Consider the following 229,353-nt stretch of genomic DNA (forward strand, 5'->3'; position numbering starts at 1 on the left):
ATTTAAGCTCGAGAGAGCAAATAAAAAGCTGTTGGAATAATCATGAATATTAATGTTATAGAATACATGGCGGAGCAGGGGGACGAAGAGAGCGAAGCTGGTCGGAGGTGGTCGGAGATGGTTGGAGGTGTTTGGAAATGGTAGGAGGTGGCAGGGGTGGTAGGAGGTGTTCGGAGCTGGTAGGAGGTGTTAGGGGGCGGTCGGAGGTGTTTGGCAATGGTAGGTGCTGGTAGGAGGTGGTTGGAGGTGATAGGAGGTTGTGCGGTGGTTGGCGGTGGACGCGGTGGTCGTTGGAGGCGGTTGGCGATGGACGCGGTTATGCGTCTCCTCACGGGGATGATCGAGCTGATCAACATTTCTAAGTCACAGTCGACAAGTAGTCTCACGTACTCACACTGTACCGACTCAATCTCAAGCTTGCATACGGACACTACTTTGGTTGCCACGTAAGTCGGTGCGAGCCATTAGGTAGAGTCGATAGAGCAGAACCCTTCTACGCTTTTAGGCCCACCTGGGCCCACTTGCCCGCTGAAAACTGGTCACAAAAATTTACCCAGGGGTATCCGTCCTTATATTCTTCAGTCAACGGTATCATAGACATTGATCTACGTAGTGGACGGAAAGTAACGTTCTGGAGAACCCGGTTACGCAGTGACGCTTTGTCGATTACATCTTTATCGCCGTTAACTGAAGGTTATACCTATAATATCTTCAGTCAATATTACCGCATGTCGAAATATCCAAATAAACACTTGCATTTACGCCTGACGCTGCGGATCACGGCAATTCGATAAGCATCGAAACGTGTCATATCCTCCAATAGAATATAATATATCTATAAGACGTTGATTGTCATTTCTGCCATATACTACGTTTAATTCTGCGCATATTGATTTTAAAGACGAAATGTGGTTGAGTCTTATATGATCGTAGCGACAGACTAAACCTCAGAACTATTTATCTACGCGCATACTTATAACGTGCAGGAGCCGTTTTCGACTCAATGTACTCCCAAAAAATCGAATAAAAAATAAAAATAAACCATTATACGATCAACAGCTGCAAAAATACGTCCAAATTATGCCGTTTTTCTGAAAGTTCGTCAAAAATGAACTGAAACGATACAAAGTGGTTAAATTTTCTTTCTTTGCGAGGCTAAAAACCTTTAGATTAAAAAACGATTTCAATGATTTCCCTTTCCAGACTAATTGATGCCGAATGAATTACGAAAATCCAGTTTATACATCGCAGCATCAGCAGCTAAAAAGTTGTAAATTATAAGGCCGAAACTTTTGAAGGTATTCTCATGTGAGACTTGATTTGTATCCTACCTTAACACATTGTAAGTCAGGTATTATAAAAAATGAACCAGAACATCATAGAATCAAGAGTTGACCCAAAATCCGTAAATGTATCATATTATTTGTCTTATAACAAATAATGAAACATAACAACGTTAAAGTGACAATGGTTTTAATACAATAATATTACATTCGATGATAGATATGGGTTAGTCGTCATATCGCAATAATATCATCATCGTGTGTAGTAATTATATTATCCATACGTGTAATTTTAATTTGTGTATACATTTATTGTAACGTTAGATGAAATACTGCGTATAAATACATTGAACTAAGGTTTTTCCTAAATAACTAGTGGGGTCCTAAGATTACGAACGTCGAACATATCCTTGTTCTCAGAATGAAATAACGACGTGATTCCAGTATACTCTCAACATGCTGGTAGTACGATGAGAATATGTTATAAGAATCTTATAATTTTCAACAGATATAATCTGACACCATTTTTTGAGTCTATAAAGTCGTTAAATGTCTGATTGATAAAGCAGAAAAGTATTGAACCTTTAGTGAATTTGAAATTTTTTCAAAAAATTTCGTCGCGAATGTAATATTATTCGTAATTATATTGTGGTGATAAAAATAAATACTTAGAAACTGATCAGTCACCAATTGCTGCATTCATTTTTTATTCTTTTCGCTGTATTTGCCATAAGTGTTATCTGCATTATCGTGATTAGCATTGTATTTTTCACAAATATATCTCCTGTCATTACTATTGAGATGTATATATATATATATAAATATATGGCATGTTTATAGGGTAGCTATGGCGGAAAGCGAAATGAACGTTCCCGGCGATTTTTACAATAACTATGTCAATAAAAAGTTGAAGTGACACAAAAAACAATGTTCATTTTGCCTGTTTTGTACAAAATCTTAAGTAACAAATAACATTATTATCAAGTTTAATTTTCTTTTCATAAATAATAGTTTCCGTGTTATTATATTATACAAAGTGAAGTTATTTACCGCGATTGTAAAATTATGGGTATTACTTTTTCGCTTTACTCTTTTCCATGGTTTTTTCTATCCTTTTTTTTTTTTTTTTGTTCTTTACTTTGTCTTTTAAGTACGTCGAGGGTGTTGGCATGTGTGCGCGCCGGATCTTTATGAAAATACTGTGACTACTTTACTAAATAGCCTACAAACTGCAGATGCTTTAAGGTGATATTAACAATACGTATCCTAATATTATACGTGTATTATTATACTTATCTGACTTACAATTAAATATTTATTCTGTATACTATAGTATATCATCATTATTGTATCATTGTTAGGTATATTGCTAAAGAGGCTGGGCATAACCGACTGCATTCAGAAAGCGTACAAAGTATCTGTATAGTGATATTAGCATATTCGTAGAAAATGTCAAACCCGTCACACGAAACACCAGACAGTTGTATTAAATGAATTTTAAACAGTAGGTACAGGTCTGTTTACCTACATGTAATTGTTCAGATTTAAATAAACAATGTACATACATAAGAGATTGACGCTAGCATCGAAAATTATGGCGTTGGTACCAAGATTCTTCTTTGTTATTGTCTCACTTTTTCTTCCAATTTCAGCTTCCTTCCTTTCCTCTACATAAGTATAAGCGAAATAATTGCGCGGAGTGTGCATAGTTTACTGCAGTTTAAACAATACCACAATTATAGAAATGTACAACAGAAAGTGTGTCAATTCGGGGGAATGCTGAAATCGAAATACAAATGAAAGAATAAGAAGAAAAGAAAACCTGTTACTACAGGGTAATCCGCGCGACGGGTAACGACAACAATCTTATGCTTTTATCAAGATGAAAAATATTAATATTGCATGGGTATGGTGGGTATAACATATGCTTATTACCAGTTAGCCTTTTTTTCACGAGAAAGTCGGCAGCGAAAGATCAAACTATTTCTACAATATTTAGAGAATTTTTGATATACATACGCAGTTTGTAAGTAAATTGCAACAGAAAATTAAAGATGAAGAATAAAAGAAAAAAATTTGGTATTAAAAAACAAAAAACTTGATGGAACTAACGCGTCGCACGTTTTCACAATGAATTTGAGCGCCGGTAAAATTAATGATTAAATCTTCTAACCTAACTTGTATTATTATGTATAATGTATAACCCCACGTAACGATATATATTCACATTATACGCGTATATAACCGCACGACACTTGGCTGCATGCACGTATTATTTGGGCCGTAGGTAGCATACTGTATGTTATGACAAGTGTATAATATAAAGATTTTAGAAACGAAATTTTGACAATTTATTCTAAATAATATGATGATGTTGTTGTTGTTGTTGTTGTTGTTGTTGGTTTTTTCGTCATTTCTCGTATTTTCCTTCCAATTTTTCAATATTATTTTTATCAATTTTCTCCGCCTTTCTTCGTTTTACACATATACAGTTTCACCCTGCGATATGTAAACGGCGCGTATCGTGACGTAATAATTAATTTTTTTATTTACTCTCTGTTATTCTGTTCCATTAATTTATTACCGAAAACTCTCCGTACGAACTGACGGATTATACACAATAAAACTGTGTAATTTTTGCGCAACGGTGCACGTAGGTATGTCTTACGCGAAGTACATACGTTTCATACTGCTTGCCATACATATGTACGTACGTTTTAGTCAGGATTCGTATTTTACGGCGACTCGATGTCGGTCGCGCTAACGTTGCTCCTACATCTGTAGACGTAGGCACTGATCGACAAGTCGTCGTCCGTTCTTATGCACTTGTGCGAGGTTTGGCACAAGCATCTGAAAATGAAAAAGCAAGGAATTACGTTACTGAAAAGTTCGCCAAAACTCCCCCCCCCCCCCCCCCCCCAGTTTTCACATCACGATCCGGTGAAAATTTAAATTTTTTTTTTTTTTGTCTCTATAATCGGGGAGGAAACTTCGATGCTCGATGGCACTTACGTGTTCTTCAGGAAGTACTCCACCCTCCTTGTGAATGGCTCGTAAACCGCCCATCCACACGGTGCCCAGTGGTGGCAAGTTCCTTCGACATTGGATCTGCGCTCTCGAATACTTTCCGGAAACGCGTGTCCATTTTCGACATTGATGATCCCTGCAGCCTCTGATCGAGTCTCGTCTGCGCTGCTTGTGCCATCCTGCAGTTTTCCCTCAAATAACTGGAATAGAGATGATGGGATAGATTAGTTTGTAACGTTGGAATTATATCAATTAATCCGTAAAATGACACCATCATTACAATATTTGACGAGTACTCGTAGTTTGTGGAGAATTTACGAGAGATTACTTGACAAATGATTTTACCTTGACTAGGTAATTTCTCATGATTTCTTAGATTTCAAACGATTTTTTGAAAGTACAAAGAGATTTCTGTAAATTCTAAATTATTTCTCATAACTACCAATGATTACTGAGGCAGAATTTTATTTTAACGTTACTAATTTCAGTCTGACTTCCGAGGATATGAAATCATTTCGAATTATGTTGCCATCATGATTACCCGAGTGAAAGATCCCTTGAGAATTATCGATCGGGTGAGCAAAAATTCTTTTTGTCGTTTTCTCTTTCTTCCGGATTCAAACTTCTTCACTCGACAGAAGATAATATTCAATCGCAAAGGAATCATCACTCCTCTTCGTAGAACGAAACCTATTCTCGTTTGTTCATTTATTGTTTTCGATTAAAAGCTGACTTCACATACATGGCCCTGAATTCCGAACCATGAATTCAACATTCAAACTCCAAGACATTTAGTTTCCGATCTTTTTAATCACACTGCAGAAATTGAAAGAAGTAACAACAATCTTAAGTTTTTAGATCGGCATCTGTCCGGTAATGGTATAAAAATTTTTCCAGCGATTCTAGCGGGCGTATCTCTGCATTTCAAGTGGCGCTATTTCTTACAAAACGTGTACACAATGCGAAATTGAAAAGGTAATTTTTTCTCGCCTTGCCACGAATTAGCCGGCAATTCGATCGAGAAGGAACGTGCGTTTGCCCACGTACACGTGCAATTACAGGATCCGCAGTCTATGCTACCAATGTGCATATCGCAGCTTGCGTCGGAGTTGCGCGAGTGCAGCAAATGCGTCGCATATACCTACTAGACGTGCATCATCATGAATGCGTGGACTCTCAATTTATGAATGAAATGTTCCATACGGAGTCGCGTGACTCGCCGGTGGATTATTATTAAATCTAGACTCAACTGGTTCGGTGTAATTAGCGCAGCGAGGTCCACAGAGCGAAACCCCGACGACGAGCCTCGACTCTAAACGCGCGTAATCATTTCGGCGCGCGTGATTAGGAAACATCAGTTGAATCTCGCTCGCCTTTCTCTGTAATTGTTGGGCACAGATTAATTCGGGGTCGCGAAGCTGTCGCCCCGTTGATCTCGCAATAATTCGTCAGGTCGGATTCTGATAACTCACGCGTCACATACGTCACGATTGTTTATATAATAATAGCCGAATTAATTAGCGGACGCTACTTTGTTGCGGGATGGATAAGTAACGAGCTCGGGCCGCGATTCTACGCGCTCTGACAAGAGCATCGCGCTCCGAATGTAAAAACGTAGTTTCACCCGTGATTCCGCCACGCTACACCCAGAGTTGCACCGTGTTCCAAAGTTCGGACCTCGGGTACTCGGGCTTCGGTCCGTTTTACAGCGATTACTTTGGATGCCAGTTGACATTGACCCTGCTGGGCCTTTATACGCGTATAAAATGTTGCATTAGCTAGTCACTCTACGGCGCGAGGCGATAGGAAAGGGAGGACGATAGTGCGAATAACAATCTATCGTCGTTTTTTCGGGCCAACAGGTACAGAGGTACTCTACTCACCAATTTGTGAACGGCCGCAGCGTTGATCAGCGAGCAGAAGCACAACGCGGAGATGAGAAAGCACAGGGTCAGTCGAAACGCAGCCATGTCTGACGTATCTCGGGTTCGTCGGATGTTCGGAGTAGGAGGTGTCTTCGTCTCTTACTAATTTCAAATCTCAGCTTTTCGCCGACTGCACGCTCTGAGGTCCCGGTGCCACGGGTTTCGTCTTTCGCCTAGGTAAGGAACGCGTCGTCTCTCCGACGATCCGCCCTGCGCACACGGCTGGTAAGTCGTACAGCTGCAGTATTATTGCACTCGAGTATTATTATACTCGAGAAGACTTTTCTCTTATTATACGTCGAAGCCTTAGCCGGTGGTATTTGAAAATCCGCCTCGTGTTATACCGCCGACGCCCACAGAACTGCCGGTTGTCTTGCGAAAATGTCGTTTCCTCTCTTACGTCTGAGAGCTTAACGCCGAAATTTTCCTGTATCTCTGGCCGAAACTTGACGAACCACGCGAGACTGACTACTGAAAACTGACTCTCGCCTTAAACGCGATGGGGGGGAAAAAAGTCGAGGACCTGTCACTCTCTCAAGTGTGGAGCCTCGCGCTGCGGAGGGTTTATATAGAGGCTCGGCTCAGCTAGCTCTCAGACCCCACGGTGGTGGGGAGAGACTACGCTAGAAGTTATAATATTAGTTGTAAGTTCAACTTAAGTAGCGACTTGTGGGAGGCAATAATAACAACAACAACGATAACGAATCAAGGGAAGGGAAGGGAAGGGAGCTCCGCCACTCAGAGACGGACTTTTGCTAATAATCCTCCCCTTCTTTCCCTGCCTCGCCGAACGCAACCTCGAGGAGCCGCAGTTTCAAATTTCGAACGTTCGAACGCGTCTGCGTACTACTTTGGCGGGAATCCCCGCGTGTCCGGCAACTCCTCCCTCCCGTTCTCCCCGTCTCTAATCCCCCTTACGCGTATTTGAAAAATCGATATTGATCCTCCATCGCCTGATACCGCGTTTGTACAACGCCGTGTAATTATTCTCGATATTAAATTTTCACCCGAATACTTTTCGTTCGTTACCGTTCACACATCTGCTTTGCGCGAGTACGTAAACGTGTACGTATGTATACATACACATTATACATACGTACGCACAAGTATACAACGCGACTACTTGGCGAGTTTATCGGCAGTTATTTTAAACTTCAAAGAAAACCATTGAAATCTTTCGCGAATATTAGTTACACGAACGCTATCCGCGGCTTAAATCTCACGTGTGTAACCTCGGAGCGTCCATATAACGACGAGCCTCTTTTCGGTGTCTTTTATTCTTCCGTTCGCATGAAACTCGCGAGATTTCACTCAAAAAATTACCAAGTTTTCTTGTCAAGTTTTTCAGACAACAGAAGAGACGGAAGTCGCGGCAGCGAGCTGTTGCAAAAATATGCAGCAACGAATTTCCACCTTCGTTCCGCAACGAAACGTGTTTTTCGAACGATGATCACGATGATGATGTAACGTTGCGAAAGAAGAAAATTATACAGGGGAGAATGTAACCTCGTTATATCTATTGAATAAAAATAATTGTCTGCGCACGAGAAATTAAGAACAAGCCTCGTCGGTTTTAACTAACTAAATTCTCATGGTTTCCGAATTGGTAACGATTCCTCACCTTTCTTGACTCTCCGCGCCCGCAACTGAAACCATTTGCCATACAAATTTGTTTTAAACAAAATTTCGTTTCACGACGAGTGATTTAAAACTTGGTGAACAATCTTATGGGGAATTTCATCATCTCTCTCCAATTTCACGGAAGATCTCCGGGCGGTAGGTTGGAGGATGGTTTAGGGGCAGGGAGCTGGAAAATTCATGCGATATCTATGGGGCCGACCGTGAAGGAGAGAGGGATTTTGATTAATGGCAGTGATGCGTGACTCGACGGAGGCTCGCCTCACGCCATCCAATCCAAGCTCCTCCTCCTTCACGTGACGTCACGTCGCCTCATACTCGACCCGATTCTAGTGCAGCGGCAACAACCCAGCGTCTAACTTGTTGAAAACTTCTCGGTCATCGTTGCACGTTACAAACCATGCCGAAGACTTAACGACGCAGCGCGTCTATGTCACGTTTTTACGCTGCAGCATGTATTTCCAAATAAAGACAGCGTACAGCCTTGATTACTCAAAATCATCGTTGTTCCAATTGATTTTTTCACCACGTGCCGAAGGGACGATCGAACTTTGTTGAAATTCGAAAAATTTCGAACAGCGAACGATGTAACGATCAATTGTCGGGATATGTAAGAAGTATATGTGCGTCTGGGAGTGAAAATCGCCTTGGCCATCCGTCGACGAAATACCCTGGACCACGTGGTGTGTAGTTCAATGATCGCAGCTAGGCGCGAGGCTCTTTCGTAATAGAAACGCAAATTCGTTAGGTATAATAAGATACGCGCGACTATTGACCCATCAAGATCACTTGTACAGGACCGATCTAAGTTTCATGTCTCCACCGAGCGAGTCTCCTACGATTAGTTAGAAATTAGATGAAACTATTGAGACGACGTATACAACACGGCCGAAGCCCCCACGGCCATGCGACAAGTTATGAAAAGCCAAAGGCGATATGAAAATAGAAATTTTCCTTAACCGAATATCTCTTGACAGCAGCATTTCTTTTCAGACTTTTATCGCTGCGACGAAATGATTTAACAAACCACCAAGCCCGCATGTTTGACAGTTCCGATGTCAAAAATGTTGGCTAATTAACTTCAACCGCCGATTTGACAACCCCGAATTTGTCGAAACGGGTTTTCCTTCTCATATTTTAATTCGTCGAACGAGCGGGCTTTGTGCGCAGCTTCGGTAATTATTAATTACCGCGATCCAGCCAGCAAAGGGCGGCGCGCACGTGACATGAGAATGGTTCGGGCTCAGAGGTAGTCGGAGTGAACTAGATGAGCTGCTAAACATTCTTGCGAGAAGAGCTTAAACTGGTTTACACCAACGCGTCTGCCTCGCCAGCGTATACCTTATACGCTATGCCGCGTTATTGCCTTGTGCGCGACTTGAGGATTAGGAGACTTTTCTTGTTCCCCGGAGGGTTAGCAATTTTCGTTCTGTACATATATCCGTACAGCGCCGAGTTCGCAACTTCGATAGCCTCGAACATTCGTTCGCGTACAGAAAACGATTAGACGAATTTTTTCGAGGTCTTGTGACTTGGGTATCGTACGGTAGGGATGACCGTCCAGAATTTGAAAGAAAAATATTTTTTATTTCATGTATAGATAGGTACCTGCAGTAGCTGGTAAAACATGTTTACAGTATTCTTCGAAAGTCAAGCAATGACGATTATACCTACTTCATATATATATATATATATATATATATATATATATATATATATATACACTTGAACGAATGACGATGTTTTTCTTTCGCTTGAAAAAAATATGGAGGTGCGTGTTTATTCTTTAATAAAAACTCCCTCAATTCTATCGAATTCCGTTTAATCATTGCCAATCGCTCAACGTTGTTTTTCCCCGTCTCAAATCTGTGGTAGGTACATTGAGTAAAATATGCGTTCTTCGTAAGTTGCGCCGTAAACCGATAACGCGTCTGAATATATTGCTGTCTCAAGTAAAAAATATTTCTTTTCTTTTTATTATTCTCCAATGAAACGCAATATTCGCGTGAAACGTACAAACAAATGATCATCGATGAAATTTCACGTGACGTCAACCGAGTTTCGCATTACATCGAGTTGCACAGATTTTACTCAAAGTTACGTCAACCGACACACGTCAAATAACATATTTTCAACGAAGATCAAGGGTCGCAGATTTCCGTAAAAATATATTTACGACTCAATTCGACAATATTTCTATTCTGACGGTGCCCATCATTCGTCGATACTAACGCGATAGCGTATTCGTAACGCCTGCAACTGATACTTCTACCAACTCGGCTGGAGACGACTGACCATGAAAGGTCGGTATCGGGGTTACGAAAAGTGTCGAGAGTTAGGTATCGGTGGAATGTGGAAAAAAAAAAGAAAAAAGTAAAATGTAGGGAATTCTGGAATTCGGCAAAATGGTCGGGGGTCTCGGATGTCCCAGCGGGGTGACCGAACATATAATGAATAGGAGGCGTGAGCTTCGTACGTGCGGAGTGAATGACATCGCACTCCAGGGATACTTCCAGGAAGGATCCCTGGAATGCGAAGCTGCTGGCTCCTTGGCTAATCGTCAGGCAAGGTCCACGTTGGACCCTCCGGAGATTCGGAGGTGCTTTAGGTACCGCCCCTCCTCCTATCCCCACGATCTAAAGACCTTTTTATCCCTCCGTTCTCCGGCTCCCCGTATTAAAATAATCACTCAATTTTCCTACCTCCCTATGAACGGACGCGTCTTTCACCTCTGCAGCGGCTCTTATCTTCTTTCTTTTCGCTTCTGTTCGCTCTCCTTCTCGGAGTCCAGGGTAAGAGGGAACCCATGACGTCAATTGGTTCCCGGAAGGGTGCTCGGGAATGTTTCACTTCTCCCTGTCGTTTGGGCCTTCGGCCGATGCTCGGCACGCCCTCCGGGTCCCACGATGCTGGCCATTTGTGATTACCGAGATTCAGTCTTCGCTTCGCTATGCCACGATACATGCGGGAAAAGAGATACTCGTTATCTACGTACGTATATTTATAGCGAATACCTATGAAACGGAACTTCGTTGTCATTCCACCGCCGATTCCTGGATGACGCTATCTTTCGTCGACTCCTGTTTCACCGTTGTACACAGTTACGGAAATTGAAAAATTTCATCGAGTAACTTACAAATTCTGTCAAGTAAACGTCCCATGCGGTATGCCTTGATTTTAGCTTCACGCTTTTTCCGCTATCCTCTTTACACATTCCACGATATCTAAACGAGTCATTTGTATCTTTACGAAGCATTCTAACGACCGAATTTTCCACGAATCAGCGCGAGCCTTGCGATATTGCAGATCATGGGAAAATGTGGCACGCTGCACGGTGGGAAAAAGAAATCAGTAAGAAGCGAGATATTTAGTTGCTCGCATCTATTTCGCTGCAGGGTGAACTTTGAAAAAGTTTCATCAGCCGCAGCGTAACGATTCCGTAAACAGTCAGAGGGTGTGACAAAGGCCAAAGGTTCTGTATACACCGGATACAACGAGGACGCACGGATCTGAAATCGACGAACGATTAACCGGTATCGAACGTCGAATGAAGCAAAAAATTCACCGCATGATCATCGACGCGTACGTCTCTATCTGCGATGACGTCAATACGACGTTCCGTGATTAATCGAGCGTTAATTCATCCACACAAACACACAAGGTCCGACCGGCACGCATGATCTTCTCTTGAATGAGGCGATAAATCAAAAGTGGATTACTTCTTACGGCGTTGTAGCGCACGTGATGTGTGCGGAATTTTCTCAACAACATCTGCCACCACCCCAGATACGATCGTTGTTGAAACGGCGATTGGACGAGAGACCGGCTGATATCATCCGCTGTGCAAAGTCACGATGGTTTCGTATCTGGATAAAATGATATATGGTACAGGAGAATAACGGGGGCGCGTTGAGTTATCTTCAACGCATGGGGAAGAATGCCGATTTTAATGAATTGGCTTCTTTTCCGAAGGTAATCGGATACCCTGACTAATTGGAATCGGTTTTTAAACCTTGCGAAAATCTCTCGTTATCTTTACGCCCACTTGTCACGCGGACCTCGCGGTCTCGGACCGTTTTGCGACGTCTATAAAGGACAGCCGAAGGACAAGATTGATGAGCTAGCCCAGGGTGCGTGAGCTAAAAGGTAAGGGAAAATATGAATAGCTTTTAAGCTTGTCTACGTGCGGCAAGTCCGTCGGTATGTCTGTCCGAGTACCTTCGCCTCGGCGAGGCTGGCGGTCGCAGACCATTTTCCGAGAAGAGAGGAAGCAATTTGCCTTGGTCAGAATTTTCTTGGCAGACTCTGTCCAGCCGGGTCGATTACATAAGTCGATTCTTAAAACTTGACGCCGACGACGACGAAGACGAAGAAGATCGGAGAACCTAAACAGTTGACACGGTCTTATCACGTGCAGAGCACGTGGTAACCCAGCCTCGTCATCGTCGTCCTAGTACTTTTGTCAAAGCCCAGCCGACGCTTGTGATTTACCCTCGATTTACCGTGGAAAAAAAATGGACACGGTTCAGCTGCGATTTCCATTTTTCAAGCGCTGCACTTTCGGACGAACGACGAGCGCGATATCCACTCACTGATGAAAATACGTATGACCATCCGATATATCTGCATCTTATGCACTTTTAAACGTTTCGTCAGCGGTAACGTGCAAACCATGACTATTGGACAAAAATTTCCAGCAAGTTTCTTCCACATTATTGGATAATCTAGATGCGTGTTTGCAAAAAAAAAAAAAAAAATCTGGCTCAATTTAAGGGGTTTCATTGCAAGTTTAGTACTTTGTACACCTTGAACTGTAATTCTAAGAGAATTGTCACGACGAGCATTTTTGTCTTGTGTAATTTTTTTTTTTTTTTCTCGTGACAAATTCTACACCTAGAAGCGGTGATTTTTTTCATCATCAGAAAGTCGGATCGAGCCTGTAATATTTGAATTTTTATTTCCTAATTCCAAAATCGTAAAATTTGAATTTGAGTTCGAAAAAGATGAGAAAAGGAAGAATAATGTTCCTATGAAACAAGTAAAAAAAAACGGAATTAAAAAACCTTTGGTTACTATAAAAAAAAAAAAAAAAAAAAAAAATGCGTATTCGGAGAATTGGAAGAGAAACAAAAATTCTCATCGAAACATTTCTCCTAAAGTTATAGTTTAAGGCGTACTGCGATCCGGAGTATTAAAATTATAACAAAACGCCTACGATTGAGCGGCAAGTTTTTTCTTTTTTTCTCGTTTCCGAATAACGCGCATCTACAGAATCCGAATAAGGTGGAAAAAATACCTTGGAGATTTTTTAAATGACCAAACGTTTACAAGTGCAGAATATGCAGAAATCTTCAGGGTCATAAATAAGATTTCCCATATCAACAGGGGTTAATATCCAAGATCGCTAATCGTTCAGCTCCCTCGCTGTCCGTCTGGCTTTTACCGCTGAGCGTTCGCAGCCAGGTTTGATCATCTCCACGCTTGAAGGGGTATAAAATGAGAGAAAAGGAAAAAGGTCGAGAGCGCCGCCACGGTGTCTTGTGTCTGGCATTCTTTGCACGCAACCCCCGGGATTGTTTGAGAAGTTGCTTGATTAATCGCTCGTGCATTCGAGATGCCGCTGCATCAGCCCCTGGCTTTTTGCCACCCGCGGCAGCGAACGCAGCCACTCGGTGATATTTTATCCATCCGTCGTAATCAACGGCCGCTATGATTACCCCCTGCAACACGCTCACTATTATATCCCCATCAGTCGACCCGCGGGGCTGGATGCAATTTCTTCCTTGGATTCGAGTTACCGACTCGTTCGTTGCCCGTTGAAAACCGACTCAAATAACAGCGAGGTTTGAAAATATCCCTCGGGTGTAGTTTCGCTTTTTTCACCCTCGAAAGGTTACCTGGAACGCTCAGAGCCGGAAAATTCCATGGTCACTTCGGCTCGCTTGATTTCGCATTCCAATTTCGTTCCGATCCAGGGTTGGAAAATCGCTTCTCCACGCGGTTTGTAACTCGCACGAATCCGAGAGGAAGTCGTGACGAAACTTGTCCGAAAGTTGAATATAGAATCTGTCACAATGGACCTTGCAATCATCGTCGGTCTCTCGGAACGGGACGAGGATCGTGAGCAGCCCTCGATCCTCGGCGATTTCGTGACCCGAAGACGTTTTCCTCGAGGCTTAAGCGTTTCGAACGGCACGTACGCGATATTAGAAACAGATTTGGAAAGGTTTTCAGGATTCTTCGAGGCCCTTTTACCCTGCGGTCGCAGGGCTTAAAAGGGCGAGGTAAATAAAACGTGGACGTGGGCACGTACAATCGTAGTAACAATGCCTTCGTGCCAAACGGCGCGGAATACAGACGATCAGCTGATCCGGTCTAGCTTTCGGCCCCGGGTGAATCACGTTTGAAAAATATTATTAGCGTCGCCGCGGGGGTGGGGGAGGGGGTTGTGTTGGCAGAAGAGTCGATTGGCAGTCGGTCGTCCGTGCGCCCTCGTTTGAACGGAGATGACGGTTGTGCCCGGAGTTTCTGGTTCCCGAACCGAAGCGACCCGGTCGATTCCAGGAGCGCGACCGTCCGAAACACACCCCGAGTAAACGGCTAACGATCGGATTTCACGCGGTCTATTTGGAATTTGGATATTTTTCATCGCCCTTACTTCCCCGATCGAGAGAGATAGCCGCCCGAGAGGATTCGCAACGAAATTAACTCACGCCTGCACGTGATATTCCGCGGTGAAACGAGGCGAAACAAAGATCGTTCAAATTGCATCACGTCTCGCTATTTCAGTCTTAACCGCGACGACGACGACGACGACGACGATCCCGAGATCTTGGCCTCGTCGCTCTGCGTCCCCCTGCAGGTATATAAATCTCTGATAATTTCTCGTCTCTCCGCGCTTGCCGTCTCCGTTCACGCTTATTTTCACTTTACCAAATCTATTATTCAGAATTTTCCGCCTAATCTTACCTGCGTGAGTTAAGATACGCGTCGTTTGTCGCAAACAAAAAATCACAAAATCCACTTCTGCACGACTGTACGATACATCACAGATTTTCAATGAATTCGAACCCGCTGAACGGATCGGAAAAAAATCCGTTCGGATCAGGGCCTTAAATTCTTATCAATTCGATGCGTATCTGTCTTAAAAATCGAAGAAGACAGGGTTCCGGTGTAAATCGTTTCGGTTGCAATCGAAAAGACAGCAACAAAAAAAAAAAAAAAGACAACGTTAAAAACGGAATCGCAAACAAATAGAATAAAAATCCCCCTCGGCGATGTTTTCAATTTCGAATCGTCCTTAAAACGTTTCTTCCAAAACTGAGATCGCGGATCTCTTTACGCGGCAACGTCGAAACGGGAAACCGTTGCGTTCGCCCTCCGTGCGTGATTGACGCGATAACGAATGGCGATAAAAGAGAAGGACCATCGTCGGGCAGTGATCACTCGTCAACGGCGAGGGAATAACGGAGGTAAGGGGCGTTAGCCGTCGGATCGTTGATTCCCAGACAGCGCGACGCCGATTATTTCCGTCGCGACGGAACGGTGCACGCAGGTGCTAGACGACGTTCCCCGGGTTCCGAGCGCGGATTTTCTCGTCACCGATCAGACCGCGGAGTCCGGCTATCCGTCACGGAGGCCCGGTCGGCTTGCCAGATTGTGCAACGGTCGTTGGAACCTCCGTGCACCAGGTGGTTCGGTTTGCGTATCGAGTCTTGGCTGGAAACCAAAGCGACCGAGACGCTGGCTGGATCGGCAACTCTTTTATTACGTCTCAATTTTCATTTCTCTTCCTTGCGGAATATCCACGACTACGTCAAGTTTGTCGACGGCCGTTGTAGCGCAGGAAAGAATAGGAAAGGAAACTAAAAGCTTGAAAAGTACCAAGTTGAGAGTTAGGATTGATTCGAATCGTTATCCAGCTATAAAAATATTCTTCAAAGAAGAGTTCTTAATGCTTGTATAACAAAAAAAAAAAAAAAAAATTTACACGACTAGTATTTTGGCAAAGATATTTCGATTTTAAATATCGACGTTTGGGGGAAAAAAAAAACCGAAAAAAAAATTTCTCCCCTCTTCTATAAAGTCAGAAACAATTATTTTCGTTTCTCGAGGCGTCGCGCAATAAGCCGTCTAATTAAAAATCCTCATTATACGTATTGGATTTTTGTTATTTCATTAAAAATGACCCATAAATTTATCAAGCGAAAAATTACAGAAGCGGTGAATTTCGAGATTGAAATCGGCGCGACGTGATTGCAAATTCGGGGTCTGGAGCGAGACGGCGCCGTGATTATTGAAATAAAAATATTAGGGGAAAAGCGAAAGAAGATCAAATGTCGGGGGTTCGGTCTCCGGAGGATCTAGGTACTCGACTCAAATAAAATACAACGGCGGATCGTTTGATGCGGCCGGATCCACTAAGTATCGCGAGGCGAATTTACGCGTATTTACACAGACGGATACCGAGCGCCGGCGCCCCAACGACGTTATACCTTTCACCCGCGTCTCTCGTCTCGACTAAAACCGTCCTCAAGTTATGGGAACCGACACGTTGGATGTCGGCATCTGCGAAATGAGCCGCGTAACGAGGAAGATGCGAGATAGAGACACCTTTTCACCCATTTCAGCGATTGCGATTAACCCCCCCCCCCTCTCGTCGGCGAGACGAAGAGGAAACACCGAAGAAAAACTTACAGGACGATTGATCTAGATCGCAAGACCGCTTCGTGTTTCTCGTTGAAAAACATTCCTAATCACGAACGCACATTTGCAATGAAAAATAGTCGTCCATTTGCGAAATCAGATTGCAAATTTACAAACTCCGCGGAGGGAAGTAAATCGTGTCGTGCATTTGTCTTAATTTGCAATGAAAATTTCTGTCTTTGCTAAAATTTACATCGGGAAAACGCAAAGGAGTAACTGGAATAAAACTTCCAGTACAACGTGATAACTGGGTAACGTTTTTTTTTTTCTTTTTTTTTTTTAAGATGAATTAATTTGACGGTTGGTCAATTTTGAAAAAAACGCTAGCTTTTCGATTGGCGGAAAGGAGTTTTGGTACGCTACATTTATCGCGTCGAAAAACGAATTTCCTTCCCATACGTCGGTGCAACTTGTCGTTAAAATAAGGGGGTGGCACTCGATCAAGGGTTTTATTCCTTCGCCATAAATACTCGTTCACCGGTTATACAGCCACGTCGTTCATACGTGTCTCCAGCCACATTACAACGTAGAGCTAGGGATCTTATTATCAGATTAATCAAGTTGAAAGGTAATCTAAGCGTGTAATTGGTGCCGATTTGTTACCCCATCTCGTATCGTGCTATTAACACGGGTTAAGGACGGAGACGACGCGACGGAACGGCGGCATTTCGCGTCCGATGGTCGACCGGATTGAAAATGATAAATTAAGTAGACAAAACCAGCGTCTTGCTTCACCCTTTAACTTCGATTTGCAGCTAGGTGTACGCGTAAGGCAGAGAATGAACCGGAGAGGTTCATCGATTACCCCCCAGCAATAATTGCTGGCATCGAGGAGGAACCGAAGAAGACTCGATTGGCATATCGTATTACAGCGCTCGTCCATCACGTTCGTATTTCGAACGATAATCGATCGGTGGAACTATCTCAGTGATTATAATTGGTTGGTAATTTTTGTAATTTTCATATTGGAAGCTTCGCGTCTATCTCAGGATTAATAGATCGATAAACGATTCTTCGGTATTTTCAAATAATCGAACGTAGAACAAGTTTGTGCTCTTCGGTTTCCCTTCCTCGGTGATACAGCCGAGGGACGGTTTAATTTAAGTTCAATTATTACTGATTAACACTCGTTGAAACCGGACGAGAAAGAAGGCCAGACATTGACGCCGTTTCTCGTTTGACTTCCGATGTTCTTCGGGGCGGTAAAAAGGGGCGGACAAGGTCTGACCGTAGGATCGAACGACTCTTTAGTCGGAACGACGTTTCGTCCGCCGTCGGTGAATTGGTTTGAAAAAAGAAAAAAACAAAAAAAAAAAAAAATTACCGTCTTTTCCGGAGGAGCGTAAGCAGCGCGACGGAGTTTTCCCGTCGCCTTGAACGTCTCGAAGACAAAGTATTTTTTAAGTATATATCCGAAGCGTATAGGCTAAATCGGTTGCCGCTGGTGAATCAACATTTTGGAAAGCGCCGGAGAGAGAGAGACGCGTCTAGACGCACAAATCGTTCGAGATTTCAGAGCCTTCTTCCTCTCCGCCCGGCCTCGTCTCGATCCCTTCTTACAGCCACACCGGCACATGTCGTCGTATCGTTACTTTATATCACGCTCCTTCGTTTTGCGGGCTTAAACCTACCGCTCTAGTAAACCACGATGCATCGGGTCTATAGATAGGAACCGCTTCGAGCTGATCCGCGGACCAAGGTACGTACGTGCAACCTACGCTCTTCATCCTCACACCCCGCGATTATAATTCTAGACAGGTTATTAAATTACGAAGATTATTTCGAACCGGGAAAAACCACGGTTACTTTATTTATTCTTATTTCATCAATTTATCGTCCTGCCTCGCGTTACGTCATTTACATTACGGTGTGTATATGTATACAATATATACACGTTAGGGTGGCTCAATTTTCAACTCTTTTTTGTTTAAGGTGCTGCTAGAAAATTTGGCGACAAATATCGAACAAAAAAAAACAAAAATAAATAAATTGATGCTAAACCTGGACGAGGTAGGAAAACATTTAGAGATCGTCACCAATTGTTGAGATATTTTTTATTTATTTTTACGTGTACACTTTTAAATACATGTATTAGTTTATGCTTTTCGTATCGTGGTCCAATTAATCATTGTTCATAAAACTTGTTATTCAAATTTCTCCGAGACGATTAACCTTTCGGATAAAAGACGGATTCGGATAAAAACTGCGGAATTGTTAGGCGCGGTTTGATGTTGATCAATGAACGATCAATTGGACCACGGTACAAAAAAAAAAAACAACAAGCTATTATATGTACGAATCCGTGAGGTGTACGCATAAAAAAAATAAAAAATATCTCAACAATTGGTAGCGACCTCTCGATATTTGCTACCTCCTCCAGATTCTACGAGGGTATTTTTTTTTCTCGATATTTGTCAGAAATTTTTCAGGTAGCATCTCGAAAAAAAGAAAAGTTAAATAACGAGCCACCTTGATGTACGTATTGTACATACGTACGTATAAAGTATATACGATACTAAAACTAAGTGTGTGGGAACGGCTGCAGCTGTTGGAAACTTGTCAATTCTTCCTAGATAACGCTAGCTTCGGTAGACATCCACGTGTAGGTATACAAGATGTACGATATTCCACGAAACTACATATATAACTTAAGTTATATGTATATTGCGAAGTGCGTGGTAATATCGTCACAACGCGTGTTGGCCTCAATTTTCAATGACTCCGCCGCGCCATTATATTCTTATATCGATAAATAAACACACTGTGACCATAGATTTTTCCTAAAGTCGGTAACACGGACGATAACGACTTTTCTCAATCGGACATTTATATGTAACAACATTTAATACAGTTTGAATTATTCAACGTATAAATATATCAGACAACATGCCGCGTGCAATGATAATTTGCAACGTAAACGTAGATACATAACAGTTCAAACATATTACAATCACCGTATCTTCGCGTAATAATTTGCTGAGCCTGCCAAACATGGCGGAAGAAAAATGTTTTGTCAATTCAAATAAATCGGGTTGTGTTCGATGATTTGACGAGTTTTTGTTGCATCGAATGACGGTTCATCGATTAAGGAATAAGAAACCACTTTTTTTTTTTAAAGACAACCGCAAGAATTCCTTCTCTATGCAGTGTTTGTAGATACCGCTGCGCACAAACGGTGCCATTGAACCGATTTGGATGAATGATTGTTCGTTCAAGACGTCGCTCATTGTCAGCATGTCAGAGTAGTAGACAAGCCATCGTAATATATAGTATATACCCGATGGTTGTCTATGAACCGAACCCACCCCGAATCACGAGAACTACGATTTCGTGAAAAGTCGCGAATTTTCAAAGTTCAACGTTCCAAATGCCGACATTATTTTTCCTTGAAATATCACCGATCATTTCATTTTCCTCGATTGAAGATATCAGCCAAGATTCTCAGATTTTGGTATCGTCGTCTTTGTCACCATATAGAAACAGTTCAAACGTGAAGTTAACATGTATTTGAAAACAGTTCGTAAATTTTAAAAGGGAAGGAAAAAGGAGAAGGAAAAAACAGATGTATACAGACGAAAGAAAAACAACGCAAAGGAAAGATCTGGTCCCTGTGGTTTATAACCAATATACCAACCTTGACAACTGAAATTGTCTCGAAATGATTCTTTTACAACCGTAGACCAAATAATATTCTATAAATCTTGAGGTTGGACGACATGACGAAGCTGCAGCTGCTCGAAAATCTCATTTCTCGCTCCACGATGTTCGTTCGTTCGTATTTCATATATCTTTTCTTCTTTTTCCTCCCACGTTGGTTATCTTTTTTTCAGTCCGGTGATTTTTTTCCTTCCAACCTCCCTCTCCTTCTCTCCCTTCATTACACACTTCTTTTTGGTTGACCCTGGACAAGTCAAGCCGCGTTTATACCCAATGGACAATGTGCTAGTCGTTCTTGGCTGCGCCTCAAACCTCCGCAGACCCAGCTGCCTCTGTCTCCGATCATACAACCATGTCTATGTCGAATTGAAATAGGCACGCGGCTGATGTAACCGCGTCTGAAATGTCGTTTCTCTAAACCTATGAGCGGCAATTGCGGATACATCAAACCCTCGGCTCGCAGCCTTAAGTATAAATATACACCGTTGCGTCCGCGTCGATTTCACTCGATTCGCGTCCGAAACTCAAAAAGGACGAATACGTGCCAGGCTTTGAGAAACCGTTCGTCAAGATTCGTCCCGATCGCGAAACGTGCCGCAGGAACGTTGAAAGTCCGTTCGTACCCACCGCAAGACGATTTTCAAATTTCCAATCCAACGGCAACGATTTGCTGTCGATAATTTTGCTTCGTCGCGTCGGCGTGCGATTTGCATTGAATGAAACAAAAAGGAGACAAAATTTTTACTCTTGTAAATCCCCGTTTCTCGCCGGAAAAAATTTTACCGTTCGTTACAACCGTCACGTAATAAACCGATGACGAGACGTTCGATACGTGGGAAGTCCGTGGGTAATTTTGCCGGGATTTGCCCCAATAAGAGATGATTTTAAGAGGTTACTACGTCGCATGAGCAATAATAATATAACATACGTGTAGAACATACACGTTGCCGCGTAACTGCCGCGTCGTAACAATTTGTGCGAGCCTCTCTGCATCGGTCCAATCAAACGTCAATAATAATCTAAACCAGCGTGGAATCTGTTTACAACTTTTTTAAACGGTGATACGTAGATAGTTTGCACGTATGTACAAGTTACGCACGTACGTTGTATGTATAACGCATGTACAGCGCATCCTTCGTCGTGGCTTCTGCCGCTGATGATACGCTGCTACTGCGCATATAATGTTGCGCGTAAAACACAAGCATGTAAATGTCGACCATACAATACTTGCTTAGTTATACATGTACGTTAACGAATAACGATTATCGTGGTATAAACGACAAGTTTATTTTTCACTGTTATTCGAGGGATGCTAGCGTCTTAATTACGTCGGGTTGCGCTCGCGTATGATCGTACAATTAACTCTGAGGAACTTGAGAATGAAATACTTCGTCACGGTACCGTGAATTAATTTCGGTAAAAAGTTGAACGGGCTGCTCTTGTTGTATTTTTTAATATTTTAAGGACAACGTTATCAGCGACATAATATTCTGTCATCAATTTACTTTCGTCATAAACGTCGGCGATGCATTTATTATTCGAAATAAGCAACTCCAACCACTTTTGTACAAATCTCTGACGACGTTGAAACTTTCAAAAATTCCGCTACACTCGCGTCATAATTTCAGAGAATTTCATTATACGAAAATAAAAACAGATATATGCATAGATTGATGATAGTGAGCTAGAAATTATTGCTGATGAGTTTCGCGCAATAAAAAAAGTCACATCAATCATCCAACGAATACGCAAGTAAGGAAATATTTTACGCAAGTATATCGAGAAACTTTTGCACGGATTTTTTTTATCAACGCACGCTGATATACATGAAAGGGGATCGGCGCCGCGATGTTGTGCAATGTTACGTCACACGAATGTAACATACAAAGAATATCAATCGCATGGGAAATTGAAATGAGGATAAAACTACGCGCTTCGATTCAAGTTGCATCGCAACTGCGTACTTGCACAAAGCAGCTGCTGCCTACTCTCAATCAGCGTACAATCGCAAGCGGATTGTAGGAGTTGCAAAATTCCGCGATACAATCGAGCTGATCGTGAAAATTGACACCCGTGGCTGCAGCAACTGCAACAGAGAACAACCCGCTGTGGTTCGGTTGTGAACACCTGTGCAGGCTGCAGTTGTTGCAGGATTTGCGGTCGAGGAACTGAACCCAAGAAGTCTGCGGATATACGAGTCAGAAGCGGCGTAGTTAATTTGTTGCACGGTAATTTCACACGCGCAACGTGCATTATTGTTACGTACCGATCGGTTGGCTGAAGAATTAAAGTCGCGTTGAAGCGAAATTAATCGCTCGTGAAATTACTTGCCAGGCATGTCAAGGCTCACTGGTCCGAAAGACGGTCGAAGGGATGGCCAAGAATTTCAACTTGCCGTTACGTGTTGTTATTACAATTTGAAACAATATTATGTTTGTCTCTTTCGCAGATTTAATCTTCAACGTTTGCACGGATGAAAAACGGATAAAACTGCGATTCTTGAATTCAATATACATTAGATTATAGGCTTCGGCACATTTTTAAACTCGACGATCAGGGCTCAGCTATTAATAGGGTTCAATCAACATTCATTCGGTTGACGAGTTGTGAACGCGGAATGACTGGATTGAATTAGTTCTGAGTGGTGGAGAGAATTCATATTGAAAAACATCCAGGCATTACGCATTAATAACAATGTTTCGCAAGTTCCGATATTCATTTTGATCACACTTTTTCGCCCAATACTGCATTGAATTCGCGTCGGAAATCATTTTAATTAACAGTGTGAGTATGATAAATAATCTGTATACAGAAGTGATCGGTAAGAATGAAAGAAGAGAAAAGGATAATTGTTTTACGTATAATACTATAGCAATATAATGTTATAATTACCAGTCGAAATATTGTTTCGATGCATGTAACGCGGAATATTTTCTCGAACGAAGAAACGCAGCTCCGTTAGGCAGCGGCAGCCGAGTATGTAAAAGAAGGATTATTTTTCTCGGGGTTGACGGGAAGTGAAGCAATCAGCTAGTAATTATGCCGCAGCCGGATGTTTCCCTTTCTAATTATTTCGATATTGTAATATACTTAAGCGAATTATTCCGCGAATCCCGTGCGATTTGCCCGACTCTCTTGAACGTTTCCTTTTCTCGGAAATAGATTGGGAGACGTTCAGCTGCGGGTTGAATATGATTTTCAGGGAATTGTCACAACTCGCAGGCGTTGCACAAGATTTAGGAAACTATAAATAATTTTTATTATTTTTCTTCGGATCCAGTCGAGACTTTATCTTCGATAAATAATTGGCGCCAAAAAATATTGAGACCTCTGCGAAAAATACGAAGAGTGATTAATTTTCTGTTTACCAAATTTCTGTGCTTGTGATTTTTTAGAAACGTGTAACGTTTTTTTCCGGCTACGTTTATACGACGTTATAGACTTTTCGAACAACAAAGATGTTGGAATCGAGTACGACGGTAATCGTCGACTTGCTTTGATTTCCTAGCGTTTGGGACTCGGTCAAATTGCAGCAGGCAAATTTATCAAAATTTTGCGAAACGCAATTACTTTAATGAATTAAAAATTCAATTCTCTTATTCAAACGCTGCGAATTTTCCTAATTTTTTGCGGACAACCAGATTATCGGCACAAAAGTGTTTCAAGAAATAGAAATCAGATTCAGAAAAACATTCGGTAAATTGCGTATATTCAATTATTGTACAGAGCTGCTCGGGGCATCACCGCATATATCCATAACGTTGTGGTCCTCTACGCACTTGGCACTTTGGCTTAAGCGTATTTTTACATCGTGCCTACGTGATATACAACGAATAGTAAGTCGGCTACAGCTGTTGTGGCTATATTCATTTCGACGTGTTGTGATCGGCGTTTAATTTACAGTTTCCGATCAGATCGGAATAATTTGGTCTCTGCCTCAAAACTCACGTGCGTTCAAAGAACGCTGATCGTTTTCGAGTGTATTTCGCGAAGGTGATACTTTTTTTTAAAGATATAAGGTAAAATATTCGTCGAACGCTTCTGACAATGTACCAATTAATAAGAGTGTACAAGACATTCGTCAGCTGTGCGTGTGTCAAATTGTACAATCGAAACATGATGCGCGTCCGCGTGTAGAACTCGTGAAAAAACGTGGATCTCACTACGGTGGGGGTTGGAAAAAAATTCCATCGCACCGCACCGTAGAGTAAAATTTATCCTATACGACGGGAATTAGCTCGGTTCGCGCAATCAATTACCGATTGCATTACTCAGTCACAATCACAGAGCGTTTATAACAATTGATTCGTCATCGTGAGCCGCGGTAACTACGCTTCAAAATATAATATCGGTCGCACGGTTCGTCATCGCTCGTGTTATAGATATAAAAAAAATTTTCGTCATCAAAACTTTTCGAAAAGTTGATCACTTTGACCTTATGATTCAAAGTCGCGATATCCTTGGTATACAGCGGTTTCCTTATCATCCTATGAAATACGACTGTGACCATGATTCGCCATACAATGTAGTAAATATGACACAAAGGCTGACGAGGCACCCTTTCCGCACGACGATTCTACATTGTATGATAATTGTCCGAAGGAGATTCGACAACGAGAAGCGTCAGTCGAGCAATGCTGGCTGTGCTCACGCGCACGTTACGTATGACGGATATTTGAGTAAAGCGTGCAACGTCTTGTCGTTACAGGCAATATACGGACGAGATTCATTCACAATCGACCGCGACCATTAGTCGTACATATACGCGTTGTACCATGCGTACAATAAACGCACATACATATACATGCGCATAAATGTAAGCCCTTCACCACATTTCTCGTACAGCGTATAAACGCGTTGCGCAGCACTCGTGCATATATTGCGTTACCGCGTGGGTCATGGAGATGTAATGTATAGACACGCGTGAATTTGTATGATAAATTCCTGTAGAACCGGCGTTTGGACGTCAACGTTACGCGTGTATGGGAAATTCCTTCCCACCTTCCTCCCCCCGCTTCGTATTTTCGTACGGGTCGCGTGATACAACCTTTATTATCGGTATCACCAAACCGATAATTCAATCAGCATTACGCACGTTGGAAGCCGCGCCGGGGTCGATACGGAGGGTACGTGATATATATCCCATGGATATATCAACCATCAGCGTGTGCGGTCTTTCTTTCTCCCGATCCTCCCTCCATCGCTGCCACCCATGGATACAATACACAAATCTCTGACAAGACGCGCAGCGGACAACTCGAAGCTCGCGTTACATAACCGGGCACTTGAACGCTTCTTTTCATTTTTTTTTTTTTTTTTATCCCATTCCCTTTTCTCTCGTGTTGCATGGTCTATGCTCCGTACCGAGTTTTACAGGGAGCTGGAATACCGACCGGTAGCGGAAACTGCGAAGCTGATTCAGACTTGAAGAGTTGTATTTAATTTTAAGATTCGGGGTTCGGACTGTTTTTTTATTCCGTATTCACTCGTGGGGACGAAATGAAATGTCAGCGGACTGCGGGAGACTTTACTGCACTTTGTTGTTTGCGAAATTCACTCGTCACGATCAGCTGATCATTCGTTACGACGCCATATTGCCAATTTTAAACCGTTCTTCACATCGAGAATCAATATTCATTTATTTTTTATCAATATTACCAATTGCCGTTGAAATTGCACCGATCAATTTTTTTACATTTTTCTTCTCGTCGTTTGCTGCTAGCAGGAATTTTTCATAAAAATTGTTACAATACGCGGGTAATTAAGATTACACCACGTACCAAACGCATCTGCGTAGTCATAGAATATTATCAAATTGTTTTGAATCGGTCGTATTATTTCGGCCTTGTCCGCAATGGTACGTAGTATAAGATACTTAGTCCCTACAGCCAGAGTTGCGTTCTTCCGCTCTGATTACAGATAGGAACGCCTATAATAGGCGTAGCTGTAGACTGCTTGCCGCCGCTCCAAGTTCTTGGCTATACAACACGGTTCGCGTCGGGCGCGGTACCGTAACGTTAAATCATAATTGTGAAAACCATCCGATCATGGGATAAACAACGAACGAGCGTATCCGCTATAATTCGTTGCGTTCGTTACACCTTACCGTACGATAATGACTTTAGCCGTAAGCGCGATGCGGAATTAAGTACGTTGGAATTATACTTTTACGAAATAAATATTGGCTGTCTATTAATTAAGCGATATATTTTGTTTGCGTGCGTAAATGTAAACGACTGTATTGCCGTAAAATAAATTGTTATACGCATTGACAATGATATAAATGTTGAAAAACACGATATAACAGGGTATGATATTATAATCATGTGTACGCGAGTTCGTACGTTACATGTGCATATAACATGTTACACTGGGGAAGAATTATCGCGCCCGCTGTGTTTAGCCATGCAATATCGATACATCATAATAACGCTGCTGTTATTAAAATGATATCTGCACATACCGTGCGCAAGCACATTGTTGCACAGAAATCTTCATTATGGCCGGGAGAATAATAAATTTGTACAATGCGACCAATCGAAAGTGGCGATTCGTTATCAAAGACAATGTTATTCTGCCAATTAAACGGCAACGCGTAGCTAGAAGCCCGCGATTCATAAAAAAGCTGAACCAATGAAGCGAGGATAACTGACACTTAGTGACAGGTCCGTAATGGCCGCTGAATGCGATCACATCCACGATTCAAGATCCTACGGGTTGTAGTTACGTACAAAGTGGTGCGATAATTTCATAAACTGCCTTGTTAGCGCTTTTTGTAAATGACGTGACGTTAGGATCGGAATTTCCGGTTTTACGTACGTTCTATCCGTTCCGATCCATTTTTCTGTAGGCACAGAATGAAAAAAAATTACCAGATAAGATTATAACGATCTCTGATCAACATGCGTATTCTCACACGTCACGATTGTACTCACATTCCGTAAAGTTACAGAATTCGAGATTTCATTGCACAAATTAAATCATAAAATTACCGACCTTAAGTTCGTTCGGAATTATGCTGGACTAGAAAAATTTCTCTCACAATGGTAGAGAAATGGGATGAAAGGGGGGGAGGATTTGAATCTGTGAGTTATTTTCGCGATGATGTGGCTCGAGTATCGGTGGTATGTGCAATAACACGTTTTATTATTATACGATAATTATAATTTCGATCATTCAATCTGTGTGATCTCGTTCCAAGCTCAATAAGCAATCAATGAGCAATCGGGAATGACGTCAATCTTTTACAATGCTCTAGATACGCCTGGGAATCGATATGTATAATATGCTGATAATACCGACTTCTCGATAGTTTATAGTCTTGTCATAACTTAGCTATAGAAAAGAAAGAGAAAGAGAAAGTGTCAGGCAAGGGCTGAATCAATAACCCCGAATGATATCTCGGGCAAAGAAGCAAGAACAATTTTCAAGAGAACAGCATAAGCTTGGCAAAATTTCGTTAGCATTTTTCGTCCTAGTCTTATTTTTTTTGCAGCGTGATTGGCAATTTTGATTCCCTCTGATTATCCGCTTTTTTAAAATTCGAATTAACGATAAACGAATTTCCAAATTTTTTTAATTCCAGACCATGTCGCCATATACAGTTGCAATTATTCTCAGCACTGCAGAAGTATTTGGCTTATCGTTCGCGCGAGAAGTGAATAGTGTTAATAAGTGAATAAATAAAAAGGCGTCCGGCACATGTGATTTGTGATTAAAAGTATAAAGCGTAGATGCACGTGCACACATGCATTGATTCTTTGACGCATGAATGACACGGCTGATAGGATATTGACCCATTCATCTTCCGCGGCAAGTCTTGGGCCCACGTTATTCGAGCCATAGACGCAATCCGCAAGACCGGATGCAATCGATAAATAGGAATATTATAAATTGCGTGCAACGAATTATGCGACGTACGCATAAATGTTGTATTGCGTTAATTAACGCGTGCGAAGTGCGTGCACAACTATGCACTTTGGACACTCTATATAGATTTATCTCATAAATAATAAAATCCGTACGAGAGATCAAAGCTTTGGCGACATATTTCAATTATTTCTTTCGATATATCAGTTTAATAATAATTATACACGATCGAAACTGGAGCAATTACACTGCCTCGATTCGCATGATGCCGGATGTATATTTGCACGATATGGATATATGGTTTATGGGCGGCAAAGATCCATCGTTGTTTTAATTCATATTGTAAAATTAACGTATACACGTTTATTTTTTGTTTTAATCAATCTTATATGGCGTAAATATCGTGCACTATAGAACATTGTTTATATACATTTTAAATAAACAATTTCTTTCCCGTTTGCATGGATTTATGTATGTATGAATGCTGATACACAGATATATTCTGTGCATGCACAGGTGATTTCCGAAATGTAAAATTTGACGTGCTATAAATTATAGTGTATATAATATAACAACATCGATTTGCCTCATAACAAGTTGAAGCACCAGTATATAATATATATATATATATATATAGGTATGTATGTGCACATATATATCTAATACGGAATGTGTATAATTTTTTTTCTGTTATATTTCCTTGAAAAAACTTTTCTCAAATATCTATAGATATATACGGTTACGTACTAATTATTTAACTGATCGTCACGTGCAGAGGCCAAATGGTAAAATGTTTAATCGATAGAATTAACCAGAGTATGATTACGGAGGAAGACGCAATGAAAGAAGAAAAAAACCATAATCATAAGCAAATGTAAAATCGATATCAAAATAATATTTATAGATTTGTAAAAAATATCCGTTGCAGATTAGGATGTTCGAAAAGTGTGATGTTGCAGTTGGCAAACTGTTATAGTAAAGTAAAAGGGAAATAACATCGTTCAAATTTTACAACCTCGAATTTGTGAATAATATTATTTCAAAAAATATTGACACGAAGCTGTGGAGCGGTGTCGAAGAACGACGAGAAAAGAAAAAGACAAAGCTCTAAAACACTGGACAGCTAGTTTTATAACAAATATTTGACTGATCACAATGAATATTTGTGTAACAAGAAAAAAATTTGCCTAGCGTATAAAAATATATGCAGAGTGCGAAAATTTCATAGATATGTATACACCCTATGGTTATAACATCGAAACTTAATTAATATTTCTTCCTACGTTTTTTTTGCTACGGCTGGATATAAGCCTAACTTTTGGAAGTGTTTCCTTTTTCTCTCTTCTAAGTAAATCTACGAATATAGGTACACCCTGATGCCACCGCTATGACAAATAAAGCCATCGATATATAATAATAATAATAATAATAATAACAACAACTTGACTGACAAAGTAAGTTTTATAAAACTTTGATAACAGGTTTAGCAAGTCTTTTCTTTTACTTTTTTTTTTGACGTAATTTTCTGTACATCAACAGTAGCATGTCGTCTTAGAATACTGTACACGATCGTTTCACGGCTCGATAGGCAAAAGTTAATAATCCTTAAATTCTAATTTTAATCACAAAACAATTCAATACCCATTAACAACAAAGTATACGGTCATGAGTCGATCATATTCGCGGAGAATAACGCTGGTTCCTGTCGCGCCAATTTATGACATACATACGTCACTATGATGATTGCGTGGATTTCGATGTTCGATAGTAGGTCGTTTGCGTATATTTATCTGTGTTCTATGGAATCTATTATGGTACACGGATAATTCTCTCACGAATACGACCCGGCATATTATGTACACTGTAATGAACTAGCAAAATTTTCAGATCTGTATTTTGTTTACAAATATATATGTATATAGACAAATATATACATATACAGGTATATTATATTGTTTATAAATATTACGTATATATCTATAGTAAAAATTTGGCAACAAGATTTTTCTGCAAGCAGATTTGATTATACATATTAAACGAACGTAAATCTCGTAAAAATTTGTAGAAAAATTTATATTTACGCTTCGAATTTTTACCTAATTTCGTCTTTATTTTTTAATTTCAAATTTCATACGTCTTTCCACGTTTCTTTATGTATCATGATTCAAATAATACTCCGACAATCCATCTTTAGTTTGATTCACGTAATTTAATTTCCTTTTATTAATATGTTATTTTGTTTCTTGGTCTATATAGATTTCGCACTGCCGGTTTCGAGATCCCCAATTCTCTCCGTTATTTATTACAGCTTTAATAAAGTACCTAGAAATAGCGTATTTTTACAATACGCAGCTGGCACCAAGAGTGTGACTTGTTACAAAAGATATCCTAATGAACTAAAAATTATACCAATACCTGTACACGAAGAGTGATTCGGATGATCTGTGAAATTACCTCTTCAACGATTATGTATTCTCGTACGTGTATGCATGCGTTTCACTACAGCTTTAAAGGTAATAACGTCTAATATTACAAAGTGATCAAATTAATTAAGTTGCTAATGTCATGCTCGCTGGTGTAAGAGTTAACATGTCCCTACTGTACAACCGCTCTGCAGATTAGATGCAAACCTTGGTTTCTAGATGTATGGCAGATGTACACAGCGCAAGCAGGCAGGGCGACGAAAGTAATGCACTTTTCTTTCGTGGAAGATTTCTCCTTCAAATACGGAGAAATCCGTGCCTTCGCCACCTGCATCGTTGCGTAAAGCTGATCTTTATACCTTCGCGCTTCCCGCGGCACAATGGCAATTATATGCCGAATCCGTAAGGTCGGGAATATGGTGATCGAAGCAGAGGATATATTGTCAACCTGCTCTCAGAAATTAAGGTAAACACATACGGGGCTATTTTTGTACTCGTCTGACGGTCAATCCAAAGCGCTTGACCAGTTGCTATTATCGTTACGGCGTTGAAGTCGTTCTGGATGAGAGCAAGCGAGCTGGCTGAAATCTCGTACAACGTCGTTGAACGTTTCGTCGCCCGTCACTCCCGTGTCCGAATCCTTCATTTCCTCGTTTAACCGCCCCAGCCGTAATCTGCAGAAATACATGCATTCAATTTGAACACTATTTACAAGTACTTTTTGTTTTTCGAAGAACAAGAAGCTCTTCGAAATCTGACAAGGTCTCCGTGAGTTGTCATTGGGCTTTGGTAAATGCAGCTGAAATATCTCCCGCACTTACAACGTGACAATGTCGGCATTAGCTTCTTTTACAGCAATCGAGAGTGGCTCCACGCCACTTCCGTCTTGGATGTGTTGATTCGCCCGATGTTTTAATAGCAGGCAAACTTGCGCCGTGTGACCTGAGGATAGTAAAAAGAATAATTATCGCAGTATAAAAATATGGCCAAAGAAGATTGAAATCTTATTATTTCAATGTTACTTACCTAGCTCAGTAGCTAAATGTAACGGCGTCTTTCCCTCTGAATCTTGACAGTTGATTCTAACGCCGTTAAGTAATAAATATTCACAAGACATGACAGAGCCCTGTAATAAAATTGGCTTTAATATTCAGGAAGTAACCATTCAAGTTTGCAATTTGTGTTCACTAATAGCTAGTAATTTTGAGAAATATTGACTTTACATGTTTTATCACTGAAGCTGTTTTTGCCTTGGCAAATAGACTTACACTAATAATTGCTTGATGTAGGGCGCTACGTCCCTTGTCATTAACGTTAGTCCACAATTTATCCGCACCAGATGCCAAAGCAGCGCTCATTACAGGAAGATTATGAGCAGTAGCCGCTTTGTACAGCAGCATTTCTGGATGAAGATTCTCAATGTCTTCTTCGTCCGCAAATTCTTCGTCCTCGCCTGCGGTCGAGTCCTGGTCAGAGCTTAGCTCTAAGCAACCCTCGATTGTGGGTTTGGGTAAATCACATCCAAACATTAAAACGTCACTAGCTTCTTCTTTGCCTTCGCGAATCTCATTCACCATATCCGAAGTTGACGAATTTGAACTTTTGTCAGATAAGGTACTCTTCAGATTACAGTCAGCGCCAGAAATGCTAAGACTATTCGACTCTGTCTCTTCTCCTCCACTTATTTTAAAATCATTTTCATCGCTCCGCTCCTCAACTTCTTTAGGCTCCAAATCGATTTTGGATTTCGGTAATATTTTTCCATACAACGTCGACTGATTTCTACAGTCTAAATTGGGACTGTCTTCCGAACTTAAAGAATTCCGATCAGCTACTTTACGGCATCTTCCCACATAGTTTACGCTCTCTATCGAAGTTACCTCGCCATCCTCTGAGCTCATCGAATGGTGCTTTTCTTCCACTGACAAGAGCGTCGTCTCTTTGGCATGTCGTTGGCCATCAGTTTTATCACGGCTTCGTGGCCTACGCCGCAATTTTCTGACACTCCACTTCCGGAACGGCATCATTTCACGGCTAGTACGATACTCTTGTGACTTTAAGTAGGCCAATGGCTTGACGAATCTCCGTTCTATGTACTTTGCCTTGATCCAGGCCTCTCGAACAGCCCTGCAATATGTTAATGAGATATTAAAAAATCACGTGAATGTTTAATATTAAAATCATTTATTATACAATTTGCGTTTTTTGCTTGACTTACCCGCTACATTTTGGCTCTGCCTTTACGATGTCAGCTGGTATTGGTAGAGCCTCGTAAATATTGTTTACAACTGTATTACCCAACTCTGCCATAACTTTCAATATTTCCGGTTCCCAATCATCTAATGTCAATGACCTAACTTTGCTATGATGCACCCCGAGGCTTCTGTGCACGCCCGAGCATTCTAAAAATTCATAAGCAATCGTAAGTTTGACTTTAGGATAGAAAGTTTATTACCTAGATCTTGATAAGTTTGATAATTCTGACTTACCGATGCAGAGCGTTATCCCTAGGTTGATGCTCGCCCACCTCGGATTTATTCCACCGCAATCGCAGCAACTGTCGTTACCTGGAATTTTCAGTAGCTGCTCCCACACTCTGAAATGCAAATATACATACTTCGTTACATGTTAGTTCAAGAATAAAAATTCGGCACTGAAACCAATGGAATTGTTTTCTACAACCGTCTTAAGCACAGCTGTTTACCTTGATTTGGGTTTCGGTGGTGGCCTTGTCGGACCTTTGGAGGTTCGAGTATGAGGTGTGAGAGTATTTTGGTTCGGACCATTGACTGTGCCACGTTGTATCGCAGCACCTATACCTTGCTGCATGGCAGCCACCCAAGCCAGGTACATTTCTTCGCTGTCTGCTTGCAATATGTGGCTTCTGAGACACAGAGCATGACGTCATTGTTTGTTCGTGTTGGACAATTGGGATATGAAAAACGCAAACCTTCTTGCTTCACGTATAATAAAAATGGCTACTTACTTTGTTGGGCTCAGAACTTCGAAGCAATTCCTCCTATCGCTATCGACAACTGGTTTTACAGAACAAAGTCTCAAGTCTTCTTCCATTATTGTGTAGTCATCTTCGCCAGTACGCTTTCTGTAAACCAGCTGATGATCTTTGAGGCAAAACCATCGTCTATTCCAAGTTTTAAAGGCGTTGCTGGTCCTTTTGAACAAGTATCCTTCCATTTTTGGGCTACCGGGTGTTGGCGATGGGACCAAATCACGATTTGTAACGTATGTATGTCGGTTTTCCATCTCTTTTTCAAGCTTCGCCGTGTCGCCTCTCATTTTCAGTATGCCATCGCCCAATCCCTTGAGGAAAGGATCTAGATCTTGGGCCAAGTCACTTCCTTGGTGATAATATGTGAAACATGCGTGCATGTAGCTCAAAAGAGTACCCAGTATCTCGTGCCTTTTGCGGGCCTGAAGCATAGTCAGAACGTGGACGTAATCCAAAGCAGTATGTCGGAAACATGATCGTGTCGCAGAGAGTAAATTGGAAGTCTCTTCGCATTCAACAGGACGGTTTTTCGGTACTTGCGAATTCTTGTTCAAAGCAATGTCGAGGTCTGACGAGATTTTTTCAAAGTGGTGACGAGAGTCTTTCACTTCTTTTATATCACTGCGAAAATTGACAAAAAAAAGATTTATTTGTTCTCTTAATTTGAATTTTTTTTTCATGCCAGGTTCAATTAAAATTGATTTATTCAAATAATTTTACTGATATTAGTTTAGATTTAGGCGTGTCAAGAACATCCGACTAATTTATCTGATACTCTGAACTTAGTAACGCATTGTAAATATATTAAATCCACTCTAAACAAACAAAAATCGAGCCTTTAGCCATAGCACTTGTAACAATTCACTTATCCTTATCAATTATCAGCCTATGATTAGAGCTTTTAATTCCGATACCGTAGATAACTAGATGTTTATTTATAAAGCATACACCAAATTCAAAGTACTTATTTCTTTTAGGTGCTGATGTCATTACCAATTTAATAGCACACGTATGTGAGCAAGGATAGATAAACATAGTCAAGAAAAGAAGAAAATCATGTACTTATAACGCAACAGTTGACATGTTGCATGCATTGATCGATTGTCGTGCGTAACGTGTTCCTTGTTCAATGTGTAAACATGTGGTGTAAAATTGAATTATACAGTCACGTAAATAGATAACCATGTAAGATGAATTTGCTAGCAAGAAATTTTTATTTTTATTGACTGCATGATAAATTTTATTAGTAAAGAGGAAAATAAATATCTCATTACATGCCGATCGTGCGTGAATCTGACAAAAATTTCAAGTAGGATACCTTTTTATAAAAGAATTCAGATCTTTGACGACAGTTCTCGACGCTTGGTCAAGTAAGATGGTATGAAATTTATTCATTTCTTGTAGGGCATGGATAAGTTTGTTCAAGAACGCCATGACTTCTGGATCATTGCCGAAGTACGTTGACAACTCCCACAAACTATTTGCAAACAAGCTGAAAGAGGAAAGTTCATTAATGTAATAATACCATTGTTGAATGGACTGAAGAATTCACAGGAAAAAAGTTCAAGTTGGGTATCAATTAATTTTTTCTTTCCTCCGTTTGAAGATCTAATGAAAAGGGAATTAGTTTATCATATTCTGGAAAAATCACAAAGCCCCGGAGGTTTTAGAGTATAAAATGATTGGTTCAAACTTCTTTGAACTTTGTTATATTATTGAACCAAGTAATGTAACCATAATTATTTCACTGTAAGTCTTGATAAGTAAGAAAACAGTATGAGTGAAACCATAAACATTCTTTTAAATTAAAGTTTTGAATTAACAGATTTTTCAGGTATCATTATGGGTAAACAATCACTCTCTAAAATTTAACTGAATTTTAATGTTTCAGAAGCACTGCGCGTCGACTGAAGAATTTATTCCAAGGCTGTACTTTGACTCATCAACTTTTCTAACCACCCGCAGTTCAAGTGAGAATCAGGTGATAATCAAATAGAAGAAATCTGTACACTATTGTTGAAGGTCAATTATATACTGTACAAACTTTCGTGGTATGACTCATGAAATGGTAACAGAAGCATGTAAATTATCCTCTGGTCTTCCTGATGTGATTTAGTCTAAGAAATGACTAATCTTACGGTACAAAGATAGATGAAGGTATTTTTTTTTTTTTATTTGTTTAAATAGAATATTTCAAATAGCATTAAAATATAATTTTGAATCCGTGAAAATTTGAACAAACCTCTGTTGCCCGACATAATTCTTTCCCGCGTCGATCATCATGCTGCAATTTTTTAACACCTGCAATATCATAACCATCCGTAATTAGCATAATCGTGCATTTGTCAAAAAATTTAAGACAAATTGTTTTTAGTACATGTTCAACCACCACATTTGATTACACAACGTATGCAAACCGCAAAGTTAATTTCAATGCACCATGTACTACGGTTCACTGGTTTTACTGGGCAAAGATAAGATAATATAATTAAATAATTTTCAGCAAAAGCTTATAACTTTATGAAAGTGTATTGTTGAATGATTCAAACGCTGTATATTTTCAATTGAACGTTAACAGAACTGGACAAGTAATGTAATGCAGAAACAACTTTTAAAGATAACAACAGGATATCCTGTATAAATATTCACAGGTCACAAAATGGGTTGAATAGTACCTCAGAGCTTTTTTTACAATACATCAGTTAGGTTTGATTTAAAACAGAGAGAACGTGTTTTATTACAAGGTTGAAGTTAGTAACGTTATTGTAACGAAATATTGGGGAAGAAATCAGTATTTTTTTAATTTTACAATGATTTTTCAGGAACTAAAAATTCGAAATACGAGCGTGTTTTGTTTTATTACCGTTAACTGAATTTCAGACAATTCCAAAACCATGAAATAATGGTTTTTCGTCAGCATGAATCGTTATGATAACATTACCAACTTCAATACGATGTTTTATTCTCAAATGCTTAATAAAGGATAAAAGGAAGTTTTAATTCGACAAAATGGACAATCGAATCGGCACTTGCGTACCTTTTCTAATTTTTGTTCTAGCTGCTCTACATTGCTTTCTTCTTCCTCGATGCGTGATCTGGAACAAATAACATAGCAACAACCTGACAATTTTTTCAAACATTTGTTTGGAGGGAGAGGAGGATAAAATTGTATCGACAACAGATTAGCTGTTTTCTACATAGGTGTAAAAGGTAGTGGGTTTGTTTGTTTTATTCATTCTCATTAACAATGGATGAGCGATTCTTCCACATTGAGTGTCGAAATAAATTTCAGAAGCGATAACACAGCGTAAATACGTCGTAGAGACAAAGGATATTTTGTCTAAGGTAACGCGTAGACAGAAACGAACGAATGTACAAATATAAATTCAGTTTTCGACAAAGAGAGGTTAAGCCGAACATTTTTACGTGCGTGAACACGTAATGCTTTACCTACGGCATACGTATAGATATACGTACGTATGTGTGAGAAGGATATTAAATATGTGACGTGCATAAATCCGTGGGTGAATTTCTAAACTGTTTACTATGATGATTATAATACGTTTCTTTCTCTTTCGTTTTCGTTTTGCGAATGAATTACAGGCGACGCATATGGAATCTCTGTACACGAAAGTAAAATCTGTCAAGGTTGGGTGTCCACGATTCGCTGTAAAAATTGATTGTTCTCACCGAAATTTTGGCGTATCCCGTAGGCATTCCTCAAACTCAATTAATTTCGGCATTTTGAAACAGACGAAGAGACACCTCCTGTCACATTCGGATTTATATCCGTGATGTTGATACGTTAATAATATTTCACGAATATGCTGTCACTCTCGCACAACATTTTCATTCAGCTATTTATTTATTTTTCACACAAGCTCGTGGGTAATTACTCGTGAAGAATAGAAAATGAGTGAAAAATAAAATCATGCAGCGTGATACTTGTCAGAGGGAAACCACAGTGCGGACAATCGGTCCCCAATCCCCACTTTTTCGTCAAATAAATAATGGAGTAGACTTGTGAGTCGGCTGCACTCGCTCGGGTCGAGGTACGGAGCACACGTGAAATCTGAATAACGTGAATCAGTCGCCAGAACGACGCGCGGAGAAAACCCGAACAGAGTATGTCGGGAACGGCAGAGGTATTTACACTATTTACGGTCAGGATTAAGAAATTTCCTGTCTTACCGATCGTTGGTAAGAACTCAATAGAAAAATCGCGATCGGTAATAATAACGGACTTGTGGATATTGGAAAAGTAAATAGTCATCGGAGTTTGCGAATTTTTTCATATAAACAAACGCTTAGGATCTCCGTTATTTCCGTTTTTGTTCGTAATTTACGCACATAGAAGCACTTACCATTTCTGTCGGTATGTTAGCTAGCCATGCCGGAATTACAGAATACATGCTGACACGAGTTGTTTTCGCCCAGTGTTTTCGCCTTTATTGCCAGTTAACGGCTGTGGGCTTAGTGGTTGTGTTTCAAATGACAAATGAAAATCCGTCAAAGGGGTAAAGCAATACGTGCGCATAAAATCGTTTTTGTAGGCGAGAAACGAGTTGATAAGCGGTGATATTCCTGGGAATTGGCTAGCATAGAATTGCACAAGTGATATTGATTATTTCGTACGTTAATTTGTGTTCGTCGTTAGGCTTGGCGTTCTTCGGGCAGCCGAATTCGAGGTTAGCGTAGTTAGTCTGGTGAGATTGTGACCTCACTGACTCCTTACTTGAATCGAAATGATTTTTCACGATGCCGCTATCGACTTTCGCATTTACCCAATACCATTAATTATCAGAAATCAATCGAAGATTCCTTTTTTTCAGATTAGCGATGACGGGTGCGAGTGTAACTGAAAAAACATCCACCAACAACCCCTTGGAGCAGTTTGTCCTTCTGGCTAAAACTGCTAAAGGCGCGGCAGCGGTGGAGCTGATAAAGCAGGCCGTTGAAGCACCTGGAGTAAATGTTTTCGGGGAGCTGCTGGATATGCCGAACATAAAAGAATTGGAGAACGGACCGTACTCCGAGTATTGGAACACATTGAACCTCTTCGCCTATGGCACGTACAAGCAGTACTTGGCGAACAAAGATAAACTGTTCCACCTCACACCCGTTCAGAAAAAGAAGCTCCAGCATTTGACGATAGTCACACTAGCCACGAAATCAAAGTGCATACCTTACTCCGTTCTGCTAGAAGAGCTTGACTTGAAGAATGTCAGAGACCTGGAGGATCTGATAATCGAGGCTGTTTACGCCGATATTATCCATGGTAAATTGGATCAGAAGAATTCACAGCTAGAAGTTGACTATGCTGGACTAGGTCGGGATGTCAGACCCGGTGATACCGGCGCCGTTGCAGAAATCTTGACTGCCTGGGGTGAGGCCTGCGACACGGTACTGAACTGCATTGAGCAGCAGGTGCTTAGGGCCAACAGTGAAAAACAAAAGGCAACTCAACACCAAGAAAAACTTAAGCAGGAGGTAAGTCAATTGGCACAATCCCTTAAGCCAAACCTGCTCGTGTATTTGGAATTCCAGCGCTAGCACGTTTATTCACTCATTTCACAAGTCCCGCCTTTCTCAGCTTTTAAGTCTGATCAAAAATCTTCCTCTTGCAGATCCAAGCCGTAAGAAAATCAATCACAGCTCATACAGTACGCGGGGTTGTCCAGGAGGCAGATGTCGCTGGTGGCGGGATCGAATCTGGATCGGGAGGAAGCGAAACGAGCCGAGAAGCCGTGCCTGTTCCACCAGATACGAAAAAGAAACAACAAAAACCAAAAGGTATTCGAGGCAGTGGTAAGTTCTGGAAGACTTAAAGTAAGTAACAAACGGATAAGTGCAGATCTCTTGAGGCCTACTTCTTATCCACGGATCGGTGATACTCTCGATATTTCTACGAAGAAAAAAATGTCATACGTGTAAGTTTCTATTGACTGAAATTAACGAATATTCGTATGCACAGGATGAAGTGATTTCAGGGTGGCCACTTCTCTGGGAGAATCGAGAACTTTTATCAGGAAACTGTTTTCAAGTCTTGGGATTATGTCATGTTCACATATCGAAAATAAAAAAATACAAATAAGTTGGCTGTGATTTGTAACTATTGTCGCGTACTTTGTTTTGCTGTGGTCAGCAAACATAATTTAATTTGTCGTTTCTTGTTTTCATTGAAATCGTGACTTAACACCTCTGTTTTTTTTTTTTTTTTTGGAAAATTGATGCGTTGTGATCTCCTTGACAGTCAATAAGTGAGACTTTTAAAACGATGCCTACACTTTGCGCAACACTGCGGAAAAGAGACAAAGTAATTTTTGAGAAAAAAACAATCAAGCGGCCACCCTGAGTGTCGTAAAATAATTGAATAAGTTCTGAAGTAGAATGACCGAGGGATCTGTGTTATTACGTTGTCTAAAGTGTGATGAAAATAATGAAATCAGGGATCTTTAAGAGTATAATAGAACGTAATTGTATTTTACAATGCCAATTATTACGTTGGCTCGGATTTTGCACGTCGATATTTAAGAGACGTAAGTTGTATATATTATTAAATATGTAAAATGAACTGCTGGTTCAGGATTTTCATTATTAAACCGTAGTCACTACTTCACAAGTTACAGAAAAAGCACGACTAATATAATATATATAAATATGGTATCACTATGAGCCATGTTATTATGTTTATACTAAAAAAAGCCGTTGTTAAACGAAGAAATGAAAGAGAAAGTTGAAAATACGGAAAAAGTTTTAACTTTAGTAAGGTTGTTTGCAGTCGTGAATTGGATTCAAATTTTTAAAGGATTGATTTTATCTTCAATTTTTGGTATCGCCAGTTACCTAGATTTATAAAGTACATTTATTACTCTCACTTGTTTTACCCCGCGACGTTTTATAAAATTATAGAATATAAAAGTACAAGATTATTCTTCAACATCTTGTGGTTCAGTGATGTTATTAACGTTTCGTCGAACCATTTTTGTTTTTTTGTTTTTTAACTATCTTAATATATTCGAATGGTGCTAATTAACGGATACATAAATATTTAATTCAAGATATTCAACGAGATAATTTTAATCAACTACGCGATGTATGTAAAACCTGGTGAAAAGTAAAAGTAGAAGTGAATATAAGCAAAACTGAGGGGAAGATGTTGCCAAAATTTGATATAAAATATACTAATCAGTTTTACTTATTTCGGTTTCTATCCCGCGATGTTTTTCGAGATCGAATCATCAGCCATACATTAAGTATTGCAGAAGGAGATAAACAAAGTATTTAGTAAATAGGAAAACTTGAAAATACGTAATCATAGTAAAATAATATAATATGTATTATAAAAGTCACAGTGTTATGTCAGACAGATATTAAAATCCACTGATTTGTTTCGATTTTAGTTTTATAGACAAGAGCCAGTTACAAGAGGATGCTAATTCGGAAGGATATGTATTACAAAAAAAAAAAAAAAAAAAATGAAAGAAACAGAAACAGTTCGATATCGATCACAGAATTTCTATCTCGAGATGTAATCCTTCGCGATACATTTATCATTTGTATCATTAATACCAAATGCTGCATAAACATAATTATTAAATTACAACATTAGTTACTATTTCCATATACTGATATATATCATTTTGTTACTTACCGAATGAATGGATAATATTATATGATTTTCCATCTTATAAAAAAAAGAAAAACCATAAAATATGTACCTTTTAGTATACAACAAAACATATGTTCATATAAAAATAACACAGTGCATGCTGAAATCTTTGCAAAATGAATGATGTAAATCCAGTTGTGTTGTTTTGTCTTGCAATTGGTTCAAATTCAATTGTTCTTGTTTTCGCGGCGAGGGATTCATCCCTACAAAAATAGACAAAAATAACGATAATAAAGAAATAATTGTAGTAATTCTATACCGCAATAATTCAGGGTATATATTATACCTATGTATATGTATGTATGCTCATACAATTTCTTTATATATTTCTATCACTACGTAGGCACTTCTTTCACTTTGCTTTTCGTGAACGTACGTTACTCGCTTGTCTTTCTATTGTCGCCTAGATTGAAATAGAAAAACAAAAAAATAAAAAGAAATGTATACTTATGTGAATGTAGGAATAATGAGAAGAATTTAAACAATTCGCCAATGTTGAACAGTGCGAATATGTGCTATTTGTTTTGCAATGCTTGTACGTACCATTTTTGTGTTTGGTTTCCAGACAGATTGACTGAACCAAAAATTCGAACAATTCAAATGATTTCTTCTATTCAATATAATTGATTGGTTTTTTTTTTTTTTTATTATTTTTTTATTTTTGAAATATATGAATGTGTTTTTTTTTCAATCGACTGATTTTGATTTTCGACGATGACGTCGGCAATCACGATAGAAAATTTACAAGCTTTAGCTAGATTGTTTTCTTTATGGCTTGTGCTCTTCGTGCAAATATTTACTGTATAATTTATTTCTTAATCTTAGCGTTAATCAATCATTATTTCTACGAACTAAGGCTTGCTTCTTTTGCTTGCGAATGATATTAAACTACTGTTAGAAATCATGTCCGTTTCACCCGATCAACAGGAATCTTTTTTCTTCGATTTCACTCATTCACTCACAGTATCTATGCCTTCTACCTCCGATGTACAACTTGCTGCAACTATTTTCAACCTTCAGTTAAATTTTTATAAAAGATGTCGTAAAAATGAAGTTAGAGCCTTTAAGTAAACGTCTGTACAAACGTGTTTTGCTTCCGCGAAATTAGGGGATTTTTTTTTTTCGAACCCACGCGTAATGAACAGCCGACGTCACTGCCGATTTTTAAAATTCCAAACGAATATGAGAATATTCGTAATGTTCAGATTCTTTCTCAGTGGTAAGATATTACTTGATCACGTCTTCGTAGGAAAAAAGAAGAGAAAAAAAAGAAAAGATTGGAAAGAAATAAAACGAATAAACACACATAATAAGTGATAAAATTGTTAGCTAGTCTGAATACCGTTGTAATGTTGTCTGGAATAAAACTGATTTACATGAAACAAAGTTTATCTTCTTTTTCTATATAGTCTATGTAGGAAATCGCTTGATGTTAATTAAATTATTGCCGCATAAATTTTAGACAATTGTGTTAGAGATATATCATGTATATATTTCGATTTTCTCGTGTTTTTTTTTTCTTTTTTTGTCTTATATTATCATTTTTTATTTTATAATTTTCATTGTTTAATCTGCATAATCGAATGACGTACGTATATATATATATATATATATTTATGTATAATATTGTAATATTATTTAGCCTCGTGCGTATTTAAAATAATATCCACAACCCGCAAGAAAGCCTTCGCTCACAGGGTTTTTGACATTGTTTCTGCGTTGCATCTTACGATCTTTTCATCTCCACCTTTATCGTCTTCTATTTCCGGCTTAACACCTATATTACACTCACATTTTCTATATATCATTTCAATTACAATACGATGTCTGAATATCGTTAAATCTACGTACGCAGATATCATTCCTACGTATTTTATATATGTATTATAATACGCGAACGCATGATTGCCGATTATATTATTTACAGGTCATTCAATTATTCGTAATTATATTGTTATTACTTTTATTAATCCCCAAAAATTATCCTATATCTTTTATTATTATAATCACACGATTAAATTACGCTACACGCCCGATTGTAAAACGATCGACTGTACAACTTGCGTAATATACGCAATACGGCGATTTGCCTGAATAAAAATAACAGGATTATATGCATATCTATATGTCGTATTGTATCGAGTACATGTACATGGTGACCGAGGATCATCGTCCTATCGGCCATCGATATATCCCTCGTGAATTTCAGATTTCCCTGACTTTGATGGTCTATGGGACGATAATCGTCGGTCACCTCGTACACACGCGTATACATATATTATGGTACGTGCATCTTAAACCACATGATATTGGCTAATTTAGTCAATCATTGAAATACTGGACGCCTATTCTTATCATACTATATATATATATATATATATGTATATATATATATATATGTAATGCAGTGTATACGTGGTATTTTTCTCTTTTAATTTCCAGGTCACTAATTAAAGAGTGTGTGCCAGTGACAAGATTGAAGAATCTAAAATCTGAGAGGTGTCTTCGTATTTAATTAAGTAATGTTTGATTAACACGACTAGTGACATCAGGCTGGGGGCATCGGGCTCATCTATGCTCAGAGCCTGCCGAAGAGACCTCTGATCTCTAAATTCGTTTCTAATCTCCGTATATTTCTCGTCGTTTTTTCGAATTCTTCGAACATCATCCGAATACTGCGATTAATCGTAGGCATTGTTTCTCCAACATCTGACGGTATACGAATAATAACGAAAATAATACGCAATAATAATTAGATCTAGCTGCGATATTTGAAGTGCGATAAGAACGGATTTTTTTTCATCCTCGGGCATCGGAGCTCGGTTTTGTGACTTGCTGGTGCAATCGCATATTATACGTGTAATGTAACATAAATTATACTGTGTATGTGTCGTGTGTAAAATAATGTATCTTGAATATAACAATACATAATTATTACAACAGCTGTATATCGTATATACATTACTGATACTGTGTTATATATATATATATATATATATATATATGCACACATTGTTTAATATATTATTATTATTATTATAATTATTATGAATATTGTTTTTACTGTTGCTATTGTGTTATAAAACTATTTCTACCCTCTACATTCATACGTATATATTATATCATTATTAATCTTCAATCTCTATGCTTTATTACAAATATATTTGTATAGAAATTATATCGAGAGCTGAATATGAATTTATAAGAACGGCGTAGAATTCAGGTGTAATTAATTCAATAACATTCGTGGTTATACCGGAATTAAAGCTGGGGCCAATATGTCAACTAGTTGAATAGTTAAAAGTGACTTGGATTGCACGTGTTGCGTTATTCGTTAATAAACCGGTTTTAGTTAGAATGATACGAAGAAGAATATTCGTTTTTCTTAAACGTAAAATAGAGAAACTGTATAAATTTTATTCAACTGCACAATTCTTACGATCGTTCACTTTTCCGAGCTCTCGAACAATATATTAACGATACCTCGCGTATAGTTAAATACGTCTACCGATTGCAATTCCTATAGTCTGCAGAAATATTATCACATAAATGAGTGAAAATAAAAACAGAATTGTCGTAAGATTAACCGGATTAAATTTATTCCTATATAATTTCTATTTCTTAATACTATCTGTAACAGTACAGTATTTAAGTAGTGCGTATTTATTACCAACGAGTTTTCCCGCTTTTCGTTATAATCAACCCAGTGAGTGTATATTTTTATTTATCGGTGCTTCAAATTTGCTTTAAATTTTGACATTTTTTTGCGAGACGGAAAGAAAAGGATAATATCAAAAACTGTGAATTCAATTTTCCCAGTTTTCATGAATTGTTTCAATTATGTTACAAAGCACGAATAAACACGTCGAAGGATTAAATTTTTCAAGACAATAATTCAAATACTTAACTTGCGAGTTGCACAAATATCAATGACACGCGTTCAGAGGTGAAAAAGGATACGGAAATTTTTGTATTACAACTATTACGTATATATGTATTTACATAAAAATTACACTACCGTAACGCAATATATCAACTTTCACGTAAAAAAACCGACCGCGGTGCGTGCAATCATCTCATAATTTATATTTTAATTCCTTGTTGTCTTTCTTCTCCAATGGGAACCTTACGCATAACAATATATCGTATATGTACATACACTATACCGTTACATATTTAATAACATACAAAAATGAACAGTTGATGTCATATCTAATAATAATATCATATAATATCAGATTATACGTATATATGCTTATGTACTTTGGCCGTCTTTGCTACGTATTTTTTGTTTACGCGTATATGTATATTAATTGTATTATAAATATTAAATGTACGCGTCTTATGTACAATAAATTACACAAAACATTGATATAACATATCTTGAGCGTAACACTTATATAATTTGTGCACGTTTTCATATACCTATTATTATATACAATTGAAATATATAAATTTTGAATTTTCATATACCAATATGTAGCTGGTATTATATAATATACTATATATATATTTATATAGTATACGGAATTACCGCAGATATAGAACAAACGATTAGACTATATTCAACGGTTCATATAATTTTATACTTTACTTTCTTTTATCATGTATTCGATAATGTTTCCTTGATTTTTATAATTATAGATTATCGTGACAACATTTTTATTTATGCATATGTTATACGTATGTGTGTAATATTAGTTTATTAAGCCTAAACTCCGCGTCGTTCTCACCGTTACATATTTTTATATTGTATGCCTATGTATATACATTACGTTTCATTCACGTTCCAGAATCGAAGAAACGGCATTTACGCAACATTGTATTATTTATTTAAAATCCATTCACTCGCACTCGAACACCGATTCCTTCCTTTCATTTCGACCGATTTTTCACTGTAAACATTATAGCAATCACAGATCATACACTTCCTTCAACTAGATCCGATCCTGTAATCATTAACATAGAAAAAGGATGAATTGCTTTCCCTGTTTCCCGCTCCGAATTGCAAATATTCGTCTCTTTGAACTATACCTCTGACGGTTTGAGAGAACTTCTCCTACACCCCGTAAGGAAATATAATTGTATTATCATCACGTGATCCTGGATTCTCCGAATACATTATTATCTATAATAACAGACGACTATCGATAACTTCCCGCTCATCAAACTTTACGACCCTCGCTTGGGCTGCGCTGCAGGAAGTTACGCAGGGATATAACATTAAGCAACACGTGGGGAAATATTATCTTACATATTACAATATCATAAACGTTGATCGATTTATTGTGTAATTGTATAATTAATTTAATCAAGTTATTGAGCTATACGACCACCGGCGTCTTCGATATGGGCTTCATGTCGACCTGGAGAACCGCGGCGGTCGCCGACCTCGTAATAATCGTCGTTTCCTGCTATAAGGGGTCGTCCTTTTGGCTGACCGGTCCGTTTCCTATCCTGACGTTGTTCTGGATCTGTTTAACCGTCGGCGTCCGCGACTGATCTTTACCTATAATTTCCTTCGGAGTTATGGCGCAGATTAATTCCCTAGCCGCGGCCGCGGCGCTGCTTGTTGTGCTTGCCGATTCCTGATCCCCCGATGGCGATGATTGGGTCTGCGTGGAGCGGGAGACGAAGCTCGGTTGAACTTTGCCATTTATGCGATCCTCTTTCATCACCTCCATCTCGTGACCTGTATCGGGGAAGAAGAGGCTTAGAGCTCTCAATCGCGGTAAGGTAAGGATATACGCTGCATGCGGCGCGAAAAAGTTTTTCAAAAATTAAGCTCAAGAGTTTCCGACGTCCAAACGTGTCTTGTACTCGGTGGTAGAGATTCGTCGCTGAAGAGCCTTGCGTGTCGAGAGACGAGTGGTGAAAGGAAACGACGAGAAGAGGAGTGGAGAAAGAGGATATTGACGGTGGAAAAATAAAAAAAAAAAAAAAAAAACAAATCAAGTGAAGGCAATGTTAAGTACCTTCCGCGCTTACTGTGCTGCAGGGTCGCAAAAGCTCAAGAGTTAAGTACGAAGCTGCGAATATATAGCATGTTCAGCGCGGGGCGGAGATAAGGGTGAAAAAAAAGTTAAGAGGCGTAGATTCTAATTAAACATTTTCATCCCGCACATCTCGCGGAAACCAAAGCTCCGAGAAGATCCATGATCCATTTGCATATCGCGCCTCGTGCGTTTGGCGCGATGAGTTAAAGTGATATGTAAATCCCGCTGAGATCTGAGATACGAACGTGTGCGCGTGTGTGTGTGCGGAGGTACGCACCACAGATATCGATCACTTGTACAATTACAGCGCCCGATTTTGAAACAAGCTGACTCCCGTGTTCGTGTAAAGGCTGATACTTTTAACCGAGGATCAGAGTCTGCCTGGGTTTCAATCAATTACAGGTTTAAAATGGTGAAAAGTTTCTCTGTAAAATATGCAGGATGTTTTTCAGGCTGCAAGTAATTACAATCACCCAGAATCGGGGTAATCGCTAACTTTTACACACATACGAAAATTCTCCTTCATCGATATAACGTACAATAGGTGATATTTAATTATAAAACTCATCCCTCGTCGTATATTTCTCCCCGGACGATAAAACAAGGTCATATCAGGTTGCGCGAACTTCTCCGCGCCTTGGTGTTGGCGTGAAACACGTATTTGACGATCAGCTGATCCCCTCTTCCGACGCCATATTGTCATCCCTAGCGCGGACTCGGCGTAAGCGTTACAATTATAACAATAATAATGACGATACGTTACATTCGCTTTGCGTCGAGCAATCGATGGTCGTCGTCACGTGCCTCTTGACGGCCTTATTCTGGTCGCAAGTGGCAGCTGTCAGCGTGACGGCAGCCATAACGCTGGATGCGTTGGTCCCCGTTACGGCGGAGTTTTTGGCTGTGCTGTACCTGGTTGGCATCATGCTTTGCCGCACGTTCCTGTCCGGCCGAATGAGGATGATGTAGAGCTGGATGGACGGGAATTGGGCGTTTTAAAGACGAGAGCTCGCGACACGAGTACCTAAATTTAAAAATACTCATCGGGTCCGATCGTAAGACTATCGTCTAACCTTGGGGCTGAAGAGGCAAGCTATCGTCACCGAGGCCGAGAGACTTATGGTCACCGACATCGAGGTGATCCGGAGAGCCACGTGGTTTCCGGTACCAAAGTAGAGAGGAACAAAGGCCAGCCAAATCACGCAGGTTGTGTACATCGTGAAGCCTGCGGGGAGAGAGAGGAAAAAAATGAGCAATCGGCAGGTACGTAAGATTGAGCGGCTCTCACCGATGTGTTTGCTCTCGTTGAAGTACGCCGGTATTTTTCGTGTTAGAACGGCGTAAACCGTACAGACAACGATCAGGATTATGGGATAGGTGAAGGCGATCATGTAGCTCGCGTCTATGTAGCTGTTGCAAACTAGGAGGTTGTCGTCCCTGGTTGGATAGTGGTGCATGGCTCTCGCGGGGTCGATTATCATCCAGACCCCGTTCACGAGGACCTGGACGCTCATAAGACCGGAGCAAATGATGAGCTGCGACTTCGGCGAGATGAAGGAGGGCCGTTTCGCGGTCTTCTTGCCGGAGTCGAATATCCTCGATATGCGATTCGTCTTCGTCAGCAGAGCCGCGTAGACTACCGTGAAACAAAAACCGGCCCCGAACCTGCGAGATCCACGGAATTTAGGCATTGATTGATCGCAGGGTCGATAAGTCGATAATTAATATCGCGGATAAAAGACTGGAATACTTACGGAATGTATGAATATGTATTTGGAAATTTAGCCCGAGAAATATTGCCAATGTTTTAACCTTAATTGGTCACACCTCGGTAGAATCGCATAACTCTCACATTGGGTGAAAAATTGATTGTTCAAGTATTGTAAAACATCGAAAAAGTTAAGATGAAATGGAAAAAAATAATTTTTTTTTATACTATTGATTGCGAGAAAAAAGACTATGAAAGTGTATTCCTGAACTCTGTGAGGTGTTTGAAAAATGTTTGGGGTGAAGTTCATCCGGAACGACCAATTAGGGTTAAAAATGTATCAGTACCTGTCATGTATACTATGACAGTTGGAAACTCGTAAAACTTTCTCTCTCTCTCTCTCTTCCTCTCTGCCTCTCGAGACAGGTGAATTAAAGAGAAGTCGGCAATTTTTCCGGGAATTAAATTTTTAAATAACGTTGAAACGAAAGCACCCAAGCCTTTCTTTCAACTTTCATTCAACGCAATTATTTCCTTGCAACCCCAAGCTGTAGCTATAAGGCTTAATTTTATTCAGAACACAAAGGCTGCTCGGGACTGTTGAAAAAATGTGTAATAAATTAGGATCCCAACATTAAATCATATTTCGCTTTCAAATAAAGCCCGACGTCAGTTACGTTCCAATATTGTTACAATTTTTTCTCACTATTCGATCAGAAATCGAAGGGCACAACGCGCGTCACATCAGATTGAGGGAAAAATACGAGGGTGCGGTGCTTCTATAAATGAATTTACAAAAAAAAAAAAAAGAAAGAGAAAGAAAAAAACGACTCTTTTACCGCTAAATGTATCCTTCTACAGCTGCGACAATTTTTATCAACGCACGGGTCACACGTATGTACGTACATTAAATTACACCTATACGTAGAGTGGATTTTACGTCAGAGCGGGGTAATCAAAGGGACGGAGTAATTTTGCTAGGGGTGGTTGGCGAGTCGACGGTCGGGCGTAATGGCTCTGTAGGTTTGTACCGGAATTTTATTATTTTATGAACGGTGCGGGGGTGGCAACAAATACTGCAAGTTTTATACCCGGCGATAAAGGCGCGCTTCTCTCTCCCTCTCCGGGTGCTCAGCATTTCGTTGCTGCAGGCCGAATACGCTTTATCGGCGTGCAGGATTCGTAAAACATCAGCCTCCCTAATTAGACGTAACGCCGACTCGATACGGTGCCGTAAACGTGCATTTATGCCTATAGTTTCGCCCTCCCGTTGCCGTTCGACTCCGTATTTATCGCCCTTTATTGCTGACAATCACCTACAGCCTTCCCGCACCCCGTTATTACAGCTCTCATACACACCCGCCGTTTCCAGACGCCGATCGAACCGCGTGGATACGTTTTCTCCCCCCTTTGCCCTTTTCGATGTCCCGCCCGTTTCATTCCGGTTTTCATTTTCCCACCGAGCTCAATGACGATAAACCTGGTAATTCGGAAAAATACCTCTGGATCCCGCAAACGATGTCGTTCGGCCTCAAAACGAGGGCGAAGGTCACCAGGTAGCAGAGCAGGATTCCCGTCAGCAACACGTAGGACAGCTCTCGCCCCGACGCCTTGACGACGGGGGTGTCGTTGTGCCTGAGAAACACACCGCCGACGAACAGGGTCACCTGAAAAACAGAGAGACTTAAAGGCGAGCTTTTTTCCCTCCTACGAGTCGTACTCTTACCCTTCAAGGGGTTGTACACTTGGTCAGGATTTTTCGTAGATCGATTTCGTTCTAATTTCATTTTCGGAATATACACACATTCGAGTATATGCACAGAAAATTTCACGTCGATCTGACAAATATTCTCGAAGTTACGAACCAGAACTATGTGTAAAGTAACTTATTGTTAGAAACTTTGAACGCGTTTTTTTCAAAACTGTGTTTTCAATGTCGTTAAGCAAGATTTCTCGGAAACGGTTGAACCAATCAGTCTCAAATTTTTACACAAGCCTTACGAATATATTTTTCATTCCTCGCTCGAAGGTTTTTTCTCGCTGATAAATATTTTCCACCTTACAAACAAATTGCGGCGAAAATCTTTATGGAAAAACAAAATTTTTTTTTCGAGACACCGTCGTTTTGATGAAAAATAATATTCTGCTTATTCCTTCGATTAAAGACCAGATAACATTAACTAAATCTTTTATGTTTTTTCATTTCGGATGATCCAGCCCAGAGATATCATGCCCACCGGCTACAGCAGTTTTAAAAATCATTAGTTTTACAAACAAAAAATATCAGAACGAAGTTCAACGCTACCCCAACATGTATATAAATTTTGATACCAATAAATAGAAATGCCTCTCCACGAAAAATCCTTGAAAAATCTCTTTCTTTCGACCTCTAAACCACGACCCTTACAACCCCTTATTAATCTGGATCGAATTCATCGCCGGCACTCACCAAAATACCAGTAGCCGAGAAGGACATGGCACCGATTGCCCATCCGCTTTCAGGGCGTAAGAATTCCTCGGGGATGTCGCGACAGGTCGAGTGCGTTTCGTCCGGGACGGTTCCCTTCCGGCAGGGTATGCACTGGGTTTCGTCGAGGGGATGTCTGATCTGTTTAGAGGTAATTTACCCTCTCATTATGCACGGATACGCAAAAAAAGCTAGGAAAACTCGTTAAACTCGGAAGGAAGGAAGGAGAGAGCGACTAACCTGGTATTGCGTGCAGTTGAAGCAATGCCAGCAGCAGCTTTCACCCTCGACGTATTTCTTGGCCTGACCGTCCTCGCATGGCAGAGAGCAGACGCTTTCGGGTGGCAGGGGATGACCCAGTCGAAATTGTATTTCTGGGTGCACATCGATTAAACACGTAAATGCAGGCGGTGTTAATTAGCGAGCTCGTGTATTTCGCTCTGGCGTTTTTTTTTTTTTTTTTTTTTTGTTTAAATTTATTTATTTATTTTTTTTTTTTGCTACAACTTTTTTCCACCAAGCTTACCGGACATATTCAGGCGGAGTTCGCCCTCCATGTATTCGCCGACTCTGACCCACTTGTATTTTCCCGGGGAGGCTTGTTTGAAGTGAATTATGTTGTATCTGGCCGGTCCGTCCCCATTTTTGTCGAACCGGAATTCATCCCCGCTTAAACCTGCGGTCAGGTTAGTCGGTAAGAATTTTCGGAAGGTTCCTTTGATTTATGTTATGAAAAACAAACTGGGAAAATTGAATATTCCGAACGAACGAGTTCTAGAAATAGAAATACTCGAGAGTTTTGGTCGGAGAAAGTTTTATTGTCACAAAAAAACTCGAAGATAGATTTCCCAATTATTTTATACTCAAAATCTGACCGCACAGGGTCTGCATTAAGTGACACAAAACTAAGGAACCAGGTTTCATTTAATTCAGTTAAACCGTTTTTTGACTTGTTGTCGGACAAGGAATTGTACATTCTTTGTATCGATTTAGGAATAGCTCCGTCCATATCGCTCGAAATTTAATCGTAGTCAAAGTGGGCCGCATCGAATCAGACCAAATTTGCATAAAATCCGTTGATTAATTCGCAAAATATTATCGATCCAAAAATTGATCACCGGTTTAAACGTCCATCCGAAGTTGTCGACTTTCTAACACAGAGCAGTAGGTCGTAAAAAATAAATGAATGAAACCGCCTTCAATTCCCACTGCAATGATCAGGCCCGAACTTGCGATAATCGACGACTGATTGAGACGTCGCTCAGGTTCATACAGAGATCTAACAATGTTCCAGCTGAATGGATCGAGATGAATCGTTGCAGACCATTGCATAGCTGACTGTGAGTGAAATCATTGGCAGCGTTAATAGATATGTGTTAAACATCACTGTCCGTATGTGGTAAACGGGTGCAGCTGCACTCGACCGGCAATTAAATCGGTATTAAAACGTCGGAGGTTATAATTACGCCGCGGTAACGCGTCACGAGCCGGAGTTGAATTTGAACAGTGTTCATTCTGGCGCAAAGAGCGTGAAACACGGACGCCCATGCTCGTGAAATGAAGTAATGCAAATTGCGCTCTGCTCCACACTCGGATTCGCATCCTTTCCGCAACCGAGTTATCGCAATTCAACTGCAGCCGCGATCACGAACTCGACGGCGTAACGAAAATTCAAAGTCCGGAAGAAGCTGCGGATATCGAATCGTCGCGTAACTCACCTGTGAAGTTAACTTTCCTCAAGTATCTGAGCAGCTCCGTTCCTTTGGTGGGTTTCATCGCGTCGCACAGTCCAAACTTCCCTTGGCAGAGATCCTCGTGCATGTCGCTGCAAAGGGGATAAAATGTCAGACAAGCGAAGTTCTCCCTGTGAAACCGATTGTCAAACTTTGAATCGGACTCGTTGCACGAATACGCCGTGCATTTCGGGTCAATAACGTCATTTGGTACTCCTACCCTTACCGACCGAGCAAACTCACCCTTTCTCTTCCCACATTAAAGAAACACACTAACGGAAAGGCTTCAAAACATTGTTTCCATGCAACACTGTAGTCGCCAGACGAGAACTAAGAATCACAATAATTTCATTAACAAAATATGCACTCACGGTCAGCTGGCCACTTTAGGCCCCTGAAATGTGGTAAATGTGGTAATGGTAAAACGTGTCAAAAAACCACTTATGTTTCCTTAACGGTTAATTTTCGGCATCTCCGAAATTTGAAGCCTTTCCGTTCGTTTGTATATTTAACGTACGAAGAAAGAGGGTGAGTTTGCTCGGTCGGTAAGGGTAGGATTACCACATGGCCCTAATTGCGCGGAGGAAAAACAATTCCTCGCACTTGTCGGCTCGATCAAGCTTGCACCAACTGTATGCAATGATCTCTACTTCCGGGATGCACAGGTTGTTTACAGGCTCACCGGAAGGCCCAGGCAAAGGCCATCACCGCGTCGGAAACGAACTGCAATTGATCCTCGAAGGCTGTGTTCTGCTTCGTGAGACGTTCCTCGGTGGTACAGGCGTTTGTGTATTTCACGTTGTGGGGCGTCCACGAGGCGTTTGGATACCGGCACTTGAAGTGATCCTCCCAGAATTCTGCGGGCAGATTGAAAGTTCGGATCGGATCGAATCGAATCGAATTGGGCAATGAATTCTCCCCGAAATGGACCGTTTAATTCCCTCCAACTTCGAATTCGGGCGATATCGCGGCGGTTCCAAATCTTTGCGGGCTTCGTCTTCTTCCCTCGGATCCTCCGCTAAATTCGCCGATGTAAATTACCACCGCGAATCGTGCTTTCGCCCCCCAAACTACCCCAGTTTGCAACCAATTCGCGGAGGAAAGTGGCATCCGTTCACTCGGCTAAATAAAAGGTAGAATTCACGGCTTGACGGAGGAATTGACTAATGTCGGATGATTCTCAAATATATTTCAACCCCTTACTCGTAACGATTCGTTTTTATCGCGTCGGATCAGTTCTCGCCGTTGTAAAACGATCGCTTCATCCCCTGGGTGTACACACACGTATACCCTGTATCGAAATGAGCAGAGCTCACGAAAGGCGGATAAATCCGCACGGCGTGATCTTTTTGCCTCGTTCTTATCATCCTCCCGCCACCCTGCACACTCATCCGTGTAATTGTGTATTGCGTAACTACTGTTTTGCCGAATTTTTGTCAGATATAATTCAAAACCCTGTATGCTGTGTCGGAGCGAAGATTCATGCTTGGATACGCCGAGATGGAAACGCGTTACTTCGTTAATTATACGTCAGAACTGATTGTGAAACAAAATGCGAATTAAAAATACGAACACGGATACTCATTTTTTATTAACATAAAACAGGGCTGGTTAAAAAATGTTTCTCGGTTCGTACACCTCGCGTATATATCATGAATAAAGCAATAATAGGGGGAAAAAAGGGAATAATTAAACCCTTCTAACTTTTTCAATGAAAAATCTCCGCACAATGGCACGCGAATTATAAAGCGGCTTAAAAATTTACGGGATACGCACTTGTACGTACGGTGATACATGTTTTGTATTCCGCAAGTAATAACTAAACCGATACACAGCTTTCGCATAAACAAGGTGTATACCTGTAGGTAGCCTCATTCTATTGATTAATAATTCATAAATTTTTTCTTCTCTCTTTGCATTCGTCCATGTAGTTTCCTGTCCTTTTTTACATCCATTGTTTGCTCAATTTTTCCTTTGTGCGGGATACACCGCTAATTTCAAAGCAAAGTCACATTATCACCCCCATGTGTACGATTTTTTATTTATAACCCTCCTTCGACGAGGTGCTTCGAATCCGAATCTGGTAGGGATAGGCATCCGGGCATGGGTGTGCGGGTGTGTCTGTGCGTTACACCTATGCCGAGTATTTAATATCCGCACTCAATGCCCGCTATCACGCCTCACCAATCAAAGAGAAACAGAACCCGGAATCGATAACACCCTAGGGACTCGGTAAGCTTACGTATCGCGTCGACCGTGTAGCTTTGCTGCCCCGAAAATCAAAAATTCCGAGATCATTTCTTCGTGTAGGTACCCATCTACCGGTGATGTAACGAATATTGGCAAACTTCTCGTCATTCCGAATGTTACTGTCGCAAATACTTCATATTTTCCTTATGAAAATTGTGAAATCGCGATATCACATAAAACAAAAACATTAGTCTTTATAAAAGTTTGTCTTCACGTTTGAATCGCGATCTAGCCTCAAGGCTAATTTGTTTCCGTAATCAATTTGTCGTCATTCCGGAATAAAATGCAAACGACGCTAATGCGTCGGTGCGACTCGCACGGTGTGCACACCTGTCAGTCAATCAATTGTCAACTTTTAGCCACAGAGAAATGGCGCTAGATTTAAAAATTTATATTCTCATTCTCGAATACTTGAAAAATTAACCTTCGTTACGTCGCTACCACCGTCAAGGTGCGAAAAGAATGGAAAGCGTTTTTCCAATCGCAATCGAGTCGACTGGCGGCCGATGACAGTACCGAAGATAGAAAAATGGCCAGGATCGACGAACTCACCGACGAACCACGGATTTCTCCGGTTATTCTCCACCGTCAGATTGAGGAAGTATTCCTCGAACCCCTTGACCGGGTTCGCCTGTGGCTGGACGGAAAGTGTGCCCTCGACTTCCGCCTCGTTTCCGTTGCTGACGAGGTCGCGGGCGCTCCATCCGTCGCTTCCGATCCAGGAGAAAGCGCCTGTCGCGTTGCATCGCCTCACAGCCCGCATTACTCCAGCCACTTCTTGATCGGAGCCGAAAATGATGCACCCTGAAACGCGCAACAAGTTAATCCTCCTCCCCTGTCACCCGGATGCCGTCGTTTCGCCTATATTTCGAAAGGAAATTGCTAGAACACGTTCAGTTTGCACGAATCTCGTTAAGATTAAAAAATGGAACCTCGTCCGTTAATTCAAATTCAAATATTTGGTTTTCCCGCTCTATAGTCATTTGGAATACGCCTCGCGACTCGATCAGTGCGATTAATTTTACGCTGATGAAATTTCCCGCGACGGCCGGAAGCCCGATCGTGTTTGATGTTGCTGAATTTTTTTCTGAAATTGAAAAATGTGCCATATCAATACGTCGACAGCGTAAATCCACCACTTTTTGGTTTAATTAATAACGTGAAACTGGCGTCGTCGTGGTTTTGGAACCAATTTAACGAACCTCGCCGGATGTACGTAAAAACTCTGCGTTCTTTTTATATTTGCATATCTGTAAATTGCTTCATCAATTTCTTATCCTTTTCTCGCAAATTCAATTAATTTCAAGCTTTCTTCCGGCAGTTCGATATTGTGTCTTCGCGAATAAAACGAAGACGCGTCGGTTGTGTGTAGGTGTGTAAAAAAAAAAGAATATCATTGCGAGGATGCGGGAAAATTCACTGTGAAGAAATTTTAAATTGCTTTTCCACGTGAAATAATACTCGGCGGCTGTTACAGACGTAGGTGTGTACATGGATGCGAGAGCGAAATGCATACACGTGGCTAGGAGGGAGCTGCAGTTCGTATACGAGAGAAAATTACGATCCGTGCACCTGGAGTATCATACCCACGTACACGTAGGTATATGAACCGCAGTCTAACGTCAGCGCTTCTGTTCCTCATATCGCTGTGTGACCCTATAAATTTTCTTACATCAACGCTTTCACAGCTCCGGACGCAGTTCGCAAGTTCGAACGGTCGACACCTGCGATTAAACGATTTTTTCTAAGGAATGGAGCAAAACTAAATACATGTAGGAGGATCCGTTACGAATAACGAAAGCGCAAAAATTAAAGAAGGACGTCGATACGCGTAATAAATCTTCGAGCTTCGGAGCATCGATCTTGTACCCTGCGTAAAAAATGCAATATACGCAAAGGGTATACCAGACGAAGTATTGTACACCCCTTACACTCCATGAATGATTGATAACTGTAATCTGTAGACGAGGATTACTCGGATAAGAATTCATCGTCGATTTGATATTCCAAGGATGTCCAGGTCCAAGGGAATGATATGAGTAAAAAGTAAATGAAAGAAGTTAAAGGAAAAGAAGAAACCGGGGGAAAAATGAAAAAAGGATACCGATCGGAATGAAAATCCTGTCTTCATTTCACCCCCGGGATATCGTGGGCAATGCTCCGTCGATTCGCATCACAGAAGAAGAAGAATAAAAAGAAGAAGAGACGAAAAGTTTTCATCTTATGGTTGCAAGGCCCTCGCTGTACCCGAAGCTGCCGCGTTCCTCTTCCACCGTCGACTTGATATGCATGAACCGCAGCTCAGGGGCCGAGGATGGTACGTGCCCACGTATACATAATGCGGGCTGGATCTAACTTTTTCAGTTTTCAGTTTTCACTCCATACAGGTCTACCTTCCAAGGCCATTTACGTCTTGGCTGCCTGAGAGCCGAGGGACGTGGATGTAATGTACCTAACCCGAGAACCACTCTCCTCGGACCGACCTTTGCAACATCGTCTTCGGTTGGAGCCATCATCGCGCCAGGATTGCACGATTGCACGATTCTGCGTTTTGCGGTACAGAGCTGTCAAGCATCCGTTTGCAACTCTCAAAGGCAGGGTATAGCGATCTCTTCCGTTCCTTGGAACTTGTAGCTTCTAAGAAACAGAAGCTGACAATGATCACTAATGGAACTGGTGCATGGTTGTTCCGACAGGAACCATTCGATCTCCCACCCCGTGAAGCACATTTCATGGATACAGACGTGGACCGGTAAATAATTTGAGAAATTTCAACATTGACCGGCAGTTGACTCGAAGCTACGCCGGCGTAACTTGTCCGAGAGAAACTCGGATCTTTTGGTTAGGACGACTGCACGCGGTACATCTGCGAATCCAATCGTGCGTACCGGAACACTAACCACCTTCTGCACCCCGAAGTTTGGGGTGGATCGGAATGGTCGTGGGCACAGAGCTCAGATTAGCGAAGCAAACTTAATCCATCCCCGAACGGTTACGAGGACGCATTCCGGGAATCATGGAATCTCTAATCACCGAGTAACCGATTAGAATCTATCCTTGTTTACAAGCCGCAAACTTAAGCTCAGGACATTACGGATATCTGGATAATTCGACCGCATAAACCAGAGGGTGGCTGAATTAGGTTCGTCGAGAGTTACGACATATCTCTGAAACGTCTTCGGTGGGTTATAAATATCATATTATCCGAACCGGTATGGTGTTCGGGGACATTGTGCGAGCAGCTTATTTCTGTCTAATGCATTCGGAAGTTCAATACATGAGCTTCCGTTTAAAAAGACCTTTCATACCGCTGATCGCGAAGAGTTGTGATATACGTATTGCCGATCAAGTTTCCGCCATCTCATACTTTTGTTCCGATCAACATAGCCATTCGGATAGAGCCATGGGGCGTCGCGTCGATGGCTAATGGAATAGAATTTCAGATGAGAGTAGGGTGTACGTAATGTGTGTGGGACAAAAAAGGTTAAAGTGGATTGAAACGAGCTCGATGGGTGCAGCTGGACGCGGAGTTTCACTTTCCGTTTCACCGTTCCACAGTTTTTCCTAATAATGGACGAGGAGCCATCGACCCGTTTTGGTGAAGTGCGTCGCGTCGATTCGAGTACCCTGGACTCCGACCTCTTGGATTCGAAGCGGTCTGAGATCGAGATCGAGATTGCCCAGTTTCGGCATCGATTTAGCCAAGGATAAGGCTGACCAGCTGCATTGTGGCCGGCGAGCATCCAACCGCGAAATGAAAATGAAAATAAAGAGGAGATTCCGATCTCGGTCGCAGGATCGAATCGAATAAGCAAGTGGCACGGCTGTTACGGGCTTTGTATTCTCAATCCCTGTATTCTCCGTCCTTCACCCCCTACCCCATATTTTGCGCCCTTGAATCCGTGGAATCTAAAAAGCACCACGTATGATCCGAGCAGACGCGAATGGCTTGTCAAATGCGGAGGAAGAAAAATGGTCACCGCCTGATATTATTTGTTGGAAAATCGTGACCGCACGATCAGTTTTCACACCGTTAAAAGCCATCCGGGCTTTTCACCGGCTGAGATTTGGGCACTAACTTTTTCTTCACTGATCCGCATCTACTTATCCCGGATCCCCAAACTTTTAAACAAGTTTTCTGAAAATTTCCGCCTTTCATACCCAGCGGCTGGTTTGTCGTCTCCAAAGAAATGTATGTGTATTTTATTACTTTGTGTTGAAATGGAAGAGTATTTACTCTTTGGAGATATGAAATTAGGGTTATTCGTTAACAGATATTATATTTTTTCTAATCTTTCGTCAATTCCGAAATTGTAATTCTTTGTACACCTCTACCTCAAATTTTGCAGTTTTGTTCCATCCATCGAAAAAAAGTGATGACGCATCATTTGAATTGAACGAAACAGCGGGATGTTGAGAAGAGAAATTAATTTCACAATTTATTCAATTCCGTTTTATTTACCGAAAAATCTACCATTCAATTCGATCGGTTTTCCGCATATGCAACATAAAACAGGTAGGCGAATTTTTCCAAGTCAATTAATTACCACGCACGACTCGTCGTTTATTGCTCGGAATAATTCACCGTTCGACTTCCTGTACCAGTGGAAAAACTATATTTTTTTATTCCTCTATTTTTCCACCCTTCTGCACACGAGAAACGTATTTTACGACATCGCGTATAATTCAGCTGCCGCAGTTTTCCGATGTTGTGCACGGGGTGAGCCGTACAAAAAAAAAAAAAAAAAAAAAAAAAAACTCCCCATCAAAACATATAAACCCAACAAAAATAACGTTCAAAGTCTACGAACAGCGACGCTCTACGATTCTTCTCGCCGGGGTTAAAATGTCCGCAGGAAGGCGCAGCAGGACGCGATAGTTTTTGTCCCAGAAGGATTCCAGTCACGTGCTTGTCGCGGCGACCGCAGGATCGTGAAAAAATTTCTAACCGCCCCCCAGGCCTAAAAATTGTCTCTTGTATCTCGTACGGATCAAATTTGAAAAGCTGCCTCTAGCCGTTCCGCGCGCACTCAATTCCGGAAAGACGAAGTTTGTAAAAAATATCTCAAGTATTATGACGAATAAGCAAGTTTTCGTAAGTACGTGATACTTGCTTGAGATGCTCTTTTCCGCAAAGAACAGTTCGTATTTCTCTAGCTGATTATCACACCGAGTTTTTCCCAATTCTTGGTGCACTTGGTAACACAGACACCCACGTTGAAAGTCGTTCCATCGGAAACTTTGACCTACCTCGTGCTCTCGGCTTGGTCAGGAGCTTTTGTACGATGTTGTCGTAAGCCGTTTCCTCGGCAACTCCCGAGTCTTTCACGAGCTTCTCTTTGATCGCGATACAGATATCGTATTTGGAGAGCAGGTCCTCGAGCTCCTCAAAGGCCTGCAACAAAAAGGGACCCCTATGTAGTCTCAGGTGTACCGGTTCTTCTTGCTCGATACCAGCCGCAGAATTCTATCAGCGATCGTTATAGAACGAGAACTAATTCACGGGAATGTCAAGCGTCCTTGTCTAGAGATGATCGTGAATTTGACAAAAACAAGAAAGTTCACTCTATTGACCATGAGCGGAAATGATCGACAGTTTCACTTCATCGTCGTGACCGTCTCTTTTCAATATGCCAAAAGAATTTCCCCAGCAACGGATAATTCGAATTCGGGACCACCGACGGTGCGCGAAATTCTACTCTGGATTCTGCTCGTGCCGCACAGTCGTGACCTCAACTAAAATCGAAACTTTAAACCGACAATGAGTTTTCACGTCATTCTTCTTCTTCCCATGCAGCATTCCGCTACTGTGTCTATTTTTCAATTTCAAAGTCTGCTGTGGGGAAACTGCTCCTCCTATTCTTGACGCGAGCGCAGTCAGAGGGGGAGGATGTTTGAGGATCCATTACACGGTGTTAATTAAGAACCAGTCGAGGTATGGGAGCATCATCGCAGAAGCACCTGCGGGATGCCTGCTGTTCTGGGGGATGATCAACGCGACGAACGTCGAGGCCCCGAGCCTGATGAATAGCTAAAATCCGTAGCGTTGATCTGCCCTACGCAAGGTCATGACAAGCGAGAGAGAGAGAGAGAGAGAGAGAGAGAGAGAGAGAGAGAGAGAGAGAGAAGGTACCTCAATTTATCACGCGATGTTCGGCTGGTCGGATAAGATTTTACCCTGGTCACGAGGCCTACGGCAACTGGTTCGCGATTAAACCCGCACTGGAGGAGTAAAAAGGTTTATCGGCGTGTCAGCGGAGGATTAGCCGGAAATAAAGTCGCCCGAGTTCATCGCAGCGGCGAGTGTCAGCGACTAATAATGAACCCCCGTATAAGGGGGGAAATGATCTGTCGCGGCATATGCTTCGACGCCCCTTTCGGAGGGCGTAAAAAAAACGGTGATTGGAAAATGCGAATACGACTAATCCGGTTTTATGATTCTACGCCGGCTCCCCTGGGATCCCCGTGATTCCGGGCCACCGGCCCCTATCTCCGGCGGACCTGCTTGCGGTTATCACTTCTCGCCCGAAATCCGGGTGATAAATCATTTCCGGCACGGGGTGTTGGACCGCCGTTTAAAAATAAGGGCGCCACGGATATTTCCCGCCTGTTGACGACGGACGTTGTAGCTCGGTTCTATTCCGAATTATCGAGCCTTGAATGTACGTACAAATTACGCGAAAAAGTTGGATACCGAATCTGCGGTTGGTAGTCGTGAAAGCTGTTGAAACATAAGCCCTGCGTTTTTATGCCAAAATGCCCTGTCGCGTTATCCGATCGGCGCGAATATTTGGCGAACTTACATCCTGAGAGTAACAAAGTTTTCCCAGTTGAAGCGTAGGCTGTCTTTAAACTGACACGAGAGTCATCTCGTTCAATGGATGAACGTTTCGGGCGGAAAATGAAAAACAAGTAATCGTAAAAGGAAGGGCGACACTTGTAACGGGATCGAGTGGGGTTAGAAAAAGGGTAATTTCTTTCTCCGTTCCCCTGAGTTTTCCTTCTCTAAAACTGAGGGCATTTCCATCCATCAGTTTGTGAATTTTTAATCAAACACACACCGAATAGGTACCACCTTCAACCTAGGCTCGTTTATCCTCCGCTGTCTTCTTTATTCTTGTATTTATCTGAAAACACCCTCAACCCTCGAACTTTTTATATCGTTACGCATGGCTCATCCCTAATTGGTTAAAGTTTCGCCAAGAATTTTACCCCGATCACCGTTAATCTCCAAAGCAGCAGATTTACCGCACTCGAAATCGAGCTCTCGAAGTAACGAGCCGTTCGTCGCACACTTGGCTATTATCCGATTTTGATAAATAATTTTCTTACGATCATCCGACCGTAAAGTAACGTTTAAGGATGACGTCACGCTTACCTTGATGCCGTAGTTGCTCTCCTCATAAATTATGGACACGTAGCTCCAGTTCATTTTCCGCACGATGTCGACCATGGCTTTGACCTGATAGTGATCGCTGGGAATGGTGCGCGAGAAATACTCGAATCTCTGCTTATTCGATAGCTCCGGACTGGTGGAGAAGAACGACACCTGAAACACAAAACGCGAGAACGTGATAAGTTGGACATAATTTCAGCGATGGAAGATCCGAGATGTCCCGAAGAATTTTACGGCCCGTCTTTCCCGCCGCGCGTGATTCAATTTTTCGCAACAAAAATCTCTGGATACTCGGATATACGGAGTGAGACGTCTTGCTTCGATGTCACGTTGAATCGGAATTCTTTCTCGTACGAATTCTCTACTCGGGTAAATTGGAACTGTCCGGTGAGCGTGGTATTTGTAGAGCGAGCATCACGGCGTGTCCGAGAGATTCCGCTGCATCGATTAAAGCCACACGCCCAGCCGATAGACAAAGGGGGCCGATATGTTGCCCGATAGCGAGATGTGTTACAATTACGAAGCAATCTGCCCACTAGTAACTCAATTCGGTCTATTCCGAGGTAACGAGTAACTTGGTTACCCGAACCTCCGCGGTCCGGAATCCTCCTTACCCTCACCGTTGAAAACCTGTTAACGCCACTCCCTTTATTCTCCGCAGACTTTACTGCTCCGAATAATAGGAAAGCCTTTTATCGTCTCCGAGTCGGAGTGCCGAGGCAACGACAAAGGGGAAACAAAAGGAGGAAAAGGCGAAACTAAGTAAAAAGATAGTCGGTACACGGAGCGAAGACAACCTGCGTCTGCAATAGCGACAGATTTTTACCGTCAAATTTCTGTCTTAATCGTAGATCGGTCGACGGTTGAACAGTTTTTCCAAACGCAACCTCACCCTTCGCAACTCGTTTGCTAAAGTATTAATCGAGCGAATTTGCGAACGCACCGACAACGCGGCCAACCGGAGTTCGCGATATATCAGCATTAGGCCCTTTTCTTTACCCCGTTTCTAGATCTCAGCCGGTGATACAGAAATGATATATTATTTACAACTCCTCCTTGCCTCTCAGGCCTGAATCCAGACTGGCAGAGCTTTGCGGACGATCTGACACGTTATTAATTAACCGTTCAACGTGAGGCGCGTCGGCAGCAAATTACTGTTTTTCAAGCCACCCGCGCGCTTCTTGAAACCTCAACAATGGGACAGCTGAGAAATATGAATACGATATCTCATCGGCAGTGTTCTGCAGCTACGGTTAACGCAATTCTCAAGTTATTGCTCTCGCGATGTATCGAGGTGGGATACGACAACGAAGAATTTCACAATTCATAGCCACTAAAGGATGACAAATCAGTTTAAGTTCATCCGCAGCTGCTGCAGAAAATCCGAGCATCGATACGCTTTCGATACACGCGCGTGCGAAATCTACGCTCCCCTGCAAAATGGCCAACGTTTTGGCCGAGAGATGTTTTACGACGTCGCATCAACTGCAGGTTTTACGATCTTTCAATCATTTTTTATACTCAGAGGAGGGTGACGAGGTTACGAGCTTCGCCTCGTCCTCGATTATTCATGAAATTTATCATCGTCAGGGATCACAGAGGTTTCGTCTTCAGCTGCAAGTCACATTTCAAGGTTTGGCCGTGCATGCTTTCGATGAAACCGGAAGACAGAAAGCTGGAACAAGTCGGCCTACTCGAATTCATTTGTTCGAAAATTCTTCGATTACAAATCAGTCGATCAGACGTAGTTTTTAGTTTCCACGAAGGTTCGTATAACCCGGGTGAAAAAGAGGAACGACAATCATACCCCCGGTGACTAATTCACGCCAATGATGATCGATACGTCCTTGCGGAGCTTACCGGAAGTGGGTCGCGAGCCTGGCTTCGTGTAATTTCTTAGCCGAGCTGGGCTGAGCCGTTGAGCCGAGGTTTAAGGACGGTCGTCATTTCCCGGGTAAAACTCAGCGCTGCTGCTGTTGCTTTCGTTTACGGAGTTTATGTAGCGAGAAATGAGCTGCGGTGTTATCGAGTGTTACAGTGCCACTGGATCGCCTTCATCCGCCGGCTCTCGACAGCTGCGTTACCTTTTATCTCCTCCGGTGCTCGCCGACTTTTACCACGTTCACGGTATCATTCGACCCTGTACGTGGGGTGGTCAACGTATTTATCACGGGTTGTCGGCTTACCGATCTCGCTCTTTCCCAACTTTTTACTTCGTCCTTACGGTCCCGTTCTTACTTCAGCGATCGCCAACCGGTACCACGTATTTTCATGGTTCTGCATAACCCAACCGTCGCGTTGTCTCGTCGAGTTATTCGAATTTGCGAATTTGGTTGAATTCTCCTCGCCTGACCAGGAAGAATAATAATTTTCGAGGTCGGCGAGCATGGTTTTCCGAAAATCACGCACGTCCTTGTTAATCATTCTACACGGGATTTCACGCAAACGGTATTTTCAGTTTGTTCGAGGTGATTCCAGGACTCGGAGCAAATGTGTGCTTAATTTCGTCGATCATGGATAGTTGGTTCCGGTATTATTACGACAAAAAGTTGCGATTGATTTTGAAAAACATCACCGATCGCCGAACGCATTGCTGCGAATTCGTTTCAGAAGTGGGGAAAATATTTGCACCGAGTATTGAACGAGCTGCGTACACGTTTACATTTACATCGAGGTATTTATTCATCGCGCGTACAGTTATTGGAAATCGTCGATCCTCGAAGCGGGTTTGAATAATGGAGGAGGTGAAATTATAGCGCGTGCTACACAGGGGTGAAGTTTCGTTGCATCGAAAGTTTAAAACAGGAACGAACAAAGGCCCGCGCCGATCTGATCCGTGTTATTTGCAAATGACGGATCGCCGCGGGGTGTCGAAAGCTCGATGTCACGTCGTTAATTGAATCCGCCAAAAACCAGGCCGAGCTGCAGGGCGCGACGGCGGCCTAGGAGATGGAAAATCGAATCCACCGACCGAAACAGGGAAAACGCGACGCGCGCTAGGCTCGGCGACGAGTTGCAGCCCGTTTCTCTGCCACACCCAGGCTCTACGGAATTTGCGTGTCGAACGGAGTGTGTGTAATTGCGAATCGCGGAGTAGGTGTCGGGCGAAAACGTCGATACTTCCGGCCGTTTCGGACAACGCGGAACCCCGCGGGCATCCCGACGATCCGACCCTGGAACTTGAGGGTCATACGAAGACAGCCGGGACCTTGTTCGGGCAAGTCGGCACTCCCTCGGCGAGTCTCTTGTCGCAAGGGCGGAGGAACTCGATGCTCGTTGGGGTTAAACCTAGCGTGAAAGTCACCCCGGAGAATTACACTTATACCCGGTGTCAGGGGGTCCCGTTTCCAGGATCTTCGAAGTTCAAGATTAACCGGCTCCCTAAGATTCCACGCAACAATCCCATCGTGTTTTCCTAATGAGGTTTCCCCACCCGCCTTACCCAACCTCAACCGTCCCGAAAAATTCGCCAGTCTCGGCCGGAGTTTGTTAGCGCACTCGAGACGTCGCCGAGGAGCCGGAAAGCCAATTTAAAACCTCGGTGAATTCAGCGAACCGCCTTACGGACGGTTCTTTGGGGTATCCTTCTCCAACAACCTCCGATAAATTAATGCCGATATCGGTTAACGCGTTGCATATTTCACGGAGATAAATAAGCGGGAAGGCCGTCCACTTACCGCGGTTTGCTGAGAAATCGCCCGTCCAGGCGGCTGGAATTAATTTTCTATGGGCACGAGTGCGGGAGCGAAGGTGTCGAAAAAGGCGCGCGCCCTACGCGTGCCTGGAATGCCAAAGTTGAGCTCCACGAGGTGTCAAATTAACGTGGGTACGGCATGCAGGGTGTACGTGTATAGAGAGAGAGAGAGAGAGAGAGAGAGAGTCGTATGTACACCTCGGTGAAAATTGCCTGCCAACCGAAGTGTGTAATCATAGTTTGAAGCGTTGAGAAGACGCGCCGACGTGGCGTCACGCGATCTACGACGTTCAACGCACCCGAAAGAGCCCCAGTCATTTCATTTCCCTCGGTTCTCAGACCCTCCCAGCTCCCGGCCGGCGTATCTTAGTCCTAAACACATACCCGAGAGGGTGTAATAGAAGCGAACAACCGGCTTATCGGGCACTGTCAATATATCACTTCAATTACCTCGAATTCCCAAAAGAAGACTTGGAGTCGTTGTTTGACGTGCCGGGGCGGGGTTGAAATTCCTAATTTGAAAAGTTCCGAAAGCGCGCAAATCCAAATTCTTTACTTGCGAAGCTTGAAGTAAAGAAATCAAATTTTGACGAAACGGTCAAGTTTCGAATCGCCCGAAACCCGACGCTCAAAGTTCCGAAAGTACAAAATTCCGAACGGGCGTAACTCCGACAAGTCAAAGTTCCGAAGGTGCGAAAGTGAGAAAATTAAAAGATCTGAAATATCGAACTTTCGAATGAACGAGGATTTCCAGTTCTGTGAATTTCTGGCTCGGAGGAATTTCATTACTTTGAGCTTTCTTTGTTTTGGATTTTTGATATCTTTACTTTCGGAATCCTGGTCATTATGATTTTTTACGCCGACTCGTTGAGCGAACTACGCCGTGCGAGTATATTTTAATTGGCAGAATTTTACTCTATCGGAACTTTACTTTTCGGAACTTTGAGCCGTCGGGTTTCCGACCATTCCAAACTTTGTCATTTCGCCGTACGTAGTTTGATTTCTTTACTTCAAGTTTCGTCATCAAATAATTCGGAATTAGGCGCTTTCGGAACTTTTCAAATTTGGAATTTCAACCCCGCCGCTTCCGGATTTTCAGCCCTTGAGAAATATTTTAATTTCACTCGAAATCGGATCAACGATCAGTCCGCAGGAGACGAATTATCATTCGTTATTTTCCCTGTTCCAGGAAACGCAAATTAGGCTTGGAAAGCTTAAAACGAACTGCGAAGCAAGCTTGATTCACCGTCTCAAAGGGGATGAAAACCGAGTTTCCTCAAGTTCACGTCAACGGCTTGTCGAAGTTTACGACTCCTTACTCAATGAATTTCCCATGAACGTACTTTGTTTGGGGAAGCAATTTTCCAGCGAAAATCTCGACATCTTACAGGATATTTTCATCGCTGAGTTACCCGAGGAAAATAAGTTAAATCGGATCGTCTCACGAGGGGTTTGAAAGGGGAAAATGATACAAGTGGGTCGATCAAAGGCATCCTTAGTTAGACGCTATTTACAGATTTCGAACGTCAAGATGTTCAACCGCAGACTGTGCATATACCTTCGGAATATCGAGGTAAGCGTACAAGAGGGAGGAAAAATATGGAAATCGTATATCGTTTTTACGAAATTGTTTGATTTTCCGCGTAAAAAGTACGGATAAAAAAATTCAAGCGTCATTCCGCCGCAGGCTATCTTTTTCCCTTCAAAGCATTTTCCGAAAGTCGAAGTCTCGTTAAGGCCGTTTCAAACGAACTCGTGATACACGAGCTCATTCGGATAATATTAATGAAACAAGTTTCCAAATATTGGAGGGTGATCCTTGGAGCTTAGCGGAGCTTCGGAAAAAGTTACCTCCGATATTTTACATCTGGCTCGATATAAATATACGTCACGTATTTGAGAAGTTATACGCTCGAAGACTTTCCTCCGTCGCTTAAAACGCGAGGATCCTCGTCCTTTCCGTTATACATGCGGAATCGGGGAGAAATTTTTTAAACAAACTTGAAGAATTTTTTACTCTCCAATTAAAGCGCATCGCGTAATTAGGGATGAAGTTTTTTAAAAATAAAATTATCCAATCAAACGTTAAGAAAACGCGACATTTATTGATCCGACTTTTTCTCTACTCTCCGTTTTACCTGACAATTAAAACTGACAAAATATAACAAAACAAATAAATCAACAAACAGCCGTTTGTCGCTGTTAAATTTTCGAAATTAAGGGGGCTGAGGGACGAAAAAATAGGAAAACAGATTGCTTGCTTCTCTTCTTATCGTGCCTCGCACTCGTACCTGAAGCCCATCCTGCGGGGGTCCTTTCAAAGCGCGAACTTTGGCACGGAGCCGAGGATAGCTTGTTTCCAGAATGTCGGGGAGGCGCCCAATCTCGGAACTTCAAGTACGCGAAGGCCAGGCTTCAGGGTGTTGCAAATAAAGCAGCCGGGATATTTCCAGAGGGAGTTATTATATTACATCTGCGGTAGAAGGAGAGTTTCTCTAAGCTGCTGATGAAACAAGGGCCAGAAGGCCGATACAAGACCCCTTGTAACACCCTTGAACTTTACCCAATTTAATTCGGATTGTACACATCGGCGCAATAAACTTTCGGTTACAACTACTTGCGCATTGTACGACATTCGTTGTACAGCACGAGTTGCAAAGCTCAATTGTTTAACGCTGCTTACTTAAAAAACTCTCTCTCGTCGAATAAACGCGTAGTCACGTCACAATGCTGACTCGATTCATGTTTACTCGGCGTATCATCGAGTTTCGGAATACGAGAAGTTGACAGATTCGCGTCAAGTTGGAAAAAATCTCGGAAAAAACAGAGATCGATGTCGACCATTTTTTTTACCCGAAGTCTCGGATATTTAACTTCTTCAACGTATCTTTACTCTTTCCTCGGTTCTTTCTGGGCGCCGAAAATATTCGGGGCAGATTCTCGGGGGAAAAAATCAGAGTGGATCGAAGAAAACTGACCTCTCGACGAGTCGTAAAAGAAATACATGAATAAATTACAGTCGCGTTTACGGCAATCCATGATCCATTCGAAGCGGCTGAAACACCCTTTTTCCTAAACTCCTTGCCGGATTTTACTGCAATCGTAAAAAATAAATTTCATCACTCGTATTCGAGTCTCGTACTCTGCCGAGAGGAATTGTTTCGCCGGTTAGAAAACAATATAGTTTTTCTCAATTTCAAGCCTTGCCAAATGATTGAAGTGAATTTTTCAGAAGGTTACACCGTGTCAACTAGGTCTCTATATTTCGAACGAATCTTTTTTCCTCCGTCAGCAAGAATTTCCCACGTTAATTACTCGTGTAGACAGCTGTTGCATATTTCTTCGATATAATCAGACGTCGAATTTTCGAGATTTAATTAATCTTAGGAGCGCTCAAATCGGACTTGGAAAAATGACGCTTGAGCGAGTATCGAGTTTCCGAGATTACGGAATTAATTAGCAGCAATTCCGACGATGAAACAGACGCGTTAAATTAAAAATCCCCCACTTCACGCAGAAAATAAATTTTTCGAATCGGAATATATCGCGAGATAATTGTCTATTTAATATGATGAAAAAGAGTTCACAAAAATACGAAAGCGGAGCAACTCTAATAGAAATATATCAGGTTATCAAATAATGATGACAAGTGGATCTCTTAAAATTGGAATAGGATTCTAGAGAGAGCGGCACAAGGATTCAACCGAGCTATTTCAGAAGCAGCTGAAATTCATTTCAGGTCAACTGCCAGCTCACTAACAAAGTAATTCACGGGTGAAACAAAGTTTCGCATCCCGCGGCGACACAACGCGTCATAGTTTCATGCACTGCCTGTGCTTTGCCTCGCTCAGAGAGAGAGAGAGAGAGAGAGGGAGAGAAGCTGATGACCGGGTTGATGATGAAGAGTAACAACCATACGGCGCTCCGCGTACTACGGCTGTGCAAATTCGCGCTCATCCATCTTCTCATGATTGATGAGAATTGAGCTAGTAAAGCGGCGAGGAGAAGGCGAGAAGCGTTTCGTCTATGAGGATAACTTCCGAATACCGGAATAAGAAGGAAATCCGTTAATTTTGACGCTTTTCCGTCACCGACTATTCGCGACGCGATTAGTCACTTCGGGTTCGTTCCGTCGATCACCGTTTCCGGAATCCGCCTCGTCAAATTTTCACATTCGTCCAGAGCAGTCTTTTCTCTCCTTTCTCTTCTCTCGGTGATTCGGAACTTCGTTTCAGGGATTTTATCGGACCCTGTGCCGAACTCAAGTTTCGCCGTCTCGCAGGCTTCTTACAAACAACTTTTTGCTGCTCCGCAGTACCAAGAGGATTACATAAAAACACCGACTGATCATCCGTTCTCAAATTGTTTGAAAACACGTCTTAAAGCCGTCGAAAGGCATCATTTTTGTCCTTGAAATTGGGCCAAGCAATTTTTTTGCCTCAAGGGTTATAACGTATCGCCGATAAGAGTGAAGTGTGTCTGGAATAAAAGACACGTAATTTACCCAACACACGTGTAATCGTAACGTAACGTGTCATCTAATTTACCAAAAGTAGTTAGACAACGAGCTGCATGTGCTCCGTGCAGCCAAGAGTGATCTCGCTTTTATTTCCGCTCTCGAATCCCGGAGTGAGTAAGTTCTCCGAAGTCCCAACGGGGTGGTTGCGAACTCTCTCGACCGGGGGTCGAAAAAGTCCCTCTTATCGTTAGCCAGTATTAATGGCGACTCTGACGCAGCTTGTGTGTATAATTCTTCTGGGATGGAATTCAGCCGGTCCTCGGTGGTGAAGCGCGAGATAGAGCGGAAGTCGAGTGGAACAAGAAGAAGAAGAAGAAGAAGAAGAAGAATAAGTAAGGCGATTTCACGCCGAAATGGCTTTCCGGCGTTACCGCGTCCCTCTTTTCACACATTACGTATACCGGTACGTTATAAAACCTGAACATCGGCAGAGAGTGACGCGGACAATGACGTCACTTCCAGGATGAATAAATTATCGTCGTCTTCGACCGAGGAACGGCAAACGCGACTTCGGAAGTGCATTTCGTCGCAAAGTGCCCCGACTTCCGTCATTTATTTCCAGCGAACTCTTGCCGGGCTTCTCCATTTCCATACTCTTGTAGGAATAAATTTGTGCAACACGTTGACGGGAGTCGAAGTTCCATCGGCAACTCGGATGCGTCCGTGAAAAAGCTCAGCTTTTACTCGCGTTTGCGAAATACTCCGCGTGCGATTCAGACGGGAACGGTAACAGGTGGTGCCGAAGGCCTTGTTCGTGGGTCGCGAATCGGAGGGAAAAATACGGATCGCGAAACGAAATTAATCCTCGTTGCAAGAGGCGAAAAAATTTACTCGTCCTTATCGCCTCGCCTCCGAACGGCGAACGTTCTCATTAGGCTGCCCATCGAGGATGGACCGGACGAGCATCTGATAGTCGGTTTGACCCCTCGGAAAAAGACCTCTGATCGTGGCTCGCAATTTCGGAGCGGGCATTTAGGGATCGTCGAGGGAAAAACGTGGGCCGATTTGCGTCGAGGAGAATTTACTGCGCATTTTACTTAGTCGGGATTTTTCAATAATCGATTTGTTTTCTTTCAATTCCACTTTAGTAATGTATATGCATTTAAGCATGCGAACAGAAAATTTCATGTCGATCCGACAAATATTCTCGAAATTACGTCTCGAACTATGTGTAAAGCGCTTTTGAAACTTTGAACGCGTTTTTTCAAAAACTATGTTTTCAAAGTCAGTGAGCAAGATTTCTTGGAAACGGCTTAATCGATGGGTCTCAAATTTTGACACAAGCTTCATGAATATATTTTTCATTCCCTGATCGAAGGTTTATTCTCGCCGATAAATATTTTCCTTTTTAGAAACAACTTGAGGCGAAAATTTGTATGGAAAATCGAGATTTTTTTCTGACAAGCCGCGTTTTTTTTTTTTTTTAATTATTGCTTTCCTCATTCCTTCGATAAAGGACAAGATAATACCTGATATCAACTAAATATTTTTTGTTTTTCATTTTCAGATGATCCAGTCCAGACATAACTTGCTCACCGCAAGACGTCTTTTTTTAAAAGTACCCCCGAAGATCGGCTACAGCAGCTTTAAAAACCATTATCTTTACACACAAAAAGTATGAAAAAAAAAGTTCAACGTTACCCCAACGTGTGTATAAATTTTCATAATAACAAATTGAAATGTCTGTCCATCAAAAAATCCTCGAAACCCTTGGTAACCCCTTAAGATCTCCGGGGTTGCACTGACCTGGGGTATCCTGAAGAGGCGAAGCAGATTGGCGACTTGGATCGAAGTTACCGAACTCGCGGCTCCCACGACGCCGCTTATAACCTTTCGGACTGCCGTCTTGTTGCAATGATACTCAGCGCCGTCGATGTTGCTTATCGAGCCTGGAACGAAAGGAACTCGATCATTAAACGAGCAACAAGTAAGCGCCTGGAAATAGGGTGGAAATGGAAGGCGTAGAAGGGACGCTGCGTCCGCTTAGCGAAATTCGATGAAAGAGTTTCGCGGTACAACTTTCAGCCCCCCCCCCCCCCCCCGCCCCTGATTTCGGGAGAAATATAAGGGCTCGGCGCAAATTACACTTTAAAAGTTATCTCCGCGGATTTCGAGGAGGGGCCTGTAATGAGTTTAGGAATATATGGCCAGCAGCAGAAACCTTTAAAATGAGACTTTCCTCGCTCACTCCCTGCTGCCGGTTGGGTGAAGAAACGTCGGGGATCTTAGCCGCAAAGATTAGCGGTGGCCGCATCTCGGCCGAGGCTTTTCTCCCTTCTCTCTCCCTCTATCTCTCTCTCTCTCTGCGAAACCGTGCAGCTTTGGTTACAGAATCGAAATAATAGTCTCGCGAGACGTTAATTGGAGTTATAATTCATTCCGGAGATTGCCAGCGAGGTGACGGATGATGGCGATATTTTGACACGCCCACCTAGTCCCTGCAATTTTAATTAACATGCTAATTCACGGGGCCAATTCAATTTCACAAATTGTTTGCCGGTTGTATGCGTTCGCTTCTCTCCGACCGTGATGTCGACAAATTTATACGTTTATTTGATCAATAAATCAATCATCCGCGGCGAATGGATCAAGTCCTTGGCGTGGCACCTGCCAGCGAGAAACCATTTGCGTCTCGATACTTTACACATCGCTCGCGCGATTTTCAGAAATTATTGCAATATCTTCGCGTGCTTCGATCGTTGGAATTATTCCACGTTCCAAAAGTCCCGAAACGAAACTCGGCGAGTCTGTTCGCAGTGCGGTAATTCACTTGTTCGAGTACAACTGCACGCATAAAATACAATGTGCGATAAAATATTTTATCAGTCAATTAATTTACATAGCTTTGAAGCCTGTATACCAGAAATTCCTTTTTCGATAACCGGAATTCGATACGCGCGGTGAAATTGAATCGATTATCTAGGACTCGGTTTGCACTATTTACTGCATTCGGAAAAGTTAAATCTTATCGAGTAATTTTATGGAACACATGAGCTCGGTTATAACCGTATTGTTGAATCGAAATTTTCCTGTTTATGAATCCATTTTTTTTTTGACAATATTTACGCTTCATATTTAGAGCGAAAGAAAATGCGAGAATCAATTTATCCCGAGAGAAGCGAAATGGGGGAAAAAAAACGCAAACCTGTAGGATTATCGAGCGACGGAAAGCAAGCATTTTCCTGAAAGTGAACATGTCGTACACTCTTCAGCGGCAGTTAATTAATTATTCATTTAAAATACGTGACACTAACGCGAAGGGTATCGTAGAAATAAAAAACAAGGGTAAAGCTTGTAAATCCGACACGAAAATCCGGGGCGCACAAATAATTCTTATCGTGACACGAAGCGTCAGCAACAGGAAGCCATCGCGGCTGTAAGTTCGTTGAATTTTTACAACTTGAGTCGTGCTTTATTTTACACAATTCGCTTTAAATCCCTGGGCGTTGTTTTACTTTCACCCTCCCCTATTTCTCTCTGTTAATTATCCGCCCAATCGAGCTTTACGAAAGGCTCGTTTATCGCGACTGCAGCGCTTTCGAACCAACGGCGATTCTTTACTCAGTCTGTACACCGATTACTCAAGGTTAATCAGACGACTGGCGAAGTATTTTTTAAACCTAGCCACGCGTGAAATGCGTTTAAAATGCGAATAATAATTATTCGCGTGTTTATTGGCCATGCACCGGCAAAAAAAGAAAACGCAACCCTTGTGCTTTAGAAAAAGTTTAAGCGCTTAGAAATGAAAAAAACGTGCACTTTATGAAGAAACAAAAAAAAAAAAAAAAACGCTGCGAACAGGTAGATAAGATTTTTATCGTTCTCACGGTACTTTCGGTATCTGATTGGGTTTGATTCCCTTCACCCCCCCCCCCCCCCCCCCCCAGCCGCAAAAAAATAAATAAATAAAATCAACGACAAATGCAAAGGTGTACTTGCGCCTTCGCAACACGCATCAACATCAAGAACAATAATTAACGTAAGTTATACAGCGATGACGTTCAGATCACTCGGATTACCGGATAATAAGCATAAGCGTTTCGGTTAAAACATAACGATTAAAATTTAAAAATCTTTATTCACGCCAAATAATTGCTCAGCTTGGATAATTTACACGAAAACCGCGTTATTATCCTATAGCAACGAACTGTATCGTCTCTCATCGCGACGACTTTCGCGTGAGAGAGAATAACACCGAGGTTTACTAAACATATGTTTTTGCGCGGATTATTGAGATTCTCTCGACCTCAGATGCTGTTTTGAATTTTCACATACCGGTACACTCACTTGTACTACATTCACGCACACATGCTTGAACAAAAGGACAATCTATAAAGCGGGATTTCAATTTCGCTGTGAAATATGCATGACGTCAAAATGACGATGAAACAGTTTTTTCCAACCCGTTTTACATCCCATCGGCGCGAGAGAAGTTGGGTCGCAAAAGGCCCAAACCCTCTTAAAAAAATGGGTATCTTTCAGTTTTCCGCTCAGATAAAACTGTACATATATATATATATATATATATATATATATATATATGTATTATGCAGTAAAATATGTAGGCAGCGACCGTAAAAAATACTTGTCGAAGACGTAGCCAGATATACGGCAACTTCGTAGCATTCGGTGTGTAAATATAGGTTTGAATCTTCAAAATAAATTGAAAAAGGATTTTATGTTATAGAATGTGTGAATTGTAAATATTCCTTCTATTTTTTTGCACAAATTTATATCAATAACCGAAAAACATATTAAATATTCATTGATTCGTCCGTTCAATCATCCGCTCATAAAGTGCATAAATTACCGATCAACAGGTGAAACAGATTAAAATTGTAAATATAAATCGTCTTTCTTTCTTTAAAATTGTTTATCTTTTCTTTTCTTGTTCCCTTTCTCATTATTCTCTCTTTCTTCATTCGTTTTCGAATAGTCTCTAACTTTTTATTTATACTTGTTTCGTTGTAGCTTTGTCGTTTCAATGTCTTGAATTGTTTTGCTTAGAATTATTCACTTATATTTTACTACCTGCAGAGCAGATCCATCGGTGTTATCCGTGACGGCGACAGGTTGGTTGAAGCGTATATCCATGTAATTATATTGTCGAAGACACCGCAGATAATTAATGTTTTACACATCTCAGATCTGATTACGTGAAACAGAATCTTTAGATCAGTAAATTATTTTATTCGTTACTGACGTTGCATTCTTCGTAAACAAAAAGAAAATAAAACACATACATCAGAGAAAGCTATTTGACACGTGATGTTCTGACGATGGTTTTGCAGCAAGAGATGCTCGTTTCCGAGAAGAAAGGAAAGAGGATTTACAAAAGCGGATATCACGTGACCTACAAGTAGGGTCAATTTCAACTGAGTAATTGTTTTGCTTTCAGGCGGGAATATTTAAACCGTTACAGATGCGACGATTCAAATGTTTAATCAGTTTGATCCGCATTCGGTATCTCTTCGTAATAAACAAAAAAAAAGAAAAAAGAAAGCGGTGTAAGAAAAGAGCGAAAGAGATTGAAAAAAATTCGGTAGGCAACTAACCGGCGTCGAGTTTAAAATTAGCCCCAATTTACGCCGTCTCATCAATTTGCCTTGTTATTTTCAAATTAAATTCTACGCGGAGTACTTTTGTCACGCCTTTCGAGAAGGCCCTATTAAATTTCGTTATTAGATCACACCGCGATCTAATTTAAATCCGCGTATCAATTGTCGCCAGTCTTTTATTCCCGCGGAGAACTTTATCAACGATACAAAATACGAAGCGTAACAAGTTGCGTCACCGCAACGGCTTCGTTCGTGAAAAAAGGTAGCGGAAAATACCGAGGGACGCATTTATATTCGACGAGTCTCCTCCGTTTCTTCACCAGCTTGGCTGTCGTCTGACAAAATCAGCAAAACCAGACGGCAAGCTGGCGAAATTCAGCTGACCACGCTCCAGACTCTTTGCCCTCGGGTTTTGGCACGCCTTAACAAATTGCGAGCGAGAAAATCTTCCGAAGGTTTGTCGAATATATCCGTGCGAACAGTTTGCCAGTCGCGTTACTTTTAATTAATTAATACACGCGTGTTAGAAACGCGCGCGTTAAAAAACCGCGAGCTTTTGTTCCTTCCGCTTTTCGAACACCTTGTTGTCTTAGGATAAACGAGCGACATAATTTCTGCGACATTGGCTGGGAGCGAATGACGCTCGCTAATGGCTGTCACTCTGCAAGGTTTATTAGTGTAAGTAAGCGGTGAGTTTCGCACACGATCCCTTAGTTTCACGGTCGCGTTTCTGTCTATCCGGCCTGCAAATGAGGGACGATTCTTCATGGAAATAAATTTAGAAACACCTTCCAGAACTTATTAGATTCGATGTATAATACTTGACGGTAAGTGACGGAGTAAAAAAATTGTTTTTAAACCGTATCGACGGTTTACCTGATTCCAGGTTTACAGGAAAATGCGGAAGATCGCCGGATGACATAAAAATACGCGACTACGTGGACTTTGAATAATTTGATGCAAGTGATATAATATACCCGGGGGTGAAGGTAAAACGCGCGATTGCTCGTAAAATATTTAAGACCGTCAACTTGATTTTTCTTAAGTAAAAAAGAAAACGGTGAAACAGGAATAAGAAATAAAAAAAATGGTATAAGAAGTAAAGATAAACATAAATATCACATAACTTATCGTACTCTTGACTCGAGGGCTCGCTTTACGCAATAACGGGTAAATAAATTTGGTAATTACCCCCGCGATTAGCCAGACTCTTATACCGACTTGTGTTTATTTTTCAGAAAGCTTTCTCGCTTTCGGCATTCCGCACGCAACGCAGTCGCCTCGCGATCAGCTAATCTTGCCTTACACGATCCGACGATTATCTTTCCTTTTTTGCCAACCTTTTTCCTTGTGCTGATTATTATTTTTTTATTTCACGAAATTTTGAAACGCCTTCTTCGAAGACCGCTGAGAGAAAACAATGCGGTACACGGTGCTCGAGATAAGTAATTAACGTTGCTTTTTTAATCTTTACCTCGCACGACGAAGCGGCAACGTCAATTCGTAGAAATGTTCAGAAATCGACTAGCCAATAATAGGATACACAGATTTCAACAGCCATTTTTTAACACGTTTTCAGACACGAATAAACGACTCCAAGTACTTGACTACGAAATTTTCGTTACACAGAGGCATCGTTCAAACTGTAAATGAAAAGTTATGATAAAAAATCGTCAATAATTGCGCGTAAAATTTTTCATCGAAATCGGTTTGTCCCATCGGCGATTTCTCCTTGCCCCGTGTCGTGACCCGCGTGTAAAAACAAAAGAAAAGCACGTTTTTGACTCTTTTTTCTTTATGGAAGTAAAGGTAATAAGATAATAATATTTAAGGAAGATATTAGACATATATATTTAAGCGTAATACACAAAATTACTGTGAACAAAGACTCAAAAAATATTGCGGCGAAAAATATTGATTTTTGTGTAATCGGCGAGTGTTTGAAAGAAAATATTAAATTTTCGACAAAAAAAAAAAAAATGTTCAAATTAACATGCCAAAAATCCCCTACGCATTTACAGCTATATTAATATGTAGATCAAGTGCTTCTTTTTTTTTTCTTAATTTTCACAATCAAATTTGCACTATTTTGAGCGAGTCTCGCAAGTCTCGCGAGAATGTCTCCATTTTTTAATATCTTATGTCAATAAATATTTGTATTATACTTGAATGTTTGCCCAATAACTCTCTTACATATCATTGTCTTGTTAGCTTTTCTTTTGTAAGAAATTTTTTTTTTTTAAATGGTAAATTTTTCAGGTTCTTACCCCTTAAACGTACGATCATCGTACAAGCAGCCTTCACACGGCGTTCGTCGCGCTATCATCGAGAGTTTAGAGAAGCACCTATTGTGCGCCGGTTATCTACACTCTCCACTCACGGCATGGAGGAAAGTTGGAGGGTGCGGGGTTAACAATTCCCTAATGCTGAATTATTGGGAATATATTCCCTAATGCGCAATTTTTGCAGCCGAGAGTGCGGATCATCAGATTACATATAGTTATGGGTTCTGATTGCCATTCAATGGGCTCGACTTTGATGCAGAGCTCGATCAGTCTTGGCACGAATAATAAAAACAACAACAAAAACCGTAATAATAATGAATAAAATCGTACAACAATAATGATGATACCAAGGGTCGAATCACCCGTTTTGCACCCTTTTCTAACGATCCAGCTATTTGTATATGGTAATGAAACGAATAAGGTTGTTTCGGTAACCAACATTATTGTAAAAACAGTTCTGTTTCAGACTTGAAACCGACGTAACACGTACCGCTAATAAACGCATCGTTGCCATCTTTTAATTTTGCCTGTCTTGGTCCACGTCTTTATCGCTCAACGAAACCGTGTTCAATTTCCGCAGGACCCAATATTTTAACAATAAACAACAATAATAATAAATAATAAATCAACGTATCGTCGAACTGCAGGGTTGAAGATTTAAAAGAATTTTATCTCGCGGGGTGCGAAGGAACGTCTCTTTATATTATATAGGATTAAATTCCGATGATCCAATTTGGCCCGCCGACGTCTAATTGGCAAACAAGACTTTATATTCATGCCGCGTTTCGAAGCGGGTTGGCGCCTCGGTCTCGAGGGCCAGAGACATAAAATATCGGGCATGTCCAATCAGTTCAGAGTCGGCGCGTTTCGCGTGGGAAAAAAGGGAAAAACAATACCCGAGTAGATGGCGAAAATTCATCCGTTGTATACGATCTTGGCGATAAAATATCGCGGGGAAGAAAATGAGGAAAAACGATAACGGCGTGAGAAAATTTCCGAGGGAAATTTCAGTTACCTCGACCGAGCTCCGGACCATCGGTACCATCATTAACCCTCGGCGTAGGTATACCAGGGGTAGAGACAGAAAGGGGTTGGTTGACTGGAAATTGTGTCAGAACCTGTAAAGTTCCGATAAGACGACGGCCTTCACAGCTCGGCGATCAGCAGCCGTCGCAGCTTTATATATCGTTTTAAAAAAAAAGTTAAGAGTCTACCGTGTCGCGTTTGGTGAACCGTGTCTCAGGGGTGGGGAAAATTTGTGATGAAAAAAATTGAAAAGTTAATATCGTTTAAGACGTCCGAGTTCTTCTCTCATTCGAATTTCAACCCCCGCATCATTTCGCCCCCGAGGCGTATTATACGAACCGACGACTTTGCGTAATTAACGAAACAATAAACTTGACAATTACTCATTCGCAAGTTAATCAACCGTTATAATAGAAGGGATCGTGACGAGGCTTGCGAGAGGTTAATGAAATTTAACCTTGAATAACAATTGAACAAATATATGCATTATATTTTGCGTATTTATACATTGCGAAGTATAATTCTCCCCGGGCGCAACGATCCGCTCATCGCGTAGGAATACAACGTGTGTGCAACATCGAGGGCTGGTTTCGGTATTGTAAGACGTTCCTCTCCGCGCTAGAATTATACGAGCGAAAATTCAATTTTCACTTTCTTTTACTCATTTTTTTTTTTTTTTTTTTTTTTTTTTTTTTTCTCTCCAACATCCCGTTTTCGTTTTCACGCTGCCTGGGCTTTTGTACCTACTCCTTGAAAAATTCAATTTCGCGATTATGATTTGAATTTGCAGGCGCTATTCACACCGTTCGTTTGTGTTCTCGCAAACTTCGTAAGACACGTGAAACTGTATGGAAACTTGGGTTTAAAATATCTTCAGCCGGACGTTTAAGTGCGCGATTGAAAATTGTCTCCCTCGGTCAGCGACACGAGAATTAGGTATCTTCGAAAATCACAACAGCAAGTATTTTGCGAATCGGTAATTAATTTTGTTCAAGCGCACGTTGAGACCGATTACTGAAATCAAATCAATGTTGCTTTGATCTTCGTACATATTATACTTATCGTTAGTACTAGACACTCGTTCTCGCGTCATATTTAATCCAAGTCCCTTCTCGGCTAACTTCATCCCTAAATAAGTTCGGGGTGAAAGAGCATCGGTAGAGGGTTTGATCGATGGCGATTTCAGAGCGGATAAACGAAGATCCCGATTCACCGAACGTTGTTATCTCGATTTTGACGCTCCGATTTTTCCAAATATCGAGAAAGGATTCGATTCCGTTCCTATTTGCGGGGGTTTGTTCCTCTTTGAATCCTCGCCCCTCGGTCGTGAGGCGTTCGTTCATTATTCAACGTCATCCGTCAATCCGTCAAAGCGCCTCTTCCTCCTCGGCTCTTTTTTCTCCCCCGCCTCTCTCCGCGCGTCATATAATTCAATGATAAATCGGACGAAAAGGGTGAGATAAATAAAATTTTACCCCTCAATTTTCCGACACTTTTTACCCCCTCGCCGAATCGCGCTGAGGGATATTTTCACACGTTTTTATGCATTTTTATCAGGACACAATTAGCCGTGATTCAGGCCGCGGATCCATGCTGAGGGTCGTAGATTCCGATCCGGGAATAATTCGAGCTTATTACGGGCGGAAACTGCATCTCGACTTGCGCTCGGCGTTTTGCCAACCCTGGGAAAGTCCGATTTTCCGACGCTTCTCGACTTTCCGTCCTTCGATCGGGCCATTCAATTCCTCAGCCGATCAAAGGCGAACATTCGCGTCAACCGGATCGAGGTAAGCCGAGCCGGAAATTTCGATTCGAGAAACAGACTGTTGGTGGAATAGCATATATATATATATATATATATATAAATATATAAATGGTAAGAGGATTTGCCGATGGATATGTATTACCTATATGCAGGTTATATATCACAGGGAAAAGTCTCTCGGGATTTACCGCCCGAGTAACTCGATCTGACGTATTGACATTTTTGCACTTTTCTTGCAGACCGCAAAACCCAATTCTCAGCTTATTTCACGGACAGAAATTATTCGGCAAACTTTCGCGTGTTTTTCGTTTCTACCGAGTCTTATTTCCAAAGCTCGAAGAAGTTGATGAAGAAAAAAATGTATAACCGAAGGCGTGGGATAATAATAATCGCATCATTATTAACGTCGAATAATGCAAATTGTTGAAAATTGAATTTAAAGCAACGGTTTCGCCATCTTCGCCCACCGTCTTTTCCCCGTCGCCCCGTGTTCGCGGAACAGGAAATATCAATGCTATACATAATTCAGTAAATTTGTAAGGACGACGAGGATCAGGATAAGGAGGATCGGATCACGCCTAAGGAGGTATTGGATTATCGCTGAGTGTATGCATGTACATTTGTAAATGTCCCCGATCGCTGCGTATATACAGCTGTCGGATTATACACGCCGATGAATTATTCAGGAATGGGCGATAAATATTTATTAGCTGGCCTGTAATACATTTTTTTCCTCCTCCCTGCCAAAAGTTTATGCAAATGTCCTTAACACGTGTCGTGTAACTTCCGGATCGTTTCCCGCCAAATCTCTCTCAATTTCGCCATCATTGTTATTACCGTCATTTTCGCTTTGTTTCGGCGATAAACATTACGGGGAGTCTGAAAACAGGTGTGACGCTGAAACCCAGCGAGGGAGACACTGTTTTATGTGGAAACTTGTTCAATTAACAAAACGCGCGAGGTTGTCGCACCTACGGCTCGGTGATGTTGAAATCAGTTCCCCTCACCCTCTGCGAATGCTTTTAACCCCTTTCGAAGATGGGGGAAATTTTGGTTTTTAAGCATTTTTTTTTTTTATTCTATATCGATTTTATAATCGTTTTCGAGCAACAAAATTCCGACATTTTTCTTCAACTCCGTAACAAATAATTAATATTCAGATTAAGGCAAAGGGTGAAATTGATCGTTTAGATCGAACTCGGGGAAGGTTAGAGGCAATTAGATAATTGAACTTGGAAATTGTGAAAGACGAGAGGCAATCTCGCGCTGCCGTGAAGAACGTAGAGTGAATTAGTAACGCATCCCGAAAACTCGGACGGCCGATATTTTCATCCGAGTCAGAAGTGGGAATAACGGCTAAGCGAGTATTTCATCTCCTCTGTTTTCGAGAGCTTATTAAACCTTGCTAGCGCCTCCTGCAGCGCCTCGCCTAGTTAAGTAGTTAGTCTGGAAACTCGAGATTGCTAGCGAGGGAGAAAGCGAGGAAGAAAGATAAAAAAAAAGGAACATTTTTTTTTTTACACAAAAACGAAATTGAGCGTAAAAAAAAGAGAATTCCCAGACGAAAGTTACGCGCGCGGGTCGTCGTTAAATTTATATCTCGACGTGCGTGCGGAGCGTTGTGAAAAATGCTAATTTGGTACCTTTTTACCCGTCTTTTTCCCCCATCGCAATAATTATCGCACTTACAACGTTTGCGGTTTCTCGTCTCGTCCCGTCTCTTTCGCTTGGAACGAAAATTGGTGGAATTATTTTCATCAGAAGCGTGGAGTGATGTTTCGATCTCGTTTTTTATTAGGTGGACACGCACTTGCAGAATCTCATCGTTTCCTCCAACATCGATGAAAATCTCGTTATTCCCTCGTACCGTACAACATCAATGAATTCTTTCAAACGATTCGCAATTACGGTGAAACTTTTCAACTGCGGAAATTCCAGTAGCTGTAAAATAGTGGCAATAACGCCGTGCGCGGTGTGAAATTTTTCTCAACGTCTTGAGAAGTTAATAGAAATTTTTGCCCCGATAATACTCAACCTTTGAATCGAGCTTGAGGAGAGAAGCTCTCCGAAGCTGCGCTTCGAGTCGTCGGATGAAAGAAGGGGTTCGGAACTGACGGGGAAATGTTTTCTTTGCTGGTTCGCCTGCAAAAAGCTCTCGCTATAGTCGGAACGACGTTGTCGTCCCGTCCTTGTTTTTCCTCCGCGTACGATCATTATCCGTTTCTCTTACAATCGTACACGTCCTTGAAGATTACCGTAAGGAGCTTTTCGGGCGGCGCTTTACTCCTTTGAATACGATCGCTCATTGTTCATCGACCTGCGACTCGAGAGATTACCTTATAATTGTGTTTCGTCTGGGGAGTCTTAAGGGCCTCGAGGAGTTCTAGAATTAACCATCTTCGGAATGAGTTTTGTTAGGTCCGCCCGAAAACTCGAGTTTGAGCCGAGAAAACGGCTGCTAGGCAACGTTTCAAAACTTTCTTCCCATCATTTTTTAATTTATCCACTTTTGGTACGCTTCGAAGGTTAGTCCGAGAATAAATTCCTCGACCGTGACTCGTCGATATTATACGCGAAATAATTCAGTTTCACTTGGCTCGAGGAAATCGGTCGCTGCTTCTACAAGGCACGAGTAAATAATTTCTTACAGTTCAGCGTGAAATAATTTCATAAAATCTATGAAACGTTTTTCTCATTCATGAAGATACGTACACTGTGCAACAATTAGAATATTTTTTTATTCCACTGGGCTTACGGTATGTAATTATGGGTCTTCGCTTTAAAGCCAATTGAGGCTTATAACTAATACTGTCACATCACGTCAGATAAGTGACATGGAATTTTATTTTTCGATAAAAAACTTATATTTTTTTGAACAATTTGTCTTGATTTTCAATAAAAATTTTGAAATAAGCTTCGTAACACTTTTCAAGTAACGGGGACAGGCTTCGTTTTCATTTTTAGGAGTAAATTTACCACAAATATAAAATAAATAAGAAGAATTAACACAAACACGTAGCATTCTGTCGATTTATGAGTAATCTGAATGTTTGGATCATTTTTGTACACATCGTGCAGAGATATATTTTTATGTCTGCCCTCAAACAAGTGTTGCCGGAAGTAAAGAGAGTAAAAGTTTACTCTTCTATGTTTTGAGCACGTTTTGAGAGCTGATACGTAAATTTGGATTTGTTTTTTTGTTTTTTTTTGCTCTTGTTTACTAGGTATACCTAATGCGAACAACTATTCGAGATATTGTTTAATTTTTATAACGTCGCACAGTGTTATTTACTACAAATCTGTCGACTGAATAACAATTTTCAAATCAATGAAAACTAATTACAAATTGTTCGGAAGCATAATCGAATAATAAAGTTCACCCGCGGTTTAAGAAATATTTATCGACGCAGAGTGTCGGCGAGAAGAGGGAAACGTCCCGTTATTCCACTGTAACGTTTCCCCCGGGAATAGCATTTTGTCAATGTAAAACCGCTATCTCAATTTAGATAATCCACTTCGCCCGCTCCCGCAGAGGGTGAGGAAAAAATGGTGGAAAGAGAAGTGAGAAAAAAAAATGGATATCCGTAAGTAACGCTCGACCTCGTCGTCCTATCTGCTTTCTTTCGCCCCTTTTCATCCCTTCTCGAGCCACGTCATACGTCGAGAGAAATATGGAAATCCGGTGTCTGAAAGACGTTGCGAAGTGTGCTCAGCTGCGACGATATCGAGAGATCATTCCGCTTGATAACGCCTCGTTTCGAACGAAAGTCATTCCGCCGCGCGGAGAGATTTCGAAGCAGGTAGGCAGGCACAAGGAATCGAGAAAGCGAGTGATGATCGATTGAGCGCCGAAGGAGAAGAATTCCGCGTCGAATTTCCGCGCCCGGATTTATCGAAAATTGCTTAGAATAACACGAGCAAAAAAGAAAGAAAGAAAGAAAGAGCGGAATCGTTTGACGGCAACTTTTGTAAATCAGAGTCCAGCACGCGTGAAATTTTCAGCGTATATTCTCGATCCGTTGTCGCACGCGGAGCGTACGGAGAAATGTGATCCCGATAGAAACGCGTTTCAAAGTTTCGCGGATATAAATTTCCATGGCGTTCGGAAGGTATTTCGCATTTTGGCCTGCCGCTTCGTCAATTTTACGAATCGGTGACTCCGATGTAGTTTGAAACGTTGTCGCCGCGAGGGCGAGGCTTTCAGGGTTTTCGAGGCGGGGACCCGGAGTCGGAAATTTGAAAATTTCAAGGCTCTCTGGTCCCTTTGAAAGGCTGTTTTTCGGCCGGCTAAAACCGCGCCGCAATTGCGGCCCGAGAGACGGAAGCACGCGGCTTCGAGAGGCGAGAAATCGCGGATCCGACGCGTCCTCGAAGTTTGCGGGGAGCGAGGATATCGGACGCGCGATAACAATTCCCTCCAATTTCTGTTTATTGTTACGAGGCGAACCTGCGGCATTCGGAATTCCGTATCCAGAGCCAGGCAGGCGGAAGTAATATTACGAAAGCTTTGCTCGCTCGTGCGGCGGTCCGATTCCTGCACGTACGAGCTGCGACACACACATTTGGCCACGGCTTCGCAAACTCTGTTACACTGCAAACCGAACACCGTCCTACGTTACCAATTACGCTCTAATTAGATTAGTTTTCCAGGTTTAAACGGTGCAGCGGCAGGTATCTTATACCACCGATGGAGGTTGAGCTAAAAGTAATCGACCGCGAATCGATTGAATCGGTAGAGATTAACCTCGTGATCGATTATTACGCGTTTTGGTTTTTTAAACGGCGCGTTCCAAACAAAAATTACGTAAATTTCAGGTAAAAATATTCGTTCATCTTTAGTAACTAGTGAGTAAGACAATGATGATAACCGATACTCTGATCGCACAAATTGATATCGTATTGCGTCGTTCTTGGGAGTAAAAGACAGAAGCCGATTGTGAGGAAAAATAATCGATTCGATCGCGAATCCATTACATTTTATTCTCGGTCATTCTTCGCGGCATTCACGGCACGGGATAAAGATTCCCTGCCATGAATTCGAAGAAGCGAGAACGAGATTCAAACACGGAAGAAAATACCAAAAGCTTGCGTTTCCTTTCAGGCTTCTTTCCCTCTTATCGGAAATTGAAAAGTATTATTCCTCGGGGTTGAAAAACGATCGGCCACACCGCACGAGCGATGTAAGAATCCGAATAAAAACTATGTGCTAATCTCGCTTATTCTCGCATGAAGAATTATGTTATGCTCGCGCTTTTGCCGAGCAGTCTCATTTCGCCTTTTTGAGGAGAAAAATGCGCCGGATTGTTATGAGGAGAAAATAAGTTTCTATCGTCCGGCGATCGGTTCGTGAGCTCCGTAAAACTTGTCTTTCGCTTTTTGTTTTTCACTACCTATTCGACGAAAGTATTTTACTTTTTTAGATCAAACAGGACACGCTGGAGCTTCTGCAATCGATGATTTTCTTTTCAACGATAAAAATTCAAATTGAAAGCCACACTGACAGAATTGTCACAAGTTGTAAACTCCTGGATAAAAGTTGATTTTTTTTTTCTCCACGCCGTTGGAAGCTCTGGTTCAAAAGAGCCAAAGACACGCTCGAAGGGAATCCGAAAAAAGGCGGGAAAAACTGACTTGTGTGCGGTTGGCGGGTGAGCGTTGTCTGCTTGTAACCCTGAAGCTTTCAGACAGTCCGGAGGGTTGATTTTATTCCGCAGCCACCATTCCGTGGAATAAGCGTCGCAGCCTGGCTGGGTCGGTGAATCAAGATAAAGTCTGTAAGGTGGGGACGAGATGCGATATACGCGTATAATACCGAGAGTTGCGTGTGTGTGCGTGACGCATTCGTATTGCGCTAAAATGTCGTAAAATCGCTGCTAGAGGTCGGGAAAGTTTTCGCGTAATTTTAGCTGGCCGAGAGTCTTGGGTGTATCGTGACCAGAGAGTGGAAATAGAAAGAGTCTAATCTCCTGAATTTTCACTAGTCGTTTCTTAAATTACCGGGAGAAGAGCAGAAGGTGTATATATATATATATGCATATATATATAAGGTACAGAGCCGCAGGCACTTTTCCACGAATGAATAATTCAATCTCATTAACAGATATGAAACACTCTTACGAGTTTAATCCGTCCGTCTCGAGCCGCAACGTTTCGCCCGCACTCCGCGACTCGGCAAATTCCTTGAGCCTCGTTGGCCGCGTTTCGCTGGGTATAATAAAGTCGCGATTTATTCGAATTTATTCTCACGATTCCGCTTTCATTCCTCTCTTTCTCCCTCTCTCTCTCGCTATCTCTCTATCTTAAAAGGGAGGAAGACAGGAGAGCCGGTAATTAGGGATGGTGTGATGAAGAAATAAGCTTAAGTCGAAAGGAAAAGAAGAAAAAAAAGACAAGCAGCTTTAGACTGGCCATGAGCCAGACCTCGAACTTTCCATTCTCGCACCGCAGGTTCCAAGTTCATAGAGAAAAAAAAAGAAGAATAATATTCAATTCGAATTTCGAACTTCAAGTCCAGTTTCGTGGTAAACGATTTTAAAGCCCTCGGATATCATATTACAAAAAAATATGACGATTTTTTGTATTGCGAACCGTTACAAGTTTTTCAAGTCTAGCCTTGGATTCGTTATCGGTGACCCAAGAAACCTCCGCCTACTAAATCTACTAGATTTTTTTTCCGCCATACCGGATCGCCATTTTGGATTTCGCAATCTGACTTCAGATTCGTGATCAGTCACCCAACAAACCGACGAGTACCAATTTTCATCCAAATGTTTTTACTTTGTCCAGATGATTGAATACGCGAAATTTAAATTTCACAAATCTGATCTTATATCTGATAATCAGTTCTAAGTTTGAAAAAGCCTGGTCGATTTACACCAAAATCATTGAAATCTTGTAACTCATTCTCGAGATATCGTCGGACAAAAAAATTAATCACGTTCGTACGTATACGTAGAGACACACATACGTTCGTCTAAGAATGATCGGAAGTGATTCTCTGAACTTCAAAACGCGGAAATCTCGTGAAAGCTTTCTTTTTTCTCTGAAAACAGAGCAACGGGAAGTTAAAAGTAAAAATCCAGAGAAACGGAAAAATAAGCGTATCGAGAGAAATTCCCACCCCCATGACCCGAGTCATAGAAATGTGCGGAAGACGATTCAGGCCGATCGATGCAATTCTGTAACGTAACGGATTGTGCATTCTAGAAAAAAAGCCGGCCAACGAAGACGGAATAAAATTCTCCCCCGCAAGCCGCCGCTGCGGAGCTTGAGAGACACTTTCTTCGGTGAATTTTATAAGATCCCGTTTTAGGACTAGGACTGAAACGTTATTGAAGCGTACCGGCGGGATGAGAAACAGACGTCGCATCGCTGCGTCGGACTAAGAGGGTTGTAAATTTGAATTCATCGAAGGGGATCAGGTCGTACGGAGTATTGGAGAAAAGGAAAGGCGACGGAGGAAATAAGAGATAGGAAGAGAAAAAGGAGAGGATATAACAGAAGAGAAAAGTAACGGCCCGTTGCTTCGCGTCCGAAGAAATTTAACTGTTGTTCAATTGTCTCGTCGGGGAAAACGAGAAAAGCTCACGTGAACGCGGAACGAGATACGCTTCGGCCTTGATTAAGAGAAAAGAAAGCGAGGCATAAAATCCCGCAAGCGCAAAGCACAATCTAGCTTGATGAAAATATGATTTCTCCGTCACCGAGCCGCCGGGTTCTCGGCCGATCCAAATTGGCTCGAATCAGAGCGCAGAAGGCGAACAGACGTTGCTGGAATCTTTGACCAGCCTAGCTGCAAGCTTTTCAAAATCGGATATCAATTAGGAACGGGAATTCAATTATCTGCGCCGAACCAGCCCAGTAGGGAACAAATTATTGCTTCTGGATTAATTTATTCCGAGAACTTGCGTTGTTATTATATAATACGCTGTGTAATACGTGCGCAAGTATTATTATTAGACATATACAGCCTTGCGATTTCCACCGAGTAGGTATAACGCGCTCTATGAATTTAATCACTAAAACCCGAAACCATTCGCGCCCCCTGAATTCATCGTATAACGGTGAAGGTATTAGTTACATTATGAATAATTCCGCATTAGTGTTACGATCGTGGTAGGAATAAATTATAACCGAAACCTCTGACATCCGGCGAATTCAAATTCCGGATATTTTATTTATGACAATTTTGACAATCCAGTTATCGTCCTCGCAAAGAACACCATCCGCTCATCCACTCGCAAGCCGTACCTCAAAAAGTGTGTCAAAGGCATCCGTTCGCTTTTTGAAAATAGCGGTGAAACTATCGCGGTGTAAAAAATTTTTTTATACCTTCTGTAGAGGTAAATTTGAAAAAATATATTCCTTGTTTAAAGAAATATTATGTACATACTTTAGTAGACGATAAGGAGTTTCGAAAAACAATAATTTACGATTTTCCACCCTGGCAGCCCCTAAAAAGTTTGTTTACGCATTCATTTATTTTCGCATTTTGTTTTTTTTCTTATGAATTTGTAAAGAAATACATTACAGCACTTCAATTATCATTTCTTTCGAAGAGGTTTTTACCGATTCAATTAACTCATTTCACGCAACGTGGTGCCAAAGAAATTAAATCACACGTTATTAAATGACATTGTACGAAAGAATTTTTCATGAAATCACTGAAATTCTACTAAATTGAAGAAAAATCATTTGATCTTGCGTAAAAGTGTAAATGAAGCAATTTCTGGACACCGGATAAACTTCTTTCTCGAGTCAAGTAAAACCGTATTATTTCACCGAATCCAAAAAAAACACGTGGCAAAGGATTTTTTTTCATCATCATTTTATCGTATAACAATATCATTCACGTCATCTGTGGTTTCAATTAAATCCAATTCAATCAACCTCGGCATGATTATCATTTTACGAACAGTTACCTTCAATCGTCTGCTTAATTTCTACAAAATTACGGGGCAAACCGATGAATAACAATAATAATAACGAATGCAGCACAGTCCGACAAGTCGGGTTTGTCTACGCACCATAAAATTCTAGGGCAAGGCCCTTCTCAATTAAGGAAAGAGGTTGGCCTGCGGACATTGAGGAAAACGGAGGTCGGGAATGTCCAGAGACAGATTAGCCAGAGTCAACGATAACGTAGTTAGGCTACTGTTACAAAGGCGGAGGTCGAGATGAGGTCAGGGATGAAAGCGGACACATGTGCGAAACGAACCGCGCTAATTCCCTTGACGAAGGTTGGCCAGGTAGGCCGATTTCGCTCGCCTCGTCGCAGCTACGCGGACACTCTTTCTCTTCGGTGGAAATTGGTTCGAGCAGGTTGGACCGAAGGAAGAATCTCGGTTCCCTCTGACAACGGAAAGTAAGAAGTGAAAAAAGAAGAAAAAAAAAAAAAAACAACCGAAGAAGAAGAAGAACAGAAAGCAATCCCAGTGCTTTCGTGACTCGATTAGAAGAGCAAAGCCGATTACATTAAACATTCATTTTTCCGCAAGGGAAGCCAATACTCAATTTTATTGACAGAACAACGTCTTGCCCTTTCTACCAGGGAAAAGAAATTGATGAATCGTAAAGAACATATTACGGAGAGTTAATGTCTGTCGATTCACGGCACGAAGAGTGGCCGTCAGAAATGACAGATGAATTGTATCGAGATGGAAAAGTCATAAGGAGCTTTTACTCGGGGAAAATTGGTGGATAAACTTTTTTTCCGATGTCTTAGGATTCCGATTGCGAGACGTAGAAAGGCCGGGAGTTTCTTGTATTCCCTTCGGACTCGTCGTGTTTGCTTTACGATGAAAGTACACGATGGGTATTGTATAGGTGTACAAAGCTGACAAAGACTACGCGCAAACAGTCGGGAAAAATTCTGGCCACTTCTGATGCCGGCTGTCAACCGCAGCCGAGGTGAAAGAGGAGGGGTGGGAGAAAGGGGATTTTTTTTTTTTCTCTTTTTACAAAGAGGCAAGCCAAACGACCGCATAAAGGTATTTGCATATTCACGATTCTTTTTAAAATAAATCCACCGTCGTTTCACAAAGAAATCACTCACGCGTGCATTAAAAAAGTCTCGGGGCGAATTCGAGTATTCTCCATGGACTTTGAATTCTCTGGCTTCGATTGTCCTCTTAACTTCCAGCAAAGCGATGGCAAGTATGTAATAACTCTAACGTTTTATTTTTTATTTGCCAGTTAAACGGTAACTTTTCAAAATTCAACGAACCCAGTTATATTTGATGGAAGTGAATCAAATTTTAAGCGAGCTGTATATAATAGAAGAAAGTCTTTTGGTTCGGTTAAACGCTCTCTCTTTCTCTCTGTCTAGCACGTGAGCAGAAGGGGCTACTTTTGTTTGATTTAGATTTGAATTCGATTGTCGGTCTCTGGGGCAATGCGAATGAAAAATATATGAATATTGAGTCAGACGTTTGGGCGTAAAAGTTGAAAGATATTCACGAGAGAGAGAAGAATTTGGCAGAAGTAAAATTCAAGGTGCGAATTGAGGTGAAATACAGAAATCCTCGACAAATGGAATTTCAACGTTTTTCTTGCAGTTTATAGGACTGATGAAATTAGCGGATAATAAGTGGTGAAAATATTTTCAGAATATCACAGAAATTTTCGTAGTAACTTACCGAAGGACGGGGGAAAGAAATTCGGGGTTAAGTGTAAAGGAGGAAAGTTCTAGGATGAATTTGAAAATTCCTTGCAAGAATTTTCCCCGTCAGTCTTGGCGGAAACGAATTTAGAACAAAGGTTGTTTCAGCATCCCGAGTCCTGCCGTAAAAGGCGGGTTCAAAATCCACCCGTCAAAGCTAGGGTTAAGTGGTTGTTTCAATCGATTCGATAGGTTTGTCTAAGGGTACTCCGGGGGGGGGGAATACATTCCGTCTAGGAAGGCGGGCTGAGTGGTTGGCCGTGTGCCGAGAAAAGGGAGAACGTGATTCCCATTCCGTGCCTCTCGTTTCCAAAGAACCGTTGCATCCTGCACGCGGAACGGAAAGGATCTCAAAGTAATAAAGGACGCGGGGCGAACGGCTTTCATCGATATTCTTTCCCTTCGCATTTCACGCCTCGCGCCTCCCGAGGAATCGAAAATTTTTTCTCTAATCCGTTGAAAAAATGACGGTAAGACGTTATTATTTGAACCATAATTTGTGGCAATGATAACTTCGTTTGGTACTTATCAGACAGGACGTATGTTACGCAGAGTTTATCGTGATACGCAGCGATTATCGGTGATAAACTTTCAGGGGTTCGAATAGAAACACTCGAGTGGGTTGATTAATCGAGTTTTAAAAAATAACCGATTATCTTTGGCCATTCTCAAAACTCGACGAGCAATTGCAATTGGAAAATGAATTCCTTCGCTCGGGTTTTCACCTTTCGTTTGGCGTACGGTGGCAAGGCTTTATGGAATTACGCGCAGAGAATGGTGGAAATGCGATTTAGCCGAGCTGCAGCGTGCACGGCTCGTCATATCGGGGTTACGAGATTTTCACCTGTATTCACCGTCGCTCGGACGTTTCTGCAGGACCGTAAAGAGGCGTCGAGCGTGATAAAAGGCAGTCCAGTGTTTATGGACCCGACTCTTAAAGCGACTCCTTTAGCTTTACCGGCACCTCGTACACACGGTTTCATGCCAATTTCAACCATCATCGCATCCGAAACATTACGAATCCAAAATAGTCGCCAACGACCGGACCGTTTGTTTTCGACCACCTTTTCACCTTATCACCTTTTCACCATTTTTCCGACGCGTCGACGTCTCCGTCTACCTTTCTTCTTTGGAGGACAAATCGATCCGTGTCGAAAGTAAAATTGGGATGGAAACAGATATCGAAGGATCGATTTTACCGGGGTTAAGGAAAGGAGGATTGGTAGGCATGGAGATCGTTCAGCGTACGCAATCAAATTACCCTTACGTCAAGGGTTGGATTACTTATACCTTACCGAGCAACCTTCGGGGGTCAAGAGGGAGTCGTAAAAGCAAATTAATTATTGGTTCGATTCTCTTCGGGGAGATTCGTGAGCCGAAAATCAATCCTTTGTTTTCTTTTTTTTTTTAATTTTATTATCAGATAGTCGCGCGTTGATTATTATTCATGAGACTAATGCAACGAAAGTAAGTACTTACAAATTATAAACAGAATCTCGAATACCTATTTTTCACTTCAAATTACCTTGAAATAGTAAAATACTTAATATAATTAATTCGTTCGGTGTTACTCTGCGATGATAAATATTTTTATTCAAAAGGCTATGTTCATTCAAATCTCGCTGAGGTACTTTCTTTATCACGTTTCTATCGACGTTGTAAATCGATTATTTGAGAACAATAAGAAATCGTTCCAAGAAACTTACGAAAAACAGTATGCCAAAAGAGAGAAAGAGAGAGAGAAAAAATGAGCGATTGTGAAGAGAAATCACCACCTTAAAATCGATTTGAAATTAACAATCAATGTACGAGCTCTCGTTCTTAATATGGGTATTTTTTTTCTCGTACCAGGTATTACTAATATCATCCTGGCTTAAAAATATAAAAAAATCTTACAACGAATGCGCGACAAGTATTATTTGAAAAGTACCAGGGGGAACAAAGAGAGATGAGAAAAAAGTACAGAAGTTCGTCGAATTCGCATGATTATGTAACTCCGAGGCTAATACATCATACAGCCCTCGAGGGCTCTTCGAGGCTGACGCGGACCGCGTTTCAACCCTCGCGGGCGAAGGGTCGAATCTCAAATGTTCGAGGGTTAACTTCGTTCCTACGGACAAAGTGGCATCGTTAACTATCAGGCACACGTCAGGGGGCGCTGATCACGGGCAGTTTATTTTTCTTTTTTTTTTTTTTCCACCCCCTTCCGCCCCCGTTCCATTCTTCGTTCTCTCTGCACGTGAACAGCGTTCCCTGTCTATCCGCTCTCTTTCTCTCTGTCCGCAGCCGTAAATGTCAGGGATTTAAACGCGGGTCGAGGCTGCTCGGAAGAAATAAGAGACTTGTTGTAGGTGGGTACAAATTGAAATACATAAATTCATTTAAAACAAGTATATACGTGCACACACACACACACAGTTTCTCGCTTGATTTAAGACAGTAATTATACTCTAACCGAAATAAAATGAAAACCACGTGGCCCTTCCAATGCGGGTAATTTACAGGGGCGAATAGTACCTCCTGCTAATTCTTGCAAACAACCCCCTGCTCGGTAATCTTTGCGTTTGAGTATAATTTTTTCTTACCGCCAAGATCTTCGTCGAGTTTGTCTGAAAACCCTTTACGCGCGTAAGCGTAAATGATCCGTTTAAATTGCTTGTATTTTTGTTGAAAGTATTTTTCTTCTTTCACTTTTTTTTTCCAGTCCTAATATCCGCCCGAAGTTACACACTTTTCTCCACTTCTCTGCAATTACTTTTCAAACGTTTATCATCGCCTTTATCGTTTCACGGCTGCTAGTAATTTTTTTTTTTTTTTTTTACGCTGAAAGGAACGGTGTTTTTTTAATAATATTAATTGAGATACTTTTATATCGGTAAACGAGAACGTTGATCTCACTTCCTGCGAATCGTTTTTTCACGATACACGAAATGTGTTTTCAGACATGACGGACACTCTTGGACAGAAAACATATTATGGACAGGGTGAAACGGACGTGGAAGGTCATTGGGCGAAGTTTGCCGACCCCGCCTTTAAAGCTCCGTGTTATCGGTTGTCAGGTGAGTTCCGGTCTCCCGTATAATTTATGGGAGAGGTATGAGGATTAAAATTACTGCACGGGGAGTAAAAATCCATCTCCCTGAATCCCGGGAACATTAGCTCGCCGGGGGGGGCGGATTGAAATGAATTAATACGTCTGGTAAAACACGCGTCGAACACGCGGGAAAGGCGCGATAATGTAATTTTAACGAGAAGGCAAATGTGAAGTAAAAGGTCTAATGAATTTAAATACCAGCCAAATTTTCAAACACTTGTCGGAGATTTAAAATCTCGAATTGATTTAATCTTTTATAAACAATTACGCTAGTTTGTGGAGCAGCTTTTTCCGATAAACGGAATACGATAATTAGAGTTGTGTGGTATTCGTTGGGTGTAGGTGCAGAATCAGTGATCGATCGTGAAATTGAAAATTGCTGGGCGTTTTTTAGGGGGTGGGGTTGAAGTTTGGAACTTGAAAAGTTACGAAAGCTTCTAATTCCGAATTATTTGGTGGCGAAACTTAAAGTAAAGAAATCGAACTTGTACTACGTAACAAAGTTTCGAATGGTCGGAGAGCCGACGGCTCAAAGTTCCGAAAATTCAAGTTCCGACAGAACGGAGTACCGAAAAATAAAGTTTCGATATAGTGAATTTCTGAAAATCTTCGATCATTCGAAATTTCCATGTTAAAGATTTTGAAATTTTCTCACTTCCGCAATTTCGTAACTTTGACTCGTCGGAGTTACGCCCTTCTGGCATTCGGCGGTTTCGTAACTTTTCAAATTCGGAATTTCAACCCCACCCCAAGTTTTTCTTTTTTTTTTTTTTTTTCTACCCGGGAGTGATTTCCGACGGCCTTGAGACGGGGATTGATGCGGTCGATCTGGCTCAACTCGAGCCATCCAACTTTCTCTGCAAAGTTATATTTCGGCATTAGGGTTTATCGGGCAGGTAAGTAAGCGCCCGGTTTTATCCCGCGAAACGAATCGACGGTCGTACGGAAGCTTAGCGCGGCGATGTACTTTATTTATGGTGGTTTAAGGGGTTGGACTTGCGCGTCCTTCCAGTAAAGGGAAGCCCGCGGTTCGCCCGATTAAGAGCCGTCAGCCTGATGCCCGAATTTCGTGGCGAAAATTGAGTTCGGAATTTCTCCGAGGGTGCGCGGAGTTCCGGTTCTTGCAAGCTTCCACAACGCTCTGCCGGCTATTATTGTAATATAATTAACCGAGTTCGGGAAACGACCGGCGAACAAATTCGATTATAAAACGGATAACGCGTCGTTCCCGCCGTTAATTCGCACACGTGGCGCAGGATTTAATGTACCACTTGACAAGTTAACGAGCCACGAGCCTCATACTTCCGTTTTTACCCTGTATGTAAATACCGAATTCCCGATTTACCTTGAAATCGTGCTATAAATAAAGACAATCGTAAACACCATCTCGTGAGATTACTTCCCTGCTGTAAATCGATAATTAAATGTCTTTTTTTGGTTTTTTTTTACCACTCCCCGCAATAAGTTTCTATCTCTATACGCGCTGTTAACGTACAGGAAATTGCTTAAACCACTTGAGTTGCTTGCGGTGCAAAAAAAAAAAAAAAAAAAAAAAAACAGGGTGAAAGCAAAAATATGGAAAGGGATGAAAGGATGAGTGCCGGTTGTATCGAGCGAGAGATATTCAAGGCGGAAAATTTAAATTTCGCGTCGCGAAATAACGACAGGGTGGGAAACGGTATTGCCGAAGACTGAGAAAAAGCGAGTGCAGGCAGCGGTTGAAGGGTTGGAGGTGAGAGTAGGGATTTCATCTCGTATTCGGGTGGCCTATTGCTCTTCATTTTTCTTTCCGTATTTTTATGGAGACAATAAAAGGGCGCGGACGCCGAGCGAGGAGGGTAAGATAAAAAAGAACGCAATAAAAGGCAACAAAGAGACGGTTTCGCGATACGATCGCGCCGTTCGCTTGTGTAATTATTACGCGGCTCCGAGAAATTATCTGCCCTGCAGCGAGAGTTTGAATTATACGAAGGAAAAGGGCGGCAGAGTACGAGTGAAAAAAATGACAAGTCGGATTGTCAAATATGCAGAATGCGAAATTTTCCGAAATCAATTAAGAAGCGGTGTCGAAATCGTAAATTCACCCCATTAGTGCCGGCGTGCAATGCGAGGTACACGTTATACAATGTATCCCCTGAATCGGAATATTTAACGAACAAGTGTTTGCAACGGCAATTAATACGGAATCACGGTCGATTACGAGTCCTATTGACGCAATTAAAAGCACACGCGGTGGCAAATTAACAAGAATTAATTGAACTCCAAGTATTATAGGCGATACGAGTTGGGCTGATTTGTCCCACTTATTATCTAGACTTTTATCATTACGTTCTCTGAAAAAGATTCCCATGGTTACAAAGGACAAAAAAATTCGGATAAAAAATCGTCCTGGTATTTTGCAAAAAATTAATTAACCTCAGTTCATTTTCTACACGAAAACGAGAGGAACGAAAGCCGTTGAAAACGGTAAGTAAGATGAAAATCTGTCGTTTGTAATCGTCGTTAATTTCGTAGTCAAGTGCGCAGCATTGATGCACGTTCGGAGCAAACCGAGGTCATCGCATGCCGCATTTATGCGGTGAAACGATCATTACCTTACAATTTCACGGATGAATTACGCCATGTGGCGGCGATAACGAGATGAAATATTCGACGTCGATCCGTGGCTCGATTTGTCCGGCGTTGCGCTTTGCATATTATTATTATTATTATTATTATTATACACGGGCACGTGCGACGTACGCGTTCACCATGAAGCCACGGGTAATTTGCAAAATGAGTCAAATCGCATGGTGGGGCAAACAGTCGTCGAGCTTCGTTCATAATTTTGGCCGAAGTCGAATGATTGGATGAAAAATAGTTCGGGGATAGAAATTTGTAAGGTAAAAAAAGAGATGACACGAGAGGAAGAAAAAGGAAAGAAGATTCTGACGATATTGAGGAAGAAGTAGAATACGCGTCGTTTTACTGTTCCCATTTTTTTCCGCGTTTAGAATGCGGGAGTATAATTTGTAAAAATATCAGAACGCGGAGGGAATATTTCAAAAATATACCGCCCGGAGGAGCATTTGTTTTTTGTCATTCCCTCCCTAGTCTTTTTCGGAGATAGGCCTCGTTCCCCGGCCTACTTCGTCGAGGGTGAACTGCGAGGAGATCACGATTATAGCGAGAGATTAGTCGAGCTTACGCGTCAACAAAGCCAAGTTCCAGAGCTGTACTAAAAAGTTGACGACGAAGGAAAGACTGAGCTGGCAAGAAACATCCAGCGGATTCGAAACGCGATAGCGCCTGCAGCGTCGTAATTGGCTCTGCTAAAGTACGGCGGAGCCGAATGATCGTGATTTCGTTACATTTATTATTTCCCCCCCGTTGATTCTGGAAAACTTTCCAATCACTGTACCGTAAATGGCCAATCAAGGACCCGGGGGGAATTTTAATGGATTCGAACAATTTTCTCGCTGCAATCTGGCGATGGCTGCTAAGCTGAAAATAGTCGATGAATCGATTAATCGGGTCCAAAAAATTAATCGAACATGACTCGATTGAATCGATAAAAATTTATCGATTTGTTGATTATTTCGTTTTTTTTTTTTTTTTTTTGAAACGGTGCATTTGAAAGCAAAATTTCGTCAATTTTTTTGATAATTTATAGCTTCGTTCAAAATATTTTTCAATTCCAGGTGAAAATATTCATTTACCTCTCACTTATTACGTCAAATAGGTACTTAGTAAGTAAGTCAATGATAACAATTGATACTATGATCGCATAAATTGATATTGCATTTCATCGTTCATGGGAGTAAAAGCAAAAACCGATTGTGAGAAAAAATAATCGTAATGGGTGATTAATCGAGTTTGAAAAACAACACAGGAGTTTCGAAGAAACTAGAAACAGATATTAAAAGTCTGATTTATCCAGTCTCTCAAGTATTGTTTGAATCTAATGTTGTTCATTTTATACCTAGAGATTCAGTTTTATATTCATTTTATTTTTATTTCATAAAAATCGTTCAAAATCGTTTTGGTCATTTTTACCGCAAGCTTTTCGAGTCGCCAAATTACCTTCAAACGAATACTCGGAATGCAATTGCGATATAACGACAGATATTATTGTGGTTAAATATTGTTAATACGAGTACTCCGCGAGATATGCTTCCTGGAATCCGCAAAGACTTCCGCCGGTTCTATTCGTTCCTCAATGGAATGCGGACAGCGTAATAATAGATCGCAAACCTAATTGATCCAACCTCCGAGGAATCCTCGGGAAATTCTATTTCGTTTAATTAAAGGTAAATTGTTTGCTTGCTGCAGGATCGCCGCATACTTGTCAATGTGACGCGTGGGATTCCACGGGTATTCGATAGAGGTTCAAGTCTGATATCGGTTCGGATGATATTTCGACTTCTCCCCGTTCGAAAAGTATGATAATAATATCGTTGGAGTAATTAGAATGTAGAATCTTGTGGATAGAAGAAGGTCGACGTAAAAGTGGATCTATTTCGGAAAATGAAAAGGAAACGATTACGAATATTTCGATGGTTTGGAGGAAATTCATTTACGAGTAAAATGAGCTGTTCTTCATCGCAATTGGACGAACTATGTATTTCTTCTGGGAGAAAGATATTCGTCCTTTCGAAACCTTTGAAATTCGTAATTTCAACCCCGCCCCGCTGGACGTCCAAATGAAGTAAAGCAGCTGTTGAATATCGGGGTAAATTCACCCTTGACAAGATAAATCGAAAATGATACGTACACCGCCTAAATACCTTTAATCACAGATACGTGCCAGCATCAAGCACCACCACGTGCCGCATGCTTAGTCGGAATATTCCAACAGCTTTCCCAACCCCGAAGCGGTTACTCGTACAATTCCGTGCACACACTCCTCCCCCATGTAATTAAGCAATACGATTCATCACACGCGATCGGTTTCCCGAATAGAACTGATTCGAGTCAACGGAAAGGGCTCGGTCTCGTCTACGGGACAGATTTCAGGTCCCGGAAGATGGCTGAGGTGGATGGCGCGGATGGATTCGCCCACAAGCGAGGGTCCACATAGCGCACGGTGTTCGATGTGTGCGGATGGCGTGTACAACGATGATTCATAAGGTAGACGATCCCTTCGCTCGGTGTCGCACACACGCCGGATCCTTGGGCGTGGGCGTGATATATCGTATATTGGGTTTAAGGTGTGTCTGCCCCTTGTACGCAGGGTTTGCATTACTCTATTCGCGACGTTATCAGCGGCGGTGGGACGAGGATCGAGGGGTTCGAACTTCGGTCCTCTTCCAACGTAACCTCCGCTCGTCGAACCGAACCTCGGGGTGAACGTTATAAGAATTATTAATTCGCCTCGGAGATCAAAGTCGATAAATAACCCCATCACGTTTCGGATTTTCGCACGAATTTGCTCGGCGAACCGTCCGCGAAACGTTACGAGGTTACAAAACTGTCTCGAAAATTCTCTGCGAGCTTTGCGAACGTACGCGAGAGCTTACGCTTGACGGAGGAAAGGTTTCACGTTGAAGAGAACCAGCTGCGTCCGCGCGGATTTCAATGAAATCAAGTTGGATTTGTGACTTCAATCTCGTTACGTCAGGTCAAATGGATACAAATTTAACCAAATAAACACGTCGTCCACTTCCACCTGTGACTTGGCGTCGTGACAATTTTTTTCTCTATATTTCTTGACGAAGATCAATCGAAATTGACCAATTCTTAGAATTAGAAGGAGAATAATCTGTCCAAGGATCAGGACAAAGGATATCTAATAACTCTCGTACTTCGCACAGCCTCGAGAGCACAGAAGCGAGTCTGTCCCTGACGTAAACTGACAATGAGCGATGAAGGAATGAAAGCAAGTAAGGGTCAGCCCTGAAATCATTTCGCGTTTTTGCCGCCCCATTTAGATGGATGTCGAACCGGGACTCGCGGACAAATTCTTCCTGAATTCACGCCGAAACGAGGAAAGGTGAGTATCGCGATGTTCATTCACGTCAGTCGAGATCCAGGAAATTTTCCGCCTTTCCAAAGTACGGATTTACTACACAAAGGCGAACCGAGAGTTGGAATTGTGACGCGCGGTTCCCATGACACTCGCCATCAGCAATTCTGGCTCCGGTTTTCGACGACTCACGGCACCCTTCAGCCCTAAATACGTGAGCTGCTGCGGGATGCCTGAGAAATTTGAATACCGGCTACATCGTGGGAAAGTTGAGACGGAATTTGACTAGCCGAGTCCCAGCTCGCTCGTCTCTCCACTCGACCTCCTCGCATAAAAAGCAACACGTCGCTTTTTCAGATATCGTTTCCTCGACACCCGATTTCTCGTCTACCTGCCGCGTGCAATTCCCCCCCCAAGAAAAGTCCCTCGTGCGAAAATAGTGGCTCACTCGACTCGATGCGCTTTCCAATTTCGACCCGTTTGGAAAAAGGAAAGAAGAGAGAGAGAGAGAGAGAGAAAAAAAGAAAAAACACAGAAATAAAGGAAAATTGCGAACCCTAGAGACAGAGTGCCGATAATTGGCGAGAAGTCCTCGAGGTGTATTCTCCTCGTCCCGTCAAATGGATCCACCCCTGACGTCTGGAGCAGACGATGTCGAGTCACCGGGCGACGTGTCCTGGGGTAAAAAAGGGGGTTGGCAAAGAGTCACGTTGCCGAAAACGACACCGATGATCTTATTAGGAGAACAGCCGCACCGGCGAGGATTGGCAGCTGGTGGAACGGTCGCGAATTCTCTCATTGCGTAAAGCGCAATCCAATGATTCTCGATCATCCATGATCTACGATTTCAAGCGCCGATCGGCAATCGGAGAAGGGAAAAGTTCTCAGGGCGACAAATCACCGCGGCAGCAGATACCGGCTACTTTGCTTAAGAAAAGTAATTTCGTCGTCCGAATCCGGGTCCCAAAGTACGCGAGGAACATTTTGGACCCACGCTGCTTAAGATAATTTACCGATGTTTGAATCAGCCTTTTCTCCCGTCTTGCTTTGAGCGACGCCCGAACTTTGAGGGGGAAAAGCTTCCCGGAAGCGCCGAACTAGCGCTGACTCCAATAAAATTTTCCCGCCCAATACCGCCGAGTTTACACTTTCCACGGTATCAATTTTAGTGCCGCCTGCACCGGCGTCCCATAAATATTCGCTCTTTGCGTCGACTGAACAATTTATTTTTCTCCTTCGAGTCAACGGCGCGTGTAAATCTTCAAGGCTTCTTGCGCGATACGTTAATCATTGATTTAGATCGTAACTCAGCGTCTTGGTATCCGGAGTTTTGAAACGAATGAAACTTCACGTTGAAGAGAAACTTGGACGTCAGAGCGCGCGGCTTGTAATTATCCAACGTACGCGTTGCAAAACCCCGATAATTTGGTGTCGATGAACTTCAGTTTAACCAGAAATCCCGAGTAGCGATATCCGCGTAGAAGTAAAAGCTACGAGTCTTTGATCGTACCGGAGAAGTTTCCGTCACCGTTAGTTTTCACTGGTTAACGCCGATTCGATGCAAATGCTAATTAGTAGGTACCTGTGACCTGTTCGGTTTATAGTCATTCAGAGACGGAAGAGCTGGATTTTCATACATGAAAATGGGTATCGACGTTTTCGCGCTGAATCTTGATGGTGTTTTTCTTCCGCACACTTACGGATGTCCCCTGATGACGATAATGATGATGGCGGCTTCGCTGCGTGCGATTGCCCCCTTCCCAACAATGCAGTGTTTGCCAATTTGCCTCGGCGCGGAGATGGCTTACTAAGATTACAGTACATCATACTCGGCAGAACAGGAATACCCGACAGGCACCCAACGCCTCGTGTATACTACGTTATTTCCGCTAATGGCAATGACAAATTACTCCGTCTTATTGTAACTACGCCGCTGTGGCTCTCGGCGACTGCAGTGCCAGAGCGATAATGGAAACGGCGAACACGTATTAATAATGTTTCCTTTTTTTTCCACCCTTATCCGCATGCAGCTGCGGTTTATACGTGCCTCGGATCGCGTCGGTCCGACTCGACGGAGTTTCCTCAAAGAGGGAAAAACACCGACGCTGATCAATACCGTCTCGGAATGCAGCTGACAATGCTCGAGGTTGTCGCAACGATGTGGAAGAAGCAATCGTTGGAAAACCCAAAGCTGATTTCAACCCCCGTCCTCTACCGTTACGACCATTCTAACGGGGATGAACCGTGACTTTCAGCTTCCCGTGTTCATTTTACGGTGCTGGTACTGTTTGTCGGCTTCACAGCCTGATTGGAAACTCTTGCACGAAGCCATAACGAGGCTGACCATCAAAGTGCACACCGAGCTAAACGAATACATTTTCCAAAATCTCACCAAATTGCACGGGCAAAAGTGAATGCTTTAATCTGCTTCACCGTCGAGTTGTGAACATAGGAATTACTCCAATTTCATTGTTGTAATTTCCCGGCCGAGAACGCGGAAGCTGCTCTTCGCCAAAGTTGCGGTTGATTCGAGTAATCCCTGCTACGCCAAACGACAAACGTCGTTCATCACCGCGCAGGCAATTTCCTTGTTAGGCAGATTCAATCATCTAATCTACGCAGATCTGTTCGGCAATGCCGCGCTTTGTTGCCGGACGTCAGTTGGTATTCGGTATTAATTTGTATAAGCCGTAACAAACTCGTTCACCATGAAAAGCGTAAAACCCTTTGCGGTAACTTCATCAAGCCTTATTTATCGACGGGAAGATCAACCTCGCGTATTTTTTCGCCCAGCTTCTCGTCATCGGATCAAGTCGATACTTCTCGTTTCCAGAAGTAAAACAATGGACCTTTAACACGGTTTCACGGCACTTTTCCCTCGCCCATTTCGTTTGCTCACTTTCCAAGAGCATGGAGTTCCGGAAGAACGGAATGGTGGTTCGGGTTCTCGAGTTCTGCAGTATCAGGTTAACAGGGCGGATCAGTCGAGGACGTCTAGCAGCCCACCTGTGCAAAAGCAGCCTATGCATGTCAAGCGCGCGAAGCACTCAAAGCTCACTTGAGGCAGCTCAAACACTCAAAGCCCATCGTAAAACACAACGCAAACTGTCGTTCGCCCCTCGATGGCTCGAGTTTTCATTCGAAATTTACAAGTCAATGTTCTTCGTCCTTTATGCAGCTCGCCTTTATCCTTCGATTCGATTCTTTGCACGCGTCTCATGTACCTGTATCTATGTATGTAATAAGCGATGCATCGAAAAGTCACATGCATCGATGTATTTTCCGCAGTTTCTCAACTATTTCATATACGCCAGACAATCGAATTTTATCTCACGCCTGTCATCTACGCGTAACCGCAGGGACAATTTCATCTCTTTGTAGTTTTTTCCCCGTTACCTTACACGTACGATTCTCTTGTATATCGATGCATGAAATTTACTTGCGGTATAAATTGGAACAAGTTCATTTGAATTTCGATTCACCCTGGCGACGAGCCCGTTCGTTTCGTACAATTTGCAAAAGGGTTAATAATTCGCTATACGATTAATAGTGACTTAGAAAATGCATAATTAAGATCGATTCGTAAAGGTAATTAATTAATTACGAAGAATTCATATTTTCATTTCGATACCTCGATTCGTCATAAACTGAGCTTGCAGTTCGACTTTCTTTGGCACAGTTACAAGTTTCGTAACAAAGTTACAAATTCGACTTGACTTGTCGATAACGATACAGGGGAATTTCGTCTATGCGATTCATAGACGGAGCACGGCAATGATTTTCGCATATTTTTCTCCGCTTCCGTGAATAACGAACGGAGGGTTGAATTGTAGCTTCCCGAAGAAACGTGTCAATAGTTCGCTCCGTGTCATTATCCTTGCAGGGTGGAATCGGACCGCAACCCGGACTTGTCTCCTCTTACCCTTAGCGTATAATAAGGGAAAAACCAATTTACACACAGCGCAAGCTGCTCGCGTACACGCGTCACGTAGTTTGACTAACAATGGCCTGGATTTGCCCAGTTCGCTATGTGACCAGGATCTCGGTGCCTCGGGCCGTGAAAACACGATGATACATTCACGTAGGCAATCGACTGCGTCCCGCGTGAATATTCACCTGCCCAGGGAATCGGTTGTTTCAAAGTAGTCACGTGACATTTGCTTAATTGTCGTAAACAAGGATTCTCATGTTTGCGGGAATCCAGGAAAGTTGAAGAAACATGGAGATAAATGTTTCTCTCTCCGGTGCAGAAACTCTGGAGTCTGGGGAATGTGAAAAATGCGAATCAAGTTGGTGTGACTAAACCTGGTTGCCTGATGCTAAACCAATTCTTGTTCGCAAGACAAATGCGTCTTTGTGAAAATTGATAATAATGATTCTAGTATGGGAGCGTAACGCTTCTCAATTCGACATTTCTCAAGGGCGATTCGATCCCACTCGCGTGATAAACGAGCTTTTCGACAAAAAACCTACCGCCATCATTATGCAAACATACGAATTTTTTTCGAATCTATTCAACGTCCGCATAATTTTACGTGAAATCGATATTCAACGTTTATACACATTGTTTTTTTTTTTTTTGGTAGTTCGCGTGCGATTCACATTTAAAAAAAAATCTTATTCACATTCCATTCAGAAAGAAAATAAATAATCTTTCCAGCTGAGAAGCAATGAATAAAAATTTACGAATGAAAAATACTTTTGCCTATGTTGAATGTATGGAATTTCTGATTTCTCGATATACGAGGAACATTGTTCATCTCTCGTATTAATTATTTGTTTAAAGAATTTACCACATGAAAATTCAGACTGGAAATCTTGGCTCAAATCTGATGTCATTCAGGGGTTGTTCGCAAGGTTTCTAAAATCTGAAATTGCTGACCTGCTTCACAATCACCTCATGTATTTCAATTCTGAGCAAACAGGTGTACGTGTGTAACCAGGCTGCGAGTATTCTCGCCGTTTAGTATGCCTCATAATAGCTGCCTTATCTCTACTGAGAGCGAGAGAGAGAGAGAGACAGCGAGTGAGGGGGGGTGGGGGGGATGAGAAAATCGTGCACATAGAAGGCTGAATGTACACTGTGCATGAATATAAACTAAGTTGAACGGACAACCTTCAGAGGAAGCTGTGAAAATCATATTTCCGAACAGGTGATGCTGGATTCTTGAAGGCATGAAACGCTTTCCGTCATTTCATCGAAAGCGAAAATGAAATGTTCTCGAAACTGGTAAAATTCACAACGCGAGGGTGTGAAAATCTTTCTATTTTCTTGCCGACCCGGCGTCTCCAGCGATTGGAAAGTTTTTGCGTTTCAACTTTCGATTTCCGCCCCTAAAAAGGAGCGAACTATTGAAGACCACCCGGGGCGCAAAGTTCGCGAACTTTCCTCCGGGCCTGGAATCCGACGCTCAAACTTCCTCGTGGATTGTAATCCACCATCGCATCAGCGAGCTACCGGAAAACTGCTGATCCATCTTCCGCTGCATGCCGGGTGGGATTCCCACTGGACGAAAAGCCCCGCTTCTTCCGAGCAGGGTGAACCCGATTGAGTTTTACGTACAATTACCAAAAAGCGAGGTTTTTTTTTTTTTCACTTTTGTCTCCCCGAGAACAAGCCGCGTGGCGGAGGTGGCTCAATTTTCGAAATCCCTCCGAGGGATGAGAATAAGAAGAGGAATTTACCTGGGATCTCTTTACGGGGAGATCTTTGGAAGACCCGAAGTCCTATTGGGATGAATTGAGAGCGGAGGGTCGATTGCGAAGAAGAAAAGCTCTCAGGGATGGAATTTCGGGCGAATTTGTCGAGCGGAGAGGCCCAACTGCGGGGGGCGAAAAAGCGCTCGTCAAAATTAGCCAGGAGCTGGTAAATAATAAAGCGAGGGAGGAATTTGACCGCGCGAGATGATCGTGACAGGAAATTATTTTAATAAAACCATCCCCTGCCGGGTGCAAAAGCTGCAAGCCGGCTGCGCTTTACCCGGAAAAAACCACAGGTGGCCGGCTGTGACGAGATTGAATTAATATCCCTTTTCTCACGCCCGTTGGATCATGGTATGCGATAAAAATTACGCGTTGTATAAAACAGGCTGGAATTCGAAACGGTGTAGATGTAAAGCTTATCGAAATTGTGAAATCATTTTCTGTGCAATTCTACACATTGTACATTGACGGTTTTGAAACAATCATCGTTGTGCTTTTGGTTCGTATCACGAATGGGTTTGCCAGCGGTTTTTAAATCGCGTAACAAACGGCGTTTTATCTACGTTTTCAACATCGTTGCATCCATTTTACAAACAGGGTCATATTATTACAGCTTTTTTTCCGAGCTTTACATTACTTGCTTTTCCATGTACAAATCCAAAAAATCTACATCCATTTAGATTTCTCCCGCAGGAGAAAGGAAAATCTTCAAACCTCCGTGTGAATGATAAGACTATTTTGTTTCGCGGACATGATTTGTTTGGGACTTATTTCGTGACTGGAGGACACACATCAAAACTTCCTGTCAAGTCGATAACCGCCGAAGTTAGGCTGCAGCTGCAGCGATAAAGCGAAACCCGATATCCCGCGGAAAGTTGAAATCGGGTTGCAACGACGAAAGCTGCAGGGCGGATCGATCGGAAATAAGATCCTTGGACTTGGAGGAATTCCGTAACTATCAAACTTGGAGTAATTCATCTCCGTCCGCGATGAAGTTGGCTCACTCGGTTTACAAGAGGCTGCAGCAGCGCGGACTCTCCCTTCCATCGGGTGAATGATACCGGAGTTCGAGATCCGCAATTCCCAAACTCTCCAAAGACTTGACCAAATCCACACTCCCAAAGTCAAGCTCGTCCCGGCCGCACTTTTCCTCTCGCCCCTTCTAGCCTTTCCCTTGTGAGTTTGCAGAGCGTTTCGGAAAGTTTTGACAGCGTGCCGCAAGCCGCGGCTATTAAGGAAGGGGGGATACAACTTGCACGGTCTAAAAGCATCCCTGTTCTTAGGAGTAGTTTTTTTTTTTTTTTTTTTTTCAAACAAAATGGAAACACTTGGAGCAATTTCGGTTTGAGGGCTTCATTATTTGTAGTTTCAAGAACATTTTAGAGTTTTTTTTTTTATTGTAATTATTAACAGAATAGCGGCAAGGCGCACATAACTAGCGAACGACCACGTTTTCAAATATAAAAAATGGAACCAGCAAAGTCCGCAAACTAAAATTGCTCCAAGTGCTTTCAGTTTCTAAGAAAAAAACTCCTAGAAATGAAGTGATGAATTACTCGAAAGCGTCCATCAGCGCGTGATAGGAAAGGAGAGGAACGAGCTTTTGCTCGATTCGTTTGTATTTTCTTCCATTTCTGGTTATCCTTGTTGGGATTCAGTTTCTCATGCCCGAATTTCTCCGAGGCTTTACTCACGTTTAAACCGCTGTCCATGTGGCGTAGAAAGACCGGGGAATTTCGGACGGGAGAAACCGGGGCTGATTTACTTGCGTCCGAGTTTTAGAGTGGAGTGCCAGCGAAGGGCGGCGCGATTCGCTTGCATATTCAGTAGCCATTAGCAGTAACTCTTGAAGCTCGTTCGATTCTGAAAACGGCGCAGCGATATACAGACCGATAGGAATAAATGGACAGACTGGAACCCGAAATCGCTGCGAATCCTCGAACCTATTAATCCCCCTCCCCCCCCCCCCCCTCCCCCTCCGATGATTGCTAGATCAGGAACAGCAGGGAGAGATTTGGGGGAAAATTCTTTCCCGGGAAAGTGACAAAATTGACGAACGAAAAATAAAGGATAATAAATGTACTGAACAAAAAAATTGCCCGGCTCCGGATGCGCAGATTCTGGTTCTGCGAGTCACAATTTTTCTCCATCCTCGTCGGGGTCACGAACGAAAGGCAATCATTCGATAGATTTTCGCTGGGCGAATATTTTTTTATACCCTTCACCCGGTCTAAATTGGGAATCTGGGATTGGACCGGAGTTGGTTTAACCCGACCGGGTGTGTGGATTTTGTCCGCAGATGTAATTCGGTTTACACACGGGGATTTTACACACAGACATGTCCATTTAGCTCTTTGTAAGTCCGAGATTAACAGCGGCGGTCAGTTTTATACGCCAATAATTACTGTTCATATTTTACTACGTTGGCGTTGTTGTACGGAATAATGAAAACATTTTTAAAGGGCTGAACGGATCGAGAAATTTTGTCGGATAGTGTAAGTCGGCTTAGCCCTTTTAATTACTCAATCATTTCGATCATAATTCATGGTTTTTGATTCTTCTCCGTACCAAATAACGTAATACTATTCTGATGAAACTTATGAAAGCTGAATTCAATCATCAATGCTGCGTATCAGCTTGCGTACTTTCTGACATTTTTTTCGACTGAACCGGGCGGTAATAAAACATTGAGGACTTTCATTCCGCCCGTAGCTTCCGCGTCCTGAGCAATATCCACAAAACGAACAAGGGACTCTGACCGCTTGACGAACCGGGTAAATTGCGCCACTCTGCGTCATTTGACAAAGGTACGAGGGGACGTAAAACAGCGTAACTATAATTAAGCGGGGTCCGGAACAATGGGAAGCTATCATATTGTTTCGAGTTGACAATGCCTTGCCAAGCTCTTTCTAAATGCACTGTGCAGCTACCGTGTCCAGAAAGTTACGTCCGCGTGCGGAAAGCTTCGCAAGCGCGGAATTCTCGTCCTCCGCGTTCGCCACGTACGGCTCAATTTTCTTCGTTTTGCCGCTCCGCTCTCTACGAGGAACGTCAACGCCCCGTGAGCTTAATTAATGGACACCGCTGCAGCATTCGGAATACATAATATATCAGCAAGGGTCACGCTTTCGAATATCAATTTTTATTTACGTTCCACTTCGTCAAATTTCAAAGCACGCGGGTATTTTTCTTTTCCTTTTTTCAACTACTCTTTTTCATTGCGCCTTGGTTGTGTGAGCTTGCGGGAAAGAGTAAAAATTCAAAGGGCACCGCAAGTCTCGGAGTGCTAGAAACACGGAGAACGAATCTCTGCAGTCGGTACTCCGAGCCTTGATGCTTGGGTACGGACTCGTAATTTTTATTCTGATTTCGTTTTAAACAAGCGACGGGACGCGACGAGGCGAGAATTTCACCGCATTTTTCTTCCCCGCTCTCGACGAAAATCGCGACGTTTAACTCGGCGCCGTTTCCACTCCTCTGATGGAACCGCAAGACGTGTAGCTTCAAAAAAATTACGGGTCAAGTTTTAACGACGTTCTCTGGTGTCGAGCAGCGCCGCGATGAAGCTTGGCACAAATTTTGCTTTCCAGGTTTCTTTTTTCCTTTTCCTTTTTTTCTTACGATATCTTGGGAGCGAAGCTTGCTTGAAGTTTATTCGACGTCCGATCTTTCCTCGTGAAAACAGGAGAACTGTGCTTTCACTTTGATTTTTAACCGGAAAGGAAGTACGAAAGAAGAGAGAGTTTTTTTCTTTCGCAGACAACGACGATTTTTCTTTGCCACAAAATATGAAAGTTTCGATCACAAATCATCCTGCCTGGAGAATACTTTTCAAAAGAATCAGGAACCCCGTTTTCGATGAGCGACGGTCGATAAGCTAATAAACTGTTTCAAAGTTATCATTTTGTTCGGAACCTTATTACCGCAGCGTGATTAAATCGAGCTCTGAATCAGAATGAAATAAAATAGTAAACAGCGAGAGAGAATAAAATGGTGATGGAATATATTTTCGACGGTTCGATTTATCGAAGTTCCGTACACTCCGTACTTTTGTTCCATCTCTATAATTTAACGACGGCCAATAAAAATCGAGTGCGGCCTCGTTATGCCGGTAATAAAACACGCGAGGTATCGGAGCTGCCGCATTGTTCAACGATAATTCTCAAACATTTATGGATCTCGATAGCTGTGGATGCCAGATATGAATACCGCGATAGAATCCCCGGCGGCTTGCCTTGCTGATGGGATGTGCGAATTACGTATGACGCGATCGCGGCGATGCGTCTTCCGGAACGCGGCTGATTCCGAAGGAATGAAAATTGTGGAAAAAGGCAGTGCCGATAAATTTCGTCTCGTCTGTAACATGAGGTGAAAATTCTAAGTCATTTCTTTAGTGCGATACGATGTAAGAATGGCCGAGTATAATTGATTTTTGATCGTCTCGATTATTCTTTCACGATTTATCGAGTATAATCGATTAATCGATCGTCTCGATTCTTTTTCCTCACAATCGTTCATTGTTGTTTGCACAATGTATCAATTACTATCATTGTCTTACTTACCGAGTACTTGTTTGATGTAACAAGTGAAAGATAAGTGAATATTTTCACCTGAAGTTGAAAAACATTTTGAACCAAGCTATAAATTATAAAAAAACCTTTTCAGTATCAAGACTATGTCCTGAAATTTATGAAATTTTGATCTTTAATGCGCGGTTTCAAAAAAATATGAAATAATCGATTAATCGTTCAATTTTTACGGATTTAATCGAGTCGTGTTCGATTATTTTTTTGTAACGCATGTCTTCGAAACAGACACCGTATGACGTATGCCAATTTTTTAGGCACACAGGTGCGAATTTCAATTTCCATTACGAATATTATTTCGCGATCTTTTCACCCATCGATCTGGTTCACCGTGCCAGCAATCTTCTGTGAAACGCGAGGTATCAATTATATTAACTTACGTCCGTTCGTAGTTCCATAAAAATTTTATGAATGAAATTTCTCTCCACGTCATATACGGAAGATTGAACGTCGCTCAAGTGCCATTACAGGCTGCGAAAGAATCCCGAGTCTGTATTACAGGCATCGCCCTGGAAGCATATGGAAAATACGTAGGCGTCTACCACCAAGGAGAAATAAATTCCTCGTATAAATTTCATGGCTCTTCTCGTATGCGTATGTCTACGTGTAATGTACGTTAGCCTTCATATTTCAATAAACTTAAACGGTTCTGACCACATGCTAAACACGCGATGCGCGTGCTTATTGAATTCCCATTGTGTTATCACTTTACTATTTTCTTCAGCGGAATCGATGCACGCAAAGCGATTTTCTTATTTACAGCAACCGCTGAAGATTCACCAAGATTTATTACAGCGTTAAGAAAATTGCGGAGGAGGAGGAAATATGTCGGCGAAAGTTCAAGTTGGAAGTAAAGTCGGGGATAATGTTGAATATGTATATATCTGAAAAATGTTGCAAAATTATTAACTTTCTTCCAACCGCAATATCTTTTACGCGTATAATTAAATCGCATCTGCATACATTTGTAAATATATCAAGTTTTGGACGAATCAACGAGAAAATGGGTAGCAAAAATTTCGCTTAGCCGTACAAGAATTTGAACGTAAAGATGTTTGTTCTACGAGAATCACATTTTTTTATTTTACGTTAATTTATCCTGCAAAAGCTGACGTCAATGGACTCCATGAAAGTGGGAAAAAATAGCCAAGGGACCGTGTCAATTCGTCGGATTAAAAATCACGGTCCTTTTAGACCGGCATAAATCTGAACGAGGCGCTTTTTTGTGCCTGATCTTTGGGTTATTTTTTGCAACCCCTATACGATTCATACCCTAGATGCGGACCACCAATCCTTCACCTTTTATCTTCCACTCTCTACCTTCCACCTTTTCACCTTCATACCCTCTCCATCCATCCGCAAACTTCCGTATTTCGATCCCAGATACAAAACTTTTCAGAGCGAATCGGACAACGTGTTTAAGGAACGAACGTTTTCATTTGAAATGAAACGATCACGCGATTTCGCCGCTAAATATCACGATGACTGAGTATTCGAATCGTTCTTCCGATTCGTACAGATCTATGCGTCCAATCTTTTATGTACCCAGGTTGGCTAAAACAAATTTAGAATTCTCTAAACATGGCGAAAGAAACGTTGCCTCAATTCTAAAAAGCGTGATTTCACTTCGTAACACGAATGATTGTACCGATCGCTTTTTCGTCAAGTCCAGCAGCATCTCGTTGATTGAAAAAATAGAGAATAAAGAAAAAAAAAACAAAAAATTAACCCGTTTCTTTCGCCACAGTTGACCACCATATTCGGCATATTCACCGTCGATCCTTTATACGTGTTTAACTTGATCACCGTTGATCGAGCAAGGATCGGAGGATGCGACGACGCGTCTGCCCACAGGTGCAATAATACTCATCGTCAGCCACCGTTTCCAGGGCAGAAGACTCTTTCCGGAAAGTGCAGATCGTGCCAGTCCTCCGGCTGGTTTCCTCGTTCCCTTCCAGTCTCTGGAGACGTCGTTCGCCGTGTCGTTATCTTTACGATCCCCGGGTACCTCGGGCCAGACGGGAAATCTGTTACCCCGGGAGACGGGGGTGCGTTGTCCTTTAAAAAACTCGGCTCGGACGTCGGTGAACTTGCCCGGCTTGTCGAGGGAATTAAACCCCTTCCGACTCCGATTACCGTTCCTAGTTCGGATTAAAATTGCGCTCAACTCGAGTGTTGTGCTCGCGTTCGTTTAATTCCCGGTGCTTCGCGACCCTCTCGCGTCAAGGGTTGCCTCTCGTGCCAATTTAAACGTTTGCAAAGCCGGCTCATCACTGATCGTCGAACGGACTTTGCGCAGTCGAAAATAAACGGACGCACGTAACGCGAAACTAACTTTGGTACACTTGAGCCATTGTACAATGTTCCAAATTCGAGTGCAACTCTGACATTAGTTGCTCAATCTAACCCGAGTTTTCGATATTTCAGGCTGCAAAATTGAACGGGCAATTCTCAAGACAGAGATACACGTAGGAGGGGAAAAAATATGCGTGACGAAAAGAGGTATTTATTTGAGTAAGTGAAGTTGAATTTTTGGAAAAAGAATCAACTATTGTTTTTCTTGGATCAAATCAGAGATTATTAGATTTTTATTAGATTTTGACCCCGGCGTGCAGTGTAAGAGTTAAGAAACGTAAGCGTGCAAAGCCCATTTTAGGACTCGCCCGTAAAAGTGAATTCTTTCAAAGTGATTTTTCGAATAGCCGGACCTTTCGCTTAGCTGGTACCTCGCTTGTAAATTCAAGCAACAAGCAGCCCACCTTGTGACTTCCAGGCGTCCAAGTTGATCCTTCCCAGTTCGCGTAACCCGTTAGGTAGAACCAATACGATCTCGTACCTGATAGTCTAACGTCCGCAGGCAAAGGTTTATTGAACTATTTCGTGTAGGCAATATTTGCACATGTTCTAAGCGCGATATCGCGTGATAGGTTTCGCTCCACCATTTCAAGCGCAATAAATCGTTTGGCTTTATGGAAACTTCACCGCTGTACGTTAACTCGAAGGCCACTTTGCATCGGCGACAAGTATCGAAGAGTCGATAAATCACTACTCTTGCCGGCTCTTTGCTGCGACGCGTCAAAGACGAGACTACCGGTTAAAACCAACGGCCCGCGATTACTGGGGTGGGATTACTTCCGAGTTGTAAATTTGGCGCGCGGCGGGAGGGCGAAGCATCCGACTGTGGGCGAAATTTAATATCTGCGGTGAAAATCATTTCGTCCGAGGGCCAGGATACCTGCTAATTGAAACGAACGGTGAAATTTACGGTTGAGCTCAACGCGTGACCGGGGGTTAATTGTTAATCAAATTCCTGCTGTTACGGAACGTACAACGAGACATTGATTACTCGACGTCAAATTAGCCGGGCATGCAACTCCGAGGCACGTACGATGCGAAATTCATACGAGAAGAGGGTGAAGTTGTTCCGAGGTGGGAAAAGACTTCGCGTTTACACGTTCGTCGGACGTATCGGAGAGAGGAAGGAAATCCAATAAACCGGATACCTGCTAGGCTGTTTCAATTTCTCCCATCGTCGTGCCGGTTATCGTTATGTTATTGCCGTTCTAAGAAGAACCCAGATTATACGCGATACAAAAATTGGTTGCGGTTGGTTCCACGCCGAGGAAGAGCTGCCGTTTCGCGCTTTTGGAATTTGCCAAAATTCACTAAACCGTAAAAAAAACGAAACACACTCGTATAAAACCATTGTAAAATTAAGAAAATATGGATTTTCCCCTCGATCTTGTCGTAAGCCCAGGACGTCTGCCAAAGCGTCCGTTTTTATACCTTCCTATCTACCGCCGGGACATCGCGAGAGGATTCAAATTTTATTTCGATACGGCCGTTTTCCTTTTCCCTGGTCCGCGTATATTTGCGGCGATAAATGTCTGGCACATCGGTTGTTCAATGTAAATTTCATGTCCCAATCCGCGTGCCCGTATGGCGTGCGTCGTGATATTACACTCGCGGCGTGTTTCCTTTGAAAAATAAATGGAACGTAGCAGGGAAGAAACGTGAGGAATACCAGATATTTACGTATGTTTTCATTTCGGGAAATGAAACGTGACCGTTAACACTGCGGTCCGAAACGACGGTCCCTCGCGCCAATTTGCCGCGCGCTTCCTTCGATCTTTTCTATCCCGGCAGCTGTGCCTGTGTAACTTTTAAAATGCCTGAGGGCATCTTCGTCTGTATTTGAGAAAAAAAGTCGGTAAACAAAGGCCTCTTAAGTCAGGGCTAACCAACCTCCGTCTCGGTAAATGAATTCTCTCCACTGCAGCAATGTCTTATTTTTGCATATCTAATTGCTCCAAGAGCTTTGCGAAGCGCTTTGGCGAAAGCCTGCGCGGAAAGCCTTTAAGCCCTCCCGCGGAATCTCCGCCTGTTCATTATTCTAGCTAGAAACTTGAATTTGAGACGGTCTAATTGATTGAGAGAAAAAGAGGAGTGAAGAAAGAAGAAGGAGAAATGATCGGGAAAAATTGAACCGTATTTAAACGTGATCGGCGAGCCGAGAGCCCGATTCATCCGAACCAACGATCCGGCAAATCTTTCTACCCTAAAAAATAAAGCTCCCGGAAAAAGCTCGCTCGATTATCAAGTTTTTCGTGCCTATCGACGGAGAAAACCGTTTTGCACGATCCTGCGACTCGTGCTAATTTCTAATTCGGTTCTTAACCCTGGAGAATAATTTCACCCGAAAACAATCCACGTACGTAAGTGTGCCAGCTGTGTTTAAACAATCGGATGAAACACGAGAATGACGAAAGTGGAAGGTAATTGTGGGAAAACTTTTTCATCCTGCGAAAACTTATTCCGGGTGGCGAATAATGCACGAATGTGGAATGCCTCATCACGTGTAACGTCTGCAATGCATCGGTACGCGAATCGCGTGAAGATCCGGCACGTACAAAGTGGAAATTTGCGATAAGAATTCTTGAACAAATTTAATCAGCCGTTGTCGTTATGGAAAGTTATTTCCAATAAGCGACTCGATAATAACAGACTTAGAGGAAGAAAATCCCGTCGCTTCAAGACTGCAGCAGCTGCGTCACTCGACTCTCCCTATCCGAAAATACATATACATACACAGACCTCGTACCTTTCACGGTTTTATTGGCCTCGTGGTTCGCAGGGCCGATTTATTACACGGCGTAGAAGCACCGGTAACCCCGGATACGCGAATCCCGAAACTGTCAACGAAATTCCTTGTACGAAATCTCTTCCGACTTATCAAACTACCGGAAGAGAATAAGAACCACGCATTCCACCAAAGTTCCCTTCGGAGGTCTCAGGCTTTTCCGGTGAAAAGTGAGGAGATTCGTTTCGAGACTTTGCATCGGGGAACGCGGTGGCGCGGACGTAGATACGCTTTTATCCCGTTGGCAAGGTTTAACAAAGTGTTTTCAAGCTCTGAAAAATTTGGCGTATTAATCTGAAGTCGGACATCTCGAGAGGTTGTTGGACACCCATCGAGTGATACCCTGAAAATACTTGCTCGTACAGTGTCCGTTGTTCACTTATTTTTCGAATTTTCGGATCCCGAATTACAATTTTCAAATTCTAAAGACTGGTTTGAATTTCGTTGGTTGGAATATATGATTATACAGCTCACTTTTCCACCGTGAATCGTATACCTGCTCCCAAAAAGCTCGGAATATCGGATCCTCGGTAGTCGGATGGTTGATAAAATCTAAATACGAAGCGAAAGGAAAGAGACTCGCTTCCCCTTGACAAAGTCGACTCACCTTTGATGAAGTCGACGGCCATCTCGAGCCCGTACGTGTCCTTGTCGCAGTCGTCGAGAATGTGTGCGCCGATCTTAACGCCGGGAAGGATGCCGCCGCCGGAATTGAGCCAGTCGAGGGTGTAGAGCATCGCCTCGAGGGCCTGGACACCACCCTGGGGCATGACGGGGCCGCAGGTGACAGAGTCCTCCCTCTCGTGGACCATCATCAGTCCCCCGAGGACCAGGTCGCCCTCGACTACGGCCTCCTTCTTGACGGGCCAATTTATGGTGGCGGGAACTTGGGGCTCCTCGGAGGACCTGAACTTCCTGTCGGCGTGCCTGATGCGGTGATGGGTCTCGGGGTTCTCTAGGTGGCTCTTCTCCGCGGCCTGGAACACCGGGCTTATCGTCGTTCCCGAGTCGAGGAACACCTGCTCGTAGTTCGCGTCCCACTCGTACGAGAATTTCGAACGGCGTCCGCCATTCCCGAGGCAGATGCAGCCGAGCAGTAAGAGGAGCGACTTCATCTCGTCATAGTTGCCCGATGCGTCGATTAACCCCTTCGGGGATTTCCGTTGCACTGCCGAGTTCGATGGCCGGCCGTTCACGATTCACAACAATGTCCATTTCGGCCTGTCGGATAAGAGCACGAATAGCTCGTGTCACGCGTCTTGGGCCTTGGTTGGGGAAGATCGATGAGGGGTGGAAGGTATCGCGGCCTTCGGGCGATGAGGCAGCGTCGCAGATCCGAGGCTGTTCGTCTAACAAATATCACAATCTCGCGGGGGTTGGCGTTGCGGCAAGTTTTTAGCCCTCTAAGTTCACCGGGTTCCATTCGTCATCGCGGCCCACCCCTACAGGCCAAGTTGCCTTTTCGTCATGCCGACGACTCCGAGGGAGTCGAGTTCACCGGAGAAAGAAGGTGTACGCCTGTACGGCCATATTTCAAAACAAACCAAACTCGAGTATATCCCTCATTGTCGGCCGCGGAATGCTATCGCGGCATGTATCGAGAAAATACGAAGAACAACAAGTATTAACAAAGAAGGGCTTTTCTCCTAAAATTATCTCTTCGGAGCTTTTGAAACCGCCTAGCGTGAGGAGAGAATGGTCCGGGAATCGGGGCGCGGTAAAACGGAGTAGATTACCCCGGATATCATTTTATTACTCGAGTGCCAATAAAAAAGTTCAAATTAGCGTCTCAGGTTCGTCGGGAGCGTAAACGCGCGAAACGGGTTGGATGGGATTGCGAGGCACGCGGCACCAAAGTAGAGATTTATTATTTCCCCCCCTCGGCATTCGTCGACAATCCGCCGGTAGTCGGGCGAGTTTAGCAAAAGTTTATTTTTATTTTTCTCTTTCTTATCGGAGTCAACGCCGACCACGCCGGCAGCTGTAGTCACCGGCTGCGATCCTCGTTTCTCGGCCGCGAGGCCTTAGCATAATGCAGCTATTAGTCGGATTGCCCTTCCGCAGCCCTCGCCTCGTTGCCGTGACCTTTGTTTCAACCCGACACTGCGGATAGACTTTTTTAAGCAACTCCGTCTCACCGTTTCACCGTCTAGCAGTGCTTTCGGTTAACGATCATTCGCTCCGGATGGCTGACTGGCGAACGGCTCCGAATTACCTTGAATACACTCTCATCCCCCCCCTGAAAACGGCATCCAGCCCATAGATCTCAGGGACCGACGGATGGAGCAGCGACTATTAGGCGAGCCTCCAAAATTTCAATCAGTTAATACCTCCCTCAGCTGGTTGTGCCATTTATTACGAAGAGCAGGGGTTGCCAGTCCTTCTAGGGTCTCGATGACGAACGGCTTTATTTCCGCCATAAATTCGTAGCTAATTCCAACGCGTTTTCCCGGCATCGCGTCGCGAGGCGTAAAGCCCGCTACAGAATCCGCGTTTGTTCTTAAGGTACCGAGGGCTGCCCGACAAGATCACCAACCCGCCGTATTCCATTGTACTATGCTTAGCCCATTCTGAATTGCAAAGGACGATGGGACCGCTGAGGCCTCATCGGTGAACCGATGCCACGCTTCTCCACCGTACAATACCCGTGTCAAAGCGACGTCTATACGCGCCTCCGAGCCACACTACTTGTCAGTTTACCGTTGATACAGGTGCGGTCATTCTCACGCGAAAACGGCCCCGACCGGGATTACGAACGTCGGGCAACGCGCGTTGATACGTTCGAAAGTAGCTCTGGTCACCGGAGGGAATACACGCGATTTAGGATAGTTCGGAAATTGAAGACGAGAAACCAGCCGGATCGCTCAAAGTCATTTGAAATCACTTTGGACCATCGAGCGTGACCCGCTTCGTGCCCTCAAACGAGTTTGAGTCGCCACTATAAACTGTGTCGAATCTCTACGAGCAAGGACTCCGATAACGTGTTTAGTTGTTTCCTGACGAGGATCGAGTACAAACTAGGAGCTAATCATTCGGCTACCCCGACGCAACCGTTCAGTTCGTGGATAAATGCACCTGCCCTTCGACCGTGCATATTTCATTCCGTAACTCGGGTCTACGGACGGCAAACTACTCGGCTCCCAAGTTCGAACCCTCTTTCCCCAGATTAGGTGTGGCTTCGGAGCACGGGGTGCTATTTACAGATTATGGACAATCTACCGGTGAACATGCAAAGGGATGAACCCACCCCTGCTCTCGTCGATGTGCCAAGCGGATGTGCGTCTTGATTTGTCCTCGTATCAGCGGGGCTCCGTGTTCAAGGATGGGGAAAACCAGCGAGGCTGAACGGAAGGCGTTGATAGTGGATCGGGAGGTGAATTCGTCTCTCCTTCGAAAGGCGTAACCAAAACGATCCTGCGTATGACAGGTCTCGTCCTCGTTCCTGTGACTTTGCGGAATGAAGGTGCTGTTTGATTTAGGCTTTGTCCGAAGCATCCTGCACGGTTTCCCACGAATAGTTTCCCCCTTTGATGCAATCGAGTTTCTTACGATACAAAAGCCAATTATAACTTGTCCGTTTAACTTCGACTATACGTGCGAGATTCTGTCAGTCCCTGTGTACACAAAATTCACTCCACCTTCTACCGTCGGCCTTTCGGAAAACTTTCGCTCAGTTTCAGTGGCGGGGAAGCTCTTCGCGAAACTTATCATTCGATCATAAATTGTGCATTATTATCATTACCTCGATGTTGCTTAGTTACAGCTTTAAGCCGAGCCAAGCTTCGTTACTCTTACGGGCTCCCTGGTTTTCCTTCGTTTACAAATTATCAAGATGATCGTATTACTGTCCTCCGAAAATCTCGTCGTCCAAGCAGCGTAATGATCTCGGAAACTCGTTACCCCTTCCGAATCGTTTCGAACTGATTCCGCTGTCGTCGAAAGTTTAACACTCCGCATCACCGAGACACGAACACGATACTTAATCGCATGTATGAATTCATCTCATGCTTGCGAAAATCGATGATTTTTGTCTCCGCCCGAAGTAACTCGATGAATTATTCCGCTCATCCGTCATGGAACGGCTGAATTCTTCGATTCGCGATTCGTCCTGGGTTCCTTTCGCTCGGAACTCGAGGAACCATCACGTATGCGAGGAGACAGATGATATTCGTGCCCGATCGAACGTGCTGGATGAAAAAGGCGACGCGTTGCACGCATACTCGGAATCGAATTCTCTAGGACAGAAACGAATTCGCGTCCCGTTATCCCGACTGGATCCCGTCATCCAGCTGCTGCAATTAACCCCATGTAGGCATGATCCCGATGGTTGAATAATTTCTCTGAACAGCAGCGTCGAGTCATTGTTACACCCACGCAACCCCTCGGATGTTGGTGAACACTTGGATCCCACCCGGGAAAGGAGTCTCGTATGTCTCGCGAAAACTTTACGACGAAACTCGGATAAGAGAATAACCGAAAACCTGGAGTAGGCGTTGAAATTGTACTCCAGTCATCCTCTTTCAGGGCGTTTTCATTCGGTTTCCCGGGCGTAATTGAAGAAGTTACTTGATGGACTTCGCGGACTTGAACGAATTCCTGGTTCAAATTTCTCCAGGAACTACGAAGAATACTAGACCCGGATGAAATTCTACCAATTTCGGCAGGTATTATCAAATTTCTAATTATTACTCTTCCATACTTTCGGCTATCCGGCTATATTTCAAGTAATTACGGATTGGTTGTCGATGCTGCTCTCAGCGTTTCTCGTTTTTCTGTTAAACGGGTTGTCGTCGTCACTTTTGGAAGTGTGGAGATCCTGGGACGAGGTTGAAATTCCGAAATGGAAATGTTCCAAAAGCGAAAAATTCCGAATATTTAGTTGGCGAAAGTTGAAGTAAAAAAGTCAAACTTTGACAATTTTTCGCAATGTTGCTCTGCCAGAATTTTACATTTCGCTACTTTGCTCTATCGTAACTTTCATTTTCGAAACCTTGAGCCGTCGGGTTTCCGCCCATTAGGAACTTTGTCGTTTCTGCAAAGTTTGATTTCCTTACTTGAAGTTTCACCACCAAATCATGAGGAATTGGGCACTTTCGGAACTTCAACCCCGACCCAACAACCTTTCACGTTTCCGCTGAGACGGTGAGATGGATTTGTATGGGATTGTATTGTATTTGATTCACTCGCGTTCTTCATCCTTCACGAAGGCGTGTTTTCGAATCGGTCGAGACGTGGGAGTACCGCTAAAAATGGAAGTAGCGGCGATGATCGGGGACTCCACGAGGTATAACGGATCCTTGCAAAAACGTTGGATAAATTCACATCGATGCGATGCAGCGTCCCGTGTGACAGGAAAACTAGGGTATCGAGGCAGAGGATCGCACGTGTTCGTCGTTTGTAAGTCGGCCCCGGGGTGGTTCGGTTGGTAAATGTAGAATCGATATGATAAACCAGTTTGCATAAATATGTATCGAAGATGTATACTTGGGAGAAAAATTTCCACCGGGGGCTTTTTTCCCGAGATCCTTAACTACGGAGAGTCACTTTGCTCATTTTATATCTCCCGTCCCGGGCAAGTTTCGAGGCTAACAATTTTATTCAAGACGAGAATAATCGCATTCTCGTTGCGCAAATTCCCCGGCTTTTTCCATCGGCCGCGTCATCCGATACACTTGTATCGAAAACAAGCTTGAGATGTTCGCAGCTGGAGTGTGTATAGAATTTAATACGCTATTTGAAAGGAGATATTCTTGGCAAGGACGATCATTAAGCGGGTACGTCATCAATTCTTTACCCTTATCTATAAACTAACCGACAGGAGTAAAAACTTTCCCGCTTTTCTCTCAGACGTCAAATTTTTCTTCATCATACCCGAACCGTAATGACGTGAGATTTTTTACGCTTACGAGACGACGTCACGTTTTTAATATCCGTTTGCGCAATTTAACACCGAGCCGCAGACGATGACGATCTACGGCAGCATAATTTACCCTGATTCTGGAATAAAAATACTCGCGTCGGATGTAAATCGCGGAAGATGAAGAGAGAGAAAGAGCGAGAAGGAGGGAAGAGCGAAAGAAGGATATCCGTGAGAGGCGCGAAGGGTGAAAACTGTCACTGCAATTGGTTCGGGAATTATTTTATAAACCGGAAACCTGCCTATTTGTTCTATCGCGGGTGTTTTCTTGCAATTATTAACGAGCAAACAGCGCCACCGTGGAGTGTTTGCTCAACGCTTCTATAAGTATTGGATAAACGCGAGACCGCGGGATTCAAGGATTTCTGAATTCCTCAGAAGTATTTTCATTAAAATTTACCTCCCCTCCCCGCCCCTCCTCCTTCCGCCATCACCCTTCCACCCTTCAGTCACCGACACTCGAACGGATTCTGCCTACTTGCGCCGACTTCTTTTACCTCTATTGACTCTTTTTCTTCTCTCTTTTCTTCAGGATTTACGTTCCCGGTGTATCCGTCAAACGTATTTCAAGGTTTGATTGAACTGGTATGAATTTTTTACCAAGCTGGTGTATCCTTTTCAAATAATAATACCGTATCGCTTTCATCTGCAGGTTTTACCTTGTACACTTCTTATATACATATAATATATACCCTATTTGCATACGTTAATGAAGGATTATTATTATTATTACTGTTATATCAATGAAAAGAAAATAATTTTTAATCTCTCAATTTATTTTGCGATTACATTACACTCCTCGATATTACGGTCTGACCTTTTCTTTATCTTGATTTTTTCTTTTTTCTTTTTTTCTTTATTTTTTTTTACCCCCATGTAAATGAAAATACCAACCTTCGGTATTACGAAAAATAGAAGGAGGTTAATTTGTCAAAGTTGTAAATTTTGTCGGCAGGTTTTTAATTGGACGATTAAAAATATAGAAAAATCAAGTTTCGCGAACTAATTGTTTCCACGTTTCTCAAGTGAGGAGTAATTAAAGTTAAAATGCAAATATCCGAGGGAATTACGATTCGCCGGTACGCGGTAGAAAATTACTAGCAGCGGCGAGGGAAGGAAAAAGAAAATGGTGAAATAAAGGACTAGGAAATCCACGACCCTGCGTCATTAGTCATTATACCAACTGGGAAAAAATTTAGGGGAGCGATACTCGGGGGAAAAGAGGGGACATTTATGGTATATACGAGGTAAGTGCGACGAGCAGGGTTTCCGCCCCTGGGGAATTTACTTCTACGGCCATCTGTCGGCCCTATTTGGATGTCATATATTTATACACAGACACGGGTATACATACATACACGTAGGTATGTAACGCGGCAACGATACAAGGAATAATAATTTCCCCGGGTGATTCGAGGATCGTGTCGGAGGCTAATCGTGATTTCTTTTACGGCCAAGACCGCTTAGCGACGTAACCTGACGACGGCTAAACGCGGGGTGGAACGGAATTTGATATCACGCCAGATTAAGGAAACTGGAATCAAGTGTTTCCATTTTGCGGAAAGGGGCACAGAGTTTCGCCGAACTTGTTATTCTGCCTTCTGAACAACCGCGGGGGGAGAATATCGTCACTAAGCCGCGGGGTTATGAAGATATTAATTAACGACGCTCACCCGGCCTCCGTTCGTCCCACAGGATCAGGACCCGAGTTACTCAACCCATTTCCAGAAACTGCCGCGCGTATACATCTGTTTCAGCGAATCGTCGACTTACGATTCGGGCAAAACGTACATGCACGAAGAAAGAGAAAGAGATCCGATTGCGGTGATGAAGTTTTTTTAAAAAAACGAAGCGCAATATATGGAACCACGCGTTTTTGTCCGTTCAAGCGTTACACGCTTGCTTACGTAATGGAAAAAAACAACTCAAATCGGGAAAATAGTGAGAAGAGTGAGTGACTGATGTAAAGTGCGGAGCTCGCGGTTGATTTTACCGGAAATTTTTAACCCCCTGTGAACGGATCTCGAGCCTCTTGTGCAAAGTGAATCAACAGGTGTCCATCTCATTTGTAAGTACGCGGTCATCGTTGAGTTTTAAGAATACGGTCGTCGCGTCACGGATACGGTCGAGGTTTTGGACTGTAACACGAGGTTGGGAATGCAAATTCAAGCGAGACACATAAAAGGGTTCCCGAAACTCCGTTTCCCCAAGGAAACGAAATTTCGCGAGGAATGATAAGCCGATTCCGGGAATCCTCTTTACGCTTCTTTTTCTTCCAGGCGTCGCAAGTCTTGTGGGATCTTCCCGAAAAACAGCGCGAAGTCTGGTGTACAAGAAGGAAACGAGAGGGTTCGACTAACGAGGATCACGGGCGAAAAGGTCACCGCTAATAACACGTTCAACTACTCGCGGGTACTTCGTCAAAACGAAATTGAACCCTTTCTCATTAGTACCGACCAACTTTTGCGGCGAATTGCAGCTGCGACGACACGGAAATCCGCGAACAAAAGACCCGGTGTAGAGTAGAGTTTTCGCACGTCGAATACGCGTGAGAGTTTGCTCACTCCTCGGAGCTTGAACCATTATTTAGAGCACCGTTGTTAGGCTTGTACCTCGTACGCGAAACGAGGTTATTCCACCCTCGGAATTTTCCTGCTGTTACAGTTTCCCTGAACGAACGACATTCGCAATCTTGGCTCGAATCTAATCTCGGTTGTAAGAAATTCGATTCACTTTGTTACGCGAGCCTCGGTGGATCGGATATTACCCGAAATATTTCACTTACGCAGTCAGGTGACGTGGTGGAAAGTTTATTTATACGACAAACAACCGTTTGAATACTCGAGCGTATCGTGATGTCCTCCCTTCTTTTCACCGGTGCTTTAAGCCGTGCGATTTTAGCCACATAGCCGTCACTTCGATTATGATAAACGAGGCTCTTGTAAAACAAAAATGAGATCAAGTAGATTGTTAGCACAATTGTGTCCGTAATCTGAGCCGGTTGAACAAGAAAAGTTGATTAAAAATGAGCCGAGATGAGAAAGGCAAGGTCGAGAGCTGGTAATTTGATAAATCTTGAAAGCCGCGATGGAAAAACAAGATTTTCTTTTACATAATAGATTGGGGCATTGGAGAAATACTGAGGCGGGACACGCGACGCGTATGATATGCCGGTAAAACTGGCGAGGAGGTCGAGTTTACCGGATTAATCACTCGCCGTCATCAATCCGAGGGATAAATCTGGCGTCGGGCACTCGGGCTGTTTGAATAATGATACCCGTGAAATAACTCTCCAGCCGAAATACGCGTCATTCGTACAGACAGGGTGCAACTTTGCCCCCCCCCCCCCCCCCCCCCGCAGGAGAAGAAGGGGTGAAAATTTTCCACTCTAACGAAACGGCTGGTAAGCCTGGAGATCCTTTCGTCTTCGTCACGGCTTATTAAATTGCGCTCAACTTCGCAAAGTGTGAAATATAATGAAATTCACACGAATATTCTCACCGCGAAGTTCACTCCGCGGCTGCGAACAGGACGAAGAGTATTACAATTTCAAATAATGTCTGCAACGTAATCAGGATAATTGCCTTGAACCTGCGAGGGGGAAATACCGCTGGATCATCTTGTCAAACTCACCCCAAAAGCTTTTATCCGTCAGATTAGGAGGGAAGTCTTTTTGCCACGTTTCTCCGCACGATTCTAACTCTAATTTGAAAGCCACCCCAAACGCCGAACGCTTGTTCATACAAGCGGCACACGACCAACCCCCGAGGACGGGGGCGGCTGCTGAACCGAAGTTAATACGGGCTGATTGCGAAAGGGAAACCGGATACACGTATAAGCTCGGAAAATAGGCACGAAGCGAGTTACAGACATAAGGAGAAATCAATTTATCGCTGAAAGCCTCTCGAGCCTCGTGCTTAGGATTAGAAATCTGCGTACGCTGCCTCTGCTCCGCAAACATATCTATACTTACGGTTGAACGATCTCCAAACTTATACATCACGATCGGAGCATTTTCTCCTCTCCTTTTCGCGTTCCACGCTCCGACGATTCGCTCGCCGACATCATACCATTCGCGTATACGGTTGTATTATAGGTACACGTTTCGGATGCGTGTGTACATATATAGATTTACTGTGGTACCGGTATTGAAAGCTGGTTAAATATTGATAAAAAATTATTCGGATATTGTTTACCGGAGGTTACACACCTGGCGAATTGTCATCGCGAAATTTAATTACGTCGAGTTTAATTGTAGAGAATGAAAGAGGGAACTGATTGAATGAATTTATTTTTTTTTTTTTTTTTTTATTCAGCAAGCTACGAGCTCAGTAGTCGTGTACTTTTTTTAATTCCTAATTATTCACCTTCGGCGGAGTAGGAGTTAAACGAACGAACGACAGTTGTGGAAAATTGCAAATTGATATCGGCGAGAAGAGCTCGACCGTGCCGAAGGGTGTTGAGACGGTTTAATTATTGCCAGCATGATCGGGGTGTTCGGGGTCTGTCGGAAATACCATAAGTACGAACGGTCCCCTTGAGATTTCTAAGATACGGGAATCTATATCGCGCGAAACGAGGTCGACATTGTGGACTAGCCTTAAGCTCGAGTACCGCGCGGCTCTGTGCCAGAGCAGCCACTGAGGCACCGCCGACAGCGTGAACACCGGCTTTGCCGTCGGGGGTGGGGGTGGAGACGGGCGCAGATACGGGGAGACAGAGGGGGGGGGGGGGGGGAGAAAGTCAACCCCGAAGATAGAACGATGGACGAACGAACCACGTGTCGATTTTTGATGGAAAATGTAGTTTTTCCTCTTGTCTATCGACCCCCTTTCACGACCGAGAAAAAAAAATCGAAATTCACATTTCACGTATGAAGAAAACAAATTACTCGGTTTCATATCATTCCTCGCGAGACCGCAGCTGAACTTGATATGAAAATTTTCATCTTAGGGTGAATGTATGGGATGTAGATTCTAGTACAGTCGGGTCAAAACAGCCTTGAATGTAAAACGTGGCTGAAAATTATTTCGGTCGTTTAATTTTTCTGAACGTTGTAGATGAGAAGGTGGAGTTCGAATTGAGTACTACTTAAGCTCTTGATCTGGTACGCAGGTATTTCTTAAATTAGCCAAAACTTGAACAGTTTCGTCAGTTTCAATCTTCGAAATCTTCTTTCGTCGCGTTTTTTTCTCTGCCAAATTTTAGCCATGGCTGTACGTCTCGTAAACCCTTCGCAGAACCCGTTTTTTTTTCTCGAGTGCGGTGAATATAAAGTTTTCGTACCGCCGAGGCATAATTCGAAATCTTTTCTTAGCGCACATCACGAGAGCAGCAATAAGGAGGTAATTTTTCCGGCTTATTGAACTACCCGAGTATTTGCTCTTATTTATTTATTTATTTTCAACTCCCAAACTCTACGATACCCTTCCAGCACAATTTTTTGTGTGATTTCAAGTACGTACGCGTATACCGGTACGGTAAATTGGAGAGGTTCCCGAGTAGTCTGAATTTGAATCCAAGTTTTCCTCAAATTATTTATAATTGGAATAATATCACGATGCCGCATACCTTCGACGGATTTTAAAAAGCTGCAGAGCTACAAGCTGACGGATACCTTGTCACAGGGGAATTGCATACAACGTCCGGTGTATTAGTAATTTTCGTTGTCATTCTCCTATCTCGTCTTAACGGGCAATACAAGCTGCAGGGAGTGGCTTGCGCAAGTTCGACGATCCCTCGAGTAGGAAGCTATGTTCCTATACTGCTTTACATTACCAAGCCAGTGTCGTATTTGCGCGGAGAGGAAAGAAAAAAGATGGATCATAAAAAAATAACAAATAATAATAATAATAAATAAAAATACATAATGGAAATTAAAGTGAAATATCGCCTTACGGAGCACTTTCGGGTAGTGTTATTTTACATAATAAGAGAAAGATGACAAAGAATGGGAACTGGAGTGTGTAACGAATCGCAATAACATTGCAGGTAAAAGAACAAAGGTGGAAAAAACGAAACGGCTTAAATGAGGCTTAGTTCTAACGAGCTTTTAATCTGTTTCTCACAGGGAATACGTAATTTTTCCCTTTCCTAAAAATTATGACTATCTTCCGTCGTAGTTACGCGCGTTTCGGAAGCGACCCTCGCCGTTTTGATATCGCAGTTCTAGAGGCGTGATATTGACTGTACGATAATTAAGATTGGCAACGAAGAGACGCACGCGGCGCGGCAGGACGGAACTTTTCTCAGCTATTTTGTAATCAGATTTCTTCCGGCTGTGTCGAAAAGTTTTAAAAAATTCAGAGCCTGGCCCGGCGTTTATGCATATATATCAGGCAAGTTTGCGAATTAAGTCAAAGAAGATATATAGCCAGGTATATCCCGGGTCAGCTTCTCAACTTTCATACAACTTCGAAGATCCTAGCCGCAATTTTAGCGCGTGGGCTGCACTTCCAGATTTTACTTTTTTCTTTTTTTTTTTTAACCTCCGACGGTCTCGCGGAACTCGCTTTCAGGTCTCGTAATTTCGTAACCAAGCACGCGAGAAGTCGATGCGGCATCGATTAAGCGCTTCAAAATTTATCAAACGACCCCGGCCAAATACGCGTTGATTGAGTTGAGTGATTGATATTTGTCGAGCCGCTCTCTGCAAGCAAGTCGTTAATCATCGGCGAACGCTTCGAGTTTTTGTCGGTATAATTTTAATGTTAAACACGACGACTCTGCTCGTGTCGCGAAAGCTCTCTGTCCGAGGAAAATCAACGATTGGATTATTTCGACGTTTCGAGAACGAGAGCTTCGGCCGATAACGCAAGGCGTGGTTTATCCTCAAGATCCCGAAGCGCAACAGATTGAAATACGTATGACCCATAATCGAAGCGAAGTGTTCGTTCCTGTTTGCTTTTCGTTCTTTCATTTCCTTACCCAGCAGTTGCGGACCGGGGTTCCGACTTCCAGTTCGGACTCACTTTACCCGCAACAACGCACTTAGTTGTAAGAGTTATAGGAACGTGTGCGAAACTTGGAGCTCTATTCACATACAACGGAGTTACTGGTTCCAGAACAAATAACACGGGGTGCCAGAGCTTGCAGCAATTATCTATTCCCGGTTCTCGCAGCTTAATTATCGCCGTAAGAATAAGCACCCAATTCGCTACTCGGCAATTATTCAAAGAGGTCGGAGTGAATACCAACTTTGAGAAACGGGGAAAATAACGCAGACTACATTCAGTCACGTTGTAGTTGTTTAATCCGGGCGAAGAACTTGGTTTTTAGACTAACGAAGTGGGGCGAAAAAGCTGATTGTATCGTTGCAGCTGGAGCCAAAGTTACAACGGAATAAATCACGGCCATTTTACCGTCCTCGGATCTTTGGCTCGGTCGGTCACCTCGTCCCTCGGGACACGACTCGGGTATCGTTGTGAAATTGACGCAATTAACTCCGATTCGTCAAGGATCAGAAGCGGTGTCCTTCTCGTATTGTCTCTCGAGTGTCGAACATCTGGAACGAACGCGTCGGTAGATCCGCTCGATTCGAGAGTCCATTTGTCGACAGTATAATCGTCGAACTCCGCGTGGAATCGGGAGAAGTCTCGAGACTCCCTGATCCGTCGAGTATTAAGTAATCCCTAAATCCCGCGGTCTGGGTCGTTGAAGCTTCTCCGTGCCCAGTGGGAAAAGGGATTGTGTCGAACCTGTCCGGCCTGGAATATAAAATTGGAAGCAGACACCTCAGACGTCGCGTGAGAAGCTCGATATTTCCAAGTAAACATCGTCGGAGCTTGCTTTCGTTGAAATCGAGTTGGGAGCAGATATTTTCGGAAAAGCGACTCGCGCCGAGTTTTCCACCCTCGCCGAGCACGCGGCTCTTCGTTTGCCTCGCTCTCCGCGACGTCTTTATTACTACGGGACTAATCTCAGTGAGTGCGAGACTCAGGTAGGGAGAGGTGGACGCTGTTATTAAATCCGTGAAGTTCGGATGAACGACCAACGAATACCGAATGCGACTCTCGAGGCAGCCGGCGTCATTGTTTCGCTTTTGATGGCCGGTGGCTGAGCCGGCTGCATGTTGTATTTGATCCAGACTAAAAGCTCTCGGCTGTTGTCTCTGACCGAGGGTTGATCCCTCGGTTTAATCGGCAGAATCCTGAGGGAACGGTGCGCGGAATCTGGTATATAAATTCGTCGCACGTACACCGTATGACCCTTCCGCCGCTCTGCTCATGCAATTCCGTCCAAGGTTCGGACCGCGACGGTTTTACTCCCAGCAAGTCATCGGCGCCGGTGACAAGGATTGGGAAGAAAAGAAGAAACGAACATTTTTTTAAAAACAAATAGGCCGATCCGACTGCAGAGAAGATAATACGCACGTAGAGTATAAGCGCGATACTTTTTTTCTTCTCCCAAAACTATAATTTCGATCTTGTTTCGAGGCAGTCGAAAGAAGTTGGGGGAAAAAATTCCGAGACACAGTATTGCGCGTAATTCATTCCACGTCGCGTCGCGTTGTCTGGGCCGTATAACAATCCGCTATTATATCCAGCGATAAGTGACAGCCATCTTACGACCGCTCTGCAGTAGCTGGTAATCGTTCCCGGGATCGTTCGACGAAAACGGAATGATTTATACGTATGATATCTCGGCGGGTATACGGTTAGTTGTTAACAACCGCGGCACCTTCCACCTTCGCCATTTTCTCCGGGCGTTGAATCGACGCAATAACAATACCCATTCGCCTTCTTACTCAATCTTTTCAACGTACGGAACGTCAGCCGTATAACCGTTTTACTCGGTACGTGAGACCGTTTCGTGTTGCTGGAACCCTTATTTGCCATGCATCATATCTACGGAAGCGGCACATACGCGTCTGGCAATCTTGTCTGTGACAAGTATCATCCGACGCCCACGTTGTGGGAAAAATCTTCGTTTCGTGGTACGTGCTTAATTTTCCCTCAATTATCACATTAAGTTAGCGGATAGCGGATAGCGGAGCAATGGAAATCGGAGTTGCGCTGAAACGACTGTAAGATCCGACGCCAAAACCAGACGTTTACTCAGAGACGTTTTTTAATATTGGTAAAAGAAGTTTATTTATACTTTTACATAAAATTTATGGGTAATTGATCAGGCTGAATGATGAAAAAATGAATTCAAATAAGGTTGATTGCGAATCCCCCGTCCCTTGATAAAGAAAATCTCAGCCTCGAAATTAGCACACTTATTAAAGATCGTAAGCTGCGTGAGTGCTCACCGATTCCCAGCCGAGGGTTCGTTAGGTGATGGGGTCTGAGCCCCTTGTCTTATCGTCAATCCTCCTTATAGGTATAGAATCAGCTCGACGAAGGGCTCGAGGATCCGGCTTAGGTACCTTCGAGTCTGCATATAACGGCATACAAACGGCGTGTGTAATGCGCGTATAACTTGATGTTCCACCCTCCGCCCCATGCCCCCGAAACTTTGCGACAACACGTAAAGTGCACGTGGTTCACCGTTACGTCATGGGATCGAGGCTCGCCACACAAGCCGGAAACTTTGCAGGGAAGAATCGGGATCAGGCGCTTCAGGAACGAACAATTTTTCACCTTGGTTCATCGTACAAAAGGTACAAAAAAACAAGAGAAAAAATTAAAAAAAGAAACCAACCCTGCGTTTGGTCCATGGAATTTACTCTCACGGATATACAGGATTTTGTTGTTGTATTTTTAAAGATTTAGACTCTCCTTCCACTCGATCCTGAGACATCAATAAAGCGGCAGAAAAAGCTTTTTTACCTGGAATCCTGGTCCTGATTCGTTCCCGAGAATCGGTTGGCTTCGGTTACGTCATGACACGCCGCTTTTTACAGTATGTACTGGTTTTGCGTGGGTGGAAAGGGCAAGGTACCAAATTTTCAATCAAGTGTCTACTTAACCTTTCGACGTCGCACGTCACGCCGGAAGGCAAGGTTACTCGGGTAAATGGTTAAGCGGATTCTTAGCTGTAATTTGTTTTCGAAAATCTAAGACGCGAGACGAGTGCGTTTGGCGGATATTGAACGGGATTCCGACCGAGCGGAGAAGCGCTGTGATCTTTTTCATTACGATAAAGGAAAGTAGAGAGAAAAAAGAGAAAAAGGAAGCGTGGCTCACGAATCCGTGCGAATTTGACGAATATTTACCGAAACAAAATCGCACACGTCTCAGATGCCGGAGAATCGCGCCAATTCTTTTCCCGAGTTCGATGGCGGTACGTGTCACGGTTATGGTATTGCGAATAAATGGCGAAATCGAAGGATGCCGGATGTATTCGAGTTGAAATTCGACCGGCGATGTTGAAGCGATGCTTTGTGTGCCGTGAATCGCCAAATGTCCCCCGCGGAGTCTCTTCTTCTCGCAATTTTGCCAGCCGAACTTGGCTGCTGAGCCTCCGTCGCCGAAATGCCTATGAAAACCGCGTCGTTTTCAATACCTCTTGTAATTATAAGACACAAATCAAGTTTTTGGCTTGTTAGATACACGGCTCTCTACACCCAGTGCCGAGCCTCGACTTTCTATCGAAAAAGGAAGGCAATTTTGGAAATTTATCGTCGACGATAACTGCTGCGTCCCGCGAGATGTAAGGAATGTACGTGACTTTGTGCTAGAGATTCTTTGTTATTTCAATTTATTTGTACGCCTACTTCTCGCTCTTCTGCATTCTTTGGATTCTTCACATTAGACGGAATTTTTCACACCCAATATAGATAAGTGAGAAAAAAACACAAACACACGCAGGCGCAAATCAAGTAAACAGCTTCTTCGTAATATCAAACTCGATTCGCCAACGGAATTAAATAAGCTATTCATTTGCTCGATAGTTTCTACAACTATAAAATTTCATTCGAAAGAGAGAATATCGCTCGTAAAATCGGTAGCTTACTGAACTTTTATATAACTGTACAGGTACTCGAGTAAATTCACGAGAGTGGGGAAAAAAACCCTGCCATTTTATTTCGAAACGTCGAGTGGCCGCCCTGAGCAGAGATGGTCGTATAAGATTGGACGATGGTGTCTCGGAACGGAAATTGGGGTTGAAATTTAGAGGTTATTTTTTTTTTTCTAGGCGAGACCGTTCCACTTTCACGACCACTTGTTTCCCTGGTTTTATAGTTTTTTTGTACACCGATCCTCCAATCTCTGTCACCTTCCCGAATATATCGACATAGGAATATTTATACCGAATCACACGGCATGTATTTCGGAAGAAATATTCAATTGTATTTGCGAAGAGTAATGTCGTCGTTATAAGAACGTGTGAAAGTACACGTCCCTTCGGAAGATTGATAAGAAAATTCCGTGTCCTCGTAAAGATACCATAGTTGATACAAATTTCTCAACAGATCAATCGTAATCATAGTTGTATCGTCTCGCCCGCAGGACCGGGTTGATTGCAATTTAACGAGATCTACCAACACGGATTGCGATCAGCTCGGTTGTTTCAAGCGCGTGAAGCTAGGCAGGGAAATTTTCTCCATCGCGTATTTAAAGTGGCGTGATAAGAAGGTTGGACAAGGTCGCGTATAAATAAATGCCAGAGAAGGTACGAGCGCGCGATAAGGGCGTCTTTGTTACACGCGTACACCGACGCCGGCCGTCTGGTAGGAATGATAATTAATTTGTTTCCACGAGATTCGGGGTGTTCGCGTGGGGTCGTCGTTTCCCGGCGTGTCGGTGTCGCTGCAGTGAATATGCATTATCCGTTTATATCACGTATCGTATATCTCTCAGTGGCGCCCTCGCCGCATATGTAACGCTGTAACGTCGTAAAATTTTATCACCGTAGTAAGTAGGTACCAACACGACGTATGTATAATGTCCTACACGTACTTCCGCCAGCTGGGATAATGCATATGTACCGTAGACTGGCACGGGCCAATCCTGAACTGCTCGATTCCGCATGCATACTCGAGCAGAATTTACCATAATCTCTCTACACGGGTGTATAAACAGGAATCGCACCTGTTAAATAAATCATTTGATTTGATTGGATGTGCGGTTAGACACGCCAGTTTTTTTTATTGAATTTAAAATAAAGTATACGGAGTGACAAGAACTTCCGACGATGTTATGGAGGGGGGGGGGGGGGGGGGGTAGACGCAGCTTCGAAGGTCTTACAATTAGACCAAAACTATTTTTAGGAGTTTTTTTTTTTCTTTCAAGGAATATGAAAACACTTGGTGGAGCGATTCGAGTTCGAGGGCTTATTGTTTATGGTTTCAAGAATATTTTAGAATTTTTTCATGGAAATTGATGGTACAATGACGGCACGGCGCACATAAGTAGCGTGTATTCTATACTCTGGATAATCGACTCGTTTAGTTTCGCAAAGTCGGATGAAGCGGAAAAGATAGGCGGTTTTAGAAGCGGGTATTCCGCGCGGTACGCCTACCGGCTGTTCTGTTTTGCCTCGCCGCGTGCAAACGCGCACTCCAACTCACTTGCGAGTATAATTACTACCTGGTAAATTGCTGAGACGGTGTTAAACCCGCTCCTGTAATTTTCAACGCGAGGAGCTCAAGCGTCCAGAAACTTGATGAATCCTTTATTTCACTTTCCCAGCTATTCGACCCGTGTAACGCGGACAGTTACGCTACAAATTCAGCCCTCTTCACGCGATAAAATTCAATTAGCTGGCTTTTCGTTCTCTAATTTCCGTACCCCAACATTCGTTGGCTCGTTCGAAAATCCCGCGACCCTTAAGCGCGCTCCGGATTGGCGGGAGTCGCCTGACGTCACGAGTGGCGCGCGGCGCCACCTTTCGGGCAGTTTGGAAAGCTCGCAATGTTTATTTCCGTTGCTTATCGCTCAGCTCGAAATGCCGGATATTTAATGACCGGTAAAATTTTGCCAGTGTATTCGCATCACGGCCTGTAGCACTGTGGATAAATTGCATTTGTGAAATAAACGATGTACGAGTTAAGCCCGTGCATACCACAGCCCTTCCCACGCTCAGGCAATTCAACTTTATACCAAACTCCGAACGATATCCGCCGCGATACGATCGGCAGTGGTTTGTTAATCCGCACTTTGATAGCGCAGCACGCGTGTTTCGAACCGCGTCGGATGCACGGAACTCGAGTCCTTTCGCATCAGTGGAAAATGCTTGTTTCTTTCTCTTCTAATCGGCGGATGATGTGAAACGGAAGGTAAACAAGAGATATTGAGGAGAAATAAAAATGATTGATCTGTGTAGAATATGAATATAAGTAAGGGTATAATAGAAAGAAAAAAAGAAGTGAGTGGGCGGTCGTTTTGTGGGGTGAAAAAAATTCCTCACGCTCCAACGCCCTATCTAAAGTGCTCCCGGTAAACAGACTGCGATTCCCTTGGTCGTTTAAAAAAATATATATTTCTCCCTCGCTCCCCGTTCGCGGCTCACATCGCTGCTTCTCAATCGCCCCCCCCCCCCCCCCCCCCCCACCCCCCAGTATTTATTATCCCTCCGCACACGATACACTTGACGAGTGTACGTATAATACAAGAGTAATTGTACGCCTTTCGTGATTCGGATTTCTGCCATGTTCGCTGTGCAGCTGACACGGCTCGTTAACTTTGTTTGTTCGGTACGTATGAAGCCGAGTATTTAGCCCGAAAAAATCTGTATTCCATCGTGTCTAACCCCCGTGATGACGGGCGGACTTGATACTGCCTCGTTGACCCTCGTTGAAAAAATGTCAAGGACATCGAGGTGGCTTTGCGTCAAGCTTGCATCGGCTTCGCGATGCCTCTTCCGTCAATGGGATCCAAAGTTGAGCTTAGAATGATTCTCACAAACGTGTCTCTCTGCAAATTTCATAACCATCGAGGAGCTTGCGTGGTGAGCGTTAAAAGGATGAGACACGTGGAGTGATGTCTGAAAGATGGATACGGCAATATGATTCATCTTCCATATTGCGCGATAATGGGACTGGTTTATTTTCGCGTTTGAATACACGCCTCGGATGTTCAAGAAAGTGACGGTGTAATTTTTTCCGATCGAACCTGCTTTTCCGACGGTTCGAAGAGCCCTACGCAGCAATATCTCGAGTGCGACACAATAGAAACGGATGCTGATGACGAGGGTGGTGGAAAAGGTGTGCGAGCGACGTTGCGAATCCATGAATGTCCGCACTGCTCGACCAAGGTGTTCCAGGAGTGGGATTCGGGGAGGCTCACGTTCATCCGCTCATGGGTTGTTGCTCCGCATTCAGATCTCGTCTTTGCATTCGATATGTCACGTTCGTCCGAGAAGGTGGCCAAACAACCCTTCCGCGTCTACTCACAGCGTGTTCTGTCCTCGCGATACACGTGACAAGTTACCATCCAACTCGCAAGACGAAAAGTAGACGTGGCTACATGAGTCGAATCTGGATTTCTCCCCTCGGCTTTCAGGGATCGAACATCGAGAGAGTTCTCCATGATGTCATTTGTTATCACGCTGTTCGACGCTCTCATCTTCGAACTGAAAAATCTCGAGACAAAGAAATACGCCGTCTCGAGGGTATCTTTTGGCAACACTGTTTCGCAACAGCAGTCTGAACAGCCTGGCTTCTGAAGTGTGTCATACATCCTACGAATGGTCTCGATTTGTCAGACGTCCACTCTCACGGTCCGGACACTCGAGGCAACAGCTGGTTACATTTCAGATCCCGATTCGGTCTTCCATTATTATTATTATTATTGCTGTTGTTGTTGTTGTTATTTTTTTGCAGACAGTACCGTGAAATTGTCAGGCAAGCACTCGTCGATCGGCTGCAACAAACTTGTAGACATAAATCGTTTCTTTGATCGTTACATCTACTTTACAGCTTCAAAGTGCAGTGACAGCCAGATATAGAATCTTGACGATTTTGTCTGGGCTTCAATGCTACTTTAATAATCTTACCTGCGTTTTGCATAAAAAGATTCATTCCCGAAATACAGTCCTGCTCCTTGACAAGATTTTCTTTCAGGGAGCTGAGCGTTTCCTTGAGACGACGTAGTCTAATTAACCCCACCCTTCTGTGCAGCGAATCGCAAAGCTCAGCTTGAAGTAATCGGTATCTTCAAAAATTTCCAGCCCCTATTAAATATGAATTGCCTGGAGCGTCAACACGGCCGTGCAAATAATACCAAAGGCATCGACGGACGGAGGGCTGGTGAAGAGTCTTGAAGTCGGGATCAGGTCGGAATCTTGTCGTTAAATCGATAGGGTCAAGAGCGCCTGCGGAGTTGGTAGGTTTAATTCGATCGCAGGGTCACAAGATCGTCGACTTGATCGACGATGCGAATTTAATGTCGATGAATTCTCGAGTTCACGCTGCAGGCGAGCGGCTCAGTGAATTCTTTCCAATATTCAGCTCGGGGTGGGTGGTGTCGAGTTCTGCTCCCCCGGGACACATTCCTCTTCGATTTCCAGGACTAACCCACCGGCCAAAGGTTGACAAAACACACAGTTTTGGGTCTCAGGAATACAGGGTGGGAGTTCTGCGACTCCTAAGCTGCTCGTGAAATAACTAGGGAATGTCCGAGATCAGCCGCAGAATGATTTCGGTAATCGAGGAGGAGGCGCAAGAAGGCTGAATAAAGCTGGTAATGCCCCAAAAATGCCTGAATCGCAACTCCGAGGGGTCAGGACGTAATGATTTCCTGAAAATCTCCCATCTAGCGAAGGAACTGTGAAAAGAAACCAATGAACCCTGATTGTGGGGAATTTTGGCGAGCCACCCTGCGACGCGGAGATTGGTCGGCTCAACACTCGGACCGGAAGTGGTGGGTCGACGCAATAGCCTTCTTCTTCTTGATGTGTCGCGGGCCAAATCCTCGCGACAATAAAGCACGAAAGCGGCGTTAATAATTGGCCGGCTATCCGGGGCTGACACCGAGCTGCAAATCAATCGACACCCGGGCAGTTCTCGGAACGCGGTCGGACTTTGAGTCTTTGAGAAGTCAATTCATCGATCCTTTCGAAACGAGTCGAGCCAGGCATTCTGATGAGATCCTTACGCCCGCGCTGAAGGAAGTTGCGCGGATAAAAAATCGCGCCGATCGATCGTGTTTCGCCCTTTCATTCACCCGGATCTGTCAAAGGGAGGCAGAAGGCATGTTATTAGTCCCGCGCCTCGTATAATCCTCCGGATCAAAATTCAGTACCTAACTTCCTTTGCTCTGCTGTTATTAGGGAATAAATTTCAACGTTGTAAGAAGTCATTTACAGAACAGCTATAAGGGAAATGAACCTTTCAGAAAAGAAAACAACAATTTTTCAAACGAAAAAAATTGCTGTACGAAGAAAAGTATTCCAACGGTTGAACGGGTGAGAATAAAAAAAGCTCTCGTTTAATTGAATAATTTTAAGTGTGTGTGTGTGTGTGTGTGTGTGTGTGTGAGAGGGTGAGTCGTCGAGAGTGATATTTAATTTCTTGGGAAAATTACAGCGATATAATTGGCAGATTGACGTGAAATTATTTCGATAATCTTCTCAGAGGATAAACGTATCGGACGTCGACGAACAGGGTTCGAAGGAAAATGTTGGGCTCTGGCCCATGGAAAAAGAGAGAAAATAATAACCGCAGAGAAAGAAATGGATCCACTTAACCTACTAAACCGTCCTCGAATTCGGCCCTGTGCGATCCCACGTGAGCTGCACTGCACAGCTTGGGTTCTCTATCGTCCAACGAGCACGATATCGCGATTCGCAGCTGTGTGGATTACGCGATGGGCGTGCGATTGGTCAAGCGGGAAAGCGCATCGCACGGTCGGTACGAACCACCGAGGATGAGGATTTATTGGGCAGGATGAGGTGGATGATGGAGCCTTGGCCCGCCGCCCTGTGGCTGGAAGACGGGATGCCATCCTGCCTCCGAAATCCCGATGGGATTACCCTCACCCTCCCCATTCCCAGCCGCAAACACGTATGCGTCTCCAGGCATCCGTTCGCCCTCTGGTTACTGTTATTATTACATCGTTACCGTCGTTAGTTTCAGGCTTTGATCATCTGCCGGGAATATATCTTAGCGTGGGTGATATTCAGGATTAATGAACAACTCGCGCGAACGTTGTGTGATCGAGACAACCGAAAATGTAGCTTGAATTACTCTGCACGCGAAACAAAGATATTTTTGTCAGTTTTAGAAAGTCCTGAAATCTTGATTTATGGAGTAAAATTATTATGTCAGGACTGCAGAATAATTCTTAAATTAATTAGCTGCTGTTATTGGTTCAACTTAATATACCCTGCACAAGTGTCAAGTCTGGCCGCAATTCCGTGTCCGAAGTCGTAAATTATTTCCGTTGAAAAAATTGATCCACGTATCGGTGCTTGAACAGTTTTAAACTCGAGCTCGCAGTTCAAGTTCATTCATTCAATTATCCGCCCTAACTGTGGATCGATGGCGTTTACTTTAGCACGTATTTAGTACCCGCAGCTGAGAACGCTGAGGTTGTAAAATTTTTTTTTGCCAACCAACCCTTGCAGCGTGGTTATCAGCTTGCTCTTACCGACGCAAGAGTACACTGTAAGGGTTCACTCCGTCTGCGGATAAGCAGCTTGCAACGAACTTGAGCTTACCAATCGTGGGAGTTGAAATCCGTCGCTAATTTACCGACCGTGGAATTTTCAACCCTGGTGGGGTGTAGCACCCCTTCAGAGTCGATAAGGAAACGAGCGAAAGTGCGGAAAGTGCGGCGAGCTTTTTCGCAATCTCACGCAAGTAGTACGGAGAGAAATTTTGATTCACTTGACGATGGTTTTGACTGCACTTCCCGTATCAAATTCTCCAGCTCATATTAACGTAAGTCATGTAATTCGTTGAAGTGCATCGCAGGAATTAAGTTAAATACCGGTGGAAATTAATCAGAGTGAAGTGGATCATAATTTAACATGCATGTACATCTGTGCGGGATAGTGTGAAAATTAATACAAAGTTTCCGTGGCTGTGAAATTTATTAAAATTATGTACCAGCGGTGCAACCTTGAGTGGCTGACTTTGCCAGGTAAAAGGTCATCACTGTACAGATGTTATCCCGTTTGAAATTTAACAAGTTCCGACAAAAGTGAACCGGGATCGTTTAAAAACTTTTCTCGGAATTTATTAAATCAACGATAAAAATATCGGATAACGTACAATAAAATCTACGGGAGTAACTCTGCCGGGGAAGTTCATGCGCGGAGTTTGAAAAGCCAGCTAAACGAGAAGCGAAGTCGCACGAATGGCGAAGAATTCTTCGGTGCCGACGCGCGTTCGCCGAGTATCTCAGAACCGGGCTTGGAACTCAGACATGCGGAATGCGGAATGCGAGGCGATGCGAATCCGGTCTCTCTGACCCTTTGTACGGCTGCCGGAGTCACTCTGCAGTGCTCAACGAATGGTGAGTAAGGGTTGAATGGATGGAGTAACGCATCCGTCGGAGAAAAGTGAGAAAAGAACGAAATAGACCGGGAGGAAAGTATGGAGATATGCAAAGGGGGGCTTCAGAAATCCGCCTCGATGAATCGATTTGAAATTGGGGAAATGGTCGCCTCGCGTTGTCAGTCGATGCGAAAAGATGTCCTTTGTTGTTGTTGAACACTCGATCACGAATTTACCGTCCCTTGCAACGGAGTTTCGATCGACGATGAAACGGACCGTCAAATCCACCGTCGATCGGTGTGAGACAAAGTAAATCGGCGATCGAAAAACGAGCGGAAAAACCTATTGGGATTTCCCACCGGGAGCGGAAAAGATGGAGATAATAACCGCGCGATATCCCGAACTAGCCGCAGGTGTGTGTCGATGGACCCTTGACAGATTAACGGTCCGCGACATTATCTTGACTCCGACCCTGACCCAAACTGATAAATTTCTCTTCTTGGCAGAGGTGGATATGTTTCCGGGCATCGTTATCCAGGTTTACAACGCGACCTGGAAGTGGGTACCAAAGTATACATTGCGGGGGTCAAATAGCCGTGTCAAGCTGGACGCGGCGTTTAAGACAAGGATTTCGTGGGAGAGGAAATCCGCTGTAAGCAGGGACTCTACGAGAAGACGCCTGACTAGAAACATCGATTTCATTCCTCGTAGCAGTGCAAGATTCGATATGTTATTTTTAGAATTTGAAACTAAATTCTACAGGATCCGAGTTCTCAATATTTAGTCATCAAACCGTTATATATTTTAAAAGAGAAATGAACGTTCGAACGTAACAGTTTACCAAATAATATGACTAATCTACGGAAACGAACATCTCACGTGAGGAACGGTCTGACGATACGCATATCACAAAACTATTATTGGAATTTACATCGATAACGGAACCTGTTGGGTCAAACTACGAAGATAAAGTTACAAAACTGTCGATTTAATAACGAAGAACTGTTTATAATGAACAGAAATTGACAACCAAGTTATATATAAAAAAGAATCGATGCAAAGGAATTAATTAAATTTAAATTAAATGTAATAATGAGTTGAATGAATGGAAATTTAAAATAATCTTGTATTTGCATGAAATGATGGCTGCAAGATAACATATTTTTGAGAATATAAAAAGATGAACTGATAAAATGAGCTCCGATATAAAATAAAAGATTTCATTCTTTTTGGTAAAATCTTTAAATTGAACAATCTTACATGTTTTATGTTGTCTAGATTAATTTAATATAAATGAGCAATTAATAAGAAAATAAATCTCGTCACAATCTAACGCAAGTCCCGCTTAGCTGCCAGATGGATCGTAAGAAAACAGAGAACTGGCGTTTCGATTGATTCACGATGAATCGAATGTCTTCGCGACGCAGTCGGGCGAAGTACTAGACGTCAGCCTAAATCGAAAATCACTGTTTGACAGACAAGAAGGGGAACACCGATGGAAAATTGTCCCGTCATCTCTGTAACGTGAAACAAGTCCTCGAATTGGACTTGCTTCGTTTCGTCGATGCCGCACGGTTGAAAAAAAGAATCTTCCAACAGATCGACTAAGACTCTTGCGTTGATTTAACCATTTTAATATTGACGTGACACACTCAATAACAGAAATGTAACAAGTAACACGAGCGTAAAGTGAACCTGCTGGGACATTTTGTTCAGTCAAATTATTCCAACAGCCTGTCAAAGATCCGTAAAAATTCATTCAAACTTTCGAACAACTTTTTAAAGAAATTACTTTCAGATTTGTACAAAAACGTTGTACCGGCTTTTCCCCCGGCTATTTAAACCCTTCCTGGAAGTTAAGTTGATCGAATATTATCAAATTAACGGAGGGTTTACAGAGTGGAATAAAGTAATCAAATTGGAACGACGAGGAGAATGAGGGTCGAGATTAATTCTCCTCGTTGTGTTAAAGCCACGCCCAAATTCATCGTTCGTCCGTCCGTCGTATAACGTTCCCATGAATCTTTAACCGTATCATCACTAATCGCGCGAACAGAGTAGCTACGGTAAACCGTTATTTATCGTCATGCCTTTTCTCGAAAGCCAAGAAACCGCGGCCGGATTTATACACTAACCCGTGGTTATGTTTTTTTACTCCCCTTTTTCTCCTCTTTCTTTTTCCTTTGTCTGTGTGTTTTTCCTTCGTTTCGCTCTTTCTTTTTCTTTCCGGGTCATTTGCTCCCTTCTGCCCGAAGAGGCTGACGCCGAGCTTTCTCTGTCGATATTTGACCTCTGACACTGATCCCTCTAGATAGTTCCGAATGTTTCCTGACACGGGAAATGATCCTCGAGATAGCAGGTGTTTCATTTTCCGATTTCCCCTTGCGTTTTTTCATATTTTCACGATCAGGCTACGCGTCTACTGTCCCGGGGTGGAAAAATCTTGGGAAGGGTCGTTCCACTTTTTCCAAGGCTTGGCGTCCTTACTCGGAGTTGGGTTGCAGTCTGATTATCGGTGAGACGGTAACTTCGAAGCTTCGCAATATGAAAACAACTTCAAAAAGTTATCCAGTGACGGAAGAATTCCGATAGAGCGATGATTGAGTTCGAGGGTGAAAATTTTAATAATATCGTAAAATCTTCCGCATCGACGAACGTTGAATGTTATTAAATTTTCCCTGCGCATTGTCGCCGACAGTTTTCCCATATCCTGTATACCCTGTGATAAGCCGCTGCAACAACTACAGTTTGAATAAAGTTTCAAACAACTATAAACAAGAAGTTGAACGAGCAATCTAGCCGTCGACGTTCAACGACCATTTTCTCAATGCGCGAGTCTCGTATTCCTTTGATGCTGCGAACATTTTCCCACGACAAATCGAATCAAAACTTCATCGAGCTAATGGCCGCGGCGGGATCCTTCGCGTTTTAGGTAAAGAAAAATAAAACACGCTCCTCGAAGCACTTTGGAAAGTGGAACGTGGAGAGTGGAAGACAACTTTCGGAAAGGCACGCGTAGAGAATATCTGGCATCGAGGAGCTTCTCGCCAGAGCCGAATTGAAGCTTTTGCGGTCCGACTCGCGATAATTCTGAAGAAAAGCGAGTACAATTTGAATATCAAAGTCGCGGTACTCGCGTCAAATTTTCACGTTCCAATTAGTGGGTTTCACGTATCGTGCGATAAAAACCGCGGCTCGATAGAATTGTTTAATGTACGAAGGGGGCGCAGGTGAGAATCGAGTATTCCGGCCTAGCCGGCTCTCAAACTTCGGTAATAATTGAATAAATTTCCGCCAATTAAACTCCTTTGGGCAGCTGATTCCTCAGCGGTCTGAACCGAGAGCCGGTGTGCACGTCGAACGAGTGTTTTGGGCGTAGCGCCGCGGGTAATCAGTAATAATTGGTGCCAAATTGGATCGCTCTTTATTAGCGTTCGTTAGTGTAGCATTCACTCCGTGATGTTTTACTGGTGAAGCACGCTTTGAGAAGGAACGAGGGAAGTGGAAAACATGGAGAGCAAAGTGTGTGGGATAAAAGGGGAGGAAACCCGAAAGCAAAAGAGGTGGAGTAAAGTAGAAGAAATGAAAAAAATAAGTTAAGTAGGAAGGAAAAACGGAATGCGGATGTAGAACGGACGACCGTCTGTCGGAAAGTCGTATCAGAACTAATAATTCGAATCCGATAATCGCTCTTCTGACCGAACTTTTCCAGTCTAGCCGTCGGTTGGAGTTTAGTGGTTTATTATGCCGGTTTCCCTGGAAACGACCGTCACGCTTCCATGCAACGTTCTGCAAAACATAAACAACCCTCTTTTCCGACTCTCGGATGCTTCGGGACTTAGGATTCGGGTGAAGAGGATTTTCTCTTCGCTAAGTTCGTGCACGTCACGATAAGAAGACGCTAGAGTCTAGGAATTAGGGACGTTCAAGAGTACAGCCTCAGCCAAAAGTTTCTAATGGCAACGACATCCTGAATCGAAAAGTCAAGAGATGCAGCTGCGAACGAATTTTATTGAACCAATTGACAGAATATGAGAAACAGAATTGGACTGTTTTTCCCATTTTTCCCCTTATCCTTTCACCAATATGCTGGTAGTCCAACAATTCGATAAAAAATGTGAATCGGATCACTGTGAACATCCCTCTTTCAAGTTTTCGAGGATCAGTCGTTCCCTGTTTCCACCCTCTGATCGAGGGATATTGTTTCAACGAAATTCAGCCAAAGTGAGTCGACTTTAGTCTCGCTTCGCAAAAATTCGCTCCGTCACCCCGCTGTGACGGGTGTTTTTCGGCTAGGCTGTACACCTGGTTAATCCGGAAGGAAGCCGCGGCAGTAAACGACAAAGCTCATCCAGCATAATCTCTATTCATAATCCATAAACTCACATGTCTACGGCGGGTGATTAATTTGCAAGTTCTTAGCTGGCTGATTGATTATCGCGCGAGCTGAGTGATAAAAATAAAGATCGAGTATGCGTCAAATTACTGCCTACGTAAATCGGAAATATAAAAAACGCAATCGGAACGCGCTTAATTGGATGACGCTATGTGTATTCGAAGAAACACGTTTGGCGATTTTTTTTATTTCTAGCTAGTCGCCTTCGATCGATTTCGAATTCATGGAAATTCTGTACAGAAAGGGGATGAATTATCAGTGTACGAGTCAAGTACTTCCAGGGATAAAAGTTCGTTACGAACTGTTCGGATTTCATGTTACCGAGTGTTGAATATTGATTCTGATATAAAGCCAGGTGAAATATTTCTTGATCTCTCTCCGCAACTCGATGTAATTTATCAAATATTCTCCCGCGTGGAACGCGAGGACGGTAACTTAAACGACGATAATCAACGAGCCATTGAAAAATTTTACGAGTGGGAGAGATTTTTATACCGCGTTTATAAAAGGGTACCAGTACTTGCTTTTCATTCGCGTAATTGCGCTACGTATTTGGAATGTTTTGCAGGTATTCTCAATCACGCGAGTATTCACAGCATCAGCATATTTTCAATTTTTCTGCACGTGTAACCAGCGTTTTTCACTTCGACAATAATTCGACGTATTTATTCTACGAAAATTAATACCTAAATGGAATTATTTTTAAGAGGAAATGATGAAGGTTGAGTCGCTGTAAGACGAAGATCGGAAGAAGCCTTGAACTAACTTTCACGGTTCCGGAACGTGTGTTTGAAAGATTTTCGCGGTATGAATAACAATGCATTTGATGAGAGATTCGTTTGGAAAGGTGGACATTTTCCATGAAAAAGAATCCGATACCCAAGTTTCTTCAACTTAGATGAACTAGATTCGTTGAAATCAATCAAGACTCGACTCCACTTTGGTTAATTAATTCAGAAACCACGCTTGGTTGGCTCAGTCCATCACTTTGATTACAGGCAAAACACGACGTTGATCAAAATGGAAATCAAATTTGTTAAAACCCACGACGCTATTAAGCAACGTCGAAACACAGCTAATGACAAAACTGCAATCAAAGTATCAATTTTTATACCGAACGAATATTGTTGTTTGAAATATGATTCTAGCTCACTTTTCACCACCATGAATCGTATTCCTGCTCCCAAGAAGCCCCGAATATCGGATCCTCGGTAGTCAAATGGTTGATAAAATCTAAATACGATGCGAAAGGAAAGAGACTCGCTTCCCCTTGACAAAGTCGACTCACCTTTGATGAAGTCGACCGCCATCTCGAGCCCGTACGTGTCCTTGTCGCAGTCGTCGAGAATGTGTGCGCCGATCTTAACTCCGGGAAGGATGCCGCCGTTGGAATTGAGCCGGTCGAGGGTGTAGAGCATCGCCTCGAGGGCCTGGACGCCGCCCTGGGGCATGACGGGGCCGCAGGTGACCGAGTCCTCCCTCTCGTGGACCATCATCAGTCCCCCGAGGACCAAATCGCCCTCGACGACGGCGCTGTGCTTGATCGGCCACTGATTCAACGCGGCGGTCGACCGGCTCGAGTTCTCGAATTCCGCCGAGTTCTCGGTCGTCCTAAAAGGTCCCTCGATGGCTACCGGGAGAAGGTCCTGCTCCGGGAGGCCGGAAGTTACGGATGCAGGAGTCGCGATTTCGCCGAGAAACACGGAGGCTTCAGAGCCCGCGGCTTCGGTGGATTCGTCAATGCGCGAATAATATTCATCCCCATCTTCCTGCCCCGTAAAAACTCGGTCCAATTGGCCCGCCCCTTCGGTCATCGTCGTCGTCTCGTTCCGGCTGACGAATATCGACGATAAAAGGGGTTCCTTACTTTCGGCCACTTCTGGCATCGGGACGGGGTGAAAAGTGGGTTCTGCATCGGATGGGCCGAGGGTGGATTCTTCATCCCTTACGACTTCGCCGGGGTAAATCGTCCTCGTAGCTTCTCCGCGAGTTTTTTGCGGGCCGGAGGACGATTCCCGCATACCCCGTTTCTTCTTCGAGGCTAAATATTTATCGCCCAGTCTCGCTATCAGCGATCTACCCGGCGTCGTCTCGTCTTGTTTTCCCCCGCCGACATCCGGCCGCGACACCCCAATTTCCCCGCACGCTTTCGCCAGAAATACCTTCCCCGATAACTCAGGGATCGTCTCGCGTCTGGTGGCTCCAACTTCTTGGTCCGTCTCGGTATCCCTCCTCCCCCCTTCTAATTTTCCCTCGCCTTTTCCCCCTGCGGACAAATCGTCCGCTGAGCTCGGTCCAACGTGACTTCCGGTCGACCCTGATCCCCCGTTCCGTCTTTCGATGCAGTTTCCCGCTCCTCGAGGGAGGCAGCAATTCCGACAACGTTCAATATCCGCCGACGACTCGCCCTTCGTCCCTCTCGTTATCGCGAAATCTCGATGACCCTGAAGGGGGTCGTTGACCCGCGTCGAACTCCCCCCTTCCTCGACATCCCGCCCCCTAAGGACTCCAGGGGCTGAAATCATCCTGGCCGTCGTTGCCGTCGAGCTTTCGCCCCGAGTCCGAAGATCACCGGCACTCGTCGGTTCAATTATCCCTCTTACCCCGGAGACGAGATTCTTGATCGTCGTCGTCGGTGGATCGTCGGTTAAAAATTTTTCCGCAATCTTTACCAGCTCCGGCGAAGCCGCCCCCGAAGAGTCTCTCCGTTCCTCGTCCCCGCGGTTCGTACCGAATAATCGACCCTTGATTGACCCCGGCTGCCTTGGCTCCCCGACACCCTTCTTTAAGCCCTCTCGCTGCGAAAAGCTTCTTCTTTTTTCTTTTCCGCTCGTGTCCACCGTGACATCCTTGTCAACGGACGCCGCTTTGGCCCTCGATACGCGTCGCGACGTCCCATCGCGTTCCTCGTCCTTTCTCGTCGTCTCTTCTTCCGCCGGCGGCGTGACGGGAGCACCGCGTTCCACTTTTCCGAGATCGCTCGACGTCCGGATGCTGGACTTGGTTTCGCGAGCCTGCGTATCCTCCTCGCTTTTTCCCACGAGGAGTTCGATCTCTCGGTGACCGGAGTCCGGCGATTCGGACGCGAGACGGTTATTCACCGAGTTTTTACCGCTCTCGCTCATTTCCGGTTCAGCTGCAGCGATGCCAGGCCGATTTCCATCCACCTCCTCGTTATCCTTCGCCTCTCTCCATCCTGACGGATTTCGTATCGCGGCTGGCGGATCGCTCCGCGTCTCGACTCCTGGGACAATGTTTCTACCGGGAGTCAGGGTGACTTTGCCTCCTGCGCTTCCGGTTTCTCGGCCGTGCGCCAATATTGTCCAAATGGCCAACACGGCCAGCCGCCATCTCCGCCCCCACATCACCTCGGCAGTATCGAAACCATCTCGCGGATCTGAAACGGGAAAATTGAGACGATTTTAGCTGTGGATCTTGGCTTGGTTTTTCCTTGATTTAATAATTGCAAGAATCAAGAAGCAGTACTTCTTCGTTTATCGTACCAACGCATTTCTGAGCTACGATAGTTTACAGGTAAGTGAAAATACTTAACTATAGACTAAAGTTCTCTGCAAGAGCTTAATCATCGATTAGTTATTTCATTTTGAAATTCTCAAATAATCAAATGCGATCATTTCCTTTATTCGAAAGATCATTAGTTATAATTCCACTGGAAAGGAGATGATTTACTTTTCATCTCGTTGGCATCGTTGAACATTTAATCCTTCAAGACAAACGCTTTCGCATTCATTTTTACTGATGGCAAGAACACCGGATCGAACATTGAACATCGAAGAAAATCCGTTTGAATAAATTCACGAAAAACAATTTTGTCAAAAAACTGGAATCGAACGAATCTGCAATACGTTTTGTTGTTCAACTCGTGCATCTCGATAATTAACGCCCTGAAAACTGGATACAAAATAAAAAGTAGTTGTAAGTTGGAACTATACAAGCGACGGAAGTTTTAAACACAAGACGCGACCGTTGAACTGTCAAAAAGCCAACGGCGACCGGGAATGTGAATATCTTAGATTCAACTTCGGCTAATGCGAAAGTTTTCGCGTGTCGGAAAAGCGCGCACTTTTCATCGTATTTCCCGGCATCAAAATTCCACGGCTAAAGAGCGCTGTCACAAGTTTCGCAAATAGTTGAGTGAATTTTCTTCGGCCCCTTTTCGTTACGCTTCAAAACTTCGATGGCATTACGTGTAAAATGGAGGGAATAGTTTTGATGGGAAACCGCTGAAAACAAAACAGCTGCTATTGTAAGCCTCGCAGCGTTCTCATCGTTAGAATATCCTTTCACATCCTTAATCTCCCTGCAGCCGTGTGATAAATTGCGTCCGGGGTTTAACCGCGGATTTAGAGCGGCTTCTAGAAGCCGTCGGAATTCTTTTCCCTGACTATGAAAGACGCGTCGAAAGTACAAGCATTGTTATATCGTAACGCCGAGTGCATATTGGATTATGCGGAGAGGATTGCAGGTTCGCAAAATTAATTACGGAGTTGTTTGCCGAGAACCGTTGCAACTATACCCCGGAGGTTTATTCTGTACGTATATTAGCTCGTAAAATCAAATATCTCGAGTTAGTACGTGATTCGAGACGAGAAAAATTACGTTACGAAGTCCCGCAAGACTTGTGTATAACTGATGATTCAACTTTGTAAGAAATTTCTCCGCTATCCTCTTTTTCTTCGCGTAAGCTTATTCAATATTTTTTTGTTTTTTTTTTCTCTCTCTCTCTCTCTCTCTTTCTCTCTCTGTTTTTCTTTTGTGTCGAACAAACTTTGTAAATTATCCGGACAATGTTTCTTTCCTAGTTTTTCCCTCGTTGGCAATACTTGTTCTCGGGTTCAGAGATGCATTACAAGTTCTCCGAGATTGATAAACGGTCGACAACTTCCTCGAATCTCGCAGACGGATCGATATTTCTGATTTAGTTGATTCGTCGTTAGAAACTTGACGAGGCGATACATACCGGCCAGACTTGGTGATTTATCCGAAAGGGTGGAGAGCTTCATGATCGTTTATCAGAGAAGTGGAAATCGAACGACGAAAGCTACGAAGAGGCGATGAGATTAAACCCCGTACCGATTACCATTCAGCCCAGGGGTCTGATTGTTCGAATAACCGAGTTTTGTATACGTATTGTACAACTTTTCTCCTTTTGCCTGAAAAATAAGGGAAGAGGATCGAGGGATGAATAAATTTCCGAAACGGATCGCCCGACGGACGGTTAAACACGCATTATTCTTTTGAAACGTAAAAAATTTTTCAACAAAGTGTCCTTCGCGGGTCGTAAATCCTCAAGCAGGCGGCTCACTTAGCTCACGGAAGAGCGGGGAAAAAAAGGTCCCGAAGGAGAATGTCCTCTTTAATTACTTCGAGAAGAAACCTAATCTAGTCCAGCCGATGAATTACGAGCCGAATTCGGTCTCAGATACACGCCGACGCCTGTAATTCTTCCAAAAGCTAAGACGTAAAAAAATCTGAGTAAAGTGATAAATGAAGGCGTGAAAAATAACCCTCGCGAAACTTGTCGTTTAGTCGGTTAAGGATCCCGGCTATTCGGTCGGGAAAATTTCGGCTGCGAAATTTCTTTCGCGAAGGAAATGAAGCCGCGCAAAAATCCAACAAGCGAAATGGCGCCGCGATTATGAAACGGCGCCGATGTCGTCTTGTGCCAAAGTATAACAGCCTGTTCCTATTCGACGTTAGAATTAAGCAACGTCGAATGAAGTAATTCGGAGTCCATATTCGTAACGCTAAGTGCGCTTTACGAGCAGCGCAGCGCCCGCCGAATCGCCTCTTTCATGGTAATGAAACTGTAGACACCATTAACCCTCATTTTGAACCACCTTGAAACCGATTGTCTCCAGACGCCCTACGGAGCGCACCTTTGGAGCTCGATTGCAAATAAGCCGACATAAACGCAATTTCACATATCTCAATTTGGAGAATGATTGTAGAAAAGAGTCTCTTTTCAAGTTTTTTTGAAAATGCATAGTCGAGTCGATAAAGTGATTGACCGAAAATACCATGTTACAAAGCTTTGAAAAGATCTAACGAGGCTGATTTCGTTGCATAACTGTAACTAGAGAAGAATTTTTACTCTTTAAAACACATCGCTGTATTAACAACATGAGTAGAATCACATTAGCCTCACGTAATCACGAGATTTAATTTGATCAGCTTTAGTTGTACCTTTTCCAAACCTTTGTTTAGTAAATTCTTTGTTCCGACACATTTTCCACTCTACTCTACGTTCCATGTACATTTTTGATCGTTAGTAGTACCATTTCTCACAGACCGCGTCTTGGATAGAGAATTTGTTTAGTGGGAAATTTAACAGACGTACAGCGAACGCAGTCCTGAGCCATCATTTTTCCCCACACGTAATACGCTCCTCTATTTTTCCCTCGCTTGAGTCATTATTTCCGAAACTTTCGGCTCGCTCAAACCACTCGATCAAATTCCAAGGCAATGCGAGTATTCTTCGGGGTTGGAAACCTCTTCCAGCTTAAGCCAGACCGTAATTTACGGCAGGATTCGAGGCGCCCTTCAAGCACAGTCAGTATAATATTGCAGGCAGTCTTCTCTCCTCGATTCCGGCTCTTATTCTCCCCCAACTATCAGTTATCACAGCTTCGCGAAGTCCAGCGTTTTTGCACCTCATCCACACCTGGAGAGAAATCCCTCGAAAATTCTCACCGGTTGATCCCTGAAGTAATCGAGAATCGCGCTGCTGCGTTTCAATCAGAGGACCTCGAGAGCTTCCGGGAATAGTCGAAGGCCTTGATACTTTCCTCTGCTCTTAGGCGAAGAGAAAGGAATGAATTCCACAATCAGGCCTAAATGAATTATTCCCTCTACCCTGTACTATCACTTTCGATTCCAGTCTCATCGCTCTCTCGTTCGTGATCTTTCCACGCATCTTTAATTCAGCGATACGCGCACCGCGAGGGTTGAGAACCGATCATACCAGCCGGGCAGGCCTCCATCTTCCGAATTAAATCCGGAATATAAATTCAAGAATTTCTCGTATCTTGTAACGCGGGAGAAACCGAAGATCCGGCGATACCGGATCCGTGCAGCCTAACCGCGAATCCAGGATTCCCGTAGCACCTATCGCGGTGAGCGTAAATCTCCCTGATTGAGAGTCGGCTTATTCCAGGTGCACTAATAACTCACGCCATACCGATATGTCAGCCGCGTTGATTCACGGCCCGAAGATCCTCCTCATTCCGCCCTTTCCGGATAGCCAAGGTCAAGAAACGCACGGCTGGATTTCTCTCCAGTGACAAATTTCACTTCGGATCTTTGGCGATCGGCAAAGAACGATCTTGACTAATTAGTAACGCAAGTTATGAAATGAAATTCTCGCGACAAAGGACGAGGTGCTTGGGCAGGGTCGATTGATTCGATTGACTCGCACCCCGCCAATCCGTAGGTAAGGTATTCATTTTGCGAGAAAATTGAAAATTGTCATGCTTGCACGTCGCAGGCGGCTGCCGGAGGTTAAGTGAAATCTGCGAGGACCGCGGAGTGGATGATATCAGGTTCAGCTGCTCGGATGAGAGGATTTTTATACTCGGTTTCCTGCACGGAGAGGCCGGTCACAGATGAGACAGGATACGGCAGCGTCCTCGAGCTTTTTTTCTCATCGACTTACGTCAGTCGCCGTCGCGGAACGACAACTTCCGCTCCATATCACCGACATTGTAAACGAGTGACGACGATGGGCGAAACTTACGACTCTCGTTACTTTTCGTGACTAACGTTTCGATGGGACCGGATTTGATTGAGCTTCTCCGTTCCGTTTCATTCTTCGGCGACTCGCCGTTTTTACCGAGTGGCGAAACTTCGCCGCTGGTTCAGCGGAGGGTAAGTAACTCGGTACAACGATAAGTAGACAATTTCACCCACCGTGCACACTCCGATAAGTACCTTAGAAATAACTCGGGTGTGTGACACGTCTTCCCTAAAAGCTTTGCGAGTCGCGTAATTCAGGTGCAAACAAAGTGTCTGCCGATACTTAAACGTGTCTGAGTGCCGCCTGGTGTTGCGCTTTTGGTTTGATCCATCCATCATCATCGTCGTGTTGGCACATTCTTGAACCGAACGCTCCAACTTCCTTCCTCCCTCTTGCGCCGAACCCTTGAGCGGTTAATTTCTGCTCACACTTCGCAGACTCCCGCAGAGCAAACGTGGGATAATACTAACAACACATACCACTTGTTGACTTTGGTAGTTTATTTATCCGCCAGACCGCTCTTCCCGCACCAACTCCTGTCGAATTACCATTAAGAATGCAAGCAAGCCTGGTACAAAAGGCACACCTTTGGCACTAGAGATCTCAGATCTGCTTTATCATTTATGAACCATTCGGTAAAGAAAGGGAAAGATGAGAGTTCATGTCCCCTTTATAGAGCGTACCGACCCCCTTAACCGTGATATACGCAGGGGAGAAGTGACGCGTTATATCCCGCAGCAGCGCCTGTTCACGAGAATCGATACCCCACCGAACGGTTTTACGGTGTAAAAATACAGGTGGATAAAGTTTCGTCGTTAAAAAATTTCCAAGGGCTGAACGGGCGTCGCCTTTATTCATCGCTTATATTACGGTATTACTAACATCGTCAAAACTTTCCCTCCACCTGATGCATAAGCGACATTCGGATTAACAACCGTGATGCACAATAATTTGACAAGTTTTTCCCAGACTTGTTTCATGCTTTTATTCCACGAGCATTACCCCTTTTCAACCCAGCCGTATACCGGAAAGCAAGCCAACGCCTTTCGTTCGCCGCAAGCGTCCAATTTCAACGAATTCTGATACCAGTGTCCGCTGATTGGGCGCCAAAAGCGGTGCTTAGGCGTGCCGGGTGCCTTTTTCAGCTGTCCTGACCCTCGGTTACGAGTCTAATAAAGACGTTTCCGACTTTGATCAAAACCGATCCCAGCGCTTCGCTTGTACAGCCGGTGAAGAGGGTCGAAGGAAATTGGTAGAGATGTTCCGAGTGATTAAAAACACGCTGATGAGAGCCGCCGAGGAGCGAGGAGAGGCGCGATCCATTAATTCACTGCTGCTGCTGCTGTGCAGTGTAAACGATGGTCGTACGAAGTTAAACACGATCCTCAAATTATCATTCAAATCGCGATCGAATGGCTTTTTGACATTATACAAAATTCGCTCCTCAATTGCCGCGAAGCAATTCCGCTCGCTAAGCTTCCCCCGTAAACACGAACGACTTCGTAATGATACCGGTTCGTACCTCCGGCTAATTACACTCCGATATTGCACCGTTAATGGATGTGCATTACACGTACGTTTCATCTCTCTTGTTGCTTTCCATTTTACCGGTATGTTATAGAATGTATATTTTATAAAGCGTTTATTTTTCCGTCGATTTTCTCCGGCCGCTTTCACTCCCTTTCGCATCCGGTAGCACGCGAACCTCGAGAAACGGGTACGGGTGGATTACTGCACCGAAGGCAAAACTCGTCAGGAGTAATTTAGCTACGCTGAAGATGTCTAATGGAGAGATAAGGTACGGATCCCGACTATGAAGCAGGAAATTTCCATTCTTCTTTTGTCAAAAACTGGGACAACTCATATCTGGCGTCTCTCCAGTTATTACAAATGTTTCACGATCCAGGAGATGCGGGGAAATATGCACAGTGCATTCGCTGAGGAGTATAAGGTAGGCCATCAGTTAAACGTCGAGACACGTGAGGAATATACGATGCGCGGAAACGTACCGGCGATCTCAAACGACTTTTGCACATTCCTTACGGTTTCCTCGGAGTGTAAGGCGACCCTATTTTTCGCTTCTTAGCAGAGTTAAAAAAATTTCAAGGCACATATAACAGGAACCGTGTAGTGGATGAGCTTAAATCTTGTGCCCCTTTTTTTCATATCTTTACATTTCTTGCACATTTTTTACTCTTTTACCCTTTTTTATTTCGCCCGAAAAACTTGGTCGACTACGAAAAACTGGCTTTTTTCATCGTCTCTCACGGGTTAATCCATTAAACCGGGGTGGATGGATGCTGGGATGTAAAACCAAGAGATTTTTCGGTAATGTTCCCAGTGAATCAGGGCTCCGCTCAGGGGATAGCCAAATTGTTGCAGTTGTCGGACGGATCGATGAGCAGGCTAATATATCAAACCTATTTTGCAAAACCCGTTAAGAAAGAGCGGCGAGAAAGAAATATACGACTAATGACAATTTGCAGTTAATCCAGATCCGTTTTTACAGCAATTAATCGCAATCTGGTCTGATTCAAATTATTTCGTTCCTGTAAAAAACGCGTTTGAAATCCAATCTGGAATCCAACGAATGCTCGGTAACCACGACCTCCGTTCTGTGATAATCAGCGGATATTGGAACAATCCTCGATTGAGCGAGAAATTTATCACTCCAAGTGCTTTTTATTCCCTTGAAAGAAAATTTCCGATTAGTAATCGGAGTCGTCGGCTAGAAGGATTAAACGGATTTACGGTAATTACAAGAGTGTTTAACTGCGCATCGGTCAAAGAGCCCTGGGTTATTTTACCGAATGTCCGCGAAACCCGAATTCGAAGTTCAACTCGAATGCTCAGAGGCGAAAGCTTCCGTTCCAGGTTGACATCAACAGCGAGATTGACGGCCGGCCTTTGCTGTGGGCTTTAGAAATTTCATTCGCTTTGCGAACACTGCGTGTAATCCAGCCCTCGGTGGCAGATAATTATCACTGGCTTAATTAACGGGAGTCGCGTTGCCAATACTCGGGACGAGAAACTCAGCTAGAGGAAAAAGAAACACGATGCTCGTTTTCGCGTAACGCGCGTGTTGACGACCACAAATAAATTATACATATATTTTTTTAATGCTGGCTGAGGAGGCGTACAGCCGTTACCGAAGGGGTTACCGAATAACCACCCACGTAAATTTTTAATGGTGAGGTATCTCGGTGTGACGAATGACCGCCTTTTTGTACATCCCGATACACGCGAGCTTGCGATAGCTGGCCGGATAAATGTGTCCTTCATAAGCCGCGAGGCCTGGTCCTGATGGAGATATCCTTTCACGCGCCTGTACAGCCGTAAATCTCGTACGTCCCAGGACGCATTTTAGTTTTGGGACGATTCTTGGATTTATCAAGCGGAAACGTGAACTCCTTCACCTTTCTCATCGTACCTCCGTGTGGGTAAAACATTTACGTGGAAACAATTTGTAAATACTAATGGACGAAGAAGGAGAAAGATTTATGTTATCGCACCTCCGAATATCCGGCCAAGTTTTACGTGAAGAAAGAATGAAAAAAACAAAATGAATTAACAATATATATCTCTTTGTTACGGTTTAAAAATTATCGAAAATTTTTCTACGTCGTAAATTGAATAAGAAGCTAATCTGGTTCGAGTGGATTACTCGATTCAATTTTCCCCTTCAAAACTGTACACAGGTAGGCACGTATAATGCGAATACATTAATGGCTCGTGAATTACTTCTCTAATAATAGACAGAAGGGGGGAGAGTTGAGGGAGCGAGGTTAGAAGACGAGGGCCTGCGGAGTGGCGGGTGAAAGCGGCCGAGAGGCGTCAAGCTCTCTTCGACCTCACTGTAAATTGAAATTAAGCAAAGTTAGATTCAATTTGGTGAATAGAATATCTTCAAAATTCTAAAGTGGAGACGACAGATATAATGTACGGATAAAATAACATCGGCTCGGTTGTCTCGAATATGTAAGATGAAGATGCACAGTCCAAGAATCGAATTACAGCCCGCCAAAAATAGAAACGAAGAAGACGATCGCGTTTCTCCTTACTCGAGCTTTTTATTGAGCAGCAGACTCGCCAAACAAAGAAATGAAAGGAAGCTCTGCTTTCGGCATGAAAAGTCGTAGAAGTGGTTGATTTACCAAAAACTACAAACCATTTTTCGTAATAATCGATGAAACAAGAAGATGATATTGATTCGTGAAAAAAGAATAAACAAATGCGGGAATCGTCAAAACTTTCGAACGTCTAGATAATCGCCATTTCGCAAACGCCAATCGCTAAAAGCTCCAAAATTTTTATGCCACATGTTAGCGTGTGTACGATTGATTTTCCGTAGAATTTTGTCAATTCGTTGTAAAACGTGAAGTATTCAAATTAATTGTAGGAAGACACTTTCGAAACTTTGGAATCGTACAGCTTAAAAAAGTTAGCTGCTTCTCTGCATATTCTATCGAAACGAAAGAGTGGGCGCTTCTTTTTATCGCCGGGTAAATGAGGGCGATGATAATAAAGCGAGGAGAGAGGTTTTAGCTACATGTTCGCTAATGAAATACAGGAGCGTGTAACCCGCTCGGGCTGCATTGACCCGAAGAGTGCGGCACTGGAATATTTGCATAATGCATTCTCTCATTAAAGTTTTATATCTCAAACGTGCGAGAGCTGCGGCTGTAGAGCAAGAACTCTCTCTCTCTCTCTCTCTCTGCAGCCCTAAAGATGACAGATATAATAATATTTAATAACCTTGAGCGAGACGCACGGTGGCGAGAGGTAAGTACGTAACGGAGAAATAATTACCGAGCATCGTTAAGAAGCTTAACTCGTATATTTTTCCGTCCCAGCGAATCAGAGCGCGAGTCCTCGATGGTTATTGAGAATCTCGAATCGGGGGATCGTCAATCAGCCTCCACGTGCGGGCTTTCAGGGAGAGAGCAAAGAGAGAGAGCCACGGAGAATTAGAAGTCCGTTGCCCCTGCGGGCAGAACAGTTTTTAATTGGAAGACAAGGTGCTCGAGTGAGTCCCGATGGGGGAACAACTAATTGTTTGGATCTTCATTTTTCATCGGTAGTCCTTCGACTTCGTCCCACAGTCGATTTTCGGCCGGAAAAACACACCGTTTTGAAATTGGCAGCGTTCCTATAGCCAATACCGCCACTTTGGATGAGAAAAAGAAGCTCTCTCTCCCCCTCTCTCTCTTTCTCTCTCTCTTTCCCACACACACACAGACACGCACCCCACCGGTTTAATATTCCCGATAATACGTTGTCGTAGAAACACCCTTCGGGGGATGACTGATAGGCGTTGCGGGATCCGCGTTCCCATCGACGGTAGATTCTCATCTGTCACCGTCTTCCTCCCCTTGAACGAGATCAAAATAATTCTTCAAATTTGAACGAGTATGCGAGAAAATTCCGCCGAAAGCGAAGGAAGACGAAGAAGAACTAGCCGCGCGGTATGAATAAAATGGGGCTCACTTTTTCCTCGAGGTACGAACCCATCGTCCGCCTTACTGGGTTTATTAATTTTTTAAAAGTTCTCCGGGAACGTCCCGCAAACATCAGCTTCAAAACAACTCAAGACTCGTGACTTTCACGGCGTGTATCGGGAATTATGCAGCAGGCTAGAAATGTGGAAAAATGTACGCACATACAGGGACGAGTTTAATATTCTATGAAAAGAAAGACTCGGATACGCGTCGACCTGCGTGAGGAAAAATATTGCGGTAGCGAAATTTTCTTGTCCGGCTTATCGCGAGACCTCCCCTAAATTTTCATCCCCCATTTTTTACGCCGCTTCGTTGACAAGCGTTATGAGAATATAAATTTCGATACCGTCGCAAGCCTTTCAGGTCACGGGAAACGAGACATGCCCGAGGCTCGAGTCGTATTGACTCGCTAAGGTGAAAAGTGGAGCCCTAGAAACATCTCGACACTTACATCGGCCATTCAGAGTTTACGGTCGATTGTTGCTCGACCCGAAGCCGTATCTTCAAAAGGTCGTAAGCCCGTCTGGTTACGCGGAGAGCCAGCGGTGTGGCCGTTTTCCAGAGGCAGGCGAGAAAAACGGGACCAGATGCATCCATCTCGGCGTCGTTTAACCCTCGCGTCTTCGCGTCAAAGGTTCGCGCGTACAGAACGAGCCCCAGATGTGAACCCAACATTTTCATTCAGCTCCTGAATCCCCCCGTCAATACCGAGTCACGGTGCGTGTGCCGCTCCGGGATGATTTTAATCCACACGGAAAAGCTCAACCGAATCCATTCCCTTCTTTGAACCCAACGAAGGTTCAAAGTCCCGATGGAACGGGGATCAGAAACATCAAATTACCCCGCATGTAGGCATCTACCGACAAAGACGCCCACGTTTAACGTTGTCGAAAGGCAGCTACCAGACGCGTTATCTCTCTTTCTCGGGCGAAAAATGGGGAAAGTGAGCATTAAGTCTCGACGGGGGGTGCGAGTCAACGATAAGCTCGACTGCGTTACGGGCTTTCGTCAAGAGTTGCAACCCGCTACCGTGGAAACGGGAATTCCACGTTAGTCCATAAATCAGATCAACTTTTCGGGGCTCGAATTAAAAGCAGTGATCCTGACGCCGATGATTCTTTGCAAAACGACTTTGGTTGTTTCTGCCCGAATCTCGGCGCGCTAAAAGTTTGAGTTTCGTTCGCTCTTTCAGCCTTGGAGGACCCGGGGTGGAGAATTATGCGTCGCAGGGTGCCGAATTCTCGCTCCTTTCTACCCAGGTCTTAAAACCCCCCGACTTTTCGCGAAGAGTACGAAGAATCCTCGACTTCGAAACACCGGGAAATATCATTCATCTTCGTGATTTAAACTCGGGCTGCAAAACCCCCGAGGATTACATTTCCAGGAAGCAGATGACGGCTGAGGTTTCCAGAGGTGGTTTTCCACGCCGCAATATCGCATCAACTCATCGCGGTGCAGTCTGAAATTGAAAAATCTGGGTCGCGTTGAAACAGCGAGCGACGCGCCGAAGAGAGCTGATTAATCGAGCAGTCGCCTCGTCGGTTGTTTCGAAGTCCGGAGTAGAAATATCTTTCCATCGGAAAGGTCCCACCGGGGCCTGGGACGAGATCGATAGGATCTAGTGTGGATAGTTGAATTTTCAATACAATGAAAATTAAGCGACCGCCGCGTGAATCGGAGATGAAAATTGTAACAAGTTTCCGGTTCGAAGGTTGCCGAAGCGAGAAAATGCGGGACCACCTGAAACGAGCCACCCCGAAAAATGTTTGATCGGGATTTTCAGTCCCGAGGTCCTCCAGGATGTGTGGGATTATTTACTCAGGGTTTCTGTTCGCCGGAATCCCAGGATCCACTTTACATGCTCGAGAGAGTTTACCGGGTAGTTTTAATTGAGCAACGCTTACCCAAACAGGAAACCGCCCACATTCATTGAATAAAAAAAATTTACATCATCCTTCTCTGCTCGAATGGCTCGAGTTCGCCAGATCCAGGCTCCACCCTCGCATAAACAATCCCAATATGACAACATCCCGCAGTTGTATCCTCCCACACATTTCCTTCTCTCTCTCTCTATATATATATATATATATCTATATTTATATCTATAATCTAATCTAATCTAATCTCTCTGTCGCGAAAGACGCCGAAGGCAAAGCTCCGAGACTTCCTCGATATTTCATTCGTGCTGAAAAAAAACCGAAGGAAACCCAGTCGCCGTTTCATCCACGGTTCGCGTCCCCTCGTCCGCATGGACAGGGTTATTTGCCATTCGACGCGCGTCTAGGAGAAGCCGTTCGGCAGGCGGCGTCGCCGATGCACGTAGCCTCCTTCGAACAGAAGCCGCATCACCTCCTGGCGTCTTCTATCCGGGATTTCGAAGAGATTGGCCATCGCGTATACCGACGCAGCTTCCTCGAATAAGCGCAAATATCTTTATACCGCGAGTAGAAGACCGACATCTGTATTCAACGTGACCGCGGAATGAGTTTGCTTTGACAAATCGCGATCACGTTCTCATGATTTTCGCCGAAAGCGTTCTCACGACTTGAACATCTAGCAGCGCCCGATTAATATCGGAAACAGCGTCGTTGATGCACAATCCTAACCTGTGAGATAATTCTTACATAGATCAAGCGAATCGAAAACACAATTGCACTGAGCTTTCAAAGAGACAACGTTTCATCGATCGGCATTTTATTGAGTGAAACTATACTAATTGCAAGTAGCATTATATCAAGCGGAATTATATCAAGCGGTAGTGGCGGTGCGTTTAATCGTACGAATGGCTGCCCGCCGGTAATCTCCCGAGTAACTAAATGACTTGAATCCCGCGGGGACCTCCTGATCGTCCGCGGTTCTCTTATGGAACGAAAGCTTGCAGCCGTGCAATTTCCTTCCGCGTCACGATACGCTATCTTACCGCAGTGATAGACGTCAAATTGTAAAATCGATGACTCTGCTCCGTGATCCGCACGTCTTGGAAATGAAAACTTGGTCGTCAAGATGACCGATGCATTATAAACCGGGAGCAGATTAATCGCCCGGTTTTAACAGCCGCTTCGACATAAACGAGACGAGTTCGAGTGTAAGTGCCGGAGGTGATTACTTTCCGAGTGATCCAACAAGCGGACGGTCTAGTTAAAATTACTCCTCCGTACGCCCGTCCTAAGTTGTAAAACTCTTGATCGGAGTAGTTTCGGAGTCGAAGCCGTGCCCGCACCTGCAGAAGCTGCACCGCTTTAGTGGATGACTAATATTGCGGTCCGCAGGATCAAGGGGATCGGAACTTGTCAAATTGCGAAGTAACGGTTCAAGATTATACAGCATCCGTCGACTGGTCCGATTGCACGTCTTGTCGCCTGGGCGTAGAAAACTTTTCTCTGTATTTATCGGTTATTGTGCCATGAAATTAGAAGTTGCCAGTCGCTCGACAACTTCGGCGTAACTCTGAGACTCGATCAATTGGAAGGACGAGAGGCAGGATGGGCCAGTGAATTTTAACCGGTTCTCAAGAAAAACTTCTCCCGAGATTCTTCTTTGCGATGGGAATCAAAGGGTAACTTCGGTCCCGTTACGCAAACTTCCCCATTCGCCCTAATGATTGCGCCCCGTTTATCCTCACAAGAAAGGTATCCCAGATCGATCTCTCCGATTTCATTTCTTTTGTAGTATGTTATAGTAGACTAACAACTAAGCGGCGAGTATTTTTTTTATCCGCCAATCAACACTTTAAGGGGGTGAAACCACCCCCCAAAGTAAGACACGTCAAAAGGGATGATTATGCAGCTTCATCCAGAAGAACATAATATTTTTTAACCATTCCAACTGGAATAATTTTCTCGTAATGAGAAATGAAAAATGATGTTTTCTGAATTAAAAAAAAAAAAAAACCGCCCGATGGTATTTTCACCCCTTTAAAGTTTTTAATGGCGGATAAAAAAAAATACATGTCACTTGGTTTTCAGTCTACTGTAACATGTTGCAAAAGAAATGAAATCGGAGAGATCGATCTGGGATATCTTCGTTGTCAGTCAAGAGGGATGCAGCTGGCTCATTTCGACCGTTATATATATTCCTTCCGCGGCGAGCTTTTCGCGCCGAGGCTAAGCTGCAATACCGAGGTAGGCATTTATCTCGGGTGCGCGTATCCTGTTAATATTTTGCGTCGTCGGTGATGCCGTGATGTAGGCAGTCCTTTATTCAAGAGCTTCGCGGAAGCCGGATGAGCCTTATAACCAGTTTAGCTCCAACCAAGATTGGTATTAAGAAAAATTCTGCGAAATTTCTGGCGATAGTTAAAGCTCCTGTGCAAATTAGAAAAAATCTGCGTGAATTATGCTCAGGCATTTCTATGGCAATGTTCTGTGAAAAATGGTGTGAATTTTATTAAAAAAAATTTCACACGCAAACGGTGATATTACATTTCTGAGAATTTTCAATATTCAACGTCGTGCCTGAAATGGTATTTATTTTTATTTTTCACATTCACAGCCCTTTGTGGGGTGAGTTTTATAATACAGACGCAGAAAGAAATTCATTACAAAAGTAATCTTTCTAAGATTTATTGATAATTTTATAAGTGCGAGAGGGTGAAAAGAAGGAGAATACTCTATTATTCTGTGTTTTCTTTTTTTTTTTTTTCCAATACGAATCACGATAATCGAATTGTTTCGGAATGAAAAGTAGCCTTTTTACGTGAGTTCTGGAACGACTGACGCAACATACTGGAAGTTCAACCCACGGCCAGCGCGACAGACTTAAAAATATGAAACCGTGTTTCTGGTTAATCTGTTCGACTTCATTCTATTCGCATGTATCGGTGTGCGTTAATTCGCGTAAATGACGCAGATTGCAGCGAGGTTAATCCATTTTATGCGAAAGACCCGGCGTGCTTTGACTTTCATAATTCGAATCATGGAATGATGAAATATCTTCTACGCGTACAAATTGCTCGCAATCAGCTTTAGCGATTACAACAAGCGTCTATGGCTTCAATTATCCCTCTGCAAGTCGAGTGGCTTCGTTGCTTTGGTCTGCCTGCTTTCTATCCCTTCGAACATCATCTCCGTGCCCGCATCATTATTTCCAATAGATTGCAAGTTTGCGAGACTGAAAAATATCAGTGAGTAGGAATTTAATTCAACCCTCAATATTAATACTTTGGCATTAATTGTTGCGAAATTGCTTTTTGCTCGAGCGTATAAATCGTTAAAACACGGTTAGTGAGAAAATTTGTTTAATGATGAAACTCCATGAATAATAATTAAACGAAAAGATTAACTCGAAGAAAACTTTGTTGTTACTGTTCACAATTTCATCTTATTTTTTCTCCTTTTCCAAATTTATTTTCACTCTTCTTCCCGAGTTTAAAATTATCACCGTGCAAGCCTTTCGAGACTAGTCGTAGAAAATCGTGAAATAGCTCCGGAAGTGGGTCGAAATCGAGTCGGCCAATAACCAGTGGCTATAAATTCAAATTTAGTGCTAACGCTGCGTAGTCGTAATTCGTATTTAGTATTTCACCCTCACTTCTTGTCAGCCGTCGGTGAGCTTCGCAGTCGTTGGCACGTTACAAGAATGAAAAATTCACGGTAGCACAGACGCCTCGATTTGATTACCGATGCGAACAGAATAACGCTGTCGTAACGACAAGACTCCGCGATAAATAACGTTGCGAAACAGTGTTTCCCGGCGAGATAAGATCCCAAGAAGGACAAGCTCCGATGTCATATTTCACCGACACCGACCTAAACACAACGCGAAAGACAAACGACGCTGAATCGAGGCGTGTCGTAATGCTCGAAAAAATTTCTCAAAAAACGATCACTCAACGTGTCTCATTTGAAAATTGTCGAAAAACAAAACTCACCGATACTCCACGTATTCGAAGGAATTGCCGTAGCTACAAGACGACTTTATCAAAGAATGAAAATATCCTTCGCGCAAATTTGACCCGAGGAGCGACACGGGCCGGACGACGACCATAATGGATGCTAATTTCTGATACACCCACCGTAGGCAGGCACGTCCATTAGCCATAGTGGACGGGGCAATTAAATCGCGGCAGTTAACCACTTTGAGCAGTCAAGATGGGCGCCACCTTTCGTCGCGCAGCATGCACGCCTCGTTTCGGCATCGCGATGGTTTATCCGCATGTGTCCGTTGGTTTTAACGCCGCACACCCTGAACGCGACACGTAGAGTGCGACACTCGGCGATGTTCTACGTGCGATTAGAGCCGCTCCCGCGTGGTTGTTTCGCGTTGGGAGTGAATTTGAGTTCCTGCAGCCGAGGGAGTATCCTCGAGACATGTTCCACTTATATTACCGTAGAGACGTAACGAGGTTCCCGCCGGTAATTGGCTCGAGGTATTCGGTGGTCCCCGAATCGGGGTGAAACGACGGACGAAGCAAAGGCTCGACCCGGGGAAAGTTCGTTTCGAGCAAGGTTTTCCAAAGCTATGAAAAATTCTGGGGAACTTGATCCGCCGGGAAGTCGAGGAGCCAGCTTGGTACAAAGACGGGCGAAACATATCGGCAGGATTTCCTACCTTTCGCGAAAAATTGTAAACGTTCAAAGGGCTTTGCAGCGACTTCTCGAATTTTATATTCTCATACTCGACCGAGAGCCGAGACGAATATCGCGATTCGACCGCGGACGAGAATCTCGTCTGAGCTGCGAATAAATCTACGACAGCTTGGGAGGCGCTGTTTGCTCTCAGGATCTTTGAATCTCGTCGTCAGTTTTATCGCGTCTTGAAAACCGACTCAGCTCGACTCGGGATGAATAGCGTCGCGGCGGTTTTCCGAAAACGGTCCTCATAATTCGCGAGCGAAGACTCTCTGCGGAAGCGGAACTTCAATACCTCCTAATTTATCGAACTCCCGCAATTGCCTGACCAATGAAGCGAACTCCAATGAATCGTGACTGACTTAGCGAGTACCTGTCGAATAAATTCGGGCACGGCAAACTTGTCAATTTGATTATCGTCGCTTGGGTGCTGTAACATTCGTTACCGTTGTTAACAGACCTTGAGTATGACACACGTTGAACGGTTTAAACCCTGCAGAAAAACAAAAAACACCGGAGCCAGATTTCCGCCGAGTTTCACTTGGAAATCCCAATCATGAGCCCCGGGGTGTTTATCTTTCTGCCCGAATTATTTACTCGGCCAGTTTTCGGTCGTTGCGGATATTTTTGTTCCCCTCGTGCAGGGAAGAGTTGAGAGAATTGGGAGGTAAATTAAATGGCAGGGGACGAGCGAACGAAGAACTTACACAGGGCGGGAGGCGGGTTAAACCTCGTTTTCTAATTCAATGCATTTTTATCCGCGTATCGCAAAATTTATCCACCAGTTCCCTATCCAGCTTCGACCTCGTCTCCTTCCCGTGCAATCGATCGGAGTGCGAATGATAACGTTTGTCTGAGAGCGCCTCGACGTCTTGACCGCCCCCTTCCGCCACCCCCTCTCTCTATATTCGCTGAGGATAGCAAAGTATTTCACCGTCGCCGAGTAGAAACGGTGCTGATGCATGATCCGCACGTGTCAAGGGATTATATGTATGGAGAGCGGAGAGTAGAACGAGGTTATTGTAAAAGCTCGAGATCGAGGTGCAGGGAAGCGGTAAGACAAAGGGAGGGGGAAAAAATACCTCTCTGAAACTAGTAGTAAAAGATTTTATTTTACCGTGCGGCAAATTTCTGAACGGGGCATAGAAAACGGCAAAAAAGACTCGTTCACATTCTACATCGAGGGTCCGACTCGCAGGGGGACGCGGTTTATTTCGCATTCGATTTTACGAGCGGCGTGCCTCTTTTTTGATAGATCGTTATAGGTACAAGTTACCGCCGCAGCCTTTTCTCCAAAATAGGATATATAATACGCGTGTACATTGTACATATGTGTATACTTGTGTAAACCTGATTATAGTATACATACATGTATATATTTAAATCGGGATTAAATCTGCGAACCGAAAATTTGAACCACGGTTAGAGAGTTGACGATTTTTGAATGCACCTTGCGTACGTTTTTGTTTTTTGTTTTTTTTTATATCTAGTAGAAACCGTGTGTATATTTACTTCAATGAATCATATTTAGTGGCATTTTTATTGCAGCGATAACACGTGCGGCTGACAGTCGAAACATTCTTTCCGCATGCTTTATTAGAACGGTGATATTGCTGGGACGCGCGATGTGTAGGAAAAAAAGATTAAAAAAAAAAAAAAAGTTACAAACATGACAGAAAGAAAAATGAAAAATATCAGGATTTCGCGCAACAATTCTCCGCTGTAAATTGAAACGTATATTTGGTCGAAAATACGCTATGACATAAAATCCCATCCGGTGATCCACGTTTCTCCGCATTTGATCCACGAATTCAGCCAGAAGAAAGACGCGTGGCTTGATAAACAGAGAATCCGCAATGTGGGTACGAGGTTGCGGACCTTGCCCATCGAGTCGCGAAGTGCGTTGGAAAAAGTCGGCGGCGCGAGACGGACCTCTTAGGCCGAAAGTAAAACTCCGTCGCGAATCAGAATTCTCTCGCAATTTGTGGGTGATTTTGAGAAGCCGTGAAAGCAGCTCGCCGTACGGACTCGTCGGAGCGTAACTCGGTCGGAGATTGGAAATTTTATTGGAGAGGCGAGAGAAATAAAATAAGGAAAAACACAGCTCAAGGTGCAAGCTCCGGGGTTGCGATAGTCCAGAACCTCGTTGAATTTACACATTCTCGACACCTTGTGTCCACGTATGTAGCACAGCACATGCACGTGGATCGCGATATTCGAGCAGGGTTAAGCTCTCGCCCCGTAATCCAGCGGCGTCGAGGACCCGCCTTTTTACGCCTCGTTTTCTTCTACATTCCTTTTACCCAACCGCGAGTGAAATACGATTTCGAAACTTTGACGGTATCGCGGTGAAATCTTGCGGTTGTTGATTCTTTGGGGGTGAAAAAGGACTCGCCAGACATCGGGCAAAAAATATTCGATTAATCCAGCGCCTTATAGTTTTCCCCTCAAATGGGCTCTGATGAGTAAAAATCGCGATTAGTCACGTTCGACGTTAATTTATATCCAATTTCAACATCGTCTGAGAATACGGATTATCGGGGAAAGTCAAACGGCTGTCTCAAGTGACGGGTAAAAAAATACGGGGACACTTCGAGTCTGCGCCTGATTGGGTGTTCAGAAGCTCGAAAAATTGCCGGGCTATGAGAGCTTTCACAGTCGTAACTTAATAACTCCACATTCGCTCGTATCTTTGCTGTTGTTACTGTCTGTATTACGCGGACGCGACATCCATCGGCAAATGTCGGTTCAGCCATTAGTATTACACGTGTTAGGAAATGTATTACGATAGGCACGAGGGTCGTTACCGGCACTTTACGCAGTTTGCATTCTTAATCGAGCCGGACGTAAATTTCTCACCGAGGCCAATTTTACGCCTCCTACGCGGATTTTAGAGCTCTCCGAAAGGTGTACAAACTTTTTCTCTCCCTTCGCAAGCCTCGCTTTTCTCGTTCCTTCCTCCATTCTCGTCGCAAATCCTCTCGAAAACGCGTAAATTATTTCGTTACGCTGCTACGGTAAAAATTATTTTTTTCTCGACTCGTTAGCCTTCAAAATTATGGATATGCTCTTACGGGCAAAGAAATCGATCGAAATTGAGATAACCTTACGGATCTCAAGTGATTCGGATTAAAATATTGATTTTTCAATGCCGAAATATTTTCTAAAGGCTGAAGTTTTGCAAAATTGTTCGACAGCCGAGGAATAATTCGAGATTCGAAATTAGGCAATGCGTCTGGGTTTACGGATACCGGATAATCGCGATTCTAGAACTGAAACGGAATCCCGAGAGGGTCACGTTTCAACGATTTATACGCCAGCGAGTATCGAGTATCATTGAAAATTCGCCTAGGTATAATTTATCCTCGTGTCCTCGAGTTTAAGCGGGTCGCTCGCAGAATACACACGTAGAGAAAATTAATTTCTCGTCGATTTTATCGGGCGTTCTAGCGCCGCGTGTTCCCGGAGCAAGCTCGTCGAATATATTTTCACGAGATCTTCCACCGTCCCCGACAAGGGTTGTTTGCGTAGGTAAGTGAGAAAGTGAAACCCGGATACGCAGCGGCGCAATCGGTCCTTCAAGCAAAGCTCCAAGAGCAGCAGTGCCCGTTTTACACGGTTGAACCCGCGTTCGGCGAGTAATTCGCGATGTCTGCTTACACCGCGCAGGGTAAATATGAGGTGCCTGCCGCAGTTTGGCGAAAAATAGACCGGCAATAAAACAGGAACGACGAGAAGGTTCCAAGTCGACGCGGCGAAGGCTTTGTTGCGGCCTCTGCGTTTAAGCTACGTGTTGCCGGTGCAAAAAGGAGTAGAAAATATATTTGCAAAGTGCAAAAGTTGGGGGAAAACTTTGAGGTGAAAAATTCCCCAAGGCACGGGTGACCCGGGAGTAAAAAGGTGTGAATGTATAAACAAAGTAAAAGAAAGTCGACCGTTGGAGTTGTAAACCGAGAAAATAGCGGCGAGAAAAGAGTTATCTTATTTCATCTTTTCACGCATTTCCCCCCGCAAGGGTTTCCCTGTTTTTACACCCTGCAACTCTTCACGCTCCCATTCTCATGCTAATATCATTCGCCGCGTTTTTCCGAACCGAACAATTTTCCGTTACACTCGCGGAGGAAGACAAAAAATTTTTTACCTCTCTGACGGTTTTATCTCCGCTCTTCGTCCCTTTGTTACGTTTTACGATTATTCAACATCGTCGCGGTGTATATTTTCACACCGAGCTCGACAATGCAAGCTCGATAAATTTATTTCAAAGGTCCGGTTTTTCGCAGATGTGCTTTACATTCAATTGACGAAATTACATACCTAAAGGCTGTTCTACTTCCATTACAATTAGACTCGTGCACTTTTGTCACGAAAACGAACGACTCGAAACACGAAATTTTTCCTTCGCAACGGCGAATTTCGTACAAACGCAAGGACGTCGCTGCTCCGGCTCATCCAGCAGGATGCAGTCCCAGGATCGAGGGATGTAATTACGTCATAAAGCTCCCGCCCCGTCCTGATAGGATCTGAAATCCAGTTCAGGACTGTTGGAGCGGGAGATTTCGGCGACGATTATTCGCAGCTAATCAAATTAAACGGACGGAAACGAGAACGAGAGAAACAACTGTGAAGTAAGCCGCCGTCTGGCGAATCGTGGAGAGCAAACGGAAGCACGGATTCCTACGAAGCTGGGATCACGTATCTCGGCGATATTTCGCTAATGAAAAGCGGCACCGAGCTCATCTCAAAGCATTTCTCGTCACGGATCTCAAATGCATCCTGCATACGGTTTGATGATCAAGCTCGAACTGCGGAGTGATGAGAAACTGCACCCGCAGATGTTTCAAAATACAGAGAAGCTTGCGGAGTAGCGGAGAACGGCTTTGGTTCCGAAAGCTCTCCTCGCTAACAACGTCCTCGGTGATTTTCCCTACGCTTTGTTCCTCGAAAGCATCGCAACGCACGGATCCATGTCTAGATGAGGATCGAGACGGTGATTAGTCGGATAATAATTTCCGCGAAATAGCGAGTCGCGCCACCGTTTCGAGAGACCCTTGAGTATCTGAATTTCCCATTCCCGATCGTTACTTCCCGGAGCATGACGTAAAAATCGGGGCTGCTCATTTTCGGTAATTCCTTAAACTCGCCGGCGGACACGCGGCATTCGATCAGGCATTTTTTACCTCGTCACGAACAGCGGCCATTAACAGGTTCCGCCCGCAGGATCGCTTCCGGTAAAATTTCCGTCCAGCCGTACAAACAATGAGAGAAAAGCCGATGCCGTTCTGAGTGTCCCGGATTTATACCATCGGGACGTGAATTTCCCGGGGATTTGACAGCGGAAAAAATATCTATAACAACGGTGAGAGCCGTCCTTCGATAAATCATTGCGATCCGGCCGAATCTGTCCTCTCGCCATTCGCCAAAGTTGATTCTCCTCGTCAAATACCCGCGTCTTGTTTACTCTGGTAAGAACTTTCAGGAGCGAATGTCTTTCAAACCTACTTGCGTCCCAAATACACCGCATCCCAAGATTCAAGTTTCCTTCCACGTAACCTTCCCACCATTCTTTCGTACGAAGCTTCTGCGGCTGACAGGCGTGAGTTTGGTGGATAAATGGAGTGATCGAAGATCGGAACACCCGATCTTTAGCCGGGTAGATACGATCATTAACTACCGGAGCTTGGAGTTCCGGCTGTCTGAGTTTCGCTGTAGAAAAATCGCGATTCGATCGAAGAATCGACGAGACGGAGGTTTTTTTACTCGCGCTTACGATTTCACCTCGGATATGGCAGTTAATCCGAAGAAACGGGGTCCGATTAATTCGTGATGAGAAAAATCAATCTTTGCTTGAAAAAATGATTAAAAAAAAAATAACAAAGAATATTCAGGGCCAGGTGACCTTGAGACCCGATAAATAGCGTCAAGCCCAGCTATAGCGAGCTTCCAGCTTTCGTCCCCTTCGCATTCGCTCCTCTCCGTTCCAGCGCCGACGGCGGTATCCGGTGGCCAACTTCGTAATTCTCGAAGTCGTATGTTTCGACGTTCCACTCAGGGGTCTGTCTCGTCATGGAAGTTATTGCCTCGACGGGTCACTCCGCTCGTATTCCGGTCTCATATTTTTCTCCCTCGGTATAGTTGACCTGTTTTTCAGTCCCTCCTGCCCCGAATTTTAATGGAATCTCATTTTCATTTAGATATCAAAAACTCGGCGATTCCTCTGACTGGCTAACTTGTGCGTAACGTTGTTCCGCCAATTTCATATCGGTGAAAAGGGATCGCGAAAAACAAGGGTAAAAAGAAAGAATAAGGGTGAGGCGAGCGAAGTCCGCAAGATTAGATTAACTTCCCCGAGTGTTCGGATCGCACGAACGCATACGCGAGAAATGAAATACTTTTGGCAAACCGCAGGAAGTGTAAAGTGTATTGGAAGCGAAAATCACGGCACGAATAACTCAGAGAGCTTTTCGTAATTCCGATGACAAAGTCGTCGCTTCCAAGACTGATCGCGCTATCCAGCGCGTAATTCGCGTAAATTGAATTCGTTGCAAGCTGATTATTTATTGTGAAAAAATACAAAATTCCAACAGTCGCCGGACGCGAAAATTCTCGGGGTTCGCTCAACGGCCGTAAATTTCTACGACGAAGTTGATTCCGTGACCACGCTGACTCTTGAAGCGAAGGGTTACGTTCCGGTTTCCGGGTCCGCCGTATGTGATCGATGCGTACGCTCCATTGCCGTTGGTCTTCTGGTCCAAGGCTTTTACCTGCGTGATGTTCTCGCGGTTCAGAGTATGGAAAGTTACCTCCTTCGTCACGATCTGCAGCCAAGAACTCGACTTACGGACCACCTGAAAGCAAGAGGCAATGCTGCAGCGGATTCGAAGGGCGAATACCGGTCCCAAGCCCAGCCCGGAAGTCAAATCCGGACGAAGCGACGACGGATTATTGCTTAGAAATTAATTCCCGACCGATTACCTGCTGGCTCAGAAGACGATCGGCGAACAATCTCGTTCCCACGATCAAATGATGAGAGGCATTGGCGGGCAGAGCTTTGCCCTGATAGGCGAGCGGCAAGACGTTTGGTCCGAAGGAAACGCCGGTCGTGGCGACGAGGCCGACGGCGAAGATCAGGGCGAAAGAAGCTTTCGTTAGCATCGCGATCCTGGGTTTTTGTTTAACGTTGTGTAATTCCTCCCACTAACCGATAGAGTCACGGACTTATGGCGCCGGTTCGGGGAACAAAAAGACGGCAGCGATTACTTACACTCAAGTACAGCTGTTGGGCGACTGAGGACGAGGTCTTTGCCTCTGTATTTATAACCGATTCTCCACCCGCGGTCTTATCTCCATCTCTGATGTACCGCGGTGCAGACAAAGATAAGGCGCATCGGTGTTTGCATTCCGAAATCTTATCTCGAAATTCCATTCCGATCTTACAGCAGGGGGAACAACGCGCTGTTAACGGAGTCGAGGAAAAAAATCGACATCTAATCTCTCGAGTACCCAGAAATCTATCGGCTTATCGATGTAATTATTTTTCAGGATTTTCACTTGTTTTCGACAATTTTTAACCGTGTTACCTTGATCGATGATTGCTCGAACTTTCGACTTGTTGCACAAATCCGTGTTCGTTTCAGGTAGACTCGAGTAAAAATAATGACTTCGTCATCACGATATCATGTAAAGTAACTCGTACGCATCGTTTTCACAATCGTTTACGGTCAAACAATTACGCACTGCATCAGTTACAATGACACCGACATTTCTTCTATGGAATATTGCCCAAGTTTTAGCTTCATGAACGATCTCACGGTTGATTCGATGTTTTCAAACAGCAACCAAAGCTGCCTCGACAACAATTTAATGCTCGAAGTCTTGCAGGGAGCGAAAGCAAACAATCGCGTAATTTATTTCTCAGTAACGCGTTATCTCAATTGTGTTATTTGAAAAATCTCGGGGAATTCCGCTTACGATCAGCAGTTTCACGACTATTATTAGCTCCCGATTGCCCGCTGCGTTGAATCACGAGTGTTAAATATTTCCAGTTGAATTCCTTATCGCACCATGCATATATATATCCGTGACACGAGTGGAAAACAGAACGACTATCACGGTCAGAGATAAGTTTGAGCAACGACTAATAGAACTGTTACCAGCGATACGCGATAGATTAATAAACAAAATTATAGTGAAAAAGTTTCAACTACACGAGCATGAATTTCTCTCGTCAACTTGGAGAAAGAACGAGAAAATCGGCTTATCGATTAACGACGCGACGCGAGCTGGATTCTGGGTCTATTCATTCGGTGAGGAGTTTGACTCGAGTAACGACTCGAAAACGTGGAAGGGAAACTTTCGCGGAAACACGCTGCAGGAATAACGTAGACTCTTAGTTTCCGCTCGTAACGCATAACGTATTACGTGATGAGTATCAAGTTCGGCAAAGTTGGGAGGACGAATTTAATTGCGTAATAGCTGCCTGTAAGAAGGCATGCTAATATCAAAATCCGTATCTCGAATGAGAAGCACGCGGTGCAATCAGCCGACTGACGCAAGCGAATGGGATTGGCAATATCCGAGAATACCTTTACCTTTTATTAAAGTTACCCGTCCAACTTGCTTCCCCGCATCGCAAATCCGGCCCGACGACACGAAGAGAAAACCTCCGGCAACCTCGTATCTGTTTCTCGGAGATAACGAACCGCTCCATATTATTTCGACAGATGAATCCCTCCGCACACAGCCGGAATGTACATCTCAGTTGTCGGTATGTCAGCAGGTAGGAGTGAATTTTCATTTGCAGCTTGAGAAACTCTGAGTGGAAAACGTTGTGTCGGTAAATCACATTAATAGAACTGCGCTTGAAATTTAGACTCTTCGGTCTATTTGTTTGGGAAATCTCACTTCATCAGACCTGAGAACGCGAAACTTTCAAACTCGAAAGAAATTGCTTCGCAGCCGCGAATCTCCCTCGAGAACTGATCGAGGTATCTATTATGAACAAGATCCAGGCAGTGCTTGATTCGTTTCTTGCTTGCGTTACGTGCACGCTGCGCGATGGCAAGTCTCGCAGATTCCCGCAGGATTTTACTTCAAAGGCTTCGTTATTATAAAATTCCATCGAGACGCAGGGCGGAGATATTCAGAAATACCTGTTTCCAGCATAAATCCTCGCGTGATTGATGAATTCGCTGATTACTGCGCAAAAGCAATCGCAGGTAGCTGCATACACGCGAAAAGCTCAACGCGCAAAGCTCCTTATTAGCTCAGGTACCTACCGTTATTTCCGGATCGACAATTAAGGGATAACTCCACTCTAGGATTTAGGAAAATTCGATTATTTTTATTTGAATCTTTTTTTTTTTGGCTTAAACAATGTTTTAGGGTCATCCAGTTGGTCTTCTGGTGAACAAATTTTTTTAAAAGGTTCAATTCTCGATTTGTCACAGTGCTCGCAAAAACCTTAAACTCATTTTCCTCGAAATGACTTTTTTCAAACTGGGAGTACAGATAACTTGAACACCGTTGCACGGATCGATTTGAAATTTAACGGTAGTTTCACAATCATATTCTCTATGGAAGTGTCCAGCCGTTATTTATTTAATGTAAACTTATTTCTTATCAACAATCTACTGCTTATTTTGTGGCCAAAAATCGATTCATTTCTTTAAAAGTGCACAATTTCACAAAATTTGATTTGAAAAAACCCTTACGCAGTTCCATAGTCAACAGTATAAAGGTTACAACATTTTTTGGTTCTTCGTTCCGGGCCTTATACTTTACGAGAAATCCGTCCTCCGGTGAATGAGTTTTAAAGAAAGGCGATTTCCAAGATTGGCTCTGTCGGCGCCATTTTGCATTAAGTGGATGATGATAGTTTTTTTTGTCGTCATCCTTAAATACGCGTCAAACAAACCCTCGGAAAAGAAATTCTACACCTTTTTTCATACCTCCAAAATAAATCGTCAAACGGGCCATTTTTCAGCAGTTAGAGTGGAGTTATCTCTTAATTCGACCGATTACACGCCGCATCGAGATTTCCAGGTTTCACTCCATCAGGTGCAACGTTGTCTTGTTTATTCAACCGGTATCCCGCTTTTCCAAGCGAACCGTTTCCGGCAGATCAGAGTGTCAATGTTTGTTCGCGTCTACGGTAATCAATCGAACAACCGGTACGATATACCAGCTGAAAATTTCTACATCGCGTCATCCGGTCGAAGAGTTCGTGTGAAACGGGAGTTTATCGCTTCGTTCAAGCTCGATATCGCGAAAACGTGAATTTCTGAAAAGTTTCATACAAACGCTGCGAAAGCCCCGTGGGAATCCGTCATTCAAAGTCATTTTGAAAGTCAGCAGTATCGGCTGACCATTGTGGAGAGAGAATCTCGGTGGGACGCCTGGATGCCGGGATACGAGCGAGGCAGAAGCGTGTTATTATACTTAACGGGGTCCCCGAACGTCTCGGAGGGAAATCCCCTGGGAGCCCAGGTTTCACCCTTGAATTTATAAGGCGAACGGTCCTTCGTCTCACGGCGTTTGCTCAGGGAAACTGGAGCAGCGTTGACGCTCGGTAATATTCCCCCCCCCCCCCCCCTCGTTCCCCGCTCTTCTCATCCTTCCGTTGAATTTGAATCGCCGTGTAGCCGCGGCGTCGACGATACAGGCGACCGTCGACGTTTCGTCTCCGGAGCCGATTGCCCGCAACCCAATTCCCCCCGGGATCCGGAGAGCCTGGTCTGTAAATTCCGGTCCCTCGGGCACGTTTGACGTCGGGAGGGACAGTTGGGCTTCGGCTCTCTATCGTTTCCACGGATAAATCGGGGGAAGCTTGTTCAATGTTCGAATAAATCTCCCGCCGGAGCCGAGTCCCTCCCGGATCAGCGCGTGGTTTCACCCTTGTCAACAACGGCCTTTAGTTTTCATCGCGACGCAGAAAAAGCTGCGTCGCCTTTCGGGCACCGACGCCTCAGAGATCAATCGGCGAGATTACGACGGTCGATGAGAAACGAGACATTTTGCGGCGATTAAAGTTTGAGAACAGGGGCGAGAAGTCAGGGCTTACTTCTGCCTTTGACGTATAATCTCGTTGTAAGGTCCGAGTAAATGCACCTCGCAAAGAATTTTGATGCCTCCCTCTCTCCCCGGTTATCTCGCCCCTGCGACGAATATCTGACGTCTCCAGGCGCCGGTAGAAAGTGGGATACCGGCAGGTTAATTGCTCGATTACATCGAGGCAGTTTGAATAAATTTTCTCACCTACGTTCACGCGAGAACCACGATGCAGGCTGTAAGACCGTGCCACTTCGCAGAGACAAAGCGCGGCGCGCGAACTTGAAGAAAATAAACAAGACTGGGGGTGAATAAATAAGGGAGGGTTAATAGGCAAGGAGGTGCAATGAGACGATGAATGGAATACGGAATGGAAGGGGAATTTATTTATCCATGGAAATACATCCCTGGCTGGTGAAATTGGGGAAAAAATGAAAACTAAAATTGCGGTTAAAGTAACTTTGAAGAATGAACATATTTCGCGAATGAAACGAATCGGAAGAGGGAAGCCGGAACGACCAAAGCTGCGAAAACAAACGCCGGTAGAAATTAAAGCGTGGCTTGTAATAACTGTCATTAAAAATAACTCGAATCCACTGCAGCGGTGCGGGAGTGAAACGAGATGTACAAACGAGATCTGTGGTTCAAAAGACGCCGTTTATTCCCTCTATTATACGACTCGGCGCTGGGCGAGCAGAATTGAGTTCGTTAAGACGTGATACTGGTGCAGCGGTTGAAACGCGGTGGATTTCCACTCTCGGACTTGGCAGAGTTTCAGGAAAATCTAATACGAAGAAGCCAGAATCCAGGATTCAACGGGGAAAGAAAAGCGGAACGAAATGAGGGGGAGGAAAAATTGGATCGACGACGAAATGAATTGGAAAGAAAAAGACCGCTCGTCCGGTTGATCCATTTTCAATGACCAGGTTATTAAGCGGATTAAGGCCTCGTTTCTCCCCGACGGAAACCGAACGCCGATCTTTTTTCACTGTTTATTGATCACGTCACGCTTTTAGGTCGTATGAAAAGAATAAACGGGTTGGGACGACCGCCGACCGAGGGTCGAAAGAGAGTGAATTGAAGGGCGAGGATAGGCCGAGACGAAAAGTCTTCGCCATTCAGTCTCGGGTGGGATTTACAGCCGCGTAAAGCCCCGGACGAAATACCGCAAGGAGTCTGAAGATTCTGCTCCCCGAGACTCGCGTCTCGACACAACAAACGCTGTCGTCTGTTGAAAACGTCGCGGTTGACGCGCGACACGATTTATCAAGATTGATGGTGGATGCGTCTCTTCGAAATGATGAAACCCGAAAGAAAATCGACAGGCTAGAATTGATACGGAGCACGGATAAATATCGGTGCGCGGTCGTCTTTCGATACCCTTGAAAACTTTTCTGATAGATGCCTAATTATCAGTCCGCGGTATCCGGTGAAATATATATGGATATATGTTTCTTTTTCTTTTTTTTTCACACAGATCCTGAAAAAGGTAGGGAATTTCCTCGGCCTGATGTGGCAACAAAAAGTGCAATTAGGTACCTTTTCAAGTCCTGTCTAGGAATCGGCATCGTTTGGCCGAACGTTGCGTGTCGGTGAGCACTTCGAAGGGCGATCACTGTCGGAATTCGAGCTAATTTATCATTACGTGCCGCGCGAAAATAGCCCCGAAGGGTCGGGTAATTGAAATGAAAATAGGTAACAAAAAATGGGGGGGGCTACTTTATTCTGCTTATTCGACGTCGGACGCTGCCGGTGTAACTGATCGTGAATTCCCGGCCTCCAGTATTTTCCCCTCTCGTTGTAGAACATGTGTGCAGGTACGTACATACATGTACGTTTTATCCACTTCGGCTCGCCTCGATTTACCCGTCTGACAATGAGTTGATAAATTATTACTCGTAACCAGAATAGAATAGATTCCCCCTTGTTGTTGTTACATACTCCGTTCGTTGAAGCGACTCGATAAACGTTGATAGAAAAAAAAAATAAAAAAATCACAGCTGCCGTAAAGAATAGAATTTTGGAACGTGTGCCTTGAAAGAGAACGTCTACTTTCATTGTTAGCCAAAAAGCATAGGCGTGAACGATTGTTGAAAAGAAAAAGCGTACGAAAAACGTTTCAGACAATTTATGGGGAGAGGCTGCAGATGTATATTTTCAACCCAATTTTTACGTTCTCTTCGTAATGACGCGTGAATTACCTTACAAGAAAACGGAGAAGAGTGATCATTAGGGTCAGATTTCCTGCGTAAAAAAAACTTGGACGCTGAAAGAGATAAAAGTCGAGAACTCACTCATCCAAGTTTTCAGACGCGCTGATCGGTTATCCATATATTTTTACGATTTGTATAAACGTGAAAAATATCTCTCGGATATTAACTTGCTTTTTTTTTCTTGGTTCCAAGACGCAAAGAAATCGTTGGATGCCAGACAGTCAGTCCAGACGGTGTCTAGAAAAATATTATAATTTTCACCGTGAAAGACTACTGCGTACCAACCACTTTCCGCGGATTAGATCACATTGGTATATAAAGGTATACAAGTCGGTTCGTCAGGTCAAACGGGACGCGTTTTTCTCTTTCCTTGCTAAGAATCGATTGACGCAAACAGGCGTCGAACAAATAAGGAGAAAAAAGTAAAGCAGGTGAGAAAAAGAGAGACAGAGAGAGAGAGAGAAGAAAAGAACAGAAATAATTGGAGAAAGAAAACGGGACAAATTTCCAAAGACTTTTGTACCCGCACGGCCAAAACTTTTCCGAAAGTGTAACAAAAGCTCGGGTAACGAGTAGTAGAGGATACATCTGTAAGCGCGAAGAGAAAACGCTGCACCCTCACAGGTTTTATTGGCAAAAGTTGTACTCGTCTCGACTCGTTTATTATTTGACAGTATAATGGCAAAAGGGTCATTTCGCAAGGGCGGGCGAGTCGCTCCTTCATAAATAATCGAGGCAAATGGCTTTGGGGCCTGGGTAGAAGAGACGCCGCGACAGGTTCTCCAAGTTCGAGTCCCCGGGGGTGAAGCCTGGAAGAACCCGACTCCATTCTCTTCTGCCCTGGGAGAGAAACGTGCCGTCTTGTCGTCGCTGTAGCTTCTGATATTCCGTCGGCCCCTCGGCCTGACCCTTCGAATCATCCCCTCGCTTCCACAACCGTATCGCCGTCGAGTTTCCGCGAGCTTATGAAGCCTCCTCGTTAGTCACTCCCCATTCTGTACATCGAAAAACGATAAAGTAAGAACCCGACCGCGCGCGGCGCGAACCTCTAAGAGCCGAAAGCGTTAGCGAAGAAACCACTCGATTTCTCGAGGCGCCGCCGCGCGAATTGCGCGGATGAAACTCGACACGGAAATGCTTTTCACTATTCCGCAAACGGCGACGACGGGGGACACCGAACGAGAAGAATAAACAGGGCCTGGCGTAACAGAGGCTGCGATTTTCCAGTCGAGCTACGTTAAAATCTCATCGAATGTCTCGCGTCCGCCGGACCGCGATCGGACATCGCCGTTTATACGCCCGTTCGCGTCCATAAATTTTGGAAATTAAACGTCACGCGTTGCACCGCAGCGTCACGTTTAGCGTACAGGTACAATTATCCGGTGTATACGTGTAGAAACGATGAAGATTTCATTGGGGGATGACGAATGATCCTCAGAGTCGGACGCTGACGTTGTCGTAACGAAGGTATGCCGGATCGCAATTTCATTGCTTGTTCCCACCCCGTGCCCGCGTCGCCGTTTTGCCACGACACGATATGGCCGCCATGGTTCGAATATTTCACCCTGGGGTGACCGCGTTAATTATTCCGAGTGATGCGCGTCCCCTCTCGCCCTTTCTCCATCTCTCTCTTTCTCGGATGGAAAACGAACAGGGAATTATAATAATTTTGACAGAAAGTTCGGGGGCTGAGTTTGAATAAACTCGCGTGTAGATAATATTGTAATAAGGCTAACACCGCATGCATATAAATCAGATTCGTACTTTATATTCCCGCTTCAAGCAGCTTATATTCATACGCGAACACCAAACACGCTTTCATTTCTTCGCTGGTACAGTTTTCCAATTCCCTTCCAAACTTTTCTTGCTACGTCCCTTCCCGAGGTGTGTACGCATACACGCGTTGTATGTTATAAAATTTAAGGATCGATTTGGAAGCCGTAGAGGTACGGCATTAGTCACGGGCATATGCAAAGGTGAGCATGCGGAGAAACGATTTCAATCTCGTTGAAAACAAAAAAGTGTAATTTGTCAGTGTCCGCCGAAACTTTTCCATGCCTTGCACCATACAACGCTGATTCTCGTCCGGGCGTCTCGTTCCCTCCAATATCTTCCGCCTTATTTCTACACTCTCTTTTCCCCTTCACCTTATCTCGTCGATTATAACAGCTCCGAGTATCGGGGATGTGGCTGCGGTACAATTTCGTTTCAAAGAAATTCTCGCTCCCTCGAAGGAGAGAAAGAGGACCGGAAAAATGTAGGGAAAATGTTGGGAGAAAGCAGCGTTATCTCGTACAGATATTGCCGGCTTCGCCTCCGACCGATGCACGTCTTGAATTCATAAAGCCTTAGCTTTTCTACTGTTCGGTTCAACGTACGGCTGACCGTAGTTTTGCTGGTACCATGTGGAAAACTTGACTGTTTTCTACTTTTACCATTAACATGTCCTCTCGAATCTTCTTTCTCGGTTTCCTGAATAAGGTATTTGCTATGCACAATTATTCTATCGCAAACAAAGTTGAGAACAGACGAATAATACAAAATTATCCTGATCACTCGAGACTCCGCTCCCCGAGGTAAAAAAATATTTCAACGGCTGGACGAGAAACCGCGATGTCAGTTCTACGTAACAGACACCGAAAACTTTCACGATTTATTTCTGTGTTTATCCAACGTCCACGTTACAGGGATGGTTAGACAATACCGACGAAGATGTGAGATACGCGAGTAATTCTCGATACATAACACGAAACGATAACAACGATATCAATAAATTTATAACTTCTATACAAGTTCGACTTTTGAAAAGCAATTCAGACGATATCAAAGTTTTTGGCTCCGTTTGCTAACAACGATTGCTTTTGTATTGAATTGAAAGTTTGCATCGTTGGTAAAATTGGGGGCATAACTTTCCTAAAAAATTAAAGAACATCGCCGTACCCAAGAAAGTAGTCACAAAGTATCTGTCTATCTCCGTGGCTATTCTCGAAGGCGTTTCACTCCGTGTGCTTTGAACAAATGCGGAGGTGTGAAAAACCGTGAACCGTATTTTAAGATTCCTCGCGAGTTCAGGAAGATCGCGGAAGCAATTCTTTGCCGGCGATTTCGACAGAGTCGTGTAACGAGAAAACGAGGATCTGTTTTCCTTGATATTTTCCAAAGCCGATACGACGTCTTGTTCACCGAGTGTCGGATGGCGGCAGGTTTGCCTCTTTCGAAGTCGTTAGTTTCTCTTCTCCGATTCTTGCCTCGTTGAGGAAAATTGCCACGTTTATGCATTCCGTTCAATTGCTGAGTTCAGATTGGATCTCTGTCGAGCTTCGAGCAATAAGTTTTGTAACTTGCCACTCCGAGAGTGAATCATTATAGGTCGAAGGAAATTGGAGAGTTGAAAATCGACCTTTTGTCCTCAATTTTATCACGAGGAGTATATCGAGTATTTATCAAATTTATATTCGCAAGCCGTAGAAGAAAAGAAAACCGTTGTAATAAAATTGTAAAACGCAGTTTTTTGAGCAGAATAAATTATCGTCGAATGAAATAAGACGAAATTTCATTTCAAAGCGAACCAAAATATCAAACCAATGTCCAAGCTCCTGTTCGTAATTCAATTTCCGCTTCGTGCTGAAAATAACGTCCATCCCGTATCAAAGTGACCAATAAATGTCGATTCTTAACAAATCAATTCCGACAAGTGGGTTTTTCGCTGGCGGCTTGAGCTGCCTGTACACACATTTTATACATCCGCTGAGCGATCAATCGAGGATTGATCCCTGTTACATGGGACGAGAAACGAGAACGAACCCCCAGATTACACCTAACGCTGAGGTGTAATTACCGCCTTCCTAAGTCGGTGGAGCTCACGCGATATCCTCGACACCGCGGACTTGACATGTGACGGGAATCCCTGGTCAGTCGGGTCAGGACTCTGCAGTTGCTCCTTTGGTTCTAAGAATGATTAAAAATAATCCATCAATTTTCCCCACAGTCGGTTTTTGTTTTTCACACCCGTGAACGACGCGATACGATATCAATTTATCGATCATTGTCTTAATCGATAAGTTCCTATTTGATACAATACGCGACAGACAAATCAATATTTTCTCCTGATATTGAAAAATATTTTGAATGGAACTGTAAATTATCAAGAAACTTATCCGCCATACTGAAATTTACGAAATTTTTGTTTCCACAACGCACCGTCTCATAAAAAACACATTTAATCGAGTCATGTTTGATTTTTTTTTTTTGAGCTTGATTAATCGATGCATCGATTAGTCTTTTTGTTCCTAAATTGAAAGAGGAGGGAAAACAATTTCGCTTCTCAGATTCGCCAGGAGTCCAATATTACCTATAAGCGGATAAATTTATTTCAAATCTAAATCGAAAAGTTCCCGTAATTGGTTTTCAAATTTCTTCTTTCATCTGTTTCATAATCAACGGTTGAAATGAAATACCGGGTTTTATCTCGTTCGGTTAGAGACGGGGAATTCTTGTCTTTCTTCGGGCGAATCGCTTTGGAATAATTCAATTACAATTGGGTGAGAATTTCAAGGCGATGTCGCCTTCCTCGAAGAAACAGAGACCAAAAATGCGAAATTAGGGTGTGTGTTATCTGCATAGACTGGGGTAGGTGCTTGAAAACACATATTTTCACAACGAAACGTACGCGGCGAGAAATTTTTCGCAAGCTAGTGAAAATGTGCGTCGTATAAGTTTCCGGATAAGTTAGGAGGAAAATTTTTGCAATTCATAAAAGTAGATATTTCTGGATCATCTCGCGTTGTGAAAAATGCTCACCGCCAATACCTTGGCCGAATCGACGACGGAATATTGAAATTCCTACCTCATCAGTCGATCAAAGGAATTCATCAACAGTCGAGTAGGCGATGTATTCAAATTGGGCCTGTGAGAAAGGGGGTCTTTTGCGAACATAATGTTATACCTATAAGGCATATCATATCAGGCACATTACAGGTTATATTCTCTGTGTCGAAGCGTGAGCAATTACCTGGGTTATTCATAAAAGGCGGCGAGTCGGAAATCAAAGAGAGCAAAAGGAGAAAAATATTTCTCGATTTCAATTTCACTCATTTCTTTATTTTCTACCTACCTCCCTTTCCCCTCGGCGAGAGATACAGAGAAGCCCTGGGTGCGGGTTTCGAGCTTGGTAGCGTGTCGTATAAGCCGGAGAGCGGAAGGAGCGGGTCCATAAAATCCAGTAAGAAAGCCTAAGCCCCGGGGGCCGCGTTTATCTTTTCACTTTACACTTCTTGCTTTATAAGCTTGTTTAAATTTCCGAAAATTTACCCGGCCTCGGTCGCAATTCGCCCCCCGGCAAGATTGAAATTCCCAATATCAAGCTGCCTGCAGTTTTCCAAACACGTACGGCTCCCGACTGTTGAATCCTCGGCTTCCCAAGTGCGAACGGATTACTTATACGGAGAGCCTTGCAGTAATATATCTGCTCTCACGGGCGTTATTCGGGATCCGACCGCTGTCCCGCCGCATTCGTCCGACCGGAAATAATACAGGACTAGGGAGCAACAGTCACTCCGACCGAATAAACACATTTATCCTAATTTGTAATTCCCGGATCGACCAGCGGCCCTTATTTTTCATCCCTGTCCTCTGTTTCTTCGTCGCCTTTTCTCCGTCGAAAAAATATCAAGGAAAATTCTATAAAGGTGGAAAAAGGGGTCCGTCCGAATTTTATCCGCCATCGTCTTCCGCCCTTTGAATTCGTACGAATAAAATTCAAAGGCATTGAAACGTTTCACTTTCTTCATCCCCCTTCGTTTACCGGGCCAGTTTAATACGCACTCAACTCAAATAAGCACACTTTTTCACAAGTTTTAATAACAATTCGAGGAATTTTTTCATCCACGTCGAATTCAAGCTCAATGCGATAGCTTGTCGCGAAATAATTACCTAAATGGTATTAAGTTCATCGCATTAATTTTACCCTTTCACTCGTTCGTGATTAAAAATGGCGAGCTAGCGAATTATCGCCCGATCTCCCTTATAAATCCCGGATTTCGGGGTGTCTTAATATTGTTTGATCAGCCCTCGACGATCCCTAGATAGCTGATATTCTACATTGGCTCACTTAATTAAAACGGCGAACGAGGCGGTGAGAAAAGAGGACGCTGAGCCGAGCAACCTTAAATCCAGTTCACATAGAGGGAGGAAATTTCTTCTTCCGCACCACGCCGGCGAACCTTTTCCTCTGTTTCTTTGCCCTCGTTTTTCCTGCAGCAATTTGTACCGAACCGCGTTCCTCAATTTTCCAGGACCTCGAGTCTGCAGGATCAAGCTACCGATCACACGCTCCACTGTTTCGCGTAAATCAGAGGTTTTTCATCCGATGCAGGAATTACGGCTGCAGGGTTCGTAATTCGCTGCCGCAGCAGGTGGAAATCGAGATATGGCAATTGATGGAGAAAATTGCCAGAATTTCCACCGATGGTCCGTCGGTTATTTTATTCAACGATCGATGCGCAGAGCTTTGCATGCTCGTTACGGTATTGACACTATGTCCCGTAGTTTCGACGGTACTCGGATGCAAGTAATCGAATTATAATCGAGATACGTCGAAATCGTCACGCGTGCAACAACCGTTATATCCGTCAAAGCGATGTGTGCAAAATTGTTTTTCCAGGCTACATTTTTATCGGACGCGTTGGAACTCTGCGCGACGAAACGTGAATTTATATTACGGTGAATTGAAAAACCAGCCGCTACAGTAACGCGCAAATGGAGATGAAATTATGGAGTGAACGTAAAATGTTTACGTATCGACGATGACGAATGAGAGACTTCTTCAATATTTTGTTTCATAAACCGGAAACTACCGATCAATCTTGAATAGTATTTATTTTCACAGTTCCTACAGGTTTAATATAATTAAGGAGCAATTTCGAAAGCGTTGTTACGATGAAAGTGATTCCCACGAGGATTCCCATTGGTCAAGAATGAGGGGCTATAACATTGCGTCGAGGAGCGACGCTGTGATACTCGTAGACCTGGTGATTACGAAAAAGAGGAAGCCTCGTTTCGAGCGAGGTTTCAAGCATTGAGAAAATTGTGCACTAACTTCCGCGCGAATAATCCCGAAGTATTATAAGGCGAAATAACGGTGCCATTTCACCGAGCTAATCTGCAACCTTTCCCGGATGCTTAATCCCCGAATTATCAAGTCAAATACGCAATTATCATCATGACGAATGTTTTCTACAACTGCAATATTCTGCGTTTGAATTGTTTTTTCCAATCATTTGGCCGGCAAACGTCGGTGAAAAATCGGAGGGTCAATGGTTTAGTCTGCAATGGCAAAGTTTAGCTCAAACTCATTGACCTCACGAGTCGCGAAACTTCTAGTCGCGTTATATGAAATTCGCAAGGACGGAGATCGCAGGGAGCGATAGTAAAACTGTATGAGATTCAAACCAGCCAGAACACGCAATTTCTCGGCTACCGTTGTCGCTGAACTTTTGGGCTGAGTAAGCGGGAAGCAAATCTTGAATGGAAATACGATTCGTGCGGATGGGTGTAAAAAAAAATTACACAATTTTCTTTACGTAAAAAACTTTATACACGTTATACAAGACAAAAGTTTGCTGTTGAAAAAACTCGTAAAAAATAGATTCGCACATACCGCAGACCCAGCCTTGCAAAACTTACGTAGCTGTTTGCGAAAAGTTGCTTGACATGATGGAAAGTGAAAAAAAGCCTGGCAAAATATTTGTCAAGTCATCAAAAGCGTCGAAAACAATTTTTTGCCTATACGGAAGTTATCGATTATAAGCTGGCTAGGGAAAGTTTTCACGGCGCGGATTGATTCATGAAATTTATCAACGCCCGAGAATTCGTAAAATCGACTAAATAATTCCGGGGGAAAAAGTGAAAAAATCTCGGTCAAAAATTTTTCCCTAATTTTCAGACTAACATTGAATACAGCGAAAGGGCGATAACTAAATTCAAGCGGCAACGCATCCGGCGGTTCTAGTCCGGAGTAACCGAAATCAATGCAACAGCGAGGTTTCGAAAGTTGACTCAACTTTGCCTATAGCCGAAGAAACTTGCCCGTTGGGCTTAGATTGAAATTAATTAATCGTAGGTGAACCGAAACTCCAGCTGCTCGTGACCCGGAGTTTGTTGCATGATAAATTAAGTGGCCAAAGGACGTTGTCAAGCGGTGAACAGTAACGCTGGATCTCACAGTTTTTCATCAGCATATAAGCGAGGCGGCGACGGACGGGACAAGATGTAATTTTCATGCAGATTTCCGGCGTTTCGCTCGGGTTCCTTGCACTTTCCCGCACAGACACGTATCGCTGATCTTGTCCGCCGCGGCTGGAAGACAGGATCTCGCGATCCGGTTTATATCACCGAGGATCGAAGCTCCTCGTAAACCTGCAACACGATCGCGCGAGGCGTTGCGATCCTGAATCTAGCTCCTTGCGACGTCGGCCGTAACCTCGCTGAACCCTGATTGTACTCACACACACACAAGCGTGGATACCTTTCGTCTCTCGTCTCTGTTTTCCGACGATTTGCGATAAGAATCCAATCTCTCCCGAAGAAGCAAACGAATGCATAGCGAACTCTGCGGCGTTACACAGGGTTTGTATTTCGGAAGACGATCCGCATGACCGGCAAAATAAGTGCAAAGAAACCAGCCGTGACGACCCGTAGTCGTTTCCTCATTTTCTTCTTTCGTCTCGTCAACTTCGATCAGATGAATCCGGAATCGCGAGTAAATCTACGAGTGTACAAAATTGTGGACAATACCAGTTGGTCATTTAATATCCTGCGGAGCTTCACGGTTGAACAATCGTATCCTGTGGGAACCGCGGTAAAACAGGATTCCGTTCGATGTTGCGTAATCGAGCTTCCAGTCTCTCCCTTTAGTCACAGAGCTTATTGTTCGCTGGACAAAAGCTCGCGGTCTGGTTCAGTCGATACTCGGTTTGCCTCAAAATTTTTCGCTCCTCCGCGAACAGCGAGATGATTTTTACTACCGTAAACGTTCACCGGATCAGTGAACGCAGATTCGGGCACGTGTCGAGCTTTTTCCGCTCCTTTCACTTGTCTCGTCTTCATGGAGAAAACATGGCGAAAAATCACCGCGAAACAAAATCTTGGATATCAAAGACGGGACTGAATAAATCCCGGCTCGAGTGCCTCATGCGGACGAAGTTAAACCTGCTTGTCATCGTCCCCTTTACCCCCGAAACTCTTACAGAGAATTTTTAAGAAAGTTTTTACATACCTTTGAAATTTTCAAAGAAAAACCTACGCTACGAGAAAATTTTCCTCATCGGTTTTTCCGATCCCACGAAATTATTTTCAACATTAATTTTCCTATCTACCGTCGAAATTATTCCGGATTAAAAGATCGGCAAAAAAATTCTCGCCAATATTTTCCCAGGTTTTTCGTCGCCGCAGAGCGCTTGTTAATCTTTTTCTTTTTCATTCTCTTTTTCATCTGTCATTCGAACCGGGGATTCGCGACGCTGCTTTGTCAGGTATCTAATTATTCACTTTAATCGAGGTCGTGAGCGAAAACATTATCTGTCTCCGGAGATACAAGTGAGACGTGTGCAGGTTTTGCCTCAAACCCCAAAATACATACGCAGGCGATAATCCCCGGAGCTCGGCCTATCCACCCAAAACTTCGGAGTGACTGAGTGCCGGTTAGTAAACGATAAGGCAGTGATAAATGGGGAGGGTGTTTTTTGATTTTTTTCACGTCGCCAAAAATCGACCGAAACGTTACAGCGGCGACCGAATCGCAAGCTTATTTCCAACGAATCGAATCGCGTCGAGGTTGAAGCGCTTCGCAAAGAAGTTCAGACGAATGCAACAACGACCATACATACATACACGTGTAGTATAATGCATAGGTTCGATTTCCGTGAAAACACTGGCGGAGAATTTACGGGAAGTGCAGCAATTCGCGAGTGTTTCAAAGAAAAGGTGAGCAATGGTAGGGCAACGACGGCGCGAACCTCGTTGTTATCCTTATAGGGGCGACATTCACCCAGAGACGCGTGTCGTTAAAGTGAATTGCGGACATTTACTGCAACCCCCCGGTATAGAGCCGTGATATAGAGCTCGTGCCGCGCCATGTGATACAAGAAAAGTCAAGAAGTGGGTTCCCGTGTCAGCCCAGCAGGGTAAATATCTTACTGGGAGAAGTTGAGGTTCTTAAGTGGGCTTAACGCAACCTCGCCAGATGCATGTGTCAATGAATTACTCCCCTTGCTCGCTACGTAATGGGTTGCATGGGGTGGATGCCTACTCACATCATCCACTCGGCGAAGTCGCGAACTTGTGAATTTTCCAGTTTTGACCCCTCTTGGTTCGCGAAGGGCTTTGTGAAGCAAAATATTTGCTTTCGGATTCCAAGCCAGGCGAGTGTCTCGTTGTCGTTACCAGGTCTTCGGCGATACGATCGCGAGGAACGAACGGGGATGAGAGTGAAAGAAAGCACGAGAAAAATATGAAAAACCGGAGTACTGCACTCGAAGCTCGGCTACGTCTTTACCCGGTTTCTTTACTCGTAGTTATTTCTTCCGCCTCTGGTTTCAAATTGTTTTCCATCGTTCTCATCGTCGAAGAAGAATGGAACCGCGGACTTTTCTCGTTTCGCCACGCTGAGAAAACTATAATGCGGCGCTGGCTCTGCGAGGGACAAAAGTCGTAGAGAGGAAAAGATGCCGCCGTTTCTCTTCGCTCTCAATAAGCTCGCGTCCGCTACCTCGAACCGCGTTTCCGCTCAGAGAATACGGACAATGAATCGACGGGAGTTTAACATCGCAGGCACAATTAATGGCGCAACTCGGGTCAACCCTGATGTGGTATTCCCTTGCACAGAGACTCCGGTGAAACGGTACGACTGAAAAAGTTAGAGGACTGCGGCCATCCTAGTTGGCAGGGAAATTCAGACACCTAGTTCCGACAGCAGCGGCAACAATTATCAGACCCTCGTCTTGGTTGATTATAATCATTACCATATTTCGTGTCGCTTCGATACCCGCCCACAACTTTGCCCCGGTTCCCCCTTCGTCAACCCCTCTAATTACTAATTTCGACTTGCGAAACACATTTGCTGCTCGGGATAAATTATGGGTAGGGGGACCCGGTGCGGTTGTATAATCCACTGCACGCCCAGCTATCAACGAGCCAATTCTAATCCACGGTACTCGTTAGTCAACGGAGCCCACCCCGCGAGACATGATCAGCGTTCACGGATACCCATACAATTTACACATACAATTGTTTTCATTCCAAATATGGCTTCAATGGTAATCACTTAGTCATGATTGCGAGCGCGGCTTCCGACTGCTGAAAGCTCTTCGCAAGTAAAGCGTTCGATGTGGTTTCACCTGGACCGAAAGTGCTGTAATTTTCTCCATGGTACCTGCGATCGAGAGCCGCGACGAACCGAACACTGTTGCAATCAAATTAACATTGGATACCCCTACAATTTACAGAAATAATTATTTTCGTTGCAAATGTAGCCTGAACGGTAATTACAGTCATGATTGCGAGAGCAGCTTTCAATTGATGACTCGATGGTTGCTGAAAGCTCTTCGCAGGTAAACCGTTCGATGTTGTTGCACGCAAACCGGAAGTGCTGCAATTTTCTCTACGGCAACTGTGATCGAGAGCCACGATAAGCTGAACTCTGTGTTTTAGTTAACCTAAGATTGGATTCAAACTTGATTAGTAGTAAAAAAAAAAAAAACGTACAGCTCTTCGTTGGTTCTTGACGTGGCGCACATTTCCGGACCAACGTTCTCATTGGAAATTTTTGCAAGAAAAAAAAACATGTAGGCAGAAAAAGGCGGCTTTGATTCGAAGTAAAAGAAGATATTCACTACTGATCTCAGTGCAACTCTGAGAATTGTGGTTCGGAAAACAGAAGTATGAACGAAAGCTGATATTTATTAAAACAGTAACTAGAGTCAAGGTGTCGTTAAGAATGAATATCAATCGAGGAACCTAACAGATGTTGAGTAAAATATTGTTATGTGGATAGGCGTAAATAGCGCCGACAGAAAATTTCGGTGTCATTTTCTCAGAGGAGTGTAATTATCGTTGCAAAGATCCTGAAAGGTTGTAGAGATCAGGGAAATAGCTGGGCTACTTTCTCTCCTCTCTGGCGGAATGGAGTGGCCTAATTTTAACCCAGTATGAAGAGAAATACTGACTATCCAAATTCGGGCTAATATAATCGAACCCCTGATTACCGAGAGCCACGAATCACGCTTAAAAAAAAGCCTGGAAAGTTGAACCCACCGCTCAGTTCCCGAGGGGATCGGGAATGCCGCGGATTCGGAACTCGGGGTCCCGGGACGGCTAATGCAGTATCTCGTTATTGCGGGCGTAAAGAGAGGAATAAAATTCGTTACTTTATACCGTTGAACGTTATGACTTTATAGCATCAACGATGGCTGGAAGTGTAATTATCGTAAAGATCGATCGCCACATCGGCTCGAAACATAAAACGATAAATTCTCTTCCAACCCGCGAAGCTTCGTGGTAACTCCATCAATTTTTTCCAATTTTTCAACGCCTCCGCAAACAGGCGGGAAACATTTCTCTTTCTCTCTCTCTCTCTCTCTCACTCTCGCGTTTGAATGAGCCAGCGTCCGAGCCGGTGATTTCACAGGGCAAACAGCAACATTGTTCGGGGGAAAATTGGAAGTACCTTCAGTGGAATCCGCAGGTTGTTTCGTCGCTTCGACAACTTCTATGAACAGAAACTTTGCTGCCTAGTCATGCGGCATATTTACCACGCAAGGCCTCCACTTGCCTCTCTGCCTTTCGTTTGCTCAGCCTCTTGCAGCTTCGAAAAGTGTCAAGTCCCGGGATTTAATCTCTTACCGTTACGCTTCCAAAATCATCAGCACCGAATCCAACGTATTTCGTGACAATTTGCCATTTCGCTCATTAGTCGAAGAGACTCGATCCTTGACTTGAAAATAGACCGTGAAATATATTCAACCGTTTCGTGCTCGGGTGAGCTGATGAAAATGTCGTTGGAAATACCGCGGCACATTTAATGATCGCTCTGGTTCCTGGGGAAAATCAAGCTCCGTACCCAGGCGGCAAAGGAAGGCTGATAACATACAGCCGTTCGGTCGTTGCACGGCATAACTTAAGCGGTAAACTTAATCGTACGCTACACTACATTATTACACATATACGCAAGAAGCTGTGGGGCGTCATCGCGGCCCGTTGTTGTTAAACTTCTAGGTAGTTTAATAATATCAGGCGAGATTTCCAGAGATGAGAGTGTATGCTCCGCAATATCCCCATACGTATACCATGCGTATACGCAGGTACACCTCTACTCGCGATCCAAGACGACGTCTTTGCGATAATTTCCCGCCCGAGGACAAGTCGCTCAAAAATTCAACTACTACACGTGTCTTCTCCCTTTACATTTTTTTATCAAGCATGTGTTTGAATTTTCCTCGGGCAATAAAACGAAACTAAAATTCACCTCAGCTTCCCCAATTTTCCTCAACTATGGCCTATCCCAGATCATGGCCAATCGTAAAATGCGGTAAAGACAAGAAAGGGAAGAAGAAAATAACTGGCTCTGTCTTCGCGGGCTGGAAACGCTCGGCGAATAGATACAGCCGGGTGTATGTATAATATCAGTGAAATTTTATGGTAAACAGCTGCCTCCGTGCGGCCTCCTTTCTGGTCTCAACGATCGCTTCGCTGATAAACGAGCCACGTTTACATACATATATAAGCTGATAAAACATACTTTGACAAACAAATTTTTGGCACTTTGGATACATTTTATTAGACTAATGGTACGGAGTAGTTTACTCACCGCACCGACGTACGCCTTTTGTTTCAAATTGATAAAACACTTGCGATTAGCGATACTTTGGAAATTCGAATGAAAATTGCGCGAATATGTTGGAAGAAGCTGAGAGCGCAAATGTATGTTTCAATGAGTACGTGAAAGTTGCAAATTTGATGTAACCGTCGGGAGTTAAAAGCGTCGTAAATTTTGGCAACGTTCGAGAGAGCGAAGGGCGTAGCTACGCAAGGCAGAGCGGCCTACCTTTGGCTGAAACGAGCACTCATTTACACGAGGGCTTCTGCCCTTCTCCCCTCCCGCCGTTTACCGCATGTTTCCTTTTTCTCCCTAAGAAGATAACTCCTCCGGGAGAGAGACGCGGGCAAATGGCAGAGGTGGAACACTCGCGGCTCTCGAGAAATCGAAGTTTGATGGATCACGCGAGGGTGCCGCAAATCATCGACTCATGTTCTCCGACTGAATTTCGGGAGTGACGACGGCTTACCATTTTCAATGATTTAGAGTTTCAATGATTTCGCGTCGTTTCGAGTGACTCGATCTAAGAGTCTTCGCATGAACGTAATGGAATTTTGATCGCTTCGTCTTATCTCACGCGCGACTTCGAAAGATCAGCTTCGGTATTTTTTGCAGCTTTTCAGGCCTGAATACTTTTTGTATCGTTATCGGAATCGGTTTGTAGCTGCCTTTTCCACTGGTTAGCATCCCCGCAACTCGAAAAATGTAGATGGAAATTCGTTTAATCGACTGCTGCGAAAATGCGACGAGATATTTTCGTCATTCCGGGATGTCTTGGAAATGTTTCGTCACAGCGACTGATACATAAGACCTTTGTCATTGTTTGATGTTGTATTTAATTTATCCACACGAATCGATTAGGTATATCTAAACGATGATTGATCATAAGTTTCAATAATTGGTAAATCGTGTTGCAATCTTTATAAAATAAGAAGCATATTTTTTCCATGCACAATGTTGTAATTTACCCAATTTCTTACGGTTATTTTTTTTTTTCTATATCAACACAGCGTTTGGCGGGTTGTATATTAAACCTTATGAAAATTCTTCGGCACAAACTAAATGTTTTGGTTATAAAAATTAATTACTTTTCTGTCTGCAAGATTCGGACTGTAACTTGATCCTAGAATGATCCTGGCCGTGAAATCAGGACCACTATAAATTTCACGTATGGATACAAGTGCCCAAGACTGGGACAGGGTAAACAAAAACAACGACTATATAATCAGCACAAAGCGCGAGGGGTTCACGCTCCGTTTAACATTCCACTGGCCTTAAATCTTTTTGTTCTTAACGCAGAGTCACCGTCTACGTAAGATGCACCGCGCACGTTGGAATATAAAAAAGGGTAATAAGTTTGCATCGACCCATCGAACCGGACCGAAACTCGATGTGAAACATTGTTCATCGCTGCGAGCAACCGATTCATTTTCAATACGAGAGGGGTGATGAGAGTAACAATAACAATAACAATGATAACGATTTGAGAGGAATGAAAATTGAAAAATTAACCGGGCGTAACCCAGGCGTAAAAGGTTCCGGGGAACAGCCAATTTTGCGCTAATTGTGTATTTAGTACAAGGAACCCTCCGGCAGATAACTTTCTATCCGGCATTAATTAGAGCCGAGGTGGGAGCTACGGGATATTTGCTATTTTCAAATAAATTACAACTTTACAACCAATTATTTCAGACGCTTTACAAGATGTAATACAGAGGGGCACGCGGGCGAAAGAAAGTTTGTAAATGGGGTAAATTTGAGCGAGCTCTCATTTCCCCCTCACTTTTAAATATAGTAAATTGGTACCGGGAACTTGGATTACGGCTCCTGTGAAGAAAAAAATTAATCCGGCGAAACGACGATTTCAGCCATTACCTCTGGGTTAAAAATTAAGGATCAACGAATTCCGCAACGGCGTTAACGCGAGAATTCAAAGCACGCAGGGTGAAATGTCCGGGGTAAGTTAAGTTCATCCGAACTGCCGACCTCGAGTCGCGACGCAACATTTTAATACACCGGACGAAAAATCTGATGCATTCTAATAAAAGCGCTAAATGAAGAACGGGACCGGCGACTGCCGTGCTTGCATACGGTACACAGCTGTGATATTAAATACTAAGGCAACGCGAAACTCCGCGGAAATTACAACTGCGTTGTTTCACAATATAACTTTCGGAACAACGTCGCGAGCGTCGGGGAGCTAAATGCAATTCATGTACGTAATTCCGTGCACGTTACTTATTTTATCTGTTTTATTCCACTCTCTCGGCCCGCTTGTATAACGGAAGAGAATTGTCACGGTATTTCTGTCACAGCGCTCCAGCGTATTTCGATACAATAGGCTTACTACATTTCACCAATTAGCGAAGTAGAAACAGAATTCCGAACGAAACTGCGAAGGAAAGACGAAAATAACGTTCCTGATTGCCTAATTTGGTGTCATTCGGGATTTCGCAAGCAATTGAACGAGAGAGACATAATTTATATTAACACAAGTAATTTTAGGAAATTATTTGATGCAACATGTATAACAAGTGCGGAAAAAGCTCCGAAATTATCTCACAAAAGTTGCGGCAATTGCGGTAAAAACTCTTTTATCTCATACGTAGAGAAAAGTTACTTCGGACTAAGAGTCTTCTTTTTCAGTATGCAATACAGAGATACGGAATTCACGTATTTCTGTTTGCACTCTCTGAATATTTAAAATCAGCAATACCAAATTCCAAGCACTCAATCATTTCAACTACAGATGCAATTAAATTGTCCAGTGGCTGATATCGGAACATTCATCATGCAACGCGACTGCAGTTATCGCACTCCCCGGCAATTTATCTCGCGGATATTCAGATGCAACAATCATGTCAAATGAATAATTGCGAATTGGGTTGTTTGAATGAAAGTGTAGGGTTCGCTAATTTTCTCTACTGCAAATATGAAAAAAAAAACATTCTCTCTCGATCAGGACAATTACAAGTAACGAAAATTCAACAGTTTTTAATTACAGTGACACGAATAAAAACATGAAAAATAAGAGAGTGTTCGCGATTGAAAATCGTACCGATATCTTTGAAGGATGTGGTTTATTCTCATCCCAGTCACCCCTGAAATTGAGTGATCGATGTCCGCAGAGAATGGAATTGTATTGTGAGACGGAAGCGCGGTGATACATTTGAAATTATTTGTTCGCGATACGCCGGACTCGTCGACAACACGGCCATCTCTGCACCGACGCCCATTGCTTTCGAAGACAGACGTAAAATAGACGTAAAACGAACGTAACAATTTATGGGATTCCGAGTGAGCGCCGTTGGAAGCGGGGGAACGCCGACGCGTCTGTACATCCAGATACATACGTATAATACTCTCTGTATTTACATTTTCCACGGTAATCCGGCTCCATTTCCGTCGCCGCAAATATGCCGATTTATTCGGCCAAAGTTCGCGGAGCCCGATCTGTCATCTTTGAACAAGGAAAGATTCTCCCCCCGTCAATTCTCGTTCAAATTATAATATATTTCGCAAAACGGCGAAAGAACTTCCGCCAATCATCCATCCGAACAATCCATTCTCGCCAGTCATTTATCTTGACAAATTTATCCCCAACACTCGCACATCACCATCCCACAGCTCGTAAATTACTCACGAAGACTGCCCGCATGAAAAATAGAAGACCCGCATACGTGTGTATATTATTTATATTATAAGTATATGTGTACATAAAACTCTGAAACTTTTATCCGAAAATTCTCACACTTTGTCCGGACTTTCCGAACGCCGGGCAACTTTCCAGACCTTGGCAGTGCGAAAAGGCGGCCGGCGGGATAAACGATGAAATATTGATAATACACGCTGCAGGAGCGCGCTGCGGACCCGGTGAGGATTTTTTGTTTTAAAAACTGCTTAATGAACACTCCGTGTCTTTGATAAGGCAGGCATTATTACACTCGTGGAGACTATCTACTTTAAAAGGTCAGAGGTAATAGCAGCAAGGCTGCAGGCGTTGGAGTTTCAAAGAAGAAAATTTATTTATTACCTTCACTTCATCTTCTCCCAAGATTCCGTATCCATTTTTTTGACTCAATGATGCCCAACCAAACGAATCATCGTGAGATGAATTTTAAAAAATCAACTCGCCACGTCACGTGTAATAATATCGTGATATTACATCCAATATCTTTTACTATATACGAATGAAAAACACAGCACAGCGATATGATCACGGAATATAATTTCTTCCCCGATTTACTAGCTGTTCAAAGAACAGAAAACAAGAAAACAAAAAAAAAAAAATACAAGGAAATAACTCGTACTCGGTATCACTATCAAAAACTATTGCCCCGCAATTTTTCTTCCTCTATTTGCCGGCCGATTTCCGAACCGTAATCTGCGGCTTCCGAACCGCGGAATTTCAAGCACCAACCGGCCACGAGTGGATGCGCGCGAATACTGAACCGACTTGTAGCGTCGGGACGCCGGGCGTCGAGCCGGCAGCTTAGAGCGATTCACCCCTCGCAGCATCCCTTCGGGCCACGCGCATTCTCGTTTTGCAAGGGAGGCCGGAAAGTTTTCGACTCGACTCGCGATGCAGGCGAAGGTGAATCCGACAGCGGAGCGACAGCCGCCTGGCCTCGTCGACGTTCGTCTCGTCCGAATTCCGCGGTGATTATCGGCTCGATTAACTCGATTCACCCCCTCTGCGAATAAATTATAAATTCTCATCGCTTGTTAGGCGCCTGCGGCGAACAGCCGCGTTTTCGCAACCGCGTTTCTCGCCGCTCGACAGCTGTCTGTACCATTAATTCGACGAAATTGCTTCGAATAACCTGCCGCGTAACGAAGCTCGAAAATTGAAATTTCGTAGGTATATTAAATGTAACGCATACGTGCGGCCGATACCGTTTTCTCCGATGTTTCGTGGGTTTGATCTGACAAATATCGGTGGTTGGTATATCTGAGGAATAAACAAACACACCTCGTGATCGGACGTTGTTCACCCGCGAGGGAGGAAGAGAAAATTACGTTGTACGTACGGAGGGTCGAAGATTTTTACTCGGATTTGAATTGAACGTAGTTTGAGGAAGACTCTGGATTAATAAATATATTACTCGACGGGGAAAAAGTCTCGATAAAAATCGATCTCGAGCGAATTCTCATCGTATGCAAATGATACGGAACTTTCCATCGGAAAGTTTTCGAGTAATTTCAAACTTCCTGCAGGCCGTTCACGCAAATGAAATATAAGAAATTTGGACGAAAGAAATACATTTTTACAGAAAATTCTTTCCCATTTTTCGATCGGTTGTGCACACCGCTTTGAAGTAACGCGTGATACCGTGAAAAAGGAACGAAGAACTGGAAGAAAAGGCTGTCTGTGAATTACGTGTACAACATTTACTCGCGAAAAGCAACCACAGCCACTCTGTTAATTGCTTGATTAATTGCATCAAAATCATAGACATGAATGTGGAAGAGCTGGCTTGATGAATATCGTAGAGAACGCATGTCGTTTTCAAAGCACAGTTAAATTAGTTTCCTTTGTTCCGTAAGCTGCATTCTACGTAAATGTGAGTTTAATTTATATTCACTTGCAAATGTCTGGAACGAAGTTAGTACAAAAAGGAGCTAACTATTCGAAATACGAATCACAAAAACTACATGCAATGGCATTGCCGTTCTTAAAATAAAGCAAATGCGTCGTATTTTCAGAATTGGTAAAAATCGAAAAAATGGATTTTACTTCTCCTTTTCTGATTTCTGCTTCGCTAAAGAAATTGCAGGTTGCTGGTAGTGGAATTTGAAAGATTTCCACAGATTTTCAGCGTGATCGCGTTTTTCTCTTCACGCGGTTCCAGCACCTTAAGGGCGAGTTCGTCGTTACGTGCGATTCGAGTCAAGGGCTGTTCTGCAGAAGGTTGAAGACTTGCGCGTCGAATTCGAGAGTAGGTAGGTATGTACCTGCTTGCCGCGCTCTGCGAGCACAGGCAAATTGGGACAAAGTTTGGAGACTGACGCTGACGGAGCCAAGGATATATAAGTTTAATTGTACACCACAAACGCGAAGGTGTGGCCTCGGCTTATGGAGATGAGGCAACGGCCGGAATAAACGCCGGGATTCCGCTGCGACCGCGAGAACGGTCGCCAAAAATCTGTTTGCAGCGGGGTGGGAAAAGGGTGGAAGCAGCGAGCAGAAGGTGGAAAAAGAAGGAAAACTGCCGGGCAGGAAAAAAGTTGGCGGACAAAGTGGCTTCGTATGCTTAGATGCGTGGAAGTGGAAATAAAAGGTCAATTTCTTTTGCATGAACGTAAAGAATAAGCCTAAATGAAAATGCTGTACCGAATCAGCGAAACTCTGATACCGATTTAACGAGCTTTTTTCGAATAAGTCCATCTACGCGAAAGATGTAAAATTGTCAGCAGTAAGTAACGAAAATCAAACAGCAAGCCGACGAACGATCTGAGACGTATTTTTGATTCGACAAATATTGATATACGATATAATGGAAACGGGAAGTCGCAGGGTTTTCACCTTTTTAAGATAAATTCTGGCAAATGTTCGACAGTTCGAACGAACGATTTTCTTCGCTCAGAGCTTCGAAATTCCAAAAGCATGTTCACCGTGATTTCAGGTCGCCTGAAAATTAATTTTTTTCTCATCGTATGGAAATGGGGAATTGGAAGAAGAATCGTTTAAACAAGTTATTTGGGAATTGGAGAGATTATGTTTACATAATTTGGGTCATTGATGGTAAATACTCGCATGCTTTTCTGTTTTAAATGCCTTTACGTTCAAACTATCAGGAATGGTTCATCGAAACATATGAGGCATAGAGAGGATGAATTGGGTCATTGGTGTGGAAAGATCCTTGCAACACGAATTCTTTTCCAAACTTTTTTTTTTTATTTATTCATTTCTTTTTTCTCAGCACTCGAAGGAAAGTTTGATTTAAGAAGAAACGGCGTTATTTCTGACAGTTCGTGAGATTAACGTTAAGTAACCTGCGCTCAACGAAACAGTGCGAAAAATCAAGTTATTCGAAAGTGCGCATGCGCGAAAGAAAGCTTCAACGTTCGAAATCGACTACTTCAGTCGTGCGCAAACGCCAGTGTCTTTTCACCGAATTTTTCGGAAGTGGGACTTTACTCAAGCTCCACAGGCTTCGAACATCGAACTCTCCATGCAAGTGGTAAAAAACTCTGTTCGTAATGTACCACTGGCTAAATTTTTTCATCTTGTTCCACGTTTGAAAGGATAACGAGATACTGCAAATAAATCACGCGTGTCGTAAGTGAACTGTAACGGCTGATTAAACATAAATCGTGAAAATCGGTTGGGTTTACCCTCGATTTAAATGATAATCTCGATGGAGGCGTAACACACGGTTCGTGTAGACATTTCGTCGGTTTAAAAGAATTTTTTATTGACTTTATTGCTGGACAAACAGAGGCCAGAACAAACTCAACACAGATAAGCGCGCATTTGCAGCTAGTCAAACAAAAAGGTAATACTTTGAAACTCTGTTCAACACCTTTCGGAGGACATACACCAGAGTATTTTGTTTATCCTCATGTTATATGTCTAGCGTATTATTTATAGTACCTCTAAAGCATCACCCGTGCAAATCTTCATCCACGTGTGAAGATTTCAAATGAAAGAGATCACAGCTGCCTTCAATACAGTTGCAAATATTGCCAAACAAATATTTCACACGAATATAATAACGAATATAATAAAGAATAGTACGGAAGAATTAGCGCTCAACCAATTTTCCTACGCGTTTATTAATGTTAGTTTTGGTTCTTGACCGCAGCTGTTCTTTCGTTCGCAACATCTGACATACGTTTGATTATCGTACTTGCTGAAGAAAGCTCGAATGAATCCTTGTGCGACTGAGAATTAATATCACGTCGCATTTGCCGTTTTCAAAACCAGGAGCCATGATACTTGACTCGAATTTTTACTTTCGCTGTCCACGCTGACGTTGGATCTGTACGTTTCTTGGATCAAAGCCATTGTTGCGACGTGCTGGAAATTGGCGAGTCTAATAATATTCAGCATTTTTCCCTGTCTTTAGTCCCATGCGAAATGATATGTTCAAAATAACAATCAAGACTAATAAAAACTGGAAATTAGGTATTTTTTGAGTCGTAAAAAGACTAAATTTGCAGAAAGCGTAACTTTATTCAATATTTATTTCAAACAAGCAGAAGCACAACGCTCTTCATGAAAAGAAAATAGAAATAGGGAGAAATAAGATTATACAATACAGTTGACAACGAAGACTACGATGGTCAATGGATCGCCAATTGAAACGTGTCACATTGGAAATTAAACTACGGCGAAGAAAATCCACGCGTATCAGCCGTCGAACTCGAACATATACGTATCCTCGATGGTACGATTATAGCTTTGAGGATCCAATAGATCGCACACCGTTCCGTCGATAAGGTAACCCACGTTGCCGTAGGAAATTGCGAAATTAACAACGTCCACGTCCACGCTCCTCAAATTGAATATTGTTTGTAGGCTGGTAAGTTGCCAGTATTCCTCGTCGGAAAAGTCGGTCTCACCGTCAGGCCCTTCACGGATTTTGGTGCCAATGGTGTATGTCTCGTAAGGATTTCCAGTAATATTAGTCTTGAACAATCAGAAATCATACGTTCACATTATGCTATCGAACTGGTATGTAGCCAATCCGTAGACTCTCGAGACTTGTGCTTAATCAGAAATTATGTCGACAGATTTTTCTCTGGTTAAACGATGAACAAAAGGGAATTCAACGGACTGATAATTTACTGGTTCAACCAGCTACTCACCCAAGTTACATTCTGCCCTTCTGGGACTGAAGTGGGATACCGATCGTTCCAGCAGGAACAATTCGGCCAGTAAGCATGACCGTCGATCAAGACGCCAGATTTGGTCATAACCCTGCTAACTACCACATTCGTACCAGATGTGTAGTTGCTTTTGTACCATGTTAAATCACCGTCTTCGACCATCAGCTCAGACAGTCTGACTGCAAAATAGTCGTTGGAAAGCAAAGGGTTCAAAGTTACGTATATTTCCTCCACAAATGAAGGGGGCATTATGTCAATATTCGAAACTCCGTAATTATCGGTCTCAACCTGCGGAAGCTGGCTGGCGGTAGCTTGGGTCAAGTTCGGTGAGAATATAACGTCATTTTCCACCCGCCACATGTTGTCACCATCATAAACAACAACACCATATCCTTCTGGGTCTCCGATCAAAACCTGTGAGAGTTCAATTTTCTATAAATTCGAATTCAACGCCAACTCGTATCTCTAACGATTCCAGCGTAGATTCTGGTCTACTAACCGTAACGTTTTCGCACGAGTCTCCCTCCGTTTTGACAGCTTGAATCTCGAGCCGCCCTCTACTCGTATTTGTGGAATGATGCGCCAAAGTAGATGGTATCTCTTCACGTAGCAATACTTCGTCCGTCTCCGGATCGAACACTATTATCTGCGCATCACATACCTGCTCGGTCCCTATTTTCCCAGAGTCGACGATCCACAGCCTGTCGCAATCGTCCGTCTGCGAATTCGCGAGGAAGATTAAGAACCAGACGGAACAACTTTCAAGTTGCCAGTCTTGACAATTCGTTGCATACTCACAGCTAGCCTGCTAACACTGGTGATCCCACTACAATCGTCCGACGTATGCCAATCCCAACTTGGGTAGGGCTCGAGCAATGGACCGCCATCGCCAGTTTCATTCGAAACCTTAACCAAACTGGCAGGATTATTGGCCTTTCTTGGAATCGAAACAAAAACGTAGTCGCCTAGAAGACCACCCATACTTTATCGTTAAACTCCCATGACACATTGGCAAAGGAATAACAGCAACGTTACACAGCTGGCTGCAGATAAGTCTCGCCAAATACTGTTATAAATACCTATGGGTTGCAAATCGGCTGGAATGGTAGTGCTGGCATTATACTGTCCAGCACTGATCGCGTCCTCTTTGCTGGAATCGTTTGGCCAGACGTAGTCTAAGTACTTCCACGTGTAGACGGTATCAAGTTCGACAGCTGACGTCCAGGCAGCAAATGCGAGTATCCCGGTCAGTATCAGATTCATTTTGAACACAGCTGCTACTCTGAAATTTCTAGAGTTCGATTATGAGGTCGACTAGAATATAGGATGTCAAACAGGTCTGTTCATCCTAGAAAACCTGGTTTGATTGCTTATCGAAATTCGGCTCACCGTATGCAGTGCGAATGTATAGTGGCGGTAATAATAATCCACGAGACGGACTGCACGGCAATTAGGTATATTCAACTTTCATATACCTAATGGTTTTTGAATGTAATGCAATGTGAGGTATGATTTTGTACTTACGTCGAACTGCAAGCAAAGGTCTCTGAAAACTTTTTGGTTTTAACGTTCGTTCTAGTTCCCTCCAAAACAAATGTGTCTGATGCCTCGATATCACTTATATTTATATAGTATGCAAGTTACATAGCAGCCTCTATTACCGTGTTTTAATGACTTCATCACGAATTCAGAAACGCATAAGTTTAAAGTTATTTCATTTTTTGCGTTTTTCATTGCTACAATCTTACTTGACAGCAATAAAACTCGCGAGTTATACCTTTCAGAGCCATACTTTTATTTTAATGACGTGATTCTGGTGTTATCTCAACACGCTGAATTCGAATAATTTTTTTTATTGCACTCTTATTTGTTATCGTGATCGAAAAAATGTTTTTATAAAGTATACACGAACTCCGCGTTTTTTTTATTTTTACCTATTATGCGGGGCTAGAGTGAGTGTTTTCAGACCGGTGGCTAAAGATAAGTAAAAAACACGCGTTAAAATGATTTTCAATATTTTCAAGAAAATTATCACACTTATAACATGTTTGAAATTGCGAACAAAAAAAAAAAAATATCTAAGCTCTGAAATGTAATTTTTTAGACTTTCCTAATAAAACTGATTAACAAATATCTACCCACTCTTTTTCTTTCTAATAAGTGAAACTCTTTTAAATAATCGGATAAGTACGTTGTTGCCGTGTCAGAAAATGGTGACATCAGTCCTGCTTAATATGCCAAGAAAACGAGAAAATCCGTAAATGCGTCAAAAAAAATGTGGTGGGCACCTACTGCGATTGCTGATAAAAATTCGGCTGATCGCATGCCGTGAACATAATGCGGCAATGATAATAATCGATGGAATAAGTTGAATGATAATTGTATTCAACTCCCATAGAAACGTTTGCGGATAAAACAGAATACATATATGAAAGATGATTTTATACTCACGTCAAACTGCAATCAGTGGCCCTTGGAGACGTTCTATTGGTTTGAACGTTCGTTCTGGTTCCTTCTCAGAAATGTGTCTGTTGCCTCGATGTCACTCGTATTTATACGGCACCAAGATGTGCTCTCTTCACTTCCACACATGTTTGACATTTTCAACATTTCTGTATTCTCAGGTGATGCTTACTCTGGCGAATATGATTAATCACCACAAATATTATATTTTCACTGTACGGTTAAGCGATAGGAGTCTTGAATCGGATTTTTACAATATACAATATATAATCACCAGGAACTTTCTGTTTTTATGATCAGCTACGGTACATTACGGTGCCACTGACTGTCCCTTATCACCGTGGAAACGCACCTTTCTTAGGCCTAAAAGCTTCCATAGTACAGAGAAACCTATGCCAAAAATAATCTGTGTATGCGAACTCAGAAATTCTTCTAAAGAGTTTTTAGTTGGATCGGTTGAAATCCTTTATAAAAGTATACGATGTGAATTAGCACTATAGCTGATCTGGAAGGCAGATTGGAAATATCAATTCACCATATCGTCTTCACTGATTTCGATTTTTTTACGTCAATCTTAGATCCTGCAGCGATCCTACAGAGAACCAAACGTCCATTTCATTTCCTTTTTTCACCACGCAATCTCGTTGGGATCACTGCACATATTTGTTCCTAAGTACCATTCTGGCGGTGGGGGTGAAATATTTCTGGAAGTGGGTAAGCGAGCAGATACTTCGATATAATGATACGTGGTCTTCCTTCACGGTCAATTTCGTGCACAAGAATATTCTGTACAGTTTGTTTTTAAATGCACAAAACTTACCACAATATAATACTTAAGATATGTCTGAAGATGTAGTTGGTAGATAAATTTAATCACGATTACAGAGCTGCTGGAAAATCTCAATACCTCATGTTGAAATACATAGCCTTGACGAATCCGAAGAAATTTGGAAACTGCACGAAGTCATAGAATTTTGAATAGATATTGACGGCCCCGCGGCAGAAGGATCGATTTAGAACTGAGAATCAGATAATTCGTAAAGCAGCGAAACACGTGGCCAAAGACGAAACCATCCGTCATCATTTTCTTAAGGTCAACGGGATGGAAACTGACAACTGCCGATGTTTTATGATGTTTCATGCATGAGGTGGATGTAATGTTAAGATTGAGTTTTTTCAGTGTCGTAGGCCATTAAGAAGAATTGTCAAATTGATTAACGTTACGGCCCTTTGATGGGGGCCCTTCTTAGAACTGCAATATTTTATTCTCGAAAAAATGTATAATTACTTTATACATTTGAAAAGAGTAAAATGGAAGAATAAACCCGGAAAGGGGACTTAAGTCCTATTCGAAAATGTGAAAAATATTAGGTGAAAATTCGTTGTGGAAAAAAAATCAAATATAAATCGAAAATACCTCATAGATGGATAAGGTTTGAATATTCTATCTACTGATGTCTTATACTCACACCTGAACCAACTAATAAATATCTCTAAGTTAGACAGTTCGTTTCAATAAATATCCGTCACATTGGGAATGAAAACTTTTTACGAATTTATCGACTCTTGGAATTACACAATAGCTTTGTCACGTGTAATTTTCAGCAACGAGAATGGAATATAGTGTTCTGTAACTACGAAACCAGAGATGAAGCTGATTTACAATACGGAAGAGGTCAGTATTCCAGGGTGTAACTTATATCCAAGATTTTTTCTTTCAATCACGTTGACAAGCCGAAATGAATTTTCGATACCTTACTCTCATTGTTATACCCAACCTCACCGATTATTTTGTTTCGTTGCTGGCATCAAGGATAGCAATTTTCGTCAACCGAACTAGCAGATTACATAAGTCTAGTAGCCGGTTTCAATATTCACAGAAAGCCTTTTCATGCAGCTTTATTGTGTATAAATGAATTCAATCAAATTTTTGTCTTATTTCAAAGGAACTACAACTAACTATTTTGAACTATCGATGCCGATGCCGGTACGATCTGACAAAGGAGGTATTTTCAGGTGAAACGTAGCACGTGAGTGAGCCGCAGATCGTATATTATCATAGAGTCTCATGCTTATTTGTAAGCAAGCAGCGTCGTGAGCCATTCTATACTCGACTCGATCAAATTGATTGATTATTTCTTTTAAAATGGCATTGTACATTCATACATGCTAATTTCGAATAAAGCACGAAGCAACCGTTAAGCGCATACCTAGGAAAGGCCTGTGGTCGCCTGTGAACAAGGCCACGAAGCAATACCGTCCAGTGTGCTAACTTCTCAAATATTAACTCATTAAATAAAATTTTCAATCTCTTCACAACACTTTCTCTAGGAATTTGAAAAATTCATGTTTAGATTGTTTTAATCACGTCTGACTGGACATCACAAACACAAGTATATCCTAATCCTAAAATTCAACCAATTCGAATAATCTACCAATATCAAATATCAATCAATCGGTAAGAATCAAAAACCTTCTACTCTTCCAAAAAATCTTCTTGAAACTTCAGAATAAAATACCAATCCCGTTTAAGTTCTCAAACTGGTAACATCTGACATCCAATCTCATCTTAAGCCTTAAATCGTATGGAAAAGAACGTCCCAGCTCTTCAAGCTACGTTCTAACTAATTAAAGCAAATTCAATCCATACTAATTTCACGATATTCGCGTTTCCGAAAACTTCAACATTTCTTTTATTTTGTCAAGTATTATGAAAATATATGAAATTTGAACTTACACTAACGCAAATAAAAACTCATTCGCTTAAACAAAACTACCCTGCTTTGGAGCTAGTCACGCGAGACGGTGTAGGCGTGTGACGCGTAACAAGCTGTGCAATCGAATCTCAAGGGCAGAGCGAGTGTTGCTTTAGTGAACAACTTCATCGTCATAGAGACGATGATATTGGGAGAAACTCGTACATCGAGTAAGCAACGTTTATCCGTATAACTCGATAGCATATTGAAACAATATACTGATTTACGCCGACGACGTAATACAACTGTGGGAGAGCATTCTGTAGCCTAGATCCGTTCCATGTCTCGGCTATTGACGAAGATCAGAAGTGATGCCCTCAGAACCGTAATGAAGACTTGTATAATAGCTGGGAATTACTAGAGACAAGAGCAAGTTAGGTATTCATCGGGCTGCGTAGGATGTCATAAACTTTTAAGGTGACATTTAATGCATAGAACGAATAACTTTATTCAGGTCAATTTGGAAAAAACGAAACACGATGCTCCGAATTTAATAAGAGAAGGAAGGAGAGATGAATATATACATATATATAATTATATATAGAGATATGTATGTATAGTATGGTATGCAACGAAAACCATCATAGTAGAGGTGTCACATTATAAAACGATTCCTTGCATATCAGGCGGCCAACGGAGCGAAGTTCGTATCTTCGATGGTACGATTAGAGCTGGTATCCTGTACTTCGCACGCTGTTCCGTTAACAAGGGAATCCATATCCACGAATGAGATGATGAAATTATCAACGCTGACGTCCAAGGTGCTCGAAGTGTATTTCGGTACGGTGCTGGTTATTTGCCAGTATTTATCCTTGCCGTCCTCCGACTCTTTTACCACTTTGACGGCAAAGGTATCTTGCGCGGAAGGGTTCCCAGTTACGTTGATCTTTAACAATTGAAAATGATAAGTTCACCTTACGCCATTAAACCGTTAGTCGTGGAACCTCGCGATCCATTCGTAATCAGAAATTATGTTGACAGGCTTTTCTGTCGTTAAACGACCAACAATAGAGAATTCGATGGATTGACAATTTAACGATGTTATCGAATACTCACTATGTAATCCAGTGCAATAGGATTTTGTACGTTCCAACAGGTAACGCACTGCCACCCGACATAGCCGCCTATTAAAACACCAGATTCGGAAACAGACCTGCTAGTCACCATGGTCGGCAACGTACGGTTGCTTTTGTAGTACGTGATATCAGAGTCCGCGCTTCTCAGGTCGGACAATTTTAATACATATGTATCGTTGGAAAGCAGAGGGCCGAACATTACGAATGGTCCCACAGCAAATGATTCCGGCAACATAACGAAATTTGAAACTCCCCATTCCCTGCTGAGAACCGTGTCCTCGGGGTAGTCAGTTTCGTTCGGAGCGAAAATCTCATTTTCTACCCGCCACATGTTTGTACCATTATAAATAACAATACCATGTCCATCTGGGTCCCCGATCACAGCCTGTGTGAGTTAAATTTTGTATAAATTCCAATTCAACACCAACTCGTATCTCTATCTCCAACTCGATTTCAGCGTGAATTCTGATCTACTGACCGTAACGTTTTCGCACGAGTCTCCCTCTGTCTTGACAACTTGTATCTCAAGCCACCCTTCACTTGAATTCTTCGAATTATACGTCAAATTGTATGGGATCTCCTCGCGTATCAATGTTTCGTTGGTTTTTGGATCGAACACTATTATCTGCGCATCACATACCTGCTCGTCCCCTATTTTCCCAGAGTCGACGATCCACAGCCTATTGCAATCGTCCGTCTGCGAATTGACGAGGAAGAATAAGAACCAAACGAAACAACTTCGAAGTTGCCAGTCTTGAGAATTCGTTGCATACTCACAGCTACCCTGCTTACACTGGTGATCCCAGTACAGTCGTCCGACGTATGCCAATCCCAACTTGGGTAGGGCTCGAGCAATGGACCGCCATCGCCAGTCTGATCCGAAACGATTGACAAACTGGCCGGATTATTGAAGTATCTTGGAGTTGCAACGAACATTAGACCATCTAAAAGACCACCAATATTTTACCGTAAAAGTTTCGTAATATGTTGGCAATCAAATAAGAGCAACGCTTCATAGCTAGTTGCAGGTAACCATCGCCAAATACTGTTATAAATACTTTCTACGGGCTGCAAGTCAGCTAGAATGATATTGCTGGCATTATACTGTCCAGCGCTGATCGCGTCCACTTTGCTGGAATCGTTTGGCCAGGCGTAGTCTATGTACTTCCACGTGTAGACGGTTTCAAGTTCGACAGCTGACGTCCAGGCAGCAAATGCGAGTATCCCGGTCAGTATCAGATTCATTTTGAACACAGCTGCTACTCTGAAATTTCTAGAGTTCGATTATGAGGTCGACTAGAATATAGGATGTCAAACAGGTCTGTTCATCCTAGAAAACCTAGTTTAATTGCTTATCGAAATTCGGCTCACCGTATGCAGTGCGAATGTAAAGTGGCGGTAATAATAATCCACGAGACGGACTGCACGGCAATTAGGTATATTTAACTTTCATATACCTAATGGTTTTTGAATGTAATGCAATGTGAAATATGATTTTCTACTTACGTCGAAATGCAATCAAAGGACTCTAGAGGCGTTCTGGTTTGGCTGTTCGTTCTGGTCCTGTCCGGAAACGTGTCTGCTGCCTCGATGTCACTCGTATTTATACGGCATCACGATGTGCTCTCTTCACTTTCACATACCTGTATGATTGACATGTTTGATATTCCTGTATGCTCAGGTGAGGATAGTTAATCTTGCGAAGAAGAATGATCACTAATACTATATTTTCACAGTATAGCCGAGCGATAGGAACCTTGAATTGGATTTCCATACAGTATACCCAATTATGGTTCCATTGACTATCCCTTATCACTATGGAGACATAGTAACGTAAACTATGGACCTAATCATTTCATGACACATCTTTTTAGGCCTAAAAGTTTGCATAGTACAGAGAAACGCAAGCCAAAAATAATCTTTGTGTGGTAGCTCAGAATTTCTCCTAAAGAATTTTCTGCTGGATCCGTTGAAATCCTTGATAAGAGTATATGATGTGAATTAGCACTGCGAAAGATCTGGAATACGGATTGGAAATATTAATTCATCATATCGTCTTCAATGATTTCGATTTTTTTACGTCAATCTCAGATTCAGCAACGATCCTGTAATGGACCAAATGTCCATTTTTTTCTTTTTTCACCGTGCAATGTCGTTGGAATTACAACACATATTTATTCCCAAGTACCTTTTTGAAACTACAGAAACTTTTGGTTGATCATTTAGCTATGATTTTTCCTTCAAAGTTCGCGTTCTGTGGGATGAACAACTTCACATAGACTAATAGAGGTACAGTCCATGCAAGCATAAAAATTATACTGTTCGTTGGATGAAATCTTGAGAAATTTGATGCAGTTCTTTCTTGGTTTTAACCCTTTGCGGACGGAGCCGTGTATAGCAGGTGTCGCAACTTCAAACAGAATTAAGCGGCTATTTGCCAACACGCGTCCGCAAAGGGTTAATACGGAAAGGTTTGCGTTCGAAAATAATTTTTTAAATAATCTGTTAAATTCTTGGCCATTTTTCATGCGTTTTTGGGAGGAAATGAATGCAAATAATTTGAGCTTAGACGGAGACGGGAAAAGATAGGGAAGGTTGTTGTTCACATATATAGTTAGATCATAAATTGTATTCAGTCAATGGTGAAAATACGACCTAAACACTTTCTCAACGAGGTCGAATTTGGTGAGAACGGTGGATCAAAACAGCTGTGATTGTATTGATCAGAATATCCGTACCTCCAGAGTTCTTCACCTGAACAAAGTATCTGACTGTGTACCATGTCAGTAAAGCCGCGTTGTTGAATCAAGCTGGATTTTATCATTTTGCGAAATGGTGATGATCAAATCGTTTTGAAGCATCATTACACGTGTCACTCCTCAAATATAACTATAAATTCGAATGTGGATTCCCGACCACGTATGCGGAGTTTCAAAGCATTCCAAATCTGAAAATAATTGCCAACTGTCCGCCGTAATTATCAGCTAATCTCTGGATGCAAGTCAGAAAAAAGTCAACTATTTTATTCACAAAAACAAGTATTATTACTCTGTACATTTGAAAAGGGTGAAATGGCAGAATAAAACCGAAAAAGAGATTTAAGTTCTATTAGGAAACGTGAAAAAAATTGGGTGAAAAGTCGGTGATGGAAAAAGATCAAATGTAAATCGAAAACAGCTGACAGACAGAAAGAGTTCGAATATTATATTTGCCGATGCGTTATACTCACACCTGAACCAACTAATAAATCTCTCTAAATTAGACGGTCCGCTTCAAAAAATGCCCCCACACTGTGAATCGAAACTTTTGACGAATTTCTCGACTCTTGGAATTACGCAATAGCTTTGACACGTGTAATTTTTAGCAACGAGAATGGAATATAGCATTCTTCACCTACGAAACCAGAGATGAAGCTGATTTACAATACGGAAGAGGTCAGTATTCCAGGGCGTAACTTATATCCAAAATTTTTTCTTTCAATTTTTTTTCACAAGTCGAAATAGATTTTTCGTACTTTACGCTCATTGTTATACCTATTATAAACAAGAGTGCACATGATATTTGAAGAACGGCCGAACCAATTTACTTCAAATTTATAAACAATATTCTTGGATAGATCCCTGTTTTACACGATCCTACTTTCTAATTGTCGTATTTTTATTTATTGATTTATTTTTTTTTTTTTGTCAAGTATATGAAAGGGTCGTAATTTTTTTTAATAAAACGAATTACAATTTCAAACGGTCACCTCTTAGTTGGTAGAAAATTGTATCTTGGCAAAGAGAATAAATTATCAAAAGTATTTTCAAAATGTCCTCGATATTAAGACACTTCAGCGTGGTGCACTTACAGTTTGTTGATTTTAATGTGGGGCGCCAACTTCCAGAAGGAATAATAATTCAAGGACGAAGCAGAAATGCGATCCCGGAGAGCAACGGAGTTCTTCCCAGGGCGCGGGGAATAAACCGCGGGGTATCTAAATGGCTTAGGCTTGGTAAATGAGCTTAGGCAATAAATCAGCGAGACAAGTCAGATAATTATATTTCGCAGAAAAATAATGTTAGTTTATTCAGGGAGTGAATGGGATGAATGGATACATATATAGTCGTTGGAGTTTTGGTGTTGGGTGTTTAGGAGTTAGCATAATTTTGACTGCCATGTATTCGGGAAAGCTGAGTAAAGTTGTAAAATAATGCAACGTTCGCTGCCGGATGTTTACACACAGAAATACAGGGACGAATAATAAATCTCCGCTATCGGATGGTTGTTATTAGGAAAAATGATAATTTCGAATTGAAAATCCGGAAGTCAAAGGACGTTCATGTAGACTCTCGGTTAAACAGAATGTAACGAGACATTTATCGGGCTATTCCCGGAAACTTTGTACTAACTATGACTAGGCGAATTACTTGAAGCCAAAGTATGAATTCAAATACTAAGGTTTGCTGTGCTCCAAAATCAAACAGTTTCGTGAGCGGTGGGACCGAATTCAATCCGAGGGCAACACAGCTGATCTAACTCGCAACGTCGAAAAGACCGAAGTACGATCCGCAATGCTTTCTCAAACAAAAAAAGTTGTCTAATTATGTTTATTATTAAATTTATGTGTTAAAGTCAAATTCAAACGATCTTGACTCATGGTGGTACACGAGAGACAAAACCGAGAGAAAATCTATTACCTAATTAAGATATTCTAACGGGGTAGCGATTTGTCTTCAATACTGGGGGAGACGGTGTGTGGCTCAGGGTCACAAACTTTGGCACAAACACGAGCAGCAAGCTTAGCACCCAGAATTCTGTAATTGACTTCTTTGAAGTCCATGATGCCCAGAACGAATTTTTGCAATGGATTAGTTTGCAGCCAGTAACGTTTGTAATGGCTGATGGGTGGATAAAGTTTAGTCTTGGTTTATTTAGTGAACTATATGTTTAATTTAAAGATACGGCGGTAAGGTCTCTTTTGTAAATTACGTTCGGTACCCACCACTTGACACACACCAACACATACATAGCAAGCGCTGAACCCGTTGCCAACCAGTGATGCCAACTTACATATATCAGTGTTCGTACTTGAATGCACTGCTGAATTGCAGGGCATTGTCGTCTTCGAGTATCGAACCCTACGTCAATTTAGAGTGACGAATAATATTACACTGATTTACTAGCGGTGGTTGCATTCTATGAAAAGTTATATCGACAGGGTTTGATGTGGTTTGATTCTGAACAACGTAAACTTGAATGAATCAATAACCCAGCAATGCAAGCATGCTCACCACGTATTCTGATGCCTAGGGATACCCTACATTCCAGCTGCGGAATGAATATGCTGATTAAGACTCCAGACCTGGAATAAGCTCTGCCAAGTTCCTGACTAGGTATTGTAAAGTAAGTTCTTTATTCTGTTACCGTGTTTCCAGTTGTATTGGAGTTGTGCAAATCTTCGAGCGTAGCGGCATATCCCTTCTCTGAAGTCAAGGGTTTGAAGGGGAGGTTAACTTACTGGATAAATCCTGAAGGTAGTATCACGAAACTGGAAACACCGAATTTGACGGTCACATTCTCGCCGGCCACGGAGAAGAGCGTTGTTACTGAATTCAGAGCGTAAACGTCGAAAATGACAGCAACGCATAGAGGTATTGACAGCGCGGAGATGAGAGGAAACTTATTACTTCTTCTTTTGCATACGATCGTTCCAGGCCTAGTCTATTTGTATACTTCCATTCGTAAAAAGCTTCAAGCTCAGCGGCCAAGGTTCAACCAGCATATGTCAATACGGGAGATGGTATTAGATTCGTTTGAAATGCAGCTGAAATCTCTTTAAGTCAAGTTTTAATTTTTCTGTTCCATAGCGACAATCGGAGCAGCCGAAACACGTGATTTGGGAGTATTCGGTAGATTTTTGTTGACTCAATTTGTACAGCTCTGGCAAACTTATGGAAGATTGTTTCATGCTTACATATGTGATAGATAATCAGCCGTTTGATTTTTGTCGAAGTTTTTTTTGCAATATATGCGATTGATAACAATGCAGATTGTGTACCTGCTGTTCCCTATCATTCTGAATTCGACTCGCCTCGCAGTGCGACTCTTATCTATACAAAAAATTTATGACTGTCTATGAACAATTAGCATCAGTACTTTCGGGCTACTTTGGTATTCGTGTATGTTCAGCTGAAGCTAAACTTACGTGATGTGACATAATCGGACGTAACCCAACTTTCTGGTAGAATACGTCAGGCCTGACACGCAAACACGGTTATTTTGCAAGGTAATTTTTATCTAAGGTGACGATTTTTGTCTCACTATCAGTTGTGCACGAAATCGCCAACTCACGACCAAATTTGTTTGCAATGAAAATGGTATCTAGAAATTACATACACAATTACCTGAACGGAATACTAAATTTTCTCCTTTTGATTAAACTTGTATTGAGAGGGAATGAGCTTTTGTAATAAAAGTGTGCCACTTACTTTTCGTTGATCTTGATAATTCAGGCTGTGGACGGCTCTGCATACTTTGCGGTGACTAGACGCAAACTAAAGTACTTAATAAAGTCTTTTCTGATGAACTGCCGTTGAAATAATGGACGATAATTAAGGACATGTTTGGCTCGAATTTCAAATTGAACACAAAGACAAAATATTTATACAAAATAAATGGACTAGAACGCAGTAACAGTAGTTAATTTAGAATGTATGTTTAGAAATTTCAAAATGCATTAATCGACAAAAGACAAAGCTGGTAATTGTCAATGTGAAATTATTTTATTGGCGCACTTTGCGTTTCTATTTAAAAACTGTTTCACTAAGAGGTCAGGATTCAGAACTTCTCATGCAAGAAGATTTGGAGTAAGTGTTTGAAGTGTCTCGTACAGATTATCGAGTGTTGCACAAGTGTATTTTTTTCAAAACTGCTCTGGTAACAGACTCTTCTTGAAGTGACTCGGTAGAGGGATGCTTTCGAAGTGACTGATTCTAGTTGAGCAAAAATGTTCCTCTCGGAGTTCGTTTTGTGATTTGAAGAATCCATTGAACTCGCAAGTTGGCTCTTCCCAATTTCTTGGACGAAGCTGGAAGTTTTGCCAACGAGGATATTGCACGAGTGTAAAAGAAATATTTCGAATCTTTTCATTCACCCTTTTTATTCCTCTCCCGTGAGCCTAGGGGTAACGGGCCAGTAACACCAAGCCCAGGTCTTCCCATGGTTGCATGTAAGAATTCCTCCTTTGTATTTTGTATTCATATAAACTAACCTATTTTATCATTGCGGCATCCTACCCAAAACAGATACCGTTTCACAGATGGTTTTATCACGCTGTACGTGGGCGCCATATCCTTCATCCATTCGGCATGGAAATATCGTAAGATGTTTTGGGGCATATTGTTTATTCTACAAAAATATTTATACATAGGTACCAAAAGCGAGTCATTGAAAAGAAAAAATTAAAATAGCAGAATTGCCCGAAGGCGGAAAAGAAGATTACAATGAAATATGCGTGTGAGAGTTTGTCATAAAAATATAACAATCGGTTGAAGCGAAATACCAAATAATATTTAGAACCTTGTAGATGTGTAAAATATAACAATAAATGATATATCAATCGATTCATCTAGTATTTAGGGGCATTAAATATACTTGAGTGAATTTCAGAGTGAAGAAAACATAGTTGTCGACTTTTTTTGGTATCTTGACTATTATACGGAACCTGTTTGTCTTTTTCTACTCAATTCTTTGATTCTTTTACTTGCGTCTCTACTGTAACTGTCAGCCATAAAATTTTCTCCTGGGGGTGACAGAGCAGCAATTAAGAGCGTTGAAAGCATGGCACAGAAAGCAAAAATGAGAATTTTTTACGGATTTAACTTTGAATGCAAATTTCAATTGCTACTGACAATTGGTTGAACACACAAAGGTAGACTTGGCTATACAAGCTGAAACGGCTGAATGCCGTTTAAAGTCCACGAATACAATTTCGACCAGGCTTATTTAAAAAATTGCAATGATTAACATTTAGAATCCTGGACGAGGGCTTCGACCCGAGCGATGAGAATTCTGAAGTTGACTTCATCAACGTTTAGAGTGCCAGTATATATTTTTTGTAAGCGGTTTGTCGAAACCCAAAGTTCTTCTTCGAAATCATCATATCCACGTTTCGAAACCTTGACTCCACTAGCGAACTGCAAGGTGTCGTTGTTTTGCGCCACGATCACCTGAAAAAATGAGTTACGTTTAATATTGCAATTCAAAATTTTCGCACGAAACGAAAATTCTATCAAGAATCCTCAAGTTACCACGTGCTCGTCGTCCATCGGGTGATTCATGTTCCAGCATGCTATTGCTATTTCTCTCGTTAGTCCGAGGAACAGGATACCTTCCCGTGAAAATGCTTGTGCGGTAACCTGACTGGGAAATTCATAGTTGGAAGTGATGTAATTAACGGAGTCGAATCCAAACATCAGCCTATGCAGATCGTGAACAGCATAGGAGTATTCTCTGAGCGAGGCCAACGGCCTGAAAAATAAACGGGGAGCGTGCCACGGGTGCCGGGGTGATAACGCGAGTCCGAAAATCCCGTCCGCAAGAGTGAAATTATCCCCAGCGATGGACAACCTCGTGGCCGTTGGGTCCGCTTTGAACACTTCGTCGTCAAGGCGCAAAAACTGCCATCCGTCCCATATTATGAGACCTCCACCCTGAACGTCAGCTATGTAAACCTTGAAACATTATGTTCGACGGTTCACTGGTTCCAGTCGTGAATAGATTCAGTTTCAGTCAAACATCAGTGGACTACTGACCCATGTCCGCTGGCAGTCGAAGCCCTCCGTCTCAACTACAGGCGTAATTAGTTGTCCCAGAGACTCGTTCGCGGGACTGTGCGAGATGTCGTTTGGAATGGTAATTCGTTGCTGCAGTGTGTCGGTTATTAAATCAAATACCAAAATTTGGGCTGGACACACCTGGTCTGCACTGCCAATTTTTCCGCTGTCAAGCACCCAGAGTCTATCGCATTCGTCAACCTGCGGCAAAACAGCACAGAACATAATTCACGATAGCCAATGCGACGTCGCATCGACCGGTACCCGTTAGTCGCAACTTACAGCCACTCTCCACACACTTGTGATGCCGTTGCAGTTCCCAGGCATGTGCCAGGACCAATCTGGATAGGGCTGCAACAGCGGACCACCTGGACCTTGGCTCGAAGATATTGTCGAAAGGGTGGCCGGAGTTCCGGCAGTAAAGAGCGCTGGCGTAGTCACAAAGACACGTCCATCTACGAGGGCAAGTATGAAGTTTAGTAACGAGTTTCAGGAAACGATCACGTCAGTCAAAATCACTTTTCGAATTAGACTTGCAGACTTGTGATGCACATCGGTACCTGAAGCCTTCTGAACGTCGATCGTGATGACCTGCGTCTCGTTGTATCTCCCTTCGGCAATTGCCGACTGTCGATCTTCTTCGCTGTTCCAGACGTAGTCGACGTATTTCCATTCATAAATCACGTTCAGTTCTGCAGCCACCGCGCAATTTGCAATGGTTAGAATAAGTACGAAGCGATGCATTCTCAGAGGAAAATATCTCAAACGTAAATAGTCAATTGAATTACTGAAGTACAGTAGTTTTAGGAAAGTTTTTGCGTTCCTCGGAATGGTATACTCCGCGTCGCCACACTGACAATGTGGTAGAAATGACGCCTGCCACTATAGCTGGCATAAAATCCGGTACTTTTTATAATAAACTGTGCCTTATAAAGGTGGCCACTATCAGTTGCAGACAATGGACAGTGATAGCGTTCCAAGAACAGCTGGCGAAACAGGTTTTTAAACGCAATTTATGCCCAGGTGATCAGGGGGGCGTAAGCAGGTTCTCTGGCACCGTTCGATAGTTTCGCTACCTGAACGACTGTCACTGTGGTCCGGAAAAGTTCATGGAATTGTACTTCCGAGCGCATCAAAGACTCGCGGTTCAGCCTGCGCTGTTCCTGATGGACTTGAGGCAGTTGGAGGAGCTGCTGTTAGTGTTGGGTGTGAGCTTCTTGTTGTCGGTTAGTTGCCTCTAAAGGCCGCACTTGTTATTGATTTGCAGCTCCTTCTTGTTCTCTAATCAGTTGGAAGAGACGTCAAATTTGAGCGATTGGAGCAGCACTGGATTCTGTAGACGGCTCTGGGGCTTGCGGGGCATCTTCCAAACGAGGATTATCTCCGCAGGGGATTCCCAAGCGACGAGAGCGAGTATTCTTGGTGGTAATCATCTCCAAAACCGCACACTGAATCGATTTCACTTGCACAGTTCAAAAATCGTGATTCCGAAACCAAATGTAAAGTTCTACGCGTTATAGCAAAAATAAACATGTTCGTGAACTGATTAAGCGAATAAACAGGCAACAAATTGAAAAGACAATGAAAAATGCTTTAACGGCCATGCGTGATTATTGTTTGAAATATGAAACACGACTGTTTTACAATAATACTGGTTGATGGAGCAACCCTATTACCTAATAAGCGGGGTCCCCTAGGAAGGGCTGCTTGACAAAAAAAAAAACTGGTTTTATTCGCAAACGACCGTGCTTTCATTGACTGAAATTTATAACACACATGAAATATGAGACTTGCTTTAATCACACGTTCATCTTAAAATTAACTCCTTCTGTATATACATTATTAAATAAGTTTAAGCGTCCTTTCTTTTCGGCAAATCGGTTGAACACTTTTTCAGCAGAAATTTAAAAAAAAATGTATCATTCTCTATGCTGAGCAGTGCCGTATGAGAAAATCGATCCTGAATTTATTTTCTGAAATCCATTTTAATAACTTTTGCAGTGGTTCTGCTGGCCAAATTTTCATCGAAGCAACAGACGAGCTCGTTTTCTCGCTTCGGCGTGTAATCTAATACATTTTAAATCTAGACGATTGACGACGAGACTCGAGTTCTTGGCGATGAAAAACAATCGAGTTACTGAATGTTGACGGAACTGCATCCCCGATATTACCCTTTCAGGCTTATCCCAGGGTCATTTAAGCAGCAAAACCGATTAAGCGGCCTACGTGCCGTGGTCATCAATATTGAACTGCATTCAAGTTTACGCGTAATAAGTATACAGTAATCGTATGGAGTACATTTTCGCCAGACCCGACTGTCTCAATGTCACATAAATGGCATAGCACGAAGCTAATTGTAGGTGTTTGTCTGGTTATCGGCTTCAATAACAGGCCTATTCCTGTTGACGAATGGTATTTAAGGGAATGATAGGTATGAAGATAAGCATTTATATAACAGTATGTAATAGAGTTGGTGAAAATACTTATCTTCATACCTATCATTCCCTTGAATACCATTCGTCAACAGGAATAGGTCTGTTACTGAAACCGATAACCAGACAAACACCTACAATTAGCTTCGTGCTATGCCATTTATATGACATTGAGACAGTCGGGTCTGGTGAAAATATACTCCATACGATTACTGTATACTTATTACGTGTAAACTTGAATGCAGTTCAATATTGATGACAATGACACGTAGGCTGCTTAATCGGTTTCGCTGCTTAAATGACACTGGGATAAACCTGAGAGGATAATATCGGAGATGCAGCTCCGTCAACATTCAGTGGTTCGATTGTTTTCCATCGCCAAGAACTCGAGTCTCATCGTCATTTGTCTAGATTTAAGATGTGTCAGAGTACACGCCAAAGCGAGAAAACGAACTCGTCTGTTGCTTCGATGAAAATTTGGCCAGCAGAACCACTGCAAAAGTTATTAAAATGGATTTCAGAAAATAAATCTGCACGGTAAAAAGAAACTGTTACTGAATTCTTTTCTCTACCCTGCCATTTTTCGCAATGCTACTTTTTTCGGCGTATTGAACACTAGTATACATATTGAAGTGCTAGTAGACAATTTCTAGTATACGTTTAATTCATACCATCAGAGACTATGATTCAGTCGCCGCAACCAGAATAATCGCACCCAAATAGCGTAAACTTACATCATATCCAGTCACCGTCGAGCACGTAGAGCCGCCCACAGAAAGGTAAGTGACAACTTTTATTTCAAAAGCTCATCTCCTGTCAATACCTCTGAAAATTGTAGTAACAAGACTTGGAACAAATTTTATTCTCTGTAATTTTGGTGATAATTTTTTACCTACGATCGATATTCAGGACTCGTGCTTACGATAAAGGGAAAGAAGGTTGTTACATTGTTTGTTAAGCCATTTGACAACCGCATGACTTTTTACAATAAAACACACAAAATCTATTTTTTTCGTCACTCAAATTTGAGAGCTGCTCGATAAGACAACGCGGAAAGTAAAACTTTTCAGCCAGGGCGATAATTCGAATTCTGTTACTTACGAATTACTGAATGCTAAAAATTGATTGGATGTGATATGAACACAAACTAAGTAAGTGTGACGATAGAAATGATATGGGCATAATTCTAAGATTTCTAAAAGGATAGTTCCGGAATCAGGGTGACTAAAATTTGCAGTCCTTGACGGGGACGTTGGCAGAAGCGTTGAAGACTCTGAAGTTGTTTTCACTGAACTCGCTATCTGTCGTTCAAGCTCTGAATTGACGACGAAAATTGTTCTATGGTAGTCCACACCGGCCACTTTTCCCCAATTTTAACACCGCCAATTTCTTACAATGAATATTCGTATAATAGTTCTTTATTAAAAAATTACACGATAGATAAAACTGACAGAAAATGTAGTGACTAATTAAGATATTCTGATGCGGTGATTGCTGAAGAAACGACGGTTACAGTTTCAAATTCGAAAAAAAAATTATCCTCAATGCTGGGGGAGACGGTGTGTGGCTCAGGCTCACAAACTGTGCCACGAACAAGAGCGGCAAGGTTAGCACCCAGAATTCTATAATTGACTTCATTGAAGTCCATGATACCCAGAACGAATTCTTGCAATCGATTAGTCAGCAGCCAGTAGTGCTCGTACTCAAACTCGTCCCTACATCCATTGGTAATCTTGGCGGCACTGGTGAATTGCAGGGCATTGTCGTCTTCGAGTATCGTACCCTACGCCAATTTGAAGTGACGAATAATATTACATTGATTCATTAGTGGTCGTTGCATTAGATGAAAAGTTATATCGATATGGTTTGATGTCGTTTGATTCTAGACAACGTAAGCTTGAATGTATTGATAACCTAGCAATGCAACCTTACTAGCCTAGCATGCTTACCACGGATTCTGATGTCAATGGATATTGTATATTCCAGCAGGCGACGACTAGTTGTGTGGCAAATCCGCCGATTAAGACTCCAAACTTGGAATAAACTCTGGCAAGTTCCTGGCTAGGGATTGTAAAGTTAGATCGATAATATGTCACAGTGTTTCCAGCTGTATTGGAGTTGTGCAAATCGTCGAGCGTGGCGGCATATCCCATCCTTGAAGCCAAGGGTTTGAAGAGAAGGTACCCTTCCTCAATGAATCCAGGAGGTGGTATCACGAGGCTGGAAACACCGAGTTCGAGAGTCACATTCTCACCGTCCACGGAGAAGATTGTTGCTTCTGGATCCGGAGCGTAAACGTTGTCGTCTTCCAGCCGCCATATGGTGGAACCGTTCCAAATAACAAGACCGTATCCTTCTGGGTCCCCGATGTACACCTGCAGGAAGCATGTCATTTTGCCAGTTTGAACTATATACGCTTATAGCTTGAACTGAAATTTTATCTCTTACTAACTGCACCCAACTTTTTGTTTACTCACCCAAGTAGTGCTACACGAGTCTCCGTACGTCTCCACGGCTTGTATCTCAAGTCGTCCGTTATTCATATTCACGGAACTATGCGTCAATTCATCCGGAATTATTACACGCTGCAGGACGTCGTCAGTTTCGGGATTAAACGCGATTATCTGAGCAGGGCATGTCTGTACGTTTCCTATTTTCCCCGAGTCGACGATCCACAGCCTATTGCATTCGTCTAACTGCAAAACGGACGTGAAAGTTGTGACTGGCGAGGCGAAAATATATAACCATCAGTCAGGCAGAGGGACGTATTTTTCTACTTACAAAAATCCTGTTAACACTGGTAATACCGGTGCAATCCGTTGACGTGTGCCAATCCCAATTGGGGTAGGGTTCAAGCAATGGACCACCATCGCCAGCCTGCTTTGAAACCGTTGACAAACTCGCGGGGTTGTTGAACAATCTTGGGGTTGTTACCAAAACTCGACCCCCTGTAAGATTGTCGATCAGTTATTGCGTCACTTCCGTACCTAAGAGAAGGCATCTTTTCGCCTCGGTCCACTTAGCGTATAGTGTACACATTGACACGATATTATTTTGCACAGCATTACTTGACTCGAGTATTATTTGTCACGACTTTTTTCTACACGGGTGCGATTTGATATGGCTTTACTCTACTCGGACGTGATTGCACACAGGCTTGATTTCCAACGCTCTGTAGGATGTGCGTTTCAGTTCGATTTGTTCAAAGTGAAAATTAATTTGACGGTATCTGTGCTAGGGTAAGGCGGTTCAAAATAGAGATGATTTTGATTTTTGCATCGGATTCGTAAGGTATTTACACGGCTAAAACAACGTTGTCCAAAATTAAAGGAAGTTAAACAAGCGTGCTCTGCAGAACATTGGAAATAAAACCTACCTATGGGTAACCACGTCCATGTAGAATAACGACACCGCATCAAATATAATGTGCGCCAAATAATATAATAATAATAATGAAGAATAAAACTGTGTAGAATAATACCCGTTTCGAATAATATCCTGTGCAGAGAAACGAGATCGGATTTGTTTATCTTCAAGGTGGATCGAGGCGAGTCGGACCCGATCCCCTTGCCTCACAAAGAGGTTGAAAAACAAAAGCAACAAAAACAAGTAGATCAGAGGAAATCGGTTATTCTGTTAAATACCTGAGATTTTCTGGAAATCAATTGGAATAATTTTGGTGTGATTATACTGTCCGTTTTTGATCGCGTTCTGCTTTTGTACGTTATCGTTCCAGACGTAGTCGATGTACTTCCATTCGTAAACGGTTTTCAGTTTTGCAGCTGAAGACCATGCCGCACATCCCAAAACAATTGGCAGTATTCTCCAAAAAAAGCTCAATCGAAATATCATGATGAAGACCGCAGTTCCTAATTTCGAAAAATGGGAGGGATTGAATACATAAATCCTGTAACTGGAATTACATTTTATTATGAAAGATTTACACCATTGCATTATTAGTATCCTTTTTTTTTTAACATGAAAAGAAAATTCCTTGTTATATAAAAACGCTTTTGATCTTGTATATTTTTTGAATGAAGTTGAAGAAACAATGAGCCTGTTTGATATTTTCAATCGAGATGAGCTATAGAACACACCGCTCATGTTTCAACAAATTCTGTCTTTGAAAAATTCACTTTCGTTCCTAGAGTGGAGAAATTGACCGCTCCCGTTCCGCAAAACTACCAGGCAAAGCCCCGCCATTTTTCATTCACTCGTTATAAAAACCTTCATGTGTGACTCGGTCCACAAAGTTTGAGATCGTAACTTGCGTGATTGCCGCCCTCGCTTTGCTCAGGCACAAACTTCACGCTCGCCGCAATCGCTAACTTTCGTCCCTTTTCGCACAATGTACGATTCTACTTACGTAAGAGGCCTCTGGATACGTTCGGTTTGACTTTTCGCGCCTATGTGTCTACTGCCTCGAAATTACTTGCATTTATATGGCACAACAATGCGCACTCTTAAGTTCGACATACATTTAACATGTTTAACACTTCTGTATTCTCAGGTGATACTTATAATAAGAGGACCTCGATTCAACGGCCTTCGGTTTGAGATAGTTGCCGATCAAAATGTTTAGGCTCTGAACCCCGACCCTATGTATCGATAGTTTAAAAGTGTAAGCCTGTATATTTTCGACTCGACTGTACCGCATATAGGGTACTATTTCGTACATGAATACACGCATACTGTGGAACGTTTTTCTGTGCGAAGACATGACGCCGTCCCATATTTACTATACTCACTCATGCGCATGGCCAGTGTATGCCTAGTTTATGAACTTTTTAGCTGTTGTTTACATTAAGAAAAAATTATGGCAGATCGTACACGATAATGCATACTTGAGAAGTCGAGCAAGTTTTTTGAAGAAAATCAGTGACATATATTTCTACTCAACATATTTCTCCGCGGTCAGGCTCGTAGTACGACACACACTACACACGCACACGCCGTTTGATCGAGGTCCTAGTGGATACATGCACGAGATACATAAATGAGGTTCAAATATGTTATCTGCTGATCCGTAATATTCACACTTGAATTGAGTAATAAATTTCTCGCAATTTGAAACTTTGTTTAAAATAATGTAGGCCACACTGAATGTGCAAACATTTTTCGTATTTATCGAGTCTTGGAATTGCGCAACAGCCTTGACAGGTGTGAATTTTAACTACTAGTATGGAATATAGCATTCCATACCTACGGAACCAATGATGAAGCTTATTCACAGGGCAGAAGAGGTAAGCATTCTATCCTTTCTACCACAATCTCACTTCTTTGAATCATCGTATTTTTTTGTTGAATAAATGAAAAAGTCGTAAATTTGTACAAAAAATCAAATTTCAATTTCAAGCGATCGCTTCTTTGTTGGAAAAAAAATCGAATCATGGCAAGAGGATAAATTATCCTAGAATATTTTCTACAAATTCGAGGCAAGTTGGTTGAGCAATTCTGACAATTTCGTGTGCATCGCAAAGCATGTCGCAAAACGAAATGGTTCGCATTGTTTTAACAATAACAATGCTTTCCATCAATTGATTACGATAAAAAAATTTGCGTCCATGAAACTTGATCGTCATACTTTGGACTAGTTACACGCCAATAAAATTCAGTAATTGGCTGACAAAATACGAAGCCCCAACATTTTTGGAGCCGTTTACTCCTAATACCGATCCCTTTAATGTCGAACACTTTTAATTTACCTGAAATGTCTTCGAGGAAAAAAGAAATCTAATGTAACGTAAACACATGCTTCTACACGTGGCAATGAAACTCTCGATGTAAAATATCGTACACAATGTTTTGTTAAGGTCCGATTTGTAAGATGCTCCGTATAATTCCACCATCTGAATACTCTGTGGGTTTTTCGAAATGTTACAATACATTATGTATTTCTTGCAGGGAAAGTTAAATGTTTTGTCAATAACGAATGAATTTCGAGGTCTCCGCTAACATGGCAAATACGCTTGAGGGTTTACCCCGCAAATGTATCTGTAAGAAGTAGTAGCCGTCGGAGTGGTCCATTGTTTATTTTTTAAACGCCGTTCGACGAACTAAATATCTTACTTGATAGCTCCCCCCTTCCCCCGGCAAAACAAAAAATAGAAAAACTTGTTCTAATCAATTTTATCACTTCGAAAATTGGATATCACAAATTTAACACTACTGATAGTTCATTTTTTCTAAGTAAACAACCTCGATAAGTCTCGATATTCTCGGTTGAAACTGGGTGTGTACATCCAGTATACCATTCTGAATAAGCAATTGGTCTGTCAGTTTTTGACATTCCCTTTAGTGATGTGACTTTTGCTTCTGATAAAAAACAATATTATGGCAATAAGTGAAAAAATAACGAAGCGAACGTCGGTCCACTTTGTGTCTGGGTTCGAAAAATTTCATGCCTGATGTTGGTTTTTTGAGATTTTTTTTTTTTTGTTGATATTTTCGAATTATAGCCAACGATGTTTTTGTATATTATTTAAAAAGTCTAAAACCCAATCTGAGCATCCTTTAGAGTCAAAACGACCAGATTAAAATTCGTCGACCGAATCGGAGAGGTCAAGGGTCAGTCCCAGATGGAAAGGGTGCGGAATGCTTCATTTACATAATTACTGGTTGTACTTTATTAATTGTGGTTCTTTAACTTAGTCATGTGACTCGTTTTGCTCCAACAATTAAACATGTAACTAGAATTGCGTGACATTGCTTCGCGGAACAAATGTTCAGAGTATAACTCCGTGAGTAGGTAAATAAATTTCTGACCTTGTCGTGTGCACCTTGTACGACACGCACATCCGAAAGGTGAACGATAATTACGGCGATGTAAGTTGGCTTTCGCCGTCAAAAATATCTCGAAGAACATCCTCGCTCAACAAGGTCAGCATCGCCCCTTTAAAGACGATTCTTTCAAGCAGTTGGCGGGCGTTCGCGGTACGTTGAGTTCGTGAAGTTGAAGCCACAAATAGTTAAAAATTAATAGACGTCGGCCGTCAAGAGTTGAACGGGGGTGAATTCTAACCGTGCAAAAGGACGGTATGAAAACTTCAGACACCGTGCGTATTATTCTGATCCTGGATATGTCCTTGCGTTGTTAAAAATTCTGCCAGAAGCGTAATGTTTTATTCACTAACATTTTTCTCCTAAAATTGCCCCTGCGCACAAACACTCCCCGAGTAAGATTAATCCTGTGCATTTCGCACCCACTGTTAGTTGCTAACTAATTGTAAGCACGGCAATTCGTCACGTTCCCGTGTTTTACCAGTTACCAGCGGAAAGGGAATCCCAACGACTTATTGCGACTGTGCGAATATCTAGTGATTCAATCGCGACGCATTCCGCTTCCGCTCGCCTGTCGCGGCTGTACTTCCAATTCTATTCATTGCAGAAAGACGTTGATGCACGTGCAAGACACAATGTTGCATTATTCTTCATTCGCACTTCGAGACTGGAAAGCTCGACAGATCCACTTTTCTCGCTTTCATCATGGCTCCATTCCGATCGGATCTGCAGCTGCTGCAGAGCTTCGTAAAGTAGAAACACAGCGTTTCATTCTCTGTGACATGTCAGCACACTGTTTTACTAGACACGGGCAATATGTCAAAGCATAAGTCCAAGAAAGAAAGAACAAAAAAAACAATAGGATCAAAAACCTAGACTCGTTGACTGGAATGCCGTTGACTCGAGCATCCCGTGTCATCTGTGACCTCAAAAGGGTGGAAACCAAAGGTGGATTGACATCCTTCCTCGACCGTCGGTAGGGCGGAGGGCTCAACCCACGTCAATGCGAGTGGAGGAGGGTGGCTGCCGGTGGAGTTTAAGGGCGATCATCTAGCTCGGTAAATCATCGGAGTTACTTTGTTCGGCGGCGACGGGTGGAGAAGGGGAGGCAAAGCAACGAAGAAAAACTAAGAGAAGCGGGAGAAGCTTGAAAAACAGGCAAGCCTGATCGGAACCGCCCTGTTCATCAGTCGACGTATATCGTCCGACAACTTTGTCGCCTCTTTGACGATATTCAAACGTATAATACCTTCAACTCGGATCAAATTCCCCCTCCGACTCTCGGTTCGTCGTCAAACCGAGGACACCGCGCTGTTTGCCATCCTTCCCAGAGGTTCATGAATCAGATTATAGCCGGGGCGAAAGGTCGATAGGCCCACCTTTCTCGCTGGCCGGATCAGGCTCTAGACGGAGTATCATCAGCGGGGAGTTCGTGATTAAGGCTGGGTTGTTCGACGCCTCGTTAGTCCGTCGTTTTCATCTCACACCTACTCGGGTAGCGTGCAAGGTGAAGTAGCGTGAGCGAAACGTATTCCGGAGGGAAAATTTTCGCGTATATTCACGAAACCGTTGGCCGATGGAGCTGAAAAGAAGGTGGAATAACCTAAGCTGGAAATTACCCGAAACTGCGCGGCAAGGGGTCGATGATGCAGCAGAATTAAGGGCAAGAAGACGCACCCAAAAGGGACGGCCTGCTTGTGTGTACATTGTCTGGGATGTGCAGGGTCTGCGGTGGATAAGATCGGAGCCAAAGTTCCATGAATACATCCAGGCTTCGGCCAGTACTTTACGGGTAACCCTCCAAGGTATAAACTTTGCTAATTCGCATTCAAATCTAGAAATCTTGATACGGTGTGTGAAATTGCAGCCTTCGAAGGACCCCGTAACTGCGTCCTGAAATTTGAACTCGTCTCGAATGAACAGAAATCTCTGTAACAGGCACGATTCATTTACATTTCTTGAGCTACGGATATACCGAGTTTCGAAATGAGCGGAAAGTTTCCCAAATTATCTTTCCCGATTACGCTTCAAATCCCGCTGCTCCGAAATACACGGTAGCCATTTACCGAATCTCATGTAACCGTGCGGAATGAATTAACCGTACCTGCGGCCTGTCGCCGCGTCTAGTTGGCTGCATTTGCTCAAAATTACATCGAGAAACATGTGTTGGAGTAAAGATTCTACCGAACCTGAAATTACAAGCAATATATCCTGCCACTTGCCGTCTTCCGATGTGTTTGAACTTTTCACTGCACAGTTTGACGCGAGAAAAGAAATTACTCGATTCAAAAAAGTTCCCTGATTTCGCTCAAATCGGTGGATTCAAAATTAAACAGAGTAGCATGAGCCGTAAGCCGGTTACTTTAAACGGGACGAGAATTTTAAATATGAGCTTGCAGCCCGTTTCAGATGAGTCTATTTCGAGTGAGCTCAAACACATTCACGTATTTCGTTCTGGGACTACGGCTGAGTTCGACTTACGTCCAAATTGCAGAAGTCGGAACGTGAATTGACCGACGTATTTTCGTCAGTATGAGTAAAAAAAAGGCTGGTCCGAAATCAATTTAGGATCGTAAGGGATTACCTCCGACAGCGAATAGCGGGACGTCTGTGCCCAAACCACTCAGACAATTGATGGCGGAGCTCTCAGATTCACCTGCCACGAGATCGAACTCCGAACAAACAATACGCGTTGTTCATTCGGTTAGCAATGTGAGGATTTTTCTCACAGATTGGCTGGATATTTGCCAGCAGCGATACGGAGGACTCTTTCAGCCGCGGAGGAGGAATAAGAGGAGGAGGAAGGCGCGAGGAAAGATTTGTTGGACCGACCCTCTCCGCCGACTCTCAAGCTCAAACAGTTCATTTGAAATTCCAATTTTACCGCGTCTGAACAATTTCTTCCCGGTCTATGGGAACAACACCCTGAACCGGCCCGACATGCCGGATGTTTGCGTACATAGAAGAGTGTATTCGCGGTGTAGCGAAACCTCCAGTAACCAGTCCGCGTCCGATCCATCCATGCCAGACGCAGAACCGACGCGAATTATCGGCCAATCCGAAACAATTCGAAATTTGTTTTTATTTTCTTTTCTTTTCTTTATTTATACCATTCACCTGAATAGAATTACTTCGCTTCATCGTATTCTCATTTTTCGTTCCTTCTCGACGTCTCCGGCGTTGACTGTAACATTTTACGCCCACGCTGTCCAAGATTAATAGAGGAAAGCATGGAAGCTTGAAATTCGTTTAATTGACGCGAACTTGACCGAACCAGAAACCGGAGGAATGCAGAGTCGTTAAATTAAACAACGATACGTTCGCCGTGACGTATAAACGAAGCCGGGTATAGATCTATACGCGGTGTATAAACCGGCGTGATACTATTATGGGTATAAAATACAAGGTGGGCGGGAGGGGGAATATAAGGTTTCATTCATTTTTACGTAGGCATGCGCGTAATGTTATGCGAGGCGAGGGATCCTCGTAAAAGAGAATCACTATCCCGCCGAGTGTAGAAGGCGAATTGCCTTACAGAGCGCATGGGAGAGAAAACATTGAATCTAATGACATAAGAGAGTTTCGGCTTTTCCGCTAAATTTCATCGAGTTATTTTCATGCAGAGGTAATCCGGACGGACCACCCGGTAGATTGTCAATCAGAGATACGCGCAACGCCGGCCGTCGTAAAACGAGACAAAGCTCGTGTATAAATGAAAAAGGCCGGGACAGCCGGGATTTTATACACGCTGAACTTGTTATGATTGTGAAATTTCTATTTCGCCCATATGAATCCGGAGTGACGAGTGTATCACGTTTGTAATACGCATAGCCGTGTCGCCTACATCATCCCACCGCTACACGCGTCA

At 43.0% G+C, this 229,353-nt stretch overlaps 11 protein-coding genes and 1 long non-coding RNA gene across 25 annotated transcripts; 2 read left to right on the plus strand and 10 right to left on the minus strand.

Annotated features, from left to right (window-relative positions):
* Positions 1-2,396: 2,396 nt before the first annotated feature.
* LOC124297145 (uncharacterized) lies at positions 2,397-6,786 on the minus strand. Its single transcript, XM_046747839.1, has 3 exons — positions 6,194-6,786; positions 4,296-4,510; positions 2,397-4,133 (listed from the first exon to the last, which is right to left on the minus strand). The coding sequence occupies exons 1-3, from the start codon at positions 6,278-6,280 to the stop codon at positions 4,019-4,021; spliced, it is 417 nt and encodes a 138-aa protein (XP_046603795.1). The 5' UTR covers positions 6,281-6,786; the 3' UTR covers positions 2,397-4,018.
* A 3,946-nt stretch (positions 6,787-10,732) lies between these two features.
* On the minus strand, positions 10,733-12,171 carry LOC124296933 (uncharacterized). The gene is made up of 2 exons (XR_006906480.1): positions 11,010-12,171; positions 10,733-10,816 (listed from the first exon to the last, which is right to left on the minus strand). It is a non-coding gene; the product is annotated as an uncharacterized LOC124296933 (long non-coding RNA).
* Positions 12,172-28,272: 16,101 nt separating this feature from the next.
* On the minus strand, positions 28,273-37,611 carry LOC124296930 (arf-GAP with coiled-coil, ANK repeat and PH domain-containing protein 2). Of its 2 annotated transcripts, none has more exons than XM_046747376.1 (12): positions 37,229-37,611; positions 36,576-36,633; positions 35,781-35,839; positions 34,857-35,030; positions 33,515-34,159; positions 33,233-33,412; positions 33,018-33,124; positions 32,747-32,930; positions 31,797-32,655; positions 31,555-31,654; positions 31,350-31,470; positions 28,273-31,202 (listed from the first exon to the last, which is right to left on the minus strand). In XM_046747376.1, the coding sequence occupies exons 1-12, from the start codon at positions 37,279-37,281 to the stop codon at positions 31,034-31,036; spliced, it is 2,709 nt and encodes a 902-aa protein (XP_046603332.1). In that variant the 5' UTR covers positions 37,282-37,611; the 3' UTR covers positions 28,273-31,033. The 2 variants fall into 2 exon arrangements, with proteins under 2 accessions (XP_046603332.1, XP_046603333.1); XM_046747377.1 differs by lacking the exon at positions 37,229-37,611 and adding an exon at positions 37,016-37,037.
* Positions 34,964-44,206, plus strand: LOC124296931 (COP9 signalosome complex subunit 7b). Of its 9 annotated transcripts, XM_046747385.1 has the most exons (5): positions 34,964-35,105; positions 35,430-35,519; positions 36,597-36,748; positions 38,371-39,028; positions 39,166-40,935. In XM_046747385.1, the coding sequence occupies exons 4-5, from the start codon at positions 38,378-38,380 to the stop codon at positions 39,364-39,366; spliced, it is 852 nt and encodes a 283-aa protein (XP_046603341.1). In that variant the 5' UTR covers positions 34,964-35,105; positions 35,430-35,519; positions 36,597-36,748; positions 38,371-38,377; the 3' UTR covers positions 39,367-40,935. The 9 variants fall into 9 exon arrangements, with proteins under 9 accessions (XP_046603341.1, XP_046603336.1, XP_046603338.1 ...); XM_046747380.1 differs by lacking the exons at positions 34,964-35,105; positions 35,430-35,519; positions 36,597-36,748 and adding exons at positions 37,920-38,055; positions 43,653-44,206 and having other exon boundaries at positions 39,166-39,346; XM_046747382.1 differs by lacking the exons at positions 34,964-35,105; positions 35,430-35,519; positions 36,597-36,748 and adding exons at positions 37,920-38,055; positions 43,653-44,206 and having other exon boundaries at positions 39,166-39,331.
* Positions 44,207-45,735: 1,529 nt separating this feature from the next.
* Positions 45,736-127,271, minus strand: LOC124297571 (metabotropic glutamate receptor 2-like). The gene is made up of 16 exons (XM_046748739.1): positions 126,625-127,271; positions 117,342-117,955; positions 72,720-72,862; positions 62,743-62,913; positions 60,615-60,759; positions 55,917-56,168; positions 53,797-53,971; positions 53,100-53,206; positions 51,908-52,057; positions 51,622-51,755; positions 51,364-51,522; positions 50,415-50,581; positions 48,495-48,871; positions 48,280-48,431; positions 47,970-48,177; positions 45,736-46,902 (listed from the first exon to the last, which is right to left on the minus strand). The coding sequence occupies exons 2-16, from the start codon at positions 117,847-117,849 to the stop codon at positions 46,625-46,627; spliced, it is 3,126 nt and encodes a 1,041-aa protein (XP_046604695.1). The 5' UTR covers positions 117,850-117,955; positions 126,625-127,271; the 3' UTR covers positions 45,736-46,624.
* Positions 127,272-146,531: 19,260 nt separating this feature from the next.
* LOC124297838 (uncharacterized) lies at positions 146,532-196,779 on the minus strand. Its single transcript, XM_046749159.1, has 3 exons — positions 196,361-196,779; positions 146,664-148,772; positions 146,532-146,608 (listed from the first exon to the last, which is right to left on the minus strand). Exons 2-3 carry the CDS (start codon positions 148,738-148,740, stop codon positions 146,532-146,534), a joined length of 2,154 nt encoding a protein of 717 aa, XP_046605115.1. The 5' UTR covers positions 148,741-148,772; positions 196,361-196,779.
* Positions 171,734-172,495, minus strand: LOC124297574 (probable salivary secreted peptide). The gene is made up of 2 exons (XM_046748743.1): positions 172,171-172,495; positions 171,734-172,043 (listed from the first exon to the last, which is right to left on the minus strand). The coding sequence occupies exons 1-2, from the start codon at positions 172,348-172,350 to the stop codon at positions 171,813-171,815; spliced, it is 411 nt and encodes a 136-aa protein (XP_046604699.1). The 5' UTR covers positions 172,351-172,495; the 3' UTR covers positions 171,734-171,812.
* A 3,707-nt stretch (positions 196,780-200,486) lies between the features above and the next one.
* Positions 200,487-202,782, minus strand: LOC124297572 (major royal jelly protein 1-like). Its single transcript, XM_046748740.1, has 6 exons — positions 202,687-202,782; positions 202,242-202,444; positions 201,961-202,127; positions 201,662-201,880; positions 201,142-201,576; positions 200,487-200,962 (listed from the first exon to the last, which is right to left on the minus strand). Exons 2-6 carry the CDS (start codon positions 202,423-202,425, stop codon positions 200,684-200,686), a joined length of 1,284 nt encoding a protein of 427 aa, XP_046604696.1. The 5' UTR covers positions 202,426-202,444; positions 202,687-202,782; the 3' UTR covers positions 200,487-200,683.
* A 4,023-nt stretch (positions 202,783-206,805) lies between these two features.
* LOC124297573 (major royal jelly protein 1-like) lies at positions 206,806-209,100 on the minus strand. The gene is made up of 6 exons (XM_046748741.1): positions 208,964-209,100; positions 208,516-208,721; positions 208,235-208,401; positions 207,936-208,154; positions 207,438-207,842; positions 206,806-207,267 (listed from the first exon to the last, which is right to left on the minus strand). Exons 2-6 carry the CDS (start codon positions 208,700-208,702, stop codon positions 207,004-207,006), a joined length of 1,242 nt encoding a protein of 413 aa, XP_046604697.1. The 5' UTR covers positions 208,703-208,721; positions 208,964-209,100; the 3' UTR covers positions 206,806-207,003.
* A 5,723-nt stretch (positions 209,101-214,823) lies between these two features.
* LOC124297563 (major royal jelly protein 2-like) lies at positions 214,824-217,185 on the minus strand. The gene is made up of 5 exons (XM_046748726.1): positions 216,834-217,185; positions 216,556-216,728; positions 216,253-216,474; positions 215,749-216,171; positions 214,824-215,667 (listed from the first exon to the last, which is right to left on the minus strand). The coding sequence occupies exons 1-5, from the start codon at positions 217,015-217,017 to the stop codon at positions 215,461-215,463; spliced, it is 1,209 nt and encodes a 402-aa protein (XP_046604682.1). The 5' UTR covers positions 217,018-217,185; the 3' UTR covers positions 214,824-215,460.
* A 66-nt stretch (positions 217,186-217,251) lies between these two features.
* Positions 217,252-217,843, plus strand: LOC124297564 (uncharacterized). Of its 5 annotated transcripts, none has more exons than XR_006906634.1 (2): positions 217,252-217,499; positions 217,541-217,843. XR_006906634.1 is itself a non-coding variant. In XM_046748728.1 (2 exons), the coding sequence occupies exons 1-2, from the start codon at positions 217,383-217,385 to the stop codon at positions 217,791-217,793; spliced, it is 339 nt and encodes a 112-aa protein (XP_046604684.1). In that variant the 5' UTR covers positions 217,278-217,382; the 3' UTR covers positions 217,794-217,843. The 5 variants fall into 5 exon arrangements, 2 of the variants coding, with proteins under 2 accessions (XP_046604684.1, XP_046604683.1); XR_006906636.1 differs by having other exon boundaries at positions 217,252-217,481; XR_006906635.1 differs by having other exon boundaries at positions 217,252-217,481; positions 217,563-217,843.
* Positions 217,844-219,574: 1,731 nt separating this feature from the next.
* On the minus strand, positions 219,575-223,106 carry LOC124298197 (major royal jelly protein 1-like). The gene is made up of 6 exons (XM_046749885.1): positions 223,072-223,106; positions 222,350-222,574; positions 221,487-221,653; positions 221,183-221,401; positions 220,655-221,080; positions 219,575-220,488 (listed from the first exon to the last, which is right to left on the minus strand). The coding sequence occupies exons 2-6, from the start codon at positions 222,555-222,557 to the stop codon at positions 220,171-220,173; spliced, it is 1,338 nt and encodes a 445-aa protein (XP_046605841.1). The 5' UTR covers positions 222,558-222,574; positions 223,072-223,106; the 3' UTR covers positions 219,575-220,170.
* Positions 223,107-229,353: the final 6,247 nt, after the last annotated feature.

Source organism: Neodiprion virginianus, chromosome 2 (assembly GCF_021901495.1).
Source record: "Neodiprion virginianus isolate iyNeoVirg1 chromosome 2, iyNeoVirg1.1, whole genome shotgun sequence".
Lineage (NCBI taxonomy): Eukaryota > Metazoa > Arthropoda > Insecta > Hymenoptera > Diprionidae > Neodiprion > Neodiprion virginianus.

What these genes read in the sequence shown, in the direction of transcription:
- LOC124297145 (XM_046747839.1), bottom strand. Translation starts at nt 6,280, where the DNA reads ATGGCTGCGTTTCGACTGACCCTGTGCTTTCTCATCTCCGCGTTGTGC. An exon ending in CTGCGGCCGTTCACAAATTG is followed by an intron (nt 4,511 to 6,193) that starts GTGAGTAGAGTA and finishes TCTCTATTCCAG; the next exon opens with TTATTTGAGGGAAAACTGCA. An exon ending in GAGTACTTCCTGAAGAACAC is followed by an intron (nt 4,134 to 4,295) that starts GTAAGTGCCATC and finishes TTTCATTTTCAG; the next exon opens with ATGCTTGTGCCAAACCTCGC.
- LOC124296930 (XM_046747376.1), bottom strand. Translation starts at nt 37,281, where the DNA reads ATGCCGAAATTAATTGAGTTTGAGGAATGCCTACGGGATACGCCAAAA. An exon ending in AGGGATAACGCTCTGCATCG is followed by an intron (nt 32,931 to 33,017) that starts GTAAGTCAGAAT and finishes ATGAATTTTTAG; the next exon opens with AATGCTCGGGCGTGCACAGA. An exon ending in TACATCAAGCAATTATTAGT is followed by an intron (nt 31,655 to 31,796) that starts GTAAGTCTATTT and finishes ATTTTATTACAG; the next exon opens with GGCTCTGTCATGTCTTGTGA.
- LOC124296931 (XM_046747378.1), top strand. Translation starts at nt 37,949, where the DNA reads ATGCTGACACGAGTTGTTTTCGCCCAGTGTTTTCGCCTTTATTGCCAG. An exon ending in AATGAAAATCCGTCAAAGGG is followed by an intron (nt 38,056 to 38,370) that starts GTAAAGCAATAC and finishes CCTTTTTTTCAG; the next exon opens with ATTAGCGATGACGGGTGCGA. An exon ending in AAGAAAAACTTAAGCAGGAG is followed by an intron (nt 39,029 to 39,165) that starts GTAAGTCAATTG and finishes TTCCTCTTGCAG; the next exon opens with ATCCAAGCCGTAAGAAAATC.
- LOC124297571 (XM_046748739.1), bottom strand. Translation starts at nt 117,849, where the DNA reads ATGAAGTCGCTCCTCTTACTGCTCGGCTGCATCTGCCTCGGGAATGGC. An exon ending in GCCTCTTCAGGATACCCCAG is followed by an intron (nt 62,914 to 72,719) that starts GTCAGTGCAACC and finishes TTTGTGTTTCAG; the next exon opens with GTGTCGTTCTTCTCCACCAG. An exon ending in GAGAAATCCGTGGTTCGTCG is followed by an intron (nt 53,972 to 55,916) that starts GTGAGTTCGTCG and finishes ATCTGCCCGCAG; the next exon opens with AATTCTGGGAGGATCACTTC.
- LOC124297838 (XM_046749159.1), bottom strand. Translation starts at nt 148,740, where the DNA reads ATGTGGGGGCGGAGATGGCGGCTGGCCGTGTTGGCCATTTGGACAATA. An exon ending in GGCGGTCGACTTCATCAAAG is followed by an intron (nt 146,609 to 146,663) that starts GTGAGTCGACTT and finishes CATCGTATTTAG; the next exon opens with ATTTTATCAACCATTTGACT.
- LOC124297574 (XM_046748743.1), bottom strand. Translation starts at nt 172,350, where the DNA reads ATGCTAACGAAAGCTTCTTTCGCCCTGATCTTCGCCGTCGGCCTCGTC. An exon ending in ATCGTCTTCTGAGCCAGCAG is followed by an intron (nt 172,044 to 172,170) that starts GTAATCGGTCGG and finishes TCTTGCTTTCAG; the next exon opens with GTGGTCCGTAAGTCGAGTTC.
- LOC124297572 (XM_046748740.1), bottom strand. Translation starts at nt 202,425, where the DNA reads ATGAATCTGATACTGACCGGGATACTCGCATTTGCTGCCTGGACGTCA. An exon ending in AGCCGATTTGCAACCCATAG is followed by an intron (nt 202,128 to 202,241) that starts GTATTTATAACA and finishes GTGGTCTTCTAG; the next exon opens with GCGACTACGTTTTTGTTTCG. An exon ending in CCAGTGTTAGCAGGCTAGCT is followed by an intron (nt 201,881 to 201,960) that starts GTGAGTATGCAA and finishes GCGAATTCGCAG; the next exon opens with ACGGACGATTGCGACAGGCT.
- LOC124297573 (XM_046748741.1), bottom strand. Translation starts at nt 208,702, where the DNA reads ATGAATCTGATACTGACCGGGATACTCGCATTTGCTGCCTGGACGTCA. An exon ending in TGACTTGCAGCCCGTAGAAA is followed by an intron (nt 208,402 to 208,515) that starts GTATTTATAACA and finishes GTGGTCTTTTAG; the next exon opens with ATGGTCTAATGTTCGTTGCA. An exon ending in CTATTGCACTGGATTACATA is followed by an intron (nt 207,268 to 207,437) that starts GTGAGTATTCGA and finishes CAATTGTTAAAG; the next exon opens with ATCAACGTAACTGGGAACCC.
- LOC124297563 (XM_046748726.1), bottom strand. Translation starts at nt 217,017, where the DNA reads ATGCATCGCTTCGTACTTATTCTAACCATTGCAAATTGCGCGGTGGCT. An exon ending in CAAGTGTGTGGAGAGTGGCT is followed by an intron (nt 216,475 to 216,555) that starts GTAAGTTGCGAC and finishes GTTTTGCCGCAG; the next exon opens with GTTGACGAATGCGATAGACT. An exon ending in CGATGGACGACGAGCACGTG is followed by an intron (nt 215,668 to 215,748) that starts GTAACTTGAGGA and finishes TCATTTTTTCAG; the next exon opens with GTGATCGTGGCGCAAAACAA.
- LOC124297564 (XM_046748727.1), top strand. Translation starts at nt 217,383, where the DNA reads ATGGAATTGTACTTCCGAGCGCATCAAAGACTCGCGGTTCAGCCTGCG. An exon ending in GTGTGAGCTTCTTGTTGTCG is followed by an intron (nt 217,500 to 217,562) that starts GTTAGTTGCCTC and finishes TTCTCTAATCAG; the next exon opens with TTGGAAGAGACGTCAAATTT.
- LOC124298197 (XM_046749885.1), bottom strand. Translation starts at nt 222,557, where the DNA reads ATGATATTTCGATTGAGCTTTTTTTGGAGAATACTGCCAATTGTTTTG. An exon ending in ACTCGTGTAGCACTACTTGG is followed by an intron (nt 221,081 to 221,182) that starts GTGAGTAAACAA and finishes TGCTTCCTGCAG; the next exon opens with GTGTACATCGGGGACCCAGA. An exon ending in CATTGACATCAGAATCCGTG is followed by an intron (nt 220,489 to 220,654) that starts GTAAGCATGCTA and finishes AAATTGGCGTAG; the next exon opens with GGTACGATACTCGAAGACGA.